Source organism: Erpetoichthys calabaricus, chromosome 15, assembly GCF_900747795.2.
Source record: "Erpetoichthys calabaricus chromosome 15, fErpCal1.3, whole genome shotgun sequence".
NCBI classification, from domain to species: domain Eukaryota; kingdom Metazoa; phylum Chordata; class Cladistia; order Polypteriformes; family Polypteridae; genus Erpetoichthys; species Erpetoichthys calabaricus.
This window is the reverse complement of record NC_041408.2, coordinates 12221097-12509454: the sequence shown is the minus strand read 5'-3', so window position 1 is coordinate 12509454 and position 288358 is coordinate 12221097. Positions and strand designations below refer to the sequence as shown.

Below are 288358 nucleotides of genomic sequence, written 5' to 3'. Positions count from 1 at the left end.
CTGCCGCAGTCCCCGGGCTCTCGATATGCAAATGAGCAACCTCCTTCCCGTCACAAGCGGTTTAAAAAAGAAACAGCAACTATAGGCAGCGATTGCATGTCAGGGAATGAAAAAGCATTTAGGTAATCAAAACAATAATCGTTTTCTGGCTCCCCTTGGCGTTTGCATTTTACACATTTACACAACCTTCCATTTGCTAAAATTAGATAAAGCATGGAGAGCAGCTAGTGACTTTGTGAAAACATTCTGGTATGTGTGTAGAGGTTAAAATAAACCTTTTTACATGATGTAGTCATAAGACTCGTAATATTTAATTTTGTGTGGTGTGTTAATATGGCTTCGTCCACATGGTACTGAAACAGGACAAACTTTAAAAATCAATAGACGTTGCCACTGTATCTGATCGTGTTCAGCTCTGACAGGAAAGCGTTCACACATGGCCATGATATCTGTGGCAATCAGCAGCTACCTTCTAAAACAAATGGAGCTTTGATCTCTCTCTTAAAACACGTTAAACGTTGCTCCTTAAGAATCTGTAGATGATAATGTCTGCTGAACAAACAGGTATTGCTAGCTAAGTGAAGGCGAGGTGCACTCCAACACGTGGCGAGAGGTAGAGCGACTCGAACAGAATAAGGGAGGCCCTGCCCCCCTGCTCTCAGCCCACGCCCCTCTCTTGGATTTGCATAAATACATCGGTACCACAAGCGAACTCTGGTACTTAGCGCGATGAAAGAAGTTGCAAAATCAACCGGAAAGTTCAAGCAAAACAACCCGACCTAAATCCATTAAGTTATTCTCTCGTGAAAAGCGGACAGACATACAGACAGAACGTGGTTGGACCACAAAGTTTTTAAAAAAGTTTATTAGTGAGCACCTATGGGCCAAGGGTAACCTACATTCTAAATTTCAAGTCCCAAGTCCTCATGGTTCGGGAGATTTCGTGATGAGTGAGTCAGTGATATTTGGCTTTTATATATATAGATTTAGATAAGATGTAGCCACTCATTGACTTTAGCTCAGCATTTATTGGTATCATCCCCTCCAAGTTGGTCACAAATCTCAACGAGTTTGGTGTTAGCACCTCCCTGTGCGATTGGATATTTGGATTTTCCGTCAAACTGACCACAGACTATTAGGTTAGACAACCACACTTCCTTCACCCTGTCCCTGAACTCTGCTGCTCCACGGGGCTGTGTGCTGAGCCCCTAGTCTACTCCGTCTTCACTTGCGATTGTGTCTCCCTACACAAACCTAACACTATCATTAAGCTGACGCCGCGATAGTAGGCCTCATCAGTAACAAAAATGAGCCAGTCTACAGAGCAGAGGTTCAGCCTAACGATGTGGTGTTGCTACAAGAATAACCTGGCCATGAACATCATGAAGATCAAGGAGCTCTTTGTGAGTTGGAGGAAGTCTAAAGACCATGGGCACACCACCATCTTTATTAACGGGACTATGGTTGAGTGTGCTTTAAGTTTAAAGTTTCTGAACGTTCACATTTCCAGGGATCTTTCATGGTCCTTCAACACCTCCGCTCACGTCAAGAAGGCACAGATGTGTCTTTACTTTCTGAGAAGGCTGATGAAAGTCCAACTGTCTTGTTAGAGTCTAGTGAGCCGCTGCATCCTCAAGAGCATTCTGACCACAGTATGGTATGGTAAGTGTCTGCAGTGGGTGGAGAAAACTGCCAAGTACATTATTGGTGCCTTGTTAACTCTTTCAGGGTGGATGTCAACTTTTTCCGACAGCATGGGTTGAGGGGCAGAGGGTGAAAACCAGCTGTAAATGTCAAGAAAACTCACTCTAGACACGCTTTGCTAGGAGGACTGTTAGACTCGTTGACTTCATTTGTGAATTTCTCCTTGGGATTAATAAAGTATCTATCTATCTATCTATCTATCTATCTATCTATCTATCTATCTATCTATCTATCTATCTATCTATCTATCTATCTTGATGTCGAGACCCTGTATATGTGTGAGTAACGTAACGTAAACGACATCAAGAATGGCATCGACATCCAGCAAAAGAGCGAAGTAGATGTGCAAAGCAAAATACTCAATGCGTGTTGTTTATTTTATTTTTTTTTGTTTTGTTTTTGCAAATTATTTCTGAATCAGACTCGGACTTATCGAACTTCGATTTTGATGCAAGCGATCTGGAAACCGAAAACGAAAGACAGGTAGCTGTTTTTTTTCCCTAGAAAGTGCCTTTCATCTTATGAGTGATGAGAAAACAGGTATGTCATAAGTATGTGAATTTGCATACTGGAAAAGGCTCATGGAAAATAAAACAGTAACCTTTGACATAAATAACTGTTGATTTATGTTGTGAAACCATTGCTTTGTGTTCTGTTTAGAAAACGGAGTTTTTTGAAAAAATATTCAGCCCTGGGAGAAAAGGTGAAAAATAAATAGCTCTGAAAGAGTATTTAATACCTGTGCCTCGACTTTTTTCCAAGTTTATTACTAATACCCTCATTAGGTCCATTTTTGCCAACCATTAAGATTTCTATATTTGCCTAGTTTCGTTTGAGAAAGTTACGACTCATCCATTCGGAAATACTAGTTAGACATTGAATCAGAAAGGCAAGAGCATCAGGGTCATCAGGCGCTATAGATAAATAAAGCTGCGTGTCATCTGCATAGCTGTGGTAACTCACTTTGTGTTCAGAAATAATGTGGCCTAATGGAGGCATGTCGATTAAAAAAGAAGCAGGCCCAGAACAGATCCTTGTGGTACACTGTATACCATATCATAGACCTCCGGAACTACAATCACCACAACTAACAAAGAATTTTCTACCTGTTAAATAAGGATGAAGCCAATTTAAGATATTGCCGGAGAGGCCCAGCCATTGTCTAAATCGATTTATAAGAATACTGTCGTCTATTCTCGAAGGGATTGGCTCTGAGGCTAGGGATCTGCGCCCAGCAATCAGGAAGGTTGTCAGTTTGAATCCCGTAAACACCAGACGTGACTCCACTCCATTGCGCCCTTGAGCAGGACCCTTAGCCTGCAATTGTTCCGTCCTGGGTATGACGTTAATCTGCATCCAGCAGATCCTCCAATTTGCAGGGGGTTGGTGGCAGGATTGGCACTCCATCCACTGTAAAAAAAAAAACTTTATACTGTTCAGTATGGTGCTGAGTTATGCACTCGCATCTCATTCCAGGTGGTTCGTCGTGTGGTGGGTGCTGCAACGCGCTGTAATCAGCTCATACCCCCAACTTCTCTCTCTCTCTCTCCTGTCATCTATAATGTCAAATGCCGCACTGAAGTCTAAGAGAACAAGATGTGGCTGGCGTCTGCATTAACCCGCAAGCCATTTACTTGTTTAACCAGCACAGTTTGATTTGTTCTAAAACTGGACTGAAACGTATCAAGAATAGAATTGTTGTGTGTATGTGTGGGGTGCTATTGGCAGTTTGTACTCTAGTAGTTTCCCTAGTTCTATTAATAGTGGAATGGCTGGATTTGGAATGCTAGCCAATGGTTCATGTGGAAGGGAGCACCTGGCTTGGAAGGGCCAAATAAACTGTAAGGGCAGGAGTCGACCATACTCAAAAAGCCGAGACGATCGAGACGATGACTTGAAAATGAGTTCATCAAGAACACAGGGACACAGTTGGAAACTTGTTAAGGGTAAATTTCGCACAAACATTAGGAAGCTTTTCTTTACACAAAGAACGATAAACACTTGGAATAAACGACCAAGTATTGTGGTAGACAGTAGGACTCAAACCTTGACTTGATGCTTTTTTGGAAGAAATAAGTGGATAAGACCAGCGAGCTTCGTTGAGCTGAATGGCATCTTCTCGTCAAGATTGTTCTAATGTTCTAATTCAGGAGAGGACCTGATTGACCACCATAAGGGATGGTGTCTGACAGGAGTTTCCCAGGACCTGAGGTACAGCTCGGCGCATCATTCACAAGAACAGACTGTAAAGGATCATTAATAACTGTGGATATTTAAAGAATGTTATGATACTTATTTTTCTGTTCAAATGACTAACAAACAGACACTCAATATGCACAGCTAACCAGCAGCTCTAGTCAGGGTATGCCAGACTAAAGTCGTAAGTCTTCAGCTGATATTTGAAAGCAGAGACTGAAGGGACATCTCTTAAATCTGTGTTTCTCAACCTTTAAGTATTTGCGACCCGAGTTTTCATAACAGTTTTAATCGTGGTCCCCTAACGTTATTTTTTGAATGAGGCCCACTAATACCAATTTGTTCTTTTTTAATTAATGATATATCATAGATGCATATTTTATTATACCTACTTAACTTTTATCGACATTTATCTAACTCTATAGTTATTTTTCTAGTATCAGAATGTAATTTAAGTTAATTTGTTTTGGTTTCAATAGATGTATTTTCCATATTTTCGATTCTTGTTTTCTTTTTTTCACATCTTCGCGCTCCCCTTTTTGTTGCTTCGCGCCCCCCTAGGGGGGCCCACCCCACAGTTTGAGAACCACTGTCTTAAATTATCAGGCAGGCCACTCCACAACCTGGGGGTACCGAAATTAAATGTTTGATGTTGGCTCAGCTTAGGGTCCACCAGTGACAGCACAGATGATATAGCAACACTGTATTGACTGTACTTGCCATCCCACTTGGTTCCAGTGCTACTTCCATGTGGCACTACGTGATATCGTCATGCTGCGTGTCTGCACATTCACCCCACTAGTTCCACCCTATGCCACTCATTTGAGGCAGGTAACACCATCTGAGCTCAGCTCCTCCAACTCTGCCAGCCAATCACTGGTGGCCATGACCCAAGTGGCTGGCCCTTTTCCAGACTAAACTGCTCCTTGGAGAAAAAAGATTACAGAGGAAATGACAATAGATGTGCTAATGGTGAGGATTCTGCTTGTATGCAAATCGAAACTGTCCTGGATTGAAGGATTTGAAATGCAATACTTGAGGCAAGAATGGAGTGTTAGGAAAGTCAAAAAGACTAAAGGGGAAAAAATAAAGCAGGGCAGAAAGCAAAAGACAACAAAGACTATGCCAAAAAATGAAGGAAGTATAAATGTAAAATAGTAAAACGTAAAACAAAAGCCAATTTTCATATTGCAAAGCCCATTCTTGCATTTTCCAAGTACTTTTGCAGCAGTGAAAAAAAAAATCACCCAGGGTGCCAGGAGAGCAGAATTAGGTGGCACAGCTTGTCTTGGCTTTTCATCAAGAGTCTCCAGTCTGAGCCCTTGACATCTGCCTGTGGCATTTCATCCGGCTGACGGTGCCCGTCTCCATCAGGAAGTGCCCACAATGTCGCACATACTCTTTGGATCAGAAGAAGTAAGCGAAACGAGCAGATGACAAATCTCTTGCACCACCCACACTTGCATGTGCACACTAAACAGATGGGATAGCAGCAAAAGAAAAGATTACACACAAGTTGGGCATCATGGAGTGCTTTTATTTGTTGGAACACTTTTTGAATGTGCCCCTCCATCTCTCCACTGTCATATTCCCATCTTTTCCAAAAAAAAAAAGCTTTTCTATACCCCTGAAAAAATGATCACCTCGAATAAAAGCAGTGCAGATTTAATCAGGGTTCTTTATGAAGAAATGTTAGATACGTTTGAATTTGCTTTTTCATCCATGGCCCAGGTCACAAATGTTTGGCAGTGTGGCCTGCAGGGGACGCACCAGCCACCCAAACCCGACACAGACAGATACCAGGCACAAGTTCCACACACTACACACAGTTATTTCGTGGGGAAGCGGCTTCTCAGAGTATAAAGTACAAAATACAGTTCTTTCTTTCTTTCTTTCTTTCTTTCTTTCTTTCTTTCTTTCTTTCTTTCTTTCTTTCTTTCTTTCTCTCTCGTCCTCCATTCCATCCTCCTTCAAGTATCATCCTCTCCCTCCTGACTCTGAGAAATGGCAGCGGGCTCCTTTTATTCAGGCACTTGGGAGTACTTCCGGTGTCCCAGCAGCATGGTCCGGGATCACTTCCAGGTAAGGCGGAAGCCCAACAAAAGCAGGTCTCCACAGCCCCTGCAGCAGCCCCCTGGCGGCACCCCCGAAACCCAATGAGGCTGTCCAGAATTCCAATTCTATTGAAGCCCTGCGAGAATTGGTAGCAACGTAGCAACCTGGGGGGACTGCCACCTAGTGATCCGGGGGAGATAATGCCCTGTGCATGTCCTCTCCCCCGGTCCTTCCACTATAAAAATGTCCCGGCCAGGTAAGGGTCCTGGCCTTCTGCTACTGCAGATATAAAAATTTTAAACACTCGTCTGGAACATTCATTGTATTTCGGTTAGAAATGTAACGGTTCTAGTCGGTTATTCTCTTCCCCAAGAACTAAATGTCTTCCCAACTTCATTACCAACTCTTTAGTGCATTTTCACTGGTTTAACTGACATACTTGTTGATGTGTTACGTATGTCATATTGACCCTGGATTCAGAGAGTAATGAGACCCCTTCACTTTATTGTGTTCTAGATTAAAATTTAAAATGTGCCATTTCAATCTACCAATCTATCTATCTATACATATATAGTGTCACAAACACGTCAAATAGACATAGCAAGGTTTGAGGCAGCCACCCATATATTGTTTCCTGGCTGCAAAATTAATTTAATGTGCACAAATCAGAGTCCAAAACAGAACTGACAGGATAGGGGAAAGGTAGCGGCTATTAAAGGCCAGTATAGGAAATTACATCAGAGGGGCCAGAACCGCAAGGGTCTTCGTCCATAGGCTCGGACCCTGAAGTGACATCAAAGGGGTCGGAACCAGAAGTGACGTCATCAGGTCCAGGCGGAATTTCCCATGAACGGTCTAAAGAAAAGTGAGAAAAAGAGTCAGTGCACTCTGCCCCATCCCGGTCTGGCTCAGAATTACCAGCATTCAAGCCCTTTAGCTGCCTCCCATGCGCACATGTGTTACAATATATATATATAGTGATATCCAATATCTGTCTGTCCACTTTTCACAAGAGAATTACTTAACGGATTTAGATCTGGTAGTTTTCTATAATTTGCTTGATCATTCCGGTTGATTTTGCAACTTCTCTCATTGCGCTAAGCATCACAGTTCACTTGCAGTATCAATTTATTTGCACGAATCCGAGAGATATGCTGCGGGCTGAGGGCCGGGACCCTCCTCACTCATGTGCCAGCCTCCGTTCAGGTTGCTGTACCTCACGCCACGTGTTAGAGTGTACCTTGCCTCCGCTTACCTAGCGATACCTGTTTGTTCAACAGACATTATCATCTACAGATTGTTAAGGAGTAATGTTTGACGTTTTTTTGAAAGAGAGATCAGAGCTACGTGTGTTTTAGAGGGTAGCTTCTCATTGGTAGAGATATCACAGCCACATGCTCTTCCCCCCACATGTAGGAGCTGAACACGATCAGATACGGTGCAAACATTTGACGTTGGAGGATACCTACCTTCCACTTAGCCAGAATTACATTTTTTTAATTTGATTTTCAAAGTTTTTCCTGTTTCACAACTACGTGGGCGGAGCCGCCTGGGGACAGGTAGTTTGTGATATAAACAAACTTGCTTGTCAGTGCTGCATTTACTTCTGATAACAAAACAACTGCGGAAACCAATCAGACAATACAATTGTGTTACAATGACTCAGTGAGATATTCAGCAATCGCATACCCAATTACAGAGGCGTCGGAGGCAAGGTTAACTCTTATTAGCCCTTATTAACTATTAGCAGACCACTTAGTAATTATTGTTAGCTTTTTCATAACTATATTGACCATTAGCTTTTAGTTTTTTTTGTTTGAGGTGTCTAGTTGGTCCTCCATTAATCTTCAGATTTTATTTCTTGCTGACCATCTGCCGTTGATGCGGGCCTCCATTTACAATGGTCATCCAGGTTACTGCTTCTGGCCTCATTGTGTATTAAGGTACAGTGTCATTTTGTATTTTAACTGAACCTGTTTGCTTTAAAACAACGAGGCTCTCTGTAAACAGTGAAGTTTAATCTTTGGGGAAAAAAGATTAAACTTCAAGAAAGTTCCACTACAGGATATTCCTAAAATAAAATTACAATATACTTATTGAAAAAACAGGCTCACAGATCACAATAGGACATTGATTATAAGTTATTTTATATATCTGACCACAAAAGGTTTAAAATAAAAGTAAGATTACAAAGGCTAGAAAATACTGCCAACCTCTTAGACAAATCTGCTGCCCATACATGATTTGTAGTGCATGATATTTTCCCGACATTGAACTCTTATTCAGTAAACAGTGGTAGATTTCCACCAGCAAATTTTGCCTCTCCTTCTTGCCAGGGATGAGTAGCAGGGGGGCACATCTTCCAGGCTGTCATCACAGTTCCAATACATCTCTACTGAGACCAGCTGCCCACAGAAATCTGCTACTTGGCCTCTGCCCATTGCACATGAGATAATCTGGATTAGTGAATCATTGACATTGAGCGCTGTGCTGTGCGACTTTATCCAACAAATCAGGAGTTTCTTTTTTATGTATTTGTTGAAATGTTGAAAACTTTATACATTAAAAGCTGTTACATAAAGGATGCAAAAATTAAAGGGATAGAGAAGCTGGCCTTTTTATTACAATGTGTTCTGCTGTCATTAAATGTATTATTGTCCTTATGTGACCGGTGTCTGGTCATACTTACAGGTAATCTAACCTAAACAACGTTAAAATATCCGACTACACCACCCAGTTTTATTAAGAGACTGGGAACCTTGAAATTTACTGATAGTAGCGCATAGGTTTCTTCAAATTGGACGATGAGTAAACACACAATGAAAGACACAGAAACTTCAGGAAAAGCAACAGTAACTTCTATTATGCAAGACATTAAAAAGATAAACCTAAAAATCTAACAAAAACCCTTATTAATTATAAAGGAAAGCACACAGTCCACACTCTAAAAGTCCATTAAAAAACATAAAGTGGAGGATACAATCTTTAGTGGTTCAGAGTCCAGTTTGTGCACTGTGATACCCCAACAATTAATCGTCTAACTGTCCACAGATATACTCTGTTCACCGGACACTCGTTTCCCAACAGACGTTTTGTCAAATCTGTGGTCAGTGTCTCTTCGTTTTTCTTTTTTTTCCCACTCTGGGCTCCTTGTGTTGCTGCGACCCCGGCACATCTCGCTTCTCGTCTGCCAGCTTTGCTCGGTCCTTTCATGTGGCTTGCCTCTCTCATTGGACCCACAACCACTGTCTCCTTGTGGAGCTGTCTCTTCATCCCTGGAGGTAAGTTTTGCTGTCCTTGTGCCTCACGTACGTACCAGCCATGTACCCTCGTCTGCCTGCGAGCCCCTGTGCTCTGGGTGATTGTCTTGGCAGAGTTCTCAGTGGACCGTACCTCACTCCTGTCTTTTCTTGCTCAGAACTTTAAATCTCTCTCAGTTCCTGCCTAGATCAACATGATGACGGATTAAACAATGGCACATCCAGATTTCCTGGGCTTAGCAAATAATGTAAACACAGGTTAACAAAAAGTATTGTTACCAACTATCAATGAGTACACATACAGTTAGGTCCATAAATATTTGGACAGAGACAACTTTTTTCTCATTTTGGTTCTGTACATTACCACAATGAATTTGAAATGAAACAACTCAGAAGCAGTTGAAGTGCAGACTTTCAGCTTTAATTCAGTGGGGTGAACAAAACGATTGCATAAAAATGTGAGGCAACTAAAGCATTTTTTTGAACACAATCCCTTCATTTCAGGGGCTCAAAAGTAATTGGACAAATTAAATAACTGGAAATCAAATGTTCATTTCTAATACTTGGTTGAAAACCCTTTGCTGGCAATGACAGCCTGAAGTCTTGAACTCCTGGACATCACCAGATGTTGGGTTTCCTCCTTTTTAATGCTCTGCCAGGCCTTTACTGCAGTGGCTTTCAGTTGCTGTTTGTTTGTGGGCCTTTCTGTCTGAAGTTTAGTCTTCAACAAGTGAAATGCCTGCTCAATTGGGTTAAGATCAGGTGACTGACTTGGCCATTCCAGAATTTTCCACTTCTTTGCTTTAATAAACTCCTGGGTTGCTTTGGCTGTATGTTTTGGGTCATTGTCCGTCTGTATCATGAATCAATTTGACTGCTGTATTTAGCTGGATTTGAGCAGACAGGATGTCTCTCTGAACACCTCAGAATTCATTCGGCTGCTTCTGTCCTGTGTCACATCATCAATAAACACTAGTGTCCCAGTGCCACTGGCAGCCATGCACGCCCAAGCCATCACACTGTCTCCACCTTGTTTTACAGATGATGTGGTATGCTTTGGATAATGAGCTGTTCCACACCTTCTCCATACTTTTTTCTTGCCATCATTCTGGTAGAGGTTGATCTTGGTTTCATCTGTCCAAAGAATGTTTTTCCAGAACTGTGCTGGCTTTTTTAGATGTTCTTTAGCAAAGTCCAATCTAGCCTTTTTATTCTTGAGGCTTAGGAGTGGCTTGCACCTTGCAGTGCACCCTCTGTATTTACTTTCATGCAGTCTTCTCTTTATGGTAGACTTGGATATCGATACGCCCGCCTACCCCCTGGAGAGTGTTGTTCACTTGGTTGGCTGTTGTGAAGGGGTTTTTCCTCACCATGGAAATGATTCTGCGATCATCCACCACTGTTGTCTTCCGTGGACGTCCAGGTCTTTTTGCGTTGCTGAGTTCACCAGTGCTTGCTTTCTTTCTCAGGATGTACCAAGCTGTAGATTTTGCCACTCGTAATATTGTAGCAATTTCTCAGATGGGTTTTTTCTGTTTTCACAGCTTAAGGATGGCTTCTTTCACCTGCATGGAGAGCTCCTTTGACCGCGTGTTGTCTGTTCACAGCAAAATCTTCCACATGCAAGCACCACACCTCAAATCAACTCCAGGCCTTTTATCTGCTTAATTGATAATGACATAACGACGGACTTGACCACACCTGCACATGAAATAGCCTTTGAGTCAATTGTCCAATTACTTTTGAGCCCCTGAAATGAAGGGATTGTGTTCAAAAAATACTTTAGTTGCCTCACATTTTTATGCAATCGTTTTGTTCACCCCACTGAATTAAAGCTGAAAGTCTGCACTTCAACTGCATCGGAGTTGTTTCATTTAAAATTCATTGTGGTAATGTACAGAACCAAAATTAGAAAAAAGTTGTCTCTGTCCAAATATTTATGGACCTAACTATATGCTGATTAGAAACCAATATCCCCAGACATGTTCATTTCCAAGTCAGGTAAATACAAACATTTTCCAAGGAAGGAGCAGTTCTGTTATCTCAATTTTGTAGTGTTTGTATGTTTAAGCAGCTCAAACTTCAAAGTGGGTGACTCTTTTGCAAGACAGCAAATACCTATATCCTGTAGACAGCCATCACAATAATCAGTAACAGGATTATTCAGCAAATTTGCCTTTCAACTCATCATCCCAGTCCCAACAATGGGTGCCTATTGCCTCTTCATCTACTGTGTTTTAAATGTAATATTTACATGTTTCTTTGCCTAAGAAAGAAAAGAAACCACCCAATGTACAAAAAATGTCCCCCTCTGACATCCTTACCTATCATATAGATGACGTTATTGGGGACAACTTATGAGCTTATCGAATGGTAATTCCACCCCAAGTCCTCCTTTCTCTTTGAAACATCTGACGACCAGCAATGATGTCACTTCTGAATTCTGGCGCTCTGAGTCTGCCTCTTCCACCCTGGCTTCCTCTTAAGGGGTTCCACCGCCATCCTGGAGAAGCCTGATTTGTGACTCGTGTCTGGAAAGACGTCCTTTTGCTGACTATTATTTTTGTTTCCGTCTAATATACAGGGCTCGCCTTACGGTTCTCCTCAGCTTGTTATGATATTTATCTTGACATTGGCGTAGTCGGCAGGACTCCTTGTCGACTTTGGCAGGAATCTGCATTTCAAATTTTCTTGTAGCCAACTACACACAGGGCAAGCAAAATGTGACTGGTCCTAAAATAAAACCATGGAGAAGAAAACACCCAAAAAGGGGAGTTGGAGTCAGGAGTGGAGGATGAATAAAGCCCACCTGGGAGGAATGGGAGAACAAACAAGGTAAAAGTGAAGAATATTGGAGCTTGTGCAACCTTTTGAGAAGCCTTTATCAGGTACTTGGTTGTAATAAACCTTTAATTCGAACCCAGGACTTGTGTCTGTGTGGTTTGGGGTGTTGCAACGCCCCCTACAAGTCACAATGTATATGTAGTGAACATATTGTGACAAAGTTAAAATTTCGAGTGACTTTTTAAATTGGATTTAACACATTCTATGGATCCAGGCAAATGATTTGACTACATATGGAGTGATGTCTGCCTGTGCCTCAGGAGGTCAGTCTGTGGACACAACACCCCAAAACAAATTAGAAATGAACACATTTGGCGTAACATTCAGGTGCATTTGGAGACTTAGTTTACTAATATGAAAGCTGGAGCATTTTACATTTTTAGTTACAGTCGACCCTTGATATACGACCGGCCTGACATGCGAACAACTTGATTTATGACCAACATCTTGCGTTATGACCTGAATGCGGTCACGTGTATCCGCTTGCGCGATTGTAAACAAACAGCCGAGAGCATTCGTAAGCGTCAGTCAGAGCCCAGATACATGTGTTTGTGGACATAATTTCGGTCAGTGCAGTGATTTATATAATTTATTTTGATAATTGCTAAGGAAGGAAGAGAAGGTAACAAAGGTAAAGAAAGCGATCACAATCGAAACGAAGAAGGAAATTGTGCAGAAATATGAGAGTGGTGTTCGTGTGACCGATCTCGCTAATATGTACAGCATGTCGAAATCCACCATCTCGACAATTTTACAAAGAAAAGATTTGTATAAGGAGGCTCCTTCCAAACAATAACCACCTTCCATTTCATTCTCCTCCTCCTCCCTTCCTGCAGCCCAAAGGTGTCAAATTAAATGGTGAGTACAGTATGAAATTGTTGTTTCTGGTAGGCTAGGCACTTTTTATAACTTTTTGGTTAGTACATTAGAAAAATTATTGTTGTTTTGGTAAATTATGCACATTATACAACCCTTTTTTATTATGAAAAGATTAAGTAAGTGTTTCTGTGGGAGGTTCGGAATGCATTATGGGTATTTCCATTCTTATGGGAAAAATAGTCTTGACTTTCAACCAACTTGAGTTACAACCAGCTCTCGCGAACGAATTGAGTTCGTAAGTCAAGAGTCCACTGTACTTCGTTCAGGAGTCAGTTATCACATACCAAAAGTGATTGGGAAGAGAGACGAGACATGACTTTCTCAGAGAGAGACACTTTCTTTATGCAAAGAGATTTGGAAAAGTCCTGCCCACATCTAAAATATTTACACCCACGCAGACGGTTCAATCATTTCTCATTTGTGTGAATGCTATTGTCAGACACAGTTCGTGTAGAGAGAAAGAAACGATATTCACTCACGGGCAGTTATACATTGCGTTGTGACGATGCAATTCCAAACACTGAATCAAAATTCAATGTGATATTAATGAAAAGCAAAAAGAGATCGAATATATGGACATAGGTGATATGACAGAAGTATGTAGATATTGTTTGGCTTTAAACGTTAAGTCTGAGACTTGTAGATCGTCTAATTTGTGTTGCCATCAGGGAAAAGTATTGTTTCTTCCCAATGAAGAGGCCTATCCACGAGAATTAAAAGTTTTGTTGTTTGGTGAAAGTGAAATCCACATACACGAGCGGCAGAGATGAGAAGTTACTGGTGTGTAGCGCAGGCAGGGTGGGTTGATGAGTGAAGTGAGCAGGGGGTGAAGCCCCCTAGTCTTAAAGATTTAAATTTCAGTCCGAAGATACACAACAACAAAAGTGACTGTTTTGGTAAAGATCGACCTTAACCCCAGCTCAGTCTGTTGTCTGTTATATCACTAAGTGACTCTTTCAGCACATGCAAACTGTATTTCTGTCCTGTCCTTGCTATTTGCAGCACAATCAGCCTCTACGTGATCATAGAAACTGAATTCCACTGCGTGATCCTTGTTACGTGCCCAGCAGATTCAATAGTCTGCCCACATTATCAATTGCAGCCCCCTTTCTAAGCTCATGCTGTGTTTGTATCACTTAGGGGAGCTGCACATTTCCCAGTGTAATTAATTAATTAATTCAAACATACTTTATATTCAGGTTGATAACAGCAGTTCTTTAATCTGCAGATTACATTAGTTCAGTTAATTCAGTCTTATTCGAGGGGAAATCAAAAAGTATATAAGCTGACGCAATAAAGGATGCAAAAATTTAATGCAAAGGGCAGCAGCCCTTTTTATTACATGGTGTTCTACCATCATTGCATGTAGTATTGTCCTTACCTATCATATTGATGGGTGTTATTGGGGGACAACTTACGGGCTCGTCGAACAGTAAATTCCACCCCAAGTCGTACTTTCTCTTCCAAAGGTCTGACGACCAGCAATGGCTTATGGGTAGTTCAAACACACCCTGCCCAGCGCTTTGCCATTAGTTTAGGTCAGCGTTTCTCAACCTTTAAGTATTTGCGACCCGAGTTTTCATAACAGTTTTAATTGCGCCCCCTAACGTTTTTTTGAAAGGAGCCCACTAATACCAATTTGTTCTTTTTTAATTAATGATATATCATAGATGCATATTTTATTATATCTACTTAACTTTTATCGACATTTATCTAACTCTGTATTTATTTTTCTAGCATCAGAATGTAGTTTAAGTTCATTTGTTTTGGTTTTAATAGATGTATTTTTCATATTTTCGATTCTTGTTTTCTTTTTTTCACATCTTCATGCTCCCCTTTTAGTTTCTTCGCGCCCCCCGCCCCACAGTTTGAGAACCACTGGTCTAGGTGAAGTCTAGCTCAAATGAACATGGACGCCATGCTGTGGGATTGCGCATTTGCTGATCAATGCGCTGTAGTGAGATTTCTTTGGGCAGAGGGGAATACTGAAGTCGATATTTAGATGATGCACCTTTATAACAGTGACTTTCTCTTTTGCTGCTCCCCCATAAAGCTGCGATTGGTGAAGCACCAGAGTGCACAGTCTCTCCTCTCATCCACTGTAGCTTGCAACTCCTTCAGTGTCCTCACACGTCTCTTGGTTGGCCTTCCTCTCTCGTCATCTACTTCTACAATTGCTCACTTTTTGTGGCTGGCCCCACATTGGACTGGTTATCCATTTATCGTTGATTCCTATCTGATGTTCACTGCTACTCTGACCTGGACAGTTGAATGGATAGAGGGTGGGGTGTCTTTGGGATGTGGGAAAACAAATGGAGTGCTTAGAGTGAGAAAAGACTGAATGTTCAAACTCCACACAGGCAGTGAATGAGCTGGGATTTCAACTGGAGCTGCAAGGCAGCAGCATTAATCTACTTAAAATTAACAGTATTCTGTGTGCAGAATCTACTAATCTATAGACCTGAAATGTTATTATAGTAAAGCAATCAGGTTGTCATAAGCACCTCTGGCCCTGGTCCTGGTCTGTTACTGTATATTACAGTAAGCCATAAACAGTTGTCCACCAGTAGATGGCAGCATTTATCTTTTTATAAAAACTGGTGCTCGGTGAAATGGTATGAATCAAGTTTTTCATTATGAAATCTGTCTATTCTAGTTTTGCTCTGTTCAAACATTTATCATGATCTTAGCTGACTATAGTCTGTCATTACAATTTAACTTTCATTTTTACCAGAATAGGAAGGTAATAAATATTGAAGTTATTCTGAACCTACAGAACACAACCTACTGAAAAGTTTAAAATTCTAGAAAATGATCTGAACCTACGACTTTCTTCCTCTGAACCTCAAACCGTGTCCCTATGGACATACTCCATAATGTTTGACACATTTTTCCTTGATTTAACCCACCCTTCTGCTCCACGGTTTAAAAGTACAAATCAATATTCAGATGTGATTAAAGTGCACATTGTACTTTAATTAGGGTATTTGTGTATATTTCAGTTATTAAGTTATTATATGTGTTCGTTTTTATATGTGTCTCCCCCCCCCCACCCTCAATTTAAAAAGGCAGAATTGGGGTGCAGGACCATAATAGGAAAGAATTAGCCATGTGGAGCAGAAACCAATCAAAACAAACCTTAAAGGGCCCACCAAACACTAACCCTGACCCTAATCATAACTCAGAGAGGCATATGTCCCTAAATTCCCAAAGCTAAACGTATCTAACCATATGAAACCCAGTGAAATAATAATGTATTACCATATCTGGTTTCAGTCATTTCTAGAACATTATTACCTTGTTTTTCCTATCATTCTTGACTGTAAATTCGAATCGCCTCAACTCGGTCAGCCATAAATTGGTGCATGACTGGATATCTCTGGAGACAACCACGAGTAAATTCTGCTTAAATGTGGGTTGGAAAAATTAGACTGTTCAGTGAGTGTCACATTTCTAAACCAATCCGATGTCTAATGAAGGCGGAGCTCAAAGAAGGAGCGGTGATTTAAACAGCAAAGAGCAATGGTGCTCTGCTCAATGCTGTCTGAGTGATATCAAGCACACAGTTATGATGGACAAACCTTCCATGGCCGATAGATCTCCCAAAAAAGAAATGTGTGTCGTGTGTGTGGAGAACACATTACATGTGTTAAAAATAAACATAACCTGTGTAACGCATGTGCGTCTAAGGATCACCATCCAAGCTCTTCCCAGGTATGTAGTACCACCCCGGGCCGAGAGGTGGCGCTGTCACTAATAGCCTCATCATGTTCTTCCTCTACAGCCTGGAAAAAAAAAAAACAGTGAGGCCAATCGACCCACCTCTTATTGTCCTGCGGGGTTTAAATAGGATGGCCTTCTAAATGGAGGCATCTTCTGACCAAGGAGAAGATCGAGAATGAGAAGCCCCTTACAAAAGTGTGCATCACCGGCAGGAGCCTGATGATCAAGGCCACTTTGCTAGGTAGCAATTGCTTTGTAGTTATTTCCACACCATTGTGCATTATTTTTGTTTAAAAGAAAAGTTACTAAATGGGAGGGTTGGGTTGGCACCCCAAACTGCTTTTGGTTCATCGCCACTTCTTTCCTTGACCACCATACCTATTACAAAGGAAAAATCTAGCATTTGAGTGCATGACTGTACAGCACTTGTAATATTAGTGTTCTGGATCTGCCAGCATTTTTCCCCTGGCTTGTGTCTCTTGTTTGTTTCGTTTAATTTTATACCATTTTTTGCATTAATGTTTATTTTATTTATTCTATACGTTTTCCTATGTGTGGGTTGGTAGAGGGGAATGGCCTTTGTTATGTTCCATGTGCCCTGTGTGAGGCTCCCTAAGGGGCGGGGCCAACCTGCCAATCACCGTGGAGGAACAGCCCTCCACCCTATTTATGTGAGGACCTGAGGACTGTCCTTGTGGTTCATTGAACGTGCTTGGGAGTGCAGTGTGTTTTCTTGGTTGCTGCGCTGTTGTGATTTTCTGATTTTCTGGATTTTGAACCCTTGCTGTGTTTTTGACCTCACCCTCTGATTTTCGTATTGGCACTGTGTTTATTGATATTTTTTTTTATCTTTTTCAACAGCCGCCTTTAGATTCTGTTTTGGGACTTGTTTGCTGCGTCTGCCTGGCATCTTCAGGCATCTCCTCTGTGCTCTTTGTGGCTTGCAAAGCCTTTTATTTTGATAAAGATTGGTCTCGGCCCTTTGAGTATCTAGTCGGGGTATTTGACGGTGTCCCCCCCCCCCCCCCCCTCCAGTGGGAAACTTTTGAAAGTGCTCTGGCACTTGTGCTTCCGTATTTTGCAACAAAACGTGAACAATGCATTGCTGTACGGGGTCAAAATTGTTCACTATTAGGACTGTTTGGTCAAAGTTAATGTGAGGTACAACGGATTGGCAGCTACAATCACAAAAGAACAAATCACTGTACGGTAATACTAATAATTTTAAATTCTACTGCTAGATTTGCAACATTTTATAACTCATTTTTGCATTTGCTCTTTATTCCATGTTTGTTGTTGCATTCTATGGTCTTAAAAGCTAATTTGACAAAAATATGTTAAGCCAAATGCCAATTTGCAGGATCTTCTCATTGGGGCTTGTTTTTATCTGTGTGCTTTTATTTCCTGAAGTAATTTCCAAATCTCCACAACATTTATTACAGCAATCACCAAGTTTTATACAGTATGCACAAACTGAGGTCTTTAAAACAATTTTGAAGCATTTACTGTATATTAGAAATATGGTAGGTGTTTGCCATCTTTTAATAAAATGACTCACACTTGATTTGCCTGTTTCTCAAATCTCTGACTTTTCATTTTCAGATGGATGTTTCTATGCGACATTTTTCCATTTCTCTCTGTAAAGGCAGCGCAATTTGACAGAATATTTTCTCGTGTGTACATGGAAAGCAGCTTAAGGCTCTAGTGAATGTAATTACCTGCCAAGCCAGGGGTTGGCGCTGTTTTCCGATCCATTCCCTCTTTCTCCTTCTTCAGACCGGGTGATTGACGGCCCTTGCATCACTGACATCATCTCTGGTGTGTGGTAGAAAGTAAATTTGGAGATATCTCTCTATTATATAAAAAAATCCTGGGACGAGACGTGACTTTTTAGCCTGGGACAAGACGTGACTTTTTCAGAGAGATACCTTCAAATCCTGCGAAACGAGACTTTGTACCAAGAGTTTTAACCACACCCGGGGCCGGAAATAAAAGACAAAGAGTAGATGACAAAGTAGAACGTCGTAAAGAGGTTTCTAAAACGTTGCAGCAGTACACATGCAGAGTAGATTAGAGATAATGAAAGTAATAAAATTCGAAAGTCTCAAAAAATGATAGTAAAGATTACATTAGTGCAAACAAACAGAAATTATTACTCGGCGAAATAACGGAACAGCCAAAAGAAATCAAATATATTGTTCAGATTTAAACTTTAAGTCGGAGTCTTGTAGATCATCTAATTCGTTTTGCCATTAGGGGAAAAGTAGTGTTTCTTCACAATGAAAAGGTGTATCTGTGAGAATTAAAAGACTTGTTGTTTGGTGAAAGTAAAATCCACATACGTGAGCGGCAGAAACACAAAGTGGCTGGAGCGTAGCACAGGCCGTGGTGTTGGTGAGTGAAGCAAGCAGGGGGCAAAGCCTCCTAGTATTAAAGAAAAAAATCTTATCTTCACTAAAACCTCTTTGAGACAGAAATCAGGCAGGAGGAAGCTTGTCCATTGCGTCCTTTATTTCTCTTCCGCAAATGCTGAAGAGGGAGCATTCATCACAGTTGTCTGTTACAGAATGATCAAAGGAGGAGCAAAGGAGGAGTTCGAATTTATAGAAATTACAGAACAGTGCTGAATTAATCCTGGCAATTACTCTGATTGGTTTTGTTGGCTAACACACCCAAATTACTTATCTAAATAAAGCGTATTCCATTACACTCTGGTTGTTCTCATAGCTCTTAGGCTCAGCTTGAAATCTCTGTGTATGTGACAACTGTCCCGTCTTGTTATTTATGGGACACCTGCTGATCTCTTAATCATCTCCTGGTATGTTTTTTGTATGACATCAACCATTCTCCGAATGCATTCTTGTTGTTTATGTGTATTTCAATTCATTACATTTCTAAAGTAAATGCTTATATAATTCACTGCGGACCAAAATATTTAACTGTTGTTACCTCCAAATTATTCTTTCACAGGTGTCTGTCATCCTGGACTCACCCCTTCCTACCCTCTTCCTAGGGTCTTCTTAGGGAGTGAAGGCTGGGGGGGGGGGGCATCAAAAACAGGGTCTTTTAAAGCCCATCGTGGCACTCGTTGTGTGATTTTGGGCTATTGACATGGTTGTCAGACATCCTGATTTTAAGCGAGACTCTCCAGAGTTCAATAGACAAATCCCGAGTCCCGCATTGCCTCAGTAAATCCAAATTGAGCAAAAATTGCCTGGCGTACCACCTTTCATGAATAAAATTTGTAACTATTAGCTGAATTAGAGTGTTTGAATTGTGTGTATTCGTGTATGTTGTGTGCTCGTGTTGCTGTACGTTGTTTGTGTGTAATTTGTTTTTGAAAGTGAAGTGATACTGATAAAGACTTCAACTACAAGGTAGATTGTATCTGCATTTCTGCATTCTATTTACAGTATATATATCGTGTCATATTATATGAAACTTTAAACATGTTACAAGTTATATCAAACATACCAGTTCTCTTCTATATATGTACTTATTTGCATATACATACAGTATGTTTATATAGCTATAATTATAATTTAATTAAATTGATCTATTTTTTGTCTTCCTTTGTTCCTTAACATTTTTTTCTGCTTGCTCAAAATGGTGGTTTCTGTGATTTTGGAAATCTGGCAACCCTGACTATACAAGAAATAAATTGTTGTTGATGTTGTTGTTGCCATCGATTGTTCATCTTCAAAGGCAATTGCATCCAGGGTTACCACATTCCTAAAAAAAAATTACAGCCCAATGACTGCATAAAAATAACAAATTTGCACAAAAAAATAGCCCAATGCCAGAGGTAGACAAAATGACACATAAGGCGGGGTCAGAGTGAAGAGGGGGTTTGAGATGTTTCAGAGTGATGGAATGGGTCTATACTGTCACACAAACAGGGAGGAGGGGGAAATATAGAACAGTAAAGAATGTAATACAAGTGTGAATAGCAGGGGAAGGGGTGCCAGATGGATGTAAATCGTGGAGGGGGGTGAAAATAGTCCAAAATCCCACATTGTTTTGTTTTTTACTTTCTCGTATACTAAGTATAGGGAAAGTATTGTAATTGTCTAAAAATCTGATGTCAAGCTTTTGAATCTCGACATTTTAGAGCTCCCTGACTTTCTCGCATATGAAGTATAGGCAAAGTATCGGAATCGCCCAAAAGTTCCATTTTGACATTTTGATGAATCTCAGTGTTTTAGACCTTTCTGACTTTCATGTATATAAAGTATAGGGAAAGGATTGGAATCGTCCAAAAATTCCATTTTCAGATTTTGAGGAATCTTGACATTTTAGACCTTTCTGACTTTCTCGTTTATAATGTACAGGCAAAGTATTGCAATCATCCAAAAATTCCATTTTGAGATTTTGATGAATCTTGATGTTTTAGACCTCCCCAAGTCCGAAAATACCATTTTTGGAATTAAGTCTGTGTGTGGAAACACAATAACCTTAGTACACTTTCAGCCAAATTTTGTGTACAAGTATTAGGTACAAAATGTAGATTTCTGTCAACTTTTGGGCTATTTCTGTAAAGTGAACTTTACTTTTATAATAATTGTTCAATATATTATTAATTTGATTTGATTTGTTGTTGATGGTTCTTTAATGTACACAATATAAAAATATAATCATTGTCTTGCTGTTTACTCCTCAAATATCCATCTGCATATCTGAGTATACGAGAAAGTCGAGGGGAGACCACTCCCAATATTTTAAAAAGTAGCCCAAAAAACCACAACCCAGTTTTTCCTGTGGATAACAATCAAAAATAGCTCAATTGGGCAAGAAAACTGCGAACCTGGCAACACTGAATGCATCATTTATAATTTTTAAGAATTATAATTCTTTTAATTGAAAGTAATGAGCTCATTTAGGCTTCTTCAAATGCCTTCAATTCAATATTCATTTTTCTCTTCAGGGCAACATACTTTATTAATAATCATGAATCTTGTCTGGTGAATCTGAAAGTGACGCCCGCCTCACTTACACACGTGCAGTGTGCTGTTCATATTGTTATTATTCATCATTATTATTTGCATCATTATTATACTTTCTAACCTTCTACTTTGTACTTTTAGTTTTTTGTACATCTTACAGTAGAAAGATGACATTTAATAAAAATGTCATTTTTCAAGCCAAAAAAGATGGTGCTTTTTACATGTTTTTTTGAGAAAAAAATATAACGCTGAGGTGGATAATAACCATTTAAATATACAATAGTGTACAATTTAAGTCACAGGTCACTCAAATAACTTACCTGATAAAATATTTGAAGAAAAGTTCTCAAACATTTAGGTGTTTTTCACCCCTTGAGACAATATCATTTTTTTTTTGGTGACCAATGAAATTGATGATTTAATCCATTAGAGGATAAAGTTTTGATTAAGTTTCCATAGAAATTGTTATTTGTCTAAGTTAACACTTCTCTATGTATGTATATATATATATATATATATATATATATATATATATATATATATATATATATATATATATAGTAGCTGCGTTTTTCCAAAATTACCAAAGTTCAGCAGCTCTAGCTTAAAAATGATTCCACAGACAAAATATCTTTGTTTTTAAAAGTTTTAGTTAAAATTCAAATTAAAACAGTTCACACTAAAAAGAGAAAACAGCAAAAACAGAAAAATTCTTGTTAAGAAAAATTCTGTTCAAAGCTTAATCGTGTTACATTTCAAATCGTTCCAAATTACTTCAAAACGTTTCTGAGCCATTTCAAAACGACGGTCAGAAAAATGTATGCCTATCCCATTTCTATGTTGAAAATGGGTCTTTCAAGTCCCTGTTTACTGGGACCTGTTCTAAACAACAACTGTATCAATTATCACACTGTATCTCAGTTATAGCAAGAAAGTTCTATCTCTTACTAACTTAAAGGGGGAAAAGACTATACCATTGTCTATTACTATGAAAGAAATTTATATTCTATTGAAATTAAGCAAACACTAATATAATAATAATAGTAATACATTTTATTTATATAACTCAAAGCTTTAACTTTCAACTTTGGCTCTTACATATATATATATATAGATATATATATATATATATATATATATATATTTGCAGTTGGAGATCCACGAAGGGAGAAAAAACAAATCACGTATCATAAAATAGTTTTATTCCTGAGCTTTCAACCCCTATCAGGGGTCTTCATCAGAGGATAATGCTTAGACTTACAAGAATCAAAGGCAATATATAGCAACACATTCAGTGTGGGGGGGTGGGTGGCGGTGACTAAGTCAGTATGATCAAGGGGGGGGGGGGGGGGGGGTTGTATAGTTTAATCATTGTTTATATGTCCTTATTAAGTTGGCATATGCTGGGTTTATGTCCAGGTGTCTGTTGATGGCGTTTTCATCTGATAGCCAAGACTCGGCCAACTCTCTGGCGCTTTTTGTACTGGCCTTAAATTTTACTTTTACGTTGTCCCAGTTGAATGTGTGTCCTGTCGATTTGGTATGTGCATATATCAAGGATAGTGCGTCCTTTCTTCTGACGGCGTTGCGATGTTCCTGTACATGTGTTGAGATTTTTTTTGACGTTTGTCCTATTTATGATACGTGATTCGTTTTTTCTCCCGTCGTGGATCTCCAACTGCAAATACGCAAACCGTATCACAGACCTTCTCTTCCATATATATATATATATATATATATATATATATATATATACATATATATATATATATATATAAACATTTCTACTAGGCCAAATAATCTTACATTTACCATTAAAATAGCAGTGCTGCTTAAATGGACTACAAATCCCAGCAGGCCTCGGTACAGCTTTACCATTGGGCATCTTTAGGTGTTGCCACAGAGGTTGCAGGTATGCTGCAGACTTTAAAAGTGTACCAGAAGAAGCCGGTAAGAAGTTTAATCGTCTATCTTTTGTGTTTCCATGCCTCACCTCCTCCTTTGAATTACAAATCACCCATTGGATTACAGGTCCTTTCTGGATTTATGTGCTTGTCCTGTTGCCAGTGGATTCGTGTGATTTTGTCAGGGTTGGTAAATGTCTTCGTCTGCTCCCAACTTTGACAGATCTTCACATGACAACTGGACACAAAGAACTGGAATATTTGTGGACTGTATTGTGAGTGTTTACCGTTTTGTGCTCAGTTCTTCATCGGGTGTTATCTGTCAGTGCTTGTGAAATAAATATTGGCATCTGGGAAATTTCAGTGAGCTTGTGCATGTGTGCTGTCCAATAATTGTTTTTTTATTCCTTCTTTATTTGTTAAATATGCTGTATACTTTTTATCAATTAATTGAATCGATTTATCACGTGTCTCTGTGTGTGAGGCTGTGTATTCTGGGTCAAGACTGCATTATTGGGTTTGCTGAAATAAAAGAAACAAATCTAGGACAGCGAGAATATTAGCGTCATACAGCTAACTGCTACAAAGAGATTTCATTAATCACATTCCCTTAAACCAGTGGGGACCCACCACTTACCTCTAAAATAATAAGAAGAAAAAAGACAACATCTGTTGCTTAAATCTTACCACTCTTATTTCTAAGTGAGTATGCAGAAAAGACCCACAATTCCTGGTGTTTATGATAGAGGGGCAATGATGGTATTTAAAAGACTCTGAGTGCACGAGGAAAAACATTCGTTGGTCTGATGAGACAAACAAATTAACTCTTTGGGCTGAACTAACACCACTATGTCTGGTGAAGAACAAGCACTGCTCATTATCCACAGTGGTGCATGGTGGTAGCAGCATCATGCCCTGCGGGTGTTTCTCAATGACGGGGACAGGGAGGTTGGTCACAATTGAGGAAAGGATGAATGCAGCCAAATACAGACAGGTCCTTGAAGAAAATCTGCTCCAGAGTCCCTTTGACCTCAGACTAGGAGTGACAGTTCACCATTCAGCATGACAATGAGCTGACGAATACAGCCACGACAATGCTGGAGTGACTTCAGGACAAGTCTCTGAGTGTTTGTGAGTGGCCCACCAAAGATCTGACCTAAATTCCGTAGAATATGTGTGGAGAGACCTGAAGATGGACGTTTAAATCCGATCTAACAGAGCTTGACAGGATCTTCCAGGAAGAATGGGATAAACTGACCAAATCCAGGTGTGCAAAGCATGTAAAGACTAAGAAGACTTAAAGCTGTAACTGCTGCCATAGGGGCTTCTATAAAGCAACGAATTAGGCCTCTGTGAAAGATTTGGTTGATTTTTAATAAATTATCAATGTTTCTCTAAACACGTTCTTGCTTTGTCATCATGAGTTTTTGAGTGTAGATTGGTGGGCAAAAATTGTAAATGTATCTGTTTAAAATTAAATCTACAGCACAATAAAGTGTTCCAACGGTGATGGAGTCTTAGTATTTTCTGAATCCACTGTAGACACAGAAAAACTGTGCAAGTGTGCAGAAGTTGATTTTCTATGAAACTAATAAAGCTTAAACTTCAGAGCCCTTAATTTCGTGACGGACCCCAGAAGTGACTTTAGTCCAAATTGCTTTAAACATTTGGGGTGTCTACTGTGTGAGAAGGCCTACATATTTTGGTTAAATAAATGTGGTGATCTGTCATAGAGCAACCCCATTCAAGACAATGGTTACCCAGACCTTGTCACTTGTTGTGAAGGGAACCCCTTAACAGTTCAAGCTTCAAGGCCCCAAAAATGTTGGTCTGCCACTGCAGGGGACTCCCAAAGATCAAACAGGATTTGAACTGAAGTCTCCACTACCACACTTTGCCACTTATGGGGAAAGTGCTGTTTTGTAATGCACAAGGCTGCCAATTTCAGCCCCACTGTGGACTGATTGTGAGACCCTGAGTAAGACCTTCATTGTAGCATCCATCCATCCATTCATCCATTTTCCAACCCGCTGAATCCGAACACAGGGTCACGGGGGTCTGCTGGTGCCAATCCCAGCCAACACAGGGCACAAGGCAGGGAACCAATCCTGGGCAGGGTGCCAACCCACCGCAGGACACACACAAACACACCCACACACCAAGCACACACTAGGGCCAATTTAGAATCGCCAATTCACCTAACCTGCACGTCTTTGGACTGTGGGAGGAAACTGGAGCACCTGGAGGAAGTCCACGCAGACACGGGGAGAACATGCAAACTCCACGCAGGGAGTACCCGGGAAGCAAACCCAGGTCCCCAGGTCTCCCAACTGCGAGGCAGCAGCGCTACCCACTGCGCCACAGTGCTGCCCTTCATTGTAGCAGTGTTTCAAATATATAAGCCTGTAAGCAATTATTATCCAGTAGCGGTGTTCCCAATAGAGAGGCAGCATTTGAAAAACAATTGTGTTATGAATTCCACAAAAAATGCATAAATTTCAGGTTCTTTCTCATCCACTGTGGGGGCTATTAAGACACTTTTGTGCTGGCACACAGCCCAAAATAAACTGCCCTGAGGTGTTTTAAAAAACCGAAGACGTCTTCTCACTGAAATCTCTTTCCTGGGGATTGGAAGGCGTTCCTGTCGCGCAATTTCAGCGCTCTGCAAACTGCAGGCATTTGGGATTGCATGTCTGGCAGAGTTAAAAGGGAGGAGTGGCATGAGTGGAATATCAAAGGTACGTCGGCCCCCCAGCTTTCCATACGCTGAGACAAAGGCATCAGCCTACTCCTTCCTGCTCCTACCTGCACCGGCAGATCGGACACATTGAAAAGGGTTTTAACTGACCCAGAAAGATCAGGGGCTGTGGAGCAAATGGCCTTCTCCAGTTTGTACTTCTTGACTGTGACACTTGTGCTAATGATGGAGAGAAAAGGTAGAAATTTATTTCATTTTTGTTCCTTATAACTTGCTTAATGTGCTTTTCTTTCTTGCAATGTGAATGACTAGCTAGTTCTGGTTATAAATCTCAGAAAAACCAATATTGTAATCAGTTATCATTAAATGATGTGTCATATTTCACCTGTGTTACATTGTGGGATGAGAGGTCAGTATGATATGATGGGGTTGGGTGGCTGTAAGAAGACCGGAGTTCGCCTCGTGCGTCCTCCCTGCATGGGCTTTGCATGCCCTCCCGGTGTCTGCGTGGGTTTCCTCCCACAGTCCAAAGACATGCATGTTAGGTGAATTGGAGACACTAAACTGGCCCGTGTGGGTCTTGGGGGTGTGTGAGTGTGCAGTACGCCCTGCGATGGACTGATGCCCCTGTACAGGATTTGTACACCACACCATTTACTAGAAAGTGCCCAAACCTGAATGATCAATGGTGCTATTTTAACAGTCGCTTTGCACCCCAAAACCCAGTGGATCTGATTTGCGTTAAAACCACTCTAAAGATTGGGGGACTCAGGAATACAGAATCATTCCAAAGCCAGAACAAAGGAATAGATAGATAGATAGATAGATAGATAGATAGATAGATAGATAGATAGATAGATAGATAGATAGATAGATAGATAGATAGATAGATAGATACTTTATTAATCCCAATGGGAAATTCACAAAGGAATAGCTTTTGGTCTAGAATGGGGCAGAGTACGGTGAATTCAGGAAAAACATGGACCCCTTCCATTTCTGTACTGTTTATGGTGCTGAAGATACAATTTAAAATTGTCAGCTTTGCCATTTATTACCCATCAGTCTAGACTCAATGACACATAATGAGAACATGCTTTCAGGAAGGTTTAGAAACTTATTAAAAATTAAAAACTGAAGTCTCTCATTCGTGAATATCATTAGAGCCTAAATTCAGTTCTTTGTAGAAGGCCCTTTGGCAGCTTCGAGTTTTCTTGGGTGAGTCTCCACAAGCTTTGCATACCTGGATTTGGGCAGTTTATCCAATTCTTCCTGGTAGATCCTCTCAAGTGCCATTGGACTGTATGGGAAACTGCCATCTTCAGGTCTCTCTATGGGGTCTAATTGGAGTCTGGACTCAGGGAAACAAAGAGACTTTTAGTCTCATTAGACCAAGACTGAAGCTTTTTTTCCAGCTCACTTTAGAGTCTCCTATGTGAATTCTGGCAAACTCTAAGGGTTTGTTCCAGCCTTGTGCCCTATACTAGATGGGATAGGCTCCAGCACCCCACACAACCCTGGTCATGATGAAGTGGATTAGAAAATGACATGACATGCCATAATAAAATATCTTTAAAACACAAATAAAGTCTCCTACTGTTATAATTTTGTGAGTGTTCAAGTTAGGAATGGATGCAGATACGTTTTGGATGAAGCCTCTCAAGTTAGAAATGGATGCAAATACGTTTTGGATGAAGTCTGTCATCCACATTGGGTGCATAGATACTTATCAAACTCTCTTAACAATTAAATAAATTACTCATAACCATCACATATTGCCCTTCAGGATCTGAAACTCCATCTGATACTACAAATGAAATTGTTCTATGAATTAAGATTCCCACACCTCTAGTTTTCTTTGTATAGCTGGAGTGGAATATTTGGCCAGTCCAGTCTCTTTGCAACCAGAACTAACCCTTGCTGATTAAACGAGTCTCCTGTAAAAATACTATCTTGGCATTTAGACATGTTAGGTGAGAGAATACTTCCTTCCTCTTTAATTAATGGTTGAGACCTTTGACATTCCAGCTCACAAAGTTCACTGCTTGGTCATAGAGACATTGCTTCTGAACTTTTACAGTCATTTTATAATCTTAAATTAAAGTTGTACATTATTACATATGACAGCGTTAATCTTAATTTTCAATATTGCCAGGTGTTCTGGCTGTGAAGCCTATTGTTGTGTTGGCGCTTACAATTGTGGGGATGAAAAGGATAGATCAGAAATAGAAATAGAAATGGAAATGGAATATCTTTGTGAGCAGAAATGTGCAACTCTGACGTGGAGTATCATAAAATCTTTAAACTGGATTTTGCAAATTTAGTGTGTTGACCATTTTATTACAAATACTAGTCCTTTAATTTTAAAATGAATGCAACTCCTTTTACACCAAACAACATTATAACATTCTCTTAGATTGAAAAATCAATCAATATTTATGTAGCCAACTAGAATCCATCCTACTCCACATAGTGTCGGGGAAAAGTCAACTCAGAGGCACGTAGGGGTGAAACAGAAGTTTATTTTCTTTCCCTTTCCAGAAACAACAACACAAAAAGAGGACAGGGTGTCACGCAAAAAACAGCTTCTGTCCTGTGCCCCTACAGCAGGGGTGGGCAACGTCAGTCCTGGAGGGCCGCAGTGGCTGCAGGCTTCTGTTCCCACCCAGTTCCTTAATGCGAAGTCAGTTATTGCTCAAGTGACATTTTTGATGCTTCGTTTTAGTGATATCATTTGTTAACGTTTCCCCACCCTTAATTGCTTTTTTCAATCATAAACAGCTTCATTCACTGTTTTAATGGCTCCTTATTAGCCGGAAGATACAAATGCCAGCAGCTCTACTTCTAGCTTGTTTCCACTTACATCTGTGTGTTTTCATCAGGCACTGTTTGGATTAATGTCAGTAAATGTAAAGTATTACACATTGGAAGTAAAAATGTTAGGTTTGAATACACAATGGGCGGTCGGAAAATCAAGAGTACACCTTATGAGAAGGATTTAGGAGTCATAGTGGACTCTAAGCTATCGACTTCCCGACAGTGTTCAGAAGCCATTAAGAAGGCTAACAGAATGTTAGGATATATAGCACGATGTGTGGAGTACAAGTCCAAGGAGGTTCTGCTCAACCTTTATAACACACTGGTGAGGCCTCATCTTGAGTACAGTGTGCAGTTTTGGTCTCCAGGCTACAAAAAGGACATAGCAGCACTAGAAAAGGTCCAGAGAAGAGCGACTAGGCTGATTCCAGGGCTACAGGGGTTGAATTATGAGGAAAGATTAAAAGAGCTGAGCCTTTACAGTTTAAGCAAAAGAAGATTAAGAGGTGACATGATTGAAGTGTTTAAAATTATGAAGGGAATTACTGCAGTGGATCGAGACTGTTATTTTAAAATGAGTTCAGCAAGAACACGGGAACACAGTTGGAAACTTGTTAAGGGTAAATTTCGTACAAACATTAGGAAGTTTTTCTTTACACAAAGAACGATAGAAACTTGGAATAAGCTACCAAGTAGTGTGATAGACAGTAAGACGTTAGGGTCTTTCAAACCTCGACTTGATGTTTTCTTGGAAAAAATAAGTGGAGAGGACTGGCGAGCTTTGTTGGGCTGAATGGCCTGTTCTCGTCTAGAGTGTTCTAATGTTCTAATAAAACACTTAAGAGAAAAATGTGACACACTGAAAATGATCCATTTTAGACTTCAAATCATTTTGATCATATCCTTGGAAAGGAAAAAAAAAATCTACACTATAAGAACCTTACATTGGGCAGACTAACAAGCCATAAAATTAAATAAGGTCTGAGACTGGCAAGGGTTGGTTTCTAATTAAGTAATTGGATTGGAATGAAAACCAGTAGCCACTGCGGCCCTCCAGGACTCACGCTACCCACCCCTGCCCTACAGCATCCATCGTGTTTCTCTCTCTCCTTTTTTAATAACACAATAAAGCTATTACATATAGAACTCTTTACAATATATGATTTACATTTTAATAATAACACAATAAACCAATTACATATAGAACTATTTACAATATATTATTTACATTTTATCAGGAAAAACTATTTATAATATACATAGATGTACACAATAAAAATAGTCTGACCTTATATATTCTTAACAAAGAATAGAGTAGAATACCTTTCCACAAATAGAAAAAAAGAGGACAGGATGTCACACAAACAGCTTTTCTCCTATGCCTATTAAATAATAAATTGATTATAAATTATAATAAACATGACTACTTATACGAAATAAATAAAATAAGACTTAAAATAAAATTAAAATCCAAAATATAAACATGGCCTTATTGTACAGCACAACAAATTACATTAAAACACTGTGTCACCACGCTAGAAAAATAACAGCTTTTTCTTATTTTTTAAAAGTAAACCTACATACACTTAGAGGAAAAAACACGACTTAATACACACTCAGATGTTTCCAAATAATATACATGACAAATAAAAATAAAATAAAATTAGAAAGGGTTTGGGGAGAGCAGAAAATATGACTCTAGAGCATCCACCATGCTTCTGGTGGCTTAACAGAGACACCCGGTGCATGTGGTTTGTGGGGTATAACGTTAATTAGCACCTGTACTACAACATACGATTGGTATGCTACTGCCTACATACAAGAACAATGGATTTTGGGGAAATTCATAAATTAAACTAAAAAAAAAAATTAAAAGACAGACCACACTTGGCTCCATTTATATAGTGCCTTTTATACTGGTGTCCTCTCAAACTAATTCAGGAAACAATTCAATGTTTTTCAGCACTTTTAATGATAAGCCAACACCCTCATTAAAGCATTCAATGTTTGCGTAACACTTTTCACGATAACACAGAGTCTTTACAGTGTATTTCATGACTGGCTCTTGGTTGCTACTGATGCTGCTAAGTAAGATAGGCTCTGTTTCCATTAACGGATACAGGAGATGGACAGACAGATGGACAGATGGATTTGTTAGCACTGTTTCAAAGTAGTGGACAAGCGTGATCCATCTTTGAAGCGTCTTTCATAGAAACCACCATCACAAGGCTCTTTAAATAGCAGTCACTATAACAGATGGCAACTAAACTACTTGATTCATACAGTGCATTTTCTACTCGGCACTTTTATGAAGTTTTAGAGACAGTGCACTGCTAAAAACTCTTGGAGGACTGGGGGTCTACATCAATGGCTACACGGATGATCTAAAGAAGAAGGGCCAGAATCTATAACATTGTGATGGCCATTGTAATTTTCTGTCACATCAAGAGAGGATCACCAAGCCAACAAGCTAATGAACAGGGCAGGCTCAGTTATGGAAAGTCTGCTGGTCCTGCTGGAGGTAGTAGTGGAGAAGAGAATGAAAACAAAACTGAGAGCCATTATGAACGATGCTGCACATCCTCTCTCTGACACCAACACTGCGGACTTTCAGCCAACGAAATGTTTAGCAGGCATGTGTCAATAAACGCGACTCCTTCATACGTGCTACATCACACCTGTATAACGACTCATGGTGACTGTGAAGGTGTTTTTTTTTTTTTTTTTTTCCCTCTTTTAGTAATTATTAGCTGTCCCCCGTGGCTCTGCTCACGTAGTAGTGAAACAGGACAGTGAGGAGGGCCCCACCCGGCTCCCTACTCTTGACATCACACTTCCCCCTCCTCTCGGCCTGTAGCCTCTGTCTCGGTTTAGCGCGAATATATCGCTACTGCAAGCGAACCGTGATTCTTAGCACGATGAGAGAAGTCGCAAAATCAACCGGAATGTTCAAGCAAATTCTAGAAATAAACCCGATCTAAATCCATTAAGCAGTTCTCTCATTTGCTAGCTAAGCGGATGTAAGATATGCCCAGAGGCTGGCACGTGAGTAAGGAGGGCCCTGCCCCACTCCCCTCAGCCCGCTGCATGTCTCTCGGATTCACTCGAATAAATCGGTACCGCAAGCGAACTATGAAACATAGCACAATGAGAGAAGTCGCAAAATCAACCAGAATGTTCAATCAAATTATAGAAAAAAAAACGATCTAAATCTGTTAAGTAGTTATCTTGTGAAAAGTAGACAGAGAGACAGATGTTGGATTTTATATATATACAGTGGTACCTCGGGTCACGACCATAATTCGTTCTGAAACTTTGGACACAACCCAAACGTAATTTCCCCATAAGATTGTATGTAAATACAATTAATCCATTCCAGACCGTACAAACTGTATGTAAATATATATATTTTTAAGCACAGAAATAGTTAATTATACCATAGAATGCACAGTGTAATAGTAAGCACTGAGAAAACCTTGAAAAACAGAGAAAGCTAACATTGTAAGAGTTGGCGCTAGACCATTACGAACCGCTCGCTGTAAACACTTTTTTTATGAGTTTTAAGCACAGGGAAAAAAATAAATGCTACTTCTCTTGCAAAACTTTTCACACCATCCTCTACTTGCTTAAAATTCCTCACCTTCGCCACTTGAAGAAGGATTTTATTTTAAGCAAATCGCCATGAATCTTCCTGGCTTTCTCGCATATGATCGCCTCGCTTACGATATCTCCTGCAAGTTGCTTCTCGTTCGACCACACTAGCAACAGTATTTCCACCTCTTCCCACACTTGAGGCCTCTGCTTGGTTAACACTGTAACTCCTTTGAAACATCAGCTGCTTTGTTACGCCCTGAATACGCAAACAAAAGAAAATGGGAAACGGAGAATGGGAAATCATTAGCGTGTACGAACGTGCATAGGGAAACTGGCCGCCAGTGTTTTTGTTCGCCACCAGAGCATGTGGTCGTGAACAGATGCAAAATTTTGGCAAACTTTTTGATCGTAACCCGATTTGTACGTATTCGGAAACGTTCATGACCAGAGGTTCTGCTGTATGTACTTGAGAGTATGGCTTGTTATTTATTTATTTATGTATTTAGCTTCTATGAAAAGCCAAATTTCCCCATTGTTATATCTCAGTCCTGGCTGGGGTTCAAGGTCTTGTTTTGTGTCCTTTTTGTTCAATTTTGAGTCATTGAGGTATGTTAATGTTTCTTTTTGTTATTATTATCACCTGCTTTATTTTCTATGCTTGTGCTGTGTTCCATGTGGTATGTGGGTGGTCCCCCAAGAGGCGGGGCCACCTGCCAATCACCACCAGAAACTGCCCTCCACCATATAAATCCAGAGGGTTCTTCCACAGTTTCTGGTGGTTCATTTTGAATTCAGAAGGGTGAGTTTTTATTGTTTTATTATTTTATTTTTTTGCTGTTCCTTTTGGATTTCTGGCCTTCCGCTCTCTTTTTTTTTGTACCTTGCTTTGGATTGTCTGTTTTGGAACTTTGTACACCTTGGATTGCCTTTGCCAGCAACTCCTTTATGGCTTTTTGAGCTCTTCGGTGTAATGGAGCTTTTGTGAGAGTAGTCTTTTGATTTAATAAAGATCCCTCATTTGCCATTATATCTGGTCAGGGCTTGATGGGAAATCCACCCTCAGTGGGCAGTTTTGGAAGTAAACATTCTCAATTGTAACAGACATTTTTCATTCTTCACCCTTTGGTGAAGACTAGATCCCCAGTAAAGAATCAAAAATCCAAAATAACATCATATTCATAATCACAGGTTAGGTCAAGTGAGGTTGGGGAGCATGCACTGGTATTGTGCGTTGCCGCACCCACCACACGACGAAACAGCTCAGGATCCTAGTTGACAACACCCCCAGGCAGACACGCAGTCCAGTCCCACCCTCTGGAAATGACCCTCTATCTGCTACAGCCAGGTGTTATGTGGGCATTCCCTTGGCCTGGTCCAGGTGCTCTGGTTCTCAACAATGAGGGTCCTGCGAGCCAGATCACTATCGGGTGATCGCACGACATGACCGTAGTGCCACAACCGACCCCACAATGCAGGTGATGTGCCTCATTTGGGACTCCATGAGAAACACAAAGTCAAACCAGCAGTACCCAAGGATTCTCCGAAGAGACACACTACCAAAGGAGTCCAGTCTTCATCTCAGGTCACTGGATAACGTCCATGTTTCGCAACCATATACCGTGTTTCCCCAAAAGTAAGATCTAGCAGTAATTTTTGAAGCAACACTAATATAAGCCCTCCCCCGAAAATAAGACCTACTGCTAATCCACCGTTTTTGCATCTGTCCTGAGAGCTGCCGTATTTAGCCTAGAAGCTGCCCTGATTACAAGGTAAGGCGTTTTTACAAGTAGTTAAAAGAGTAAACGTTGTCTTTTGTCCAGCATAACATTGGATAAATATGGTACACTCAAGCCGTTATAAGAAAGTGGGTAGATTTAATGTTTCCACGTGTTTTGCGAGGTGCCCAAAGAGGTCTGCTAGTCTGGGATTCTGCTAACACTCACCGCGCTAAAGACATGAAGAACTTCCTTAAAGAGAGAAGAATACAGTAGATCAGATAATGATTCCTGCAGGAATGATAGCCTATCTCCAGACACTTGACATTGCAATAAACAAGCCATTCAAGGACCATTTGCAAATAGAAGTCAATGATTACAGTGAAAACAGAATGGATAGAAATCAGCAGGGGAACTTTGTGAAGCCTAAGCTGCAAGAAGTGGTGACTTGGGTGAAGAATTCATGGGATAAAATCACTGAAAGCTGTGTTGCCAATGCACTACGAGCAGGTTATCTGGACAAGATGTGTTCATTTAAGGAGAGCAGTATTGCTGCACAGGAGAGATTGGGGCCATTAATTCTAAAGGAATTAGAGTCAAAAGAAATCCAGGAAGGAATTGCAGGTTCAGATGTGGAGAGTTATGATGATATTCTAGAAGAAGATGACATGATTGTCCATCCATCCATCCATTTTCCAACCCACTGAATCCGAACACAGGGTCACGGGGGTCTGCCGGAGCCAATCCCAGCCAACACAGGGCACAAGGCAGGAAACAATCCCGGGCAGGGTGCCAACCCACCGCAGGACACACACAAACACACCCACACACCAAGCACACACTAGGGCCAATTTAGAATCGCCAATCCACCTAACCTGCATGTCTTTGGACTGTGGGAGGAAACCGGAGCGCCCGGAGGAAACCCACGCAGACACGGGGAGAACATGCAAACTCCACACAGGGAGGACCCGGGAATCGAACCCAGGTCCCCAGATCTCCCAACTGTGAGGCAGCAGCGCTACCCACTGCTGTATTTGAATAAATGTAGAAGCAGTTAACATACCTTGGAGTAAGTTGTTCTGTGCTTGCCTGCCGTGGCGGGGGAGGTGTGTGCTCTGGGGGCTCCATCCAGCACGGCGCTATTGCGGATTCTTTTGGGTACCCCCTCGTACAATAGTTTGTAGAACATGAATACCGTACATGTTGATTTGATTGTTGAACAGGCGTTAACGTACCAGTAGTTTGTACCGTATAATTGTTGAATAGGAATAAATGTAATTTACTTTTTTGAACTTCAATAAAAATAAGACCGGGTCTGATCCCCAGCCAGATACGACACTGCCCCCTCGCCAGCGAAGACTCATCGGGCGGACTGGCCCGTCCCGCGAGGGCAGGTACCCAACGAAGTGGGTCCTACGGCTCGTCCAGGGCCCGGTCCTGCAATATAGATAGAAAAGGGGGCAGAGACGCTGCCTGGACACCATCTCCTGGCGTCCCTCTGTGCTGCGCACTGGCAGCGCTCCCCCCGTCGATCGCCACCCCCTTCTCGGGTTCCATTCTCCTTTTGTAGGGACCACTCGCACTCCATGTGTCAACACTGACTTTGGGGCTTCCCTCTACACCCGCAGAGGCTGACCGTCTCCGCACGTGAGCTCACGTTTCACTCTGTGGGATGACCCGGCTTCATTCCTCGGGCCCTCCCCTTTCTTCTGGGGTGCCCTGATGGTTTGAGTCTCCCTACGGGAAAGGTAGAGACCCCTCGCCATCTGCACCCGTGTGGATCGACTTACAGCTGATGCTGGCACCGGCGGTAGTGCACTAGGACCCACGGCACTCATCAGCCAGCGTCTAGGCACCACCCCTTCCAGGCGATCAGTCCTTCTCGTCGCCTCCACTATCGGAACCGCGGCTACTTGTTCACTGGAACTGCACGATACCGGGAAACATTCACTCGCTTTTCCTTTTACATTTATGGCGCAAGTCCTACTCACCTGCGTCACCACGATCCTTCGGCCAGAGATTCCGCCGCTGCGTTGCTCCACCCCCTGACATGACACGATCGCCGTCCTCTTCAGCTCGACTAAATAGTCATGAAGGTTGTGCATTACCTGTAATACAGACTCGATGGACTGAAGGGAATCTTCCGGCTCACGGCGAGTCACAGGCACAAAGGGAACGTTAGCTGGTGAAGGACTTACAGGTTCGTCGGTCCTAATCGCTGGCTGCGCTCCCTGGAGCTCTCTTCCGGGTTTCCACTGTCCCTCCCCTTGCTCAGGATGGACGTTCCTTGGTCCCGCCTCTATCCAATCATCGGCAGGCATGCAAGGCACACCGTCCAATCCCTTGCCTGTCGCGGGAATGGACTTCCGGTCAGCCGCCATCTTCTCCCTTTTCCCAAGGGGTTGACGAGACCCTCTGCCGTGGCCTCTTGAGACGCTGCGGAACCTCCCTTCCTTCTAGCGTCGCTGCCCCGGCCTCATTGTGCAGATCGACACAGCCTGGCCGGCGACGCGGACCCAGGCAGCCCCCACCTGCAATACAGACACCAGCCGCGGCACAGCCAACCCTCTCGAGCCAACTGTTGCCGCACTGGCTCTTAATGTCCCCAGCCTTCTTCTCCCTTAACCCCCATCCTGTCTGTTTTCTTATTTCTCCTTCTGCACTCGCACTTCTCTTATTTTATGTGGGGACGTGGCACAGGTGTGCCGATTAGCAGTGCAATTATGGACATGGGTGACTCCACACACTTGTGCGAAAGTGCAGAAACACCTGAGCTGCATCATGCCAGGGAACCACTCCCGCCATGCTACCACGCTGGCTCCTTAAGCCCCGAGTGCGGCGAATATTTATTTAAAAAGGCAATCAGCCACGGACCTCACTTTACCACAGTCTCCTTAACTTCAGGTTGCCTTTTTCGGAATGCCCTTTTTGTTACATTTTGCCTTTTCCCTCTTTTGTTCTCTTTATTTATAAAGTTTCTTTGGTTGCCTGTATATATCTAGCCAGAGGTTTATAGTCATCCTCTTCCTTGAAGGGCATTTTCATGTATTTGGAACATTTAAAAGCCATTTCATCTATTCTGAGCCTGTGCAGGCCATTGGAATCAGGCCGCCTGGGGTGAGGCCTACCCTTAGGCAGGCAGACTGTTACGTTGTGGGTTGAAATTATGTTTATGTTTTTATTGTTTTGTTTATGCTATTATTTTTCATGTATTTTTTTTTTTGTTATAATTGTATCCTGTCTCTTTACATGTACTGATGCTCTGCGTTCTTTGTGAGTGCAACCCCAAAAGATGGAACCCCCCCTGACATCGCCACTCCTGGGTCCTCCATCGAGCTATTTAATAAACTAAGTGCAATCGCCTACGTGTGGGAATCGTTTGATGTTTAAAGAGTTTCTAAGTTTTGTGTTTTCTATATTGGATTTCTATTCTGTTTATGGATTCTGGTGTTTGGGTTTCATATTTGGACTTTATCTGCTTTGGGGATCGCCTTTTAGGTAACTCCTTTGTGCATCCTTTTTTGCTCTTTTGAGCTTCACTTTGTATTTTTTGTGAATTGTATTATTTTTATGATAATGTTTCTATGCTTGCTCTACACATACAACCTGAAGGATGGTGATTACTCTTCTCCTTGTGGAGCTTCCGTTATAAATTTTGAAATCTTTCTAGTTATTTTGACAGATCCTCGACTTTGGGGCCTGGCTGAAGTTGATGTTTCCTCTGATGGGCACACCCGGTAGGTTTGTAATCCGCTTCCCAGCTTATTTTGGAGGTCTCATTCCCATTTTGTTTTGGAGATCATTCCAGTTCATAACAAAGCTCCTGGTCTGGTTTGGGGGTCTTCTTGGAAGTCTTTTATCCTTGTTGTCCTGTTTGGCTCGTCATTTTCACAACGGATCCTGAGGGCTCCCTGCCGATCACAATGCACTAAACGTCATTTTCTTTCATTTCAGGTCATGCAGAAATGAATCCTCAAGCCACGTTTAGGGAAAAACGGTGCACATGTGAAGTCCTTGAAGACAAAGAGTGTGTCTATTTCTGCCATGTAGGAGTGGTCTGGGTCAACACACCAGGGTATGCAATACATTTCAGTGACCATTTACTTTATTGGCCCATTTGGGGTTTTGGGTGGTTTGACGGTGCCATCTGCCTTCCACATTCAATAACCGTTATCATCTTTATGATGTTACATTATTGCATTGTCTCAAATTTAGTTAACAAGATCTTTGTTTTATATGTTTGTACAGTCTGTGAAGCCATAAAATTTGTACAGCTAGAAGTATGCCAAGATTTAGGGTATGTCTGCGGACCACTCTCCGGGCTCATGTAAAAGATGCAATACCACTCCGGGCCAAAAGGGGGCACTCGCAGCAGCCTTCTCCTCATCTTTTCCCTCCGCAGCTGCGAGAAGACGTCCAGTGAGGGCAATTGACTCCTCCCCCTTTCATGTCTTCTGGCCTTAATGCCCGATGTTGCCACACAGAGAGAGGCAGTCAGTTCTGACTCGGCTGAGCCCAAGGACGGAGCTCCGAAAACCCTAACAGCCACTTGCCAGAAAGGATTGGGTTATTTGTTTGCTATTTATTTGTTACTGAGGCATTGAATAGCTGGTCCTGTTTGTTTAATTTATTGGACTATATTAAACAGGGATGACCGGTTTGGCTACCACAGATGCCAGAAACCTGATAAAAATGTACTCTGGAGTGGCCACTTTTTTAGGTACACTTGTCAGTTAAGTCAAATGCCCCCTCTTCCACACAGCCAATCATGTGGCATCCATAGACAGAATGTGTTGTTTTTCACAGCACATTTGCTTGACTCACCTGTGACCTTAATTGCTGAAATTTAACTTGAAAATTTGCAGTGCAACTACCTTAGACAGACTTTTTTTCCAGCACTTCATGATGTTTAATGAAGGCCAGTGTGACATCACAGAGCTGTAACAGCCAAAGCTAGATGGGGACCTCACTACCCGATCTGTGCTACCTTCCTGATTTACATCAGGCGTTCTGTAAGCGTATTTCACATCATACTTTACAGCAGTGCCTGATCTGCTTCCTGCTTGCGTCAATAATTAATAACGCATACACTCATATGTGATGTCCCTGTCTTATAAGAGTTCCAGTTGGAATTACACTCCACATATGTTTAAAAAAGAAAACACAGTATTTTCATTTCAAGGGGACATTAGATAGATAGATAGATAGATAGATAGATAGATAGATAGATAGATAGATAGATAGATAGATAGATAGATAGATAGCGTAGTTGGCAGGATTTGATAGATAGATAGATAGATAGATAGATAGATAGATAGATAGATAGATAGATAGATAGATAGATAGATAGATAGATAGCGTAGTTGGCTGGATTTGATAGATAGATAGATAGATAGATAGATAGATAGATAGATAGATAGATAGATAGATAGATAGATAGATAGATAGATAGATAGATAGCGTAGTTGGCAGGATTTGATAGATAGATAGATAGATAGATAGATAGATAGATAGATAGATAGATAGATAGATAGATAGATAGATAGATAGATAGCGTAGTTGGCTGGATTTGATAGATAGATAGATAGATAGATAGATAGATAGATAGATAGATAGATAGATAGATAGATAGATAGATAGATAGATAGCGTAGTTGGCTGGATTTGATAGATAGATAGATAGATAGATAGATAGATAGATAGATAGATAGATAGATAGATAGATAGATAGATAGATAGATAGATACTATATAATAGATTTGAACATTTTTGTCCCAGGAAAAATTTGGCTTTTGACAGAAGCCCTTTGAATAAACAAAGAAATAAAATAAATTAATTAATAAATGAATGAGTAAATAAATGTATCCATATTACTAACCGAGAATGCTAAACCGGATGATGGACGCAGGCACATCCGGCAATGGGCCGTAGCTGCAAAAAGACGTACTGCGCAGGCGCAAAAAGAGTCCGCGAGAGTCGGCTGAGGAGCCGAGAAAGGCGGACAAAAGAGGGCGAGAGAGGCGGATGAGGGGCCGCGAGAGGCGGACAAGACCACAGAAAAAAGGAGTGAGCACAGGAAAAATGGAGAAATGAGGCGCAAAGAGCACCGAAAAAAGGAAAAGGCACATAAAAAAGTATTCAAACGCAAGCAAAGCACGAAACACATTGCACACGAAACTAGACCCAAAACAAAAAAAAAAAAAAAAAAAGAGGATCGCGCACAACAGCAAGGCACCCCCCCCCCACAGGCACCGGACGGGACACACACCAAGAGGGGGATTCAACAAGCCCATAGAACACAAGAAAAAGAACACAAAACCACCCCACAGACCCTACAAGCAAGGGACGGGACACACACAAAGAGGGGGATTCAACAAGACACAGGAACACAAACAGAAAGAAGACGCTCGCGCGACAACAATCCTCAACCCCCCCCCCCAAACACACACACACACATCCATAAGAAGTGACACCCAAAGCCACATATTCTAAAGTGAACATCAACACCTTCACACTAGACAGCATAGGTGTCAGCATTGGTGGATCTCCTTACAATAAAGCACTATTGACCGTTCAACTGCAGAAAAGGAAACATATTAACAGTGACTGCGATCCTCCTTATTACTTATCCATATTTCGCATGCTGAGAAAGAAACAAGTCATGAATACACGGTCACGGGTACAAAACGAAAAGGAAAGGATAACAGGAACAAACACACGAACACGAAAGAAACAACAAAATAGACGGCTATGCAGCATAGGTGGATCTCATTACAATAAGGCACTATTAACCGTTCAACCGCAGAAAAGGCTCCATATTAACAGTGAGTGCAATACTCCTTATTACTTATCCATATTTCTAAAAGAAAAAATGTCTCGACTCCAAAAACGCAAAGCTCAACTAAAGCTTCTAACTAACGATGTACCTAAAAGTAAAAACTTTATGAACTGCATTAGATCCTACAATAGTTCATTTGCTTTTGCATATACCGGAGTAAATATCAGGCCACCAAAAGGCAATGGCCCATACTGCTTTCGCATATGTGCACAGATACTGCATCGCATTGGAACAGTGCACCCTGAAACAAATCAACAACGCAAATATGCACAAATCTACATCCTGGATCCACATGACGCAAACTATCAATCAAAGTGCTGCATCGCAACAGGCACGGATTCAAAACGAAACACCTCCCGTCTCAGACATACGTTAATGGCAGCGAAGGATACAACGGGCTTCTCACACAGCACAGGCAAATCGATTACAGCTCCAAAACAACACGTCCCAAATACTAGACATGCAACAACGCGCCTCTCAAACGGCACAAGGAAAACATACACCAGGTAAATTAATTCGGATTAATGAATGTCATTTGCAATCATTGTCATTCAGTTCACTTCCCTGAAGAAACAACTGGCAATACAAGTTATACATTTACACGTTGTTGTCAAAAGGGTCAAATTAGACTGCCTTCTTTACATTCATATACTGAATATCTACAGAAGCTTATAACTGACGATGTACCTGAAAGTGAAATCTTTATCAACTACATTAGATCCTACAAATCGGTATTCACTATGAACATTAACGGTGGCACTGCACGTGACATCCGTCTTGAAAAAATGTTGTTTATTGATGAATGTTCAATGGCATGAAGTCACTTACTCAACACCATTCATAAACTTCTACAAACGTTTATGAATAATAATATTCGATTTGGAGGAAAGGTACTTTTATGAGGAAGAGATTTTAGACAGTGATTAGCTATTCTTCCAGATGCCATGCACTCAGCTATTGTTCAGTGCACCTTAAAATACGCAGACAATTGGCATTGCTTTCAAAAGATACAGTTAGTAAAAAAGATACGATGTCCAGAACCAGATCATAACAATTGCTTATTACAACTGAGAGATGGTACACTCACCAATACAGATGGACTTCAGCCACATATTATTACAATTCCTCAAGCCTTTATCTGCGACGACTTAGTTACAGAGACATTTGGAACAGCAATCTCATTAGACCAAATGCCCCTTTTAACACAACACACTATATTATGTCCAAAAAATATTAATGTGGAAAACATAAATACCCAAGTCATTCCATTACTTCCTGGAGAGACACAACTCTTTCTAAGCTCTGACAAACTTGACTCTGATCACAACAATAACCATCTTAAATGACCTTACAAGTTCTGAGCTGGAATTACCTTTTACACTTAAACGGCGTGTACAAAGAAATTTTCAAATAAACTTTTACACTGTGCCACACACTTTATTGTTTGCTTTCTATTTGCATCATCTACACCGTCACACTATTCTATATCTCATTCATACATCACGCTCTTTGTCATTCCCAACACCAGGGGTTGGCGAGCGAAGCGAGCAGGGGGGCGGAGCCCCCTAGTATAAAAATAAATAAAAAGAAAATTAAAAAGAAAGAAAAACATTTGATTTGACAGTCCTAGTCCCAGTGCGGCGCTATATAGACATACTGCTATTGGTATGAAGAAGCCCCCATAGTGTTTCTTGGCGCACTTCTGCTGAATAATTTGTTGGCTGAAAGTCCTCGGTGTTAGCGGTCCCAGAGTGGGTGTGCACCATTGTTCTTAATGTTTGATTCTCTCCACCACTACTAACTCCAGGGGTCCAGAGTGTATCCCATAACTCAGCCTGCCCTTTTAATTGGCTTGTTGATTCGGTGGGCCACTCATGCAGTGATGTTACCAGCCCAGTGCAGCACAGAGTAGAAAATTGCACTGACCATCCCAAAAGTTGTAGAAAATCCCACAATAAAGGAATGTCATCTTCTAATGTAAAGAGCCTGCTCTGCCCTTTCTTCTTCAGTACTCCCTGAATGGTGACCGGGCATGGAGGCTCTTTGGTGTACTGAAAGTCAATAAGCAGTTCCTTGGTTCTGCTGACAGAGACAGAGCTGTCATTAGAGGATTTGTCTTTTTTTATAACATATATCTTGCCACATACAGTAATTGATTTATTTAGGAAAATATTGCTTGCAGTTGCTGCATTCTTCAAAAAGTCACCCAATCACAAAAGCTGTAAGAGATCAAACATTACTGGAACAGCCATCTGATTTCTTCCTTTTTTTTTCTGTTTCTTGATTTTTAGAAAAGTTGTTCCTTATGGGGTGGGCAGTTACCCACAACGACTTAAAAGAGATGCCACTAGGTGCCTTTGTACCACCAGTGACGACACAAAATGCCTGAATTTCTGCATCCCTTCAGTTTCCAAGGAGCAGTATGTATTTACTTCAAAATACGTGTGAACATTAATTGTGGATATTACAAAAAATGATCACATTAAAGTTAGTGATAGTATGGTGATAATACATACATATCTGTTCTTTCCACACCTTGATTCTGTGCCACTTTCAAACATCATTTCTGTCAAGTGCAGAGTCTGGTGGAAGTCACACTTACAGGTGTTCATCAAGAAGTGACGCTAATTACCATATTTATTGTTATAAGCCAGAACTTAAACTTGAAGATATTTGCAGTATTGTGCAATAACATTAAAGCAATATTATATTATATTATATTATATTATATTACATTATATTATATTATATTATATTATATTATATTATATTATATTATATTATATTCATCTCAATAAAAGGATAAATGTCTGTGTGTCCATCCAATTGCTATGTCTCTGTCATTCCAAAAGATGGTGCATCACTAATATTAACACTGCCTTTACAAATGGCATATAACAGAGACATATGCATTACATTTGTCATTGCAACAGATGGCACATCACAAACAGTAACTCTTCTTTTACAGTCTAATACCAAATGGAGATAGATAGATAGATAGATAGATAGATAGATAGATAGATAGATAGATAGATAGATAGATAGATAGATAGATAGATAGATAGATAGATAGATAGATAGATAGATCCATCCATCCATTGTCTCCCGCTTATCCGAGGTCGGGTCGCGGGGGCAGCAGCTTGAGCAGAGATGCCCAGACTTCCCTCTCCCCGGCCACTTCTTCTAGCTCTTCCGAGAGAATCCCAAGGCGTTCCCAGGCCAGTCGAGAGACATAGTCCCTCCAGCGTGTCCTGGGTCTTCCCCGGGGCCTCCTCCCGGTTGGACGTGCCCGGAACACCTCACCAGGGAGGCGTCCAGGAGGCATCCTGATCAGATGCCCGAGCCACCTCATCTGACTCCTCTCGATGCGGAGGAGCAGCGGCTCTACTCTGAGCCCCTCCCGGATGACTGAGCTTCTCACCCTATCTTTAAGGGAAAGCCCAGACACCCTGCGGAGGAAGCTCATTTCAGCCGCTTGTATTCGCGATCTCGTTCTTTCGGTCACTACCCATAGTTCATGACCATAGGTGAGGGTAGGAACATAGATCGACTGGTAAATTGAGAGCTTTGCCTTATGGCTCAGCTCCTTTTTCACCACGACAGACCAATGCAGCGCCCGCATTACTGCGGATGCCGCACCGATCCGCCTGTCGATCTCACGCTCCATTCTTCCCTCACTCGTGAACAAGATCCCGAGATACTTGAACTCCTCCACTTGAAGCAGGATCTCGCTACCAACCCTGAGAGGGCACTCCACCCTTTTCCGGCTGAGGACCATGGTCTCGGATTTGGAGGTGCTGATTCTCATTCCAGCCGCTTCACACTCGGCTGCGAACCGATCCAGAGAGAGCTGAAGATCACGGCCTGATGAAGCAAACAGGACAACATCATCTGCAAAAAGCAGTGACCCAATCCTGAGCCCACCAAACCGGACCCCCTCAACACCCTGGCTGCGCCTAGAAATTCTGTCCATAAAAGTTATGAACAGAATCGGTGACAAAGGGCAGCCCTGGTGGAGTCCAACTCTCACTGGAAACGGGTTCGACTTACTGCCGGCAATGCGGACCAAGCTCTGGCACTGATCGTACAGTGACCGAACAGCCCTTATCAGGGGGGCCGGTACCCCATACTCTCGGAGTACCCCCCACAGGATTCCCCGAGGGACACGGTCGAATGCCTTTTCCAAGTCCACAAAACACATGTAGACTGGTTGGGCAAACTCCCATGCACCCTCCAGGACCCTGCTAAGGGTATAGAGCTGGTCCACTGTTCCGCGACCAGGATGAAAACCACACTGTTCCTCCTGAATCCGAGGCTCGACTATCCGACGGACCCTCCTCTCCAGGACCCCTGAATAAACTTTTCCAGGGAGGCTGAGGAGTGTGATCCCTCTGTAGTTGGAACACACCCTCCGGTCCCCCTTCTTAAAGAGGGGGACCACCACCCCAGTCTGCCAATCCAGAGGCACTGTCCCTGATGTCCATGCGATGTTGCAGAGGCGTGTCAACCAAGACAGTCCTACAACATCCAGAGCCTTGAGGAACTCCGGGCGTATCTCATCCACCCCCGGGGCCCTGCCACCAAGGAGTTTTTTGACCACCTCGGTGACCTCAGTCCCAGAGAAGGGGGAGCCCACCTCTGAGTCCCCAGGCTCTGCTTCCTCATTGGAAGGCATGTTAATGGGATTGAGGAGGTCTTCGAAGTACTCCCCCCCACCGACCCACAACGTCCCGAGTCGAGGTCAGCAGCACACCATCCCCACCATATACAGTGTTGACACTGCACTGCTTCCCCTTCCTGAGACGCCGGATGGTGGACCAGAATCTCCTCGAAGCCGTCCGAAAGTCGTTCTCCATGGCCTCCCCAAACTCCTCCCATGCCCGAGTTTTTGCCTCAGCAACCACCAAAGCCGCATTCCGCTTGGCCTGCCGGTACCTATCAGCTGCCTCCAGGGTCCCACAGGACAAAAGGGTCCTGTAGGACTCCTTCTTCAGCTTGACGGCATCCTTCACCACCGGTGTCCACCAACGGGTTCGGGGATTGCCGCCACGACAGGCACCGACCACCTTACGGCCACAGCTCCGGTCAGCCGCCTCAACAATAGAGGCACGGAACATGGCCCATTCGGACTCGATGTCCCCCACCTCCCTCGGGACATGGTCGAAGTTCTGCCGGAGGTGGGAGTTGAAGCTACTTCTGACAGGGGGCTCTGCCAGACTGTTCCCAGCAGACCCTCACAACACGTTTGGGCCTACCACGCCTGACCGGCATCCTCCCCCACCATCGAAGCCAACTCACCACCAGGTGGTGATCAGTTGACAGCTCCGCCCCTCTCTTCACCCAGAGTGTCCAAGACATGTGGCCGCAAGTCCGACGACACGACCACAAAGTCGATCATCGAACTCAGGCCTAGGGTGTCCTGGTGCCAAGTGCACATATGAACACCCCTATGCTTGAACATGGTGTTCGTTATGGACAATCCGTGACGAGCACAGAAGTCCAATAACAAAACACCGCTCGGGTTCAGATCAGGGGGGCCATTCCTCCCAATCACGCCCTTCCAGGTCTCACTGTCATTGCCCACGTGAGCATTGAAGTCTCCCAGCAGAATGAGGGAGTCCCCAGAAGGTATGCCCTCTAGCACCCCCTCCAGGGACTCCAAAAAGGGTGGGTACTCCGAACTGCTGTTCGGTGCATATGCACAAACAACAGTTAGGACCCGTCCCCCCACCCGAATGCGAAGGGAGGCTACCCTCTCGTCCACCGGGGTAAACCCCAATGTACAGGCTCCAAGTCGGGGGGCAATAAGTATACCCACACCTGCTCGGCGCCTCTCACCGGGGGCAACTCCAGAGTGGTACAGAGTCCAGCCCCTCTCAAGGAGATTGGTTCCAGAGTCCAAGCTGTGCGTCGAGGTGAGTCCGACTATATCTAGCCGGAACCTCTCAACTTCGCACACTAGCTCAGGCTCCTTCCCCTTCAGAGAGGTGACATTCCACGTCCCAAGAGCCAGCTTCTGTAGCCGAGGATCGGACCGCCAAGGTCCCCGCCTTCGGCCACCACCCAACTCACACTGCACCCGACCTCCTTGGCCCCTCCCATAGGTGGTGAGCCCATGGGAAGTAGATAGATAGATAGATAGGAAAAGGTGCTATATGATAGATAGATAGATAGATAGATAGATAGATAGATAGATAGATAGATAGATAGATAGATAGATAGATAGATAGATAGATAGACACTACATTGTCCTCTATAACGTAGAGTGGATAGAGTAGTTATTATATCCACCTCAATTAGAGGATTTGTGTCTGTGTGTCCATCCAATTGCTGTATCTCTTTTATTCCTACAGATGACACATCATTAATATTAACACTGCCTTTACAAATGGCATACAGTATAACAGAGACATATACATTGCATTTGTCATTCCAACAGATGGTACATCACAAACAGTAACTCTGCTTTTACAATCTAATACCAAATGGAATATAATAGACATTTTTATTGTATCTGTGATTTCAACAGATGGAGCATCACAAACTTTAACACTGCTTTTACGAATCGTATACCAAATGGCATATAACATGGACATGTGCATTGTATTGGTCGTTCCAACAGATGGCGCATCACCAACATTTGTAGTACTAATGAATTTCAGTGCAGCAAATGGTTGCGATGCACCATCTGTTGGAATGACTAATCCAATGCATTTTACAAAATACATTCCAATGGATAGTGCACTGCCATTGTTAATTATGAGATGTACGATGCTTACTTAGATTTCATCCTGCCTCAAATGGGTAGCACAGATAGTATAATGTAATGTAATGTAATATAATCTATATATATAATTCACTAAGCCGCCAGCGAGCAAGACACCCATGCGAGCACACAGGACGGAGCCACGCCCACCAAATGGGATAGGACGACAACTGACAGAGCCACGCCCACCAACTCGGACGCGACAACTCACAAAACACGGCGTCATTCGCGTTCGTCACTAATATAGTCCACATGCACCTCTGAGCCATGTTGACTTTTCATTATTCTTTTCGGTTTCGGCTGCATTTCTATATATAATCCACCAAGTCGTCCGACCATGGGATACGAATGACAGAGCACTGCCCAACAACTCTAAGAGCATGGGACGAGAACTCCTGCCCGCCTGACTGTTACCAGTGTTCACCGCAATATACTGGAGTGTAAAACCATCACAACTGCTAACTCACAAACTGCAACAATTCACCAAACACCGCATCAGACGCTTTCTATATCTAAGAAGATATATAAATACTCATTATTCCTTGGCACGCATCCACCCACGCTCTCAAGGCATTCACAGTGCCTGCTCATGTGCCCGGATGCAACAACTCACCACACACAAAACTCACCGGACACGGAGAGGATTGACAGATTGATAGCTCTTTCTCGATTCTGTGGGTGGTGTTGCATGGTCGTTCTTAGTTGGTGGAGCGATTTGTTTTTCAGCCACGTGAGATTGAGCATTATAAGGTCTGTTATGCCCTTGGATGTCCGGTACTGCACGCGTGCTATACTGAATGGATCAACGTGTGTCTACCCGGCGCCGACAGGCGTGGGTAAGCCATTGCACCCCATTCGTGATGGAGACCGGGGCTTGCAATTGTTCCCCACGAACGAGGAATTCCCAGTAAGTGCGGGTCATACGCTCGCACTGATTACGTCCCTGCCCTTTGTACACACCCCCCCCACCTCGCTACTACCATGGTCAGGTGACTTGGTGGATTATATATAGAAAAGCAGCCGGAACCGCAAAGAACAATGAATGGCTGCTGGCCGGGACAGAGGGGGCGGAATGAGCGTCCTTCCCCTCTCCCCTCTCTGGATGGTGGAGGCGCGATGGCGGTCCTCCAGTTCCTCCAGTCATGTATGTTGGTTTGTAGCGTGCATTGTTGTGTTAAAATCGCTGTATGCGGCGTGTAAAACAGTTTTTCGAGGGGTATCCCATAGTATTACAGTTGGTGGGCAGGTTTCTGTTAGTTGCTCTTGCGAGCTGGCACATGACCAGGCACTGTGTATGCTTCGAGAGCGAGGGTGGACGCGACAGGACCATCTAAGAAGATTCATGTTTGTTGCGGATGTGAATCGCTGTATGCAGCATGTAAAACAATTTGTTTGTCGTGGATGTGAATCGCTGTATGCAGCGTGTAAAACAGTTTGCGAGGGGTATCCTATGGTCTTAGCAGTGTCTATGCTTCAATGTGAATCGCTGTATGCAGCGTGTAAAACAATTTGTTTGTCGTGGATGTGAATCGCTGTATGCAGCGTGTAAAACAGTTTGTGAGGGGTATTCCATGGTCTTAGCAGTGTCTATGCTTCGATGTGAATCGCTGTATGCAGCGTGTAAAACAGTTTGCGAGGGGTATCCTATGGTCTTAGCAGTGTCTATGCTTCAATGTGAATCGCTGTATGCAGCGTGTAAAACAATTTGTTTGTCGTGGATGTGAATCGCTGTATGCAGCGTGTAAAACAGTTTGTGAGGGGTATCCTATGGTCTTAGCAGTGTCTATGCTTCGATGTGAATCGCTGTATGCAGCGTGTAAAACAGTTTGTGAGGGGTATTCCATGGTCTTAGCAGTGTCTATGCTTCGATGTGAATCGCTGTATGCAGTGTGTAAAACGCTGTATTGTATGTTGCCCTCTCCAGAGTTCCATCTTTTCATTCACCTACAGTCGTACCCTCAAAACCAACCCCATTTGGACAACTGTGTCTTTCAGGAAGTGTTCACCCATCAATACATAATTATGCGGCGTATGCTACACCGCGGGTTGGCTAGTATAGTATAATAGAACTAGCTGTGCTACCTATCTAAGATGGGTTGAAATCAAAGTAATTGTAGACCATCCTTCTGCTGTTGTGACATTTTGAATTGAAATGACTCAAGAATAAATGCTTTCCTGTCTGTGCTGGGCCATGAAAATCTGATTTTTTATGTTTTCTGTTTTTTACAGTTACAAAGGAAAACGCAGCAATCTTTTTCAGAAGATTAATAAAGATAAAAATAAGCAACAAGAATCATGAAAACTCCTGAAAATGAGCACAGGGGACCAGAGACTCAAGCTGATGTGTTCTCTTTGTTTTATTGGTGAAAACAGAAGTGCAAAGGAAGAAATATCTTTACTCGCTATTTAGTTTTAGAAAAAATCTGCCTTTTCTTATGCTAGGAAACTTAAATATCTTAGAGCACACCTGATATACAGAAAAAGGTGAAAATCCAGCAGTTCATCTCTAAAAGTGGCTTTTATTAACATCCTTTTCTTGAGGTGGAAGAAAATGAAATGAGATTAATACAGCATGTCACAATTTAAAAAACGTACTGCTCCGCCGTCTTGGGGATGTAAAGGATAATGTTTGGTACCGTCGGCGTCACAGGTGTTTGTGTTCACTCAGGGTGATTCATTGCCTCATTAGTGAAGTTGGAAGATACCTGGGCTTACGTCTACACTTTGGAGAACCTCAGCACCTGCTGATGTCTGTGAATGGCCGACATCAAGCAGTCATTACACATGGGGGGATATGCAACAAAGAACTAAATGTGACAATGGCGTTAATAGACCTGCAAGTGCTGAGTGTCCCGAACATTATATAGTGCCCTGAAATGTAGGGGGGGGGGAGGAGGGACATGTAGAAAAAGAGCTGTGTGACCGAAATATCTGCAAATCCTTTAAATGAAAGTCAGCAATGTGAACTGTAATCATGATGTCTGAATGGTTTGATTTGTAATTTTAAACTGTGGAGCAGAGGGGGGAATCAAAATAAAGAAGGGTCTTTGTCCAAAACATTATAGAGGACAATGTAGTATCTATCTATCTATCTATCTATCTATCTATCTATCTATCTATCTATCTATCTATCTATCTATCTATCTATCTATCTATCTATCTAGTGTCTTTGATATCTATCTATCTATCTATCTATCTATCTATCTATCTATCTATCTATCTATCTATCTATCTATCTATCTATCTATCTAGTGTCTTTGATATCTATCTATCTATCTATCTTTATATCTATCTATCTATCTATCTATCTATCTATCTATCTATCTATCTATCTATCTATCTATCTATCTATCTATCTATCTATCTATCTATCCAACATCCAGTATTGTAGTTTGCTCTGCCAAAGGTACTTCATTGATTTTATTGTTTTATGTATTTCTTTTGCCGTGAGAAGTCAAGCAAAATTGGACCTTTTACTGGCTAACTAGAAAGATTACAACATGCAAGCTTTTGAAGCAACTCAGGCCCCTTTTTCTTCATCTTCTTCTTCGATCATATCTTGCGTGAAGAAGCAGCCTGAGTTGCTTCAAAAGCTTGCATGTTGTAATCTTTCTAGTTAGCCAGTAAAAGGTCCAATTTTGCTTGACTTCTCACTACATCCATAATGGCTAACACGGTACAACTCCTTTATTTCTTTTTGTAAAGTTTCACCTTAATGATGATGTTGATATATACAAAAGCTGTTTATGCAGAATGCATCCAGTTAGATCCAGTTAGAAAATATGAACATTAAATCATTTATGTTATGTACAGCTTTAAGAAGCTACACCTGTGGGGTCCTATGTTTGACATTTTCATTACATTATGCTAAACAAGTAAAACTTTTGGAAAAGATGAAAGCTGACAGCAGAAAAAAAAAAGCATTGGGCACTTTTATGTAATAAAAAGAAGCAGATGTACATTCATAAAAAGCTTCAGAAACCAGGCTGATGTTTCTAGAGTTGTCATTTTTGTAAAAGGACACACTTGTGTTTCATGCTCTTGTCTCATAGTTGGATGGTGTTAAAGACAGCATAATTAAACTGGAGAATTAAAATTCTTAATGTACTAGTCCTCTGCGGTGGGCTGGCACCCTGCCCAGGGTTTGTTTCCCGCCTTGCGCCCTGTGTTGGCTGGGATTGGCTCCAGCAGACCCCCGTGACCCTGTAGTTAGGATATAGCGGGTTGGATAATGGATGGATGGTACTAGTCCTGCTTTCATCAAGGCAAGAAAGGCTGGAGATAGACATATATGGAAAGCACAATTAGATAGATAGATAGATAGATAGATAGATAGATAGATAGATAGATAGATAGATAGATAGATAGATAGATAGATAGATAGATAGATAGATAGATAGATAGATAGATAGATAGATAGAAAAGGCACTATATAATATATAGATAGATATGAAAGGCACTATATAATAGAGCAAGGTGGTTTTAGAATTCCCAGAATTGGTTCAGTGGATATCACTTATCTTGGGTTTCACTTGATTGCCACATAAATGTTCCTAAATGTGAAAGGTCTAGCTTTTTGAGGAGTCAGTATGGTAGCCTAAATTACTTAATTAAGGCAAAAGAACAAACAAGCAACTCCTTGAAAAGCACAAGGCAGAAGGAGACAAGAAAATATCCAGGTCATTGAATTGAAATGAAAAGGGTACGGCAGAGAAGGCCAATGTACTAGAGCAGGCCAGCCACAAAAATCGAGTGACTATGGAAGAAGGTGGCACCTGAAGGAGGTGATATCTCTGAAGGAGTTACAAGCTGCAGTGTGTGAAAGTGGAGAGGCTGTGCAGACGATAACTGTGTCCAGGTGATTCACCAGTTGCCGCTTTATGGGAAAGCCATGTCATTTTCTAACCCGCTTAATCCAGACTAAGGATGTGGGGGGTACTGGAGCCTATCCCAGCTGGTACAAGTCAGAAACAAACCCATATGGCAAAGAGAAAACAATTGCCCTACATTTCGGTTAGAGTTTGCCAGAATTCACATAGGAGACTCTGAAGTCAGCTGGAAAAAAATTTTTTTGAGTGTAGATGAGTGGCTCAGACTCAGACCCCCAAACAATATGTGTGGAGACACCTGAAGATTCCAGTTTACCGATGCAATCTAATGGAGCTTGAGAGGATCTGCCAGGAAGAATGGGATAAACTGCCCAAATCCAGATGTGCAAAGCTTATAGAGACTCACCTAAGAAGATTCAAAACTGGAATTGCTGCCAAAGGAGTTTCTGCAATTAAGGGTCTGAATACTTACATGAATGAGAGATTTCAGTTTTTAGTTTTTAATAAGTTTACAATCCTTTCTGAGAACACATTATCATTATGGACTCTTCAGATTAGATTGATGGGTAATAATGTCAAATGTGTCCAATAAAGTGTGCAGAACTATAAGGGGTGTGAGTTCTTCCTGAATTCACCACACTTTGCCACACTCTAGACCAAAAGTTATTCCTCTGTTCCGGCTTTATTCCAGTGTCCTCCATTCGTCAGAATGGTTTTAACAGATATCAGGGCCACTGGTTTTGGGTGCCATTACTTTTTTGGTCCACGTGACCATTTAAATGGCACCACTGATCATTCAGTTTTGGTCATTTTCTAATAAAAGCTGTGGTGTTCAATCACTAAGAAATGAACCTCTTAACTCCAAGCCAAGTATTGTAAAAGCCTCCCAATGCCCTGTGACACCATAGTGATGTACATCCAGAACTCCAACAGAAAATTAAATTTCACAGCAGCCTATAGGAACAGGAAGCCAGAATCAAAATACGAAAACCTGCCGAACAAATATGAAAAATGAGAAAGCGTATTATGTCAAACAAGCGTCCTTCCTGCCCCATCACAAAAAATGAAAAATACTACCTGCGGTCAAAATTACATATTCAGCAAATATCATCTGGCAGATGACTCAAATGTATAGGCATGTCCTCCAAGGTTCAGGCCCTGCCTAAGGGCACAGTCCACTCATCTGCATATATAAACACTCGCAGCTCCTGCTTTGAATTTGGTCAAAATCAAGTCCACTTGCAAAGCGTTTCTTGGGATGCATTCTGGCAGGGCAGTGAAAAAACTACAAGTGCCTGACTGTGTATAGCTGTATTCTCAAAAGGATTATGGGTTCCGTATCAGATAATCGCTCTCGAAGGCTCCGGATCATTCAAACAGTAAGCCGCTATTGGATTTGTCACTTTTGTTTGGTGTTCTGCCCATTCATAGCAGTTGCATGTCTTCAGAGGCCTGCCACCGATTATTAGACGTCTTCTGGGCCTGAACCTCTAGATCTATCAAAATAGCATTTAGCTTTCCATGTCACAAAAAGCCTAATTGCAAACAGAATACCGATTGTGCAATTTTTCAAGTGGTAGGAGGATAGTTTATTTTCAGATGCATACTTTGAATGACAGACTTGTGAATCATGCACTCCAAACAATATTTGGTCACAATAGTTCTTATGAATGGCTTAAATTTCAATAAAAACTGTAAAAATGTTGGTGAGACTTTTGAACAGTAATGTTTATATGCTGTACTGCAAACACTCACCGGCCACTTTATTAGGTACGCCAGTCTGCGTGCTTCTTAATGCAAATATCTAATCAGCCAATCACACGGCAGCAACTCATTGAATGTATGGCCTGTAGACATCATCACGACAACCTGATTAAGTGCTTGTTAATGCAAATATCTAATCAGCCAATCACATGGCAGCAAGTCAATGAATTTAAGGCCTGTAGACATCGTCAAGACGACCTGATAAAGTGCTTGTTAATGCAAACATCTAATCAGCCAATCACATGGCAAGCAAGTCAATGAATTTAAGGCCTGTAGACATCGTCATGATGACTTACTGAAGTGTGTGTTAATGCAAACATCTAATTAGCCAATCACATGGCAGCAACTCAATGAATTTAAGGCCTGTAGACATCGTCATGATGACTTGCTGAAGTGCGTGTTAATACAAACATCTAATTAGCCAATCACATGGCAGCAAGTCAATGAATTTAAGGCCTGTAGACATCGTCATGATGACTTACTGAAGTGTGTGTTAATACAAACATCTAATTAGCCAATCACATGGCAGCAACTCAATGAATTTAAGGCCTGTAGACATCGTCAAGACGACCTGATAAAGTGCATGTTAATGCAAACATCTAATCAGCCAATCACATGGCAGCAAGTCAATGAATTTAAGGCCTGTAGACATCGTCATGATGACTTACTGAAGTGTGTGTTAATGCAAACATCTAATTAGCCAATCACATGGCAGCAACTCAATGAATTTAAGGCCTGTAGACATCGTCAAGACGACCTGATGAAGTGCGTGTTAATGCAAACATCTAATCAGCCAATCACATGGCAGCAACTCAATGAATTTAAGGCCTGTAGACATCGTCATGATGACTTACTGAAGTGTGTGTTAATGCAAACATCTAATTAGCCAATCACATGGCAGCAACTCAATGAATTTAAGGCCTGTAGACATCGTCATGATGACCTGATGAAGTGCTTGTTAATGCAAACATCTAATCAGCCAATCACATGGCAGCAACTCAATGAATTTAAGGCCTGTAGACATCGTCATGATGACTTACTGAAGTGTGTGTTAATACAAACATCTAATTAGCCAATCACATGGCAGCAACTCAATGAATTTAAGGCCTGTAGACATCGTCATGATGACCTGATGAAGTGCTTGTTAATGCAAATATCTAATCAGCCAATCACATGGCAGCAAGTCAATGAATTTAAGGCCTGTAGACATCATCATGATGACTTGCTGAAGTGCGTGTTAATACAAACATCTAATTAGCCAATCACATGGCAGCAAGTCAATGAATTTAAGGCCTGTAGACATCGTCATGATGACTTACTGAAGTGTGTGTTAATACAAACATCTAATTAGCCAATCACATGGCAGCAACTCAATGAATTTAAGGCCTGTAGACATCGTCAAGACGACCTGATAAAGTGCATGTTAATGCAAACATCTAATCAGCCAATCACATGGCAGCAAGTCAATGAATTTAAGGCCTGTAGACATCGTCATGATGACTTACTGAAGTGTGTGTTAATGCAAACATCTAATTAGCCAATCACATGGCAGCAACTCAATGAATTTAAGGCCTGTAGACATCGTCAAGACGACCTGATGAAGTGCGTGTTAATGCAAACATCTAATCAGCCAATCACATGGCAGCAACTCAATGAATTTAAGGCCTGTAGACATCGTCATGATGACTTACTGAAGTGTGTGTTAATGCAAACATCTAATTAGCCAATCACATGGCAGCAACTCAATGAATTTAAGGCCTGTAGACATCGTCATGATGACCTGATGAAGTGCTTGTTAATGCAAACATCTAATCAGCCAATCACATGGCAGCAACTCAATGAATTTAAGGCCTGTAGACATCGTCATGATGACTTACTGAAGTGTGTGTTAATACAAACATCTAATTAGCCAATCACATGGCAGCAACTCAATGAATTTAAGGCCTGTAGACATCGTCAAGACGACCTGATGAAGTGCATGTTAATGCAAATATCTAATCAGCCAATCACATGGCAGCAACTCAATGCATTTTGGCCTGTAGACATCATCATGACGACCTGCTGAAGTTGAAACAGAGCATCAGAATGGGGAGGAAAGGTGACTGAAGTGACTTTGAACATGACGTGATTGTTGGTCTGAGCATTTCAGAAGCTGCTGATCTACTGGCATTTTCACATTCATCCATCTCTAGGGTTTACAGAGAATGTTCAGAAAAAGGGAAAATATCCAGTGAGTGGCAGTTCTCTGGGTGAAAATGCCTTGCTGATGCCAGTCAGAGGAGAATAACCAAACTGGTTGGAGCTGATCGAAAAGTAACAGTAACTGAAATAAGTACTCATTACAACCTAGGTACGCAGAAGAGCATCTCTGAACACACAACACGTCAAACCTTGAAGCAGATGGGTTACATCAGCAGGAGACCACACTGGTTGACACTCCTATCGGCTAAGAACAGGCAACTGAGGCTACAATTTTCAAAGGTTCACCAAAGTTGGACAATTAGAAGATTGGAAATACGTTGCCTGGTCTGATGAGTCTTTCTTTTGCAACATTCAGATAGTAGGGTCAGAATTTCGCATCAACAACATGAAAGCGTGGATCCATCCTGCCTTGTATCAACAGTTCAGGCTGGTGCTGGTGGTGTAATGGTGTGGAGGATATTTTCTTGGCACACTTTGGGCCCCTTAGTACCAGTTAGACAGGCTGTGGCATTTAAATGTTGTTCGAGTATTGCTGCTGACCTTGTCTATCCCTTTATGACCACAGTGTCCCCATCTTCTGATGGCTCCTTCCAGCAGGATAACATGCCACATCACAAAGCTCAAATCTTCTCAAACTGGTTTACTGAACTTGACAAAAAGTTCACTGTACTCAGAATGCCTCCACAGTCACCAGATCTCAATCCAATAGAGGAATGTGTTGGAATGGAAGATTCACATCATGGATGTGCAGCTGACAAATCTGTAAAAACTGCGTGATGCTATCATGTCAATATGAACCTTGAGGAATGTTTCCAGCACCTTGTTGAATCGATCATATAATGAAGCATTACGGCGGCTGTGAAGGCAAAAGGGGGTCCGGTACTGGCAAAGTGTACCTAATAAAGTGGCCGGTGAGTGTATACAACTAATTAATTCCTTTGTTCATTTTTAAACCTGCTTATGGCACCTTGTCTTTCCACTGTCCTTCCTAGCAGCATCTTCACAAACTGCAGTGAGGAAGCCCCTCATTGAGTGCTCAGAAAATGTGGAGACACATGGGGCAGTTCCAGTACACCCGACTGTGAGACATCCAACCGAAAAGAAAATAGTTAAACCTCTTGATCACCCCGGAGATTAGCTCACATGGCTCTCTTCCATTTTGGCAGGTTATTTTCAGAAACGGTCTACACTATCCTCATAAATGATCTTGAGTGGTTGGATGACCAATTATGGACACAAGCTGGGGAGCAGTATGAAGTGTTACTAGATGGCATATTTAAGTAATTACAGGTCAGATTTATCCTTAACATATTTCTAATGGTCGTAAATATACCCAAAGGGTGCAATAAAGAGTCCAGTTTTTATGTTCTCAGTTAACATCACATCACACCTTTGTTGTTGTGTACTGTAATGCTAAATTGCAGGTGCTTTGGCAGCCGCTAAGCAATAAATGTCACAGGAGTGAGAGGGAAAAAGCCAATTGTTGTTGTGATAGTTTTGAACCAAACACCCCAGACGAAAAATGTGAAATTCCTGTCAAGAAGACAAGTCTGCTCTCCTGAAGCAAAGAGTTCAGAAACTGGAGATGAGTAGATGACAACAGGTCGAGATTTATTCATTAAAGGTCAAAGCATCCTGCGACCAAAAAAACCAAAGCAAGCACCAAAACTCAAAGACGCAAAAAAAAAAAAAAACGTAAGCAGAAGGGTCAAAAATACAACTAGGCAGACAAAAGGAAATAGTAAAGTAAGGGGGTGCCAAATATTTAACGAAATACCTGTAATGCAAGCTGGAGCATGCTGTCAGCTTTTGACAGGTGGGTCCTGATGTCACATGACTTCTGTGTCGTGTGTTTTGTCGTGGAATCCATCCCAGGTCGTACACTGCTGGAGGTCAGCCGCAATCTCGTGAACCCTTAAATACAAGACTGAGATGCAGTTCCTTTATAATATAACCACTAAGAGAATTCTTATCCTCAGGAGTACAAGGGCTGCCTGTAAGCACTGCGATGCAGTGTGCTACCTGGTGGTGTCAGCTGACTTCTCTCTTTCACTCGGCCTAAACCTTCTGAGCAGCACCACAACTACACATCAACCTTTGATTGTGCAGATCCTGCTGACTACGCCAAGTGTTTTGTTGTGGAATCACTCTCTCATCTATCCCAGGTCAAATATTTTTGGGTCTTTGGTACTGGTCAGTGATCAGCCGCAAACCTGCAATGTCTGGAATTAAAATGCTTCTCATAAGTGGTTTCTTTACTGTGAGAGCAATAAGGACCTCTGGAGCTCAGGGGATGTAAGCATTGCAAGCGAAGTACTATCTGGTGGTGTCAGCCGACTTCTCTCTTTCAGTCAGCCTAAACTTTCTGAGCAGCACCACTACCACACACCAACCTTCGATCGTGCAGATCCTGCTGACTACGCCAAGTGTTTTGTTGTGGAATCACTCCCTGATCTATCCCAGGTCAAATACGTTGCACTGTGGCACTAGCTGTTGATCAGCCGCAAACCTGCAATGTCTAGAATTAAAATGGCCCTTGGAAGTAGTTTCTTTACATCGAGAGCAATAAGGGAACTCAGGTGTGCCAGGACTGTCTGTAAGCACAGCAAGTGGAGCACTTCATGGTGTCACAAAAAAGACTCCAGACAGACAAAAAGGTTTGGGGCAGCCACTCGTATATTTTGTTCCTGGCTGCAAAAAGGTTGAAAAATGATTGAGTAGTTTACAAGACTGAGTCCAAAACAGAACTGAATATGTGGAGGTAAGATGGAGGTTTTAACCCCTTAACCGCCCTCTGCCGGATATATCCGGCATCGTAGCGTTATTGCTGATGCCTTACTGCCGGAATTATCCGGCACATTTGCCTGTGGTTATGTGAATGCCTGGCGCGTAGTATAACTGACAGTTTGGCGTGGGTATTATTACTACGTTGTATTTCGACAACTCTGCGGTTGTATTGGCCGCTCACGTGATGTGATTCGAAAGTGAAAGCTGTGAATATGGCGAAACGTAAACTGACTTCAAGTGAGGTTTTGCAGGCGATTTTGGACAATAATTCTGATCATGATTGTAGCAGTTCTGAAGAAGATTTTAGCGACAATGATGATCAGCAACGTGCGCTGCATGATACTGTGAATGACGACGCATCGGATGATGGCGATGAGTGGGTGTATCCCCAGCATCTCAACTGGACTCCTGCCCGTTATCTGAGCCAGATAAGAAAGATCCAAACTGTGACCGCTTGTTCAAGCTACGTCCTTTGATTGACCATTTATTTGAAACATTTCAGCAGGTAAATACTGCTTGAATAAATGTAAAGTAAAAAAACGAAAATTGTTCAGATTTCTCCTGGCATGGGGAATATTTAGGGAGTTGGCGGTTAAAGGGTTAAGGGCTGGGGGAGGAAATGATGTCATCTAGGCCGGAACTGGAAGTGACGTCTTTGGGACCGGAAATGGCGTCATCAGAGACACCAGAACCGGAAGTGATGTCATCAGAGGTGCTGGAACCTGGCAAGATTTCATGGGAATGGTCTTCAAGGAACTGAGAGAGACGTTCAGCACACTCCGCCATCCCCTGGTCTGATGTAGAATTACAATTACTCAAGCCCTTAAGCTGCCCCATGACACCTGGTGAGGTTAAGTGAGTTCTCCCTCACTCAGCTCCTACCTTCTACGTAGAACTACAACTACACTCCACATTGTCCACAAGGCTAATCACGCTGACTGCGCCAAGTGGTCTGTGGTGGAATCACACCATGATCTATTCCAGGTGGCACATTTTGCACTATTGTACAGTGTGGCGAGCGGCTAGGGGTGGTACCCAGCCGCGACGCCCGGAAGGACCAAAGGAGGGATAATGCCTCCTCCAAACCACGAGGGGGCGACCGCTCTGGTGGCTATGGGGACCACGGGAAAGGAGCATGGAAGCTCAATGTGGAATAATAAAAATTTGAATCGATGTATTAAATAAAAGTTGAACAAAGAATCTTGGGCTGAGGGCTTTTAACCTATTCCAAGGAAGGGGAAGAAGATTTTGGGACTACGCCTTAGTGCAATGAATATATTGTATTTGGATTAACAAGTCTAAAACGCCTTGGTGATTACTATCTGTGTGCATCTGAGTGGATAAAAAATATATAATGTAACCCAGCTGATGCTAAGAAAATGTATATGTATATGTATTTGCAAGTATAAGAGTTCTGTGTGTTAACCATATGAATGCATTAAGATTGTGATGAAGGAAAGTTAAGGTTATTAAGCATTAGAGCCTAAATATATAAAGTAGCCACAAGGTGAATAAAAGAAATAAATAAAGGGTGGGTCAGCTTTTGGGGGACCGCACCCTGTCTTAGTTAGTGAAAGGAGAAGTTACTCCGCCAGTAAGGAAGGGCTGCTTGTGAAGCTGCAAGTACAGTAATCCCTCACTTATTGCGGGAGATAGGTTCCAAGGCCGACCGCGATAACTGAATTTCTGCAAAGTAGGGACACCATATTTATTTAATAATTTAACGTGTATTTGGACGTTTTTAAACCCTCCCTGTATTGTTTACAACCCACCCTTTACTCTATTAATAACAGGGACAACTGCTAAGCAATATGAAATCGGTAGATAAGTTTACACTTACTGTATAGCGAAGTACACATAGCTATATATGACGTGATGATGGTGATGAATATGCTGCGCAGTAAAAATGATGACGATGAAGGTGATAATCCCCTGAATGCAGTAGCAAGAGCACGTTAATGGTGAATGAGTGAGATGAGACTTCCTGGTTAATGCAGCACTCCGTCGCTGAGCCAATCAGCAGCACACAGGAACTTAACTGCGTGCTCTGATTGGGTAGCTTCTCAGCCATCCGCCAATAGCATCTCTTGTATGAAATCAACTGGGCAAACCAACTGAAGAAGCAAATACCAGAAGTAAAAAGACCCATTGTCTGCAGAAACTCGCGAAGCAGCGAAAAATCCGTGTTATATATTTAGATATGCTTACATATAAAATCCGCGAAGTCGTGAATCCGCGAAAAGTGAACCGCGAAGTAGCGAGGGATTACTGTATAAGATAAGCTTTGCGTACGTGATTGAGAAATTATAAAAGCCTGTTTTCAAAACCAAGCAGTGTGTGTGACGTGATACTGATAAGCTGACAAGCTGACAGGATCTGCACAGACCTCTGCTCACCAAGAAGAAAAAGAAATAAAAAGATTTCTGTTTGTTCAAATCGGTGTCTGCCTGCTGCTGTCTCGAACCTTCGACCACATCAACCCTATAGGGGCCCGCGGTCACCGCCAGATGCCTGGAGAGCCCTGGTCCTCAGCACTTCCGCCACATCCGGAAGTGCCAGGGGGACGAAGACCAGGAGTGCTTCCGGGTGCACAGCCAGCACTTCCGCCACACCAGAGAGTGCCGGCAGAAGTTCATAGGGAGGCACCTGGTGCACATCCGGGTGAATATAAAAGGGGCCGCCTCCCTCCATTCGATGGCTGGAGTAGGGTGTAAGAGGACGGAGCTCAGAGGAGACGAGTGGAGGCGGTCAAGAAGAGAGAAAGGCATTGGAAAGAGAGGCCTGGACTGAAGGGTGCTTGGTACAGGAGCACTGGGTTGTGTGTGCGTAGTACTTGTAAATAGTAGTTCAAATATGAATAAACGTGTTTTGGTGCTTGAACCATCGGTGTCCGCCTGTCTGTTTCCAGGGCCACATCCCAGAACACTCTTAAAAATAAAGGTGCCAGGGTGATTCTTCAAAGTGTTGCCACAGGGAGACCATTTTTGGGTCCTAAAAGACTCATCCAAATGAAGGTTCCAGAAAAGAAACATTATTTCATTTAGATTCATAACAGGCTCCATACAATAAATAACCATGAACAGGTGACAGAAGATCTGTGAAGTAAAATGATTCATTATTTTAGAAGGACTCTCACTGCATATAATAACACAGGCTAGCTTCAGGTTTTCTTGATCTGATAGTGTCCTGCGAGGCAGCCTACCATACATTAAAGATTTCAGGTTTTTCCTACACATATGGAAGTTTTTCAGGGCACAAAGAACCAACTTCATATGCAAAGAACCCATCCCAGAATGATATGGTGCTTGTTAAGCCAATAGTTCAATGAGGAACCACAAAACCCAGTAAAGAACCATTATTTTCAAGAGTGGAATGGCCAGTGGTCAGCTGAGAAGCTGCGATGTCTGGATCACCAGGGCATACAGAAGCAGTTCCTTTACAGCTAGATCAATAATAGAACTCTTATGCTCAGGTTTCAGGCTTTTCAGATTAGGAAAAGGGGATTAAGAAGAGACATGATTGAAGTGTTTAAAATTATGAAGGGAATTAGTCCAGTGGATCGAGATTGTGACTTTAAAATGAGTTCATCGAGAACACGGGTGAACACGGGAACACAGTTTGGAGACTTGTTAAGAGCAAATTTCACACAAACATTAGGGAGTTTTTCTTTAGACAGATGGAATAAGCGACCAAGTAGTGTGGTAGACAGTAGGACTGCACGGACCCTCAAAACTCGACTTGATGTTATTTTGGAAGAATTAAATGGATAGGACTGATGAGCTTTGTTTGGCTGAATGGCCTGCTCTCCTCGAGTTTGTTCTAATGTTCTAAAGAAAGGTGTGTAAGGACTGCCTGTAAGCACCGCAAGTTAAACGCTTCCTGGTGACATCTGCTGAGCTCTCTCTCTCTTACTCAACCGCCGATATTCTGCCCAGCACCATATGCGACTTTTGCTCCACCTCTGGCTCCTCCTCCTTGCATTAGGATTTCCCTGGCCCCTCCCATTTATAGATCTGTTAGTTAGGGAAATCTTAATGCAAGGTGGAGAAGCCAAAGGCAGAACAATAGATCACGGAAGTCCTGGTCTATTTTTTAATACATAGGTGTCTACTGTGACAGATAGGGGGCGCTATCGCTCCCTTCAACCCTCAGATCAAACGCCAGATACCAGATAAAAGTCCAATTATTATTTATTTTATAATAATAATGTGCACCAAGCACCCTCCACTCCACAATACTCATAAATAATACACAAAATACAATAACCAATAATCAATCCTCCACTCCCAGACGGGTTGCCACCCTTCCTCCCGACTCAGCTCGTCCGTCTGGGATTTCCCAGAGTCCTTTATAGACCATGACCCGGAAGTGCTTCTGAGCCCTCAGTCCATGTGATTATCCAACACTTCCGGGTCAGGTAAAAACTCATTTTCATCCCAGAAGTACGTCATTTCCTCTGTCGTTGTGACTAAGACATACTTCCGGGTTATAGGGAAAATAGCAGTCCCTGCTCCTTCCTGCAGTGTCCCCTGGATGCCCCCATGGTATCCAGCAGGGCTGTGATGTAAAACTCCACTGTCCATGATGCCCTGCTGGAACTCGGGGCACTTCTATGTTGCAAGAAGGGCTCCACCTGGCGGCCTGGGGGTATGGGCCAGGATGAACCCTATCCCACCCTACTAACAAGAATTGATGATATAAGTGTTCATGTCAGATTCAGTTCCTTTGGTATAATCTGCTTTCATGCACATACTTGCATTGACAAATTCAAGGGAAAGGACCTGGGGCCTCATGTATAACGCCGTGCGTAGAACTCACACTATAACATGGCGTAAGCACAAAAGCAGTAATGTGCGTACGCATAGAAAAATCCAGATGCAGGAATCTGTGTGCACGCAAACTTCCATGTTCTTCTGCTATATAAATCCCGATCAGTGTGAAAAGTAATGCATGCGCACGCGCCTTCTGTCCCGCCCCAACTCCTCCCAGAATTATGCCTCTTTGAATACGCAAATCAATATAAACAGCCTTCTGTGAAAAGACAATGGGAAAAGCACAGGGGAAAATATAAGAATTTCACCGAATACCAAGAGGAGACAAAGGAAAAACGTACTATTTGTTGGTTTAAACAGTGGTATAATCACCAAAAGGAAGTTGATCGAGTGACAGAGTGTCGGAGAAACTCGAAAGCTCAAGTTCACAAAGTCGCACAGTGCCCGAAATAAAATAGAAATCACATATCAAAATCGCCGTGAAAAGGCGAGTCATAGCCCACCGTTTGAGTGTCATATGAAAGCTTATTAGGGTGCAGAGAAAAAAAATTGGCACACAGTGGGAAAAAAGCACAAAATGTCAACTTTAATCTCGAAATTTCCACTTTAATCACATAGTTTATTTTGCCATTAAAGTAGAACATCATAAACTTCATCTTAAAATCTTTTATTTTACTAGTTTCTCAAATCCCATCGTAACTAAAGTAGCACATTAAATGCTTTGTTCTGTGTTTGATCTTCTTTGTGCTCTGTGTGTGAATCACTACCTGCTTCTGTTCTTTCTCTTTCTCTGACAGGACACAGAATGCATTACATTCGTGATATTACAGCTCTCTGAATAATTAAAATACTGAGATGTATACGTGATATCATTTTCATGATGATAGGAATGAAAGCATGTTATTAAACATGGGAACACGGTGGCACAGTGATTATTCATATCTCATGCAAGATGCTTGCTGCACCATGCGCAACCTTCGATGAAATAATTTATTACAGAAGTACTGTCTCTTTCAAACGTACTAACCTCCAATTCCTGTCCTTACTTTTCTTTCTCCACATACCCAATCGCCACACAATAAGCTATGTAATAGACGTGAAGCCATCTGTAAGCTTAGAACGGCGATTCTTCAAAACTTTTAAGGAACATTGAAATATCTTCATAGTACATGTTTAATTATTCTATCCGTCTATCCTTCCAGTATCGCATCAGCACCAGCAATAATACAGCGCAAGGCAGGAGCTATCCGTGAACTAGCTAGTGCTGAGGCACCGTGTCCAGCACATGTTTAATTATTAACAATACAGATTACTTAAATGAAGTTAAAGTTTTATCTGTATACTATAAGCAACATATTTTGCTGCATTTCATCTTAAAAATGATATCGTCATCATACGCGCTTTATAAAGTGGCGCAGGTTGTGCAATATTATAACTGTAGTGCAAGTTTACAGTGGGGTAATTGTACTTATAAGTACAAACAGTTCTACAAGGAGCACTTGATTGAGTGCGTTTAGAGTTCTTGGGATGGAACTGTTTGTGAACCGCGAGGTCCGTACAGGAAAGGCTTTGAACCTTTTTGCCGTGGCTGACGCAGCATGTGCTTGAAACTGTATACCGATAATTCTCTTTCCGATCAGCTGCTGCTGTGATTCCCCACTCAGATACAGTGATATAAATACTCCGAGTGATGCAGTGAGAGTAATATGGAAAAAGATGATCTGCTGTGGCAACCCTTAACGGGAGCAGCTGAAAGAAGAAGAAGATTCAGTGACAGTAACAACGCTAAAGCAGTTATGGTATTTGGAATACTATGGCTATTCCCTGGACCATTATATTGCTGCAGGTTAATTACAATCAGATGCATTACACTAATAAACAATATGCAGTTAATTTCAGTGTATTTATAAAGCCGCGTCAGGAATGTGGGTCTAAGAAAGAAAGGGTAACCACACAGGAACAGTAGCACTGTTTTGACACTGGGTGCCGCCAGTCTGCAAAACCGAGCTGAGAAATTGCGTACGCTAGGGTATGAGGTACCGTGGAAATGTGCGTGGCTTTACGCCAAGTTTAGGTTTTATACATCGCGATTCGAGCGTGGAAATGTTCGTACGCAACATTTCTGTGCGTACGCACCGTTTATACATGAGGCCCCTGGTCTGAAGCCAATCAAACAGTTAATACAACTTAAGGAAAGTGTTCATCTTTTAGCAGTGAGTATGGATGGTTTACCCCCTTTAGCAAATTGTCCACTTTTCTATTGTATATTTGAAAGACAGTGTTCTGTAGAGGCAGCTTACATGACAAGAATACATATGAGTGTAATGCATTTATTGCACAATACTGTGTCACTGTGATGGACCGGCACCCTCTCCAGGGTTTGTTCCTACCTTGTGCCCTATGCTGGTCAGGAAAGTCTCCAGCAATCCCGTGATCCTGTTCAGGAATAAACAGGTTAAAAAATGACCAACTGGTAATACTACTTCAATCTTCCCCAGCCACACTTGCCAACTCAAACTGTGGGATCCCAAGGTATTCCCAGACCATGTGGGAAATATAATCCTCCCAGCGAGCCTTGGGTCTTCCCCCGGGGTCTCCTCCCTTCTGGTTATGGCCATAAAATCTCCACAGGGAAGCATCTGTTTCCGATACCCTAATCACCTCAGTTGGAATCTTTAAGAGCGGATGTTCGGTGGCTCTACTCCGAGCCTCTCCCAGATGTCTGTGCTTCTCACTTTGTCTCCAAGGGAGAACTCAGCTACCCTGCGGATTAAACTCATTTCGGCATCTTGTAACCACAATCTCATTCTTTCGGTCATTACCCAAAATGATTGGATTGTAAGAATTTAATGGGACCCTGGTCAGGCTAGAGTTAAGTTTGCACTCTGACACGATATGCACTTTCAGTTGCAGCTCGAAGAATCACCACAGAAGTAATCCAAGAAAATCTTCTTCTTATTAGAGTGGAACTTGTATTGCCATGTAAAGATTTTCCTTATTGGGAGAGATTGCTATGCTGCCCTGCTCTTAATACTAATAATAATAATAATAATAATAATAATAGTGATAATTGAATCATTTATAAGTTTGATCTGGGGTGGCACGGTGGCGCAGTGGGTAGCGCTGCTGCCTCGCAGTTGGGAGACCTGGTGACCTGGGTTCACTTCCCGGGTCCTCCCTGCGTGGAGTTTGCATGTTCTCCCCGTGTCTGCGTGGGTTTCCTCCGGGTGCTCCGGTTTCCTCCCACAGTTCAAAGACATGCAGGTTAGGTGGATTGGCGATTCTAAATTGGCCCTAGTATGTGCTTGGTGTGTGGGTGTGTTTGTGTGTGTCCTGCGGTGGATTGGCACCCTGCCCGGGATTGGTTCCTGCCTTGTGCCCTGTGTTGGCTGGGATTGGCTTCAGCAGACCCCCGTGACCCTGTGTTCGGATTCAGCGGGTTGGAAAATGGATGGATGGATAAGTTTGATCTGAATAAACTTCTCACACTAAGGTGCTGCTCACCATCCTTTTCACTTGTTTCTTTGAATCTCTCATGTCACTTTACTACATGGCAAGAACATTCCAGAGGCCTTGTTTGGACAAAACGAGATATCTTTGTTTGCTACGTCTAACACAAAATTAATGTCCTCCAGAAACGTTAACCAATGCTTTAAAGGAATACTTCACTTCATACTTTATTTATATGTTACTTACCTTCATGTACTTTGTAGTGGAGGCTGGGAAAAAAATCAATCTCATGTTTTTTTGGAGAAATGACAGCATTCCTGAGCTTGGATTCCCACATACACACCCATGCTAGGACCTGTAGTCCTCTGGGACACCCCTGTTGGGTTCCGTGGGGGCCATAAGGGGGAGCTACCAGGATTAGTAATCCCTACTTCGTGGGGCTTCCGTTTGACCTGTAAGTGTTCCCAGCAGGCTATGCCCTACCACCAGATGTAATGCCTGGTCCAAGATAAAAGAAGGCACTTGACCTCATCAAGGCCAGTCGGAGTCGGGAGGAAGAAGAACAAAGCTTGTCTGCCTGGCGGAGTGGAAAGAGAATGAAAAAGAGTGAAGAAGAGAACTGCGCTTGTGTTTATGTCACATTTGCCTTTTCTTGTAAGGCATTTGTGTTAAGAAATCTTTTACTTAAACTGGGACTTGTATTGGTGAGGTTGTGTCTGGGGTTTGGGGTGTTGCAACACCCTCTACAGGTCACACTGCTTAACAACGTTTTATCAAAAAAGCATTTGTTGTGCATGCTTTGTGCTAACAACTGTATAAACATGTGGATTATGCAACATTACGAGTAACGTAAAAATTTCAAAAATTTGTTTAACAATTTTCACCACTGTCCAGCACCGATCACCTGTCAATCCCGTGACCCTGTGTTTGGATTCAGCGGGTTGGAAAATGGATGGATGGATGGAAAATTCTACCACAAGACACACAGACACGTACACACAACAGAATCTTAGAAAAAAAAAAGAATAGTAAGGGTTAGTGGACAGTAATTTATTTCATTATTTACATCCTCTGAAGAGAATCACAATCAGTACACAGAGCTGGAATCAGAATAGAAAAATGCAAATACAAAAAAAAAAAACGACTGCTGAATAAAACTGGTTTCACATGTTTCAAACATTTCTGTAACGACAACAAATAAATAAATAAAGTATTAATAATTGTCCAGCCTTATATTTTAGAGCTATATTAAAAGCACACAGACGTAGTGGCATGGACTTTCTGAAACACTACTACATGGTAGTAAAACAGTTTTAACTTAAGATGCTATGTACAGCATAGTTGAAACTACACTACTGACCTGCAAAATGTTATGCGGTAGCAAGAAGGACTTTTCAGCACATTATAAGCACATTACAGTAAAAAAAAAATAACAATAGCATTCTTGCTATAATTATACACTTCAAATGTGAGACATTTTCTTATCTAAATCATGTTTAATGACTGTTACAATCTTAACGACTATCTGCATTAAAGCTCTTTTCACATTTTTTTGGATGAACAGTCCTGGCTTATCAGTTATTGTTCTTTGGCCTGTCCTCGCCTCGCCTCTCACATTCTGCCTTACTGTTCTTGCTATGTGGCAGTCACTTGATAGGATCTACGGGGAATAAAAGACACACAAACACTTTTTTCGGCTGGGCTTAACACGTTGATAGCTAAACACGAGTTAGTTTGTAGTCGGCGATCTACAGATGGACCTCACCCATGAGTCATCTCGTAAAATCGCTCCGGGGTGCTGCACCCTGGGTGACCCTGCACCGACACCCAAAGCTCATGCAAAAAGACAATTTCCCCTCAGGGATTAGCAAAGTATATCAAATCAAAAATAAAAATAAAAAAATATGTCTGGGGTTGTACTAACAAAATACGAGCATATCCATGAGTAACTCATACGAATAGAGGATAGTGGGAGTCTGAAAATAAGAATAAAAGTCGGTGTGACATCACGGAACAGAATGTTTATGAGACATTTTCTGGGATAACCTTCGCCCTGCAATGGACTAACGCCCCGTCTAGTGTTTGTTCCTGCCTTGCACCCTATGCTATGACAGGTTCAAGCAAACCGCCAACCATCGCCCAATTCAGGACAAAAAGGATTAGAAAATGACTGACTGTAATGAGATCACAGTTATTTTTTCAGTAACATCAGATATATACTGTATGTAGTACCAGAACAATCTGAACGTCTCTCAGCGATTAGCGTTTTGCCACTTTGAAGTTTGAATGGAAACTGCTGCACTCAATTACAACAAAATGTGCAAAGATTTAATTGTTTAGTCCCGGCTGAATTGTGGGTGTGCACAAAGCCGTTACCATGCAGCTGGCGTGCACCATGCGCCTTCTACGAGGTAACTCAAACAGATTTTTTGATTTACAAATAAATTTTAATTGTGAGTTTTGATCTATAACAAATTACACTTATTTAGTATATTGAAAAAGCATCCTGACTGTACATTGGTGGCAGGAACAAATTAACATATTTCCACTGTGGCAGTCAACGTATTAAGCCTTGTGCTTCATGTTTGTGTCAAGCATTAAAGGTTTTCTTCTGTTTCAGTCAAGTCTGACTGAATATTGTTATTTATTTATTTATATTGTTCTAAATGTAATTAACCCCTTGAATGCAGTTTTAACAAATCAGATTCGGCAAAGAGAGAAGGGTGTGGTTATCTTTTATTTCCTTACCCTTCTTCTCATGTGACTGCTGAATTGTTAAAGGTGTGCAGCCACACAACAAGAGCACAAGGAGTAGAGCCCAGGAAGATACCTCATATTTATGGTAATGCAAAAATTTCGATAATTCTGTTTTTTATAAGCAAAAAACTAAACATTGCAGTACTCATATTCAAGGGTCTTTATGTGAATTTTGATTTTTTTTAACATTTTGAATTAACATTTAAGGGTTATACCATAAATACGAACATGTGTGCGACTCAACAAATGTCATTCGTAATATGCAGATGAATGTAAAGCATAACATCAATATTAGAGCTATTTGTTGTATGTGAGTTTTTACCATTCTTACAGAAGTAGCTTTCTTATACTTTGCAAAAGAAAATCTTAGCACAGACACATTTTATATATATATATATATATATATATATATATATATATATATATATATATATATATATATATACTGTATAGTCATACACGCACATCAGAGGATCTCTTTCCAGGTTTATCTGAAGATAGCGATACCACCCTGGGTTTAGAGGAAGTCCAGCTGCTAACATTATTGTCTCTTTTGTCACCCACAGCAGTGAGAAGATGCCCACTGAGGGCAACTGACTCCTCCCCTAATGGCTGAAGGACTATAAAAGTGCAGAAGCCCCAGAAAATGGCGTCTCATATCAGACCCGAACTGCAAGTAGCATGGAGGTCCTGTAGACAACCTTGACCTTGCTCTACTGAGCTGAGTTTCGTGAAAAAAGTCACAAATACGTCTTGTTCGACAGAGAAGAGAAAAGAAGAAAAAAGAGCGACAACGGAAAGGAGGTCAGGAGAAGGCGAGAACGAAATCAGGCAAGGAGACCGAGAAACGTACGACCGTTTTATCTGATCACCAGTGGAAGTATTTCATGAATAACAGCTATTGCTAAGTCAAAAACTGCACTAGGACATTCCAATTCTTGACATTCTTTGGAAGCTTTTTCATATATTGTTCCACGTTTGGGTTTTGTTTACTATATATACAGTATAAATATATATGTATGTGTGTGATCGGCCAAAGCAGGAAGTGGCCAATGTCGCTGTAAATTGATCGGCCAATGTCCGATCTTTTCTTCAATTTCGGGATTTGGCCAGCCAGTTTGCGAAATAGCATGGGGTGATCGGCCAAAGTCGGAAGACAAAAGGCATGAGCAGCGATTTGTTGCGCATTTAGTAGTGTAATTGAATCGAGTGTAGCCTTGGCAGCTTTGTTCAGAAAGCGGATGCCACTTGGTTGTTTCACAATAATTAAGATTAGGTATATAAGTAGGTTTCACATTTCTGTTATCATTTTAGCCCTAAAATAGTGACTCAACATCAGGGATCTATTTTGTTGACCTTAAGGTTAATGTTTGGGCGAAGGGAAGACCGTCTCAAGTGGCGTCCGCTTTCTGAAGAAGACCCGCCTTGAGCAGTTTCTTGTGCAGAATGGAAAATTCACTTCTGAATCTGAATCTGCATCTGAAATTTTTAAACATCTTTGCATCTTGAGCGGACAGTCTTACATCAGATCATCGGATTTTGGCCAGGAAGTTCTCGCCACTTCACGAAATGGCCAGGCAAAGTAGCATATACACTGGTCATTTCTAGTAATTCGGACTTTGGCCACACCTCTTGGCCAAAATGCGAAACGGCCGGCCAATTCGGGAACTGGCTGAACTTCGTGTTTTGGCCGTAACATACAGTATATATATATAAGGGCTGCCAGAGTTAAAGTTTTATTGCATGTGATTAATTTTAAACGGATAATGTTAAATTTCTTTAATTACTTCTAGAGCATATATTGTTCCACACTTCTTGTTATCTAGGCCAGTCCATTTACTGAGGCTGAGAAAGATGAACTTTATGATGGTTGCTTTTGATTTAAAACTTTACCAGATGTTTCAAAAGACAAAAATGTTGATACTTGTAAACTTAGTGCTGGCAAAGTAAAGTACAAAGTTCACAGCAGTAAGACATTTTGTTAAGAACAAAGCATTCTGCTTAGTAAAATCCATGCCAGACTACAATCTATGAATGTACAGCTAAATCAATGTCTGTGAATGAATCAAAATCTAAAGCGTTAACATCCACAACTGAAAAAATACACTGCATCAGAAATACAACACAAGATACAAATGAGAGACGTCATTTAAATAGTGAGTTTTGACAATTCTTACATATTTCGTTCACATAGGACATGTACCGACATTTTATATGAAAGCCCCAGGCTACTGGACATCAATAAGGAACAAAAATCACCTGTGTTAAACATGCGATAAATCAAACTAATTGAATGAAATTTTTTGCTTGACTACAATTAAAAATTTAATTGTTTGACAGCCTTATATATATATATATATATATATATATATATATATATATATATATATATATATATATATATATATATATATATATATACGAGGGTTGTTTTATAAGTTTTGGGACACAGTCACTTGCCGTCATCGGAGGCGGACGAAATTTTTTTCTATTGTTCTACAATCCTTTCACATCTTCTAATAAATTTTTGGTCCACCCAGCTACAGATGGAGATGAGAAAGAGAGCTCGAAGTGGGGTCCAAAAGGTTGCCTTCCTCCACTGAAAGCCAGGTGCCAAAGGTCAGCCAAGAGGACAATGTTTGCCGTCTTTTTTAACTACAAAAAAATGATTGCTTCAGTTCCACGTCCTGAACGCACGACGATGAACTCTGATGTCTACACAACCCTGTGCCTTCCAGAAGTTTTCAAAAATCTCACTAGAGGTCGCCCTAATCGCACCTTGAAAAACTTCATCCTTCACCATGACAACGCGCCGCCTCACAAGTCAAACAAAACTGTTGAGTTCCTCGCCAAATCTGGGATTGAAGTCCTTCATCCGCCCCCTTATTCACCAGAATTGGCACCCTGTGACTTCTGGCTGTTCCCGACGGTGAAGAAGGAGCTGAAAGGAATGGATTTTGAGGACGGGGACAGCCTCATTTCTGCGGTGGAAGAGCGGCTTGACCAACTGACTGAACCTGATTTTCGTCACTGTTTTGATCGTTGGATTTATCGCATGAAAAAGTGCATTGAAATCGGGGGAGAGTATGTTGAACAGCACTGAAGTGTTGCCAAATGACGAGGTTATGTGAGTAAAAATTTTCTTTGGAATTGACCAAACCATGTTGGATCTATTTAAAAAAGTCTCAAAACTTATGAATCAACCCTCGTATATATATATATATTATATATATTGTAGAATATGGCTGGTACAGCTTATCCCGGCCAATACTCCCAAGCTGATGGAGCCCTCTCTGCAACGTGGAGATGACCCGAATTCCAGCAGGGCATCATGGACCTTGGAGTTTTCCTTCACAGCCCTGCTGGATAACATGGGGGCCACCAGAGGGCACTGCAGGGAGGCATAAGGATTTATATTTGCACTATAACCGGGAAGTACGTCCTAGTCACAGGGACAGAGGAAATGATGTACTTCCGGGCTGAAGAAAAGAGAAGTTTTCACCTGACCCGGAAGTGCTGGGGAATCACATGGACTGGGGAATCAGAAGCACTTCCGGGTTAAGATATATAAGAGGACAGTGAGCCGAGTTGGGAGGAAGGGTGACTGAGCTGCTGGGTGGTGTGGAGGAATTGTGTTTGATTTATTGTATTGATTAATTATTGAGTATTGTGGAGTGGAGGGTGCTTTGTGCACATTTGTTATTATAATAAAATAATATTTGGACTTTTACCTGGTGTTCGACGCATTGTTCGAGGGTTCAAGGGGGACAGCGCCCCCTATCTGTCACAAAATATATATATATAAATTAAGAGGCGGTGCCAATAACCAGACAGGAGGCCACTAAGACAATGCAAGCAAACTGGGCCAGCAGTTTGGAGAAATAAGTTGGGGTCTGGCTGGCATGAAATAATGGACGAACAAGTGGAAGCTGAGATTCGGGAGCTGTTCCATCCCCCATATGTCAGATGGCAGTGGTTCTCATATGGCAACAGGGGTGCTTGGGATTTGGAGTCCAGAATTGCTGCCCTGTCTCGTTAGAGGGCGCTGTTATGGTAAGACCTCCCTACTTTCCTTACGGCCTGGAAGTGTTTTCCAGAAGACATTGAGTGGCTCCGGAAGCAATCCCGTGCTTCGACATAAAAATATTTTGCTGCCTGACATCAGGGAGTTAGAGTCGGGAGGTAGCGGACAACATTCAGCAGAGGAGAGAAGGAGAAAGAATTGTTTTGTTTTGCTTTATTGTGCTTGTAATTGTATTGTTGGATGATTACTAGCAAAGAGAGGTGCCTTGTGGAATAAAAATCCTTTATTTTATTCATACAGTGTGTGATGCATTGCCGTGTCTGTTTTTTGGGGCTCCCTTGTAGTTAAAATGTATATATTAATTCTTAGTAATTCTGTGCTCTGTCCTTGAAGCCCTTCCTTCTTTTACTAAAGCTTGTGGCACACTATTCAGAAGGGATGTCAAATTTGACAATGTAAGGGGCTGATCTCATCACCTGAGGAGACATGACTAGAAATCACAGGGGATGACAAATTAGACAACGCCATGACAGCTTTCCAGCACAGTTTCGCATTTCCAAAGGGTCTCAAGCTCGCCCCTGCTTCTGACGTCCAATAACGGGCTGACTGGCGGAGACGGTGTTGTACAAATGCTATTCCAGGTATGGCGACTTTGGGCAAAATCTCTGCCCATTTTTTTGCTCTTTTTCCCCATTTTCTCAGGGTAAGTAAAACACAGAAGCCTCTCTTCTGTTTACGAGGTCCTTATTCTGCGTAGCTGCATTCTATGCCTTGTGTTTCTTGGTAAGCGCTCATGGGTTGTCAGCTAACGCACACGCATATGACTCAAGACAGCGTTAAATCTGTTTCATTTTGTCGCGGAGACTGGTTGTAATGAGTTGCTGTGGATGTCAGACTACATGATTGGGGTCATGGGACCTCACTACAACTGCCTTCATCTGGCTAACATTACGTAAATTTAGTCTGTGACTGAAAAATCGCTGGAAAAGTCGAGAAATAATGTAACAGAGCCTTAAGTTTTCACTTTTTGAACGATTATTAACTTTGACTAAGCCAGTTCTTTCATCTTAAATATCTGAACAGAATTTAACCATAATCTCCCAATTTTTTAACTTGTGACAGCACTTGTTGGCCATAATGGCCCTCAGAATCCATCTGATTTCTTTTCGATCAAGTCTTGTACTATACGTGACTTAATTGCATTACAATTTCAGTGCGGGAATATTTTACTGGTGAAGAATGTTGAACTTTTTTACACTATTCATCCACCTAATGCCTGTTCCGCAGGTTTTAACTCATTATTGTGTATTTCCTCTGAGGATGTATTGTAAGAGTAACTTATACATTCACATTTTTGACTTGTGTTCTTACCACGCAGTGCATATGCACGAAGCTGCCTTGAATGATATCATGGAGAAAAAATTCTAAAGCCTAGTCGGAAAAAATGAAATGCTGGCAATTTATGCTGCTTATTTTTGGGTGTTAAAGCATACATGTGAGCCAGTGAAGAAAAAAAAAAGAAACCATATGGTATAATGGAGCTGCTACACTACTGAGAAAAGCAGAAAAGGTGGAGAGTCTGACCTCGACAGCTTCTGCAGCTACAGCCTTGAAGCTCCTGGTTGTGAACGTTCTTGTGAAATCCAGTGTTAATTTCAGCTATAATATCGGTACAGCTCAATGTCAGGTTAGGTTGGGGACCATGCACTGGTAATGCGTGTTGCCGCACCCACCACACAACAAAACAACTCGGGATCCTGGTCACAAGCAGACATCCTTCCATCCTCCGGAAATGACCCTCTATCTGCCACAGCCAGGTGTTACATAGGTGTCCCCTTGGCCTGGTCCAGCCACTCGGGTCCACAACAATGAAGATATCTCATTAGCCGGATCACCCTTGGGGAAACGCGCCACATGGCCATAATGGCGTAACTGACACTCCCTCACAGTGCAGGTAATGTGTCTCATTTGGGACCCCATGTGCAACACAAAGTCAAACCAGTGGTACCCAAGGATTTTCCGGAGGGACACATTACTGAAGGAGTCCAGTCTTCATCTCATGTCACTGGATAGCGTCCATGTCTCATAACCATACAGCAAAACAGGAAGCACCAGGACTCTAAAGACTTGGACCTTCTGCAGAGATATTAGGAGTGCCACACACCCCTTTCCAGCAACTTTATGACCCCCCATGCTTTCCCAAAATATCTACTGACTTCATAGGAAGAGTCACCAGACACATGAATGTCACTGCTAAGGTAAGTAAACCTCTCGACGAGGTCGACACTCTCTCCGCAGACGGACACACTGTTGATGGCCGTGCCCAAGAGGTCATTAAAGGACACTCCAGGACACTCACAATCCCAGACACTCAAACTCCTCGCTCAGTCTCTCGAGAGCCCCGATCAGAGCCTCCATTGACTCGGCGAAGATCACAGCATCATCAGCAAAGTCAAGATCCATAAATCTTTCTTCGCCAACAGATTCCCCACAGCCACTGGACCCCATAACCTTGTCCAACACCCATTCTATGCAAGCATTGAACAGAATAGGAGCAGAACACACCGCTGATGGACCCCATAATCAACTGGGAAAACCGCAGAGGTCCTGCCTCCACTCTGCACAGCACTCACAGTCCTAGTGTTCAAGGCAGCCATGACATCCAACAACTTTGAGGGGATCCCGCAAAGACTCAGAACGTCCCACAGGGCAGTGCAATATTAGTACTAATGTTATTTTAAAAAGACAGTAACTATTTTGTAGCTTTTATTTCTACAGTTATGCATTTCAAAGTTAAATATACAAAACATGGTGTGTATGATTCCAGTGTTAGACAAGGACAAAAGACACAACGATGCAATCTTGTGGGGCTGTGGCGTCATATTCCTGTTTTAAATAAATCTATCAGCTGCAACCCCACCCTTCACAGAAAATCTGTTAAACTTCTTACATTTAATGGCGTGGCTCTCCATTCAGAAGAACTACACGGTCTTAATTTGATAGGGGAGACAGAATGATTACGAGGTTGACTTGGGGTTCCTGAAAGCTAAAGTCAACCAAGTAGATGGCACCACTCCAGCAATCTTTTCAATCTCAGGGCTGGTGTCCTGAGTTGGACTAAACGGTAAGGGCACTGGCCCATCATGAACATCACTGCACCGTCTCCTACTGTCTTAAAGAATGTGAAGCTCCATATTGGGGCCTATGTCTGAGCAACAAGTCACAGTAGACTTCAGCAAGGAAAGCTTTGCATCAGCATTATTATACATTAATGTTTCTGTGAGATGAATATTCTTTCATAAATGGAAGGATTTGCCTTCATAGAGTGCCTTTATTTATCATTTTATAGTTTCTATAGCTCTATTCAGGTGGGATAAGTTTTAGAAGGCTCTAGAAGGTGGGGTAAAGTAATTATTGGCCGAGGACCGCTTTAATTTTTAAGCACTATTTTGATGGGATTAGTTTTACACCAGTAGGTGGGCTAAAATAATAATATCCAAGGGCCTCTGTAATTTTCGTCCTGTCCAAACCACTCAAATAACAGAATTTTACTGGCATGTTAATTTGTACGGGACGGATATGACCAGCGGTTATTTTCCTCTGACTTTTTAATAGAAGATAAAAGGCTCTGTAATCTTTACTATAACATGTACACTTGGTCCATAAAAAGTTACTGGCATGAGTAGTTTGGATGGGACGTTAGCTCTAATTGGATGGGATTAGTTGAAATCTGTGTGTAGAGTGAGCTTCTATGCACCGGTACTCCATACTGGCATTCCCCTACTCTTGCCTTAGTTAATATACACGTACCAGTGTATGCTGTCAGTTCAGACCTCATTAGCAGCCCTTATTTATAACAATATGTCTGTTTGCACTTCCTACGGGAACTCCACCCTACACGTTTCACTTTAAATTGTGCATATCAGAGGACCTTTGGACCTCCAAAGGGATACCTCAGTCCACCGCTTATTCATCACGCACAGCAAGGAGTACTGGCGTTTCATTTTTCCACGTCAGACACTAGGTAATGTATTATTATTACCAGAGGACCACTGACGTCAAGCAAAATGAGACTTTTTATTGGCTAACTAAAAAGATTACAATATGCAAGCTTTCGAGGCAACTCGGGCCCCTTCTTCTTCTTCTTCTTCTTCTTTGATCACATCTTCTTGCCTGAAGAAGGGGCCTTGAAAGCTTGCATATTGTAATCTTTTTAGTTAGCCAGTAAGAGGGTTCATTTTGCTTGACTTCTCACTACATCCATAATGGCTAACACGGTACAACACCCTAGTACTATGGAGGACCTATGTGATGATATTACTGAAGTGTCGATTTACACCGGATTAGTTAAACCAGGGTTAAAACTTTTTTCTGGAATGTAAAAGGCTCTGTCATCTTTACTGAGATGTCAAAAGTGGCAGGAGTAGTTTGGATGGAACCTTAGCCCCATTCCGTCAGAATTAGTCTGATACCAGGTGGTGGGTTGAAGTCGGTCTTTAGAGTGAGCAGGTATGCACCGCTACTCCATACCCCCTTCTTCCCTTAGTTAATACATACCTACTGGAGCGTAATATCACTTCAGACCACATTAGCAGCCCTTATTTATAACAATATGTTTGCACTTCCTTAGGGGGACCCCACACATCCCCATGGTTTGAAATAAATTGTGCATATCAGAGCACCTTCGGATCTCTGAGCGGATACCTCAGTCCCCTGTTCTTCATGCGCACAACTAGGAGTCCTGGCGTTTATTTTTTTCCCCACGTCAGACACTGGGTAAGGTAATTATTACTGGAGAATCTCTGCAATTTGAGTCCTGCCCAAATCGCTGAAATGGTGATGTTACTGACATGTGACTAGTTTAACCAGGGGTTACTTTTTGTGGAATTATAATTATAATGGAACCCTAAGCCTAACCCTAACTATAATGGAATAATTATAATTCCAAGAGCTAAACTTAAAAGAAGTGGTGAGGTGGCCTTCTGCTGTTATGCACCTAAAATCTGGAATTGCTGACCAATAGAAAATCACCAGGCTGATACGGTGGAGCACTTTAAAAAAACTTCTAAAAACCCATTATTGTAATACAGTATGTCTTTCTCATAGCTTTATTTTAGTGTAACCCTGATATTCTGTATATGCATTTAATTATTGTTTTTATCATATCTCCGCAATCCGTATTAACCCCGACTTTCTCTGCTGTTCTTTTTCCGGTTTTCTGTGGTGGCGATCTGCACCTCTACCACCTGATCAAAGCACCATGCAGTCCTTACATTGATGGATTGAAGGCCAGATGACAATCATCATCAAATTCTTCCACATGAAGCCTGAAAATCATGAAGACTGATTGAGATCTTTTATGTTAGGTAGATTGGCCATTGGGGGCTGGCTGGGTGGTCTCATGGCCTTGGAACCCCTGCAGATTTTTTTAATGTTTTTTTTTTCTGTCCTCCTGGCCATTAAGCCTTACTTTATACTTTGTCTTATATATAAACGTCTACACCAGTGGTAGTCAACCTGGTCCCTACCACCCACTAGTGGGCGTTCCAGCTTTCATGGTGGGCGGTAGCGGAGCAACCAAACGGCGCTGCGATTACATACTAATTGACTAATTTAACTATAGTAAGTTGTTTTATAAAGATTTATTCTGCCAAACCTAGTGAAAATCCGACATAAAGTACTTGGTAAGTAATTATTATTATATGCTTTAACTTGCTGTAACTCTGCTTTATAAATTTTATAAAGTAAAGTTACTTTCCTACTTTATAAATCACCATTACTGTGGAACAGGTGGGCGGTTAGAAAATTGTACTACTAACAGAGATACAAAAGTGGGCAATAGGTATAAAAAGATTGACTACCCCTGGTCTACACTAACACAAAGCCAGAATTAGCACAGGGGCTCATCATTTAGAACTGCTAGGCAAGCATTAGAAGACAAGACAGGGACAACTGCGAAATGGCCATTGTATACTATTTTTGCGTGTCAAAGTCAGCAAGAAACTATATCCTCTTTGCCTTGGTTGGAATGGCATGATTCACCGAAGTGGGGGCCTGCACACGAAGAAAGAATATAAAGCCTTGGAACATTGCCCGGCACACCTTTGAAGCCAATGAACAGATGGGAGATAACGTCATCCGATCCAGAAAATCCCTTCCAATGCAGTGACAAAAATGACAGACTCTACACATTGGGCCCCTACTCCAGAAATGGGTTCTTGTCATGGCTTCCTTTGTCTGTTATGCCGTGTAAGCCATCATTAAGTTATTTCTCCTATGTGATTTCTTACCGCCGTTGTTACCCCACAATGACTGGAAATCACGACAAGTAACTTCATCAGCACGACAGTATAAAGACTGAAGTTCAACTTTGTGGAAGCCCTTGTGGTGTAGATCAGGGGTGGGCAACGTTGATCTTGGTGGGCCGCAGTAGCTGCAGGTGTTTGTTCCAACCCATTTGCTTAATTAGACAGCAATCCTTGACAATCTCAGGCCTTATTTAATTTTATGGCTGTTAAGTTGTTATAGGTTAGGTTGGATCATTTTCAGTCTGTCACATTTTTCTCTTAAGTGTTTTTATTAAACCAGATGAATGGAAACACGTTAGATGGAGAGCTGCTGGCTCCTTTATCCTTTGCATCTTATTGCTAATAAGCAGCCATTAAAAGGAGTGAATGCAGCTGTCTAAGATTGAAATAAGCAATTAAGGGTGGGGAGCCTTAGCAAGCGAGACCACTGAAATAAAACATCAAAATGTCACTTGAGCAATTAGTGCTTCATCAGCAATAACTGGCTTCTCATTAAGAAAACTGGGTGGGAACAGAAACTTGCAGCCACTGCGGCCCTCCAGGACTGACGCTGCCTACCCCTGGTGTAGATAGTTAAAATCTTTGGTATCGATAACTTTTTTTGGTTAGACTTTTGGGTTTGATGATTGGCTGGGATGATTTTTTGGTTAAAGACTTCACGCCATGTTTTTTTTTGTTACATTTTTTCCCCATTCTCATTTCCCGCCTTGATTCCTTCCTATTTCTAATCTTTTTGTCTACAACGGCCTAACAGAATGATGAGAATAATCATTGATATAGATGAGCTCCTGAGATCTTTACTCACAAGGAGATACAGATAGTTGAAATCCCACAGAAACAGTTCAAACACCAAGCTGTCCGACTGTAGAGCAAATGATTTTACGTGAAAATCAGTGACGCATACGGTCAGGAGGTTTGTGTTGTTCCTGGAACACAATGAAAGGAGACTCATTCACCTTCAACCAATCAGCTTTAAAATCTCTCTCTGACATCACAGAAAGGACTTTATGCTCAAAGGGCCACAACGTCACATTTTAAATGAGAGATTTTAAGACTTACTGTTTTTTTTTTTTTTTAACCTAACGTACAGAGTTTTATACATTTTTCTTCATTTTTCATGTTTCCTAAGGGGCAACAAACACCCAACTGTCAATACTTTCCGGATGCACTGTATATCCGATTGACCAAAGCCAACCTTTACTCGATCATTCTAGAACAGGGGTCCTCATTCCCAGTCCTGGAGGGCCGCAGTGGCTGCAGGTTTTTATTCTAACCCTGTTGCTTAATTAGACAGCAATTCTTGCCAATAATTTAATTTCATGGCTTGTTAGTTGCTTTAACTATTCTATGTCAGGTCATTCTCATATCCTTGATTTTCTTCCCCTTTCTAAGGAGATCATCCAAATAATTTGAAGGCTAAAATGGAGGAGTAATTTTCAGTCCTTCACTTTTTTCTCTTCACTTTCCTTCCAAGTATTTAATTAAACCCAATAGTGCATGATAAATTCACGCAGGGGTGTAAATGGTAACAAGCTAAATGGAGAAATGCTGGTCTCTTTTGTCATTCGCATGTTATTGCTAATTAGCATTAATTAAAAACCAAGAATACGGCTTTTTAAGACTAAAATAAGCAATAAGGGTTCAAAATCTTAACGAGTGAGACAACTAAAGTGAAGCAGAAGTGTTACTTGAGCAATAAGAGCTTCTTATTAAGCAACTGGGTTGGAACAAAAACCTGCAGCCACTGCGGCCCTCCAGGACCGTGATTGAGGAACCCTGTTCTAGAGCTTAAACTTCAATCCCATCTCTTACCCTCACCGTCGCATCATTATTTTGGATCAATTTCTTGCTAAATATTTCATAAAAGAAAAAAAAAAAAAAAACAATTCACCTAAATTTGGCATAAGTGTCCTTCCCTGAAAATGTAAAGTGTAAAAATTGCACGTATTTCCTTCACTTTACGCAAATTATAAGGCACAATTTTTTTCTGCTCCGATTCTATGTTTAAAAATGGAATGGATTATAAATTTATAAATTAAAACACATATGTTATGGTTTTGTTCCATTTAAATAATTTTTGGCTTTTTTGCCATTTTGACGTGACTGGATAAATCAGGGAAAACTCTCCCGGTAGCAGAATACAAATGACTTTAACAAATTATAAACTTGAGCGTTAAACTATTTGTTCAAACTTTTGTAGCGTTATAAGTTTTCACTACCTTGTACCAATGATATTTTTGGAAGTTCTCAACTGTGACACAAGCTGCATGCGCAGTACACATTCCTAGAATTTAGTGCTGTGGCTGAAGCTGTCAGACATGAAAATATTCTTGTAGAAATTATCTGAACGGACCGAGCAGTATCCTTTCACTTTGTCGATAACTTGGTGCACGGGGATGATTGACGTCTGGTCTGCCTCCTGCTGGCCGCATTTTGATTTTCTTTGGTCGACGTGGCCTTGACCTGCCAAGAAACGAATGAGAAAAATAAAAATGAGAAATGGATATAAAGTTAGACGCTGGCCATCCAAGTCCTCCTTTCTGTTGTGATAACTAAAATAAAGAATTAGTTGAATTTAGATTTGATTCCTAACACCAGTCACAAACTTCCTTCAAAAGATTATTTGTGAGGTTTGATCTTTAAAACATTGGAAATGGACTAAATCACAGCACAATGTGCCCAAGAGCGCTTCCTCCAATTCAGAGCCTGTCCCACACAAGGCATTGATGGTCCCACTCATGTGTATAGACCGATGCCTGAGTGAGACCATCAATGAATGCAGACTGAGGCTTAGAAAGATGAGAAAGATCAAGAAACACAAGTAGCATTTTCATCAAAACAAGGGACAAGGCCAGCTCCAAAATAAAGAGTAGAAACCAAAGAAATCAACTATTTGAGATCAGAAGTGGGGATTTTGCTTCACTTTACTGAATTTTCACAGATTATTCACAGACATGGCCTTAACTTCCACTGTTATGCAGACGATAGACAGTAATATCTTAGTACAGACTCACCTCCCAGCACACTCACTGAATGCATCAGTGATCTTAAGCTATGGATGGAAATCACTTTCTCAAACTTAATGGCAATAAAACTGAAGTGTTTCTGGTAGGTCCAAAATCCCAACTTTCTAAGGCATCCAACTTCTCTGTTTCTGTTGATGATCCACTTGGCAAACCTGCTCCTGTTGTCAGAAACCTTGGTGTTTTGTTTGATTCATCACTTAACTTTGAGTTACACATTAGGTCTCTTTTCAAAATTTCATTCAATCATCTCCGTAAAACGTTGCCCGCCTCCATTCATTTCTGTCCTTGTCTGATGCTCAAACTCTGGTTCATTATTTCATAATGTCTCATATTGATTACCTCTTCATCTGCCTCCCAACACAATCTACACAGAAGCTACAGCACATTCAGAACTCCGCAGCCACACAAAGCATTCTGCTCACGTCTCCTCTGTTCTCTCCCAGATTCACTGGTTACCAGTTTCATCAAGGATTCAAAGCCTTACATAACCTAGCCCCACTCTACCTCACTCAGCTACTAGCTCCTTACACTCCTTGTCGCTCTCTCAGGTCCTCGAGCAGTCATCTCCTTCCTGTCCCACGCACTAGACTCTGCACCTTGGGAGGGCAGGTCCTTCAGTGCTATAGCACCTCAACTCTGGAACTCTCTTCCGAGATTGCTCCTGTTTCTGCACGTTTAAATCGCAACTGAAAACTTTCCTCTTCTACAAACTTTTGTCATCTCTGTAAATTTTTTTACTCTGTATGTAAAGCGGGTCCTTCCTGCATGGAGTTTGCATGTTCTCCCCGTGTCTGCGTGGGTTTCCTCCGGGTGCTCTGGTTTCCTCCCACAGTCCAAAGACATGCAGGTTAGGTGCATTGGCGATTCTAAATTGTTCCTAGTGTGTGCTTGGTGTGTATGGGTGTGCGTGTGTGTGTGTGTGTGTCCTGCAGTGGGTTGGCGCCCTGCCCGGGATTGGTTCCTGCCTTGTGCCCTGTGTTGGCTGGGATTGGCTCCAGCACACCCCCATAACCCTGTGTTTGGATTCAGTGGGTTGGAAAATGGATGGATGGATGGATGTATGTAAAGCGACCTTGAGTTTGTGAAAGGCGCTCAATAAATGTAACCTACTATTATTATTATTAGATAGATAGATAGATAGATAGATAGATAGATAGATAGATAGATAGATAGATAGATAGATAGATAGATAGATAGATAGATACTTTATTAATCCCAATTATTATTATTATTTCATTCTTCTGAACTAAGCAAATCAATTTTGCTGATTCATTCAAGGACAGCTCATTTGGGATACTTGGGGGAATCACACTGCTAATATATTAATACATTATTAAGTACTAGCCATGTGCGCCCAACTACGTTGCGCGTGTTAAAGTTGTCTGTGAAGGGCTCCCTGTTTAAACGCGGCTGCCAGTCGTGAACTGGGCCCTTCGTCGCACAGCATTATGATTTTTTATAAGGGAAACAAAATTACAAAACAACACCCTTGGACATTGATTTGATAGGAACGGCCTACTCGGAATCACTGTCTGAATAGTAATTATGTGGTGGTGGAGGAGCATTTCTGCTTCTCTCCGTTCACAGTCCGCTTCGTTTTCACGACGCTGTCGTTTCCTCTCACGATCTCTTCTCAACCTTTCTCCAATCTTGAAGGTTGCTTTGTGGCAATCCAAAGAGTAAGGCAATACACACGGAGCAATGGTTATAAAAGGGGGACACATAGGTATCCAGGCTCTTTAAAGCATAAATAGGGATCACTTCACTGACATGTGAGCAAGCCACGGTACAACTGTGAGACGCGCAGCACTCGCCGGCTACAACGTAACAATAATTATTTCCGGAACATGCTGTTACGTCGTCATTCATTTTGCCCACTGTCTTTCCTTCATTCATATGTTACGTAGGCACATACCTTTTATCTTTGGCAATCTCATTCTCTAACCAGGCCTCAGGAGCTAACCAGCGTAACACTGTCCACCACCCCTTTTGTTATTCCGGCACATTGTTGACATCCGTGAGTAACAATAACGTACTAAACTGGAAGGTGGTCTACGCATGCGTGGAATTCACGGACAAACAAAGATCAAGATCCAAATGATGATTATATAAAAAGATTAGTTAATTTAAAGCACAATTTGTTTAGTTTGAATGTCTGTGTTTTGAGGTGTGACTGGAGTACTACAGTCTTTAGTATAAGCCTGGAGGAGATTCTTAATGCAATGCCTATGTTTTAGCTGTCTCTCTACTGCCATCTAGTGCTTCTTCTAATTCATTCACGGACAAACAAAGATCAAGATCCAAATGAAGATTATATATAGAGATAATACATTATATACTGCCACACACGTGTGAATAGGAGATTTAGATGTTAAGTATATAACGCCCGCCCAAGGGGTGGTGGGGTGCACTAACTCTTTTTCTAAGTCTCCTGCAGACCTTTCCCGGAAAATCCCACCAGGAGCCAATACCTCAGCTCGAGACGCACCACTTCCAGTCCTGGCCCGCGAGGATGACATCACTTCCAGTCCCGGCCCCGAGGATGACATCACTTCCCCCAGACTCCCTATAAAACATCACTCCCTTCCTCTTAAGTTCAGTTCTGTTTTGGACTCTGGCTTGTAACAACTACTTGCTTGCAACTTTTACTTTTTGCAGCCAGAATAGAGATTATACGGGTGGCTGCCCCAAACCTTTGCAATGTCTCGGGTCTCTTCTTGTCACAATACTTAATATGCTGATAACTCATTGTCCTGTGTCAATAACTAAAATGAGACATGAGAATGAGAATTGTTCAGCTCATTCTCAGGCGATGGTTTAGTTCACAAATCAAATGAATATGAATTGTGAGACTAGTTCTCTGGCAATGGTTCGTTTCGCGAATCAATGAATAAGAGCTGTGCTCCATGCTCACAGATAATGAGTCAGTTCACAAATCAAACGAACAAGAACTGTGAAACTTATTCTCAGGTAATGATTCAGTTTACAAATCAAAGGAAGAAGAACTGTGAGACTCATTATCAAGTAATGATTCAGTTTACAAATCAAATGAATGAGCATTGTGAGACTTGTTTTCGGGTAATGATTAATTTCATGAATCGGTGAAGAAAAGTTGTGCGCCATGATCAGAGGTAATGATTCAGTTTACAAATCAAATGAACGAGAACTGTGAGACTCGTTATCAGGTAAAGTTTCAGATTACACACCAAATGAACTGAAATTGTGAGACTCGGTAATTATTTTGGTAATTATTCCTTTCGGGAATCAATGAATGAGAGTTGTGCTACACGTTCGTGGGTCATGATTCTATTCAGAAATCAAATAAACATGAATTGTGAGGCTCATTCTCTGGTAATGATTTAGTTTACAAAACAAGTGAATGAGAACTGTGAGACTTGTTTACGGGTAATGATTCAGTTCACTAATCAAATGAAGAAGAATTGTGAGATTTGTGATTGGGTAGTGATTCTGTTCACAAACCAAATGAACAAGAATCATGAGGCTCATTCTCTGGTAATAGCTCAGCTTATGGATCAAATGAATGAGAATTGAGGGACTCGTTTTCGGGTAATGATTCAGTTTGCGAATCAAATTAATAAGAATCGTGAGACTTGCTCTTGTGTTAATGATTCAGTTCCAACTTGAAAGAATCAGTGAATGACACATGCTGAAGTCGTGAGCCGTAAAAAAGTGTTGAAGTAAAGCTGAAGGCAAGTAACTGTTAAAAAATTAGAAAAATATTTATATAAGTTTTAATTTTGTGTGACTGATTTGTTAAATGTATAAAGGGGCATAAAGGAACTAGTTTAAAATTATGTGATTATATCTGTTTAAAACGATTCATGTAAAAAATGGTACAAAACAAAGAATCATAAATGAAGTTGCACGAGAATCATGAAATCAGAGAGGCAGTATTTGCACATGTGGCTTAGACATCTGCATATGAAGCAAAAGATCATGCATGTGATTCAGCACTTCTATTGAACTGTTTGGAATCAGTCTGTTCATGAATTGATTCATACGACTCACTGAAAAGAGACGTTCAAAAATAATGAATCGTTCCTGAATCCTCCATCACTAATTGTGCACAAGAGAACTTTTGACATCCACCATTTGGGGCAGTTTATGAGGTTGTGAAGCCAGTTTATAAAGTTATTTTTTGTTCTTTATTTCGCCTTATACAATTTCTTGTATTAGGAATTTGTCAGTTTTCGCATACCCCTTGGGGTCAGAGTGCAGGGTCAGCCATTGTACAACGCCCCTGGAGCAATTACAGGTTAAGGGTCTTGCTCAAGGGCCCAGTAGAGTAGCATCTATTTTGGCAGTGACAGGGATTTGAACCGGCAACCTTCTGGATACCAGCATAGATCTTTAGCCTCAGAGCCACCACTCCGCCCCAAATGCATTGATGATGCAATCCAGCACAACTTCTGGGCCACACCCCTAGCAACCTCTTGTCATATGTTAGCAACTGAGCAACAAATTGACACAGTAAAAATTGAAGACAGTTTTGCCTTTTTGTAGTGCAGATCAGGTAGTGACATCCCCATCCATCATTGGCTGCTACAGCTCTGTGATGTCATGCTGACATCATCAGGCATCATGTAGTCCATCCATCCATCCATTTTCCAACCCGCTGAAACTGAACACAGGGTCACAGGGGTCTGCTGGAGCCAATCGCAGCCAACACAGGGTACAAGGCAGGAACCAATCCTGGGCAGGGTGCCAACCCACCGCAGGGCATCATGTAATGCTGGGATAAAAAAAGTCACACAGCAAAGTTTCACAGAAAAATTTGGCAAACAGGGTCACTGGTAAAACAATTTATGGCATTTTTTCATTGACTGCTCACAATCAATATCTGCATCTGAATTGTTTGAATAGTCTGGAAGAACACGGGAAGGTAATCTTCAGCGATAAGTCTTCACTTCTTCCCAGACATTGGCAGCAAACAGTTGAGGGAATCTAAAAACAAACTACCGAGACATGAAGCTGAAGGAGAAATCTTGAGAACCTTTAGGAAGAATCTGGGTGAGATATGGGGACAGCTTAGCTATTAGCTTGATGGACTGAATGGTATCCTCCCATTTGTCAGATTTCTTTTGTTCTTATACTGTATACTTTGTCACTCTTCTGCCAGATTCAGTTATTATGCTTACTACTAGTCATCTAGTATTATTATTACTGTTGTTGTTATTATTGACCCTACACTTTGACCCTCAAAGGTCATTCAAAAAGACAATTTCCTTTTAAGGATTAATAAAGTATACATATATATATATATATTGTGAGACTGCCACACTCTTTTGAGACTCTCCCCAATGGGATGACACGCAGAAACACAACTGCCGCAATGGGTAATGCAGGGAAAATTATAACTTGGCTACACCTGGCTTTGGCCCTGCCTGCTTGCTCTGTCTGTGTATAATAGAATGGTGGATCCCACTACAATAAATAACCTTGCTGTTCCTGTTTCAAATTGAATAAAAGCCGGTTTGGCTAAAGTACTGAGACTCTGCCTCGTCTTTGGGGTGCAAGACAACGACTCAGGCGTCACAATATATACAGTATATATAGAATTCTTTACATTTAGATAGATAGATAGATAGATAGATAGATAGATAGATAGATAGATAGATAGATAGATAGATAGATAGATAGATAGATAGATAGATAGATAGATACTTTATTAATCCCAATGGGAAATTCACATTTAATTAGTGCTTTTCTCACTACTCGAAGTGGTTCATTGATTTGGGAACCACCATTAATGTGTAGCATCCACCTGGATGTCAGTATGCTCACCACCCATGAGCCGTTAGGTGATGAAGTGGTGAGAGAGAGAGTTAGCCAGTTAGAGACAGGGGATCATTAGGGTGCCAGAGTGACTAGGCTGTGGTGGCACATCAGGATACACCCTACTCTTTGTGAAGGATGTCGAAGGATCTTTTATGACCACTAAGAGTCAGGACCTCAGTTTTATGTCTCATCTGAAGGATGACACCATTTTTACAGTACAGTTTCCACCCTGTCACTGCACTGGGGTATTGGGGTCCACATTCAGACCACAGGGTAGGCGCCCCCTGCTGGCCTCACCAACACCTCTTCCAGCAGCAGCCCAAGCTTTTCCTAGATGGTCTCCCATCCAAGCACTGCCTGGGCCTGAACAGGCTTAGCTTCACGTGGATGACCTGTTCTAAAGTGGTATATTATTATTATTATTATAATCTATTGACAAATATGTAGTATCTATATTACTACACGACAGTTTAATATATGCATTGACGGCGGACGCAGGACGCACCGAGGCGCATGCGCCAGAGCGCCCCAGAGTCAAACCCAGCGGCTTCCCAGAGTCAGTAGGTGGCGCCCAAACAATACAACCTGTAAACTAAACTTGCTCTAATCCACTGTGCCAGCAGTCAGTGTGGCATATTTGAATCACATAACGGTAATTCAGTATTAAAAGTAAGAGTTGTACCTAACGTCACAGCCACAGAGAAACAAAAACGAGATCGCATGGATTAAAACAATAAACGGAGGCTCCTACAACGCACTTCAGAAACACCAGAAGCAAAGAAGTCACGGCTCCAAAAAGAAACAGCTCAACTAACGGAAATACAAAAACGAGCCCGTATGGATAAAAACAATGAACGAAGGCGCCTATTAATATATGCACGGATGGCGGACGCAGGACGCACCGAGGCGCATGCGCCAGAGTGCCTCAGCGCCCCAGAGTCACACCCAGCAGCTTCCCAGAGTCAGCAGGTGGCGCCCAAACAACACAACCTGTACGAGACCGCATAGATGCACCCAAACAACACAACCTGGAAAGTAAACTTGCTCTAATCCACTGTGCCAGCAGTCAGTGTGGCATATTTGAATCACATAACGGTAATTCAGTATTAAAAGTAAGAGTTGTACCTAACGACACAGCCACAGAGAAACAAAAACGAGACCGCATGGATTAAAACAATAAACGGAGGCTCCTACAACGCGCTTCAGAAACACCAGAAGCAAAGAAGTCACGGCTCCAAAAAGAAAGAGCTCAGCGATTAGAAATACAAAACCGAGCCTGTATGGATAAAAACAATGAACGAAGGCGCCTATTAATATATGCACGGACGGTGGACGCAGGACGCACCGAGGCGCATGCGCCAGAGCACCTCAGCGCCCCAGAGTCAAACCCAGTGGCTTCCCAGAGTCTGATTAACTATTTTGGATTTACCATTTTATGAATGTTTTGTTTCTAATTTACTTCATTTAAACCTTTCCACTCCGATATTATTTGTATTTATAAGTGCAACAACTCAAAGACATTTTGGACGTAAATGATGTAACAATTAAAATTCAATTTTTGTTTTAATAAATTGATTAATTTTAGTACAATTATATGTATTTAATTCAATGAAAACTTTACCAGGACACTCCCACCCTCCATCATGTGTCATTCCTCCAAATATCGGAGGTAATAGAAACTGATTGCCATTCTTGCATTTGCGATTCTTTAGAGAATCGGGGGTTTACTGGTTTGGAATAATCCATACCCAGGATATTTACAGCAGATGATGACCAATCATTTAAATATGGATGTTTTGTCATAATTAGATATTCACTGCAGAACAGTATTACATCATTTAAAAGAATTACATTGTTAAATTGTGTTTCCAGAAGATTCAGACACCATTGTCTTTATTTTACAGGACAGGAAAATGACACAAGTTAAAAAAATAGCAAATATTTCAACAAAATTATCAAATGTATTATATAACTGAACCAGAAACAGGTATTAGGCAGGAGTTCTGTACAAAGAATACGACACACACTTGAACAGTAAATCTTTAACAAAAAAAACATTCTTTTGTTCTTGAGGCAAAATTTCAATGCCAGTCACATTGCCTTTTTCTCAGTTATAAAAGGAAACAATTTCTAAATCACACCAGTTGTCGGCTCAAATGAAGGCCCTCCCGTAGGAACAATTAACAGCATCAGTTTGGATTTGTATTTACATATTTACATATTAACACAAGAAAAAGAAATAACACACACACACACACCATGTTTTCCACTACAGTATATGAACAGACAGAGTTGTGTCTATTCACATTTGAAGGCTTTTCTTTAGACTTTGCAACAGCAAAACTCTGTACATCATCCTTTTCTAAGAAAAATGCCCTAGAGGCTCGCCTCACCAACTCCCAAGGGCTTTCTAGATAGAAGAAAGAAAATCACACATCTGACTACAACAAACATTAACAGTGCAGTGAGTGTTCTTCTAGGTGTGTCCCAAACTCCTGTTTTAATTATAGCGCCTCCTCCTAAAACCATTAACTATCTGCTTCCATACAGTCTTCTAGGCTTTTCTCCCCATGAACTTCAAATTCAGGCTTCTTCATGGTACAAGTTTTTGTTTACTGTTCAGACTTTGGCGACTGCTACCTTGACTCATAAATCCTAAAAAATGCAAGATAATAATAATATGGTATCCTCCAGATCATGGGTTATATGATTACATTTGATTAGTGTATATAACCTGTAACTGCCCAGAGGGATGGACATAAAGGAAGGATTCATACCCAGAGAACAGATCGTAAAGGAATGTTTGGGGGGCGTAATTTAGTCCCCCATACAGCAGGTGGCAGAGTTCCTCAGAGCTAAACCCAATCAGGACACCCACAGGGTGGCACGGGAGTTGAAGTCTGGAGACTTAGCCCTGTTGGGGTCTTTGGGGACCACCAAAAGGTGGGGCCGGGAGGAGGACTACCTTGGTTTCCTAAAGGCCCAGAAGTGCTTTGGAGGAATTGGACAGGAAACCAGAAGCAGTTCCCGGGTCAACTTTAAAAGGGAGCCCACCACCTCACTTCAGGTCAGGTCAGAGTCAAGAAGCAGCGGGCAACACTCTTAGAGGAGGAAGGAGAGAACCGTGAATGGTGTATTTTGCTGGTGTTCTGGAAAAGAAGGGGTTTTGTTGAATAAAAAAATTGTTTAATTTGAACCTCAAATTGTGTTGGGTATTGCTGTGTCTGTGGTTTGGGACTCAGTGGTGCACCCTAGTGGTTACAATACCTAACTAGCTAATAACCTCCAGCTTACTCTAAAGGTAAAACAGTTGGTACAGCTGCTTATTGTGACGAATTCCAAATAATAGAAAGGAACACTACATCTAAAAATCATATTTTTTTATGGTACTTACCCAAGTGCTTTGTAGCCAAAACATTTTAAAGCTCATGTTTTATGGGTGACCAACGCCTTCCCTAACTTTTGAATACTCCGGTTCTTTAATCCTTGTCCTTATTTTTTTCAACCTCGATTTTTGTCTCGTATTTTGTATATTTGCAATGGTGTGGTTGACCTCTCGGTTTTGTGTCCTTTTTCTGGTTCTGACAAAATCTTTTCTCCCAGTTTGCTATTCCAAATCTTTTGGCTAGTTCATTAGCATACCAATACTATTAAAAAATTCATGAAAAAATCTCATGTTAATTGTGTATAATCTACAAAAAAGTCAAGTCAGCCAGTCGTATGCTAACAACATAAAAAAACAAATCTCTTTTTTGCTAGTCGTAAGTCGTGGAGCTGAAACAAGGGCAGTAAAGGGAGCGCAGGAGAAGAAGTCGGATGTGGAAAAAATAAAAATGTCATGACGGTTGTGTGGATGGAATAATAAATGAGCCAATCACAGGTATAACAAAAGTGGGTGAGATATCTAAGAAAGGACAGAAAAGCAGGCTGAAGTGGTGTGGATCTGTGATGAGGAGAGACAATGAATATGTGGGCAAAAGAATGATGGGAATGGAAGTCCAGGGGAAGAGAAAGCCAGGGAGGACAAAGTTGAGGTGGATGAAAAAAAAATAAAGGAAGATCTGAAGGAAAAGGGCCTGAATGATGAGGAAGTGCAGGACTGAGGTGTACGGGAAAGGTTGCTCAAGCACATCGACTCAATACAGAAGAAGGAAAAGATGAAGAGAAAAAAGAAGAAGGTAACACCATGAACAATGTATGGAGCTGAGACATGAGCAGTAAAGAGAGTACAGGAGAAGACATTGGATGTGGCTGAAATGAGAAGGTTGAGATGGATGTGTGGACAGAAAAAAGACAGAATAAGAAATGAGACAATCAGAGGTACCATAAAAGTGGGACGGATATCTAAGAAAGGACAGGAAAGTAGACTCAAGTGGTATGGACATGTAATGAGGAGAGACATAGAATGTGTGGGCAAAAGAATGATGGGAATGGAAGTCCAGGAGAAGAGAAAGTGAGGGAGGCCTAAGCGGAGTACAGGAAGATCTGAAGGAAAAGAGCCTCACTAGGGAGGAGTGTGTGTGGGACCATGCTGTATGGAGGAAGTTGGCCAAACACATCGATCCCACATAGAAGTGGGAAAAGATAAAGAGGAGGAAGAAGAAGACGGTAAGTAACCCAGTTAAGGCAGGAAACCTGGTTTCTTTAAAATCTCCCTTTACATGTGCAAGTCCTTTTATGGAGTTTTCCTTTGTGCTAAAAAACAAAAAAGATTAAACTTCATCAATGGCCACCGTGAGTTCGAAAACAAGCATGGAGCCTGTGTCTCCTGAAATTGTGCCGCTGAGATGAGCACCGTACGTTTGGCTCATCAACATAATTTTAGCAATTTCTAAAATATTGAGGCAGAGTATTTCAGCCCAAAGAAGGACTAGTGCGATTGCCATTGCATTTCTCTCAGGAAATGTATCTTTGTGGATTCTTCCACCATTTTCCACACACGAGAGCTGGATACGTGGGTGTGAAGCAAAAAAAAAATGTGCAGGCTAATAGAGAACAATGTACAGTCTACAAAAATTCTGAAATACAAACCAGTTATAGGATTATATGGCCACTTAACCAGGGTACTCGTGGAGAAGTCTACATGTGTTAACCTGGTTTTTCAGAGACAGATATTCTTGTTTCTCTAACCAGAATAAGCGTACACATGGAATTTTTGAAACCAGGATTCTTTGAATAACCGGGTTATTAAAGTGCATGTAAAGACACGGATTGTTTAAACATTATAAACAGGAAGCACAAGTCATCTAGGAATACCTTTTTGAATTGAACATCTGCCTGTCCACTCTCACTCATTTTGTTAAGAGTCGAAGACGGTTTATGAGTTGGGCTGATTATTCCGGAAGAATCTATTTTAGATTTTAGCAAAAAAAAAAAAGTGTTTTGCACATTTTAAGCACACAACTGGATATCAGACTTGTGGATTGTACAACCCAAGTAACGTGAGATCTTTTGTTTTTCCTTTTCTCCATGGATGTTTTTTACATTGTTTATTGTTGTACTGTATTGTATAATAGCATAAAGTTTTCATCTCCATCATTCATGAAAACACAGGATTGAAAATTTCTCTCAGCTGTCAGTACAAAATATGTGGAGTAAGTAATATATTAAAAACATATCATTTTTGGGCAGCATGTTCGTTTAATGTTTATAACGGTACCACCAAGTTCAGTATGACTGGTTAATGGTCATCTGAAAGTAGAAAGAATTCTCATTGGTGTTTATGGTAGAAATTGAAATTGTACAACATGGGATAGTCCTGTGAAATAATTTAGGGTGGCAAAACAGTCAAGATAAAGTTCCATATTATGATAGTTTCTTAGTTGTTCTTCTGTACTAATGATAATATCCACTACAGCAAAATACTTTCCACAGATATGAAATGAACTGTCCTTCATGGTCTGATAAACTACACCCAACTCCGTTAAATGTCCACGGCACTTCTAATGTTCAGTAAATGGGGCTGGAAGAACCACTGCAAATGTGAATTGATCTGCCATGTCTATAAGGCTGGAATCTCTTTTATAGTTCCCAAGACTGATCCACTGGAGGCATCCTGTGATTCCTCGCTAGCATTTAATTCAATTTCAATAATAAAAAAAAAGGCTTCAAAACTTTTGCAAAGATCTGACACATGGACATCTTCAAATAAACACACCATATTAAAGTCACTATCGTATTAATCAATCTAGTGATTCTCTAAATATTTTGCAGTCAGTTCCACTACCTGTTTAACGGTGTGGCTAGGCTTTATTACTCTCACTGGAACCTTCAGGAGAAGATACACTTTCAGGCGATCCTGTCTGAGATAAGACTGGACACCCACATATTTTAGGGTGCCATTCCCAGCAGCAAGCATTGAGATCCTCTCATTTTCAATTTATAGTTGTATCAAACCCAAATTTTGTTTCTCATACAGCAATCTCCTTCTGTATTCAGAATTATTGACCCCAAAGTGAACAAAATATTATTGTCAGTTGACCATCCATCCAGACTTCCAGTTGAAACTGGAATATAAAACTGATGACCATTTACAGTGTGTTGTGAAACTGGATACATTTGATGATGTGAAATTCAATCACGAATACATTTTACGCGTTGGCATAATTTAGTACTTCATGTTAAAACATTTACATGCAGTATTTAGTCCATATTTGGTCCACATCTGCTCCACAACATTTTGGTCTTCCTAAGAATAAATAATGTGCATATTTCAGGAAGATAAGGCTTTTTATTTCTCTATTTGACGCCCCGCCAGATTCACCTGGTTACAGTTTAATTCTTGCTGCTAATGTTCCAATTTATCTTCATACGCTTGCTCTTTCCAGCTAGGACGACAGTTGTAGGACCTCAGCAAGAGTTTCTTTTCAGGTTCATTTAGTGGAACGCTGCATTATTGCTGGTAGTCCCTAAAATCAGACGGCCCTTCATCCATCTCTCTCATCACAGTGTCCATGATGGCTATACTGGCAAATAGCTGCCTTATAGGAAACAAATGAGCATACAACCATTTTGTGAATATTCCTCTGCAACCCAATCCAACAAAGTATGACTGGCACAAAGTCCCATGTTTAGAAAGAATAGTGCAATCTGTGATGTTCCATGGAAACATTTCCTCCATAACTCATATCCAGGTCAGTCCTGCAGGTGCATCCTCATAAATTCCCTACGTTTCTCCAAAATGAAAAATATGAAACAGAAAGTTCAAGAGTCTTGCCCACTGAGTCCTGGTGACAGTTTTTCTCCATGGCATTCAGAAACCTGGTAAGCACGGTTGTATTTATCAGCATAATGTAGACAGACATGGTGCAAGAGCAACATAATCAGTCCAGTGAGCTTATCCTTATTCCAAATTACAAAGTGGTGGGATCATGTTTCTTCTTTGGTGGTCTCAACAACGTAGTCACAACTCCTGGCTTCAACCGCTCACCTTGGTCAGGCCCTCTCAAAGCAGCCCTGTAGCAAATAAGTAAGATAGTTTTCTGCTTTAGCACTACACTGTCATGAGTGACCGTTAACACCCCAGTGTACCATTCATCTCCTCCCAAAATGAAGCCCACCACAATATAAAAACTTGGCTTGCGTTACGCATTAGTGAATGAAATGCATGCTCGCTTGTCTTGTTTGAGCCTTATGAAGATGTTTAGTTAAGAGGGACAGTAAGAAATTTTGTTAAAGTAAGGAGAGTTCAGATCACCATATATAATCATCTTCATTGAGGACAACTCTCATCTTGGCCATCAAAACATCTTCTGGATTTCCATATTCCATAAAAACTGCAATCACTAAATAGCAGGTTAAGTTTGAGTATTGAAAGTCTGAAGCAAAAGTGTGTAAAGCAGATTTGTAAGCAGGGGAGAAGGGTAGCATCATAGTCCTAATTAGTTCAAAATGATCTCAGAAGACAATGAAAACACGATGAGGATTTGGGTTATGTATTGTCACACATGTGCGCATGGGAGACAGTCTAAGGGCTTAGGTGGGAGTAAGATACAGATTCTGGGGTTGACTACTTACATTAACACCTTCTCTCCCTCTTCCACAGATCACCAGAAGGAAAGCCCATCTAGAGCTCCTCCCACTTCCGACTCCAGTCCACACCCTCCTACTGACTACATTTCCCCCTGAGAACCCACCTCTTCCTGCCTTCCACCTATAAAACCCGACCGTTCCTATCCTTCAGTCAGTCTTTTGTCAGGACTCAGTCTTTGATGATTACTTTGTTGAGATTTGTTGCCTTTTTTGTGTATAAACCTTACACTATGCGGGAGTGGATCCCCAAATCTTTATCTTGGTCTTTGTGTTGTTTTAATTCAAAGCCTATAGTGGGAGGGGTTGGGGGTACATTGTATGGTTTTTTATCTCATGACTCCACATTTTCATAACCAGATCAAAGAAGTAATGACTTGAAGAAGACCCCTGGTCCCCCTCTAACTCGGATCTCATCTGTTACTCCAACACTGCTTTTAACCTGAGCCCTCACTCCCTTATACATATCCTGGACAATCCTCATTCTGGTGCTCCTTTGTCTCTCATGCACTTCCAGACCTCAGACGTAGCACTCTATCATAAGCCTTTTCCAAATCAATGAACATCATATGCAATCCTTTCTGTTTTTCTCGATGTTTCTCTGTATAAACGATTAATCTACAGACCAAAAACTGGGAAGCCAATCTTGTGGATGGGATACTGGATAACCATACCTGCATCTCCTCATGATAATGAAGTTTCTTTGCTATATCATGTCTTTCGCAGCAAGTTGTATCAATTAAATGGTTCCCAAATATTGATGTCTAAATTGATTGTACGTTTCACCATTTATTTTCCTACAATTAAACCCCTGTCTCCTTCCTATTTATCTTTGACCCTTTATCTTCCAAAGCCCCTCTCCATTCTTTCAACTTTTTCTCCACTTCTTTCTTTCTGGTGCTACACAACATGTCATAAGCAAAAACCCTGAAACATGGGGGTTGGTCTTTTATCCCATGACTCCACACATCCATAACTAGATCAAAGAAGTAATGACTTAAAGAAGATCCCTGGTGCAGACCCCCTCTAACTCAGATCTCATCTGTTACCCCAACACTGCTTTTAACTTGAGTCCTCAATCCCTCTTATATATCCTGAACAAACCTCATCCTGGTGCTCCTTTGTCCTTCATGCACTTCCAGACCTCAGACGTAGTACTCTATCATAAGTCTTCTCCAAATCAATGAACATCATATGAAATCCTTTCTGCTTTTCTCGATGTTACTCTGTATAAATGATTAGTCTATAGACCAAAAACTGGGAAGCCAATCTTGTGGATGGGATACTGGATAACCATATCTGCATCTCGTCATGATAATGAAGTTTCTTTGATTATCATGTCTTTCACAGCAAGTCGTATTAACTAAACGATTCCCAAATGTCGACGCCTAAATTGATTCCATGTTTTATCATTAGTTATCCTACAAGAATTGGGATCAACAGACAGAAGGGGATGGTTCTCTTTTTCCTTCTATCGGCTGGAATTTTAGTGTTGGAAAAAGAGAAAAATACAAATTTTTTTAGAATATTTTTTGAAAATTCTACCCGGGATATTGTCTACTCCAAATTTTCTAAGTTAGGGTGTCAAAACACGAGAGGTAACTTTCCACATCACAATAGTTTCTTAGTCTATCTTCTTTACTAATAATCTTATACTGATAATCAACTACAACAAAACACTTTCCAGACATATGAAATGAACTGTCCTCCATGGTCTGATAAACTGCAACAGAAAAAAAAACGATACTGAAGCAAGACCTGTTCAGTAAAAATGCTTACCTTATTAGAAGCCATTGACATCTTTCACAAAAGTAAGCACCCTTAGAGAACAGCCAGTGTATTGCTGTGGAATCACAACACAATCCTTCCCAGATCACATATTTTGCACAGTGGTAACTACCGGTGGTCAGCTGCGACCCCACGGCATCAATGTTACAAGGACTCTTAGAAGCAGCGTCACTAAAGCGTAAGCTAAAGGAGAACTTCCCTGGCTGTTTGTGCAGAGACTGACTATGAGCAATGCAAAGCAAAGCAGAGCACTTCCTAGTGACATCAGCTGTGCTTTCTCTCTCTCTCAGTTCCCACTATACTCCATCTGTTCACAGTTCAAATCCTGCCGACTATGCCAAGTGTAATGCTGCAGAACAGTGCAATGACTTATCCCAGGTTGCACACTGTGGTAACTACTGGTGGTCAGCTGCAAACTTGTGACATTTGGATTCTCAGAAGAAGATTCACTAAAGCGTCAGCTAAAGGTGAACTCCCCTAGTTGTTTGTTCAGAGACTGACTGCGAACAATGCAAAGCAGAGCGCTTCCTAGTGACATCAGCTGAGCTTTCTCTCTCTCTCTCAGTTCCCACTATACTCCACCTGTTCACAGTTCAAATCCTGCCGACTACGCCAAGTGTAATGCTGTAGAATAGTACAATGACTTATTCCAGGATGCACACTGTGGTAACTGCTGGTGGTCAGCCGTAAACATGTGACATCTGGGTTCTCAGAAGCAGCTTCACTAAAGCGTCAGCTAAAGGAGAACTCCCCTAGTTGTTTGTGCAGAGACTGACTGTGAACAATGCAAAGCAGAGCGCTTCCTAGTGACATCAACTGAGCTTTCTCTCTCTCTCTCTCTCTCTCTCTCAGTCCCCACTATACTTCACCTGTTCACAGTTCAAATCCTGCCGACTATGCCAAGTGTAATGCTGTAGAATAGTGCAATGACTTATCCCAGGTTGCACACTGTGGTAACTGCTGCTGGTCAGCCACAAATATGTGACATCTGGTTTCTCAGAAGCAGATTCACTAAAGCGTCATCTACAGGAACACACCCCTGGCATTTCACACTGGGATCAACTGTGACCCATGCAAAGTGGAGCACTTTCTGGTGACTTGAGTTGAAGTCTCAATGTCTCAGCTCTCACCATACTGCACAGCATTGTTTCTACCGTCAGTGAGACTGTTTTGTGGATTTGCCCACAAAGAGAATGGTAGAGAACACGGGGGCACTGCTGATCTGCTTTTGGAGCTACCAGAATAACAAATGATGAGAGAGGCACTAGCGTCCCTCTATCTTCATATGATTTCTAGTTGCCAATTGACGTAACACATAATAATATCTGATGTGAGAGAAAACCTGAGTTAACAAATAAAAGTTTATGAGGACATGACAGATAGAAGAGAGGGGTCCAAAAATCAGATCCAAGTTCCTGAAGTGATAATGGGTGTTGCATAACCACCAACTGTGGAAATGTGTATTAAATGCTGAGCTTGAGCGAAAGCCATGATGATGCGAGTAAGAAAACTATTGAGAGGTGTAAATATGAAATGTTTCTAATTACGTGAAGACAAAGAAATGATTTCGCCAAAGCATTTGCATTAGCAAGCGTTTGATTGCGACCCTGTAGCCGCTTCAATCCGGAACATTTGAAGTGCACATCAAGCTGTATATTGTGTATTAGACCGAAGTGTGTCTAAAGAGGAAAAAAGAAAAACACATTTCCTTCCCTGGAAGTGCAAGCGGCAAGCATAGAGAACAATGCGACAAACTGATTTACCTTTATAAAGGTTCCACTTCTGAATTTTGGTAGCATTTACTGTAGACGATATCATCTACACCACAAACATCAAGAAAAGTAAAAATTGGCTAAATTAGCTGCGGAATTATTATGTCAACTTAAATAACTTTATAGCAGTTTCTGAGAGGGTCTCATGGGAATCACCGAGTACAAATAAAAATGTGCCTCTTGGGTAAAAAATCATTTAAAACAAGACAGAAAAGTAATTGTAGCTCATAAAACAATGGTAACTGCAAATTTTGCTTTGACCATGGCCAAACGTCATACAAATATACAGATTTATTTAAAACATACACATATTATACACCATATATAGTTTTAAATAATAATAATAATAATTCTTTACATTTATCTAGTGTTTTCTAGCTACTCAAAGTGCTTTACACAGTGAGTGTTGAGCCACTTCAACCACTACTAATGTACAGCATCCACCAGGATGAGGCAACGGCAGCCATTTTTGTGCCAGTCTGCTCACCACACATGAGCTGTTAGGGGGTGAAAGGGTGAGAGAGATTAGCCAATCATAGACAAGGGATGATTAATGGTCTAGAATGACTAGGCCATGGACAGCTATTTAGCCAGGACATTGGGATACATGTTACTCTTACGAAGGATGCTCAGGGACTTTTAACTACAGAGTCAGGACCTCGGTTTTTGCTCACTACTTAACACACTTTACACAGAGAGTGGGGAGCCACTTCAACCACCACTAATGTGCAGCATCCAACTGGATGATGCAACGGCAGCCATTTTTGCGCCAGTATTATCACCACACATGAGCTGTAAGGTGGTGAAAGGCTGAGAGAGATTAGCCAATTAGAGACAACAGGTTGATTAGGGGGCCAGAATGACTAGACCGTTTAGGACAATTTAGCCAGGACATCAGGACACACCTCACTCTGTATGAAGGAGCCCAGAGATCTTTTTTTGGCCACAAAGAGTGAGGACCTCGGTTTTACATCTCCTTTGATGGACGGTGCCATTTTTATAGCACAGTGTCCCCCCGTCACTGCGCTGGGTCTTTGGGATCCACATTCAGAACACAGGGTAAGAGCTCCCTGCTGGCCTCATCAACACCTCTTCAAGCAGCAAGCCAAGCTTTTCCTGGCTGGTCTCCCATCCAGAGGACTGTCCGGGCCTGACCATGCTCAGTTTCAGATGGATGGGCTCTTCTGAAGTGCAGGTGGAATGGCTGCTGGAAAAGGACTGAAACTTCATTCTCAAACCTGTGTAATTGATGTTAAGGTCACAAGTACTACAGCTTATCCCAACATCACTATGTGAACTGCAACAGGCAACGAGGGATGGGGCAGCACTTGATCTGTGGACCATTTAGAATCACCAATCAACATTTTAGGGGAAAGAAAAAAAAAGAAAGCGTGGAATAACCCTGAAAAAATATGTAGACACAGAGACTGTACAAATATATACAAATACAAACTTAAGTATGAACACTGCACTTGTGGGGCGGCAGTGCTAATCACTGTACATATATTATATACTGTACATATACACTTACAAATACCAAGACATTATATATAAATAAATTCTGTCTGTACTTGGTGGATATAGATGACACAAAATACACTTAGTCATTATACCCCTAAATAAAAGGACAAGTGTGTCCATCCGGTTGCTTTGTCTCTGTTATTCCAACAGATGGAGCATCACAAACATTTGTAGTAATAAAATGTATTGCATTTGTCATTCCAACAGACATTAACACTATTTTTACGAAGTCCATACCAAATGGAATATACTGTAACAGACACATATGCATAGAATTTGTCATTCCAACAATAGACATGCATTTATGAATGCAAAGCTTAGTGATGCGCCATCTGTTGGAATGACAAATGCAATGCATTTTATCACTACATACATTATGAAATACATTCCAATAAATGGTGCACTGCAAACATTAAAACTGTCTACATTGATTATTTAGATTTCAATCCATCTTTGATGGCTAGCACAGTTAGTAGTATAACTATATATATATATATATATATATATATATATATATATATATATATATATATATATATATATATAATAATAATATATAATGCAGTGATCCCTCGCTATATCACGCTTCGCCTTTCGCGGCTTCTATATGTAAGCATATTTAAATATATATCGCGGATTTTTTGCTGGTTCGCGGATTTCTGAGGACAATGGGTCTTTTAATTTCTGGTACATGCTTCCTCAGTTGGTTTGCCCAGTTGATTTCATACAAGGGACGCTACTGGCAGATGGCTGAGAAGCTACCCAACTTACTTTTCTGTCTCTCTCTTGCGCTGACTTTCTCTGATCCTGACGTAGGGGGTGTGAGCAGGGGGGCTGTTCGCACACCTAGACGATACGGACGCTCGTCTAAAAATGCTGAAAGATTATCTTCACGTTGCTACCTTCTGTGTGCAGCTGCTTCCTGAAACGACATGCTGCACGGTGCTTCGCATACTTAAAAGCTCGAAGGGCACGTATTGATTTTTGACTGAAAAACAAACTCAGTCTCTCTCTCTCTCTCTCTCTCTCTCTCTCCTGACGGAGGGGGTGTGAGCTGCCGCCTTCAACAGCTTTGTGCTGCGGTGCTTCACATACTTAAAAGCCAAACAGCCCTATTGATTTGTTTGCTTTTCTCTATCTCTCTGACAGTCACTGCTCCTGACGCGCACTCCTTTGAAGAGGAAGATATGTTTGCATTCTTTTAATTGTGAGACAGAACTGTCATCTCTGTCTTGTCATGGAGCACAGTTTAAACTTTTGAAAAAGAGACAAATGTTTGTTTGCAGTGTTTGAATAACGTTCCTGTCTCTCTACAACCTCCTGTGTTTTTGCGCAAATCTGTGACCCAAGCATGACAATATAAAAATAACCATATAAACATATAGTTTCTATTTCGCGGATTTTCTTATTTCGCAGGTGGCTCTGGAACGCAACCCCCGCGATGGAGGAGGGATTACTGTATATGTCTATACATACACACACACATACACACACACTTATAAATATATCAGGTAGGTTTTTGGGCTTTTCATCCTCTAAACACAATATAATGAAAAGTTTCAAGAAATGCGGTCAAATCTTGGCGTGAATTTGTGTGATCTCCTTTGACTTGCATGTCCTCCTACTGAATAAGACAGAAGCTGAGCCTCTCATTTCTATTCCAACCGCATATCCCCCAGACATTACCTGTCTTACCCTTTCGCCTGGCAAAGGGGTTGAAGCTGGATTTGGCCTGCCAGTTGGCTGAAGAGGATCCAAAGGAGCTGGACGATAACGATTTTCCCAAATTATCAGAACTGACTTTCTTTGTATTGGTGGCTGTTTTACTCCAGTCTGCAAATGGATAAAAAACAGAAAAAAAACTTTTAACTCATCTTTGTTCATTTTTTCCCCCCCAAAGAGATAAATTATTATTTCATACTTTTCTTCTCTGTGGATTAATTTTACAATTATTCTTTGGCAGTACTTTGGCAGATTCCCCCCCCCCCCCCCCCCCCCCCCAAGAGACACTTGCCATGTGGGCATGCAGCACTGTACAGATGTGACCCGTTGCCCAGTTTTCTTTGCTGCACCTTTAACTAGACAACTGCCGGGGCACAGTGCCAACATGACTGCCTGACAATGACAAAATCCTAATTATCAAACTTTGGTGTTCTGGCAGCTTTGCACAAACTGAAGAAGCCATGGCAGATTTCCTGGATACCATCTGAGGCAACCATGCCACCAAGCAAAGGATACAGTCCCCAGTGCAATAACGGCATGGCACAAAAATGGAGATGGTAGAATCCCAAATGAAAAGAGAAGCAGCTAAACACATTTCAAACAGCTGTTTCATGGCTTTGGAAGGTCACTTGGCCAAATATAGTGCTTTTAGAAAGCCTTCAGTTTATTATGTTGCAGCCTTGTGCTAAAATCATTGAATTATTTTTTTCCCTCAGCAAGCAACACTCAATATCCCAGAATGACAAAGGGAAAACATGATTTTAGAAATTTTGTAAAAGTTATTAAAAATGATAAAACTGAATTATCATATTGACACAAGTATTCAGACCCTTCAACTCAGCACTTTGTTGAAGCCCCTTGGGCAGCAATTCCAGCCTGGAGTCTTGTTATATTGTATTGTTGAGCTGAGTTGAGTTCTTGAGTGTGACACGGCAAGCTTTACCTACCTGGATTTTGAGATTTTGTTTCTGCGATTCTTCCCTGTAGATCCTTTCAAGATCTGTAAGATTGGATTTAGACCACCAGAGGACAGCCATCTTCAGGTCTCTCCAGTAATGACTGATTAGGTTGAGGTCTGGCCTGAAGTCGGGTCACTCAAGAATCTTCACAGAGTTGTCCCTGAGCCACTCTGGTGTTGTCTTTGCTTTGTTCTTTGAAGGTGAACCTTCAGTCCAGCCTGAGGTCCAGAGCACTCTAGAACAGACTTTTCATTAAGGATATCTCAGTACTTTGCTTTGTTCAGCTTTCCATCAACCATGACTAATCTCCCAGTTGCTTCAGCTGAAAAACAACCCTATAGCATGGTGCTGCTACCACCGTGGAATGGGATTGAAGAGGCGATCAGCAGGGCCTGGTTTCCTCCAGACATGATGGTTAGAATGGAGTCACACAGTTCAATCCTCGTTTCATCAGACCACAGAATCTTGTTTGGCACAGTCTGAGACTCATCCATCCATCCATCCTCTTCCGCTTATCCAAGATCAGGTCGCGGGGGCAGCAGTTTGAGCAGAGATGCCCAGACTTCCCTCTCCCCGGCCACTCACCTATGGTCATGAGCTATGGGTAGTGACCGAAAGAATGAGATCGCAAATACAAGCGGCTGAAATGAGTCTGAGACTCTTTTTTGCAAACTCCAAGTGGGCCTTCATGTGTCTTCTGGCATAAAGTCCAGATTGCACTGGTGGTTGTCTTTCTAGAAGTTTCTCCCATCTACACGTTAATTCTCATGAGCTCAGCCTCAAGTTCTTGGTCACCTCTCTCACCAAGGCTCATCTCCCCTGATTGCTCAGTATGACTGGACAGCCAGTTCTAGGAAGAGCAGTGGTTGCTCCAAACTTATTCCACTTAAGTATCATGGTTGGCCGCTGTGCTCTTGGGAACCTTCAGTGCTGTAGACATTTCTTGTCGCAATCCCCAGATCTGTGCCTCAACACAATCCTGTCTCTAAACTTCTGTGGGCAATTCCTTTACACTCATGGCTTGGTTTCTGCTCTGCTACACTCGCCCATGGGACGTGGGGCAGATGTGTGATTTCCTAATCCTGTGCAATCCATTGAATTGACCACAGCTGGACTCCAGACAAGGTGTGGAAACATTTGAATGATGATCAACAGAATGGGATGCACCTGAGCCAATGGTCAAGTGTCATAGCAAAGGGTCTGAATACTTCTGTTCATGGGAGAGTTCAGTTTTCTGTTTCACAAAAATTCCTAAAATTCTATTTTCACTTTGTCGTTTTGGGGTATTGAGTGCTGTTTGATGAAGAAAACAATACATTTTGCCACAAAGCTACAACATAACTAATTGTGAAAGGAAGTGAAGGGTTCTGAATCCTTTCTGGAAGAATCACCTGCCATTAACAAATATAGCAGGGTGTGACTAATCCATCCTAAGGGTGTGACGGACTTCAGTCTGCTCCTAGAAAGAGTCATTTACTAGGATCACGTGAGATAAGTTTACAAGCCACAGTAGATGCCTGTCAACAGCATTTGTGCCATCAGTGCCTTGAGACCCATGGGCAGTGTGTCTTCTTTGGGCTAAAACACAAGGACACTAGGACTGGTTCCACTCAACTACAGAATCCTATGGTTGGGGATTTTCTTGATGATGATGTCCTTCTCATCCAGATGTTCAACATATCAGTTCTAGTGCTTGCTACCATGCATCGAGGAGATGATCGTGGAACAAGCCCAAAGTCCAGACTCTATAGAGATACATTTGGTGGACCATCCTATGTGCCAGAAGTAAAGGACTCGTTACAATACATCAAAATCTGAACATCCCACCTTTTTGCTCTTCCCATTTCAAATCCATGAACATTAATATGGAGTTGCCCCCACATAACCTTTACTCTTCATTCCAAAAAGATTTTGAAGTGTTCCCGTGGGAATTTGTACCCATTCAGTTAAAAGACCATTTGTGAGTACAGGTGCTGATGCTGGACAAGAACAACAACAACAACAACATTTATTTATATAGCACATTTTCATACAAAAAGTAGCTCAAAGTGCTTTACATAATGAAGAGAAGAAAAATAAAAGACAAAATAAGAAATTAAAATAAGACAACATTAATTAACATAAAAAGGAGTAAGGTCCGATGGCCAGGGTGTACAGAAAAAACAAAAAAAAACTCCAGAAGGCTGGAGAAAAAAATAAAATCTGTAGGGGTTCCAGGCCACGAGAAGACCCCTGGCTCATAATCAACATTCTGATGTATCCCAAAGGTGTTCGTTAGGGTCCACTGCTCTTTTCGATCTCTGTACTTCCATGAGGTCTGATTATCTCAAGGCATAACGTGAGCTACCACAGCTATGCTGACGACACACACAACTGTATTTATCAATAGCGCCTGATGACCCCGACTCTCCTGGTTCAGTGATCCCCAATCTCTTACTTATGTTTCTGAGTGGATGAGAAGTAATTACATGAGGAGAAAACAGAAATCTTAGTGATTGGTAACAATGGATATAATGAGGATTTTAGAAATAAACGTGATCCATTAGGCTTAAAAGTCAAGACACAGGTAAAGAATATAGCGGTAATTATTGACTCTTCCCAAATTTTAAATCACATATTAATCAGATCTTTGGGACAGCGTTTTTTCACTTTAGAAATATAGTAAAAGTTAGACCTCTTATAACATTGTAAGATGCTAAGAAATGAGTTCACGCTTTTGTTTTCAGTCGACTAGATTACTGTAACGCACTCCTCTCAGGACCACCCAAAAAAGACATCAATTGATTTCAACTTGTGCAGAATGCAGCTGCTAGAATCTTAACTTGGAAAAGAAAATCTGAGCACATCTCTTCAGTTTTGATGTCACTACACTGGTTACCTGTGCCATTTAGAATTAACTTTAAAATACTGCTGAAGGTTTACAAAGCCTTCAATAATCTGCTCCGTCGTATATTTCGTAATGCCTCTCACCTTACAATTCAAATCATAACGTTAGATCTTCAAATGAGGGTCTGCTTATAATTCCAAGAGCTAAACGTACAAGAAGTGGTGAGGCAGCCTTCTGCTGTTATGCACCTAAAATCTGGAATAGCTGACCGATAGAAATTCGCCAGGCTAATACGGTGGAGCACTTTAAACAACTGCTGAAAACTCATTATTTTAACATGGCTTTCTCATATCTTCATTTTAGTGTAACTCTGATATTCTGTATATGCATTTAATTATCATTTTTATCATGGCTCCACACTCCGTATTAACCCCTAACTTTCTCTGCTGGTTTTTTGCCTCCACCACCTGATCAGGGCACCATGCAGTCCCAACATTGAAGGCCAGATGACCGTCATCATCTAATTCTTCCATGTGAAGCCTGAAGACCATGAGGACTGACTTAGATCATTTATGTTAGGTAGAATGCTCAGGGGGGGCTGGCTGGGTGGTCTCGTGGCCTTGGAACCCCTGCAGATTTTGATTTTTTTTTCTCCAGCACTCTGGAATTTTTTGTTTTTTCGTTTTTTCTGTCCTCCTGGCCATTGGACCTTACTTTATTCTTTGTTACTAAGCAATGCCTAATTTTATTTTTATATTTTTCTTTTTTCCTTTCTTCATCTCGTAAAGCACTTTTAGCTACAGCATTTGTATGAAAATGTGCTAAAGAAATAAATGATGTTGTTGTTGTTGTAGGGTTGAGGTCAGGTCTCTGTGCAGGCCACTCGAGTTCCTCCATGTCTTTATGGATCTGACTTTGTGCACAGGAGCACAGTCATGTTGGAACGCGAAAGGCCCTTCCCTAAAAGGATGCCACAAAGCTGGAAGCCTACATTTGTCTAAAGTGTCCTTGTATGCTGTAGCATTAACAAAACTGTTCAGTGAACCAAGGAGTCTAAATCTGAACCCCGAAAAAGAGCCCCAAACCATTATCCCCCTTCACCAAACTTTACAGGAGGCACCATGCAACCTGGGAAGGTAGCAGTTCTCTTGGCATCTGCCAGATTCATCCTTCAGACTGCCAGATAGTAACAGGTGATGCATTTCTTCATACCTCCTCAGTCCAACGGCGGTGTGATTCACACCACAAGCATATAGTCATCATAGACATGTGTCCCCACTCTGAGAGTTTGCGTGGTCTGCCATTTTGTGACTGAGCTGTTGTTGCTCCTCAATGTTTCCACTTCACAATCCAACAGTTGACCGGGGCAGAAATGTGATGTACTGACTTGTGGCAAAGGAGACATCTGATGACAGTGTTACGTTTAGAGTCATTGAGTCAGCACGACCCTTTCTCTGCGACAATGCAGATTTCATGACCATGTGCTGAGTTTAACAATGAAACTCTTGAAATCAATAATATGGATGCAAGTCCAGTTGCTTGACCTCCTGATTATAAATGGTGCCGGGGATTCAGAAACATTGGAAGTGCCTTCTTTAGCTGGACTGGCACGTCCCCACTGTGGGACCTGTGACAACATTACAGCATATCAAGTCTTTCAATCATTCATCCCCTTAATTATTCCTAATATTCCCCAATCATTCCCCCTAATTATTCAACATTGCATTCTATTTTGCATGGAGGGGGCAACAGAATTTCTGCTTTCACTTACTTTGCCCCTCTTGCCCAACATGTTCATGATGGGTTTAGGCTTCAAGTGCATGTTTTCATGCCCAGGCCCCCCAGCTGATAGCGTTGACAGTGCTGCACAGGAGCAACATGCCAGTTACCTTAAATTGGTTGACGTTTTCTATCATATTATACAGAGTTTATCAGAATAATGTATTATTAGTGAAATTTCCACATGAATTGAAAATTAAAATTGCCACCAAGAAAACCATCAGCTACTTTCCGACTTTAAGCTGAGTTCTGAGCATGGGAAAGGTGCTATATAAATAAAATGTATTATTATTAGTAGTATAATGAGTACAGAGTGTGCCCCCCGACCCTCACCTGAATTTTCTGCCAGACGGAATCTGCCACAGCAAAGATATCTCCTCCATTGCTTCTGAACGTTCTCTTTCAGCGCACAGTGAAATATGAATATAAATAAACCTGGCAACAGGGACAAAAACAAAAACAGGCAAAGGCGTTAACAAGGTGACATTCCCAGGGCTGTGTGCCCGACCGCTGCTATTGCACAGTGAACGTCGCGTCTGTATTTTGATGAACGTTGCAGAGGCAGTGGTGCTGTAAGAATTATGTTTCTAGACTTCTCTAGCGCCTTCAACACAATCCAACCTCTGCTCCTTAGGGACAAGCTGACAGAGATGGGAGTAGATTCATACCTGGTGGCATGGATCGTGGACTATCTTAAAGACAGACCTTAGTATGTGCGTCTTGGGAACTGCAGGTCTGACATTGTGGTCAGCAGCACAGGAGCGCCACAGGGGACTGTACTTTCTCTGGTCCTGTTCAGCCTATATACATCGGACTTCCAATACAACTCGGAGTCCTGCCACGCGCAAAAGTTCGCTGATGACACTGCTACCATGGGCTGCATCAGGAGTATAGAAACCTAATCAGGGACTTTGTTAAATGGTGCGACTCAAACCACCTACACCTGAACACCAGCAAAACCAAGGAGCTGGTGGTGGATTTTAGGAGGCCCAGACCCCTCATGGACCCCGTGATCATCAGAGGTGACTGTGTGCAGATGGTGCAGACCTATAAATATCTGGGAGTGCAGCTGGATGATAAACTGGACTGGACTGCCAATACTGATGCTCTGTGCAAGAGAGGTCAGAGCCGACTATACTTCCTTAGAAGGCTGGCATCCTTCAACATCTGCAATAAGATGCTGCAGATGTTCTATCAGACGGTTGTGGCGAGCGCAATCTTCTACGCAGTGGTGTGCTGGGGAGGCAGCATTAAGAAGAAAGACGCCTCACGTATGGACAAACTGGTGAGGAAGGCAGGCTCTATTGTAGGCATGGAGCTGGACAGTTTGACATCTGTGGCAGAGCGACGGGCGCTGAGCAGACTCCTGTCAATCATGGAGAATCCACTGCATCCACTGAACAGGATCATCTCCAGACAGAGGAGCAGCTTCAGCGACAGACTGCTGTCACCGTCCTGCTCTACTGACAGACTGAGGAGATCGTTCCTCCCCCAAACTATGCAACTCTTCAATTCCACTCGGGGGGTAAACGTTAACATTATATAAAGTTATTGTCTGTTTTTACCTGCATTGTTATCAATCTTTAATTTAATATTGTTTTTTGTATCAGTATGCTGCTGCTGGAGTATGTGAATTTCCCCTTGGGATTAATAAAGTATCTATCTATCTATCTATCTATCTATCTATCTATCTATCTATCTATCTATCTATCTATCTATCTATCTATCTATCTATCTATCTATCTATCTATCTATCTATCTATCTATCTATCTATCTATCTATCTATCTATCTATCATATAGTGCCTTTCCTATCTATCTATCTATCTATCTATCTATCTATCTATCTATCTATCTATCTATCTATCTATCTATCTATCTATCTATCTATCTATCTATCTATCTATATTGGATGTTCACCCTGGAGAAGTTGTTAGAAACTGCTGCCTCAGATTACTTAAGGACTTCAGGGGTTCAAATTCAATCTCAGCCCCCAAAACTAACTGTGTGGGGTATACACGATTTCTCGATGTCTCTGTGGCTTTTCTCCGGGTACAGGGGCCTCCTCCCATATTCTACAAATGACTTTGAATTGATTTAGTGTGGGTGAGTATGAGGGTGAGTGGGTCCTGGCATGGACTGGTGGAATCCTGTCTTAGGTTGTGCCTTCTGACCCTTTCCCGCCCCCAGGATGGCACAATTATAATATGCACTACCCATCCCTAGAGCATCAGAATAAACAAATAAGTAAATAAATAAACGATCCAGAGCGAGTGTGACCAACAATACTTCCCTACTAACCACACAACAAGTAAGGAGCACACCAACACAAGCAGAATGAGGACTGAAATAAAATTATTATTGTAAATAAATAAATTGACTACTTACACAAAGCAGCGCACCCACCACACTAAAAGATTACAATACAAGACACTCCACTGATAAAAGATGAATACACACAACATTTGTCTTAATGAATTAGCTTAGCATAGGGTGCAAGGCAGGAACAAACCCTGGACAGGGTGCCAATCCATCATAGGGTGACCATACATACACACACACACATATACATGCCAGGACCAATTCAGTGTTGCTAAGTCACATCTTTGGACAGTAGGAGGAAGTCCAACTTGCAGACTCCACACAGGGAGGACACGGGGATGCGAAAACCCTGGTTTCCTTCCTGTGAGGCAGCAACGCTACCACTGCACCACCGTGCCACCCAACTGTGTTAAGGTGCCGCCCAGCAATCAGATCAAATACTTGAAATTCTCCCTTTTATTTTCCTACCCCCAATTTTTTCCTGGTGAAGGATCAATGCTTGGAGATCCACTAGCCAATAAAATGTTGGAGTAATCAGGTCTTTGCCTGACATCTAGTGGAACAACTGGGTATTACATTGTCTTGATCAAAACTGTTAACAATAACCCATAGATGCAATTTTTTTCTGAATTAGAGGAATCCTAAACATGTGACGGGGATGGGGGGGGGGGGGGGGGGGGGGGGGTGATTCACACTCACCCACCCACATTTACTTTCAGGATGGAGTCATCATTGAGCTAACAGCCTGCCTTTAGACTGCAGATGGAAACTCACATATTTAGACGTCTCATTAAGTAGAAATGGCTTTATTCTCACAAGTGGTTCCCTCTGTGGAAGCCACCTAGAAACAGTTGGTCTTGTCTGCCCAAAATGATTTCCATAGGGGCAAAAGAATTTTTTTTTTTTAAATATACATGCCTTAGCAAGGCGGCACGGTGGCGCAGTGGGTAGCGCTGCTGCCTCGCAGTTAGAAGACCTGGGGACCTGGGTTCGCTTCCCGGGTCCTCCCTGCGTGGAGTTTGCATGTTCTCCCCGTGTCTGCGTGGGTTTCCTCCGGGCGCTCCGGTTTCCTCCCACAGTCCAAAGACATGCAGGTTAGGTGGATTGGCGATTCTAAATTGGCCCTAGTGTGTGCTTGGTGTGTGGGTGTGTTTGTGTGTGTCCTGCGGTGGGTTGGCACCCTGCCCAGGATTGGTTCCTGCCTTGTGCCCTGTGTTGGCTGGGATTGGCTCCGGCAGACCCCCGTGACCCTGTGTTCGGATTCAGCGGGTTGGATAATGGATGGATGGATGCCTTAGCAACGGTTTCTTGATTTCTTCAGAATAAAATAACATTCTCATTCTAAAACCTGGTAGGCCATATGGGGCAGCAGTCGGCACAAAGTTCATTCTTACAAAATCAAGGTGCCACAGCGGTTCTTCAGAGGGAACCATTTTTGGTTTCCCCATTGAGGTTGCAGAAAGATCTTTCATTTATTTAGATCATGAATAGATGACAGCAGATTTATAAAATATCACTGGCTCCCTGACGTTAAAGGAATATCAAAAGGACTCTTGCTACATGCAATCACACAGGCTATGTTCAAAATCTCTTTTATCACATTAAATATTTTTTATTTCTCCACATATTAGGAACCTTTACATAGCCCAAAGAACCAACTTCATATGCAAAGAACTCTTCACCGAATGAAACAACGATTCTATGAAGAACCACACCACCCAGTAAAGTGCCATTTTAGAACCTTTATTTATAAGAGTGTAGGAAACAAATTCAACTCTCATGGGACCCTTCACTCTCCAGGCTGAAGACTCACTATCTTAGTCTGCTGATTAGCTGTTCAAATTGCACCTCATATAAAAACTAACTGTGCTACCCTTCTAACACGGGTTGGAATCTAAGTAATCAATGAAGACCTCAGCATTAACACCTGCAGTGCACCATCTCTGTTAGGTGCCATTTGGTATGGGATTCGTAAAAGCAGTGCTAAGGTTTGTGCTGCACCCTGGAATGAAAGTGCAATGCATTTTATTACTAAAAATTCTTGTGATGGACACACAGACAGTGTCACACATGCACGTCTGAGGGTCACCTTCTAGGCTTATCCAAAGTAAGCAATACCTCTTTGGGATGAGACGAGGGCACTGTCGCCAACGGTATCATATTTTTCTGCTTACATGGCATCTCTGTGATTGAGTAGCTCTGCTAGGCAGCCAATTGGATTGCAGGATTTTGTCACCTGGTTTACTTGACTTGTGCCCAATGACCCTTCCTTAACCCTAATCCTAACTATAGTGTAACCAGGTGTTATCACTGATGTTTAATATGCAGGCGACAATCTCCTCAGTGGAGTGGAGCTCTGGGGGTCTGCAGCCAATGGGGGCAACTGACTCCACCTCTTCCCATCTATAAATTCGAGGAGATCCCAGAAGGTGGCATCTCATTTGGACATGAGCTCAGCCCAGGATGGAGCTCGACCCCAGACCTGACCCCGTCAATTGAGAAGGCAGTGTAGCCTTATATTTTTACTTGTGTGTGGCTACTGAGCGCCATTTCTGTTATACCATCTTCTTTATTAAACGGGGCAACCCGGCTGGTGCCCCAACATTCATTTTGGATCCCGTGTCATACCTTCCACAACCACAACACTTTTCTCTTTATTAAGGCGGAAGACTTACCCTGTGGTTTGTGTATGGAGTCCAATGCCCCAGTGCAGTGTAAAAATGGCACCTTCCTTTGGATGAGATGTAAAACCAAAGTCTTCACTCTCTGTGGCCATTAAAGTTCCCTGAACCTCCTTCGTAAAGAGTAGGGTGTATCCTGATGTCCTGGCTATACTGACCACCACAGCCTAGTCATTCTGGCCCCCTAATCATAACCCTAATCATTTGCTAACTATCTCTCACCCCTTCACCACCTAACAGCTCATGTGTGGTGAGCATACTGATGCCACAAATGGCTCCAGGTGTGGATGACACACATTAGGCCAGGTTTATACTTCACATGACGTGACGCGTGTTCCAGCGGACACTACTTCTATGCAAGCGTTTTAGTGCTTATACTTGAGCGCGTACTTTATGTAAATCTGGAAGATTCCACGAGGTGGCAGTGCGAGATTCCATCATGGTGAGAAAACAACGTTCGGCTTCGCTGTGTTGTCAATTGTCTGAAACATCCATTCAATTCCGAGGACAACTTGCCACAATATCTCTGAAAAGAATGTTTAATAATTACAGCCATCAATCCGGGGATTTGCCCATTCCAGCAAGCCTCGGGCACAAGCCTGAAACAAAATCCCTGGACGGGGCATCAGCTCATCGCACGGTGAACACAAGCACACACAATACACACTGGCATGAGTTTAGCGTCACCAAATCCCCAAAACTGCATGTCATTGGATGGAAACCGGAGAAAAACGTGGAACAACACCAGGAAAACATGCAGACTGCAGGCAGGGAACACAAGGGACGTGACTCCCTGTGAGACAGCAGCCCTACCGCTCCGCCACAACATGTGTAATTACTAACAGTATTCATTACTGTATTTAAATGAAGTTAACCCTTTATCTGTAAAATGTAATATACAGTACATACTATAATGCACTTCATCATGAAAGTGATATGAAGTATAAATCTAAGGAGTCTAACTGTGCAGAGAGCTGGAATATCGTAAATGTAATGAGTTCTGTGTGGCGATTGCTGCTGTCAGGTCAGGAGGAAGCCTCAGAAGCACTCAGCGATTAACAACTGGGTCGGTTTTAAGATGACGTTTACGACGGTCTGCTTTAATGATAAAGTAAACTACGAGGCTAAAGTGGACATTTCGAGATTAAAGCCGAAATGTCCACTTTAAATACACCTTTTCACCATGTCCTTAATTTTCTCTCTGTGGCTCAAAATGCTGGCGTACATTCTGATGCTATTGTGAAGGTGCAAAAAAAAAAAAAAGCACATAAGATGGTATGTAAGACTTTCAAATGTATCGTGTCATTACGATGGGGAATATGCGACACTTGAATATAAAAGCACCACAAATGCATTTGTATGTCGGCATTTTGCTTCACCACATCGAACCGTTCATCAAACATCAAAGCGCGCACATCGATCCTGGATGATCCTCAAAGCGGTTTTCTGTCATGTGTAGATAGTAAACAGAGAACTCTGACGTCACGTTCCAATTTTAATCTCACTGCACCCCCCCCCCCCCCCCCAAACTATTTGCTGGTACTGCACCTCGCACACGCGTTGTGTTAATTTCTGAGGACGTGCTCAGAGGACACGTCAAAATGAACGCTGGGAATGCGCAGCAGCCATGATGCGTGCGCGTACGCGTTCTGAATATGAAGTATAAACCGGCCCTTAGTCGTGGTTGAAATGTCTGCTCACTTTCTGAAGTGTTTTGATTGTAAAGAATTATTATTGTTATTATAAGTAATACATAGTGTCCCACGCGCACATCGGAGGACCTCCTTGCAGGACCAGTCAAGGTATGTAATAACTTAATGAGGCGAGAGGTGGGGTGCTGGCATCTCCTTCTGTTCCCACAGTGTCCGTGAAGGCATTTAACTCCGCCCCTTCAGGTCCAGCTGCCATAACAACCCCTGGGCGTCCCGGAAGGAGGCGTCATTACTGGCCTGAGCAACCCGGGAGACGGAGCTCCGCTAGAGCAACTACATCTTCTCATTATTTTGAATTCCCCGCCAATGAGTGTTATTTTGGTTATTTTTTGTTTGATTTTGATCCAGTTGGCACCCCAGAAATTTCTTTGCTGCATCCTGTCATTCCAAAAATAGCAATGAGTGAAACAGGCAAGTGTTGATTTGCAGATTCACAAAGCTGACGCAAAAATTAATTGCACTGGCGATTTATCAACTGAAACATGAAACTTAGTAAAGAGTTTTTTGGTAGCTTTAAAGGTTTTTTGGGGTAGAAGGCCTACTTGTGTTCTTTTCTGCAACTATGTGATGCTAGCAATCTGTAGCCCATAGGTGAAATCAATTCTATTTATTCCTGCCGGCCACATTGCCACAGGACAGCACAGTGTGTTCTTTTCTTTTTAATATGACATGCTGCTTACCGTATCTAGTCGTGTAACGCGCGCCCTTGTGTAACACGCGCACCCTAATTTTTACAAAGAAAATCGCGAAAAAAATTTGCCCCGTGTACGACGCGCGTTGTGACTGTATAGGAAGCGTTTAGGGCACATTTTCTGCAAAATGCACTTCTCTGTTTGTTGCATGACGAAAGAGCGAGCGAGAGAGAGAGAGAGAGAGTGCACGCGAGCAAGCGAGAGAGAGATAGAGAGAGTGCACACGCATGCACGAGCGAGCAAGCGAGAGAAAGAGAGAGCGTGAGTGAGCAAGAGAGAGCGCACACGAGCGAGCGAGCAAGAAAGACAGAGAAAGAGAGAGAGAGAGAGAGAGTGTGCGAGCGAGAGAGAGAGAGCGCACACGAGTGAGAGAGAGAGAGCGTGCACGAGACAGAGAGAGCACGAGCGAACGAGTAAGAGAGAGAGAGAGCGTGCATGAATGAGCAAGAGAGAGAGAGAGAGTGAGCGCGCACGAGCGAGAGAGAGAGAGAGCGCGCATGAGCGAGCGAGAGAGAGAGAGAGAGAGAGAGCGTGCACGAGCAAGAGAGAGAGAGTGCACGCGAGCAAGCGAGAGAGAGATAGAGAGAGTGCACACGCATGCACGAGCGAGCAAGCGAGAGAAAGAGAGAGCGTGAGTGAGCAAGCGAGAGCGCACACGAGCGAGCGAGCAAGAAAGACAGAGAAAGAGAGAGAGAGAGTGTGCGAGCGAGAGAGAGAGAGCGCACACGAGTGAGAGAGAGAGAGAGCACGAGCGAACGAGTAAGAAAGAGAGAGAGCGTGCACGAATGAGCAAGAGAGAGAGAGAGAGTGAGCGCGCACGAGCGAGAGAGAAAGAGAGAGACAGCGCGCACGAGCGAGCAAGCGAGAGAAAGAGAGAGCGTGAGTGAGCAAGAGAGAGCGCACACGAGCGAGCGAGCAAGAAAGACAGAGAAAGAGAGAGAGAGAGTGTGCGAGCGAGAGAGAGAGAGCGCACACGAGTGAGAGAGAGAGAGAGAGAGAGAGAGAGCGTGCACGAGCAAGAGAGAGAGAGAGAGAGAGACAGAGCGAGCCCAAGCAGGAGAAGTAAACATTACAGAAAACAATTTCCTCGTGTATGACGCGCACCTAATGCTAATTTTTGGGAAAAAATGTGCGCGTGGTACATGCATAAATACGGCATTTTCTACAAGAAGACCCACTAGAATGCAACATCATGAACATTGGCGTGTTCTCTTTAGGGTAAAATCTCTACACGGGTAGCTGTTCCCCAAGATCACCTAACAGACTTGTAAGTCGTAGTGTCGATGCAGACTTCGAATGACCAATTATCGTAACATGTACATCATTAAGTTATTAGAGGAAAATCAGATCAACGTGTGCAATGCATACAACTTCCACACAGGCCATCACTAGGCATGGGGTTCAAACCTGGGATACCACATTTGTGAAGCAGTGGGATTCGCGACTGCACTGCCCTTTTACAGAATATCAAGTTTAATATGCAAAACAGACAATGGGCTCATTTATATTGCATGTGCTCCACTTACCTTGCAGGGAGTTGAAAATTGCGAAAAGGTAAGTAAAAGCGAGGTGGACCGGGCCCCAGGCAAAAAATGCAAAGCCCCAAGTCATCCCCAGCAAGAACGTCAAGCTGACGACACTCCGGAGGTTGCGCAGAACTTCCTCCCTCATCGTGCGGTTGGTTCTCTTCCCGTTCCTTCCGCAAATCTGAACCATCACCACGATAAACATGGCAACATTCAGCAGGAAAACGATTCCAAAGTAGGCGACGCAGGTGATGTAGAAGACGACTTTGCTTTTAATCCAGCAGCTGAAAAAGTAACAAAATATGTCACCAAGTCTCAAACATGGGTGGTGCCAAAAATGAAAATGTATGTAATTTCCAAAATTTAAAAAAGATAGAGAATGTTCAATGAACTACAAGTATGGTATATTTGTTTTGGATAAAGCAGCCGACATGATATGATTCATACTGCTTTTAGTTAATCTTTCAAATTAAAATCAATTTGATTTGTCACATACATATTATACATTGTCACGTCAGTAGATTGTCACTATCATCCAAGGTATGTACTACCAGTCCAGGTTGTGAGGGGGGCGCCGGCACTAAGTTTATCCTCTTCTATTCCCTCTGCAGTCCTGAGAAGACGCCCAGTGAGGGCAATTGACTCCGCCCCTAGTAAGCGGCACAGTTTACAGTCTCATGCTGGACACCTGGTTGCATTCATTGGACATTCCCACCCTCTTGTGAACACCAGATGACATTACGCCCAGGCAAGAGCACAGATGTCTTATTTTATAAATGTAGAGATTGTAAATTGTGATAAACAGCACTATGGGATTATTGCTCAAAAGCACCTTTCTAAAATAAATAATACAAAATTGGCAAAAAAACCCCCAACATTTTCAAGCATGCCTAAACTTTACGCTGATGTTTTGTGCTGATGACTAAAACACATAAATAGAGAAGTTAATGTGTGAACTTACAACTCAGAATATTCTCCTGTATTTTCATCTTTGCCATAAAACTGCTTTCCATAAAAGTTTCGGTCAATTGCAACGACAATAGTAACTGTAATGGCAGGTAGACCTAAAAAGAAAGAGACAAGTTTTTAGTGCTGGCCATTTCCATTTGATTCTTCTGAACTTTCTGATTAAGTGAATTGAGTCGTTATATAAAGCAAAACCTTTTGTGGGTGGTGGGGCCCTCTTAAAATGAATCACAAAATAATTACCATTTATTTCATTATAATATACAAAGTATTTATTAAATTAAATATTAAACATGTTGATAATTCATATTATATATTGAAAGCATGAAGCATGACAAAATAGTGAAAATACATCATTAAAATCAGACGCTAAGTTTGAGAATCTTAAGTTAACAAACTATATGACTTGTTCTCAGGTAATGATTTACTTCACAAATCAAATGAACAAGAATCATGTGACACATTTTCACTTAACGATTCACTTCACAAATGAAGTTAACGTGAATGGTGCAACTTATTCTCGGGTATCGAGTCACGTCACAAATCAAACAAACAAAAATCATTTGACCCATTCTCGGGTAATGATTCACTTCACAAATTAAATGAATAAGTATCATGTGACACATTCTTGCTTAATGATTCACCTCACAAATGAAATTAACGAGGACCATGCGACTCATTCTCAGGTAACGAGTCACATCACAAAACAAACAAAGGAAAATTGTGTGAATCATTCTCGGGTAATGATTTGCTTCACAAATCAAATGAATGAAAATCACATTCTTGCTTAACAATTCACTTCACAAATGAAATTAATGAGAATCGTGTGCTTCATTCTCGGGTAATGAGTCACTCACAAATCAAATGACCAAAAATTGTGTGACTCATTCTCAGGTAATGATTTGCTTCACAAATCAAATGAATGAGAATTGTGCAACTCGTTTTAAAGTAATGATTCGCTCCACAAATCAGATGAACGAGAATTGTGCGACTCGTTCTCGGGTAATGATTCACTTTACAAATCAAATGAACAAGAGTCTTGTGACACTTTCTTGCTTAACGATTCACATCACAAATGAAATGAACGAGAATCATGTGACTCGTTCTTGGGTAATGACTCACTTTGCAAATAATATGAATGAGAACAGTGCGACTCGTTCCTCAAATAACGACGTATTTCACCAATCAAATGAATGAGAATCATGTGACTCATTCTTGGGTAATGATCCACTTCACAAATTAAATGTGATTTTTTTTTCAGTCTTTCATTTTTAATTAATATGCAAACCTTTCTGAAAACATGTTTTCTGTTTGTCATTTTGGGTTATTATGGGCAAAAATATTAAATGTATCCATTTAAAACGAAATCCACAACTCAAAAAAGTGTACAATAAAAGTAAAGGAATCTGAACGCATTCTGAATCCACTGCAGGTTGCTGAGCCGCACTGCTGTACAAAATATTTGAATTAAATGATAAAAAGCAAAGCCACTGTACCTTGCGGATGGCTTTCTGTCCATTGGAATGATCAAATAATGGAATTTTGTCTTCTTGGAATTTAACAATCCCTCCTGATTTGGATACTTTTTCTCCCGAACTGAGCCACCTGCACATATCTGAAGATCCAGGAACTCAGTAACCGAGACCTGCTTTCTCTTCTGCACCAGAGGCTCTTGTTCTGATGATGCCTGACGTGTGAAGTTAAACTAGCAAAGCCAAGCTAAGTGCTATTTTTCTCCAACGCTCAGCTATCTTTTTTTACTTCCACCACACTTTTTGTACAGTTGTGGATTTTATTGGACACTGCAGACTCGTGGCTTTGACCTTACAGTGGAGATTGGATTCTTCGGATATTTACATTATTTTCTCCAGGTGTGTTCTTATCTATTAAATGAAGCTTTCATTTCCTCATTTTCCATTGTCAACGTTAGGTGAAAATGATGACAGCATGACTCACGGAAACTGAGCGCTGTGATATTATTTATTTATCTTCATATTCAAGTTTATGTGAATATTGTTTTCTTACTGTTGTAAATAGGAGCTTTTGCTCAGCCGCGGGTGATGTATAAGAATATACTGTACAGTATGTTACAGAACTTACCCCAGCCAACAATGCAGAACTTGAGGATGTATCTCCTGATGTATGTGTTAAAGACTTTGACCAACGCAATGTACATGTGCACGGCTTCAAGTCCCATCCACGTGAAAGACGTCAAGAGGAAAAAGTGGAGGAAAGCCGCCACTGCTATGCAAAAACCATCGATCCTGAAGGAAGCCAGCCAGCCATCTAATAAGAAGAACATGTTGAGGAACAGGAGGGCTGTGCTGAGGTTCATCAGAATCTTGGATGGATAGTCCCGACGTAGTTTTCTGTAAAGAAATCAAAATGGGGAATATCATTAGACCACCTCTCTGTACTTGCCTGCATTCATCTTTACCTCAATACTGACCAGTCTGCCTGTCCCTGCCAATGAGAAGCTGCCCACAGCATGTTGCTGCCACCACCATACTTCACTGTGGGATGCTATTAGGTAGGTGATGAGCAGTGGCTGTTCTTCACCAGACATAGTGTTTGGAGTTTGGCCCAAAGAGTTAATTTTTTTCTCTCAGAGAATCTTTTCCCTCGTGCATTCAGAGTCCTTTAAATGCCATCATAGCCCCTCTGCCATAAACACCAGGAATCTTTGGGTCCCCATTCATATGTATTACATGTGCATCTTATTAGTCTTGTCTGCATGCACACTTATAAGTAAGAGTGGTGAGATTTAAGCAACACTCCTTTTGTGATTTTGGGCTATACAAAAATAAATTGTGTTGTATTGAATTGTGACTTGTTCTCGGGTAATGATTGCTTTCACAAATGAAATGAATGAAAATCTTGTGACTTGTTCTCGGGTAATGATTGCCTTCACAAATCAAATGAATGAGAATCGTGTGACTCGTTCTCAGGTAATGATTGCCTTCACAAATCAAATGAATGAGAATTGTGCGACTCGTTCTCAGGTAATGATTGCTTTCACAAATGAAATGAATGAGAATTGTGTGACTCGTTCTCGGGTAATGATTTCCTTCACAAATGAAATGAATCAGAATCGTGTGACTCGTTCTCGGGTAGTGATTGCCTTCACAAATCAAATGAATGAGAATTGTGCAACTCATTCTTGGGTAATGATTGCTTTCACAAATCAAATAAACGGGAAATGTGTGAGATGTTTTTTTGGGTAATGATTCACTTCACAAATCATTTGCATATCTAATGCTATCTGTATCCAATATCGTATATACCCTGCTGCTCTTTCGGAGACTCTGTGAAGTGCCTTGAGCGTGGGAAAGGAACTCTAAGAATAAGGAGTATTATTTTTATTACCTTTAAGCCATGTTTTCACTTTTTCATTATGACTTGTTCATTCATTTCACATTAAATCTACAACACAATAAAGTGTGCAGAAAGTGAAGACTTTCTGAATCCGCTGTATCTCAATGTGCCTTTTAAGCACAGGACAGGGCAGGGTCTGATTAGTCTGATTTGTCTCACAATAGATGCCAGGGCAACTTTCCCAAACTGAGTTTTTGTGCATTCAAACCTCACTCCTTAATCGCTACCTTTCAATTCAAACAAATATTCATCTAACTTGTTTAACAATGAGATATCAGACATGATTGTCACTCTTCCTATGAAGTCAGTAGCCAGATTGGGAGAGCATGGGGAGGTCATGAGGTCGCTGGAAAGGGGTGTGTGGCGCTCCCGATATCTCTGCTAAAGGACGAAGGTCCAAGTCTTTAGAGTCCTGGTGCTTCCTGTCTTGCTGCATGGTTGCGAGACATGGACGCTATTCAGTGACCTGAGATGAAGACTGGTCTCCTTCAGTACTGTGTCTCTCTGGAAAATCCTTGGGTACCGCTGGTTTGACTTTGTGTTGCTCATGGAGTCCCGAATGAGGCACATGACCTGCATTGTGAGGGAGCGTCAGTTACGGCACTACGGCCATATGGCGCGTTTCCCAGATGGTAATCCAGCTCATAAGATCCTCGTTGTTGGGGACCCGAGTGGCTGGACCAGGCCAAGGGGTCGCCCATGTAACACCTGGCTGTGGCAGATAGAGGGTCATTTCCGGAGTGTGGGACTGCACTGCGTGTCTGCCTGGGGGGTTGCCAACCAGGATCCCGAACTGTTTCGTCGTGTGGTGGGTGCGGCAATACGGGGTATCTATGCATGCTCCCCAACCAGAACAGACTTGACCTTTGTAAGAGACGACTGGCAGCTCAACCCAGCAGGGGTGCCCCGGATAAGGAAAGATGAGGGAAGGCAGCTTTTTGCCTCCCCCAAGACTCTAGAGGGCAGCTCCCCTGGTTTACAGCAGGTCACCATGGGACTTGGAGTTCTATATCTCAACCCTTTTGGGTGCCATGGGTGCTGTGAATGAACCGGGGGCATGAGCAAAAGCTCTTCTGGGTTGGACAATATATAAAGGACCGCCCAAAAACCCAGTCGAAGAGATAGAGTTGGGTGGAAGGTGGACAAAGCTTGCTGGGAGGTGTGGAGCAGAAAAGAAAAGAAAGAAAGAGAGAGAAAAGGAATAATTGCAGGCAGTGCTGCTTATTTACTTGTGGCTGTGATGGTGGAGAGCAATGTGAAGAATTGAAACAAAGAATAAAACGAGTCTTGGTGCTTTTAACTTGTGTCCTCAGTGTCTGTCTGTTGGGTTCGAGGAGCGACAGTGCCCTCTGGTGTTTACACCTGGGTTAACAATATGAAAGGTAGCGCATATAAAGGTAAAAATTTTACATATTACAATTAGCTTCTCAAAAAACCTTTACCTGAAATCATGCATATTCCTCATCTGGACACATTTAAAAAGATTTGAACTAAAATAAAAAGAACCTGAGCGCAGAGTGGAATTCAGATTATGTGCTATCCAAGTGAGCTTGATGGACTGAACGATCTCCTTCTGGTCACTGAGCTGCCAGTGCTCAAAAGTCATAGCATTTCATGCTGGGATCTTCAGGCCAGAAGACCAGCCCGTTTAAAAACTACTAAAGCCTGACAAGGCAATGGAGCCTATTAGAAACATCTGCATTACAATGCCGACCTCTGTGATATTACCGGATTGTTGAGAAGCTGAAAACCATAGAAAAATCATCAGTGGTAATATTTGTTTTATTGTTTATTGCACACACACACTACCCATCGACACATTTGTGTTTCCATTATGTTCAAAATCAAGCCTTTCGGTGATAAGTGAGTCCATCATCATCATCTTCAGTAGGCAACACCTGCAGCAAAATGAGTAAAGACTTACTCTTTGGTAATGAGAACAGACCCTGCCTGTGGGTGTGATGAATGTCTGGATATGATGCATTCTGCTTCTTGGACTCAAACAAACCGGGGATGGCAGTAATCACCGGTCAGCCTTTCCAGGCTGCTAATGGAGCATGTATGAAAAAACTCAGAGGATCCGCACATGCAGATGGCACCATCTGGGACGGATGCCTGTTTCAGAAGCTACTTGCTCTCGTGGCCTCGCATACGCCTTGCTTTTTCGCCGGATTATTTTGATCGTTTTGTCATTCAGTGTGAACTCTTCTAATGAGCATACTGACAATCGTCCCTTCTTTCTCAAGCAATTGGTTTTGTTCGGGTAAATGGTAGTAGCCTGACTCTCCATTTCATAAGGTCAATAATTCTAAAATCTGCAAAATGTTCAGGTGGCATAGTGGCACACTGGTTAGCTCCCTAACATTCACAAAATGTCTGGTTCAAATTCTGCCCCAGGGTTGGGCTCATGTAGAGCTGGCAGATCTTTCCAAAGTTCTCTTGTTTTTAAGCACACCACATAAATGTCAATGCTACATTGAAACAGGAGCGTCACACTGACATCACACATCACACTGTTGGCGTCTTTTCTACAAAGTGGAAGGAGCACACGTAAGGCTTCCTTGGTGACTTTTTCAAGTTTAGCATTGGCAGTGGGTGAAAATCAAGATGCTCGATGTATTCCTGATATTGATCTCCACTCTTTTTGCGTTTCTAATTACTGTCTAATTAAGGTCCTCTGCATTTCGCACCTCTTGGCTGGCATGTGCTGCATGGTAATGACTGCGGAAACTTCAAACTGGAAGGAGAAATGAGCGATTAAAACAAAAACAAACAAAAAAAATGCTAAAGCACGTGGTCCTCATTTTAGTTTGGACAAGGACCTTCAAGCCCAAATGCTAAACTGAACAGTTCAGGTTGGACATGCACACGTATACTCACCGGCCACTTTATTAGGTACGCCTGTTCAACTGCTTGTTAACACAAATTTCTAATCACCCAATCACATGGCAGCAACTCAATGCATTTTGGCCTGTAGACATTGTCAGGATGACCTGCTGAAGTTCAAACCGAGCATCAGAATGGGGAAGAAAGGAGACTTTGAATGTAGCATGATCACTGGGACCAGATGATCTACTGGAACTGCTGATCTACTGGGATTTTCACACACAGCCATCTCTAGGGCTTACAGAGAATGGTCAGAAAAAGGGAAAATATCAGTGAGTGGCAGTACTCTGGGCAAAAATGCCTTGTTGATGTCAGAGTTCAGAAGAGAATGGCCAGACTGGTTCAAGACAATAGAAAGGCAACAGTTACTCAAATAAGCACTCGCTAGAACTGAGGTGTGCAGAAGAGCAGCTCTGAACACACAACATGTCAAACCTTGAAGCAGGTGGGCTACAGCAGCAGGAGACCACACCGGGTGACACTCCTGTCTGCTAAGAATAGACAACTGAGGCTACACTTCACACAGGCTCAACAGAATTGGACAATAGAAGACTGTAAAAACGTTGTCTGGTCTGACAAGTCTCGATTTCTGCTGCGACATTCAGCTGTTAGGGTCAGAATTTGGTGTCAACAACATGAAAGCAGGGATCCATCCTGCCTTGTATCAATGGTTCAGACTTCTGGTGGTGGTGTAGTGCTGTGGGGATATTCCTCTTGTCACACTTTGAGCCCCTTAGTACCAACTGAGCATCATTTAAATGCCACAGCCTACCTGAGTATTGTTGCTGACCATCCCTTTATGACCGCAGTGTGCCACCTGGTGATGGCTACCCTCCAGCAGGATAATGTGCCACGTCACAAAGCTCAGATCATCTCAAACTGGTTTCTTGAACATGACGATGAGTTCACTGGACTCAAATGACCTCCACAGTTACCAGATCTCAATCCAATAGAGCACCTTTGGGATGTGGTGGAACAGGGGATTTGCATCATGGATGTGTGGCTGACAAGTCTGTGTGATGCTATCATGTCAATATGGACCAAAATTCCTGAGGAATGTTCCCAGCACCTTACTGAATCTTTGCCCCGAAGAATTACGACAGTTCTGAAGGCAAATGATAGATAGATAGATAGATAGATAGATAGATAGATAGATAGATAGATAGATAGATAGATAGATAGATAGATAGATAGATAGATAGATAGATAGATAGATAGATAGATAGATAGATAGACAGTGTAGTAGGCAGGATTAGTAGGCTGTTATGATAGGAAGAGAAGACAGTCATTCTTCAAGTGAGTCATTAGGATTAATCTGTCTTTAGATTATATAGTGCCTGAAACATCTATCTATCTATCTATCTATCTATCTATCTATCTATCTATCTATCTATCTATCTATCTATCTATCTATCTATCTATCTATCTATCTATCTATCTATCTATCTATCTATCTATCTATCTATCTATCTATCTATCTATCTTATCCTGCCAACTACGCTATCTATCTATTATATATTGCCTTTCCTACAGTGTGCTCTGTAGTAACAGAGTGAAAACTTCAACTCCCAGCAGTCCCGGAAGTGGCTCTGATTGGTTGTCTGCTGAGGATGCTGGGGCTTCTGGGTACAAGTAGGCCGGCGCAAAATTTAAAAGGGGGCCAGTTATACAGTTTGTTGTTTGTTTCGTGTCTGGAGTTACCTGTGTGTTTCCTTCCCATTCAATGCCTAGATAGATAGATAGATAGATAGATAGATAGATAGATAGATAGATAGATAGATAGATAGATAGATAGATAGATAGATAGATAGATAGATAGATAGATAGATAGATAGATAGATAGATAGATAGATAGATACTTTATTAATCCCAAGGGGAAATTCCCAAAAATGGGCGTCCAACCAGGTACTAGCAAGGTGTACCTAATTAAATGGCCGGTGAGTGTATATCCAAGGATATACAGAACACTGCAGGGCCAATTGCTTCAGCTCAATCACCCAGAAACAGGCTTGCAGCATCCAGCACAAAGATAATTTCACAAAAATAATATTCTTCTAGATAAACAATTATGTCAAGCATATGATAGAAAGTTGAAAAAAAATGTTTAAGAAGTCAAAGCGGAGAGCTAAATTACTGAGGGGTGAAACATATTACTTATTCTGCATCACATCTTCTGGGACTTTGCCCCACTGGCCCTTAATGTATGTAGAAATGCCAAGGAGTTGCAGGAACTCCTCGTCTGAACTCTGCAAACAAAAAATAAAGCAAGGACCATATCTCCCTCTATCTCTTCTTGCAAAAGAATTAAAAGCTTTTATTTTGTTGAGAATTTCCAAATCCTGATTAAGACACATTATGAAACTTCACTTGATTGATCGACACCTTAGGTTTCAGTTTCTGCTTTAAAAATTCAGGTCCTGCCACTTCGGAGGACACACTCTTTTCATTATAGAGCTACTTTCCCACTGGTAAAATTTAGTTTATTTCTAAGCACATAGTACAGTTAATTAATGTAACCTACAAGGGGGGGACCCAAAAGAAACGAGACTGGCCTCCGTGTGGCTGGAGGGGGTTGGATTAAGGTCAGTGCTGGTTCTCTCATCCCTCACCAGTCAGTAGCCAGGCGGACGCCTCTGTAAATCGATCTCACGTGTCACACAGTCATTGTTTTTAGAAGCTGTTTCCACGACCCTGTCGAAATTGTGATGTCGAATTTCACGGAACAAAGAACCTGTTGGAAATTTCGTTTTCTACTTGGCAAAACACCAATGGAATCATTCCAAATGCTTCAGATGGCTTTCAAGGAAGAAGCTCTGAGTCGGGCGAGAGTTTTCCAATGGTTTTTGCCCTTCAAAAACGGATCAACCCCCATTCTGGACACCCTTCCAGCAGCCGGAACGACGAAAACATTGCAAAAATTACCCGAAAAAATAAATGAAGACCGCCGTTACACAATTGACGAGTTGTCAGAAGCTACAGGAGTAACATGGGCATGAGGCGTGTTTCAGCCAAATTTGTCCCCCCGTCTGCTAACAGATGACTAGCGGAACACTCGACTCAATGTGCACAAAGACTTGAAAGTGACCCATACTTCTTGTCCAGGGTCATAACAGGTGACGAGAGTTGTTGTTACGGGTATGACCCTCAAACGAAACAAGCATCGAGCCAGTGGAAGAATCCTGATTCACCAAGGCCCAAAAAAACCATACAGGTGAAATCGAATGCGAAACAAATTCTGAATTGTTTCTTTGACATTTGAGGCATTGTGCACAAGGAATTCGTTCTAAGGGGTCAGACAGTCAACCAAGAGTACTATCTGGGGGTCTTAAGATGGCTGAGAGTGAGAGTGCGGAGGACAAGGCCGGAATTGTTGCAGTCAAGCGAATGGCTCCTTCACTTTCACAATGGCCCGGCACACACACAGCGTTGCAAATTCGCCAGTTTTTGACCAGTCAGGGTATGACACTAATGCCCCACCCCCCCTTACTCACTGGACTTGGCCCCCTGTGACTTTTTCTTGTTCCCCAGAATGAAAAGGGACTTGAAAGGCCGGCAATTTAACAGTGTGTAGGACGTGATCGCTGCTTCGACGACAGTGCTAAATAGCATCCCAGTTGAGGACATCCAAAAATGTTTTGATCAGTGGAAAAGGAGATTGGACAAGTGTGTGTCTTCCAATGGGGAGTACTTTGAAGGAGACTAAAAAATTTGTTTTAAATATTTTAAATAAAATGATTGCTTTTGAAAAAGTCTAATTTTTTTGGGTCCCCCCTCGAATTACATTAAAAATATAAATTAAAAAATACTTTAAATAGCAAAATAGTTTGAAAGCATTCAACTCGCACAATCCATTCACCCTTTCATTCATCCATTTACAGAATCTAATTGTGTCAAATGAAGAATATTTCAAGTTTGCCAGGTATAAACACATAATCATAAAAGAAGACATAAATAAACTGTCCTCCTATATATCAGATTGTATTGGTTGGTTTTGCAGCATATACAGTTATATGAAAAAGTTGGGGAACCCCTCTCAGCCTGCATAATAATTGACTCTCCTTCCAACAATAAAGATAACAGTGGTATGTCTTTCATTTCCTAGGAACATCTGAGCACTGCGGTGTTTTCTGAACAAAGATTTTTAGTGACGCAGTATTTAGTTGTATGAAATGAAATCAAATGTGAAAAACTGGCTGTGCACAAATGTGGGTCCCCTTGTCATTGTGCTGATTTGAATGCCTGTCACTGCTCAATGCTGATTACTTACAACACCAAATTGGTTGGATGAGCTCATTAAGCCTTGAACTTCATAGACCGGTGTGTCCAATCATGAGATATAAAGGTATTTAAGGTGGTCAATTACAAGTTGTGCTTCCTTCCCTTTGACTCTCCTCTGAAGAGTGACAGCATGGGATCCTCAAAGCAACTCTCCAAAGATCTGAAAGCAAAGATTGTTGAGTCTCCTGGTTTGGGGGAAGGCTACAAAAAGCCATCTCAGAGGTTTAAACTGTCAGTTCCAACTGTAACGAATGTCATCAGGAAATGGAAGGCCACAGGCACAGTTGCTGTTAAACCCAGCAGGTCTGGCAGGCCGAGAAAAATACAGGAGCGGCATATGAGCAGGATTGTGAGAATGGTGACAGACAACCCACAGATCACCTCCAAAGACCTGCAAGAACATCTTGCTGCAGATGGTGTATCTGTACATCGTTCTACAATTCAGCACAATTTGCACAAAGAACATCTGAATGGCAGGGTGATGAGAAAGAAGCCCTTTCTGCACTCACGCCACAAACAGAGTCGCTTGTTGTATGCCAATGCTCATTTAGACAAGCCAGATTCATTTTGGAACAAAGTGCTTTGGACTGATGAGACAAAAATTGAGTTATTTGGTCAGAACAAAAAGCGCTTTGCATGGCGGAAGAAGAACACCGCATTCCAAGAAAAACACCTGCTACCTACTGTCAAATTTGGTGGAGGTTCCATCATGCTGTGTGGCTGTGTGGCTAGTTCAGGGACTGGGGTCCTTGTTAAAGTCGAGGGTCGGATGAATTCAACCCAATATCAACAAATTCTTCAGGATAATGTTCAAGCATCAGTCACGCAGGGGTTGGATATTCCAACAAGACAATGACCTAAAACACAGTTCAAAATCTACAAAGGCATTCATGCAGAGGGAGAAGTACAATGTTCTGGAATGGCCGTCACAGTCCCCTGACTTGAATATCATCGACAATTTATGGGATGATTTGAAGCAGGCTGTCCATCAAATTGAACTGAACTGGAGAGATTTTGTATGAAGAATGGTCAACAATACCTCCATCCAGAATCCAGACACTCGTCAAAGGCTATAGGAGGACAGCGTCTAGAGGCTGTTAGATTTACAAAAGGAGGCTCAATTAAGTATTGATGTCATATCTCTGTTGGGGTGCCCACATTTATGCACCTGTCTAATTTTGTTATGATGCATATTGCATATTTTCTGTTAATCCAATAAACTGAATGTCACTGCTGAAATACTACTGTGTTCTTAAGGCATGTCATATTAAAAGGAAGTTGCTACTTTGAAAGCTCAGCCAATGAGAAACAAAAATCCAAAGAATTAAGAGGGGTTCCCAAACTTTTTCATATGACTGTAACACACAACCATTCATTCCTGGTAAAGCCTCTCATACACAGCCCAGTTCAAATGCTTGGCTACTTACTCAAAAGCCAAGTAAGTCAGTAGGGTGGCAGCTGAGAAAATTGCGGAAATGCCACAGCCAATGTAAGAGATGAACGTCAAAATCTTTGTGTTCCGTGCATCAATCTGAGGGGCAGCTCCTGAAATATCCTGAAACGATAACAGGAGTTCATCAAAGAGTGATTAGGACTTTTAACCTACGGGACCCAACGGCCTCATTCTTCCTGTGGATAAAGCCACATTTTTAAAAACATTTGAGCACAAAGAAAATGTACAAAGTGCAAATATCAAACTTTGGCTGTCCTTCATTTTGTCTGTCTCTTCACAAGGACAGAAGAATTTTACTGCTAATGTAAAGTGCCCTATAAATAAAATGCATTATTATTATTATTATTTATTATAACAGACCATTCAGCAAAACAAAACTCGCCAGTTCTATCCACTTGTGCCCCACTTGTGATTTACATGAAAGAAGAGCGATGTGCTGCGATTCATTTTTTGTGGTCTGAGGGAGTGCCTGGTGCACCGTATGGAGAAAGTGTTTCGTCGCAAAGAAGTGTTTATGAATGGATAGAGAATTTCAAGTCTCAGCCAATTAAGGAGCCGGACGTCCGTCCACGTCCACGACTGATGACAACATTGAAATGCTCATGAAATGATTCTGTTGAATAGACGAGTGATAGTAAATGACCAATCATTTGCAAATCAGCCATGGCTCTGCCTATGCAATAATCCACAACAGACTTGGGTATTAAAAAGTTTGTGTGAGATGGCTACCGATGGGTACAACTCACAGAAGAGCACAAACAGAAGCGTTTGGATATCTGCACATAATACTCTAGAGACATTCAATGGCATTGTGTTCTTGCATGACAATGAACGCCCGTGCACCGCTGCCAACACTATTGACACTCTGCAAAAACGTTCATTTTGAGGTGTTACAGCATCATCCATATAGTCCTGATCTCGCCCCTGTTTGGTCCCCTTGAAAGAAGCTCTACGAGGATGAAGATTCACGTCTGATAATGCATTCGTGGCTCACAGCGCAGCCAAAAACATTTTTTAATGAAGCAATACGAAAGCTTGTTGACAGATGGACAAAGTGTATTGAAAAGCAGGGCAATTATATCGAAAAATTATATATTTGTCTTTTCTGATAGTTGATTAAAATAAATCTGGATCATTTTTGACTCTTCCTCGTTTAATAAGCAATGTAGCAATCCAAAGAAGCAGCCAAAAACTTTTTTTATCAGTCTAAATCCTAAACATAGCTGAATTCTGAGTATTAATTTAAAAATCATTTTTAGCAGAGAGACTTGGATTTTATATATTCGGTGAAGGTTGTAGTTATTATCATAATATTATAACCATTATTAATGCTTACCATTAACACCCCAAAATGCGTGAGATGGTCACATAAGCACACCGTGCTGTTTCCATTCGATTCAGGGCCCACTCTGCAGCCATCACCATTCCACCCTCCACTGCCATCTTGTGGAGAAAAAACAGAAGACAAGCACTTGTAACGTGCGGTTATTTCAAACTCCACAGACAGCAAACAAGAATGAAGTTCAAATTAAGAACACAGAATCCGTGAGGCAACAACACTGCTAAAAAATATTTGGCTCCATAAATAAAGTATTATTAAAATATTTAATATAAATATTAAAATATTACTGCGGTGGGCTGGCACCCTGCCCGGGGTATGTTTCCTGCCTTGCGCCCTGTGTTGGCTGGGATTGGCTCCAGCAGACCCCCGTTATCCTGTAGATAGGATATAGTGGGTTGGATAATGAATGGATGGATTAAAATATTAATAAACTCGCTTCGCTCGCCCACCTCCGGGTTTGGTTTACTGGATATACAGTAATCCCTCGCTATATCGCGCTTCGCCTTTCGCGGCTTCACTCCATCGCGGATTTTATATGTAAGCATATTTAAATATATATCGCGGATTTTTCGCTGCTTCACGGGTTTCTGCGGACAATGGGTCTTTTAATTTCTGGTACATGCTTCCTCAGTTGGTTTGCCCAGTTGATTTCATACAAGGGACGCTATTGGCAGATGGCTGAGAAGCTACCCAACTTACTTTTCTCTGTCTCTTGCGCTGACTTTCTCTGATCCTGATGTAGGGGGATTGAGCAGGGGGGCTATTCGCACACCTAGACGATACGGACGCTCGTCTAAAAATGCTGAAAGATTATCTTCACGTTGCTACCTTCTGTGCAGCTGCTTCCTGAAACGACATGCTGCACGGTGCTTCGCATACTTAAAAGCACGAAGGGCACGTATTGATTTTTTTATCTATCTCTCTCTATCTCTCTGCTCCTGACGGAGGGGGTGTGAGCTGCCACCTTCAACAGCTTTGTGCCGCGGTGCTTCGCATACTTACAAGCCAAACAGCCCTATTGATTTGTTTGCTCCTTTGAAGAGGAAGATATGTTTGCATGCTGAACTGTCATCTCTGTTTTGTCATGGAGCACAGTTTAAACTTTTGAAAAAGAGACAAATGTTTGTTTGCAGTGTTTGAATAATGTTCCTGTCTCTCTACAACCTCCTGTGTTTCTGCGTAAATCTGTGACCCAAGCATGACATTATAAAAATAACCATATAAACATATGGTTTCTACTTCTCGGATTTTCTTATTTCGCGGGTGGCTCTGGAACGCAACCCCCGCGATGGAGGAGGGATTACTGTACAATTTAAAGAGATTGTTATTTTCATGGGAATTTTTACATATGCATTATTTTCACTTTCACTTTAAAACTTTTGCAAAAACAATACTTGTCCTTTATTTCCGACCCCAGGCGTGGTTACATCTCTTTCTCGCAGGACGTATAACGCTGCTTGCATTGTGAAGGGGGTGGGGCTGAACGCACGCTAAGGAGATGCCGTTGGATCAGCTGCTGGCTTTCTGCTGCTGGCGAGCTGCGTGTTCTGCTTGTCTCTCTGCCTGATCATTTCAAAGCCTGTACAGCAGCTGTCCTTTTGCCACTTCACGTCTCCGCTGCTTGCGTTGTGAAGGGGTGGGGTTGGGGGTGTTAGGGTGTCTGAACGCACACTAAGGAGATGCTGTCGGATCAGCTGCTGGCTTTCTGCTGCTGCTGGCGAGCTGCGTGTTCTGCTTGTCTTGCTACCCGATCATTTCAAAGCCTGTACAGCAGCTGTCCTTTTGCTACTTCACGTCTCTGCTGTTTGCGTTGTGAGGGGGGGGGGGGGGGGGGGGGGGGTTAGGGTGGCTGAATGCTGTCGGATCATCTGCTGGCTTTTTCCTGCTGGCTTTCTGCTGCTGGCGAGCTGTGTGTTTTGCTTGTCGTTGTTTTAAGAGCTGGGAGCACATGCCAAAAGCAATCCAACAACTGCTAGGTTAGATGTCCATGGTCTTGTTTTAAATGATGTCTTACTGCCTTGTCTCGCGTGACGTTGTAAAAACAATACTTGTCCTTTATTTCCGGCCCTGGGTGCGGTTAAATCTCTTTCTCGCAGGATGTATAACGCTGCACGCGTTGTGAAGGGGGAGTTGGCTGAACGCATGCTAAGAAGATGCGGTTGGATCATCTGCTGTCTTTCTGCTGCTGCTGTCGCGGTGCCCGTCGATCATTTTAAAGCCTGTACAGCAACTGTCCTTTTTGCCACTTCGCGTCCCTGCCGCTCACGTTGTGAAGGGGGGGGGGGGGGGGGGTGTATGGCTGATCAGACGCTAAGGAGAAACAGTCGGATCATCTACTGGCTTTCTGTTGCTGGCAAGCTGCGTGTTTTGCTTGTCGCTTGTCATTGTTTTAAGAGCTGGGAGCAAGTTAAAGTGTTTCTCGCGGGACTTCAAATTGTCTTCCGAGAAGATCACGTCTCATCTCCCTAGTGTCCTTAATAAAGATTTTTATTTTTTATAATAGAGAGATAAAAAATTATTAAAATATTTTGTGCTCTGTTTTGAGCCCAAAACAGAGCATATATGGAAATGTCAGTCAATCATTAAATTACTTGAATCTACACATAAAGTTGTTGCTCTTTGATTGTGTGTAATTTTAATAGCTGCTTCAATTATGCTATTAAATAACTTAACAAGTGATTAAGCTTTTGGGAATGTAATTAAATAACCAAACATGCATTAAGTTGCACTATATCTTTAAATAGGGCGGCACAGTGGCGCAGTAGTTAAGAGACCTGGGTTCCCTTCCCAGGTCCTCCCTGTGTGGAGTTTGCATGCTCTCCCCGTATCTGCGTGGATTTCCTCCCACAGTCCAAAGACATGCAGGTTGGGTGCATTGGCGATCCTAAATTGTCCCTAGTGTGTGCTTGGTGTGTGGGTGCCCTGTGGTGGGCTGGCTCCCCGCTTGAGGTTTGTTTCCTGCTGTGCACCCTGTGTTGGCTGGGATTGGCTCCAGCAGACCCCCCGTGACCCTGTAGTTAGGATATAGCGGGTTGGATAATGGATGGATGGATATCTTTAAACATACAGTAATCACTAGACTAGGGGTACTCAACTTCTGTCCTGGAGGTCCGCAGTGGCTGCAGGTTTTTGCTTTAATCATATTTTTTAATTACAACCCATTTATTTATTAGTAACACTATGTGGCTTAGTTTTAGTTAACTCATTTATTATGATTCAGAACCCATAATTCCCTATTTTAGTTTGAAACTATTTTAATTGTTGCCCGTTTTCTTAACCATCCGTAAACAGCGAGGTGCAAATGACCCGACATCTCCCGAGCTAACGTGCTTTCATTTAAACCTGTGCATACAGTGCATCCGGAAAGTATTCACAGCACATCACTTTTTCCACATTTTGTTATGTTACAGCCTTATTCCAAAATGGATTAAATTCATTTTTTTCCTCAGAATTCTACACACAACACCCCATAATGACAACGTGAAAAAAGTTTACTTGAGATTTTTGCAAATTTATTAAAAATAAAAAAATCGAGAAAGCACATGTACATAAGTATTCACAGCCTTTGCCATGAAGCTCAAAATTGAGCTCAGGTGCATCCTGTTTCCCCTGATCATCCTTGAGATGTTTCTGCAGCTTCATTGGAGTCCACCTGTGGTAAATTCAGTTGACTGGACATGATTTGGAAAGGCACACACCTGTCTATAGAAGGTCCCACAGTTGACAGTTCATGTCAGAGCACAAACCAAGCATGAAGTCAAAGGAATTGTCTGTAGACCTCCGAGACAGGATTGTCTCGAGGCACAAATCTGGGGAAGGTTACAGAAACATTTCTGCTGCTTTGAAGGTCCCAATGAGCACAGTGGCCTCCATCATCCGTAAGTAGAAGAAGTTCAAAACCACCAGGACTCTTCCTAGAGCTGGCCAGCCATCTAAACTGAGCGGGCCTTAGTCATGGAGGTGACCAAGATCCCGATGGTCACTTTGTCAGAGCTCCAGAGGTCCTCTGTGGAGAGAGGAGAACCTTCCAGAAGGACAACCATCTCTGCAGCAATCCACCAATCTGGCCTGTATGGTAGAGTGGCCAGACGGAAGCCACTCCTTAGTAAAAGGCACATGGCAGCCTGCCTGGAGTTTGCCAAAAGGCACCTGAAGGACTCTCAGACCTGAGACCTGGTCAGATGAGACAAAGATTGAACTCTTTGGTGTGAATGCCATGCGTCACGTTTGGAGGAAACCAGGCACCGCTCATCACCAGGCCAATACCATCCCTACAGTGAAGCATGGTGGTGGCAGCATCATGTTGTGGGGATGTTTTTCAGCAGCAGGGACTGGGAGACTAGTCAGGATAAAGGGAAAGATGACTGCAGCAATTTACAGAGACATCCTGGATGAAAATCTGCTCCAGAGCGCTCTTGACCTCAGACTGGGCCGACGGTTCATCTTTCAGGAGGACAACAACCTTAAGCACACAGCCAAGATATCAAAGGAGTGGCTTCAGGACAACTCTGTGAATGTCCTTGAGTGGCCCACCCAGAGCCCAGACTTGAATCCGATTGAACATCTCTGGAGAGATCTTAAAATGGCTGTGCACCGACGCTTCCCATCCAACCTGATGGAGCTTGAGAGGTGCTGCAAAGAGGAATGGGCGAAACTGGCCAAGGATAGGTGTGCCAAGCTTGTGGCATCATATTCAACAAGACTTGAGGCTGGAATTGCTGCCAAAGGTGCATCGACAAAGTATTGAGCAAAGGCTGTGAATATTTATGGACATGGGATTTCTCAGTTTTTTTATTTTTAATAAATTTGCAAAAACCTCAAGTAAACTTTTTTCACGTTGTCATTATGGGGTGTTGTGTGTAGAATTCTGAGGAAAAAAATGAATTTAATCCATTTTGGAATAAGGCTGTAACATAACAAAATGTGGAAAAAGTGATGCGCTGTGAATACTTTCTGGATGCACTGTATGCACCATGAAGTATCTGTGTTGATAAAATATTTAGAAATAAATGGGAGAGAAGGGAAGGACCAAAAGGTATAAATCTGTTCCGGACCACAAAACATACAAATAATGTTCTCTGAAAATGAAAAATCTGCAATGTGATAAAGATTTTTCTTGTAAGAATGAAAATGCTAACACGCTGTGTAATTAAACACCAAGTTTCATGATCTGCTAGGCCAGGGTGGTTGGAATGAAACCCTGTAGCCACTGTGGACTTTCCAAGCCTTTTCTTATTTCCCAGAGCAAGCGTAAATCCTAAATCTCCTTAATAGAACTATCAATAAACAGAGTATACTTACCATTGGCTTTGAAGTCCCAGAAAACGCAAAACGGTTTGAAGGTTGAATTTATCTGTGGACAAAATGTAAGAGTGAATTTAAAAGTTATAATGCTTTTAATTGTTACAAACTAAATGCTACAAGAAATTATTCTGCTTACAATGGTTTTTTCCAACAGTAACTGTAAGAGACTTTTGAGTTAGATAAGTTAAGTTACATTTATAAAAGTGTTTATCTAGTTATGTTAATATTTTGGCTATATATTCAAAGAGGGTGGAAATATGTGTGACTGCTAAGGCTAAGACTGAGAAGACATTTTGAAAAATGACAGTTTTACGCATTGGGATTTTCCTAAACATCTACTCTCAGACAGAGATCCCCAAGTTCGGTGATGGAGATATTTCTTCCTTCAGGGGGATTCAAATATAAAATGACTACAGCCTGCCACCCTCAAACCACCCTCACTGAACGAGTAAACCGGACCTTAAAGGCAATGCTGGCCTCTCACGCGGGGGAACCTCCACCAAAATTGGGACCAAATGTTTTCTCAAACTGTGTTTTGCTGTCAATACAGCGACACACCAGGGAACGGGTGAGACCCCGGTAGTTATCTGGGAACTGTGGAGCAAATTATCACCTCTCTAGTTCCTGGAACTCCTACAAATCTTATAGCAGACACACCTAAACACCGGACCGTTTCCTATTCATTGAAGAGAAGGACTGAGCTTTTCATATTCCGATTTTTGCTATTTCTGTTGTGGCGGACGGCTCCTTTGTCACGGGATCCTGGGGAGCAGCCATGGGAGCCACACTACGTCCCTCGGAACCTTTGTTGGCAGCCCCCCTGGGTTGCGTCAGGGCCGCTTTTGTGGAACACTGGAGCTCATCCTGGTTGGGCATAGAGCTACACGGCCTAACGAGCCCGTCTGGGTGGGAGCGCAGCCACACCCAGAAGTGCAGCCAGAAGTAGGTCAATGAGCACGTGCAGCACTTCCGGGTGGGCTATAACAGGAATAGTACTCATGGCGCCAGAGTCAGGAGGAGGAGGACAAAGCTGCTAAGGGAGGAGTGGAGGAAAAGAAGAGTGTGTTTTGGGTGTTTTTGGGGACTGTGTAGGGCCAGTGGGGCACGGGGAAGACCTGTCCCATGGCTGAAGAAGATAAATTCTTTTGTGTATTTTACTCGTGACTCTGGTGTCAGTCTGTGTCGGGTCGGCGCCCATAAAGCGCCTTATATCACACTGTTTTTCATCTTCTGGTTTATAATGTAATTGTCAGGGGGAGTGTATGCGTTATTTTGTTGTTTTGCAAGACTATTGAATTGGTGTCCTTTAATACGTTACTGTTTATCATACAATATTGTGGTGAATGTGTTATCTTTCTCGGGTGTTGTGTACAGAGTAGTTTGGGCTTAATATTCACCCAAGTTCCCAAATCATTTAAAATAAAACATACCTCAGCATTAATTGCCCTTTATGTGAATCAGTGATGCTTCCCAGGCCTTCCACTACATATCTAATGGAAGATTCTATTTTAACCCCTAACTTGTAAGTGGTTATTCATCTCTAAGCAGTGTGGCATATTAACGGTCTTTGATGTGCTGGGAAAATTAATATAAAATTATTATTAACTAGTCATTTAGCGCAGGGGTTCCCAAACTTTTCAGCTCACGACCCCCAAAATATCCGTGCCAGTGACTCGTGACCCCCACTATCCTCGGAAGTGGTTAAAATATACAAATGTTGCGCGCAACGGTGTCTTTCCGTACCTGAGGACGATGGGCTTTCTGACGGTGGTGCTTCTCCGCTTTCCTCCGCTGGCCTATCCGCGTTGTCATTGGTCGATATTAACCAACGTTTCATTTCAACAAAAATAATATCCTAAGCATAAAGCGATGAAAATTACCTACACGTTATGTGCACATGTCGGAATGTTTAACATGGTGCTGTAAATTGATCTGCTGCAACTGACGCCATTGATGTGTCGTTAAACTGTCATAATCACCTCAGGGGTCGCGATCGAACGGAAAGAAATTTGAAAGGCTGATGGCTTTTTAATTTGCATGTTTTTTTTAAATGTAACTATTAACTACTAGTTTTTATCCTTTCTTAGTTATGGATAAAATGTTTTTTCTAAAAAATTAAATTAATTAATTTCTAAAAAGTTTTAAAAAAGTATTTGATTTCTTGGAAATCATCTCGCGACAGCCCCCCAATGTCTCACGACCCCCCAGAGGGTCGCGACCCCTACTTTGGGAACCAGTGATTTAGCGGGTGGCACGGTGGCGCAGTGGGTAGCGCTGCTGCCTCGCAGTTGGGAGATCTGGGGACCTGGGTTCGCTTCCCGGGTCCTCCCTGCGTGGAGTTTGCATGTTCTCCCCGTGTCTGCGTGGGTTTCCTCCGGGCGCTCAGTTTTCCTCCCACAGTCCAAAGACATGCAGGTTAGGTGGATTGGCGATTCTAAATTGGCCCTAGTGTGTGCTTGGTGTGTAGGTGGGTGTGTGTGTGTGTGCCCTGCAGTGGGTTGGCAACCTGCCCAGGATTGGTTCCCTGCCTTGTGCCCTGTGTTGGCTGGGATTGGCTCCAGCAGACCCCCGTGACCCTGTGTTTGGATTCAGCGGGTTGGAGAATGGATGGATAGTCATTTAGCCCGTTACAATAACGGGCGCTAGCACAGTATTGCATAAACATTAGTAGGAACAGTCTATATTAAATGGCAAGGGACTTTGACCTCATTCTTTTTGTTGGTCGTATTTTTCTTTCTTTCAGCCTTTCTTTTGTTGATGTTTACTTCCTGAGCTGACCGTTCTTCGTGGGCTGCCGTGTATTGTGTGTCTTTAATTTTCTGTGACAGTAATACTGTCTTGTATGGCTCTATTCAATAAGGGCGCGCACAAAAAGGCGAGCTTCAAAAGGGCGACCTCAATTGAGCGCGGCGAATAAAGGTGTTCGTAGATAATTTAGTTCAAATGGCTCTGGAATATGTGAAGAGCAACAAAGGTTCAGATCTTTATTTACGAACGCCTTTATTCGTTGCGCCCAATTGAGGTCGCCCTTTTGAGGCTCGCCTTTTTGTGCGCGCCCTTATTGAAGGATACCGTCTTGTACGTCTGTAATATACCTTTAATTTTCTCTGGCGGTAATACAGGCGTGCACGTCGGTAATATGCCTTTAATCTCCTCTGACAGTAATACTGGCTTGTATGTGGCTATAATATGCGTCACTGTATTGTGTACCTTTAATTTCCTCTCGCAGTGATACTGGTTTGTATTTCCGTAAAACGCCTCTAACTTTCTCTGACAGTAATATCACGCATCGCACCGTGCGCACTTCACCAGAAGACACCCACACACGGACACCTGGACGCACACAGGGATTTTATATATACAGATAATAATAATAACAATACATTTTATTTATTTTTAGGTGCCTTTCTAAACACTCAAGGACACTGAACAATAGATAAAACACGCATTATAAACAAAACTAAAATACAAAAATTAAAATCAGACAGAGCAATTGTAATCAAAGAGATATTACACTAAAGTATGTAATATCAAGAGAAATACTGTATGTCTGTCTCAAGCCAACTCTGACCATGACAAAGTGAAGTTATTGTGGTCAACCACACTGAAGAGATGAATAATCACTTTACTGACTAGAGGACGACATTCAAACTCCACACAGCAAGTGGCACTTCCAGGGTAGGTCACCGTACGCCGGTTCAGTTCTAAAACGTTACATAATCCAGCAATGATATTACAGTTACACCAAATTAGAAAGTGTCTCATAAATATTAGTCAAAGAAACAAGTTCAGGATTTGCTTTACCTGCTTTTGCGTATGTTGAATGACAATCATGACAGGATCTTTAAGATTCTTAATGGAAACATTTCCAACACTCGTCGCTACCACTAATGATAACTTGTTTTTATTCTGGTCCTGAAATAATTAAAATCAAATAATTAAACATCTAGTTGTGTACAAAGGGATTGGCTTTTTGACAAAGATTTTCCTCTTTAATATTTTATTAAATTTTTCATTTGATAATATTTGAATAAAACCCCCTACTGACAGCCTTACCTGGATTAACCAGGTTAGAAAATGAAATATTTCATTGGGAAAAGTCCCAAAAAAGCTGCGTATGCCTCGTCCATCAGGTATCTGTTATGTGCAGCAGCTTTGACACTTCCCAATACACAACCAATTTACTGTCGTTTTCACGTCTGTACACTGTAATTAAACACAGAAGATTACATGAAGCACTCACCTGAAAAAGTCCTGTTTTGGTAAAGAAAGCAAACTGAATTCGGGAAATGGTATCAAGTAGGCCTTCGTTCATATTAAGCAGTAAACTTGGAGGGAGGACAACTTCTGCCAGTGCATTCTGGTGGTCTCTCTCAAAATTGACCTATTAAAATTATACAAAGTAGATACATTATTTCATTTGCTGATAATACATTGTCGAACGTCAGCTCTGGAAAAGCTCTGGAGATAGAAGGGGCCAGGCGTGAAGCTCCTTGGGAGAGATCGTCGTTCATAAAGAAAACGTAAATTCAAAATCGGCCAGAAGATGTCATGTTACGTTACTTTTCTAATCCGTTTAATCCAGTCATGTGTCAGAAATTTGGAAGACGCGGCTCAGTACTCGACAACTGGCTTGGCTAGATAAATGGACGTGTTCGGTGAGTTTTTAAGCTTTTCCTCCGTGCCCCATAGCCTCCAATGTAACTTGCCAGTGTGGGAAAGATACTTTTTTAAATTAATAGGAAGCTTTTAACCGTAGAACACAATTTTGCGTGACAAATACATACAGTATATAGCATGTTTGTGAAGAAATAACTTTGACTTGAAACATACCCAACTCATAGTGATATAGTCACAGTGTTTATATTTTATTACTGGTGTCTTTGGTAAACATGCACATATTGTATTGTGCACGCATGACAAAAAATTTTAAATTGACGTTAAACCTTGGAAACATTGAAACATTTCCTTATGAGTTCAAAATAGAAAAAGCTTCTACTTCTTAAATTGTAAAAATGAATGGATGGAAGGACTTTTTATGTTTACCTGGAGTTCATCAGACCTCATAGGAGACCCTGCAGAGAAAGCTGTCCCATTGAAAGTGCTTTGATTCAGAGCTGAAATTCCCAATGCAAGATTTTTGGATGTGATGGCGATGGATGGGCCAGTGAAAAGAATTTTCATTGCTAATTCGTCCACTGTTTTTAGGGCTCTACAAACAAATGAAAAAGTATCAAATAAATAAACAAATAAATAAATCTCTCTATTATAAAAGGAAATCCTGAGATGAGACTTTCTCGGAGATAATTTCAACTCCCGCGAGAGATAATTTCAGGTCCCACGAGACAAGAGTTTTTGCCAAGAGATTTTGACAAGTCCTGCACTCCTCTCAAACATTTACATCCACGCCCGCGGTCCACTCACTTCTCATTCTTATGAATGCTATTGTCAGACACCGTTCCTGCGCTCTCAGCTCCAAGTGGGGTCGGAAATAAAAGACAAAGAGTAGAAGACAAGGTAGAACGTCGTAAAGAGGTTCAAAAACGTTGGCGCGATACACATGGAGAGCAGGTGAGAGATTATGAAAGTACTAAAATTCGAAAATCTCAAAAAACTGATAGTTAAAATCAAACAAATGGAAATTATTACTCGGTGAGATCGAATATATGGACATAGGTGACATGACAGAAGTATGTAGATACTGTTCAGCTTTAAACTTTAAGTCAGAGACTTGTAGATTGCCTAATTTGTGTTGCCTTCAGGGAAAAGTACTGTTGCCTCCCAATGAAGAGGCCTATCCGTGAGAATTAAAAGATTTGTTGTTTGGTGAAAGTTTATTCCACATACGCGAGCGGCAGAGATGTGAAGTGGCTGGCACGTAGCGCAGGCCGGGGGGGGGGTCTCTCTAGTAAATAAATAAAGTTATAGTTTGCACCACTCATGTTCTTCAAAAAAGTTTTAAAAGTTCATTCCTAGTAGAATCCTTAAAGTTATGTTTACCCGTAAAAAATGAGCCAAAAAAACGTTTAATTATTTTTACATTAAGAAAAAATATTATGTGCAGCAGAAATAGGTAAATACCAAAATGTTAACATAAATACAATAAGAAAGGCATGTCGAGTGCCCACTGCTGTACGGATGCTGGTTTAGTACACATCTGCTATGTGTCATGTTTTAAGATGGTCACCAATGCACATCCTGATGTCACAATCAGCACAGTACAAGTTCTTATATTTTTTCTGTTGCTGGTGCTTGAGACGTTAGAATGTCAATGCCTGATCCACACGATACAAGGTGCCCCTTGTATTACTGAGGGCTACCACAACTTAACACATTTTCCCCGACTTGAAAATTGACAGTTACTGTGTTGTGAAGTGTCCTTAGGGGGGCTAACGCCTTTCTTGTCCTTCTAATTGATTGGAATAATTTTGTCTCTTCCTCATGCAGCTACTGTCACAACACAGTGAAGCTTCACGCAACCGAATTCACCAGGCATATCACTGCAGTTTATATGCAGCAGCGTCACTATCGATGTCAACGTCTGATAACCGATACACATTGTCGTCACTACTGTTTATTTGAATGATAGGTTCTGTTTCTGTTTCTTCTAAAAATTGCTTTGCAGCTTCTTGTTTTGGTTGAAGGCTCCGCCCCACTCATAAATATTGATGAGTACCTTAGAGTGGCAAAACACATAGAAATGATCAGGATATTTTGCAGCTTGAAGATATTTCAAATACTAGAATGCTGTCCCAAGTGTTATTCAGGCTTATTAAGACTTATAAGACTCTTAGCAAAGGTATAAACCTTTATCTTAAAAAGTTTTCACAATACATCCTATTTGCTACTACCTGGAACAGAAGGCACAAAAATGTGCAATTGATTTGAAAGAAGGTATTGTAAGAGCCATTTTCCTAGTTCTATAAGATTTATGAATATTTATTAGATGACAATGCATAATCTATGGGAGGTTCCTATAACCCCCGTAAATAGAATCGTATTGGTATATTCTTGCCATTTCTAACAGAGTAAGCATTATTCTTCAGTTAGATAGATAGATAGATAGATAGATAGATAGATAGATAGATAGATAGATAGATAGATAGATAGATAGATAGATAGATAGATAGATAGATAGATACTTTATTAATCCCAAGAGGAAATTCACATACTCCAGCAGCAGCATACTGATACAAAAAAACAATATTAAATTAAAGATTGATAATAATGCAGGTAAAAACAGACAATAACTTTATATAATGTTAACGTTTACCCCCCCCCCCGGGTGGAACTGAAGAGTCACATAGTTTGGGGGAGGAACGATCTTCTCAGTCTGTCAGTGGAGCAGGATGGTGACAGCAGTCTGTCGCTGAAGCTGCTCCTCTGTCTGGAGATGATCCTGTTCAGTGGATGCAGTGGATTCTCCATGATTGACAGGAGTCTGCTCAGCGCCCGTCGCTCTGCCACAGATGTCAAACTGCCCAGCTCCATGCCAACAATAGAGCCTGCCTTCCTCACCAGTTTGTCCAGGCGTGAGGCGTCTTTCTTCTTTATGCTGCCTCCCCAGCACACCACTGCGTAGAAGAGGGCGCTCGCCACAACTGTCTGATAGAACATCTGCAGCATCTTATTGCAGATGTTGAAGGACGCCAGCCTTCTAAGGTAGTATAACCGGCTCTGTCCTTTCTTACACAGAGCATCAGTATTGGTAGTCCAGTCTAATTTATCATCCAGCTGCACTCCCAGGTATTTATAGGTCTGCACCATCTGCACACAGTCACCTCTGGTGATCACGGGGTCCATGAGGGGTCTGGGCCTCCTAAAATCCACCACCAGCTCCTTGGTTTTGCTGGTGTTCAGTTGTAGGTGGTTTGAGTCGCACCATGTAACAAAGTCCTTGATTAGGTTCCTATATTCCTCCTCTTGCCCATTCCTGATGCAGCCCATGATAGCAGTGTCGTCAGCGAACTTTTGCACGTGGCAGGACTCCGAGTTGTATTGGAAGTCCGATGTATATAGGCTGAACAGGACCGGAGAAAGTACAGTCCCTTGTGGCGCTCCTGTGTTGCTGACCACAATGCCAGACCTGCAGTTCCCAAGATGCACATACTGAGGTCTGTCTGTAAGATAGTCCACGATTCATGCCACCAGGTATGAATCTACTCCCATCTCTGTCAGCTTGTCCCTAAGGAGCAGAGGTTGGATTGTGCTGAAGGCGCTAGAGAAGTCTAGAAACATAATTCTTACAGCACCACTGCCTCTGTCCAAGTGGGAGAGGGATCGGTGTAGCATATAGATGATGGCATCCTAAAAGTTAGTGACAGCCTTGCCATGAGTAAGGTGTGGAAGGCATAAGGTTTTAAACCGTGCCTGGGCACGTGCCTATGTGCCAACCAGCCTATGGGCCCTTTGAGTGTGTGAAGTAAATATGTAAGAAAACAGCACTTAATTTATGTGTTGTGCCGTATGTAAAGCGTACAGAAGAAGAAGAAGCTAAAAACCTTTAAGTAGAGAAGGAGAAATAAAGAACCTTTAAGTATAGAAACAACTAAAGTTTTTCAAGAAAATAAGTTTATAGAAGATACATTTTTCCCTTTTTTTGCCTTTTATTCTACGTGTGTAACTGTTTTTTCTTTTATTCTTGTGTGGATTATTTGCTTTTAACTTTCACTAAATATTTTTAAAACGAACTTTTGGACTTTGAGATTTCTTTCGGCACACGTTTTACCCGTGCTTGACCACACCAATATCTCGGCAGCTACAGGTATTAAAGCAATTCTACACAGTAAATGTAAAAATATAGCAGTTGTACTTACACATCTGACGAATGCGCTAAAGCTTCATCAGGGCTACTCAGAACATTGGAAAACACTTCCACCACGGTGGTCGCCAAAGACTCGTTGATCTGTGCTACACTGATTAACTCCTTGAGCTTGCTGACAATTTTGTTTACTTGATCAGTGGTCAGCTCATTATTCGTTATGTCTTTGAGTTGAGTGGCAATTTCGGCCGCATTTTCTGCAAAGGAAAAAAAAAAAAACATACTGTATTATACAAAGTTAATTGCTGTCCAATCCATTGCTGTAAAAAGGCCACTGAGGACCTTTTTTTAAATAGAAACTGTGGAAACCAAAAAATTCCATCCATCCATCCATGAATGATTGCAAATAAATCATAGTAAAATACTACTATTCCGTATTATTCACTTGCATAATATTCCGTATTATTCCTGGGGGGCTATAAACAAACAGCATCTGTTAAAGCCCATTGAGCCATTCCTTATGTGACTCTGGTCTATACAAGAAATAAATTATTGTTGTGGTTGCAAGATCTCTCAGTGTTTGTGGATGGACTGCTCTAGCAGACACAGAAGAATCTCCAGGTAGCGGAACCACAGAAGCACACAATTTCATGTGCACCTGGTACCCTGCTTTTACTGATTAACATTTTCCCACCTGGCTACCAGGATGGCCATGCACCTCTGGCAATGGAAATGATACTTTCAGCTTGAGGTCTTGAAGGACCTGGCAGACGCCATGAGTAGCTTACAATATCATATTCACTGCATAGTGACATCACTATATGCATTAATTCTTTGGAAGCTTCATTTTTGATTGTTTCGTCAAACTCATTTTTATTACCCAGAACTGTGAAAAACATAAAACAGCAGCACTCTCATTGTCACTTTCCTCCGACAGCTCAAAATCCTCATCTGACAGAGCAGAATCCGAGTCGTCGACAATACACGACACATCTCCGGCAGAGGATTTCTTTTGACTAGAGTGGCTGCCGGCACTTAACGCTATGTTGTAATGAAAACGAATGCAGATTCATCTTTATCTCAGTGCGTTTGCTGCCATCTAGTGGATAAAACTATATAATACATTTCCCGGTGATTTTTCTTGGTGGTTAGCCTTTAATTCTTAACGTTTCAACTGTTGTTGATACTTGTCTTGAAGTGTTAAGAAATTCTGATGAGATTTAGGTCCGATTGAACTGAACCCATAAAGAATTATTTTAGTTTGGATTATGATCTGAACTAAAATATATCCATATATGATTATCTATCAAAATACGAGACTTTGTATTTTTTTCACTGACACTCAAGAATTCTTACCAGCTGAGACAGAGAGACTGTCAATGTCACCACTTATGCAGTTACTCAGTTCCATTGGACCCCAAAAGGATGTATAATTCATCAGATTCAGCAAGCTAGAGGCAATAATAAAAACAGAAAAACAGTCGCATTATTTAAAAATCTTCTATAATCCAGCAGGTTAACACTGCAGAGTAGTATTAGACAACCATTTATAAATATTGCTTGGCACATTCTAGGGTTTTGAAATGTGAGGAATCCAGTTCTTGACTTATTTTTATGTTTTACTTTGAATTTTAAATGTTGACTTTTTCTAAATTGTGGTTTTCTTTATTGAGGAGACATCATTTTGCAGATCACATGACTTCGATCATTGTGGCTATGATGTAACAGAAATTACTCTATAAATACTATACGGTATCCCTCGGTGGAAAACACAACTTCAAAAGTATCTTTAGTGTCAGTTTGCTTTTTTCCCAAAAGCAGACCCAAGTGGTTGGATTTTGTTTTTGGATTTATCTTTGACTGTCGAGTATTATTCTTTTATTCCTGCTAGCCTCGGTTTAGTTTTGAAATGATAGTTCCAAACCTTGTTTTCCTGACCACATCTTTTTTATCTTCTGGTATTTTTCAGTGCTAATGATACAGTCAACCCTTGATATACGACCGGCCTAACATGTGAACAACTTGATTTATGACCAAAATTTTCATTTTGATTTACGACCAACATCTTGCGTTACGACCCGAATGCGGTCACGTGTATCCGCATGCGCGATTGTAAACAAACAGCCGAGAGCGTTTGTAAGCGTCAGTCGGAGCCCAGACACGTGTTTGTGGATGTAATTTCGGTCAGTGCAGTGATTTATATAATTTATTTTGATAATTGCTAAGGAAGGAAGAGAAGGTAACGAAGGTAAAGAAAGCGATCACAATCGAAACGAAGAAGTAAATTGTGCGGAAATATGAGAGTGGTGTTCGTGTGACCGATCTCGCTAATATGTACAGCATGTCAAAATCCACCATCTCAACAATTTTACAAAGAAAAGATTTGTATAAGGAGGCTCCTTCCAAACAATAACCACCTTCCATTTCATTCTCCTCCTCCTCCCTTCCTGCAACCCAAAGATGTCAAATTAAATGGTGAGTACAGTATGAAATTGTTGTTTCTGGTAGGCTAGGCACTTTTTATAACTTTTTGGTTAGTACATTAGAAAAATGATTGGTGTTTTGGTAAATTATGAACATTATACAACCCTTTTTTATTATGAAAAGGTTAAGTAAGTGTTGCTGTGGGAGGTTCGGAACGCATTATGGGTATTTCCATTATTTCTTATGGGAAAAATAGTCTTGACTTACAACCAACTAGAGTTACAACCAGCGCTCGCGAACGAATTGAGTTTGTAAGTCAAGGGTCCACTGTAATCTCTGCACACCTCAACATGTTCTTAACAAACTTCATTTTATGTTAAACAAGAAAATTACACCAAAGAAATAGAATTTAACTAAAAATTGTACATTCTCATTGGATCCTCCTCTAAGGGTACCTGTATTAGATAGATAGATAGATAGATAGATAGATAGATAGATAGATAGATAGATAGATAGATAGATAGATAGATAGATAGATAGATATGAAAGGTGGTATATAATAGATAGATAGATAGATAGATAGATAGATACTTTATTAATCCCAAGGGGAAATTCACATACTCCAGCAGCACCTTACTGATACAAAAAACAATATTAAATTAAAGATTGATAATAATGTAGGTAAAAACAGACAATAACTTTATATAATGTTAACATTTACCCCCCCCCCCCCAACCCCCCCGGGTGGAATTGAAGAGTCGCATAGTTTGGGAGAGGAACAATCTCCTCAGTCTGTCAGTGGAGCAGGACAGTGATCTAGTAAAGGACAGTGTATTAGTGAATCATATTAAAAAAAGGTTTGATGTCGGTTCAAAAATATCTTTTACAGTTTAAAATACTGTTTGCTAAGCATTTGGTCTCTTGGAAATAAAGCTGCTTTGGTAAATGATATTATATTGAGTACAAAATCTGATTTGTGTCATCTTATTGAAACCTGGCTCAGTGGATCTGATATCATTCCTTTAGCTGAGGCAGCACCAAACGGTTTTACATTTCTTCACAAATTTAGGGATACTAATCAAGGAAGAGGCCTTGGGATAATTCTGTGTAATGAACTGCAAACTTCATCTAAAAATGTTTAGAGCTGATTTAAAAACCTCCTTCTTACATATAAAGCCTTAATTCTTCAAGGCCCTGCTTACTTCTCTCAACTCCTTATACGGTCAAACCTTGGATTGTGACTAACTTGGTTTGCGAGTGTTTTGCAAGAAGAGCTAAAATTTGTAATAAATTTTAACTTGATAAACGACAGAGTTCTTGCAATACGAGTAGTACGTATACGCTTTGTCTGCTGAGCGTCATGTGGGGATTGTGGGTAATCATCTCCCATGCTCGTTCTCAGTCGGCGTGCCTCACTCATATAGCCAACATCTGTATGAGTGTATACTGTTAACTATAGCATGGTGACCACGTGTGTGTGTGTGTGCTGTAATGTGCGAGTCCCTGTCATGCACCCCCAAACGCAAGGCTGAGTCTCAGTACTTTAGCAAGCTAGCTTTACTCAGCGTGAAACAGGAACAGCACGGTTATTTATTGTAGCAGGATCTACTGCTCTCCTATGCAGAGACACAGCAATCAGGCAGGGTCGTGACCAGGTTAGTGGCTAAGTAATGCTGTGCTCTTGCATTTATAATGTTCGTTGCATCACCCATCAACTTCGGGTGCTAATAGAGGAACTGCAATCTTTTCTGATTCACTTTTACGGCGAACTGCTACAGCGCTGGGAGCCTGCGGTTGCTTTGGGACGCTCTTCTGCGTGTTGTCCCATTTGGGGGAATCCCAAAAGAGTTTAGAAATCTTACAGTGCGCAAAGCATTTTTTAAATTTTGTGTCCAAGTGTAGTGACTCCTCAGGCAAAAGCAACTGTCATTGGAGAGGCTCCTTGTTAAAGTCGCAAAAAAAGAAAAAGATTCCAGTGAGCCAACAGATAGCAGAGATTCCGTTATTTAGAGTGAAAGTCGTCCTACACAATAACCGTCCTCCTCTTTCTCAGCTTCCTAACACCAGCCATGACTCTTTTCAAACCTGTAAATTGCAGGTTACTTTGTTTTATGTATTTTTAATATTTTGTATTAATCATTTTTATACTAGACAAAGAGCCTGTTTCGACAACGTAAGATGAAACGGGCACGAGTTTGTGTCAGCAGTGTATGAAGAACAAATGATAAGTAACGAAGAAGTTGTTTTGTAATGATTGTAGTCCGCTTCACTCATTACTGTACAGGCTTGTACTGTTAGTTGATGATTGTCCAGGCCTATAGTATAATATTGAATGACGAATGTTCCAGTACAATATGGAATAGTAATAAGTATAAGCACCACAAACCTGATATAGGTGTATTGAATGAATGCGTAATTGAATCAGAATGCGTAATTAGGCCTCGAGCTGTAGTCGAAATCGCCTTTCAGGCCTCTAGAGCTTTAATCGAAGTCACCTTTCTCTTTGAATTTTTGCGGCCGTAAATCCACCGCCTGCCGCGATGTTGGGGTTGGATGTCGGTCTCGTAAGGTTTTTCGGGCAGCTGCACAGAAGGCGACTGCGCATTCGGCTTCGGACGTGCGCAGAAGGCGACTGCGCATTCGGCTTTGGACGGACGTGAGTGAGTGAGGAGGCAGGCGAATTATGTATTAAGATAAATATTTGTGGGTTTTGAAACAAATTATCTGAGTTTCCATTATTTCTTATGGGGTAATTCACTTTGATATACGAGTGCTTTGGGTTACAGGCAAATTTCCAGAATGAATTATGCTCGCAAATCGAGGTTCCACTGTACAACTGAGTGTGCATTACAATCTGAAGATGCCAGCCTACTTATTCTAAGGATTAATAAAATAGAAATGGGAGGATTAACTTTTAATTATAGGGTCCTGAAGCTGTGGAATGATCTGCCTGCATCTATAAGAGATCCCTGTTGAGTCTCAGGTTTTAAATCTAGGCTCACAACTTTAGTCTGGCATACCCTGACTAGAGCTGCTGATTAGCTGTGTACAGTATATCACATCTCTGTTTGTTAGTAGTTTGTACAAAAATGTAAGCATTACAAATCATTATTAGCCTTCCTCTATTCTGTTTCTCTTCTCGGCATCCTGCTTTGACACTTGGCGCCACTGCTCTTGTTCAAGCTGTTTTCCTGCCCCCAGTAGAAAAGTCATCTGAGATACTGGGAGCCTTGGAATCAGCAGATGGGAAGGTTCTATCATCAGAGTGCACAGGCCACCATCGACTTTACTGTACAATGCCAAGAACTGGATGGCTAACCAGTTGGCCGAGGTCTCCATGACTCTAACTGTGTCTGTTATAATTGACCGTAGACCCTCCAGAGGTTTATTTTCTTCCAGAGTTTGTGTTTTCCGCAGTTCCATTCTCGACTGGTCAGAGTTTAACAGTTAATTAATGGGCATATATTTGTTGGGTTCCATTTATGTTAATCAGTTTCAAACTGCTTAGTTTTCCAGTTTGTTTAACGAAATGTGTGTCTTTATGCGTACTCATTATGTAATTAGTAACATTTGTTTCCAGATTTCACCTGAAAACTCGTGACTGCACTCAGTGACGATCACTACACAAAACATAAACTGAAATAACTGAAACTGAAATTTCCTGCAGCTTCTCCCTATAGCATGTATTAATATTGTCCTCTCAGCTGCAATTGATTTCCCTTGACTTATAATCCACATTGTTATCTGACACTGCTGTCCTTTGTATTTTTGTGTACTTTGTGAAAATCTTAAATGTACAAAATGACAATTGACTGATAAAAATAAACAGGCAACTTACCAGGTCCGTGATGCATTTTGAGATTTGTTATGAAAGCACGGCAGGTATTGAACTACTGTAGGCCTGCTTTCAGGCCACTTGTAAGATGGAGGATATTCTTCTTTCTTGCAGTTTTCTACCAAAACAAAATATAATATTACTTGGCGGGTTAGGCCATTAAGTGCATGTTTGATTTATTTCAGCACGGCAAAGATCCATTACATAAAATAAAGTGCCACAAAATGTGGTGAAACATGAAAATATCATAGAAGTTAATTTTAGAAAAGACATACCAGGCAAAAATGAGTATACAGAAGTGGACAAATTTGTTGGTATCCCTTCACAAAAAAAGAAGAACCCACAGTTGTCTCCAGACCAAAGCCATTGGCACCCATCACTGCTTATTTCGTATTCAACAAAATTCACCCACTTTATAGAATTTTGATTCAGAACAGAATATTTCAACTAAGAAAACAAAAGAAAATGTATGGACAAAAATGGAGGGACCCTTAATGTGATAATTTGTTGCATATCCTTTAGAGGCCACTATTGGATACAAGCAATTCTTGGAGCTCTCCGTGAGACTTCTGCACCTGTCGAGAGGTTGTTTGGCCCACTCTATTTGAGCAAACTGCTCCAGCTGTGTCAAGATTGGGTGGGGGGTCTTCTTCCGACTGCATGTTTCAGTTCGTTCCATTGATGGGATTCCAATCAGAGCTCATAGAAGGCCAGTTCTGAATAGTCCAAGGTTTTGCTATTTGTCATTATTGGGAATCCGTATAGATTAAATAAATTATACAAATTACGTTGAAATGATTACACCTATTTTCAGTGGCACCTAAACTGCCAGCATTGTGGGGCGACTACAAAGTTTTAGGCCATCCATCCATCACTGGACAACCAGGCACACAAACACCTACTCGCTACTACAGTATATCTCTAAATGGTGAAAAACTACTCAGGCTTTCCCCACAAAGTAAGGGAAGAAAATGGAAACTGTGTAACAATATGATTTCCTGAGTGGTTGGATATCAAAACCAAGAGCAACAGGTTCTGCTGTAAGTAAGCAAGCTTGAAGGTCAAGACACAAAATATACGCACCAATTTGAATCACAGATAACTGGTCGACTTTTAAATCTTGTCGTAACGACTCTTTATTATTCATTATTCGTATCTGGATTGTTGTCTCTAGTAAAACGGTATCATTCTTGTATATTTGAATGAGTAGGACATTGCAGATGTAACTGAAAGAAAAAGAAAAAAAAAAAGATCAAAGAAGGAAACTTTAGGCCAGTGTAATCATCACCATTTATAGATCATTTATAGACAGCTATCACATTGTGAAACATAGTCATTTTCATGTCTAAATGGTCACACATAATAGAAAGGTAGCTTGGTTTGACATTTAGGGGTCATACTACAACATGTGTATATTAAATTTAGAAGGTATTGGACATTATAGGATGCTGTTCTTCATTAGTCTTTGTAAAAGGCAGAATGGGGGCATTTGCTGGTCTTTATGGTAAAATGGCATGGAGGCACAACATCTGTGCGCTACATCGTCGTCCTCGATCCATTTAATACTCAGAGGTGTTCCATTTGTAATAAGATCATGAGCACTACTAGAAAATGGAAGAATGGAGTAAGCAGTATTGCTGTGTTAAAGGAGCGCCTAGTAACAATGGTTTGATCTGGCTTTACTACTTTAGTGGCAGTGTAACAAAACTCAGACACATCATAATACGAGAAAGTGTTGCTTAGGACATGGTTGGCATGATATGATGTGTCACATGGCATGTGCATCACATACCTAGTAACCACATAGCCTCTATTAGGTTCTATTCAATAAGGGAGCGCACAAAAAGGCGAGCTTCAAAAGGGCGACCTCAATTGGGCACAGCGAATAAAGGCAAACGCAACTATGTGCAATGCCACGTAGATATTTTATTATTATCTATCTATTATTATCTAAATTATCTACGAACGCCTTTATTCGCCGGGCCCAATTGAGGTTGCCCTTTTGAAGCTCGCCTTTTTGTGCGCGCCCTTATTGAAGGATACCCCTCTATTATGGTCTGTTGCGTGTTTCTCCCAGAGATTTTATTATTTTTTTCTTTTTTTAACTCTCTTCTGAGAGCAGGGGTGGGCAGATTCAGTCCTGGATGGCCGCAGTTAGGGAATCCATTCCCGGACATTTCCCATTCCCGGGAATGAAACTGCTGCAATTCCTGGCTGAACGGTTATGGCCAAGCTCGCATATATCGTGTGTAAAAGTGTAAAAATCGATCAAGAAATAACAGAGTTATAGTTGAAAATAATTAAGTGGCACATTTTTTTGGCCCACGGTGTTAGTGTGTTGCTCATTAATTCAGTCAACAACAGACCAGCAGCAGTCAGTCTCCCGGCTCCCACTAAGACTGAGCACAGTGGACTGGGAGGTGTCTGCACTCTGCAGCTCATTAATGCCGGGACGGGGCAGAGTTCATTGACGTCTGTGCTGTTGACAGCCTTGAACAGCAACTTGAAATTGCAATGCGTCAGTCTGTTGTATCCGCATTGTCTGTGCCAAGAAACTTGCCATCACAGAATGATGACAAGAAACTGGATGCATCAGTAAAAGCTGAAATGGCGGTGTTTCAGAGCAACGGCAAGCGCGGGCATTGTTTAGAACAAGTGTATCAGTATCTGATGACTGTGCCGTCTACTTCAGTGGAGGCAGAGCGTGCTTTCACGGTGGCTGGCGTACCTCTCGCCTGGACGACCACACGCTCGACATGTTGTGCTTTCTATACTCTTATTACCGCAACTCACTAGATACATGTACTTATACGACAGCATGAACTGAACATGAAGCATTTGGTGCTTGTATGCATCCATTTGGGAAGGCGGCGCCACGCAGGCTGCGGCTGCACAGGCTCGTGATAAAAACACGTTCTGAAGCATTTTAGTATTTTATTGTAGGTATTTTTAATTCAGAATATTTATGTATTTTTAATTTACATTTTTATGCACCTCTAATCAGAATTTTGTGCATCTTTAATCAGAATCTTTCTGCACTTTTAATCAGAATGTAATTGATTCTAACTATATGTTTTTATTAATGTCTTGTGCATCGTCTTTCGATGTTCTGCTGAATGACAAATAAAATTGAATTGAATTGAATTGAACTGCTTGTAGTTAAGGTTAGTCTTTTATTGGTGTCAACATATTGAAGTAGTTTTATTAAAAGTAAGTGTTGCTCGTTCTAAAACCATTCACATGTGAGATGCCCGTGCACTGTGTCGTTCCCAGGAATGACATGCGGGATTCCTGAATTCCTTGGAATGGATAAACCCATCCGGGAATGGATTCCCTAGCCGCAGTGGCTGCAGGTTTTTGTTCCAACTCAACTGCTTAATAAGAAGCTCTTATTGTTCAAGTAACACTTCTGCTTCACTTTAGTGGTCTCGCTTGTTAAGATTTTGAACCCTTATTGCTTCTTTCAGTCTTAAACAGCTATAGTCTTGGTTTTTAATGGCTCCTTATTAGCAGTAACAATGGAAATGACAAAAGAAACCAGCAGTTCTCCATTTAGCTTGTTTCCACTTACTCCTGTGTGTATTTATTGTGCACCATTGGGTTTAATTAAATACAGTGGAACCTCGGTTTGCAAGCATAATTCGTTCCGGAAACGTGTTCGTAGTCCAAAGCACTCATTTATCAAAGTGAATTTCCCCATTAGAAATAATGGAAACTCAGATGATTTGTTCCACAACCCAAAACTATTTATATAAAAATGATTAATACAAAATATAACGTAGAAATACATAAAACAAATTAACCTGCACTTAACCTTTGAAAAGAATCATGGCTGGTGTGAGTGAGTTTCTAAACTCTTGTGGGATTCCACCCAACGGGATGACACACGGAAGAGCGTCCCAAAGCAATCACACACACATACGCGCGCGCGAGCACACATACACACTAACACGCGCGAGCACACACACACATGCGCGCGCGCGTGTACGCGTGTGCACACACACAGTCACAATGCTGTAGTAAACACTATGTGCTTGTATGGATGTTGACTATATGAGTGAGGCACGCCGACTCAGACGGAGAATAGGAGACGATTACCCACAATCCTGCAGCGAGAGAAAAAGAAGAACCATCAGCTCAGTTGTGATCACATGACGCTCCGCAGACAAAGCGTATCCGTACTACTCGTACTGCAAGACCTCGCTCGTTTATCAAGTCAGAATTTATTAAAAATTTTAGCTCGTCTTGCAAAACAATCGTAAACCAAGTTACTCGCAAACCGAGGTTCCACTGTACTTGGAAGGAAAGTGAAGAGAAAAAAGTGAAGCAGTGAGAATAACTCGTCTGTTTTAGACTTTGATATCCTTAGAAAGGGGAAGAATTTTTTTTATTTGTTTTTTCCATGGAAGTGTTACACATCATTTGCTTTTGTCAAGAGGTAGTCACTGCAGGGTCCTGTTCAGTTTGAATCTTTGAAATGTTATTTTCCATGAAAAGATTAAAATGTTTTCTCGGCTGCCACTACAATGTGGTAACATATTAAAAAAATATCATTTGTGGGTGGAGTAATCCTTTTTTTGAAATAACACCATTGATTTGACATGTTCAAAGTTTATTCAGGTAATCGTAATAGTTTGTTGCATTCTTGGGTGCAATTATTAAATGGTAAATAATATATTGAAATCTTTAATAAATCATTTGTTTCTTCACTATGAACATGATGCAAACAATTTTTTATAATCACAGTGTAGAACTTTAAAAAATGTTTCTGAACTTTAAACAAGTATTCATTACCTTGCAGTACTTCTTTTACTTCTTGATGTACTCTGAGGTTGAATGCTAAATAGTCAAAAAAAATGAAATAAAAAAAATCATAAATGATCCCAAACGTCTGAAATTTCATTTATTACATTTGTTGTTTTCTTAACTCCATTTGTGGCATGAAGGCGTTGGTACTTCACAGTGCTTGGACTCTTAATGCAGTACAGGCCCATGATGAACTGTCTAACTGCACTGCAAAAAATGCATATGCAAAAACTAGACAAAAAAAATAAAACTTTACAAGGGGTTGTTTTGCTTTTATTTAGCAAACAGTGGGGTAAGCAAAATTAACTTGACAGGGTTTCTAAAAAATATGCTAAATAATTATAAATAAAGTTTTTTGACTTTAGTCAGTAATTCTTACAATAAGGAAAACAAGATTTAACGTCATGATATAAATACTTTTCACTTGCTTAGATTTAATTTTTTTGCAGTCTATCTTTCTTTTTTTAAACATTTTATTGAATTTATTAAAAGCAAACTAACATTTCCACACAAGCAATTTAAACTTACAAAACTAAATTTAAATCAACACCCACTAAGAGAAAAAGAGCAAGGCCAACAGCCAGAGCAAAACTTCAAGTTTTTATATCTATCACATAGTGCCTTTCATGTCTGTCCATCTATCATTTATTATATAGTGCTTTTCACATCTATCTATCTATCTATCTATCTATCTATCTATCTATCTATCTATCTATCTATCTATCTATCTATCTATCGTGGCACCCGGACGGGGCTCACGTCTGGCCGGGACACCCAGAAACACAGGAGGAGGGCTCATTCCTCCTCCAGACCGCGAGGGGGCATCCGCCCTGGTTGTGTTGGGGGCCACGGGTACAGAGCTTGGAAGCTCTACCCTGTAGGGGCCCGTGGCCACCGCCAGGGGGAGCCCCGATGCCTTGGGGACCCTGGACCCCAGTGCTTCTGCCACACCCGGAAGTGCTGGGGGGAAGAAAAGAGGGAACACCCGGAGTGCTTCCGGGTACGCAGCTGGCACTTCCGCCACACTGGGGAGTGCCGGTGGAAGATTGCCGGGGAGCACCTGGAGCACATCCAGGTGCGTATTAAAGGGGACGCCTCCCTCCAGTCAGGAACAAGAATCGGGAGGAAGTCAGATGATGTCGGGAGGAAGGCAAGGAGGTGGCCTGAAGAAGGCATTGTTGCGTGGCCAGGACTTTGGGGTCTTTGGGGTCTGTGAGCACAACAAGAACTTTGTATATATTGTAAATAAATGTGTGTTGGGTGACGTGAGCGTGTCTGCCTGTTTGTGTCCGAGCCAGTCTCCACACTATCTATCTATCTATCTATCTATCTATCTATCTATCTATCTATCTATCTATCTATCTATCTATCTATCAGATAGTGCCTTTCACATCTATCATTCTATTTATTTGTATGATATAGTGCCTTTTATAGCTCTCTATACTATTTGTATTATATAGAGGCTTTCATTTCTATCTATGTGTTAAATAGAATACCAAACACAATTTTGCATGGCAAACGCATCTATACCACCATGTTTGTGAAGAAATAACTTTGACTTGAAAAAAAATACCGAACGTCTCCTTTAACATCCCGTCCCCTTTTTGAGTAGAGAAGCCAATCACATTCTCTGCTGTTCTTTGACACCCTAATGAAATTCAGGCATGAAAATGAAAACCAAATAAAATATCCTTACCTCACATTGGCTACGTAAACTGTATGCGTCCAGTTTTCAAATGTCTGGTTCAGCTGCAGCACAAATAAAAACTATCAGCATTTTTCTAAACTCGGAGAGACTGAACATTGTTGAAATATGTATGAATACAAATTAGACGGTAACTTTTATATTGTTTTTCATTATTTTGTCTCTGTAGAGTATGTTATTTGAAGGAAAAAGGCTTTTAAAAAGTAGGACACAATGAGGGTTGAATGTCTTACCCAGGCAGCGACTGCATTTTCCACGTCCTGCTCATTAGCTAGATGTTGGTTATCATAAATAACAAATGAAATCCGGTAGTACAATCCATCTGTTTAAAGAATAACGTAAATTAGCACAAAACCAGCATTGCGAAGGTTTCCAACAAATACTCAAACAATAATCATTGAGCAGATGTGATTATAGATAGCAAAATTCTTTTAAAATTGGTTATTTACAAATCATATTATGGCATGTATTTGGCCAAAAAGTGGTGAATGTTTTGCTTTGGATAAATGTATTGAATTATTAAATATTTTTTTTAAAGTTTTTTAAATGTTAAAAAACTGCATAATTTCCATTTCTTTATTAACAGTTACAAGTTTAAGAAAGAAAACAGCAATAAGGAAATGATTATTTCCAGCCTAATAGCAGAATGAAGTTACTGAAAATGCTGTCTGTCTGTTCTGCCGATACCTTGAATGTGTGGAGACCTCTAAACCAGGGTTCCCTAAAGTATGGATTGCCGCCGTTGGCTCACTAGTTATCGCTGTATTTTTGTATTTAGTGGTATTCAGTCGCCGCGGCTCGATTAAACAATCACCATTGCTACGACAATCATTCTCGATTATTCTCACCCAACGACCGTCTAGTTCTCCAAGGGCGACTCTGGTGATCTTTCACAATTCTCCACGGGGGGGACCACCCCATATTCTGACAATCATCTCAAGATGGATGCTCCGATGATTGTCCAACATTCAACAAGCAATGGGTCTCAAAGACACTTACAAATACAAGATTGGGTCTCAACCAAAAAATAAAGTTTCAGTAACCCTGCACTAAACAACGGATTCTTTAAGATCTTAACCCTGACACACTCTTTCAACATTTGCTGAGCGTGCGAGCGATGTCGTTCGATTCTTGCATCTCCAGCACATATGTTTTGCAAATGACCTACAATTAAATCAGTCTGGGTAAATATTTTTTGTGCATCTCTCAGATAGACACATTAAAGCCCATGTCACATTACACAGACTTCAGTTGTTGTGATTTTTTTGACTGTGAAATTGTTCGTGTTATACGTCACACTTGGTGGCCTCAACCTTTGCCATCCCATTTGCTGGAAACTAAAGAAACGCAACCTTCTGGTTTTGCTCCGGCCACTTGGCAATATGGAGACGTTAGTTTTAACCCAACCATGATGCTGCCAGGGAGATGTTTGTTCACGAATGGATGATAATAGCTGAGCTAAAAAAATGAATCAAGACTGTAAGAGCTAGAAAGGTTCTTTGGGGCTGCAATGTCGTGTATTTCTCTGTTATGACTTGAGCTTCTCTTGTGTTTCCCTGAAGGTGGACTACTTATCTATAGTAGATGCCGTCTTGAGAGGGGGTTTAACACCCAAGGGAATCCAATTCTGTGTTCAGAGCTTTGCTTCAGAAGTTTAATACTTTTTACTGTCCTTTCCGATGCCATTTTGTTTTTGGGGACGGTGCTACACTTTTATAAGTTTTGTGTCATGAGGATTTCCCATGATGCACTGGGGCCACACCCCTCGTGATGTCATCAGTGCGCCAGTGTAAAGATCCCCCTAAAATAGCCAGATATCTGAGATTGAACCCAATGTAGCATACCACTTACTTTCTACTTTGGTATTATTGGTACTTTGAAATTAAACTCTGCTTTTTTTGGTGTATGATTTGGTTTTAATGTTCTCTGTTTTTGTTTTTTGTTTTTGGCTTTGACCCTTTGCTTTGCCCTTTTTTTTATCCTGATCTTCACTCTTTAGTTATTTGGAGTGACTGCCCTTTTTACAGTCGGTACAAAATGGGAATTGGAATCGAGCATTTTGGCTTCCAATTGACGTATGAAAAAAGAACTGAGAGATAGATGAGGAGGAGATGGCTGTCTGATAGGAGAAAATAAAAAAAGAAAAGGAAAATAAATGGAAAAGGTGGGAATTCTTCCAGTCTTAACAGGTTTTTCAATCCTAAATAAGTTATGATTAATTAGGTTATTAAATTCACCACTTAGTTGGCCTTTTAAACAAACATGTTAGACTAACAGTGTAATTAATGTCAGTACTTGTCACTCTTTGGAGACTGCAGAGCTTCAAAAGAAAAAAAAAGAAAAAGATCAAATACATTTACAGAACACAATATATTCATTGACAGTAAATAAATCAGAATTTTATACATATATAGTATATGTATATAATGTGTGTGTACGTGTGTGTGTGTGTGTTTATATAGGATATATATAGGATTATATATATATATATATATATATATATATATATCTATATATATATATATATATATATAGATATATATATATATATATATAAATATATATCTACTCTCTATATATAAAATCCTAAGCCTATAAGTGCAACAATTTTGTGCAACGATTTTATGTCACGTTTTTTGTCACACTTTAAATCGGCTTATTTTAAAACCTACATAAATACGTTTGTATCCTTCTTTTCAGAATTTATCGAACTTTAATGTGATGTTGTTAGATTTTCAGATTCTTATTCTGTTTTTAAATTATAAACTAAAATATCAAGAGCTCACGCCCCGCAAGACGAGACTTTGTGCCAAAAGATTTAACCAGGCCCGGGGCCGGAAATAAAAGACAAAGAGTAGGACAGCTGCTGTACAGGCTTTTAAATGTTCAAAGCGCCGGGCGGGATGCAGATCACACGGCACAGCAGCAGCAATCCAGCAGATGATTAAGCAAACAGGAGGTAAAAAAAACTGTATTTGTTTCCCATTGTATCACCATTTAAGAGGGGGTTTCGGAGGCGTGACTGTGTCTCCTTGGGTTGCTTTCAACCCCCCTCTTCACAATGCAAGTGGCAGAGACGTGAAGTGACTGGCACGTAGCGCAGGCCAGGGGGGGTTGGCGAGCAAAGCGAGCAGGAGGCGAAATCCCCTAGTTTATATATATATATATATATATATATATATATATATATATATATATATATATATATATATTGTGGCGGGCGGCTGAGTCTCATGCCAGGCCGGGATGCCCCTTCTACTTATGTTCTGGGGGAGCAACCATGGGCTTCTCAGTACCTCCCACGGGACGCTTGGTGGCAGCCTCCCTGGCTGACGATGGTGCCTTAGTTTCCCGCAGGGCTCCATGGGAGATGGAGTTCTCCACAACCCTGTTGGGGTATGGGGTGGCCACCAGGGGGTGCTGCATTGGTCCCTGAGCTGGCATGGACAAATCTACAGCCCCACCCAGAAGTGCAATTGGTGAACAAGCACCTGGAGCACTTCCGGGTGGGCTATAAAAAGGGCCAGCAACCACCACTCAGGAGCCAGAGTCAGGAGGTGGAGGATGAAGTTAGACGGGAGGAGTGGTGGTTCCAGAAGGACTGTGAATTGTGCTTGGTTTTGGACTGTGTTGTGCCTGTGGGGTTCACGGGGAAGATGTACCTCACAGGCGAAGAAAAATAAAGTCTTGGTTTGTTTTGACATGTGCCTCAGTGTGAGTCTGTGCCAGGTCAGGCGCAATATAGCGCCTTTTATCAATACATATATATATGTATATATAAACACATCAGTATGATAATACGATCATGTTAATAATACCAAGCACTATCTAATAATGTTCTGTATGTTTTTCACTGCTAAATATCAGAACTATTTTTGCTTTAGCACTGATATTTTTAAACACCTGACACCCATATAACTGATACATTACATTTTTTTCTTCTTTTTAACATCACACATCTAATATAATTATTTGAGAATCATAAAGAGAATAAGGCAAAAAAAAAAAGCGATTGCCTGCCTAAAGTAAACTCTTTATGACATAACGATATTGATGTGTAAAAACCAAGTTAATCAGTTATAGCAGTGATAAAGATGCAAAGATATCAGAATCTTTCAGTTTTATGCTGAATTTCCCTTTTGTGAAACTGTCGTTAGGTGTAAGTTTAAATTAAATTAAAAAAAAAACAAAAAACTCTGTGTTCTTGTATGAGTAAGAGCAGTCTCCTCCGAGTTCACCAACAGCTACTTTGATTTTGACGAAGCACATGCTAATCACAGATTTGAAGAATGAATGATCTTACTTTTTGGTTAAAAGGTCATTTTCTACAAACTTCTTCATTTTGTGAAAGTGAGCAATAAAGATCATTGACAGTACCATGCTGACTAACAGAATTTACTGCTACTCATACAACTATAAATGAAATTTAAATGAAATTAGAAAAGCAGTATTCATTCTACTTCTATGTTAAATTTCTGTATATACTATGCATTTGTAGCACATACTTTTGTCGGTTTTAGGTCCACAATCGCACACAATATCGCTTTCATTTTGACATGGGCACAGTGTAAAATGATCGTGTTTAGTGCTGATCCAGTTGTCGCTGGTGGTAAACTCATAAATTCCAGTGTTCAAAGTATTGCTAGTAGCTCCAGAGAGTGTTATCAGTGCATTTGATTCTCTTGCAGGAGGATCCAAGATTAAGTCTGAAGGTGTCGTATTCTCCACCTCGGTGAAGATGATAGGTTGGCTGCCGCCATCATCCCAAAACTGTAGGTTGTCATCTCCACTGATTATCTCCACATTTGCACTGCCGTTTTGCATAGCAGGCTGAGCGGAAAATGGCTTTAGAGTGCTAGTTTGATTTTCACTACTTGTATTATGAACAAAATATGTCCACGAATCTTCACCTTCTGAAGAAAAAGACCTGTTGACGCCATTAGAATCTTGTGGTTCTGAATGAAATGTTATACTAGTAGCGGCCAGTGCCATTAGAATTTCATGTGAAAGCTCTTCTTGAGTTTGGGAGGTACCAAATCCATCACTTTTATGTTCTACCTCAGATTCGTAAGTTGTCCCCATAGACTGTGATACCACAGTTGATCTGTGGAGATCGGTAGAAGGCTTAGAGAACATTAGTGATAGAGGAGGTGTGGGGGAGGTGAATACTAAACTGGGTTCTTGGAAATGATCACTGTTCTGAATTTTCAGGGAATAATCATCTTCCAACATATAACTTCCAGAATGAGACATAAATATAGCAGAGGACATTGGAGGGATATCGAAAGGCAAATCATAGGCCTCACTGGGTTCTAAATACACCTTAGAAGTTTTGGTTATTAGCAAGGAAGACCTCAATTGGGAAAAATTACTATTGTTTTCCAGTGACTCAGTATGTTTGGAGTCCGCTGTCCCTTTGTGAATGCCCTCAGTTAACATTTGCTTGGAAGAAGGGAAGGCCAGATTTATATTATCCATCCCAGACATTGACCCACTAGTGATTCTGTATCGATCATACAGAACGTTAGTCACGTTATACAGGTCTGTGGGCACTTCGTCTATGGCATGGAAAGGATCATCTCTCAGAGAAGTGGAGATATCTTCGATTTGTTGCCACAATGGCTTTGAGACATTTTTCTCCAGAGTCTTTAATTCTTCATGAAAGGTTGGTGGAAAACGTGAATAGTTGTAATCAGGCGTAAATACCTTCTCAATATCTTTAGGGAATTGAAGAGGTGTACCTAAAACCAGTGTATTTATGTTTAATTCTGTGCTATTAGTTGAAAGGCTAGATTTATTTCTTGGAACAGGCACTGCAACGGATGGGGATAAAAGATCTAGCCCAACCAAAAGTGAAAAATCCTTATTTGAGAAGAATGGATTCTCCAAAGTCTTTGAAAACTGGTGGATATTTGATAACTCCGAGTCGGATAGACTCGATGATTGTTCTACCTTATATCCTTCGTTACTCTTAATTTCACGTGCATGACTTGGAGTGTGAGAATTCATCGTAACTAATGTGAAATCTTGTTCTGGGGAAGAGAACAATTCATCAGGAAGATTCTCGATATTCTCAGTCATTGTTAACTCATGGGGCACCACAGAAGATGACCTGCCATTGTTCACTGGTTCGTAAAATTCACTCTTATGCCATATTGATGGTAAAATGTTGGAAATATGAGAGTGAAAGGATTGTGTATTTGGACCCAGTGATTCTGATACTAGTATCTTGGATTTAGATTTCTTAGTAAAGGTGTCTTTACCATCCTTTACTGTGAACGTTTGGGAAGGTAACACTGGGGTTGACTGTATGAATGGTATATTGTCTATGTGAACAGATTTGTCATTAAATGCAGATAAAGCAAACACGGTCAGGTCAGTGCTAGAAATGAAATTATGAATTGGGTACATCACCGAAGAGATCTGTAATTTCAGACTTTCTTTGATGGGGTGGTTTTGTACAAAAAGGAGCAACGCAGGGTCCGGTGTATGGTCATCACGGGGTGCTATAGGACGGCTGGTTTCAACAGTAGAAAAAGCTGAAGTCGGGTGAATGTGGAAACCAGAAAGCAAAGTCCCATAAGAGGGACTGAAAAACCCAGGAGTCTGCAAGCTGCTGTGATAAGCTGTTGATGATTTCCTAATCCATTCTGGTGATGAGGTTAGACTTTCAGAATCGGAGGCAGACGTTTTCATGAAACTGAAGGGTGTTGTTTCAACTTGGGGTTTAAAAAATAAAATTGAAAGTAACTGATGTGAATCTCTGGCAACAGCAGAGCGTAACTCCAGGTTTTCATTTGGTGGATTCTGTAGTGTCTGATTTTCAGAAATATTTAGGCCGAGTACGCTTAGGTTTTCATATATTGAGTATGACGGCTCAAAGTCGTAAAAGGGGAAACTGGATGAAAGCTCCATGCCGCTGAAGAAGCCTTCCCTTAGGTCAGTGTCGTACATCAAAGGCAAAGCGCCAGATCCATACTCCGCCATCTCGGTCAGGTTGATCGTTGCATTCTCGTTCCCATCTTTTATAAGCCAGAAAAAAGAAAGTGGCTTGTTCTTGCGATTTTGGATTGAAGCACTATCGTTTTTTTCACTGCCGTTTTTGTTGTAAAATGAAAACGTTTTCTCGTTGGAACTAACAGTTTCAGCAGACACGGTGGCCGTATGCATTACTGATTCAACCACTTTGCTTTGGACCCCCGATACTTCTGGTTTACTCAAATATACAACCGTTCTTTCCTGAAAGCGAGTGACAGGCTCAGGCTTTCTTTTAATCGGCCTGATTAGCGGCGTGGAAATGATTCCCAAGATGGTTTTAGACGTCTTTGAGCGTTGCCTTAAAAATGTCTGGAAATAGCCTGCGGTTTTTTCATCCATATCGATCACCGCAGATGAACGATTTTCTCTTTCTTGAATACCTGCTCCTTTCGAGTCAAGTGAGGAAAAAAATCTCGTTTAACAAAACAATCTTTATCTAAAAAGCAATTATTCAAAATTCTACCATCTGAATGTTGTAAAACACCACATTTGTTTATGATAAATCAAAAATGGATAAAGAGTTTTTTTGTGTTCTGATAATGCTAAAGTTGAATAACAAAATGGGACCTGGGGGAAAATTTCCAGTCAATCTTAAGGAGGACTTATAACATTCTCACCTACGACCTAGTGACTTATTTATGCATATTTTTGTTAATTTGGTTTGTTTTCAAAGTCCTAAAGCATGCATATAGGTTGACTGAACAATCTAAATGGACCTGGCATGAGTGAATGTGACTGAGGAACTTATTCATGTGATGGACAGGTAACCTATCCAGGGTTAGCACCTGGTCTAACTGGACAGACCCCATTGTCGTGATCCTGAACTAGAAAGAGTCGCTTCTTAAAATGGAAAGGTGGACATCACTGTGGCTTGTCTCTGCTCTGTAACTGCCCAGAGTTGAAACCGTACGGCCACATTCTTCACTGGTTTGTCTCAGATGGACCCCCTGTATCGAGCCTGCTGGCCCTGTTGTGCCCAGTCATTGTGCCAGGATACCAAGCCCATAATCTATACATCTATCCATTTTCTAGATCTTATTTTTCCATTGCAGAGTCACAGAGATCTTCGGATAACAAGATAGGAATAACCATAGACAATCCACCATACCACACTCGCCGTTTTAAGCCAACCAGCGATAATACGCACATCTAATTACTATTTAACCTAATATTCACATCTAATTCTAATTAACCAAAGATATTTATCTATTTTACAATTAACCTAATATCCACACGTGCATGGATCTCTCAGGGTAATTCCTCATTATAGACCCAAAGAGAAAATGCACAACGCACACCCGCAAATTTCATCTAGGTGGCAGATGAACGCAGGTCTATAAAGCTGTGATGAAAAACCATTAAAGTAAGACCACCCCAGAATGATATACCTCAGTGTGTCACTTACCCCGTGCTGTTTGCGGCTATGGCTCTGAATGATTCTTAACCGCATATTTTAAGGAAACACAGAGATAGCAAAATTCCTGATACAGAAGGCACCGGTGACGACCAATGGTTAACAGCAGCATTAATAATTTCAAAATGTTAAAAAAAAATGTCAGATTTCACAAGTGCACAAATTGAATTTTCCAAAATAGTTTATTTAATGAAATTTTAGCTAAAACTTCACTGGATACCTGACAGGAGGATTTTTTGACACAAGTAACGCGAGATGTTTGTCGTGACCATTTTGAAATTGTTTGCTGTTGCTCAGTGTTAGTCTCCATTGACACTTGCTGTATCAGGAATGTTGTTATCTCCACTGTCCATAAAAATGTGACATTAATAATTTTTCTCTGACGTCACTACGAACAACACAAGGTAATGACACGGGGTGAAGCATGGTGGTGGCAGCATCACTTTCATGCTGTGGGGTTGGTTTTAAGCAGCAGAGACTGGGAGACTAGTCAGGGTCAAAGGAGAGCTAAATGGAACAAAGTACAGAGAGATCTTCAATAAAAACCTCCTCCACAGTGCCCTCGACCTCAGACATTCAGCAGGACAATGACCCTCAGCACAAAAGAAAGACAACAAAGGAGAGGCTTAGGAATGTTCTGGAGTGGCCCAACCAGAGCCCCGAACTGAACCCAACCAAACAACTCTGGAGAGCCCGGACCAAGCTGTCTACTGACGTTCTCCATCCAACCCGACGGAGCTTGGGAGGATCTTCAGAGAAGAATGGCAGAAAATCCCCAAAATCCAGCTGTGTGAAGCTTGTCATGTCACACCCAAGAAGACTCTATCCTGTAATCGCTGTCAAAGGGGCTACAGCAAAGTACTGAGTAATGGGTCTGAATACTTGTGTCAGTGGGATATTTCTAGAACTGTGTTTTCACTTTGTCGTTTTGGGGTACTTGATGAGGGGGAAAAAAGGAATTGAAATGATTTTAGCACAAGGTTGTACTTTAGCAAAGTGTGTAAAAAGTGAAGAGGTCTGAATATATGCTATATAGCAGATGGGTGTTACGCATGTGCGTTGGTGGATCTCCACACAGAGCTCAATTGAGGTACAGTGCATCCAGAAAGTATTCACAGCGCATCACTTTTTCCACATTTTGTTATGTTGCAGCCTTATTCCAAAATGGATTAAATTCATTTTTTTCCTCAGAATTCTACACACAACACCCCATAATGACAACGTGAAAAAAGTTTACTTGAGGTTTTTGCAAATTTATTAAAAATAAAAAAATTGAGAAAGCACATGTACATAAGTATTGACAGCCTTTGCCATGAAGCTCAAAATTGAGCTCAGGTGCATCCTGTTTCCCCTGATCATCCTTCAGATGTTTCTGCAGCTTCATTGGAGTCCACCTGTGGTAAATTCAGTTGGTTGGACATGATTTGGAAAGGCACACACCTGTCTATATAAGGTCCCACAGTTGACAGTTCATGTCAGAGCACAAACCAAGCATGAAGTCAAACGAATTGTCTGTAGACGTCCGAAACAGGATTGTCTCGAGGCACAAATCTGGGGAAGGTTACAAAAAAATTTCTGCTGCTTTGAAGGTCTCAATAAGCACAGTGGCCTCCATCATCCGTAAGTGGAAGAAGTTCGAAACCACCAGGACTCTTCCTAGAGCTGGCCGGCCATCTAAACTGAGCGATCGGGGGAGAAAGGCCTTAGTCAGGGAGGTGACCAAAAACCCGATGGTCACTCTGTCAGAGCTCCAGAGGTCCTCTGTAGAGAGAGGAGAACCTTCCAGAAGGACAGCCATCTCTGCAGCAATCCACCAATCAGGCCTATATGGTACAGTGGCCAGACGGAAGCCACTCCTTAGTAAAAGGCACATGGCAGCCCGCCTGGAGTTTACCAAAAGGCACCTGAAGGACTCTCAGATCATGAGAAAGAAAATTCTCTGGTCTGATGAGACAAAGATTGAACTCTTTGGTGTGAATGCCAGGTGTCACGTTTGGAGGAAACCAGGCACCATCCCTACAGTGAAGCATGTTGGTGGTAGCATCACGCTGTGGGAATGTTTTTCAGTGGCAGGGACTGGGAGACTAGTCAGGATAAAGGGAAAGATGACTGCAGCAATGTACAGAGACATCCTGGATGAAAACCTGCTCCAGAGCGCTCTTGACCTCAGACTGGGGCGACGTTTCATCTTTCAGCAGGACAACGACCCTAAGCACACAGCCAAGATATCAAAGGAGTGGCTTCAGGACAACTCTGTGAATGTCCATGAGTGGCCCAGCCAGAGCCCAGACTTGAATCCGATTGAACATCTCTGGAGAGATCTTAAAATGGCTGTTCACCGACGCTTCCCATCCAACCTGAAGGACCTTGAGAGGTGCTGCAAAGAGGAATGGTCGAAACTGGCCAAGGATAGGTGTGCCAAGCATCATATTCAACAAGACTTGAGGCTGGAATTGCTGCCAAAGGTGCATCGACAAAGTATTGAGCAAAGGCTGTGAATACTTATGGACATGGGATTTCTCAGTTTTTTTATTTTTAATAAATTTGCAAAAACCTCAAGTAAACGTTTTTTAAGTTGTCATTATGGGGTGTTGTGTGTAGAATTCTGAGGAAAAAAATGAATTTAATCCATTTTGGAATAAGGCTGTAACATATAAAAATGTGGAAAAAGTGATGCGCTGTGAATACTCTCCGGATGCACTGTATGTAAGAACCTGCCGGGATGAGAGGTGGTGCAGATGCTAACATTGTCTTCTCCTTCTATCCCTGCCCAGTGAGGGACACTGAGCCCTGCCCCTTCCTGGTTCCCCAGCTTCACTCCTAAAAGTAAAAGTGCCAGAGCAGTTCTTCAGAGTGAATGCTACAAGGGAACCATCTTTGGTTCCAAAAAGACCCATCTACATGAAGGTTCCATAAAGAACCGTTATTTATTTAGATCTATAACAGGCTCTGTACAGCAAATAACAATGAATAGATTTGTAAAATGCCAATGGGTCACGAAATAGAAAGGAATCTTACTGCATTCCTACTACCACAGACTAAGTCCATTTTAATTTGTTAATATCTTGCTAGGCTGCCTACCAAACATTCAAAATTTCAGTCTTTTTTTCTACTTTTCAAAACTGGAAGAACCAACTTCATATGCAAAGAACCCTTCCCAGAATGAAATGGTGCTTGGTCAAGCAATAGTTTAATGAGGAGCCACACAAACCAGTAAAGGACCATAAAATGCCATTAAAGGACCATCATGTTTAAAGAGTGTATAAGAACCCCAGCTGCCCGGAAGGAGGCGTCTTTTTGGCAAGAGTGACCCGCCGGATGGAGTCCCTGAGCAAACAGACCCTGAACCTGCAGATGAAGCACAGCCTTTTTTGTTTATTTGAAGGCACCAAAACGGCAAGATTCATTTATTTTTGGTTGAATGTTTTTGTTAAATTAAACGGGATGACCCAGTTGGTGCCCCAACTATTATTTTCAAGACCCGTCATTCCTGTACCTGGCCACAGGGGATAAGGAAGTGTTGGAGTTGAAGCAGGCCAGCCGCCTCCTTTGCTACAGTGTAAGGGTTTTGTGTATGTTGTATGAGAGTCGTTCAAAATGTTTCCACACTTTATTTTTAAAATCTATTTATTAAGAATTTCAAGAACATATTACATCATTTTTGTACACAGCCACCTTCCTTTGCGATGCAATTTTCCAGGCGTCGTACCAACTTTTTATTGCCCAATTACTACTCCTCCCTACTTCACCGTTTCCAACGAAAATACGAAAGTGTGGAAACTTTCTGAACGTCCCCCGTATCTCTACTATTCCATTATTGATCTCTCTGTAGGATAGGAAATGCTTCTGACTTCTGGGTTTTAGGGATGGGATGAAACCCGTGCTCTCTAACGAAATATTATTAAACAGAAAAATGACATCAAAATACAAACTGCATAGGATTCTCTTAAAGTGCATAAGACATTGTACATCTCCGAGACATTTAAAACTTACGGTGTATACAATCATTATTTCTATAACGACCAGAAATAACAAACAATAAATCTTATCCTTATTATTATGGCTCACTTATTTCTGTTACTTTGACCATTAAATATCTCTTTTGACATCATGCAAGAGTATCAGCGCCTCAAGGGTACTAATTAAAATGACTTCATGGGTAATGATAGCCACTGCCATCGCATTAATTCATCTCCCAGGTTGATTCAAGATCCACACACAATGTCTTAATTTGATGCATGATATTAAAAAAAAAAAAGAAAAAGGAAAAAGATGAATTATTTCCAGCTGAAAGGTAATCTATGAAAGGGCAAAAAAAAAAGAATAAAAACATAAAAAGTCATGCTTACCGTCTACACTCGTGTTAGTATCAGTCATGTTAATGGTGACAAGGGATGGCGTAGGAGGAATTAATGCTGGTAAGAGGAATGGAAAAAAAAATGACCCGTGAGTTCAATGGATGCACAATTCAACATGAAGGGTTACATCAAGGAGCCTCATACCAATTATTAAAGCACATCGCAGGTCATTCAGCAGGAAAGAAATCATTAGGGACCACCTTAACGAGCTTCTCAACACGCTTGATTTGGAGGGCACCGACGTGCTGAAAGCTCTTGGCTCCACGTAATTGGACCAAAGAAGTGGCTAATGATGGTGGACTTCTCTGCATTAGAATGAAGTCTCGTTTTCTCGGGCAGTGACAGGTTAGCCAAGTGACAACGTGTGCCCACACACCATGCACCACACGTTTTCTCTTGTTTAAACAGCATTCATTAAACAAGGAGTTGTTGTTTATAACAGAAAGCGAAGAACCAGAAGACCTCACATTCTGAAAAATTTTAATAGCCGTTTCTTGTAGGGCAAAAACCGCATTCAATGAGGATGATAATGAAGATACCAGACTATGAAGAACCAAAACAGCTACGTATTCATTAATTATATGGCATATCATACTGATATTATCCCTCCATTTTTTGAGCTTGTTTAGTTCAATCTCTATATATAATCTTCATTTGGATCTTGATCTTTGTTTGTCCGCGAAAGAATTAGAAGAAGAAGCACTAGATGGCAGTAGAGAGACAGCTAAAACATAGGCATTGCATTAAGAATCTCCTCCAGGCTTATAGTACTGAAGACTGTAGTACTCCAGTCACACCTCAAAACACAGACATTCAAACTAAACAAATTGTTGTGCTTTAAATGAACTAATCTTTATATATAATCTTCATTTGGATCTTGATCTTTGTTTGTCCGCGAATTCATGTTCCCCTGACACTGCCTTGGTTGTTACTTTTGTTTACAAACACTGTCGATACCACTCTTTGTGTTTAGATCTGGCGTCGACACCACTCTTTGTGTTTAGATCTGGCGTTGACACCTGCTTCATTGTCGAGACTGTGGTTTTTTGTGTTTCTATCGACCGTTGTTGGCAGCACTTCGTCCAAATCGAATGTTCACCCACTTCTTGGAGTCGGCAGTCAGAGTATATAAGTTGGACACACTTCTGTGATTTTCCATCAGTCGGCGTTTGGAATTCAAGAAAGAAGCATTGGTTCTTCCTTACTCTTTGGATTGCCACAAAGCAACCTGCGAGATTGGAGAAAGGTTGAGAAGAGATCGTGAGAGGAAACGACAGCGTCATGAAAACGGAGAGAAACGGAAATGCTCCTCCACCACCACATAATTACTATTTGGACAGTGATTCCGAGTAGGCCGTTCCTATCGAATCAATGTCCTAGGGTTTTGTTTTGTAATTTTGTTTCCCTTATAAATAATCATAATGCTGTGCGACGAAGGGCCCAGTTCACGACTGGCAGCCGCGTTTAAACAGGGAGCCCTTCACAGACAACTTTAACACATGCAACGTAATTGGGCCCACATGGCTAGTTTAATAATAACTCTTTACAATTATATGGCCTTGCATTGTGAGTAGGGATCCATATTTAGATAACAGTAAGACCCTGTTGTTCTTTAGGTCCAAATGAGTGGTCTTTTTGTAAGGTGAAATGAAATTCATGGAGGCTCCAGGTCTCTGGAGCTATGAGATAGCAGTGCTAACTACTACACCACCGTCTCCTGACTGGCTTTCAGTGTTTTTCAGATCTGATATATAGAAATGAATCTCTCTTAAGAGAAAATTAGTTGTGCATTAAACTCAATAATGTGAAAGTTATCTACACACATGAGGTCTCATTCATGAAACAATTGGAAATTTATGAGTATTCTATAGTACTAGGGTGTTGTACCGTGTTAGCCATTATGAATGTAGTGAAAAGTCAAGCAAAATGACACCTTTTATTGGCTAACTAAAAAGATTACGATATGCAAGCTTTCGAGGCAACTCAGACCCCTTCTTCAGGCGAGAGGCTACAGCATGAAGCTCAAAGAGCCGGCAAGCCAGCCCCAAGTTAACGAGTTGGAAGAAGAAAGAAGTGCGAGGCTACAGCATGAAGTATTATAAAAAACTGTTGAATTTACGTCAAGGGATGCTGTGTTCAAACTATATAAAGCACTAGTCAGACCTCATCTGGACTATTATGTGCAGTTCTGGTCAACACACTACAAAAAAGACATAGCAGCAGTTGAAGCCGTGCAGAGGAGAGCAACCAGGTGTATCATGGCACTTCAGGACAGGGCCTACTGTGACAGACTCCGAGAATTAAAACTGTTTTGCGTTGAGCAGAGGAGACTGTGTGGAAACCTAATCCAGGTATTCAAAATCCTCTAAGGAGCTGATAAAGAAGATCTATCAACATTCTTTCAGCTTAATGGTGAGTCACGGACTCAAAGACATCAATGGAAAGTAAAGGGAAGTGCACTGATGTGAGGAAGCTCTTCTTTACACAAAGAGTCGTGGGACTCTGGGACAAACTACCGACAAATGGAGTTGAAGCAGAAACCTCGACAACCTTTAAGAAGAATCTGAATGAGATAAGGGACAGTTTAGCTATTAGCTAAACAAATGGGGCGACAAACGGAAAGAATGGTCTCCTCTCGTTTGTCAGATTTCTTATATAAAAGTGGGTCACGACATTAGAAACGTTGAGAAACTCTGGATTAAACCACCCTTAAACCAAAAGCTGCTGATGGTACAGGTGTTATACTTTTAATATTTTAAAATTGTTCAAAGTTATGTGCACACTGTGAACATAATACAAGTCCGAATTGTGAGTTATACAAACGACAAGGGTACATTTGTAATTTGCACACGCACTATGAGCAGTCATGACGAGGTGAAGAATCAGTCCAAACTAAAGCACGGATGAAAACTAAAAAGCACATCAATTTGTTTCTTCAAACACTTTAGACACTCATTTCATGAATGAGACCGTGCAGGCTTAGCTACATGCCTACAGTTTATGAATGTTAGCTGTTTGGCACTTCATAACATAACAAAACACAACAAAACAGTTAAGAAATATAACAAGCATGCACTTACTAAAACCGTTTTGCGTGCTCTCAGTGATGGTGTTAGTTAGCAGGGTGGTGGAAGTAATGGGTGTCGTAATTAAGGTATTGGTAGCTGCAGACAGAAACAGAGAAAGGGAGCCATGGAATGTGGGAAGATTAGTTTATAAACTTTATTACTGAAATTTACGATTTAGGTAATGAATAGATATTTTTTAATTCATTTTAAGGTAATCCTGTGAAGAAAAGTTGAGGCAGGTTAGAACTGGACCTAAAACAGAAAACATTCCAAAACGTGTAAAACATCTATGTACATTCCTCCATATTAAAACATCTTTAAAGTGTATGCTTGAGTAGGAGAACCTGTAAAAAAAAATTAAATTGAAATGATCCAATGTGAACTAGCCACATTTTTCACTTGGCCACGGTCTATCACCGAAAGTGGTGTCTCCTGGGTAAACAGTCTGCTTTTCCACACTGAAATAACCAAGTCTCCCTTCGTACCCGAGAAGCATCCAACTACAGGTCTACACCAGTAGTTTCGCGGAGGAAGTGATGTCACCACACGTCTAAACTCCACGCTAATCATACTAACCCCTAACCTTAAGTTATCCCTACACAGGATTCTGGTAGAGGCAAGAGAGTGTGGGTGTGCGCCTGCTGGGGGGGGATGTCAGATCTGCTGAGTAACCAAGGGAGCTGTGAAGGTTTAAAGTTACTGGTGCAGATCCCACAGTTCTTCTTTTTTTTACCAAAGACAACTTTTAATATTAAAGATAGAATACACATACATTAACAATTATTAAATAACACTAAAATTTATATATCGTTTTATACACGTGGAAGTGTGTGCGTCTGTCTGTCCGGCCCAGAAGTGCGAGGCTACAGCATGAAGCTCAAAGAGCCGGCAAGGTGATCCCAAGTTAACGAGTCGGAAGAAGAAAGAAGTGCGAGGCTACAGCATGAAGCTGAAAGAAAACGACTCCGTCGCCAAAGTGAAACTGGCGAGAAAAGAAACTCGCTAAGCTGCTAATACAGAAGCGAGACGAGCACAACGGCAAAAGGAGACCTCCGAGGAGAGAGAAACTCGCTTGGCCGCTGATAGACAACGGAGGTGAGCACGTCGGCAAAACGAAACCGCCGAGAAAAATGAATCTCGCTTAGCTGCTTATGCACAACCGATGCAATTGATTGATTGAAATGGCAGAATCCATGGTTTCTAGGAGCCCAGGCTTTTTGCAGCACGGGCTTACACAGCTACTATTTATATATAATTTTATGGGACACAAATCATTTTATTGCAAGTTTCGGCAAGCTCCAAAAATATTCCCATTTAAATTAATTGTTCACAGCTAACTCCCGAATAAGCAAAATTGCGAATGACGAATTCCACAAATCTGAAGGGGTGACTGTATTAGGCACCCATTTATCTTTATTGATTAACCTTCTCTTAACCCCTTAACCGCCCTCTGCCGGATATATCCGGCATCGTAGCTTTATTGCTGACGCCTTACTGCCGGAATTATCTGGCACATTTGCCTGTGGTTATGTGAATGCCTGGCGCGTAGTATAACTGACAGTTTGGCGTGGGTATTATTACTACGTTGTATTTCGACAACTCTGCGCTTGTATTGGCCGATCACGTGATGTGATTCGAAAGTGAAAGCTGTGAATATGGCGAAACGTAAACTGACTTCAAGTGAGGTTTTGCAGGCGATTTTGGACAATAATTCTGATCATGATTGTAGCAGTTCTGAAGAAGATTTTAGCGACAATGATGATCAGCAACGTGCGCTGCATGATACTGTGAATGACGGCGCATCGGATGATGGCGATGAGTGGGTGTATCCCCAGCATCTCAACTGGACTGCTGCCCGTTATCTGAGCCAGATATGAAAGATCCAAACCGTGACCACTTGTTCAAGCTACGTCCTTTGATTGACCATTTATTTGAAACATTTCAGTAGGTGTTTCAGCAGGTAAATACTGCTTGAATAAATGTAAAGTAAAAAAACGAAAATTGTTCAGATTTCTCCTGGCATGGGGAATATTTAGGGAGTTGGCGGTTAAAAGGTTAAACTTAAAACTGTTGTTTGCTAACTATTTCTGCCGAGTGTCTTATATCCTTACTATTAACTAACATTTTCAAGTTACATTTCAAAGGCCTCTGCGTACCATTGTGAAAGTGAAACTGCAAAATATACATTCACATTGTGATTTTTTAAAAATTGTTTTTACAAATAACAAGCGATATTTATTGACATTTATAATTTACACATGCACTGTGAACAGTCATGAGCTGATTAAAATCAATTTGTAACTACAAACAAATCAGAGCTACAAAAGAACTGAATGAACACAGAAGTGGACATGAATTTGCTTCTACCAACAGTTTACACACTCATTTCATGATTAAAACCCACCTAAGTTTAGTTCCATGCCTACACGTTACGTAAAGGTTTATGCAAGCTACGTAATGTAATATGTCTGATGAACACTAAAAAGTACCTAAGTTTACTTCCGCAAACAGTTTATACACAAATTTGTTCCCTTCACGTTTCAGGAATGAAACCCACCTGGTTTAGTTCCTTTCTTACAAGTTAAGAATATCAGCTGTTTGGCACTTCATGACAACAACAACATTTATTTATATAGCACATTTTCATACAAAAAGTAGCTCAAAGTGCTTTACATAATGAAGAAAAGAAAAATAAAAGACAAAATAAGAAATTAAAATAAGACAGCATTAATTAACATAGAAAAGAGTAAGGTCCGATGGCCAGGGGGGACAGAAAAAAAAAACAAACTCCAGACGGCTGGAGAAAAAATAAAATCTGCAGGGGCTCCAGGCCACGAGACCACCCAGTCCCCTCTGACAAATACAAAACAACAGTTAATAAAAATTAACAGGCATGCACTTACAAGGAACAGTTTGTGAACGCTCAGTGGGGCTGTTAGTCGGCAGGGTAGAGGAAATAATGGGTGTCATGACAGACGTTTTGGTGGCTGCAGACAGAAACAGAAATAGGGAGCCATGGGATGAGGAAAGGATTAGTTTAAAAATTCCATTATTGAAACTTATTATTTGTAAAGTAGGTAATGAGTTGTCTTTTTCATTTTAATATAATCCTGTGAAGGAAAATTGAGGTAGTAATAACCTGAATGGTAGAGGAGAACCTAATAAAAAAACACTTGCAAAAAGTTAAAAACATGTAAATATATGCATTATCTTATAAAACACGAAAAAATACAATTCTACAATGTGAATTGAGCAAGTTTTGCACTTGGCTGCGGTCTGTCACCGAAAGTGGTGTCTCCTTGGCACACGGTCTGCTTTGAAGTCTCCCTTCATACCCTGCAAAACCGGAACACATGCAGAGCTAAAACAGATCAGAGCTACAAAAGTACTGATGAACACGGATAAGCACATACCGTAGATACTCGTTTATTAGTCGATCTCGCAGATAAGTCGAGTGTATTTTTAAGCCGAAAATTACGAAATTTGTTATGACCCGCGTATAAGTCTAGGGTAAAACTTGACAGCTATCAGAGATAGAGGGCGACAATCAGCTGTTTATGGCGACAAAACTCACTGTCACGTCACAGGCATTCCCTCTGTGCTTGGAGAAATGCTAGACTCGTTAACTTGGCAACTAATCCTTGCGTATGCGTGAGTTGCAAAATGTAAACAAATGTAAACAAAGGCAAGATGGCGTTGATATGTCACAAGGGAGCGAAGCGAGTGCAGAAAAGAAAACAGCAGACGATGTTGAGTTGGACTCTGATTTTTCAGAATCGGATTTTATTGACAGTGATCAGGAATCGAGCAAGAGAGTGAGAAGCCGGCATCAGCTGATCGGACACCAGCCGATGCCTCGCCAGCTGATCCCCTGGCAGCTGAACGCATTCGCACAGCCGATGCACCTACAGCAAGGTTCGCGTGGGAGGAATACACAGACATTGATCCGTGGGAGCCGAACTGGCTACCGGACTTCACAAGACAGCATGGCTCGCTGTTGGACACGACAAATCACTCGCTGCTGGACTACTTCAGGCTGCTCTCTCCTGATGCTGCTTTTCAGCTACTGTCAGACGAGACAAACAGGTAGGCAGAGAAATGTTTTGAATCGCGGGCTGCGCTTGCATCGCATTGATAGCGTGCGTTGCCTTGGTTCTTTTGATTCCAAATCTGGTTGCACATGGCAGCTAATGGTATGTTTGTTATCCAAAACCTGCAAAAGCTAATGCTCAAATTCAAGTATTTCACAGTTGAAAGAATTATTTAATGAAATTAGAAAAAAAACTAGCTAATTAGCAATAGTATTGCTGGCTTATAATTATTTCAAAGACCATGGGAAACGGCAGATGACCGGTGACTTAACACCGTGAAGCATTGAGTGTACAATGTCATTACCCAAATTCTATGGACAATTGTGTTGCCCTGCGGATAAGTCGACCCTGTTTTTTTGAATGAATTTTAAGGCATAAATTTTTCGACTTATACGCGAGTATCTACGGTACATTTGTTTCTATGAACAGTTTAGGTACAAATTTGTTCCCTTCACGTTTCAGTATTGAAACCCATCTAGTTCAGTTCCATCCCTCCAGCTTACGAATGTTAGCAGCTTGGCATTTCATGACAAAAACAAAACAAAAGTTAATAAAATTAACAGGCATGCACTTACATAGAACGGTTTGCGTACTCTCGGTGAGGCTGTTAGTCGGCAGGATGGTGGAAATAATGGGAGTTGTGATAGAAGTTTTGGTGGCTGCAGACAGAAACAGAGATAGGGAGCCATGGGATGAGGAAAAGATTAGTTGAAAAACTCTATTACTGAAACTTAGGATTTCTTGAGTAGGTAATGAATTGTCTTTTTCATTTTAATATAATCCTGTGAAGGAAAGTGGAGATAATAATAAACTGCAATGTTAGAGGAGAACCTAATAAAAAAAAAACTCTTGCAAAAGTTAAAATCACCTACTTTACACATTTAAAAAAATGTAAATATATGCATTAGCTTACAAAACACGAAAAAATACAATTCTACAATGTGAATTGAGCAAGTTTTGCACTTGGCCGCGGTCTATCACTGAAAGTGGTGTCTCCTTGGTACACAGTCTGCTTTGAAGTCTCCCTTCATATTCTGCAAAACCAGAAGACACGTAGAGCTAAAACAGATCAGAGCTACAAAAGTACTGATGAACACGGATAAGCACATACATTTGGTTCTATGAACAGTTTAGGTACAAATTTGTTCCTTTCACATTCCGGTAATGAAACCCATCTAGTTTAGTTCCATTCCTGCAAGTTATGAATGTTAGCTGCTTGAGATTTCATTACAAAAACAAATAAACATTTAATAAAAGTAACAAGCATGCACTTACAAAAAATGGCCTGTGTATTCTCGGTGAGGCTGTTAGTTGGCAGGGTGGTGAAAATAACGGGTGTGGTGGTAGAGGTTTTGGTGGCTGCAGACAGAAACAGAGATAGGGAACTATGGGATGAGGAAAAGATTAGATTAAAATATCTATTACTGAAACTTAGGAATTTTTGAGTAGGTAATGAGTTGTCTTTTTCATTTTAATATAATCCTAGGGAGGAAAATTGAGGCAAAAATAAGCAGAATGTTAGAAAAGGACCTATAGAAAAGAAAAAAAGAAAACTATTGAAAAAGTTAAAAACACTTAGTTCACACATTTTAAAAATGTAGCTATATGCAATTTCTTGCAAAACATAAAAAAATACAATTATACAATGTGAATTGAGCAAGTTCTTCACTTGGCCGCGGTCTATCACCGAAAGTGATGTCTGCTTTTCAACACTGAAAAGACCGAGTCTCCCTTCCTACCCAGCAAAACCAGAAGTCTCGCTGAGCTACAGAAGATCTGAAATACTAAAGTAGCGATGAAAACAGAAAAGCACATAAATTTGTTTAGGCACAAATTTGTTCCCTTCACGTTCCGGTAATGAAACCGATCTAGTTTAGTTCCATTCCTGCAAGTTATGAATGTTAGCTGCTTGGGATTTCATTACAAAAACAAATAAACATTTAATAAAAGTAACAAGCATGCATTTACAAAAAATGGCCTGTGTATTCTCGGTGAGGCTGTTAGTTGGCAGGGTGGTGAAAATAATGGGTGTTGTGGTAGAGGTTTTGGTGGCTGCAAACAGAAACATGGGAAAGGGAGCCATGGAATGAGAAAAGGATTAGCTGAAAAATTCTGCTGCTGAAACTTAGGATTTATTGAATAGGTAATGTAGTCGTGTGAAGGAAGAGTTGAGGGAAAAATGAACTGCATGCTAGAAGAATACCTATTAAAACATAAACACTCCACAAAGTTTAAAAGAGCTACTTCACACATTCAAAAAAATGTAAATACAAATGATGTTCCAAAACCTGAAAGAAATTAAAGGAAAAACTCCAACGTGAATTGGTGGAGTTTTGCTCTTGGCCACAGTCTCTCACCGAAAGTGGTGCCTCCTTGGTACACAGTCTGCTTTTCAACACTGAAATGACCGACTCTCCCTTCCTATTAACCAGAAGACACGCTGAGCTACAGAAGAACTGAAATACTAAAGTACTGATGAACATAGAAAACCACATAAATGTATTTTGTGTTTCGGTGTAGTAATACTACTCTAATTCCAGGGATTCATCCACCTGTCCACCCAGCCATCATCAATGATCTCCTCAGTCCGGTTAAGGAACCTTGGGTGCAAGAAAGGAACCAACTCTACCTTGAATTTCACTGTTACTCCCAGATCATCAGTATATAAAACCTACAGACTCAAATTAAAAGGATACTTACTGTTTGGCACAAAAGCAAGATAATCTGCTCAGAACTCATGTTTCTGCATGATTATACTTTTGACAGCTAATTTCTTCCATACACTTTCCACGTTGCTAATAAATTCCAAGTTATGTTTTGCTCTTCTTAGCTGTATATCTGCTGTGAGCAGTCATGCAACTTCTGCTGTGAACATCTGAGCGAAACTGAACAGGGACACTGAAATGCTCCTTGGACAGTTGTGTGCCATGTATGGGTGTGTAATCAAACATTGTAAAATGGACATTATTAACAAATAGTTATAGGCAACAGCCATGCAGACTTTTAGCAAAATGGCAAACTGCACAATCAGTTGAGTAGAATTCTTTGTGTAGAATTCTTTATTGTCATTATACATACAGTGCATCCGGAAAGTATTCCCAGCGCATCACTTGTTCCACATTTTGTTATGTTGCAGCCTTATTCCAAAATGGATTAAATTCATTTTTTTCCTCAGAATTCTACACACAACACCCCATAATGACAACGTGAAAAAAGTTTACTTGAGGTTTTTGCAAATTTATTAAAAATAAAAAAATTGAGAAAGCACATGTACTAAGTATTCACAGCCTTTGCCATGAAGCTCAAAATTGAGCTCAGGTGCATCCTGTTTCCCCTGATCATCCTTGAGATGTTTCTGCAGCTTCATTGGAGTCCACCTGTGGTAAATTCAGTTGACTGGACATGATTTGGAAAGGCACACACCTGTCTATATAAGGTCACACAGTTGACAGTTCATGTCAGAGCACAAACCAAGCATGAAGTCAAAGGAATTGTCTGTAGACCTCCGAGACAGGATTGTTCTCGAGGAACAAATCTGGGGAAGGTTACAGAAAAATTCCTGCTGCTTTGAAGGTCCCAATGAGCACAGTGGCCTCCATCATTCGTAAGTGGAAGAAGTTCGAAACCACCAGGACTCTTCCTAGAGCTGGCCAGCCATCTAAACTGAGCGATCGGTGGAGAAGGACCTTAGTCAGGGAGATGACCAAGAACCCGATGGTCACTCTGTCAGAGCTCCAGAGGTCCTCTGTGGAGAGTGGGGAACCTTCCAGAAGGACAACCATCTCTATAGCAATCCACCAATCAGGCCTGTATGGTAGAGTGGCCAGATGGAAGCCACTCCTTAGTAAAAGGCACATGGCAGCCCGCCTGGAGTTTGCCAAAAGGCACCTGAAGGACTCTCAGACCATGAGAAAGAAAATTCTCTGGTCTGATGAGACAAAGATTGAACTCTTTGGTGTGAATACCAGGCGTCACGTTTGGAGAAAACCAGGCACCGTTCATCACCAGGCCAATACCATCCCTACAGTGAAGTATGGTGGTGGCAGCATCATGCTGTGGGGACTGGGAGACTAGTCAGGATAAAGGGAAAGATGTCTGCAGCAATGTACAGAGACATCCTGGATGAAAACCTGCTCCAGAGCGCTCTTGACCTCAGACTGGGGTGACGGTTTATCTTTCAGCAGGACAACGACCCTAAGCACACAGCCAAGATATCAAAGGAGTAGCTTCAGGACAACTCTGTGAATGTCCTTGAGTGGCCCAGCCAGAGCCCAGACTTGAATCCGATTGAACATCTCTGGAGAGATCTTAAAATGGCTGTGCACCGACGCTTCCCATCCAACCTGATGGAGCTTGAGAGGTGCTGCAAAGAGGAATGGGCGAAACTGGCCAAGAATAGGTGTGCCAAGCTTGTGGCATCATATTCAACAAGACTTGAGGCTGGAATTGCTGCCAAAGGTGCATCGACAAAGTATTGAGCAAAGGCTGTGAATACTTATGGACATGGGATTTGTCAGTTTTTTTATTTTTAATAAATTTGCAAAAACCTCAAGTAAACTTTTTTCACGTTGTCATTATGGGGTGCTGTGTGTAGAATTCTGAGGAAAAAAATGAATTTAATCCATTTTGGAATAAGGCTGTAACATAACAAAAGGTGGAAAAAGTGATGCGCTGTGAATACTTTCCGGATGCACTGTACACATAATGAAATTTTTGGTTGGTAGGACTCGGCTTCAAGGCAGAATACTTAAAATACACAATACACTATAAATAATAAAATAAACATAATAAGTGTAAAAGACAGCAGCAATAAAACATCATCAAGTCCAGACTTTTCCTGAGGTAGTACGCCTGCAGAGACCAGTGATCTGTGTGCGTGGGTCTGCAGGGGAGGATTACGAGAGGAAGTGCGTGTGCGTGTCTATAGGGGGGCAGGCTAGGGGTAGATGTAGATGTATGTGTGTATCAGCAGGGGCAGATGGACTTCACAGCTCTGGGGAAAAAGCTGTCTTTCAGTCTGCTGGTGCGTGTTTTTATGTTTCTGTACTGCTTTCCTGAAGGCAGTGGTACAAACAGTCCATTTCCCGGATGGGTGAGATCAGCAGCTATACATTTGGCCCTCTTCTGCACCCTTCCAGTATATACAGAGTCCAGGTCTAGGAGAGGACTTCCCACGATCCCCTGTGCTGTTCTCACCACCCGTGCCAAGTCCTTCCTGTCCTGTGCTGTGCAGCTGCCATACCACACTGTCATACTGTGACAGAGAATGCTTTCTATAGCGGATCAGTGGCCTTGACCAAGACTTGAACCTGGTACTCTGGAATTGTGAGGCAGTAACTGCACCACCGCCAGTCATTCATGGCTCCATTCATCTTTAGCCAGTAGGTGGCACTGTCAGGAAACAATGCTACATGGGGTAGGGAGATTTTTTTTTAATGCAGTTGTCTCCCTGCCCTCATTGACATTACTCTGGAAGTAAATGATTGCTACTATAGCATTCCCTGCTGTTAAACCCTATGCATTTCATGGATTTGTTTTTCACCATTGTAATTCCACTTATGTTTTAATGCAATTCCAAGTTGGACGCTCTACCCCTAGGCGACGAATTTATTCACCAAATCTCTGCAATGTTCAAGCTCCGATGCAGCTGTAATGATTGGCAGATTAAAATGACAAGACTCGTAGAAAAACAACCGACATATAAATCGTTACTATTCCTCATGTTAGCTTACACAAAGTATTTCAGTCAGTCAGTCAATCAGTCTCCAACCCGCTATATCCTAACTACAGGGTCACGGGGTCTGCTGGAGCCAATCCCAGTCAACACAGGGCACAAGGCAGGAACAAATCCCCGGGCAGGGTGCCAGCCCACCGCAGGGCACACACACCCACACACCAAGCACACACTAGGGACAATTTAGGATCGCCAATAAACTTAACCTGCATGTCTTTGGACTGTGAGAGGAAACTGGAGCACCCGGAGGAAACCCAAGCAGACACGGGGAGAACATGCAAAGTCCATGCAGGGAGTTACTATGCGCCAGCTGCGCTACCACTGCACCACGGTGCCACCCAAAGTATTTCAATTTTAACTTTTTTAAACTTTCATAATTATAGAGTATGTTCATAGCAATGACAACAGATTCATATACAATCAAAAAATTCCAAAAGTATTGTATATAATGAAGAAAAGCCGTATCTCGCCACCACCTCATACGACAAGCATGCTTGATGGGGGTCTCACCTGGGCACCCAAGTCCAGATAATGAACAGCTGGTTGTTACGACATCTGTGGGTGATGTCACTGCCGTACCTTTAAAAAAGAAATCACATTTTTCTGTTAGAAAACTTTGATTTTGCAAAAATATATATATATGCCAGTGACAAAGAGAGTAGGGAGACAGAAATGAAAAACCAAGTCAGTTGTTTGCATGGTGAAGCAGACAGGTGACAAAACAAATATGGGCGCCCCAACGGATGGACTAAACAAAATTCAAATTCAGATTTATTGTACGCTGGTTCCTCTCACATCCCAAAATGTGAATCAGGTTCCTAGAGAGGCAGGGCCACCTGAGAATCACTGCCAAGAACTGCCATCTGCTCTATAATTCACGTGGGGTCTCCCACAGTTCCTGGCGGTTCATTTTGAACATGCCCATGAGTTCCGAGTTTACTTGTGCCTTGTTCTGTGCCTTTGTGAATTATTGAATTTTCAACCTATCTGCTCTGCTTTAAGAATGTGAGAAATCTGGCAAATAAGAGATCATTCAGTACCTCACGCCCATTTGTTTAGCTAATCTCCACAACTCAATCAAGATTCTTCTCAAAGGTTGTCCACGTTTTTGCTTCATCTCCATGTCTCTGCAGTTTGTTCCAGAGTCCCACATCTCTTTCAGTCTTCTATGCACTTCACCTTCATTTCCACTGATGTTCTCGAGTACAGGATTCACCCTTAAGCTGACAGAAGGTTGCCAGGTCTGCTTGATCAATGCCTTTGAAGATTTTAAATATGTAGATGAGGTCCTCTGCTCAAGACTACACAGCTTTAACTCTCCGAGTCTGTCACAGTAGGACACGTCCTCAAGCTCTGAGATGCACTTGCTTGCTCTCCTCCTTTGAAACTTTGCACTGAATTCTGTTTTGTGCCCTATGGAGTTTGCTTTGGTTTCAGAGCAGTTTTGTGGAAATAAAACTTTTTATTTCATAATGTTTTGTGTTTGCTCTTGTTACTGGCTGTGTTTGATGCTTTGTAGGGACCAACATGCTTTGGGACTCCTATGTCACGACAGGCACTGACTTCCTGTTACGAACCATCTCTTCAGCGCTGTGCTTAATTGATTAAATTGTCTGCATCACTGCCATTCATTTAATTTAAATTCTTTTGACATCAATGCAGCATTAAAATACTTCTCACGGCTAAGACTTCATTAGGAATTCATTTGATTTGAAATTTGAAATTGCCATGGAAATGCAAATGCCCACCTTAAGATTTAGTTTGGGTGACGGGTCTGTTCAAATCTAGTGGATCAACAAAAGGTGCTGGGGTTGTAAATCTAGGAAAAGCTTGGGTTGCTGCTGGAAGAGATGTTGGTGAGGCCAGCAGGGGGCGCTCTCTCTGTGGTCTGAATGCGGATCCCAATGCCCCAGTGCAGTGATGGGGACACTGGGCTGTAAATGTGAATTTGTGAATTTCCCCTTGGGATTAATAATCTATCTATCTATCTATCTATCTATCTATCTATCTATCTATCTATCTATCTATCTATCTATCTATCTATCTATCTATCTATCTAAAAATGGCACTGTCCTTTGGATGAGACGTAAAACAGGGGTACTGACTCTCTGTGGTCATTAAAGATCCCAGGGCATTCTACATAAAGAGTAGGGTGTATTCCAATATCCTGGCTAAATTGCCCACCATGGTCTTTGTCATTCTGGCCCCCCTAATCAGCCCGTGTCTCTAATTGTCCCTCCCTCTCTCACCACTTCACTACCTAAGAGCTCATGTGTGACGAGTGTACTGGTGCAAAATGGCTGCCACCACATCATCTAGGGGGGTGTTGCATGTTAGTGATGATTGAAGTGCCCCCCCCCCCCCCAGCTCACTATAAAAAAAAGCAATTTGACTAGTGAGAAAAGCACTATATAAAAGTAAAGATTTATTATATCCTCACATGTGGCGCAGTGGTAGTGCTGCTGCTTTGCAGTAAGGAGATTGTGGGTTTGCTTCCCGGGTGCTCCCTGTGTGGAGAGCGCTTTGAGTAGTGAGAAAAGCGCTATATAAACGTAAAGAATTATTATTTATTATTATTATTATCATTATTAAATAAAAAGCAAACGTGTTTACAAGAAAGCAGTGCCAGTTAATCCATTAGGTGTCATAGTTGGTCGCCTGAGGGGCTCCATCTTAGGAATTTCCATTTATAAAAATAGAAGTATGATAATAAATGAACACAAAGGGGCATCATTTGTGTTTCTAAAGGCGCACACACCTTGGACGCCAAGAGAGAACCCAACCCTGGGCATCAAACTATGATGATAATGAGTGTGCACCCTTACCCGCTGGGTGCTGTTTGTTAAAGTGCGCATGCTTGCCCGCTGCTTAAAATTTGTGGTATATGCACAAAGGGGCGCCATTTCTACTATCGAAGGGCCGTGCTCTCTGGACACTGAGGAGGTCATCAACGTCTACTAATACCAACTACCCGTTATCGACAATGGCCTCCATCAACCACACCTGGGGCTCCACATGGGCTTCGATTGTCACTTCAAGAAAGAGAATTTGTATTTAATATAAAACCATGGCAATATTGTCTTCAAAAAAATAAAACCATTGTTAAGTGTCACCCAGAGCAAGCCCGGATGGGGCATAACGTCAATTGACCTAAAAGCGCATCTGTAGGATGTGTGAGGAAACCCACGTCGACACATGGGAAACATTCATACTCCACACAGACTCAAACCTCTGTCTCCTCAGGATGTAAAGCCAACAAACTTCCTTTCACTTTAATTATAACGTTAATTCAAATTTGTTAAGAGACATAAGAGGTTAGAACAACATTACGTAGACCCAGACATTTCTGCATTGCGACGTCACAACCTGTCGGCAGAGTGCAGCTTTCGTTTAGCCCCAAATGGTGACATTTTACAAGCTTTACCTACACAGGACATTTTTGCTAAACAGGCTATAATGCAATAAAAAGAGCAACAGTGAGGTTAGAAGCAGAGTGTTAGGAGCAGACTCACCACTAGATGGGGTAGTTGTTGTTAATTGAGAGCAACTTGGGTAGCAAACTGAAAAAGAAGATTAATCGTTAGTTGCAAATCATATTAGTCACCGTGATGGCAGACTGTTTCTTTAAAGAGGGTGAACAAAACACTTCTGGCCAACTTTTTATTTTTATCAGATATTACATGCTACACAGCACCTACGCTGACAATGTCCCAAAGCGCTTTTTTTGGCTAAGTTCAACTCCATGATGTAAGGATTACTAATGACCCATTTTTTTCAATAGTACCCACACCCAAGTACAACACTTAGCGTGGCTCCAAAATAAACTTCTAGCCAAAGTTCTCAAAGTCAGACAAACTGCGGAACAGCCTGGTCTCCTGGTGATACTCCAGCCCCCTCACAATTCGGGGGCATGCAAGCTTAGCTTTCCAGTACAGTCAAAGGATAAACATGCCATACATGGAAATGCAGAAGTGCACACTCAAACGACTTATAGTATGAATGACACAGTTTAGGATCTTGAACTCTATCAGTTGTGGCCTCCAGGGAGGTGTCACTGAGCCCTAAACTCCAGATGTGACTGCACAGAAAAGTCCCAGGTTCACAATCAGTGTCCCGGATGAGTGTCGCCCTTCACCGCTGCCAACTCCAATTCCCAGGAGAAGTGGAGAGCGACTCTCATTTTAACTCCCGACCCACGGAGTACTTCCAGTACTCAATCAATTGAATCTGGGAAGCACTTCTGGGTGAGGCAGGACCACCCTGGTTACTCAGAATTTAATTCCCGGCAGCTTCCTCTGGCGGCTGCTACTGAACCCAACAGGACAGCTGTATGAGATCGCAATTCTCATGATGCCCTGGGGCCCCGCCAGAAGGGATACTGCCACCTGGTGTATGGGCTTAATGATCTGCCTATGGTATGCAGTTTCCCACTGTCCTGTATTTCTGGCCTCCTGACCTGGGAAAGAGACTTCCAACCAGCCACCACCCAACATGTCCACCCGCAGCTGCTAGGAGGCCAGCTATGGTGCACCAGCACCCACAGAGGCCCTCCATTTTTGCAGATTGCAGCTCCTTTCTTGACCATCCCTTATTTTGGATTCTAGGCCAGGTAAAGGAGAAGGGTCCATCTCAACCAGGACCCTGACCAGTCCATCTTCCTTGTATTTAACATAGCATAACATTCTCAAACCTGCTTAAACCGATTCATGGTCCATCTGCTCCATATTTTAATAGATAGGTAGAACTCATATGCTGCTGCCAGTAGAGGCTCTGGTTAAACTCTGTGCTCAAATTGGTTTAATTGGCTTTTATAATGGATAGGAGGATGTAACAATAAAGTTTATTTGTAACGCAATTACCGAATATATCAGGAAAATTCATTTTGAGCAGCAGGGTGGTAAGAAAGTCCATGAGTCGAAATTCAGGTCTCTGATCAATCAGTTGGAACTGTCATAAAATACATTTCAGGGGCTCATACTCAAACTCCCTCACCCCTCTGTACTGTACCACACAGTGGATTCAGAAAATATTCAAAACTTTTCACTTTGGGCACCCGGTATTGTGTTGTAGATTTTATTTTAAATGGATGCCCGTAAATCTTAATTTAATAACCTATAGTGCCAAAGTCTAAATAAATTTACTAAAATTAAAATGCTGAAATCTCTTGTTCCTAATCCCTTTGCTTGAAGCTTTGAAGATTGTGCAATGCACTGCTATTCGCTTTAATTCTCCTTGAGATGGTTCTAGAACTCGATCAGAGTCCGCCTCTGGCACAATGAATTGATTTGACATCATTTGGAGAGGCACGTGTGTACCTGTTGTGAAAGATAAGGGGCGTCACTGACCTCCAAACCCTACACATAACTGACACAAACAGTCAAGGGTTCAAATATGATGATTTCTGCTTTCTCGTATGCGTAGTATAGGGAAAGTATTGTAATCGTCCAAAAAGTCGATGTAAAGATTTTAATGAATTTCGACATTTTAGGCCTCCCTTACTTTCTTGTATGCAAAGTATAGGGAAAGTATTGTAATCGTCCAAAAAGTCGATGTCGAGATTTTAATGAATTTCGACGTTTTAGGCCTCCCTTACTTTCTCCCTTACAAAGTATTGTAATCGTCCAAAAATTCTGATGAATCTCAACGTTTTTGGCCTCCATGAGTCCGAAAATACCATTTTTGGAATTATGTCTGTGTGTGTGTATGTGTGTGTGTGTATGTAAATACAATAACCTGAAAACACTTTCACTTAAGTCAACCAAATTTTTCATTCAAGTATTTGGTACAAAACGTAGATTTTTATCAGCTTTTGAGCTATTTCCGCTAACCGGAAATGGTACTTTACCTGAAACGTTTCCCCAAAAATATTAAAAATTTGATCATTTCACATTATATTATGGTAAAGCACCACATTTTAGGCATTTTTTTGTCGCTCTGCATTTCTTGGAAAAACAACCGGTTTTTGAGATAATTGCAATTTTCCGTTTGACGTTCAAATGGTAATACATATATATTTAAGAACGTTTTTGCTTTACATAAACAAAATTTTGTGTACAAGTATTACATTACACACATTACTAAAGTCTCTTGCAGCTTTTGACCCCCTCCTGATTACTGAAAGTGGTAATTTACCGGAATTGTTCGGCAAAATAATATTATCATGACACATTTTTTATTCATGCAGCTTCAGAGTCCGATTTATTCAAGTTTACTTTTACAATAATTGTTCAATATATTATTAATTTGATTTGATTTGTTGTTGATGGTTCTTTAACTCTTTGAGGGCTGAATATTTTTTCCAAAAATATTCATCATCTTTGGCATGGTCACAGGTGGACGGCCAGCAGGAATGTGCTTTCGCGTGGCTGGTGGGCAGCGGTGGCAGGCGCACTGTGCCACAATCTGGTTTCTACCTATTGTCATCGTAAAACATCGTAAGTGAACATTAGCTGCACAAACGTTTTCCACACCATGATCAGCTGATGCCGGTACCTCACTTTCATTTTCGATCTCATTCTCCAGATTACTTACAGCAAAACTGGAGTCTGATAAGTCAGAGTCCGATTCAGCGATAAAAAGCAAAACGTCGTCCACTGAGTATTTTACATTGAGCATTCACTTTGGTCTCTCACCAGACGTCGATGCCATTTTAAATGCGGCTTGCTCTTTACTACTCGTGAACACACAGGGAATCGAGGTCACATCAACAAAGTTAACTTTCCTTCTGGCAGAGAGAGTAAAACTAAGATGTAATGGCAAGTTTTGCCACCGTTTATGGGTGATTGCTGTCCTCTTCCACTGAATATCGACAAAAGTCGACATTCGCCCTAAAAGAGTTAACGTACATAATATGAAAATATAATAACTGTCTTGCGGTTTACTCCTCAAATATCCATCCTCACATCTGAGTATACGAGAAAGTCGAGGGGAGACCACTCCCGATTTTCATTTTACACAGTACTGGACGTATAGGGATGGTGAATCCTTCGTCGATCTTCTCTTACTCCCAACTCCTATGACTATAACTGAGTGCCAGGTGAGGCGGAGGGCTCCTTTTAAGACAGACCTTGGAAGTACTGTATGTCCAATTTTTAGGCAAACTCCAGAGGAGGTCAGGGTTAGAGGAGATTAAGCTCCCAAGGGGTATTCTCTGGCACACATAGTTTAAACATTAAATTTAATTTAAAAAAGTCTTACCTCAGTATGGTTATTTCTCTAATAAATCATCATTTTACTGTTCTAAAAATACATTTATTTATATATAACGCTAAAAAAATCCTAAAGAATACATACGAAATTAATTCCATTATAAAAACCCAATCAGATAAAGTTTTCAGATACTACTTATTTGTCCAAATACCCACTTCCCATTATCCATAAAATATTGACCTTAAAATAGGAGATATATTAATAATGTATTTAAAAAAACAATTACTTAACACACTTTATATAAAATCTAACTATGAAAATGAATATTATAATCATGGTGTAATATAAATTGTACAGGGAATTATCATAGGGTTTGAAACAAGAGAAAAAATACAAATTTAACTTTAGGGTCCTATTTCAGAATTTTTTTCTTAAGATTAGGGTTTCCATTAAAACTATTTAAGATTAGGAAGAGGGGTAGGGGAAGGAATCTGTTTAATCTAAGGGGTCCCAATCAAGAAAACTCCTTTAACATTAGGGTCCACCTTCAACATTATTTTAAGTTCAGCGTAAGGGGTAAGGATTAGCTCCCCCTAGCGGCATCCACGACACCCAGCAGGGCTGTCCCATGGGGCTACACTAATCAGAATGTGTTTTAAAATGCAATAGCTTTTACACACTTTTTATACTGCGAATGAAATGCTAATACAAATTATATTACATTGTCCAAGGTACGGCAGAACAACTCATGTTGTGGTGATGGAATAATCCTAAGGACCACGTGACAGGAGATGCTCTTTGTCGTATGTGCGTCCATTCTGCACAAATGCAGGAATTTGATCCCAGATGGCCGGAGGAGCTGCCCTGAACACAAAGGTTAATTTGATCTCCTTTACAGTATTGCCAGTTTGCACCAGTAATTTAGAAATAAGTTATTAATACAGGATGTATTGTGAATATTATGACAAGCAATGTATTGCTGATTATTTATACCTTCTGTCATTAGTGCTGAGGTAAAAACGATTGGGTGAATTAGAATAGCAGCTGTAATGGTGGACGCATACTGTGGCCTACTGACCCACAATTGCAGATGCCCTGAATTTATCTGCACACACAACACATTCCATTGATTTATGGAAATGAGAAGAATTCATAATCAATTGCAGAATTACGATATTTGCGGGTTCCTCCAGAGTGCCTCTTTCTTTTGCATGATTTGGCTCAAAAACTAATCAGCACATCGTCATCTCATAACAGGCTTAACTTTCGAGTTTGCTATTTTTCCATCCAGCCATTTTAGCTCTAGACCATCCTCAAGAAACTGTGACACACACACGGACACCCACACCCATCATTCGAGATATCAATGTTTTCGGTATCAAGGGGCCCTAAAACGTTGAGATCCATTGAAAACCGGAGATCGAAATTTTTGACGCATCTAAAGCTTTCCCTCCTCCCCTATAGATGGTATGGTGCAAAGCAAAAATCACAACAGCACAGTTATTCATTCATCTGTCCAGCACTGCAATGTATGGGAAAACACTCCTTATAGAGTTCAAAATGTAACATGTGGTGATATAAAGAAATCAACGTGATCACAGCACCATGACACACGTCTTTAGCTGGCCGTCACAGTAGGCTGAACTGAAACCTCTGGCAGCCTCTCCTCCAAAAAACAAAGTAAAACTCATGCTTAGCTATTTAGCGTTCATCTGAGTGACCCCCCTTCACCTCAACCCACACACCCCCCCCCCCCCCATCTTTGGATCATTTATTTCTTTTGATGCATAAGCACAATTCAAGTTTTAGATGTTTCAAATAAAATGAATGTTTCAGTTTTTTCATCATGCCAAATAAACAAAATGAAACTTTAAAAGGCTAATATGCTCTTTCAGGTCCAATTACCAACACTATTAAGTGATCCAGAACAAATGCTGGCAGCTACCGTATTGGCATACCTCATTCTGTACTTTGTGCACGCGCCAATAAGTGAAATTACCGTTTATATTCTGGCAGCTTTCAAACGGATTTAGGTTGTTACAAAAGATTTAAGTTCTGACATTTCAGCTTTTGGAAATTCTGCCACATTCACGTTTCTTTTACCCATTGAGAGAAAAAGGGTGAGAAGGCTGTGGTGGAAGTGGTGGCGCCCACAGAACCCAACAGGGCTGCGCCAGACTTCAACTCCCATGGAGCCCTGTGGGAATCCGAGGCACCGCTGCAACCCATAGGGGCTGTCATTTTAAATTCTGGGGAAGGCAGGGTCCTAAAAAAGCTGCCCACCCCACCATCTGTCCATTCCCCGGGTTGGACTGCCGGCCATCCTTTACATACCCTAAAACGCACCATTGTGCACAATGCTGTATTATGCGACACAAGTAATGTGAGATTCTTTTTCTCTTTTTTTTCAATGGACATTTTTCTCATCGTTTGCTGTTGGACGCTGTCACTGTTGGCTTTTATTATATCATAAATGTTTTTCTCTACATTTGAATGAAAACGTGAAATTAAGAATTTTTCTTGGCCATAACTACAAATGACACGTTTTGTCATTTGCTGACCCTCTTAATGCAGACCAGGGTCGTTGCTGAAGCCTATCCCGGCTAGCAACAAGGAACAAACCCTGGATGGGGTGCCAATCCATCGCAGGGTGAAAACCCACATCCCCACACACCAAACACACACACTAGGGTGAATTCAGTGTCACCAGTTCTAACTTGCAAGTTTTTGGACTGAGGGAGGAAACCAGAGCACCCGGAGGAAATCCAGACATGAGGAGAACATGCAAGCTCCATGAAGGGAGGGCAGAGGAAGCAAACCCTGATCTCCTTACAGTGAGGCAGCAGCGCTAGCACTGCGCCACCATGCCACCTTACAAACTAAATAGGGTGAGTAATGTAAATAAAAATGTGGAGTATTCTTTTAAGTGTTGCTCTGAGGTGTATAATTGTGGTGGTGGTGGGGTTGAAGGCTATAGGTAGAAATTTTAAAGCCTCCGAGTGGAGTGCAAGTTGTAGAAACTGTGAGCAACCCTTCTGTCCCTTTCCAGAAAAAGTCAGCCTGGGGGAATACAGGCGGTCAAAATGAAAGGCCAAGGATAGATGTAGGCTGGTGGCTGAGATGAAAGCATATAAACAGGTCTGCAGCTGGACTGGAATTGGGCAGAGTCATGAGGAAGACCTGAATCATTGACACCGCCACTAGTCCAAGAAGTGTGTCAAGTATGACAAGACTAGACTTAAATAAAGAGAGAGATGATGCTCCATTCATGCAGATGCCATGCTGCCATCTCAGCCAGAGGGTACAAACTGGAGAATAGACCCCAACAGACCAGAAACCAAATCAACATCCTAAGACGGAGAGCCACCTGGTAGTAAACATATTGGACGCAAGATGAACGGCTTATTATCAAGGTTGTATTGAAATTATTTTGTCACACTCATTTTACCTTGCTTATGTTTTGGGCACAATTGTACCCTTTAAGTTAAACTATTATTAATAAAACTGCTAACTTTCTCTCTTGCCTGTTCCAGTACTCTGTTGAATTTCTCAGGGTTACAGAAGTAAAAGAATGGGGGAGTATTGAACTGGAATAACAGTCAACCCTGTCATTGGTCAGACTGGTAAGAGCAAACATACAAGGGCTATCCATAGGATTTGGGGCAACCTGTTAAGGTCTACGTAGTAAAGATGCCAAAAAAGGGAAAATAGAGTCACCATGGGGACCCACCATGCCAAATCGTCCACTAAATGTCAGATAAGCAAAACATGGATGCATCTAAATATAAGATAATTCAGTCTGCATGAATTTGAATCCCAATATGTATAATAGCATCTTTAGTGCTATTTTCAGGTGAGGTATATAGAAGTTTCAGGGTAGGGTAGTTATACTTAAAACAAGGTGAAGGAAAGAGGTAACATGTTGTATGTTAATTGGCACATGGCAAGTAAGACGTCCCCTATACACTCTGCATGGGACAATAGTGAGCCTATAAAGAGATGTACCCAATATGAAGAAAGAGGTTCTGACAGCCTGACCTTCAAATCCAGGACACGGGAACAGAGAGTATCTGGGGGGTTTAAGACCAAGATTTGGGCTCACTAACCTTGGTTGATGGTGGCCACCAGACAAAGACATACTTGGGTCAGATAATTAAATACCAGATGACTGCCAGACCTTCAAGTATGGGGAACAGGAGCACAGAGTATCTGGGGGGGGGGGGGGGGGGGGGTAATGCCAGATGAAGACTTGAGCTCACTAAGATTGGTGGGAGATGTCAACTTGGCTGCACAAATGACTTGAAGTGCTAATACAAGACCAATGTTGTAGCCGAGATCTAAAAATAAGCTACAGAAACCACTACCGCAGTTTGTTCTCTCTGTTCCTGTTGCAGACCACTGACATGCACAATGGACCTTGGCCACTTTCATTTTCCACCAGCTGGCATTAGAATAAGGCGTTCATTTGTCACTTATATGCAAACAACATCCAATTATTCCTTTCCCTTAGACAAAATAATATTCCTCTCATGGTATGCTTCATTAATATTGTCAGAATAATTAATTAATTTATTGTGTCTGAATACAGAAAAAAAAACTGAAATGTTATTTATTGGAGGGAAGGACGCAGAACATAATAATATTCCATCACTTTTACATTTAGTTGGAATCACCATTAGATTAACTGAATCAGCATGCAGGTTAGGTATTATCTTTGACGTCACCATGGCTTTTGAAACACACATTACAAAACATGTTGTTTTCCATTTATATTTGCAGGATACTGAGAAATTAATTGATGCATTTACTTCTAGTAGGACTGACTACTGCACTGGCTATTCAAATCTTTCTTTACACAGCTTTCAGATAATTCAAAATGCTGCTGCAAATCCCATTACAAGAACTAGAAAGGAGGAACACATAACTCCAGTTCTCAGGTCATTACACTGGCACCCAGTTAAGCTTAGGGTTGATTTCAAAATACTCTTTTTACCATACAAATCCCTAAATGGCTAAGACCCTGTCTGCCTATCTAAAATTATCATTACCTACAAGCCAGAGTGCACATGAAGATCTCAAGATGACAGCCTACTTAGTATTCCAAAGGATTTATAAAATAACATTGGGATGACGAGCTTGTAGTTACAGGGCCCTGAAGCGATGGAACGATCTGCCTGCTAAAATAAAAGGTGCCCCCTCAGTCTCAGACTCACTACTTTAGTCTAGCATACCCTGGCTAGAGCTGCTGATTAGCTGTGCATATTGAATCTGTTTGTTAGCCTGTATTTTTTTGTCAGGATAATTAATTAATCAATTGTGTCTGAATACAAAAAAAACTGAAATGTTATTTATTGGAGGGAAGGACGCAGACCATAACAATAGTATATCACTCAGTTGGAATCACCATTAGATTTACTGAATCATCATGCAGCTTAGGTATTATCTTTGACATCGCCATGGCTTTTGAAACACACATTACAAAACGTGTTGTTTTCCATTTATATTTGCAGGATACTGAGAAATTAACTGATGCATTTACTTCTAGTAGGACTGACTACTGCACTGGCTATTCAAATCTTTCTTTACACAGCTTTCAGTTATTTCAAAATGCTGCTGCAAATCCCATTACAAGAACTAGAAAGGACGAACACATAAGTCCAGTTCTCAAGTTCCTACACTGGCACCCAGTTAAGCTTAGGGTTGATTTCAAAATCCTCCTTTTAACGTACAAAGCCTGAAATGGCTAAGACACTGTTTGCCTATCTAAACTTATCATTATCTACAAACCAGAGTGCACATGAAGATCTCAAGATGACGGCCTACTTAGTATTCCAAAGGATTTATAAAATAACATTGGGATGATGAGCTTGTAATTACAGGGCCCTGAAGCGATGGAATGATTTGCCTGCTAAGATAAGAGGTGCCCCCTCAGTTTCAGACTCACTACTTTAGTTTAGCATACCCTGGCTAGAGCTACTGATTAGCTGTGCATATTGAATCTCTGGTTAGTCTTGGATTTTTTTTGTTTTGTTTTTGTGTTTTATGTCCTCCCGGCCATCTGACGTCATCACCAGATTGTTCCTTAGAGATGTAAATCATGACAGTGTATATAAGGATAACAGTTTTATTGTGGTCTGGTGCCGCTCAGATTCACACCGTCGATTGGACGATGATTTACTTATTTTTTCGGTGGGGATTCCAGGAACGCACCCAGTCTTGGCCCGACCTGCACACACTCACAGACAGAGACACGAATGGAACAAATTAGTGAAATATATTAAGTGGAAAATCAGATATATAAACAACAAAAGCCAGACAATCCTCCCCTTCCCTTTCGGTGATACAAATATTAACACGACAATCGACCACGACAATAAACACTCACGACAATGTCGTTATCACATTTCTAATGTGGCAGAAATGGATGAAATGGTATGGAGTAAAGATAACGATGATGATCCTGGGAACAGCTTCCGTAATAAATGAATTAAACAGTCCTACCGGTAAAGGGTATTATTTGGGGAAGCGCTCCCTCCGAAGACACACAACGACTAATCCACAACTATTCACACAACAGGCAGGCATGAGACAGTCCATTCATCTTTGCGAGAAACGATTGACGGTACAAATGACTTCACGGTGGTTATGTTGGACGGGACACACGGGACACACAGAAACACCGACCTCCCCTTGCTGCTTCGCCAGCCCCCTTTTCAAGTCTCCCGCTGGCCTTTCTTGTCCCCAACAGCCTCTGCACCCATTTCAGGCATTCAATGAGGGCAATCCCCTTTGGGGCTGCTGGGAAATGGAGTCCTTTCAGCGGTAGCACTGTTACACTCTTCTTTTTAAGACTGTTTGAATTAATTTGTTTCTTTATTATTTATTCTTTAATATTATTGCCTAATCTTCTTTGTTTTTCTTTTCTTGTAGTTTTCTCTTTGACATTTTGTAACACATTTTGAGCTATGTGGTTTGTATGAAAATGTGCTATAGAAAGAAATGTTTTGGATGTTGTTGTTTATATCTGTCCATTCATTAACTTTACATTTGTTTGTATATTAGACACTTTTATCCAAAGTGACTTACAAACATAATCGAGTAAACATCATACTGAGGGACTGATTTGGAACAAGTATTACATGACAAGGGCACAAAATTGACCATCACACGTGAAGAGCTCAGAGCAAAACACAAGCGAGTTCCACTTCCTTAGTTAAAAGAGCTTATCAAGGCCATCGTCTATTAGACAGACATTCACCAAACAAAATAGTCTTTAAACGATTCTTAAACACACTGGGGGGAGTTGCAGTTGACCATGGAGGTGGGCAGTTCATTCCACCAGCTAGGAGTTACACATGAAAAGAGTCGGACAGAAGTGGCATCACCAGACCTGAGTGGGCGAGAAGGAGCACAGGACCCCACAAGTGTCTCCATATGTACAGGTGCCGACCATCGACTACTCTGAAACTATCAAGGATTTGAACTTAATATATACTGCTGCAGGGAGCCAATGTGGTGATCCAAAATGCGGAGCGACTTAAAATGTTTTATCAAGCACATCTGTCTCGTTTAAAATTGTCCAAAATGTTTCCAGGGCGAGAGCCAACCTGCGAATATTGCAATCGAGCTCCAGCCTCACTAGGCCGCATGTTTTGGGCAAGCAACAAATTAAAATCATTCTGGACCAAAATCTTTAAATGCCTTTCAGACAGCCTTGGTGTCACAATCCATCCTAATCCACTAACAGCTGTGTTTGGTGGGCTCAATGAAGGGCTTAAAGTGGAGAAGAAGGACAAACAAACTGCAATGGCCTTTACTTCACTATTGGCAAGTAGACTTATGTTGATCAACTGGAAGAATCAGTCAGTGGGCAACTGATGTTATATACTACTTGAAGTTGGATCTAATCAATAACATTTTACAATAAGCATTTAAATTGGGGAAAAGGATTTGCTCCCCTTTGTTTCTACTTTTAAAGTTTCACTCTGGCTGCTGGCTTAGCTCTCTTTCTCTTTTGTCAAGTTTGACTTGCTTGTAACAAATTCAATAAAATGTAAAGAAATCAAGAAAAAAAAAGAAAAGAGGAGTGACATGTGTCACGTTCGCTGGTTGAACACCAGACATGCCAAGGCATTTTCAATCACCTGCAGCAGCTTGGCAAGCAGTTATCCCAGCTGGCAGAGAGTTGCAATAGTCCACATGTGATAAGACCAAAGCCTGGTCCTGGAGTTGTGCTGCATACTCCGTCAGATATGGTCTGAGTATCTGAGTGAACCTGTAAGACCAACAGACAGCGACAACATGGTCAGCGGTCAAACTCCTTGTGTTTACCATCCAATATTTGTGCTACACTAAACCTGGCCACAACTCTATAGAGTGAATCTGTAAGACCAAGAGATAGCTCCAACATGGTCAGTGAAGGACCGCTGAGAATCGATCATCACCCCAAGGCTGTAGCAGGTGTTAGTAATAAGAAGCCAAGATGAACAGGGACGGGGTGCTGAATAGACAGACAAGCTGGGATAACAAGAAGGTCTATCTTTGCCAGGCTGAGCTGGAGATGGTGTTCCTATTTCCAGGTAGCAAGATGCAGAGATTCTGCCTGATACCATCTGGTCTTCTAGAGGGAATGGTAGGCTGCTGTACTGTACAAGTAACAGCAGTCTGGGAGAGGGACACCTATACAACGTGCTATATCAAGGAAATGTCTTTCCACATCTGGATCCATAACAACCAGATGATACTGTTCATCCTGCAGCCCTCACCTTCCTCTATCCTATAAATTGTACTTGCTCTTATTTAATTTTTTTCTGGCCCATCCTTCCTCACACTCTTCACCAGTCCGTTACGCCTTATTTTTGATCCTTTCACCCCACTTCTGCTCTCCTCCCTCGTCTCACTTTGTCCTTTTCATTGTGTACTTGAGCCTTTCTCGGTACAGATGAAATGTTTATTTTTGTATCACACTGAAGAAGGAACACAGACAGAGAACAATTTAAATGACGGAACCCGTCGACCATTGAGGAAATTCGTGTTTTGTTTCCCTTCTCTGAACTCAGAAATACCTCCGCTTGAAATGAACACCACAGTATTAGCAGGAGATGATAGCCATCTTTGTATTGAAATCTACAGTATTCATTACTTTAGAGGGTTCAAAATGGTGACAGCCTGAGGCATCATCAATTATATTTAGTACTTGTAAATTACATATAATTCACTCCGTCGAAGGCTTGATTTTATAAGGTGCATTAACACAATCTTGATTAGAGATAAATTGTGAAAAACGCTATAAGATAGATAGATAGATAGATAGATAGATAGATAGATAGATAGATAGATAGATAGATAGATAGATATGTAAGACACTATATAAAACAAGAAAATAATAATAGTAATAATAATAATAAATTTTATTTATATAGTGCATTTCCCATGCTCAAGGCCTAAAAAACAGATAGATAGATAGATAGATAGATAGATAGATAGATAGATAGATAGATAGATATGCAAGACACTATATAAAACAAGAAAATAATAATAGTAATAATAATAATAATAATAATAAATTTTATTTATATAGTGCATTTTTCATGCTCAAGGCCTAAAAACAGATAGATAGATAGATAGATAGATAGATAGATAGATAGATAGATAGATATGTAAGACACTATATAAAACAAGAAAATAATAATAATAATATATTTTATTTATATTGTACTTTTCCTGTGCTCAAGGCCTAAAAACCAGATCGGCAGATAGATAGATATGTAAGGCACTATATAAAACAAGAAAATAATAATAATAATACATTTTATTTATATAGTGCTTTTCCTGTAATCAAGGCATAAAAACCAAATAGATAGATAGATAGATAGATAGATAGATAGATAGATAGATAGATAGATAGATAGATAGATATGTAAGACACTATATAAAACAAGAAAATAACAATAAAAATAATAATAATAAATTTTATTTATATAGTGCATTTCTCATGCTCAAGGCCTAAAAAATAGATAGATAGATAGATAGATAGATAGATAGATAGATAGATAGATAGATAGATAGATAGATAGATAGATATGTAAGACACTACATAAAACAAGAAAATAATAATAGTAATAATAATAATAAATTTTATTTATATAGTGCATTTCCCATGCTCAAGGCCTAAAAACCAGATAGATAGATAGATAGATAGATAGATAGATAGATAGATAGATAGATAGATAGATAGATAGATAGATATGTAAGACACTATATAAAACAAGAAAATAATAATAATAATAATGTATTTTATTTATATTGTGCTTTTCCCGTGCTCAAGGCCTAAAAACCAGATCGGCATATAGATAGATAGATATGTAAGGCACTATATAAAACAAGAAAATAATAATAATAATACATTTTATTTATATAGTGCTTTTCCTGTAATCAAGGCATAAAAACCAAATAGATAGATAGATAGATAGATAGATAGATAGATAGATAGATAGATAGATAGATAGATAGATAGATATGTAAGACACTATATAAAACAAGAAAATAACAATAAAAATAATAATAATAAATTTTATTTATATAGTGCATTTCTCATGCTCAAGGCCTAAAAAATAGATAGATAGATAGATAGATAGATAGATAGATAGATAGATAGATAGATAGATAGATAGATAGATAGATAGATAGATAGATAGATAGATATGTAAGACACTACATAAAACAAGAAAATAATAATAGTAATAATAATAATAAATTTTATTTATATAGTGCATTTCCCATGCTCAAGGCCTAAAAACCAGATAGATAGATAGATAGATAGATAGATAGATAGATAGATAGATAGATATGTAAGACACTATATAAAACAAGAAAATAATAATAATAATAATGTATTTTATTTATATTGTGCTTTTCCCGTGCTCAAGGCCTAAAAACCAGATCGGCATATAGATAGATAGATATGTAAGGCACTATATAAAACAAGAAAATAATAATAATAAAACATTTTATTTATATAGTGCTTTTCCTGTAATCAAGGCATAAAAACCAAATAGATAGATAGATAGATAGATAGATAGATAGATAGATAGATAGATAGATAGATAGATAGATAGATAGATAGATAGATAGATAGATAGATAGATAGATAGATACCTAATATTAATCTATCTTGGATGGCATCTTGGACAGGAGATCTCTTAGAACACATTATGGTAGAAATAGCCAATGTGTAGAAATTGTACTGATAATAAAGTCAATCGATATACGGTGGGAAGTAGAGTATAACCAGGTGTGGCAAGGTCCCCATGCCAATCGATGCCAGTAGCCAGAAACTGCCACTGTTTGGGCTCCTGCTGTAATCAAGTTTGTAGGGATACCTGCTGCCACAATTCAGTGGTGTTGAAGAACTGCCTCAGGTGTTTATAGAATCAAACGTGGCCCAGAACTTCTTCCGAGGTAACTGATGTTGACCCAAAAGGTAATCACGAGATCAGACATAAAAGGGATCAGTGGTAATAAGGCCACTGGGCACGGAGTCAAAAGAGAAGTAATGGTAAGGGCTTGCCATTTGATTTTTTTAGTTGGTAGAGCCAGGTTTCCTCTGGACTTTTGTGTTTTGTGTATTTTGCACTGCTATAATTCCTTGTGTTTACCTTCCCCTATTTATGCTACACTTAGCCTGGCCACAAACCTAAAATCCGAGCATCCCTGTTCCCCTTGTCAAAGAAAAGAGTTTTACTGACCTGTAGGCGTGAAGTGAGAGCTAACTCTGCTGATGAAGTTGTCAATTTACCAGTCAGTTTCCATGCCAATCCTCACCTATGGTCATATGCTTGGTATACTATAGTGACAGAAAGAAATGAGACCACAAGTACAGATGGCCAAAATGAAGGTTCATGAAGAAGAATGCTGGCCTAACTCTCTGTGGTAGAGTGATGATCTCAACGACACAGTAGGATCTCTGAGTAAGACTCCTGCTTTTGTAGACTGACAGCAACCAGTAGAGTTGGTATATGTTCTGTACATAGTTAGAATACTCCTTGGATATAGGCATAGTGGGTAGAGTGTAAGGTTAGGGGGTAATTTCAGATTGGAAAACCCCCTGAAATATATGACAGTTCCAACTAATTAATCATATACAAATTTATGATTCACATACCTTCTCATCCCCACCAGAATGAATTTCTGGCTATGCTCCTGTACTTGAGTGGTCCCCTTCAGAGGTGTACAAGTGAGAGACGACAGAGAGGCACACCCAGCATGACTCTAAAGGAAAATATCTCGGCTGTCCTGGGTGTTCCCCAAGAAGAGTTGAATGACATTTAAGGGTAAGGGTGCCTGATCAGCCCAAGTCAAGAACCTCACCAGGAAAAACTGAATGAAAATGATGATGATGATGATGATGATGATGAACAAGATGCTTTCCGTGATGTTTCTGAGTGTAACTGAATGTTTATATTTATATTCTTATGATAATATTCACCCATTCTATGATAAAGTCAAGGATGGTGTTCTAAGGATTCACTTTCAGTCACAATGGAGCTTTTTGCCTCTCAATATTTTGTTTCATAACTATCAGTATCTCAAATTGTGGCTGAATGTACAAAATATAAAAAGAAATCTTATAAGTAAGTTCAAAATTCTTGAGATTTCGGACAGTTTAGTTACCTCCTTATTAGTAGCAGATCAATAGCAATTACATTATCACCTACTTTTAATTTAATATACGCAAAACAGGGAAATCTAAAATGATACACCCCGCACATATTTCAGAGTAGTACCAAGCACACTTTGATATATTCATCATACAGCACCATTTGGAGTCAGCTTTCTTTATTTGACCAACAACATGTAGCAATGAACTTATCCTGATAATCTTCAATTCAATTATTCAATGAGAGGCATTCAAACTAACCAATCAGAGCCTGAGCTCAAAATCGGGTTAGATTTTTATTAAAAACAAGCCACGCTACCGATTGAAGACAGGAAATAGAAGAATTGAAAAATATTTATGATAACTTGTTCTTACGTGTACCTTCAGCGCCTTTCCTCTGTATTCCCATATGTGTGAACGTCTTTCTACCGGTGTTCCCGTAAATCCTGCTTCTCAGACTCTCATTGTTTTCGAGGTGCCTATCACACCTATCCAGTTTTACACTTTCTCTCTTTGATGACGACTCTGTCAGCATATCTCTTACGTCTTTACTAACAACTCTTCACCAGCGCTCCCTCTCTCGAGCGTGTTCCCTTAATGCCTACATCTCAGACTCTTGCTATTTTTGAGGTGCCTTTCTCCCCTCCCGTCCAGTTTTGTAATTTCTGTCTTTGAAGGCGACTCTGTCAGCACACATCTTACGCCTTTATCAACGTTTCTTCACCACCACTCCCTCGGTCAAGTGCCTTCCCATAATGCCCTCTTCTCAAACTTTGTCATTATTTTCGAGGCGTCTTTCTCACCTCACGTCCAGTTTTGTATTTCTATCTTTGAAGACGACTCTGTCAGCACACATCTTATGTCTTTACTAACGACTCTTCATCGGCGCTCCCTCTCTCGTGGGTGTTCCCGTAACGCCTGCTTCTCAGACTCTCGCTATTTTCGAGGTGCCTTTCTCCCCTCCCGTCCAGTTTTATACTTTCTGTCATTAAAGGCAACTCTGTCAGCACACATCTTACACAATTATTTATGTCTCCCTCCATCGAGCACCTTTCCGTAACGCCCGCTTCTTAGACTCTGTTGTAATTTTCGAAGCGCATTTCTCACCTCACGTCTAGTTTTGTACTTTCTTTCATTGAAGGCGACTCTGTTAGCACACATCTTATGCCTTTACTAACGACTCTTCACTGGCGCTCCCTCTCTCGAGCGTGTTTCCGGTAACGCCTGATTCTCAGTCTCTCATTATCTTCGAGGTGCCTTTCTCCCCTCCCGTCCAGTTTTGTACTTTCTGTCTTTGAAGGCGACTCTGTCAGCACACATCTTACGCCTTTATCGACGTTTCTTCACCACCACTCCCTCGGTCAAGTGCCTTCCCATAATGCCCTCTTCTCAGACTTTGTCATTATTTTCGAGGCATCTTTCTCACCTCATGTCCAGTTTTGTATTTCTATCTTTGAACACGACTCTGTCAGCACACATCTTATGTCTTTACTAACGACTCTTTATCGGCGCTCCCTCTCTCGCGGGTGTTCCTGTAACGCCTGCTTCTCAGACTCTCGCTATTTTTGAAGTGCCTTTCTCCCCTCCCGTCCAGTTTTATACTTTCTGTCATTAAAGGCAACTCTGTCAGCACACATCTTACACTTATGTCTCCATCCATCAAGCGCCTTTCCGTAACGCCCGCTTCTTAGACTCTGTTGTAATTTTCGAAGCGCATTTCTCACCTCACGTCTAGTTTTGTACTTTCTTTCTTTGAAGGCGACTCTGTTAGCACACATCTTATGCCTTTACTAACGACTCTTCATTGGTGCTCCCTCTCTCGAGCGTGTTTCCGGTAACGCCTGCTTCTCAGTCTCTCATTATCTTCGAGGTGCCTTTCTCACCTCACGTCCAGTTTTATACTTTCTGTCTTTGAAGGCGACTCTGTCAATACACATCTTATGTCTTTACTAACGACTCTTCATCGGCGCTCCCTCTCTCGCGGGTATTCCCGTAACGTCTACTTCTCAGACTCTCGCTATTTTTGAAGTGCCTTTCTCCCCTCCCGTCCAGTTTTATACTTTCTGTCATTAAAGGCAACTCTGTCAGCACACATCTTACACAATTATTTATGTCTCCATCCATCGAGCACCTTTCCGTAACGCCCGCTTCTTAGACTCTGTTGTAATTTTCGAAGTGTATTTCTCACCTCACATCTAGTTTTGTACTTTCTTTCTTTGAAGGCGATTCTGTTAGCACACATCTTATGCCTTTACTAACGACTCTTCACTGGCGCTCCCTCTCTCGAGCGTGTTTCCGGTAACGCCTGACTCTCAGTCTCTCATTATCTTCGAGGTGCCTTTCTCACCTCACGTCCAGTTTTGTACTTTCTGTGTTTAAAGGCGACTCTGTCAGCACAACATCTTATGCAATTATTTATGTCTCTTTGCCGGCACTCCCTCCGTCGAGCACCTTTCTGTAACACCCGCTTCTTAGACTCTGCCGTAATTTTCGAAGCGCATTTCTCACCTCACGTCTAGTTTTGTACTTTCTTTCTTTGAAGGCGACTCTGTTAGCACACATCTTATGCCTTTACTAACGACTCTTCATTGGCGCTCCCTCTCTCGAGTGTGTTTCCAGTAACGCCTGATTCTCAGTCTCTCATTATCTTCGAGGTGCCTTTCTCCCCTCCCGTCCAGTTTTGTACTTTCTGTCTTTGAAGGCGACTCTGTCAGCACACATCTTACGCCTTTATCGACGTTTCTTCACCAGCACTCCCTCGGTCAAGTGCCTTCCCATAATGCCCTCTTCTCAAACTTTGTCATTATTTTCGAGGCGTCTTTCTCACCTCACTTCCAGTTTTGTATTTCTATCTTTGAAGACGACTCTGTCAGCACACATCTTATGTCTTTACTAACGACTCTTCACTGGCGCTCCCTCTCTCAAGCGTGTTTCCGGTAACGCCTGACTCTCAGTCTCTCATTATCTTCGAGGTGCCTTTCTCACCTCACGTCCAGTTTTGTACTTTCTGTGTTTAAAGGCGACTCTGTCAGCACAACATCTTATGCAATTATTTATGTCTCTTTGCCGGCACTCCCTCCGTCGAGCACCTTTCTGTAACGCCCGCTTCTTAGACTCTGCCGTAATTTTCGAAGCGCATTTCTCACCTCACGTCTAGTTTTATACTTTCTGTTTTTGAAGGCGACTCTGTCAACACACATCCTATGTCTTTACTAACGACTCTTCAACGGCGCTCCCTCTCTCGCGGGTATTCCCGTAACGTCTACTTCTCAGACTCTCGCTATTTTTGAAGCGCATTTCTCACCTCACGTCTAGTTTTGTACTTTCTTTCTTTGAAGGTGACTCTGTTAGCTCACATCTTATGCCTTTATCAACATTTCTTCACCGGCACTCCCTCTCTCGAGCGTGTTTCTGGTAACGCCTGCTTCTTAGTCTCTCATTATCTTCGAGGTGCCTTTCTCACCTCACGTCCAGTTTTATACTTTCTGTGTTTAAAGGCGACTCTGTCAGCACACATCTTACGCCTTTCCTAACGTCTCTTTACCTACGCTGCCTCTCTTGAGAGTGTTCCCATAATGCCTGCTTCTTATATTTTCGAGGTGCCTTTCTCGCCTCCTGTCAGGTTTTCTACTTACAGTCTTTGAAGGCAGCGTGACTCATATGTCTTTACTCTTCCTCGTGCGTCTCACACTCACAATTTCCCTTTGGACTGTGTCACCAAAGCCAAACTGACCAATTAGATTGCTCCGACACCCACACCTTAGTGTTTTATTATATTGTAGATAGAGAAGCAGCCAAAGTTTGTCTTTGACCATCTTGAACTCTTGAATTGTATAATATTTATTTTCCAAGTTTTGATGAATCTCCCCCATATCCCATTTCACTTGCAGCACTAAACATTCAGATTCCCAATGAGGTAAAATGAAAACTAGTAATAATTTTACATTCTAAAAACGTTAAGTACTATTAAGTTAATATTTGAATGACTCACCACAGCTTAAGTTGACTTCTGTCTTCAGGTAGTTGGGGTGGATGCTCCAGTAATCGTTGTCCCAGTCTATAACGCTGCCCTTTTCATCACAGGTAAGACTGGAAAGTTTCTGGCTGCTCATGGCTGACGCCCAGAAGCGGACATTGTAAACATCCACATTTGCACTTTCAAAATTTTTATAATTCGAACCGAGCAGAAATAAACCATTCCCTGGAATGACTTTGTTGGTCAGGTCTGGGCAAAGACAGGTGGCCTGGCTGCTTTTCGTGAAAACCCTCAGCTCGCCGAGAGAGCCATTCCATGCGAGGCAGAATGGAGTCATTTCTAAGGAAAAGAGTTCCCCGTCTGGGTAGAGTGTCACAGCACTGCTGACGTCACAGTCGTGACCCAGCACGCTTAGCACAAAGGACGAGGATGACTTCCCAAAACTCAGCAGATCTGTAGATGAAGAGTCCATGTAAGAAAAAAGTTTCCAGTCCTTGTTGTTGGGGCTGGCGCGTTTGGCTTCAAGACACACAGTAAACTGCTGGAGGGCTGGGATGGTCACGTTGGATGCTGAAGACACCACGTGAATTTTATTTTGTGGAATTGTCACTTTCTGATTCCTCAGTGAAACAGCAACTGTATCAGAAGCAAAAAAAAAAAAGAAAAGGAATACTGTAAAAGTGTAACAATGAATGTCTCTTCTTTTTCTCTATTACTACTCACGTCACAAACAGAACAAATCCACCCATGATACTGGCCATCAGGGTCTCAAAACCTGTGTTTGGAAGGAAGTGGGTACTGACTGAATGTCCTGGAATTGAGTTTTTTGACGAAGACGGTGGGCACCGGGGTATTACACCCCCTCTAATGCAGATGGTTTCTGTGGTCCCATGAATCTGTCCATTTTTAATACCTTGCATATCATGAGCAGGGTTTGTGGGACATCTGGAGACTTTCTCAACAACCAACGGGTACAAGGCAGGAACAATCTCTGAATGTGGTGCCAGTCCTTTGCAGGGCAAAGACAAACACACACACAGTAATTGGGGATAAACCATCTTTCAGACACATTATAATAATAGTAATCATGTTTGCCAGGGTGGAAGGTCCAGTTCTATCATCTGATCCCTTAGGGGGCTTTTTCACCATTTGTGGGTAACTCATTAAAATATGCCTTTTCTTTCCTGTATCCGATTTTCTAAGATATTTTGTTGCTCTACAGTTAACTACAATGTATGAAACACATTGACCCCACCCGTGCACACGAATAAATAAACAGAAGGCGAGCGTCTTTCCAGCCGCATGCATGATGTGATCATCTGTGTGGGAGAAAGTGGAACAAAGCAGCTGTTGAGGTGCCAGCCTGACCGTGGGCAGCGTTCACTAAATTGCTTTGTCACCAAATGCAGCCTTGTAATAAGAATACCAGCTTTGTTTATTCAACAGCACCTAGTGAAATGGGCCTGGGGGAGAGGGGGGGGTCAGAGGGGGGTATATTTTCCTTTGTAATAATTCCATTACAAAAACAAAATGCTGTCCTGTGGGTTTAAAACAAGTTGCGACATTAAACACTGGTGTCATTTTTTTTCCTCTATGCAGCGTTTTTTATTTTTTTTAGCTTGAGCTGCACATTCATTTATTCATGAATGGATGACATGTGCTACACTTTTGTATTTGTCTAGGTCTACAAAAGAATGGGTAATTGACTTCCGTCATAACAAAGACCCTTTAAGAACCATCACTGCTCAGGGTGTGGATGTTGAGGTGGCGCACTGCTACAAGCACTTGGGGGTCCACATCAATGACACACTGAACTGGTCTCGTAACACAAGATGTGATTCTCAAATCTCGTCTGGGGACAACTCATTAAAAAGCGTACAGCGGTGAAATCCGGCAGTGCAAAGGCTTCACCCACAGGGGGTCTTCCTAAACCGCTCACCCTCAATCTTCTCCAGTCCGTGCACTTTAAACCATCGGGGTTGCTCTATGAGAGTAGAAGAAACCGAACTCAAGACTTGACTCTGAGAGAAAATGAAAAGCTAAAATTGATGTTATTAATTGCGGAGCTCAGTAGCAAAAGGTATTTGAAGCTTAATTATTAAATTGTAGGTTATATTGAACGCTGAGACAGAATAGACCACTACTTCTGCCTGCTACGATATGTTTCTGCCATTTTGACTTTTGTATCCCTATACAGTGGAACCTCGGGTCACGACCGTAATTCGTTGCAAAACTCTGGTCGCAACCTGATTTGGTCGTGACCCGAACTAATTTCCCCCATAAGATTGTATGTAAATACAATTAATCCGTTCCGGACCGTACGAGCTGAATGTAAATATATTTTTTTTAAAGATTTTTAAGCACAAAAATAGTTAATTATACCATAGAATGCACAGTGTAATAGTAAACTAAATGTAAAAACATTGAATAACACTGAGAAAACCTTGAACAGAGAACGCTAACATTGCAAGTTAACGCTACAGCCTTACAAACCGCACGCTGTAAACACATTTTTTAATGAGTTTTAAGCACAGGGAAAAATGAAAATTTGAAAAATCCGTAATTTATACAAAAAAATAACCATAAACTACCAAGAAAACTAACCTTGCATGAGTCGAGTTCTGGCATGAAGGAAGTGAGGAGGAAGAACTAGCCACTCGTAGAAGGATAGTTTTGCAGCAAATCGCCATGAATCTTTCTGGCTTTCTCGCATATGATTGTCTCGCTTATGCTATCCCCTGCAAATTGCTTCTCGTTCAACCACACTAGCAACAGTTTTTCCACCTCTTCTAGCACTTGAGGCCTCTGCTTGGTTAACACTGTAACTCCTTTTGCAACATCAGCTGCTTTAATGGCCTCTTTCTGCTTTAGAATATTCGAAATTGTAGATTTTGACTTCTTGTACTTGGCGGCAAGATCAGTAACACGAACGCCACGCTCATACTTGTCAATAATTTCTTTCTTTAATTCGATTTCAATTTTCTTCAAACCTTTCTTCTCACGAACACTACCACTCTTCACTTGCTTAGAGGCCATGATTAATTGGCAAAATTAATGCAAAAGCACACGAAATAGAGCACAAAGAGTTCACAGTGAATGCACGCATGTCTGACCAAGAACAATGTACAGGGAGAGACTGAACACGTGCGGAAATCATCGGTACGTACGAACCAGAAGGAAAACTGGCTTGTTCGTCACCCGAGTGTGTGGTCGTGAACAGATGCAAAAATTTAGCAAACTTTTTGGTCGTAACCTGATTTGTATGTGGTCCGAGACGTTCGTGACCCAAGGTTTCACTGTATGTCATAACAGCAGACAGAGTCTAGATAAGCACTGTAGTCTATGGATATGCTTCATGTGTAAACGTTGTAGCTATTCTGGTACAGCATGTTTGCATTTCCAGTTAGAGAGTGTGGTGGGCGGTTGTGGGCTGTGCCCAGCTGGGACGCCTAGAAGGATCGGGAGAGGGACTATGCCTCCCCTGGACCACAAGAGGGCAACCATGGGGGCCATGGGAACTGAGCATGGAAGCTCAACCCTATAGGGGCCTGTGGTCACCGCCAGGGGGGCACCCGGACAACGGTGAAACCCTGGACGTCAGCACTTCCGCCACACCAGGAGGTGCTGGAGGAAGGACTACTAGGGACTGGTGTGGCGGAAGTGCCGCAGGAAGCTAATCAGGAGGCACCTGGAGCACATCCGGGTGGGAATAAAAGGGACCGCCTCTCTCCAGTCAGGAGCCGGAGTCGGAAGGAAGAGGACAAAGCTCGGAGGAGAGGAGTGGAGGCGCTGAAGCAAGGGAAGGATTTTTGGAAGGCCTGGACTTTGAGGGTGATTGGTGTAGGGGCGCTGTGTGCTGTGTGGGACTCTGTTGGGAACTGTAAATATTGTGAATAAAATGCGTGTGTGTTGGAACCATTGGTGTCTGCCTGTCTGTGTCTGGGCTGAAGCACCACAGAGTAATGTTGGCTTAGTTTAGTTATTCATTTAAAAGGACGCGGTGCGGCCTCGTCGTGTTTCTACTGCCGTTGTTAGACCTATTTGTTGATTCAGGTGTGTTGAGAACTGAAATCTGCATCTCCTGTGGCTCTTGTTATCTTAACGGCAGTCATTTTTGCTTCCTTTTGACAGGGTGTGACATCGTTTACATAGAATGTATATTTTGTAATTAATTTTCACGAACATAGCCATCAGTTCTTTCAAGTTTACATCGACTCCGACAGTATCATCATAACTGAACGACAGAGAGTGCACACAGCAGCTGTGACAACATATCACTCACTTTTATTGGTAGTCCATTGGTGTATCACTATATGTCATAACAGCAGATAGAGTCTAGATAAGCACTGTAGTCTATGGATATGCTTCGTGTTAAAACGCTGCAACTATTCTGGCACGGCATGTTTGCATTTCCAGTTACAGAGTAATGTTAACTGAGCTTAGTTATTCATTTAAAAGAATGCTGTGTGTCCTCGTCGTGTTTCTACTGCCCTTGTTAGGCCTATTTGTTGACTCAAGTGTGTTGAGAACTGAAATCTGCATCTGCTGTGGCTCTTCGTCATCAGATCTCTTAATGGCAGTCCTTTTAGCTTCCTTTTGATGGGGTCTGACATCGTTTACATAGAATGTATATTTTGCAAATCATTTTCACGAACATAGCCACCAGTTCTTTCAAGTTTTCATCGACTCTGACAGTATCATCATAGCTGAACGACAGAGAGAGCACACAGCAGGTGCGACAACACATCACTCACTTTTATTGTTAGTCCATTGTTGTATCACTATATGTCATAACAGCAAACAGATGAGCACTGTAGTCTATGGATATGCTTCGTGTTTAAACGCTGCAACTATTCTGGCGCGGCATGTTTGCATTTCCAGTTACAGAGTAATGTTAACTGAGCTTAGTTATTCGTTTAATAACTCATCGTGTTTCTACTGCCCTTGTTAGGCCTATTTGTTGACTCAAGCGTGTTGAGAACTGAAATCTGCATCTCCTGTGGCTCTTCGTCATTAGATCTCTTAACGGCAGTCCTTTTAGCTTCCTTTTGACGGGGTGTGACATCGTTTACATAGAATGTATATTTTGCAATTAATTTTCACGAACATAGCCACCAGTTCTTTCAAGTTTACATCAACTCTGACAATATCATTATAACTGAATGACAGACAGCACATACGGCAGCTGTGATAACATGTCATTCCCTTTTATTGGTAGTCCATTGGTGTATCACTATATGTCATAACAGCAGACAGAATCAAGAAAAGCATTGTAGTCTATGGATATATTTTGTTTTAAAATGCTGCAACTATTCTGGCATGGCCTGTTTGCATTTCCAGTTAGAAAGTAATATTAACTGAGCTTAGTTATTCATTTAAAAGGACGCTGTGTGGCCTCGTCATGTTTCTACTGCCCTTGTTAGGCCTATTTGTTGACTCAAGCGTGTTGAGAACTGAAATCTGCATCTGCTGTGGCTCTTCGTCATCAGATCTCTTAACGGCAGTCCTTTTTGCTTCCTTTTGACAGGGTGTGACATCATTTATCTAGAATGTATATTTTGCAATTCATTTTCACGAACATAGCCACCATTTCAAGTTTACATCGACTTTGACAGTATCATCATAACTAAACGACAGAGAGCGCACACAGCAGCTGTGACAACATGTCATTCCCTTTTATTGGTAGTCCATTGGTGTATCACTATATGTCATGACAGCGAACAGATGAGCATTGCAGTCTATGAATATATTTTGTGCTAAAACGCTGCAGCTATTCTGGCATTTCCAATTAGCCTGTAATGTTACCTTACGGTTGTGGCCAAAAGTTTTGCGAATGACCCAAGTATTGGTTTTCATAAAGTTTGCTGCTTCAGTGTTTTTAGATCTTTTTGTCAGATGTTTCTGTGGTGTACTGAAGTAGAACTACAAGCATTTCATAAGTTTCAAAGGCTTTTATTGACAATGACATGAAGTTTATGCAACGAATCAATATTTGCAGTGTTGGCCCTTCTTTCCTTTTCAAGACCTCTGCAATTCACCCTGGCAGGCTGGCAATCAACTTCTGGGCCAAATCCTGACTGATGGCAGCCCATTTTTGCAGAATCAATGCTTGCATAATGTCAGTAAATGTTAAGTGATACACGTAGAATGTAAAAATGTGAGGTTCGAATACACAATGGGAGGTCTGAAAATCAAAAGTCCACCTTATGAGAAGGACTTAGGAGTCGTAGTGGGCTCGACACTATCAACCGGCAGACAGAGTTCAGAAGCCATTAAGAAGGCTAACAGAATGTCAGGTTATATAGCGCCTTGATGTGTGGAGTACAAATCACAGGAGGTTCTGCTCAAGCTTTATAACACACTGGTGAGGCCTCATCTGGAGTACTGGGTGCAGTTTTGGTCTCCAGGCTACGAAAAGGACATAGCAGCACTAGAAAAGGTCCAGAGAAGAGCGACTAGGCTGATTCCAGGGCTACAGGGGATGAGTTAGGAGGAAAGATTAAAAGAGCTGAGCCTTTACAGTTTAAGTAAAAGGAGATTAAGAGGTGACATGTCTGGAGTGTTTAAAATTATAAAGGTATTAGTGCAGTGGATTGAGACGGTGACTTTAAAATGAGTCTGAGAACACAGGGACACAGTTGGAAACTTGTTAAGGGTGAATTTTGCACAAACATTAGGAAGTTTTTCTTTACAAGAGAACCACAGATGCATGGAATGAGTGACCAAGTAGTGTGGTAGACAGTTGGACTGTTGATGTTATTTTGAAAGAATTAAGTTGAACAGGACTGGCGAGCTTTGTTGGGCTGAATGGCTTGTTCTTGTCGAGGTTATTTTAATGGTTTAAAGACACCCAGGGGCCTGTGGGGGTCTTGGTTACTGCATTCAGTGACACCAGACATAGTTACTCTGCTGGTGAGTGAAATACACTAATGGCTCAGTTGCCAAGTCTTATCTTTCTCAGCACTAATAGAAGAAGCCAAGAATGGGACACCGGGCTCAGGACGCAGCCACATAAACTCACACCCAGCTGCCAGTGAATCAGATGAAATGTCTTTAGGCTGTTTCTAGAAACATGTATGAACGTGCATGCAAGCTTCACACAAAGGACACCCCACCCAGGAGGTGAATCCCGGTTCTTAACGTTACTGGATGACAATAGATGAGTGGGCGGCATTGTATTGCGTGGCACGATATTATTAAATGTAAACGTTGAAATACATTAAGCAGGCCGCATACCACAGATGAGGCTCCGAGATGTTATCTTGGAGTCAAGGTTCAAAGCACGATTAACGCTAGAGGGCATGACAGCTCCAAAACAGGAAATGCCCACGTTCACTCAAACCGCGCCAGTTTTGCACGTTCAAGTTGGCTTGCAACAACTCTTTTGCCGGTGAAAGGAAAGCGCAATGCCTTTCAGTTTATCTGTCCATGCATCCATTTTCCGAGTGTGCTTTGTAAAGTGTAACCTGGAGAAGAATGGTAGACTTGTCTGGCACCAGGAATAAGCCAGGAACCAACGCTGAAAGGGATATCAGTCCAGTGCAAGAAATAATCAGGCCGACATCTACAAAGCCATCAGAAAATGGGGAGAACTCTCTTAACTCTACACTGTGATTGGGCCTGAGACTGACATTAGAACCTGTAAGCGACTGTCGGTGTGTACCTGCATATAGACTGTGATGGACTGGTGCCCCCCCAGCCGTGAACCCAATACTGCCAGTCAAGGCTACATCTATCTACTATATAATAAAACACTCAGGTCTGTGGGTCCGGTCCTTCACAGCAATCTGATTGGTCAGTTTGGCTTTGTTGTGATTGGTTAGTTTGACTTTGGAGAGGGTGTGAGTGCGAGACACACCTAAGCGGCACGCTAAGAGAAGAGTCGCCTTCAAAGACGGGGAAGTGTAAAATTGGACAGGAAACGAGAAAAATCAAAAATAAGCAGGCTTTACAGGTCCCGGGTTCAAAGGTGCCAGTTCAAATGATCTTTAATTCCAATTGCTAACCATCATATCTTATCACACTACTGCCGTATCCAGGTAAGAGCGGAGTCGTTAGCATCCTTAAGATCTTCATTGGTACATGTAGGGCCTCGGGAACATTCATGGAGAATGTGGTCCATTGTTTGGGTGGGGTTCACCACGGGGACATTCAGCGCTTGTTGTGAGGTCCCATCTAAATAGGTTGTCCCTTGTTTTGTCCACACTTGACCTCGCTCGGCTAAACCAGTCTTTCCTAGAGAGGGATGTTCCTCTTGAGGTGTAGGAAGAGCTTCACTGGTAGGGCTACAGTCAGTCTCTCGAGCTTATATTTTGTGGACTGCTTTGGATTAAGGGGTTCCACTGCGGCGAAACTCCGATGAGAAGGTAGTCGGCGATGAACCTTCTGGTGATGGTGAAGTGGGTGTCTGGAGTCCATCAGTTGCTTGAATCTTTCTACTCTTCAGCTACCTTCTCGTCGTATATGGGGAGGTGCGATTCTGTATACAGTAGGAAGGCATGTTGTTCGCAATGCACTAGTTAGCTCATGGTCAACCTTGTTGGCATGGGTTGACCTAGCCCACAATGGTGGGCAATACTCTGCAGTTGAATAACAGATTGCAATGGCCATTGATCGCAGGGTCTTAGGGTCTGCTCCCCAGGATGTGTTTGCTAGTTTGCTTAGGAGATTATTCCTGCTGGATATCTTCTTTATGAGTTTAAAAACATGTTCTTTAACAGAGAGTGTCCTGTCCAGGGTGATGCCTAAGTAAACAGGATGATTGATGTTCTTCAATACCTCCGTTATTCCACCTGATCTCTAGAGTTGTGTTTGCTTGTCTGTTGTTAAGATGGAAGGTACAGACCTGTGTCTTCCTGGGTTGGCATTAAGGAACTATTTAGTGTAATACCCTGAAAGGATGCCGAGGGCATTGGTAAGTCTCTTTTGGATATCTTGGAAGGAAACAATTGCTAATAAGACTCTAAATAATCTCAACTTTAATAAACATCCACAGGCTTAACATCTTTGATCTAATGTTATACCAGACATTTTATGCTTACTGCTATATTTTAGTTATCTAAATCAAGTTTATGTCTTGATTGCTGTGTTTTTTACATATCTGATTTTAATATTGTGCTCCAGAGTGCACGCCACCTCAGACTTGGGTGACAGTTTTCACCTTTCCGCATGACAATGGCTCCAAGCATACAGTTAAGACAATGCTGGGGTGACTTGTGACAAGTCGGTGAGTATCCTTGAGTGGCACAGAGTTAAATCCCACAGAACATCCGTGGATTGGGCAGTTTGCAGATACCCCTCATCTAACATAATGGACCTTGAGAGGATATGTCAGGAAGATTGGCATAAACCATAGGTTCCCAGCCTTTTTTGGGTTAGAGCCCACTTTTTCAAAGAGTGATTCGATAGCACCCCATATGGATGAACTATACTATACTGTATATTGGAAAACTAGCACAGATTTTTATTAGAAGATATTAACAATATTGGTGTATTGCTCAAAGTATGATTAACAAAATATATATTATTAAAAAAATGAATATAATATAATGAGTGAGAGGGCTGAGCTTGGTGTGATGACATAATTTTTCGATGTTTGCCACCATTTTTGTCATCAGCAATCTTAAATTGCCGCATTCCACTATTGACAATCTGTTTCTTTTCTTTGTTAATAGATTGAAGACTTTGCTAAATCCTCTTTCGGCTAAATATGATGGTGGGAGACTTGTAGATCGTCTAATTCGTGGTGCCATCAGGAAAAAGTAGTGTTTCTTCCCAATGAAGAGGCCTATCTGCGAGAATTATTGTTTGGTGAAAGTGAAATCCACATACGCGAGCGGCAGAGATGCGAAGTGGCTGGCGCATAGCGCAGGCCGGGGGGTTGGCAAGCGAAGTGAGCAGGGGGCAAAACTCCATCCATCCATCCATTTTCCAACCCGCTGAATCTGAACACAGGGTCACGGGGGTCTGCTGGAGCCAATCCCAGCCAACACAGGGCACAAGGCAGGAAGCAATCCCGGGCAGGGTGCCAACCCACCGCAGGACACACACAAACACACCACACACCAAGCACACACTAGGGCCAATTTAGAATCACCAATCCACCTAACCTGCATGTCTTTGGACTGTGGGAGGAAACCAGGAGCGCCCGGAGGAAACCCACGCAGACACGGGGAGAACATGCAAACTCCACGCAGGGAGGACCCGGGAAGCGAACCCAGGTCCCCAGATCTCCCAACTGCGAGGCAGCAGCGCTACCCACTGCGCCACCGTGCCGCCCCGGGGCAAAACTCCCTAGTTTTAATAAGTAGGTCCATGTAAGTTTTTCTTTGAATAGGTACTGTAGGCACTACACTGTAATTTTAGGTTTAGGAATTCCAAAAAACTTCTCACTTCCATCCATCCATCCATTTTCTAACCCGCTGAATCCAAACACAGGGTCACGGGGGTCTGCTGGAGCCAATCCCAGCCAACACAGGGCAGGAACCAATCCCGGGCAGGGTGCCAACCCACCACAGGACACATACATACACACCAAGCACACACTAGGGCCAATGTAGAATCGCCAATCCACCTAACCTGCATGTCTTTGGACTGTGGGAGGAAACCGGAGCGCCCGGAGGAACCCCACGCAGACACAGGGAGAACATACAAACTCCACGCAGGGAGGACCTGGGAAGTGAACCCGGGTCTCCTAACTGCGAGGCAGCAGCACTACCACTGCGCCACCGTGCCGCCCAACTTCTCACTTATTTATAGTAATGTTCAATGAAGCTATCAAAACATGCATAGATTCGGTCCTCTGCACGTGTGTTAATCTTGTAAGGACTTGCATGATCTGAGAATGCATGACTTGTGCAAACTTGTAATATAGGGTGGTCAGATCTAACTATGCAACTTTAATGCAATGCAGGAAAACAATGCAAGACAAAAGAATTGTTCGAAATATCTTGCAATAAACGAATGCAGGGCAGGTGCTGCCATCTATCTGCAACAAAAATAATTTTTTTGTGAATTCTCTATGTAATAAACTTAAGTTATAGCATAGTGAAAATTGCATAATTAGATCTGGACCACCCTGTATAATGTACCAATACCTACTATTTAATAAGGACGGGTCTTTCTTAATGGACATTTAGAATAATTGGTTGAAACATGAGTTTGATGATTTTTACTATTAATCAAACTTTTCAGTGCGTTCTTGCGAGTATTGCTCAAGGGGGCGGTGGCTGATCCTCAACGCTCCCTTAATATGTCTTGGACCAGAAATGCCCCCTTAGATTTCTTCAGCACCCACCGGTGGGCGGTACTGCCCCGGTTGGGAACACTTAGGCATAAACTGTCCAAATACAGGTGGGCAAAGCTCACAGAGACTTGACCACGAAGATTCAAAGCTGGAATAGATGCCAAGGGGGCTTCCAATTCCAATTCAATTTTATTTGTCATTCTGCAGCACATCTCACCGAGATGTGCTGCAGAACGAAAAGACGATGCACAAGACATTAATAAAAACATTTAGTTAGAATCAATTACATTCTGATTAAAAGTGCAGAAAGATTCTGATTAAAGGTGCACAAAATTCTGATTAGAGGTGCATAAAAATTTCTAATTAAAAGTGCATAAAAGTCTAAATTGAAATTACATAAAATTCTGAATTAAAAGTACCTACAATAAAATACTAAAATGCTTCATTTAAAAGACGAACGGCAGTAGGAAAAAAACTGTTTTTAAACCTGGTAGTTCTACATTTCAGGCTGCGGTACCTTCTGCTTGAGAGCATGAGGGAAAAGAGTTCAGAGGCAGGATAAGTAGGGTCTCTGGAAATCCGCACAGCTCTGGCCAGACAGCGTTGTTTTGCCAAATCTTGTACATTTGGCCACGGGGCTCCAAATGATCCTCTCCGCAGCCCTCACCACTTTCCTCAGTGCTTTCCAGTCCAAAGTGCTGCAGCTCTCCTGCCACAGAGAGCTGCTGCAGGTTAGCACACTCTCTATGGTCCCTCTGTGAAAAGTGGTGAGGACTGACTTACTGAGATGGGCCCTCTTTAGCCTCCGCAAAAAGATCAAGCACTGGTGAGCTTTCTTGATGATGGAGGAGGTGTGCAGGGACCAGGTGAGGTTGTTCGTCACATTGACTCCCAGGAACTTGGTAGACTGCACAATTTCCACAGCAGTATTCTTAATGTAGACTGGGATGTGTATCAGCGGTTTCTTCCTGAAGTCGATCACGTTTTTTCGACATTCAGTATCAGATTGTTTTTATCACACCATTCCACAAATGACTTCACCTCCTCTCTGTAATCCCCCTCGCCATCACCTCGAATGAGACCCACCACTGTTGTGTCGTCCGCATACTTAATAATTTGGTTTGTGCTGAACTTGGCACAACAGTCGTGGGTCATGAGTGTGAAGAGGAGGGGACTTAGAACGCACCCCTGGGGAGAACCTGTGCTCAAGAAGATGATATTTGATTTATTCCTCCTTACCCGTACGTACTGAGGTCTACCCGTTAGAAAGTCCAATATCCAGTTTTGCAGAGGTATGCTCAGTCCCAATGGGCCCAGTTTGCTGATCAGATTCTGAGGGATGATGGTATTAAAAGCCGAACCAAAATCAACAAACAGCATGCGGACCAGAGCGTCTCTGTTCTCCAGATGTTCCCACGAAAAATGGAGTGCAATGGATATGGCATCCTCTGTAGCACGGTTGGAGCGGTAGGCAAACTGGAGTGGATCAAATGAGGAGGGTAGGACAGAAGTAATGTGGTCCTTAATCAGCCTCTCGAAACATTTCATCACTATTGATGTTAAGGCTACAGGGCGATAGTCAGTCATGGTTGTGACTATGGATTTTTTCGGAACTGGGATGATTTCTGAGGTTTTAACACAAGATGGCACAACAGCCTGACACAAGGAGATGTTAAATATATCCATAAGGACATGTGTCAGCTGTTCCGCACATCCTTTGAGTTCGCAACCTGGTATCTGGTCTGGTCCCGCAGCTTTCCTTGGATTAATTCTCCTCAAAGTCCGTAAAACATCATCCGGTTCCAGACACAGTGCCTTCTCATCAGGATGAGGGGTGGCCTTCACTGGTGATGCATCATTCAATGCTTCAAACTGTCCAAAATACTTATTTAGGTCATTCAGGAAGTTAAAGATATCATCACAGGGGTAAGAAACTGTTTTGTAATCTGTAACAGATTTAATCCCCTGCCACAATTTTCTGCTGTTCCTGTGATCTTGAAAATGACTCTGTATTTTCTTTCCATAAGCCGTTTTAGGTCTTCTGATAGCTTTATTTAGATTAGCTCTTGCTGTCATCATTAGCTCTTGCAGACATCATCCACGCATTTATTTATGTAGCCAGACACAGCCTCTGCATTTTCGCTTATGTCTATCCTTTGATCTGTGGTAGCTGCCTCACTAAACACAGACCAGTCGGTGCACTCAAAACAATCTTGTAGTGCATTCATGGCTTCTTCTGGCCAAACTCTCACCTGTTTGAGTGATGGTTTTGATCTGATGAGCACAGGTCTATATGCTGGGATTAGCATAATAGAGATGTGGTCTGATGAGCCAAGATGGGGACGTGGGGATGCCTTGAATGCTCCTTTGATGTTGGTGTAGACATGATCCAATATACAGTGCATCCAGAAAGTATTCACAGCGCATCACTTTTTCCACATTTTGTTCTGTTACAGCCTTATTCCAAAATGGATTAAATTCATTTTTTTCCTCAGAATTCTACACACAACACCCCATAATGACAACGTGAAAAAAGTTTACTTGAGATCTTTGCAAATTTATTAAAAATAAAAAATTGAGAAAGCACATGTACATAAGTATTCACAGCCTTTGCCATGAAGCTCAAAATTGAGCTCAGGTGCATCCTGTTTCCCCTGATCATCCTTGAGATGTTTCTGCAGCTTCATTGGAGTCCACCTGTGGTAAATTCAGTTGACTGGACATGATTTGGAAAGGCACACACCTGTCTATAGAAGGTCCCACAGTTGACAGTTCATGTCAGAGCACAAACCAAGCATGAAGTCAAAGGAATTGTCTGTAGACCTCTGAGACAGGATTGTCTCGAGGCACAAATCTGGGGAAGGTTACAGAAAAAGTTCTGCTGCTTTGAAGGTCCCAATGAGCACAGTGGCCTCCATCATCCGTAAGTGGAAGAAGTTCGAAACCACCGGGACTCTTCCTAGAGCCGGCCGGCCATCTAAACTGAGCGATCGGGGGAGAAGGGCCTTAGTCAGGGAGGTGACCAAGAACCCGATGGTCACTCTGTCAGAGCTCCAGAGGTCCTCTGTGGAGAGAGGAGAACCTTCCAGAAGGACAACCATCTCTGCAGCAATCCACCAATCAGGCCTGTATGGTACAGTGGCCAGACGGAAGCCACTCCTTAGTAAAAGGCACATGGCAGCCCACCTGGAGTTTGCCAAAAGGCACCTGAAGGACTCTCAGACCATGAGAAAGAAAATTCTCTGGTCTGATGAGACAAAGATTGAACTCTTTGGTGTGAATGCCAGGCGTCACGTTTGGAGGAAACCAGGCACCGCTCATCACCAGGCCAATACCATCCCTACAGCGAAGTATGGTGGTGGCAGCGGCAGGAACTGGGAGACTAGTCAGGATAAAGGAAAAGATGACTGCAGCAATGTACAGAGACATCCTGGATGAAAACCTGCACCAGAGCGCTCTTGACCTCAGACTGGGGCGACGGTTCATCTTTCAGCAGGACAACGACCCTAAGCACACAGCCAAGATATCAAAGGAGTGGCTTCAGGACAACTCTGTGAATGTCCTTGAGTGGCCCAGTCAGAGCCCAGACTTGAATCTGATTGAACATCTCTGGAGAGATCTTAAAATGGCTGTGCACCGACGCTTCCTATCCAACCTGATGGAGCTTGAGAGGTGCTGCAAAGAGGAATGGGCGAAACTGGCCAAGGATAGGTGTGCCAAGCTTGTGGCGTCATATTCAAAAAGACTTGAGGCTGGAATTGCTGCCAAAGGTGCATCGACAAAGTATTGAGCAAAGGCTGTGAATACTTATGGACATGGGATTTCTCAGTTTTTTTATTTTTAATAAATTTGCAAAAACCTCAAGTAAACTTTTTTCACGTTGTCATTATGGGGTGTTGTGTGCAGAATTCTGAGGAAAAAAATGAATTTAATCCATTTTGGAATAAGGCTGTAACATAACAAAATGTGGAAAAAGTGATGCGCTGTCAATATTTTCTGGATGCACTGTATTGGTTTCTAGAGTTGCAAAATCCACATGTTGGTAAAAATGGGGTAAATCTCTCTTCATGTTTGCCTGGTTAAAATCCCCAGCAACAATGACTACTCCCTCTGGATGTGTGGTTTGCAAATCGTTGATATAGTGGCAGAGTGTTTCAATGGCTGCCTTGGTGTCAGCGTCAGGGGGGAATATAAACAGCTACTATAAGTACAACGGAAAATTCCCGTGGCAAATAAAAAGGCCGGCATTTAACTACCAAAAACGCAGTGTCCGGAGAGCAACATGTGTGGATTGTTTTTGAATCAACACACCATCTGTAGTTTATGTAGACGATGATACCTCCGCCCCGTATTTTACCGCTGAGACTGCTGCTCCTGTCTGCCCGATGAATAGTTAGCCCCACTAGGCTAATAGCAGTGTTGGCTGTGGAGTCGGTGAGCCAGGACTCCGTAAAGACAAAAGCACAGCAATCCTTAATCTCCCACTTCGATACTAAATCCAACCGAATATAGTCCAATTTATTCTCCAGTGAGCGGATATTTGCCACCAAGATCAATGGTAGTGGTGTTCTGAATGGATTCGCTTTAGCCTTAACGCTCAGCCCACCGCGGACACCTCGCTTTTGATTACGCATACACCGCCGCTGTCTTGTTCTCAAGGCGCGAATAGCACTGATAGATGATATCGATGCTAGACAGGCCTCACCGCTCGTCCATAGCAGTCCAAATTCTGTCAGTAGAACCATGGTATTTGGATTAACTAGTCCTTTATCCTGTTCCGTACCCACTGACAGAAGGTTTAGACGAGTGTATGTCTGAATTTCCATGTTGAGTGACATTAAATCACTATAAAGAACGTGTTTTTATCACGAGCCTGTGCAGCCACAGCCTGCGTGGCGCCACCTACTTGTCTGTATCAACCCCCTCTACTGCTTCTACTATAAACTGAATTTAGGATCAAAACACAATATTGCAGTTTCAGATTTCTAGTAAATTTTCAAACCTCTCTGAAAATATCTTTTCACTTTGTCCTTAAGGGTTACTGCGTGTAGATTGATGGGCAAACGTGGAAAATGTATCCATTGTGATGGACAGCCGGCAGCTCATCCCGGCCGACACATCCAGGACGCTAGATAGCATCTTCCCTGCAGCCTAGAGGTGCCCCGGATTCCTGCAGGGCATCATGGAAGATGGAGTTTGGCTTCACAACCCTGCTGGGTACCCTGGGGACCACCGTGTGATGCTGCAGGGAGACGAGGGGATTTTTGTTTCCTGTATAGTCCAGAAGTACTCCCAAGTCACGGGGACGGAGGAAAAGAAGTACTTGCGGGCTGAAGAAAAATACAAGTCTCCATCTGACCCAGAAGTGCTAATGAATCACATGGACAGAAGGACAGGAGCACTTCCGGGTCAAGGACTATATAAAGGATTATGAGAGACCCAGGAAGTGAGCCGGAGTTGGGAGGGAGTGTGACAGCGCTGCTGGGAGGAGAGGAGGAATTATTGTTTTAACTGTTGTGTTTATTGATTGTGTATATGGTGGTGGAGGTGCTTTGGGGCAATTTGAAGAAGAAAATTAAATTATTTCTTAGTGCTTTTAAACCGGTGTCGGCATCTGTCTGCTGGGTTTCACGAGGCAACAGCGCCCTCAAGCGTCCACACATTGACACCATGTAAAATGAAATTACAACACAGTAAAGCAGGGGTAGGCAACGTCGGTCCTGGAGTGCCACAGTATGTGCAGGTTTTTGTTCCAACCCAGTTCCTTAACGAGAACTCAATTATTGCTGATGAAGCACATATTGCTTAAGTGACATTTTAATGCTTCATTTTAGTGGTCTCGCTTGTTAAGGTTCTCCAACCTTAATTGCTTATTTCAATCTTAAACTGCTGCATTCAGTGTTTTAATTGCTCCTTATTAGCAATAAGATGTAAAACAGGGGTAGGCAATGTCGGTCCTGGTGAGCCGCAGTGGCTACAGGTTTTCATTCCAACCCAATTGCTTAATTAGAAACCAATCATTGCCAATCTCAGACCTTATTTAATGTTATGGCTTGTTAGTCTGTGCAATGTAAGGCTTTTATATCGTAGATTTTTTTCCTTTCCAAGGATATCATCCAAATGATTTGAAGCCTAAAACGGATCATTTTCAGTCTGTCACATTTTTCTATTAAGTGTTTTATTAAATCAAACCGTGCATGATGAACACACACAGATGTAATTGGAAAAAAGCTAGCTGGAGAACTGCTGGCTGCTTTGTCTTTTACATCTTATTGCTAATAAGGAGCAATTAAAACACTGAATGCAGCAGTTTAAGATTGAAATAAGCAATTAAGGTTGGAGAACCTTAACAAGCGAGACCACTAAAATGAAGCATTAAAATGTCACTTAAGCAATATGTGCTTCATCAGCAATAATTGAGTTCTCGTTAAGGAACTGGGTTGGAACAAAAACCTGCACATACTGTGGCACTCCAGGACCGACGTTGCCTACCCCTGCAGTAAAGTGAAGGGGTCCGAGGGCTTCCTGAATCCCCTGTATGTACTCATTTACAGAATAACAGAATGCTGCAAGTCGCTGTGTCTTCTGACACTGTTTCTTATTCATTCAAAGCCCATCTTCTGAAAAGAACATTACGTAAGAAGTCCTTGGAGAAATAAATTTACCACACTGCATGCTAATAAAAACTTGTTTGCCTTGAACAAATTCCTAAATAACTGTAACATTTCCTGTGGCACTGCAGACGTCCAGTGTGTTTTATTTCCACTTTATGCCATATTGGGTTTAGCTGTTTTGGAAATGGATGGGTGGGACTGTCTGCCAGAAGCAGTAGGAATTACAACTGGCTGTTTACCCTCTTATGATATGGAGATGAGATTTTGTAATTTGGTCATTTTTGGATTATAATTCAAGGCCTTTACTGCAGCGGCATTCAGTTACTGTTTGTTTGTGGGCCTTTCTGTCTGAAGTTTAGTCTTCAACAAGTGAACTGCCTGCTCAGTTGGGTTAAGATCAGGTGACTGACTTCGCCATTCAAGAATTTTCCACTTCTTTGCTTTAATAAACTTCTGGGTTGCTTTGGCTGTATGTTTTGGGTCATTGTCCATCTGTATCATGAATCAATTTGACTGCTGTATTTATCTAGATTTGAGCAGACCAGGGCAGGCCAGTGAAGATCTTGACCAGCTTTGATACCATCTTATGGAGGTCTTACAACTACTTTGCCTTGGTAAAAACCCCATTGAGTGAATCTGATGCTACATCGTTGCACAAACCAGTGCTCACCGTTCTGCTGTGCCATCACAAGTTGGTTCACATAAGATGGCATTACGGCTAGTGTCGAGGCTGACTGGCATGAAAGGTAAATAGAAGCCATCTTCTGCATGTGTGTGTGTGTGTGTGAAGAATCATCCTGGCGAATCATGCTCAGTGAAGAAGCATGCTGGTCTCGACCCTTTAAAATTGTGACATGTGTCCCCCTCAGGCTGATCTGTTTCCTTAGAACCTTTAGCACAGCCTGTGACTAACTCCTGGTTAACTGTCTTCCATTGCAGCCCATGAGGAGCCAATCCCAGCCAGCACAGGGAGCAAGGCAGGAACAAATCCCCAGGCAGGGTGCCAGCCCACTGCAGGGCACACACACACACACACACCAAGCACACGCTAGGGACATTTTAGGATTGCCAATACACCTAACCTGCATGTCTGTGGGAGGAAACCCACGCAGACACGGGGAGAACATGAAAACTCCACGCAGGGAGGACCCGGTGTTGTGATGTGAGATTTTACATATAACTTGATAAATATTTTGTATGTCTTTATTTGTGATTTAGGCAAAGCAATGTAATTTAGTGTTTACCCCCCCCCCCCCTTAGGAATGGGTCTGTTTGAATTTTACGACAGGATTTGAGGGATGTGCCTTAAACCAGTTTGGCAAGAGTTTCTTTGCTAAAGTCACTTCTACCCAAGCCCGCGAAGAAAGACTTAAAGACATATGGTCTTGGTGGTGGCAGGTTTAATTGTTTTTGTATTCCCCCATTGGTCTAAGGTATGGCTGTTTGGAATTGGCTTGGATCAGAGGCCTTTAAGTACCATGATGTCCTATTGGCTCTAGGGGTTGGACAGAACATCTATAAATGTATGTGTTTAACTTCACAGTCTCTCTCTTACTAACCAACATCTGAAAGAAGCATCTTTTGCTAACCTGTGATGATGAAGACAACACGATGAAGAGCACAGCTCAGCAGCCATTTTGAACGGACATGTGGCTGAAAGCTGAGCACCAATGATGCTTTAACTAGAGACATTTAAGTAACTACAAGTCTGTGTGCCGCCTGAACTACATATCACCATTTAATCAGGTTGTATGGTTGCCAATATTCAAATGTACTTTGCATATTGTTATTATTTATGAATATTACCAATAATACATTATTTTATGTGTAACTTAAGTTCTGCTTGTCTTTTTACTACATCTAATTGCCTGAGGTTATAGATATAGAAGGGAAAGTGGGGATAAGTTATATACAACAATACCTTATAAACAGTGGTAAGTCTGTGAGATTAGGCATTCTAAGGCTACATATTAATAATATAATAGGGGAAAGTAGAGCAATATATATTACTCTATTAAGACAAAACACCCGGGAAGCGAATATCCAGGTCTCCTTACTGCGAGGCAGCAGCGCTACCACTGTGCCACCGACTGCAGGTATGTTTCTTTATTATTTTGGTCTTTGAAGCTATACAAATAAAAATCTGGTCATCCATCCTACCATCTTCTCCACCTGTCTACCAGCACTCAGTCCATGGGAAGATCTTGCCCCTGTGTACTAAAAACTGTGAGTCCCAAAAGCACGAGTCTCATAAATATTTCCAAAAATTGCCCTCTATAGTGGGGAATACTGTCAAAACCTTGACTAAAAACAAAACGGGTCTTGTAGAAGCTTTATAAAATAAAAGATTCATTTTGATCAAAAGTGCTACGCAGCACCAGAAGCTACTCAGAGCACAAGAGGAATGGCCTGAGAGGGCAAAGCAATCCACAACAAAAGCAATCCCGATGCTGTCACACGCTTGGGGAACAATTTAAGGGCTTGAATAATTACAGAACTCCCCAGAATACACGAGGGTGCCACGCAATAGCGATCTCTCACCTCCTCTTCCTTCTGCAGAAAGGAAGATTGACGCGCCTCCAACCATGACGTTACTTCCCGAGGTCGCTCCACCAGGCCCCGTCTTTTCCTCACCATCAGAAAAACAGAAACTTAGCCATCTTACACAGGCTCCGTGAAAATAATAACAAGTCTCAACGGTTGCGTTTAACACGTCGTTTTTATTGCGTCTTTCTATTTACAGGAGTTGGCCTTTGAGGTGCCCCACACATTTTGTAGCGAAAGTCAAAACCACAACACCGGTTCAAAAATCCAGGATTTCACAATCAGTACAAAGCACAGCAGAACCCAAGTAAACAAGTCCACTCCATAGTGCATTCAAATTGAACTGAAATGAACCATGGGAGGCCCTCCATTTCATAGGGTGAAGGGCAGGTATTGGTGGTGATTGGCAGGTGGCCCGCCTCTTGGGGAACCAACCTCTAAAACATAACACAGGCTACACAGAGAAAACCAAAAATAATGAATGGACATTAAGTACATACTGTATATACGAGCGAAGCGAAAAATGAACAAAAGGCACATTAAATATGAACTTTGAATCCCAGCCAGAGGAGAAACCCTGGCTAAGATATGACACCTGGGATGGGACTTGGCCATTTCAAAACAGGGCAGACAGTCACTGACACTTTCGAGAAATACCAACTGATTTTATCACGGTGAATGCCAATAATGCTTCATGCTTAAAGTACAGAAGAGGGCCGTGTGTCAGATGATTGAGATAATTACACATTGGAGGATGTGGCTCTGCATTAACCGTCAAAGTCTTAACTTCCTCTTAAGCCTTTACGTTAAACAAGAAGAACATCTGGCGTGTATTTTCAGCAAATACGTTAAGATGCCATTCTGGGGTGACCTGCTTGTAGGACTAGATAGGCGACTAGGAGATTCAGTTACTTGTTTGACAGGTACAAGACAGGTGAGGCTGCCCGTTTTACTGTAATGCCTAAGGGGGCTGAAATACAGAGCCTATCATTTAGGAAGGCCCAACCCTTTCTAAACTGCTTCACCACAGATGTGCTGCTCCTGGGTCAAGAATGAGTTCAGTGAAGAGAGCTGCCAGGAGGGTGACATGCTTGAAATGAATTTTGATCTCCAGTTTTGCTTTCAGGCGTGACAAGATAAAAACGCTTACAGCAAGTTAATTAGACAGTATACTTAGGGTTAGGGTTAGGGTTAGGGTAATCCAAGAAGAAAGGGAAGTGCTTAAAACTCAGCATACGGTGGTCAATTAGAACACTACAGTGAATGTTTCTTGTTCTTCATTATAACTCCCATCCATCCATTATCCAACCCGCTATATCCTAACACAGGGTCACGGGGGTCTGCTGGAGCCAATCCCAACCAACACAGGGCGCAAGGCAGGAAACAAACCCCGGGCAGGGTGTCAGCCCACCGCAGTTCATTATAACTTCTACATGAAAAATAAAGGCAATGGCTGAGGAAGAATGGAGGAATTTGGGGGGATGGATAAGAGGAAGAGTGGGCCGCCAGTTGGCCGAGGTCTCCAGGACTTTGTCTGTTATACTGTGACTGACCATGGACCCTCCAGAGGTTTCTTTCCCCCAGAGACTCTGCAGACTGAATGTTTTTTGTTTTCCTCTCCTCCACTGTCAACCTGCCACAGTTCAATAATTAATAAACGGTCAGATGTTGGTAGGTTCCAGTTATGTTACTCAGTTTCAAACCACTTTGTTTTCCTGTCTCGTGATATCGCAGGACATTTGGTGACAGTTGTGAGGGACGGCCCATGTCCTTACCCGGAATGGAAGGACTGGGGGAGAGAGTGTGCACAGGGCATTATCTCCCGGCCCGGGACACTAGAGGGCAACCCCCTTCCAACCCCACGACACTGGGTTGCTATAGCACCACGGATTCCCGTAAGGCATGCTGGGAGTTGGAGTCCACTGCAGCCCCATTGGGTTCTGTGGTGGCCACCACCAGGGGGAGCTGCAGAGCCCTACTTTGGGCTTTCACCCCACCTGGGAGTGATGCCAGATCTTCTTTAATGAGCCACCTGGACCACTCCCTGGTATTCCTTAACAGGGGCCAACTGCCACTACTTTGGGAGCGAGAGTCGGGATGGAGGGAGACGAAGCTTGCCAGAGGAGGGATGGAGGAAGAGAGAAAGGGAAGGAGAGAGAAAGTACTGTGTTGGTGCTTGGTGTACTGTGCCACTGAGGGGCTGTCCCCGGTGTCTGTCTGGGTTAGGTTTGGGTGGCTGGTGTGCCCCCTGCAGGCCATAGCCTCTTAATCAGGATTAGAGAACCGGTGCAATTAGTGGAGGAAGCACCCAACGCTTTGGAATTCGCTTTACCTTCTGCCTCTTCTTCATTCAACAATACTCATGATAAGGATAAAGCTGGGAAAAAAAAATGAAAAAAAAAAAAACGTGGGAAAGCGAAGATAGCAGCCAAGACATGTGACTAATGGCCATGATCCTGCAAGGACCCCGTCAGTCAGAATGCCCAGACCGTGCCTGACGCCCACCTCTTTCATCTTTGGCCATAGTTAACTCGTTAGTAGCCAGCTCTCCGGCACATTCCGTGTCAATTCTCACCTTGCCCTGTTGTTCACCCATTCTCCCCGCCAGCGTCTGTGAGCATTCAGCTCCATTGTTAGAGAATCTGACTGGCCGCCAGGCGGTTTGCACTCACTGCCAAGTGTCTTAATATTTCTCTGGAACTTATCTTAGGTTTTCTTACTTATCTTGCCATGCATTCTTGTTTACTTGGTGTAGTGACTTATTAGCATTTCCCAGTTTTATACCGCTTCCTATGCATCAGCACATTCAACCTTAAATTATGTCTTCAAAGTTCAAAGCCCCCATGAGTCAAACTGTTGGCCTATTCGCTTTTTATGGGCATGGGGGGCTGCTTCACTCGGCTGACGCTCACCTCAGATCTCTTCCATCATACAGATTCATGCTTACTGTATATTATTACCAATCCCCACTTATTCCACGTTTTGTGAAAAGGAGTCATGTTGACCCCCTCGTATCCTCATTAGGGGGTGAGCCCCTGTGGTCAGTTGATACGGCAGGCACAACTTCAAGGCCTTTTTGATCATTTGTCCTCCTGAAGACACCTATTGGTTTATTCTTTATCACAAGGGTGTAATTTCTTGCACAACATATGGCCTACAAATGAGGGTGGTTCAGGCTCAGAGGTCCAAAAATAGTGGGGAACCCCAAAAAGCTCAATGTCTTGCATAATTACTGCCACACATGTGCGCGCACCATTGGGGACAGCTTAAAGGCTCTGGTGGTGGGAATTCCTCACCGATCCACCAGGTGGTGCTGTTCACTAACACCTCTTCTCTTCCTCTCTCTACAGACTGGATGATTGACAGCTCTACCACCTCTGATGTCACTCCCCATGTCCAGCCCTCTGGACCCGCCTCTGCCTGCCTGGCCTGTACTTAACCAGAAGTGTCGCCATCTTGGAGAGGTCAATACTCAGACTCGTTTTGCCATTCCTAACACATTTATGCTTTGCGTTTTCTTTCAATAATATGGGGGTTTGCCTGCGGGTACCCCCAACTCTTTATGCTTGTTTGTGTTTTTTCGTTACACTACATCTCAAGTGATTTCAAAACATTCATAATTATTATGAACACAGAAGGAACAAGATTGTGGGTGAACCCACCATACTTGAAAAGCCTTGGCACGGGCATCAGCTCCATGAGATAAAAGGGACAAGCTTACAATACTATAGACGTGTCAAACTGTGCTGGAAAGTCCCCTAATTTCCAATCCCGTGCAATTTTTGTTGTTGTTTAACTTGACGTGGTCCGGCAAGAAGGTCAGTAATCTCGGTCATCAAGTGTGACATCCCCTCTGACTTGAAGTCATATAATGTGACATTGGCTTAAGCAATTGGGTTGAAACAAAAAACCTGCAGCCACTACGGTCCTCCAGAACTGAACTTGAGTGCCCATGGACTAAAAGATCAAGCTACGGTAACTGAAAGGCCTTCCATCTTCACAAGTCACAATGAAATGAATGAAACAGAATTTACCGTTTGGCACTTGTTACAAAACTGAAGATGTGACAAATCAATGAGAGAAAGAGAATGGTAAGCCAACAGAGAAGTACCCTACTATCCTCTGTGTTTAGTTTGAAGGTTCTCTCCTTGCTTGTTTGGGTCTTTCCAATTTCCTTCATAATGTAGGACTGACTGGAAACTCTAAACTGGCCAAGTATGTGTAGGGTTGTGAATTTGTCTTGCAGTGGACTGGCACCATTTACAGAGGTGGCTCCTGACTGATGTCCCCTAATGGAACTGCCTGGTTGTTGTTGACAGGATAAGAGCTGGCCTTTCAAAAGTTTACTCTTGAAAATGAGGAACTAGAAAATGGGTGGATATACTGGAAAGGTACAGCACCAATGTTTTGTTTTGTTTTATATTGTTGTGTACATGTTACATTTGACAGGGCATTGCAGCTGTCAACAATGTTATATGAAATAATCCACCTTATTCACTTTAATGAAAGGATAAATGAGTGTCTGTCTGTATATCTGTGTTTCTCTCAGGGTTGCTATGTCTCTGCCATTCCAACAGAGGGTGCAACACAAACATTTATAGTGATAAAATCCATTGAATGTGTCATTCCAACAGATGGCACATCACAAACATTAAGTACTTTTTTGAATCCTATACTAAATGGCATATAACAGAGAGTAAAGCATTGGATTTATCATTTCAACAGAGGGTGCATCACAAACATTTATAGTGATAAAGTCCATTGAATGTGTCATTCCAACAGATGGCACATCACAAACATTAAGTACTTTTTTGAATCCTATGCTAAATGGCATATAACAGAGAGTAAAGCATTGGATTTATCATTTCAACAGAGGGTGCATCACAAACATTTATAGTGATAAAATCCATTGAATGTGTCATTCCAACAGATGTCACATCACAAACATTAACTGCTTTTCTGAATCCTATATTAAATGGCATATAACAGAGAGTAAAACAATTGATTTATCATTCCAACAGATGGTGCATCACAAACATTAACACTTCTTTTACAAATCCCATACCAAATGAGATATAACAGAGACGTATGCATTGCATTTATCATTCCAACAGGCGGCACATCAGAAACATTTATAATAATAAAATCCATTGAATGTGTCATTTCAACAGATGTCACATCTCAAACATTAACTGCTTTTATGAATCCTATACTAAATGGCATATAACAGAGAGAAAAGCATTGCATTCACAATTCCAATAGATGGCACATCACAAACATTAACACTGCTTTTATGAATTTCTTACCAAATATCATATAATGCAACCATAGGCATTGCATTTATTATTTCAACAGATGGTGTATCACAAATATTTATAGTAATAAAATCCATTGAATGTGCCATTCCAACAGATGGTGCATCACAAACATTAACACTGCTTTTATGAATCTGATACCAAATGGCATATGACAGCGACCTATACATTGCATTTGTCATTCCAACAGATGGCGCATCACAACCCTTTATAGTAATAAAGTCCATTGAAGTGTCATTCCAACAAATGGAGCATCACAAACATTTGTAGTAATACATTTTAGTACTACACATGTTTGAGATCTTTTGGAATGACAAATTCAATGCATTTTATTACTACATCCATCCATTGTCCTGCCTGCTATATCCCAATCCTGGGTCATGGGGGTCTGCTGGAGCCAATCCCAGTCAACACAGGGTGCAAAGCAGGAACAAATCCCTGGGCAGGGCACCAGCCCACCACAGGACACACACACACACACACACACACACACACACACACACACACACACACACACACACACACACACCAAGCACACACTAAGCACCCTTTTAGAATCGCCAATACACCTGACCTGCATGTCTTTGGACTGTGGGAGGAAACCCACGCAGGCACGGTGAGAACATACAAACTCCACACAGGGAGGACCCGGGAAGCAAACACACAGGTCTCCTTACTGCGAGGCAGCAGCGCTACCCGCTGCACCACCATGCCTCCCATTACTACATGCTTTACAAAATACATTCCAATAAATTGTGCAGCACAAATGTTAAAGCCGAGGTCCATGTTCATTATTTGGTTGTCCGCCCATCTTAGCACAGCTAGTGATTCAATAACTGGCATATAATTTTTTTTTTTTTCCCCTGAATAATATCTGCTAGTCTGAAACTTGCTAAGCTAAACTTCCACGAAAAGGGCAACAAATGAAAACAAACAAATAAATAAACAAATAAATAAATTCAACAAAATAAAAAGCATTGCATGTTAGAAAAATGTGTCACTTTGCATTTAATAACCTCATGTTTCTTTCAAGCATCCAATTTGAAGCTCCCATGATTTTAAGAAGCATCATACCTGGCTCTAAAACATAAAAGTGGTCCATTCGAATTTCCCTGTGGTACAAAAGGGCCACCAGGTCATGTAAAATAACAGGACATCCCACACCCGTTCCTTGTGTCACCAAGGGCCAGCTGCCAATGTGGCAGTGGGCGGATGAGGGCTGCATGTCAGAAACAGTGCAAACAAGAAAAGACAGCCGCGGTGGACAGGCTACAGATTTGACTTTGGCAGTTGCAGAGTGCAGGATGGACCCTCACCCCAGTGCCCACAGTAGACAAAGGGGAGTCATTTAAACTGCCTACACGCCAACGGGTGCTGCTTGGGGGGCCATCAGTGTGTAGTCTGCCCGTTCCTGTTGTATTCTTGTGGTTGTCAGTCCCCAGGCTGCCTTCTTAAGTGGCAACTGCAAACTGTGAAATGAAGCCCTCTGCTGCTTCATCTATGGTTGCCGCCATTGATGCTGGGACAGCTTCTAGCTGCTTTGATCCGTAATCTTTTAAAGGAACAGCTGATTGAGGAAACTGAGGGACTGATAAAGAGCTCTGAGTGTGTGCACCATTGACGCCAGTGAGCTTTTATTTTTAATGAAACATTCAATTTAGGAAATGGATGGGCCAGTATGCAGGGCCTATAAAGAGTATTCATCTCCTTGGAGGTTTTCATTTTATTGTTACACATCAATGACTCAGTGAATTGAATCTGATCTTTGGGCACTGATCAGCAAAAAAAGACTCTTTAATTGAAAAGACATATCTGCAAAGTGGGTTAAATTAATGACAAATATAACATAGAAAATAATTGTTTGCTTTAATATTCACCCCCTTTAATATGACATCCCCAAATCCTCATTGGTACAGCCAATTGGTTTCAGACGTCCCATCATTAGCTCAGTGGAGGTCCCCTGCCTGGGGTTTCCATTGATTGCAGCATAAATGCACCTGAATATGGAAGGTCCACCTTGTGGTGAGACAGTATGGTGGCCTACCCTACACAATGAAGACAAAAGAACACTCCAAGAAACTCCATGAGAAGCACCAAGTCAGGGCATGGAGACAGAAAAACATCTGAGTGACTGAATATCCCTTAATAAGTATCTCAGTGAAATCGATCAGCCACCTTAATAAATCAATAAGTGTCTGTGCGTCTGTCTGTGTGTTCATCCGATTGCTGTCTCTCTCTCTGTCATCGTAAAAGATGGCGCATCACAAATATTCTTAGGAATAAAATGCATTGCATTTCTATTCCAACAGATGGTGCATCACCAGCATTTTTTGTAATAAAATGCATTGCATTTGCCATTCCAACAGGTGGCACATCACAAACAGTAACACCGTTTTCACAAATTCTAAACTAAATGGTATGTAACAGATACATATCTATTGTGTTTTTCATTCCAACAGGTAGCACATCACAAGCATTTTAACAATAAAATGCATTGCATTTGCCTTCCCAACAGATGGCACATCACAAACAGTAATGCTGCTTTTACAAATCCCAAACTAAATGGCATGAAACAGATACATATCTATTGTGTTTTCATTCCAACAGGTGGCACATCACAAACAGTAACACTTCTTTTACAAATCCCAGGCTAAATGGCTTGTAACAGATACATACAGTATCCATTGTGTTGTGTTTTTCATTCCAACAGGTGGCACATCACAAACAGTAACACTGTTTTTACAAATCCCAGGCTAAATGGCATGTAACAGATACATATCTTTGTGTTGTGTTTTTCATTCCAACAGATGGCACATCACAAACTAACACCGTTTTCACAAATTCTAAACTAAATGGCATGTAACAGATACATATCTTTGTGTTGTGTTTTTCATTCCAACAGGTGGCACATCACAAACAGTAACACCATTTCACAAATTCTAAACTAAATGGCATGTAACAGATACATATCTTTGTGTTGTGTTTTTCATTCCAACAGGTGGCACATCACAAACAGTAACACTGTTTTCACAAATTCTAAACTAAATGGCATGTAACAGATACATATCTTTGTGTTGTGTTTTTCATTCCAACAGGTGGCACATCACAAACAGTAACACCATTTCACAAATTCTAAACTAAATGGTATGTAACAGATACATATCTATTGTGTTTTTCATTCCAACAGGTGGCACATCACAAACAGTAACACTTCTTTTACAAATCCCAGGCTAAATGGCTTGTGACAGATACATACAGTATCCATTGTGTTGTGTTTTTCATTCCAACAGGTGGCACATCACAAACAGTAATACTGCTTTTACAAATCCCAAACTATATGGCTTGTAACAGATACATACAGTATCCATTGTGTTGTGTTTTTCATTCCAACAGGTGGCACATCACAAACAGTAATACTGCTTTTACAAATCCCAAACTAAATGGCTTGTAACAGATACATACAGTATCCATTGTGTTGTGTTTTTCATTCCAACAGGTGGCACATCACAAACAGTAATACTGCTTTTACAAATCCCAAACTAAATGGCATTTAAGAGATACATATCTATTGTGTTTTTCATTCAAACAGGCGGCACATCACAAACAGTAACACTGCTTTTACAAATCCAAGACTAAATGGCATGTAACAGAAACATAGCTATTGTGTTTTTCATTCCAACAGATAGCGCATCACAAACATTTGTAACAATGCATTTTATCACTACAAATGTTTGTGAGGCACCATCTGTTGGAATGACAAACGCAATCAATTTTATTTCTTCATACTAAATGCCATTTGTAGCACTGCCCAACCTGTGGGCCGTGGCCGACATTACAGAGACACGCACACTCGATTCACTGAGGTTTAACAACACTCTCAGGATCATGCTTGATTCACCATTGTGGTATTGCTGGTTGACGGCAGCCAATCATGGACGCCCTCCCTGAATTGCACTCGATTAACTGATAGATTCAAGCTACAGACCTCCAGAGTTTTAGAGGTAGAGCTAACGCTGAATTTGATTGACAGTTATCCCGCCCCTGGATCCGCCCACAATGTCTCCAGTCTGCGGCACCATCACCCCCAAGATTCCACTCTGTTGCAAGAGTGTGACGAACGTTGAGTACACCAAGTGACATAAATGTGCAATCCAATTGGCTGTTCAGCTGTGACTTTTTGGGCCAAGACAGAAGAAATGCAGACTGTGTTGTAATGAATTTTGCAGTTAAAAAATAAATGTTAAAAGGACGATTTTGTTAAAATGGAGTTTGTTCTGATGGAAGAAGGTTCTAGAAAGCGTTCTCAAAAGTTTAAAGTTCCTGGGGGTTAAAGTTGCCTTGGTAGTGTGGATGAAAGGTGAAAACCCACACAAATGTTTGGATTTTTAAACAAAAATGTAGTAGCGTGGAGGTAGGATGGTAGGTGGAAATGGTATGGACATGAGATGGGGAGGGACAATGAAGATGGCGAGGGAAGTGCAGGGGAAGAGAAAGCAGGAGAGGCTGAAGTGAATAAAATCAAAGAATTCCTGAAGGGAAAGGGGTCTGCCTTGGTGCAGGACAGAACTGAATGGAGAAGGCTGATCGGCCCCACACAGAAGAAGCAGAAATGATTAACGTCAAAAAAGCCAAATTAAATCCACTGTGACTCGAAGTTGTATAACCGTGAAAACTTCCAAGGAGATGAATACTTTTTGTATCTTGTTGGAGGGATCTTGCATGACAGCCCAACTGAGGGTGTGACTACCTGTTTAGATTTATTCTAAGACAAATTTTTTAAAAAAGTAAAAATTATAATGAAACAATAATGATCAAACTCAAAAAGTAACATCAACTTATATAAAAGCATAATAAAGAAACCAAATTAAAACAAAAGGAAAAGGTTGCCCTCTTCATCACATACCTTGCCTGTAGCTGACATTGAAGCCCCTCTTTTGGATGCTAAAGTCGGCGGTGAAAGTCACAGTCATGGAATTGCCAGTCGAGTTTAACGTCAACTTGTTCAGAGTCAGGCCGCAGAAGATGAGCTCATCCTTTCCGTTGTGAATCGTGACGTTGTCAAAGATGCACTTGGGGGTCTCCTCCAGTTCAAAGTCTAGGAAGGTTATCTGTATGATAAATCCCACGGGGGCCTGGAGGGTCCACTTGCACGACGTGTATTTGGGGTACTCGTTAGGGTAACAGGGCGATGTAAAGGTTCCATTGGGGTCGCTGAGGACTTGCCTGCAGTCAACGGGACAGTCGTGGTCTGCTAAACCAAAACAGGGACAGGTCAGTTAAAGAGCGATATGGTAAAATACACAGCAGTGTTGGTGGGGGGGCGAAGACTTTTCAGGACAGACATGCAGACACAGTGAAAACAAGAAGTGTGGTATTGAGTCAGAAGATTAGACTGCTGGTGCCATAGTTACCGGAAAGATAAGAAACAAATAAAAGCGAGCTGTGCTACTCAGCGGCGGCAAAGTGCTTTAGAGTGCGGTTAGCAGCAGAGGGCGCTCTTCACAATAACTCATACATGCAGCCGCGATCGGACTCTCATTCTAATTCAGGATCGCAATTACAGTTCAGGATTTTCTTTATTAGCAGACACACTTTGATTGATTGATCTGCTTTTAGTATTACAGGCGCTATATAAAGTAACAAATACATGTTTCATAAGATGAATGCAGGTTTCGGCTCCCTGCAACCTTCCATCGAAAAATAAAGCGGTGAGAAATTAGCAGGATGATAACGGATGGACTCTGTCGCTCTGCTCTGGCACCTGCTGCTGAAGGTTTGCGCTGCGAATAGCGCTAGACAAGGTTTTAAAAACTGATTGATTGATTAGTTTAATTGATTGATTGACTGAAAGTCAAATCCGACTCCTCCCTGCATCCTCTTTCTGAAATAACGGATTGAGAGGATTGGCATTGCTCCGCATGGCTGTACAAAAGAACGATCGCTTTATTCACACCTGATTCGACCCAAGGAATGAATGGACGAACAAATCCATGGAATATTCTTCCATAAATACCACCAGGTTTGCGATTGATTACTTGTGAATGAGTGTGACTGCTTAACAAGCACCAAGTGCGTTTCTTTCTTTTATTTCTTTGCTGGTCGATTCAGCTTTTTGGAATAACCAGCTGATCCCGGGACGCTAATGACAAGAAGTGAAAGTCACAGTGCTTCCTCTATGTTTTTTTTTTTTAACTGACAATTTTAACTTTCAGTTGTTTTTCGCTAAACTGGAACATCGCGTCCCACTCGTGCCCTGCGGGGCAATCGGCGATGCCATCTGCCTTTCCATCTTGTTCAAGCGCGTTTAATGTAACGTTACTCATTTATATCTAGTCTGTTAGTCTCACTGAAGCCAGACGTAGATGTCACGGTACCCGCGTGTTAAAAACCCCGCCACAGGCACAGGCAAGAGAAAAAGTTCACCATTTTTCACATTCGTTTATTTACAAAACAAAAACAAGAATACGTTAAATTTCATTTTTAATTACAATATGAGTAACCTTTAAAGAGGTTCGACGTATGGCTGAAAGGAGAAGCGCTCTCTGGGTTGAGTGGCCAGATTATAACACACGAGGACCGATGTGACCCCGCGAGACTTGGGAGTCAGTTGGACGTGTTTTGTTCATTGTTGCCCTTTTTAAAAGCCATCAGACGGTGGAATTTATGTTGTTGCGCTGGTCCAATTGATCTCTCATTTAACATCAGCAAAACTGAAATGAAAAGAGTGTCTTAAGTCCAGTACCGCCGCTCCCTATACGCAGAGTACGCAGTCTGCGTAGGGCACCAACTCCCAGGGGGGGCACCATCCCAGCTGCTCAAAAAATCGTTTTTATATATTATAATAATAAATGAATATTAATAATATACATATACAAATAAACACAAATATAAACGTATATATTGCATTTTACGGTGAACGCAGAGTAGGCTAAGCACACGTGATGACGCCCGCGCCCTCACCTCTGTTACGGCTGCCTAACTAATATTTGGGGGAGGGGGCACAAAAGTAAATTTCTGCTTAGGGCACCCATTTGGTCAGCAGCGGCCCTGCTTAAGTCTCCCTGTATATGTTTGTGTTTGGGTATTTTTTGTCGATTTGTTCCCCCTACAATGGTTGGCATCATGTCTTAGCTTAATTATTTCAGTTCCTTGTACTCTTTGATGACGGAGTGGCTTCCATTGCTGCTGGCAGACGACATCGTTTATGTTGATCGGTTGATCCGTTTAGTTTAATCAAATGAATATTTTTTGTTTACGCAAATCTGTTTTTTTTTTGTTTGCACATTATGCCATCCATCCATCCATCCATTATCCAATCTGCTATATCCTAACTACAGGGTCACGGGGTCTGCTGGAGCCAATCCCAGCCAGCAGAGGGCGCAAGTCAGGAACAAACCCCAGGCAGGGCGCCAGCCCACCACAGGGCACACCCACACCAAGCACACATTAGGGACAATTTTGGACCGCCAATGCACCTAACCAGCATGTCTTTGAACTGTGGTAGGAAACCCACACAGACACGGGGAGAACATGCAAACTCCATGAAGGGAGGACCCGGGAAGCAAACACTCAGGTCTCCTTACTGCGAGGCTGCAGCGCTACCCACTACGCCACCGTGCCGCCCTGCAATACATATTAGTACTGCAACAAGAGGATAAAAAAGAACATTATAAAACACCCAAGCAGGTATTTAGTTTGGTAAATGCAATCCCCTCTATCCGATACCCCATTATCCATCCATCCAGTTTCCAACCCGCTGAATCCGAACACAGGGTCACGGGGGTCTGCTGGAGCCAATCACAGGCAACACAGGACACAAGGCAGAGAACCAATCCCGGGCAGGGTGCCAACCCACCGCAGCCGATACCCCACTACTCTCTTTTATAAAATTCGTAATTTGTCTTGATCCGTATACTTGTTAAAACACTCACAGCTTATTCTCGGTGAAGATCGCCACACAAAAATGAATTTAATTAAATAGTCTGTGACGTTCAATGGCCAATAATTGCATGCATTTTGTCCGTTATATTTATATAAAAAGCTATTTTATAGCCTCCATCCAAAGAAACTTACAACACACACCGTAGATTCCATTTACTTTTCCCAATAGAGCACAAATAGTTGGTCGCACAATGGCAGTAGCAGGATTTGAACCCACAATCTGAGGACTTGCGGTCCAAAGCCTTAACCTCTACACTGCCAGTCAGCTTTAGCTTTTGAATGAAAGGTTTAAGGCAGTATGGCCTAATGGTTAATGCGTTTGATTGCAACGAAAACGATCATTATAAAAATGAATGTGATCGATTCTGACTCGCAGTGTGACCCTGAACATAAATACTTCACAATCGTGTGCTCAGCCACGCACTTCTTCTGTTGCCTGTCCCTGGCAAACGGCTTTGTATTGGCGTCTTCTGCAAAAGGTGCTATAAAATTTAAAAAGCTCACTGATGGCGTTGGTACGCTTCAGGTTAGTTCATTCAGATATATTTGGACATTCAGCCGGTGCGAGCCCTGGACTGGACGCTCTTCAACGTCACGCACACATTCACGCTCCTTCTGCGTGGCCTTCCTTACTCAAGTGCTTTAGATTTGGACGCACATGATTGCCAAACTAAATAAAACTGACGGATTAGCACAAACACTTGAAATAACAACGCCTCGCGGTGTCAAAAGGGCGTCTTAGGGCGCAGTTTGCCGCAATACGCGCTGTGTTCAATAAAGATAACACAATGGCTCTGCTCCAAGACACCCTTTATGATTAAAAACACATTGAGAAAAAATAAAATGGGAAGACACACACACACGCGTCCCGGCCAAGTTTTGGCAAGCCAATCAATCAGAATGTCTGGCGGTCTTAATGCCGAGGAAGGAAGCAGGAGCTCCCGGAGGAAACCCGCAAAAAAACACCTCAGGTGACTCCTCCGTAACGAGCGGAGTTCAAACGCGTTGAGACTCTTTTTAGAACTTCACGTTAAACGGCCCTCAATTCGTCCGAGCGATCTTTCTAAACATATCACGTCGTGGATTTATGTTGTCTTTAGAAGTCCACATTTCTGTAAGAAAGGATGGAGTTAAGATGACTGCCGAAAGTCCGTGTGCGGGCTGCGCGAGTTACGGAAGAAGGCGGCTGTGAGTCGTCGGGTGCGGACCGCTGAACGGAGTCTGAGCCGCCGCGAGGGCTCGCTGGTCCATTTCTCCACTTAAAAACGAACTAACGGGGCTGTTGATCTTATTTCGTTAATAATTTCACTTAGATTGACTGTGTTTGTTAATATTGCATCGCTTTTATACATTGACATAACGATCTTATGGCACATTAGCACAATTAAATGAGGACGAAACAAAACCATTCGATTATATTCTTTTAAACCTCTGGGACTGTTGTCATTACTCATTTATTTTATGTTCATATTACTTAAAATTTAACATACTAAAACATAGTATGCCTATTTTCACAGTTCACCTAAAATGAACAAGTTGTACCCACTCGACTTATTTGCATAAAGATCCACCCCTTTTGTTGCATTGTGGTCCAAGGCATCGCCACACCTTTGCTGAGAAGGGTCCAATTGCAACCTGCACTATCTGTGACGTAAGCCAGGTAACGCCCAAGATGTGGGTCATGGAACGCCCCTTGAGTCGCATAACCATCACACCCCCAAAACAGTGTAATTGAAGACCTCAGTGCTTATGAGGTCAGCCGCATAACGCCCCATCATCACGAAACGCCCATCTCCTGCCCCCTTACTTAAGATTTGGGTGGGGGGTTTTATTCTGACTCAAAGGGCGTTTTGTGACAGACTTTGTGACCATTACCCTATAATCTTAAACCCAGGCAGTGTCACTTTATATATACCAGTGGTTCTCAAACTGGGCGGCACGGTGGCGCAGTGGTAGTGCTGCTGTCTCGCAGTTAGGAGACCCGGGTTCGCTTCCTGGGTCCACCCTGCGTGGAGTTTGCATGTTCTCCCCGTGTCTGCGTGGGTTTCCTCCGGGCGCTCCGGTTTCCTCCCACAGTCCAAAGACATGCAGGTTAGGTGGATTGGCAATCCTAAATTGGCCCTAGTGCGTGCTGGGTGTGTTTGTGTGTGTCCTGCGGTGGGTTGGCACCCTGCCCGGGATTGGTTCTCTGCCTTGTGCCCTGTGTTGGCTGGGATTGGCTCCAGCAGACCCCCGTGACCCTGTGTTCGGATTCAGCGGGTTGGAAAATGGATGGATGGGTTCTCAAACTGTGGGGCAGGCCCCCCTAGGGGGGCACGAAGTAACAAAAAGGGGGGCGCGAAGATGTGAGAAAAAGAAAACAAGAATCGAAAATATGAAAAATACATCTATTGAAACCAAAACAAATTAACTTAAACTACATTCTGATACTAGAAAAATAAATATAGAGTTAGATAAAAGTTAATAAAATATGCATCTATAATATATCATTAATTAAAAAAGAACAAGTTTGGTATTAGTGGGCTCCTTTAAAAAAAACGTTAGGGGGGCACGATTAAAACTGTTATGAAAACTCGGGTCACAAATACTTAAAGGTTGAGAAACACTGATATATACTGTATACATTACCATCCATCACATTATCCATCCTGCTATATCCTAACTACAGGGTCACGGGGGTCTGCTGGAGCCAATCCAAGCCAACACAGGGCGCAAGGCAGGAAACGAACCCTGGGCAGGGCGCCAGCCCACCGCAGCTGTATACATTACATTATAGTACATTATATATGTAGTGTATGCATAGTGTATATATAGTAGAGCATGAGAGATTAGGTTGTGTCTAGCCGGGATGGGTTGCTCCACCATTAATGGGGAACAATTTTAAGGTGACACCGCTAACCCAAGTTTCATTTTCTTTAGACTGGAGGAGGCCAATCCGGAGGATCACTGATGTGGCTGCTGCCAAATGCCGCGGTCTGACCTCACCTGCCACTTCCGCTCCACTACACAAATACTGCATTCTATTTATCTCATATATTGGAGCTGGGAATGACATCACATGCAAGTTGACCGCGTTCCAGTAAAACATTCGGAACACCAATTTGGACACTTTCAGGAAAGCCTCTGTTGTGCTTGTTCCATTGGAATAAGTAGCAGTCGACAACAACGTATTACGCGGTACTTTGCGCATCCAAACACCGGAGTAACATAGGAGCTGGGCAGTGCCATGCGCACGACTGATTTAATGAGACACAAATAGACAGAAGTGCTAACAAGCAGTCGAATACTACCGCTTTCACTAAAGTTCACGCTGTACGTCGCCATTTTTGGATTGACATCATGATCGGAAGTCAGACAAAGTTGGACTTGACAGACAAGCCCCAAGTTTCTGAGTTGGTGACGTGACTTACGGGGGCTTCCCACTTCAAACGGAAAAGCAGCAAGAGCTAGAAGGCCTCATATCATTCCTGACGTGACCCCTCAGATCGGCAAATAATGCATCAGAGATTGAAGCCTGGAGCATTTTGTTTGAAAGAACCTCGCATGACCGACGTTTCATGAACAAATCTGAGTGGATTGGGAAAGCAGTAGGTGGCATGGCCACATTTACTAGTGGCAATGTTTAATTTTGTAATCTTTTATTGTGGAATACACTGTGATAAAATGAGGAAGGAAGAACGGGGACGGTACTGACTAAACATATTAAAATGCTGCATTGCATAAAATACTGGAATGAAAAACTGCTTACTATTCAGGGCAATGACCTTCAGGCCTCTTGGTAGGCCGTACTGACTAAACAGAGGAGTGAGTGCCTTCAGAAACATTCAGAGGGGCGCCACGTTGAGGTCATTCCTAATGTCAGCCACCAGGCGCTAAAAAGAGTCACTCTGAGAAGGACCCTGAAGAACCCTGAGCTCACGGTCACGTTCATGAAGCCAGTTCGAGATGACTTCTGCTTTGTCGCATGGTGTATTATCACTCTGGAAGTGGCCATTAGAAGATGTGTCCAGGAAGGGATGCGTATGGACAGCAACAAGACTCAAACAGGCCGTGGCATTCAAGTGATGAACAGGCCCAAAGTGTACCATGAAAACATAACCCATGCCATTACACCTCCACCAGCACCGGCCTGGACTTTTGACACAAGGCAGGATGGGGGTATGGACTCATGCTGTTGGTGCCAACTTCTGACCCTACCATCTGGGTGTCTAGGCAGAAATTAAGATTCATCGGATCAGGCTACATTTTTCCAGTCCTTCCAAGTGTCAAGCGTTGGTGAGCCTGTGCCCACTGCAGCCTCAAATTTCTGTTCTCGGCTGACAGGAGTGGAACCCGACATGGTCTTCTGCTGTCGTAGCCCACCCGCCTCAGTCTTCAATGTGTCGCGCATACAGAGAAGCCTGAGGTTATCTGAGTTACGGTAGCCTTTCTGTCAGCTCAGACCAGTCTGGCCGCGCTCCTCTGAAGCAGGGAAATGGTAGGGGAACCACCGGCCAGCCCTTCTATCGTTCCTCTCTCATCATCAAGATGTTTCTGTCCACAGAACTGCTGCTCAGTGAATGATTTCTGTTTTTCGCACCAGTCTGACTAAACACGAGAGACTGTCGTGTGCGGAAATCCCAGGAGATCAGCAGTTGTCACTTTACCTGTATAAGTTGGCTCACAGTGGGCGATTGGGTACACTCTTAAAAATAGGGGTCCTGTAACGGCACTTTACTGGGTTGGGCCCTTCCTTGCATAAATTTGCTTGACTAAGAACCGTTTCATTCTGGGAAGGACTCCTTGCATATAAAATTAGTTTCTTTTGGGCTTTGAAAAAGTGAATGTGGACAAAACAGAAACCTTTCATGGGCAGAAGGCAGGATACTAGCAGGTGATGTCATTTTCTAAGCCACTTCATGCAGACCAGGGTCACTAGAGCCTATGCCAGCTAGCACTGGGCACACGGCAGGAACAAACCTTGGACGGGGTGCCAGTCCATCACAGGGCGAACACACACACACTAGGGGCAGTTTGATGTCACCATGACATCAATTTGGACTGTGGGAAGAAACCGGAGAACCTGGAGGAAATCCACACAGACACGGGGAGAACATGCAAACTCCACACAGGGAGGTCCCGGGATGCGAACTTTGGTCTCCTTACTGCGAGGCAGCTGTGTGAACGAGCGAGCAGGAAGAGCAGGCTCGCTAGTAGTTGCAGGCAGCTGGGAAGTGAGCCCATAGTGGGTGTTTGGCTGGCACCAGGGGGACAGATAGATTGGGGCACTCCTGAGTTTTGCAGAGGAGCAGGAGTGACCACAATCGAGGACGGCTTGTCGCGTAAGGCCACGGGAATCGGAGGCTTGGGAGGTGGAAACTCCAGTGTAAGCGCCCTGGTCGTTTGGGGAATCCGAGTCTCGGTCTGGATGAACTCTACGTAGCCAAGGGACAGAAGGACGCCACACCAAACGGAGAAGGTCACCTGCAGGTAGGACGACTCCCCTGGTGCAGGGCCCGGATGGGAGAAATTGGGGAGCCGCCAGATAAGGAAGGCACTGGGGGTTTTGTTTTTAAAAGGACTTCTTCCAGCCATTGTTTTAACCTTGTTTTAATGGATTTATTTATTGTATTTTAACCTCCAAATTTCACCCTGGTTTTATGGATTATTTATTTATCTATTTATTTATGGACATTGTGATGCACTGCACTTTATTTGGACACTTTTTGGTTTTGACTGTTTGCACTTTGCACCTTCCCCTGGCTTCATTTGGTATCGTCATTGTCCATTTCATCCAGTTACATAACCGACAGTGTCGGGTTCAAGAGGCTCGCAAAAGAGAGATGGGAGTGTGGAGCCAAACCCACATCGTCACAATTACATATCAAGATTCTTTTGTGGAACTTTCATGTGGATGGTTCTTTTATGGTTCCCCTATAGTCTCATTCTGAAGAACTTCTTTGGCACTTTTATTTTTGAGAGAATAGTGGGATATCGGATAGAGAGGATTGCATTTACCAAACTAAATACCTGCTTGGGTGTTTTATAATGTTCTTTTTTATCCTCTTGCCCCTTTATTGCAGTACTAATATGTATTACAGGGTGGCACGGTGGCGTAGTGGGTAGCGCTGCAGCCTCGCAGTAAGGAGACCAGGGTGTTTGCTTCCCGGGTCCTCCCTTCGTGGAGTTTGCATGTTCTCCCCATGTCTGTGTCGGTTTCCTACCACAGTCCAAAGACATGCAGGTTAGGTCCATTGGCGGTCCAAAATTGTCCCTAGTGTGTGCTTGGTGTGGGTGTGCCCTGTGGTGGGCTGGCGCCCTGCCTGGGGTTTGATCCTGACTTGCGCCCTCTGCTGGCTGGGAATGGCTCCAGCAGACCCCCGTGACCCTGTAGTTAGGATATAACGGGTTGGACAATGACTGACTAATAAGTATTGCTTGTTTGCATAGTGAGAAAGTCCGGAGCTGCTAGTGGTATCTAATAGTTTCCTTCCCCTTTTCTTTCTTTTAATCTGTACTCTCTGCCTTGTAACCCTTCATTAACAAACTTGTTCCACTGATTTCCCGGCACTCACAAGTGGTGCCCACCACAGCATCCCAGGGGAGCAAACTCAGGTGGTCACCCTGAGCACGAGTGTCCCAGTTAAGGACAACACGTTGGCCCCAAGTGACTAATTTGTCTGCTAGGATGTCCTCTTTTTTTTTTTTTCCTCCCTGCAGCACATGCATTTTCTTTGACTTCCTCTCTTGTACTCAAGCCGCAGATGCAATCAGATGTTCTCCTGACTCATCGTAATTTCATCTTTGGAGTCTAGCCTGCAGTGCTGATCTGCTGTGTTCCGTGACACAAGCCAGACAGGACTGTACATGCAAATTTGGCCCCGGTGTGTGCCGCATTATTTACTGTACAATTTGGGAATGATTAGTTTGGCACTACATTAAATGGTTGGTGGTCATCTCCATTCTATTTATTTGAAGCAATTAAGCATACACTCGAATTATTATTATTATTTTTTTCAGCAATATGTAGCACATAAGACTACTGCCAAAGCAAAAATATCTAAATCCCTTCTAAAAGACACGCATGAATTTTTGAGTATAAGGTGTTGGATCTAACTAGCTACTAAGGAGCAGTCAGTGTCAGATCCAACTAGCTGCTAAGGAGCAGATCCAACTAGCTACTAAGGAGTATTCAGTGTCGGATCCAACTAGCTACTAAGGAGCATTCAGTGTCGGATCCAACTAGTTACTAAGGAGCAGTCAATGTCGGATCCAACTAGCTACTAAGGAGCAGATCCAACTAGCTACTAAGGAGCAGTCAGTGTCAGATCCAACTAGCTACTAAGGAGCATTCAGTGTCAGATCCAACTAGCTAATAAGGAGCATTCAGTGTCGGATCCAACTAGTTACTAAGGAGCAGTCATTGTCAGATCCAACTAGTTACTAAGGAGCAGATCCAACTAGCTACTAAGGAACAGTCAGTGTCGGATCCAACTAACTACTAAGGAGCAGTCAGTGTCAGATCCAAATAGCTACTAAGGAGCAGATCCAACTAGCTACTAAGGAGCAGTCAGTGTCAGATCCAACTAGCTACTAAGGAGCATTCATTGTCAGATCCAACGAGCTACTAAGGAGCAGATCCAACTAGCTACTAAGGAACAGTCAGTGTCGGATCCAACTAGCTAATAAGGAGCATTCAGTGTTGGATACAACTAGTTACTAAGGAGCAGTCAGTGTCAGATCCAACTAGCTACTAAGGAGCAGTCAGTGTCGGATCCAACTAGCTGCTAAGGAGCAGATGCAACTAGCTACTAAGGAACAGTCAGTGTCGGATCCAACTAACTACTAAGGAGCAGTCAGTGTCAGATCCAACTAGCTACTAAGGAGCAGTCATAGTTGGATTCAACTAGCTATTAAGGAGCAGATCCAACTAGCTACTATGGAGCAGTCAGTGTCAGATCCAACTAGCTACTAAGGTGCAGTAGGTATCAGATCCAACTAGCTACTAAGGAGCAGTCATAGTTGGATCCAACTAGCTAATAAGGAGCAGATCCAACTAGCTACTACGGAGCAGTCAGTGTCAGATCCAACTAGCTACTAAGGAGCAGTCAGTGTCGGATCCAACTAGCTACTAAGGAGCAGTCAGTGTCGGATCCAACTAGTTACTAAGGAGCAGATCCAACTAGCTACTAAGGAGCATTCAGTGTCGGATCCAACTAGTTACTAAGGAGCAGTCAATGTCGGATCCAACTAGCTACTAAGGAGCAGATCCAATTAGCTACTAAGGAGCAGTCAGTGTCAGATCCAACTAGCTACTAAGGAGCATTCAGTGTCAGATCCAATTAGCTAATAAGGAGCATTCAGTGTTGGATCCAACTAGTTACTAAGGAGCAGTCATTGTCAGATCCAACTAGTTACTAAGGAGCAGATCCAACTAATTACTAAGAAACAGTCAGTGTTGGATCCAACTAACTACTAAGGAGCAGTCAGTGTCAGATCCAACTAGCTACTAAGGAGCAGATCCAACTAGCTACTAAGGAGCAGTCAGTGTCAGATCCAAGTAGCTACTAAGGAGCAGATCCAGCTAGCTACTAAGGAGCATTCATTGTCAGATCCAACTAGATACTAAGAAGCAGATCTAACTAGTTACTAAGGAGCAGTCAGTGTCGGATCCAACTAGCTACTAAGGAGCAGTCAGTGTCAGATCCAACTAGCTACTAAGGAGCAGTCAGTGTCGGATTCAACTAGCTACCAAGGAGCAGATCTAACTAGCTACTAAGGAACAGTCTGTGTCAGATTCAACTAGCTACTAAGGAGCAGATTCAACTAGCTACTAAGGAGCAGATTCAACTAGCTACTAAGGAGCAGATCCAATTAGCTACTAAGGAGCAGTCAGTGTTAGATCCAACTAGCTACCAAGGAGCAGTTAGTGTCGGATCCAACTAGCTACCAAGGAGCAGATCCAACTAGCTACTAAGGAGCAGTCAGTGTTAGATCCAACTAGCTACTATGGAGCAGTCAGTGTCAGATCCAACTAGCTACTAAGGTGCAGTCAGTGTCAGATCCAACTAGCTACTAAGGAGCAGTCAGTGTTAGATCCAACTAGCTACTATGGAGCAGTCAGTGTCGATTCCAACTAGCTACCAACGAGTAGATCTAACTAGCTACTAAGGAACAGTCTGTGTCAGATTCAACTAGCTACTAAGGAGCAGATCCAACTAGCTACTAAGGAGCAGTCATTTATTTCCCTATGTGGAATAAGAACAGGCATTCTGGTCAGGAAGGAGCATGTGTTATTACCAGGAAGGGAGGCCGGAGAGGAACGATGGATGGATTGGCCGGCTGGGCGGAAAGATAACTCTATATCCAGTGGGTATAAACTAATGGATGTACCAGTGGAAGCCAGAACTTGGGAGTGGTTCCATTCCCTATGCTCAAGGTGGCAGTGGTCCTCGTATAAGAACCCAGTCCGAACACCTGCTGAGGGGCTAGAGAGATGGAGTCCGGAAGTGCAGCCCTGTAGGCGTTCCCTTGGAATTGATAAGTGGGTTTTGTAGATGGAGGATCTCCCTACTTTCATTATGGCCCAGAAGTGCTTCCGGGAAGATGTAGTATAGCCCCGGAAGCATTCCCAGGTATTGGCATAAAAGGACACCCGCTGCCACACATGGACGAGTCAGAATCGGGAGGTAACACTCAGCAGAGGAGAGAAGGTGGAAGAATTGAGTGATTTGTGCTCATGTATTGTGTCATTGTGGCTTGTTTTTGGGAGGATTGTGAAGAAGTGCCAGGGAAAGCAATAAAAATCCTTTATTTTACCATATGAATGTGTGTCTGTGGTTTGGGGATCTCTGGCGCCCCCCTTGTGGCTACATCGGATATGTTTATATCACCAAACCGCCATGACAACATTGAGCATTAGGGCAAAAATCAACCCTATACTCTTGAAAATAAAGGTGCCGAAGTGTATGAAGATTTCAGAAAGACCCCTAACTTACTTTAGATCTGTAACAGACTCCATAAATGACCATGCATAGGTAATAACAGATTTGTACCAATGGGTTTCTGATTTTAAAAGGTCACCTGCTGCCTACAATAACATGGACTAAGTTCAGGTTACCTCAGAAGGCAAAAAGGTGGACGGTCCTTTCCGAGTGGGAGGCGAGTTATTCCCTCAGGTGGAGAAGTTTAAGTATCTTGGAGTCTTGTTCATGAGTGAGGAGAGATCAACAGACAGAACGGGGTGGCAGGAACAGTTACTGATTCGTACTGGTGAGCCAGAAGACAAAGGTCTCGATTTATCAATCAATCTACATCCCTACCCTCACCTATGGTCATGAGCTTTGGGTAATGGCCAAAAAGACAAGGTCACGTTCTCCACAGGATTTATGGCGTCTTCCTTAGAGATCGGGTGAGAAGCACAGACTTCCAGGAGAGGCTCGGAGCAGGACCACTGACCCTTCACACCTTCTGGATGCCTCCAAGTGGCCTGAACAGCTGGAAGGAACCCCTCGGGATGACCTACAGTTCTCCTGGAGGATTAAATCTTCCAGATGGCCTGGGAACACCTTTGGATCCTAAACTATGTGTTGACAAGTGCATCTGGAGAAAGAGCCATATGGGCCTCACTGCTAAGACTGTTGCCCCCACGGCCTAGTCTCGATTAAGTGCTGGAAAGTGAAACGATGAAGTGCATGTTTTTTTGATCCCACCATACATTAAAGACTTCTGTTTTGTCCACTTATTAGGAACCTTTTCAAAGTTCAAAGAACCAATTTCATTTGAAAAGAATCCTTCCCAACATGAAATGGTTCTTCATCAAGCAACAGTTCTGCAAGGAACCACAAAACCCAATAAAATGTCACCAAAGAACCAGTGATGACCCCACTTGGATTCTTAAAAGCCTCCAACCAAAATAACTTGTACATCTATGCAATGTGGTGTGCCAAGAGAAAACCCACCCATGTGACGAGGGGAAACACATGCCAACTCCACCAAGACAAAGCTCATTCAAGGATCAGAAATCAATTGCTGTGGCACTGTGAGGAAGCAAAGTTAATTACGATGCTACACTCAAGTCTAAATCCAGGGTACCTACGGCTCATCATCATCATCATCATCATCACCATCATCATCACCCAGAGCCCAAAGCGTTTTGTTGATATGGAGAGCAGCACTTCCACATTTCATTTTCATCACCAGCTGATTATCCTCACCAGCTGGTGCCAGTGAATAGATATCTCGCAACAGGCCATGGAAAACGAGAGGATGCCTTTCCAAGGGATCATTCAGCTGCGGCTAAAATAGAATCGGTGTGTAGCTCCGGACACATCTGCCATATGACAAGAGGGAATCCTTTCAGCCAGCGTAACAAATTCAGGTGGCATTGTCTGTTTTTTTTTTTTTTTTTTTTTTTACTCTCTCAGGGGAAAAACACCTGAAGGGAATCACCGCTCGGGCTTGTGTGCTGGTGTGAGAAGTGGTCCGTGGCGTAGGACACGTTTTAAATAAATAATCAACATCCCGAGAGGGTGCAGGCTCAGAGTGGTGCAGACATGCGCATGACGGGGTTGACTGTTGGGCTTGGCTGATCGCACACTCACGGGCAAAAGCCAGCAGATCCGTCCGGTGTCGGAGTGGAGCAGTGGGTCACATCTGTGCCCAATTAGGTCGATATAAGAAAAGCCTGCATGGCTGGGAGGAACAAATGGAGAAGAAAGAAAGAAAGAAAGAAAGAAAGAAAGAAAGAAAGAAAGAAAGAAAGAAAGAAAGAAAGAAAGAAAGAAAGAAAGAAAGAAAGAAAGAAAGAAAGAAAGAAAGAAAGAAAGAAAGAAAGAAAGAAAGAAAGAAAGAAGTTGCATTTGTGAGGCAGAGTTTTATTTTATTAGTCAGTTATAAAGATGTGATATCATTGTATAACAGAAAGAAAGAAAGAAAGAAAGAAAGAAAGAAAGAAAGAAAGAAAGAAAGAAAGAAAAGATGCATATATGAGGTACTATATTGGAAAAGGAAAATGGCTTGTTAATATTTTTTATTATCAAAGGTAGAATATAATAAATGCTTATAAATGGCACTATATAAGAAAATAAAAAGGGTTTTATTTTATTTGTCAGTTATAAAGGCATGATATCATTATAACAGAAAGAAAGAAAGAAAGAAAGAAAGAAAGAAAGAAAGAAAGAAAGAAAGAAAGAAAGAAGTTGCATTTGTGAGGCAGAGTTTTATTTTATTAGTCAGTTATAAAGACATGATATCATTGTATAACAGAAAGAAAGAAAGAAAGAAAGAAAGAAAGAAAGAAAGAAAGAAAGAAAGAAAGAAAGAAAGAAAGAAAGAAGTTGTATTTGTGAGGCAGTTTTATTTTATTAGTCAGTTATAAAGACATGATATCATTGTATAACAGAAAGAAAGAAAGAAAGAAAGAAAGAAAGAAAGAAAGAATGCATATATGAGGTACTATATCGGAAAAGAAAAATGGCTTGTTAATATTTTTTATTATCAAAGGTAGAATATAATAAATGCTTATAAATGGCACTATATAAGAAAATAAAAAGGGTTTTATTTTATTAGTCAGTTATAAAGACATGATATCATTGTATAACAGAAAGAAAGAAAGAAAGAAAGAAAGAAAGAAAGAAAGAAAGAAAGAAAGAAAGAAAGAAAGAAAGAAATTGCATTTGTGAGGCAGAGTTTTATTTTATTAGTCAGTTATAAAAACATGATATCATTGTATAACAGAAAGAAAGAAAGAAAGAAAGAAAGAAAGAAAGAAAGAAAGAAAGAAAGAATGCATATCTGAGGTACTATATCGGAAAAGAAAAACGGTTTGTTAATATTTTTTATTATCAAAGGTAGAATATAATAAATGCTTATAAATGGCACTATATAAGAAAATAAAAAGGGTTTTATTTTATTAGTCAGTTATAAAGACATGATATCATTGTATAACAGAAAGAAAGAAAGAAAGAAAGAAAGAAAGAAAGAAAGAAAGAAAGAAAGAAAGAAAGGGACAGTGAAGAGAGGCGGAGGTGAAAAGAAAAGATCGATGGAAAAAACGTAATGACTGGGAGCTGTTGGTGAGCAGATGGAAAGGAAGGCAGGCCGCCGGGCGGAGAACCCCTTTGGAGGGGCGGAGGGCTGACACTCGAGGGGGCGTTTTTGGAGTAGCTGGAGTGGCCCGATGGCACTCTCGTGTAAGGCAGAGGATTGAGGCGAGGCGCCCTGCCCTGCTGGGGGTCCATCCTGCACCAGATACGTGATTATAGTAAAAGTTCAGTCCATTTCTTAAAACCACTAAATCCCTGTCGGGGTCATGGTGTGATTAGAGACCACCCAGACTACATACACATTTTATATTTAGTGCTTTGCTTAGTTCTGCAATAAAACACTAACTCTTCTTTGTTTCGTTTTTTAACACTTCCTCACACTTTACCATCCTTTTTATTCATGGAGTGTATTTTGTAATATTTATATTAGAGCAGCCTTAGGCTGGGAAAAATCCAACATTATACTAGCAGTAGTTTTGGGAATTAACTACTATGGAAAAATGAATATTTGCAAAAAACATTGGAACCTTTTGTCTCTGCCATGAGGATTTTTTGGAGTGGTCCCGAGATGAATTGCGATGTATATATTGTTTCTAATGGCAATTACAGGGTGGGTATAAAGAAGATGACGTCGCCGATGGACTTGTAGCCTCCCGCCGTATGGAGCTGATTAACGTGTGACTGACCCCGCATTGCAATCTGCCAAGTAATTAGGTTTTAACGCCATGTGTATTACAACTTTCTTGGCTAACGCCCAGTGGCCTCCTTGTTTAAAAAAGAAAACTATACAGTAAATTAAAATAGATACTCAAATCCAGCTGTAGGCGACCAAGCCTTTGATCCATCATACTTTGCAGTGCCCAATGAAAATAAAATGAAGCACACCTGGGCAGCATTCACCAGAAAAGATGGCATCTGAAATAAAGGCTGGCATATTAAAACTAATTTTGTATAACAGTGCATTAAAACAAAATAGTTCTACTTTTGCTTGATTGTTACCACATCCTCACCAAGCTGACTCTAAAACTGTTAACCATCACCCATTTCTCACGTCACCACGTTTAACCGCCACAAGACTGGCATTACAAGTCTACTTTAAAAAACACAACAGATGCACTTTATGGAGATTCTACCCACACTTGAACCTCTTTGGTTTCGTGGCTTTTGTGCCACCCTTGTCCTACTTTACAAATAATTGAGGTGTTAGAAATGAAAAGCTGACAAAACCCGGGCAAAGTCTTTTTATGCCAGTATTTGTGCGCCACGTGATTCCCCCTGCAGTAATTTACTTTGGAAACATCCCACGAGAGAGCCTTTGTACTCCCTTAAAAATAAAATGTCAATAAAAGGAACTCGATGAATAATACATTTTCATCTATCATTTAACTTTAATAATACGGAGAGTTTCATCCAATAAATCCAAAATGCCCCCCGGCTCGCTGAAAACTCCAAAAAAGAAGGCATTGTTTGCTATTATTTGTAGTGCGCAACAAAGACGTGACAGGATTAGAAGATGATTATTAATGATAGGAAGGAGGCAGACAAGCAAGAAGAGTGCGAAGAGTAAAGAGCACAAAGGGGGCCCGATAAGGGTGTCCTTTAAATTCATAACACGTTAAACTTCACATTACATTTGCATCACATCTGTAGATGGTCATTTTGAGCAAAGCCCCTTCTGCGTTCTTCATGTTATGGCATTTGGAGTAGAAGGTCAGGTCAGGTTGGAAAGCATGCACTGGTACAGCGCCCACCACATGACGAAACAGCTCGGGACCCCCCAGGCAGACACGCAGTCCAGTCCCACCCCCAGGAAATGACCGTCTATCTGACACAGCCAGGTGTTATGTGGCCTGGTCCAGCCACTTGGGTCCTCCAAGCAGGATCACCCTTGGGGAATCGCGCCACATGGCCGTAGTGCCGTAACTGACCCCACAATGCAGGTCATGTGCTTCATCTGGGACCCCGTGAGCAAACGCTCATTTGACGCAAAGTCAAACCAGTGGTACCCAAGGATTCTCCGAAGAGACACAGTACCGAAGGAGTCCAGTCTTCTTCTCAAGTCAGTGGATAGTGTCCGTATAGCAAGACAAGGAAGCACCAGGACTCTAAAGACTTGGACCTTCGTCCTTTTGCAGAGACGAACACATAACTCCAGTTCTTAAATCCTTACACTGACTCCCGGTTAAGTTTAGGGCAGATTTCAAAATCCTTTTAACATATAAAGCCTTAAATGGCCGAGGTCCAGATTACTTGTCTGAACTTATCATGACTTACAAACCAGAATGCACATTAAGATCTCAAGATGCCGGTCTGCTTATGATTCCAAGGATTAATAAAATAACAGTGGGAGGTCAAGCCTTTAGTTACAGGACCCCCCTAAACTGTGCAGTGGTCTGCCTGCTACTATAAGAGATGCCCCTTCGGTCTCAGCTTTTAAATCCCAGCTGAAGACTCACTACTTCAGTTTAGCACACCCTGCCTAGAGCTGCTGATTAACTGTGCAGACTGCATCTCTGTTGTTAGTCATTAGCACTAAAACAGAAGTAACCTGAGAGTTCTAATTTGTTACTCACCCTCACTTATTCTGTTTCTCTTCTCGGTACTCAAATGTGGCACTTGGTGCCACGGCCCACCTGTCAAGTTGTTTTGCCTGCCTAAGGTAAAGTCATCTCTGATGGAGGATCGCAGGAATCGTGGGAAAGAGGGGTCCTTTCATTGGATTGGCTGGCCCAGCACTGTTTCAGCTGTGGAATGGCCAATAGGGGGAGGCAGCTTGACTGCTGAGGTCTCCAGGACTCTCAACAAATCCAAATCCTATTATGTGATATCATCTGTTAACTTCTGCTCCATATTTGTAAAATTTTTATTTTTATACTGTATTGAGGATTTGTTCTGCTCTGTGTATTATATTGTATTGACCCCCTCTTCTTTTTGACACCCACTGCACGCCCAACCTACCTGGAAAGGGGTCTCTCTTTGAACTGCCTTTCCCGAGGTTTCTACCATTTTTTCCCTACTAGGGTTTGTTTTTGGGAGTTTTTCCTTGTCTTCTTAGAGAGTCAAGACTAGGGGGGGCTGTCAAGAGGCAGGGCCAGTTAAAGCCCATTGTGGCACTTCTTGTGTGATTTTGGGGTATACAAAAATAAATTGTATTGCATTGTATATCAGGAGCATCACACACCCCTTTCCATGACTTCATGAGCCCCCCATGCTCTCCCAATCTGTCTACTGACTTCATAGGAAGAGTCACCAGAGACATGAATGTCACCGCCGAGGTAAGTAAACCTCTCGATGAGGTCGACACTCTCTTCGCAGACAGACACACTGCTGATGGCCGTGCCTAAAAGGTCATTAAAGGCCTGGCTCTTTGGTTTTCATCAGGACCCTCGCAAGCCCAGACACTCAGACCCCCCCCCCCCCCCTCAGCCTCTTGACTGCTTTGACTCGGAGAAGATCACAGCAAGTCAAGATCAGTGAATCTCTCTTCGCCAACAGATGCCCCACAGCCGCTGGACCCCCGAACCTGCCCAACACCCTGAGTAGGAGCAGAACAAACCCCTGATGAACCCCAGAATCAACCGTCAAAAACGCAGAGGTTCAGCTCGCCACTCTGCACAGCACTCAGAGTACCAGCGTACGGGCCGGCCATGATGTCCACCAACTTGGGGAGTCGAAGGCTTGCCCAATTACATTTCAGAGGGCTAAGCCGGGTTGGGAGAAGGCAGATGGTCCTACCTGTATGCTGCATATACGTCTGCTGCAGTAGAATGAGCACACAGAGGACACTTCGGAAATTCCATTGCCAAAATCGACACCACAGAAACGTGAAGTGGGACCACCTGTAATAAAACAATTGAAGACATTAGGATTTAAGAAACAGCACTTTCCTTCATTACCATTCTAGTTTTTTGTTTCATTCCCGTTTTTCATGGTTGCAATATGTTGATGTCATGGTGGTCCGAATGGACAGGCTGCTAAGAATGAGATTGCGGATAAAACCGGCGAACAAGTGAAGCACAAATGATAAAGAGCAGGCTAGTGGTATGATTGGTGTGTTTTATTTATTTTATTAATGAAGTTGATTGAATTTCTATGCATTGTAAGTGCCACAGAGGACGGATGGACATCATGACCGGGATGGAGACTGATGTTTTGCCCGGCTGGGTAGGCCAAATTGGAAAGCCCGCAGGAGTGGAGACATAATCCGATCGGAACACATTGTAATCTTCATCCCGGGTGGGATTGAGGAATAATGAGTGGGCTGGGTGAACGAGGATACCGGGAGCGTTTCATACCCCCAACACAGAAGGTGACAAGGGTTCCTCTAGAATGATCCCAATTAGGACCCCCTGCAGGGTTTCATGGGAATTGGAGTGCATAACTGAGGCCCTGTCAGGGGTCTTGGGTGCCACCAGAGGGCGCTGCCTTTGGCAACACTGCTTTCCACGTCACCTGGAAGTGCTCTCGACATGCAGACACCAGAAGCGTTCCTAGGTCAGAAACTCATCAGAAGGAGTGGAAGGAGAGGAAAGACATTTATGGGTGAGATATTGTGGTATTTGTGAGGGTCGGTGAAAATAAAAACATCGACTATTTTAAACCCAGACTTGTGTTGGGTGATATTGTGTCTGATGTTTGTGGCTCAGTGGTTCGGTTGTCAATCTTCGAAAAAGAAAGGCATCAGGTAACAGTGCCAACCACTGGTGTGGAGGATGATTACCATCAGAAGGACCCAAGGCCGGATTAAGACCTTTAGAGGCCCTAAGCACTTAAAAGATTTTGGTGCCCCCCCCCATATATATATCTGATCCAAAATATGAACAACAATAAACCATTTTATTTTTTGAAAATTACCATATGTCTGGCAATGCTATGCTGAACTCACACTTAAAGGTCAAGTGAACGGGACAGGCGACATGATGACGACGATAACGCTTACGTGAGCCTCAGTGGACCGTGTGCCATTTATCAGATTCTAATTTTGTTGTTCTTCCCAAGATTAGTTTATATATCATTAACCTTGTGAGGGACGTCTGGCATGCTTACCCAGCCAGGACACCTTCATAGTAGAAGGACTGGGGGGAGAGAGCGTGCACAGGGAATTATCTCCCCAAGATTGATCGCTAGATGGCAGCCCCCTGGGTTACAGCAGATTCCCTCGGATTCCCACAGGGCACGCTTGGAGTTGGCAGACTCAGCCCTCTTGGGGGTGTTGTGAGGACTGTAGTACTCAACTTCATGGGGCTTCTGCCTCACACCAGCAGTGCTTCTGGACCACAGCAATGGGCCACTGGAAGTACTCCCATAAAAGAAGCCCACTACCTACATTCAGGGACCCCGAGTGGGGAGGAGGTGGACAGAGCTGGCTGGAGGATTGGAGGAGGCAGAGGAAGAGGAACAGAAGATAAAAGTGTTGCAGAGAGTTTACTGTGGGCTGCTTCTATAACTGTGCCTTGGTCCTGTGGGAAGCGCTTGCTATAAGAGTTTCCCACAAATAAAATCCTCTTATTTATTTCACACTTGTGTCCAGAGCCCTTGTGTCAGATGTTTGGGGGAGCAGGCGTGCCCCCTGGTGGCCACAATCTCTATTATTTCTATTTTATTATTATTTGTATTATTGTATGTATATGTATGTAAGTTTTTCATTTAATGTGGGAGCCCCTTTTTTGTGGTCTCGGGTCCAAGGTAATTCTGGCAATGGAAAATTTCTGTGGTGCCTCCTTCCGTTGATGCCCTAAGTACGTGCTTAGTTTGCTTAATGGTTAATTTAGCCCTGAACAGACCCTTAAACTGTCTCCCTTGACAAATGCAAAAGGCTATCTGGTTTGGTGGGGTGGGCTCCACTTCAGCAAGCAATCTTGACAAATACGGCCATTTTGATCTGCCTCGTCAGGCACTGTTGCTCATCCCTCGTGTTTTGCTACTTGATGTCGCAATTCTCTGCCGGCTTTCTGTCCTTGTTATTCCATTCCAATTTCTCCACCTATTGAGTTAATACATGGGGGGGTGTTCCCTTGGACCGTCATCCTGGAATTAGTCCTGGGCTCCCAGGGCCAGTATCAGATGTCGTCCACTTGGCCTGCTGTTTTCTAGCTCACACATTTCAAGTGGCAGACCGTCAGTGCCCTGCACTAAAAAGCAGTCTGGGTATTTTTCACCCTACTGTAACTTTTTTTTAAATACGCTATCAGTTACACAACCCACAGGACGCTCCTGCTGACCTTTCAGTACAATATGTCGCTTTATGTCAGCATATTTCAAGATTTCCGTGGTGGTTTGTTCTTCTAAATTGTTGCTGATGCTAAGATGGCACAGATCAGCTGCACTTATGTTTCGGAGTCCTCAAAGATACGTTTTTTTGCTGATTCTGTGGAAATATACAACAAATATGTCCTCCACCATAAAACTCTCTCTGGTGTCTTCAGCAGACTTCATTTATTAGATTTCAATTTAAATGAGGAAAAGTTATCATGTCAGATAGAGAAAAAATCATTTGTAGAATTGAGAATGAAAGGAGACCCCCAAGCCTCGTTTTACATGCCCTACTGCCAAAATTATAAATACATTGACATATATATCTAGGTAACATATCAGTGTATATACTGTACAGTCATGTGAAAAAGTAAGCACACCCCATGGAAACTGTCGACTTTTTCAACATATTTGAACAGGCAAACACAGTAATCTCCATGTAGACAGTGCCTACACATAAAGGTGACAGACTTGAACAGATGACACCTAAAAGTGACATGGTGTGTCTAGTTTCATAATCTAAATGACCAAAAATACAGATCTGTCACATGGATAAAGAAAGACCACCTGTACATTAATCACCACTTCAAATCCATCACATTGGAATCAGCTGTTCCAGATGAGGTGCCATTGAGAGGAAACTCATGAGGGAACAGGAAGGTGGACCTCACCGTCTCATTTAAACCAAATGCATATTTATGTACATAGATAGATAGATAGATAGATAGATAGATAGATAGATAGATAGATAGATAGATAGATAGATAGATAGATAGATAGATAGATAGATAGATAGATAGATAGATAGATAGATGTGAAAGGCACTATATGATAGATAGATAGATAGATAGATAGATAGATAGATAGATAGATAGATAGATAGATAGATAGATAGATAGATAGACACTATATAATACAAAGATTGTCTGTCTATCTATCTTTGTCAGACAGACAGACAAGAAAGGCACTATATAATACAGACAGACAGACAGACAGACAGACAGACAGACAGACAGACAGACAGATAGATAGATAGATAGATAGATAGATAGATAGATAGATAGATAAGAAAGGCACTATATAATACAAAGATAGATAGATAGACAATCTTTGTATTATATAGTGCCTTTCCTATCTATCTATCTATCTATCTATCTATCTATCTATCTATCTGTCTGTCTACAGATAGACAGACAGATAAGAAAGGCACTATATAATACAAAGATTGTCTGTCTGTCTATCTATCTATCTTTGTCAGACAGACAGACAGAGATAGATAGATAGATAGATAGATACTATATAATACAAAGATAGATAGATAGACAATCTTTGTATTATATAGTGCCTTTCCTATCTATCTATCTATCTATCTATCTATCTATCTATCTATCTATCTATCTATCTATCTATCTGTACAGACAGACAGACAGACAGATAAGAAAGGCACTATATAATAGATAGATAAGAAAGGCACTATATAATACAAAGATTGTCTATCTATCTATCTTTGTATTATATAGTGCCTTTCTTATCTATCTATCTATTATATAGTGCCTTTCTTATCTGTCTGTCTGTCTGTAGATAGATAGATAGATAGATAGATAGATAGATAGATAGATAGATAGATAGATAGATAGATAGATACTATATAATACAAAGATTGTCTGTCTATCTATCTATCTTTGTCAGACAGACAGACAAGAAAGGCACTATATAATACAGACAGACAGACAGACAGACAGACAGACAGACAGACAGACAGACAGACAGACAGATAGATAGATAGATAGATAGACAGACAGATAGATAGATAAGAAAGGCACTATATAATACAAAGATAGATAGATAGACAATCTTTGTATTATATAGTGCCTTTCTTATCTATCTATCTATCTATCTATCTATCTATCTATCTATCTATCTATCTATCTATCTATCTATCTATCTATCTATCTGTCTGTCTACAGATAGACAGACAGATAAGAAAGGCACTATATAATACAAAGATTGTCTGTCTGTCTATCTATCTTTGTCAGACAGACAGACAGAGATAGATAGACACTATATAATACAAAGATTGTCTGTCTATCTATCTATCTTTGTCAGACAGACAGACAAGAAAGGCACTATATAATACAGACAGACAGACAGATAGATAGATAGATAGATAGATAGATAGATAGATAGATAGATAGATAGATAGATAGATAGATAGATAGATAGATAGATAGATAGATAGATAGATAGAACTTTATTAATCTCATAGGAAAACTCAAATGCATACATATCTCTCCATTACAAAAAAAAAATCCTGGGAGAGAAAGACGGGAGATGAGACGTGATCTTCACGTTAAGATCACAGAAGACACTTAAAAGACCCACAAGACGAAAGATTGGCCACGGAGCGTCTCGCAGGGACCTTAAACACAAGACTTTGTGCCAGGACCGTCTCGCGATGATGTAGAACATGAGATTCTTGCGAGACATGTCCTACTTACAATCAATATCAAATAAGACAACAGGCAGCAAAACACTCAGTCGTCTAAAGGATTTGAGCAGACACAGATCCAGGGCTCTCAGCGCATATAAAGCGTATAAGGACAATACGTTATAAATGAAACGTCGACGACTAAGCAAAGAAGAAAGAGCAGCACAGAGAAAAGAGACACAAAAGCGTTGGAGAGAAAAAAATGCAAAAAAGAAAAAGTTGCTCATCGAGGTGTAAATTCAGAAAATAAGGAAAGTAATAATCAGCCCGGAACAAGTGGAATTGAAACAAAGCACATCCAATCGGGCTCAGAATTAAAAGACAAAGAGTAAAAGGCAAACTAGAACTTCATAAAGACGTTCACAAACGCTGGCGCTATACACATGCAGAGCAGGTTAGAAATTATGAAAGCAGTGGAATTCGAAAGGCTCAAAAAAAAAAAAAAAACGCATGATACACATGTAGAGAAAGTTAAAGAATATGAAAGCAGGAAAATTAGAAAGTATCAAAAAAAGAAAGTAAAGGTCGCAGTACCGCAAACAAACGGAAATTATTACTCGAGAAAAGGAAAAAATAATCACCACGGACCAGGTGTCATTGAAAACAAAGCAGGACAAAGCGAGGTCAGAAATAAAAGACAAAGAGTAGAAAACAAAGTAAAATGTCATAAAGAGGTTAAAAAACAAAAGGGCCAAACACATGCAGAGCAGGTTAGAGATCATGAAAACTGGAATTCAAAAGAGTCAAAAAGAAAAAACGTAGGCGCGAAACACACACAGAGCGAGATACAGAATATGAAAGCAGAAAAAATCGACAGTGTCAAAACAAAGACAGTAAACATCGCATTAGCACAAACAAAGAGACATTATTACTCTGAGAAATAACAAAAAGGTGAATAGAGATCAAATATATGGACACAGGTGATATGTCAGAAGTATGTAAATATTGTAAGGCTTTGAAGTTTAAGTCAGAGAATTTCAAAAACGGAGTTTACCTCACATGCATTTATTGGTGAACATGCATTTATTACATGATTAACCGCTGATGATGTCAATCGCTTTGTCTGTGCCGAAATTCCAAACAGAGAAGCCTATCCTGAATTATGTGTACAAAGTCATTAAACACAAGTCTCACGGACCTCATTTAAAACATTCAGCCTGTTGGGACGCCAAAGATTCTAAATATTGTTTTTAATGAAGTTCTGAAATAAAAGTGAAAGTAATGAAATAGCAACAATTCAAAGAAAAAAAAAATCTTAAAAGTGTGTATCTGGAAAACCAAACACGGGGTTTGGCGAGCGAAGCCCCCTAGTAATATATTTAAAATCACACACACAAGTACAGACTGTCGCTCCAGGGGTATCATACCAAATGAATATGGGGGAAGTGAAGGGGAACATACAGCGGCTTAGCCCCACGGTTTTCAAACTTTTTTGAACAAGTACCACTCCGCGAGGACCAGTAAACTGAAGAACTACTGTCAATGAATCGTTAATTTATGCCCGCGTTGTTTTGAAGAAAAAGTCACTATAATCACTATAATGACTATAATTATGACATTAAAGTGATATTAAACTAATTAAGGAAATGGGTGCCCGCGCTAATAAAAGCCAGCTTGGAGTCTTCCAGGCATTTACAGTAGTATACTTATACTATATATGATTATATGCAACATATTGGCATTCTAGCAACATTGATTCGTGGAAAATAAAGGAAAACACGAGTACCACTTGGCATGACTTGAAGTACCACCAGTGGTACGTGTACCATAGTTTGAAAACCGTGGGCTTAGCTTATCCCTTGTGTCCTCAGCCAGAAAGAACTCAACAACCCGGAATGTTCTTTACACACCTCGCCATCATAATTCTGCCACCTCTTCAGTTATAAGCAGTCTACCAAAACACCAAAGGTGACCACTCAAAGCCTTTAAGAAGGTCCACTGGTGACACAGGGAGGACATGCATTGTAAACACATGCAAGAAAGTAAAGAACAATAGTAATAATAAACTGGACTCACATAGCGTCCGACTCCCTAGACCCCGAACACACACCCCTGTGTAAGGCACAAGACAAATGGATTTGGACAGCAGAGGCCAGGATCTCGTCAGCCGAAAGCTTTAATTCAGGGGTCCCCAACTCCGGTCCCGGTGGGCCGCAGTGGCTGCAGGTTTTCATTGTAACTCTTTTCCTAATCAGTTTTCACTGCTAATTAACTCCTTTTCCCTTCATTTTAATTGCCCTGTTTTTAAGGATTCAGTCCACTGAATTGATTCCTTTCTTCATGAAATGGCAGCCAAACAGAAATGAGATGTGAAACGAGCCAACAGATGAGCAGCTAAACTGGGATTTCAAACTCCAGTCAGTTTCACTCCAACCAGTTTCTTAATGAGAGGCCCATTCTTGCTGTTTTTGAATATCAGGACTTGTCGCTGCTCTCGTTCTGCCACAGCAGACTGTTGATTTTCTGTTCTTGCTAAGACCACCGTCAAGATGTTTCGGTGACCTGAGCAGACCAACATGGCCGAGACCTTCACCTTTCTTTATTTTCAGGTTAGCTGCTCTTGTTTTATGTCTCATTATTGTTTGGATGCTCATTAAGGAAACAGAAACAACTAAGGGGGGGTCTGAGTCACGTCAACTAAAATGAAGGCCAAACAAGTTAATTAGCAGCAAAAACGGCTCACTAATGAAGAAGAAGGTTAGAATGAAAATCCCGGACCACTGCGGCCCACCAGGACCGGTGCTGGACATGCCTAAAAAAACGTGAGGGTAAACCGAGGTGCTTTGCACAATCAGGGATGACCAACTTCTCCTTCTTATGTAACAACAGCGCTATGTGGTGTGCAGGATTATTGATGTCTGCATTTAGTTTTGATTTTTGTGTTCCAAATTTGCGCCCATTTCCACTTCCGGACTGCTGGTTTTGCAATTATCATCTCTGTAATAATCATTCTTTGTGGTTGATGTAGCAACAAATATATATATATATAAATGTGTTAAACATGCGTATGATGTGGTTATTAAAACTCAGACGTTGTGAGGAACATTGTGGGGTTTGTTTTTCTGTGACTAAGAGAGCTGAGCTCACCAGTCCGTATGGCATCGAGATGTTCTGCACACAAAACGAGCGATTTGGCCGCCACACGACAAGCAGACCTAAAATGTTTACAATTTTAGATTAGAGCGAAAACGCATATACTGTACATTATGAAGGAATATTTTGTCACAAGAATAAGACAAAGACATCAAAAAGGTTTGGGGCAGCCACCCATACACAGTGGAACCTCGGTTTGCGAGTAACTTGGTTTACGAGTGTTTTGCAAGACGAGCAAAAATTTTTGATAAACTGAGCGAGGTCTTGCAGTACAAGTGGTATGTATACGCTTTGTCTTCTGAGCGTCACGTGATCACAACTGAGCTGATGGTTCTTCTCACTCTCTCACTGCGGGATTGTGGGTAATTGTCTCCTATTCTCCATCTGAGTCGGTGTGCCTCACTCATATAGTCAACATCCGTACGAGCGTATAGTGTTTACTACAGCATTGTGGGTATGTGGGTGTGTGTGTGTGTATGTGTGTGTGTGCTCGCTCGCTCGTGTGTGTGTGTGTGTGCTCATGCGCGCATGTGTGCTGTGACGTGCGAGTCTTGCACCCTAAAACACGAAGCTGAGTCTCAGTACTTTAGCAGCACCAGCTTTATTCAGCTTGAAGCAGCAACGGCGCGGTTATTTATTGTAGCGGGATCTGCGGCTCTCCTATACACAGACACAGCAGTCGGGCAGGGCCCTGCGCATTTATAATGCTCCTTGTTCCTTGTATCACCCATTGATGGCAGGCGCTTATAGCGTGTCCGCGATCTTTTCGGATTCGCTTTTATGGCGAACTGTTACAGCGCTGGGAGACTGCGATGGATTTGGGACGCTCTTCCGCGTGTCGTCCCGTTGGGTGGAATCCCACAAGAGTTTAGAAACTCCCTCATACCAGCCATGATTCTTTTCAAAGGTAAAGTGCAGGTTCATTTCAGGTGGCGCAGTGGTAGTGCTGCTGCTTTGCAGTAAGGAGACTGTGGAAGATTGTGGGTTTGCTTCCCGGTTTCTCCCTGTGTGGATAGCGCTTTGAGTACTGAGAAAAGCGCTATATAAATGTAATGAATTATTATTATTATTTTATTATTAATTTGATTTATGTATTTTTACTTTATATTTTGTATTAATCATTGATTATATGAATAGTTTTAGGTTGTGGAACAAATCATCTGAGTTTCCATTATTTCTTATGGGGAAATTCACTTTGATATACGAGTGCTTTGGACTACGAGCGCGTTTCCGGAACGAATTATGCTCACAAACCGAGGTTCCACTGTATTGTGCCCTGGCTGCAAAAGGGTAGAACTGATTAGAGAGTGAGAATATGGTGGCTTTAAAGGCTGGGACAGGAAGTGACATCATCGATGTCCACCCCAATCCCCCCTTCCCACACACACACACACACGGTACCAGAAGTGACGTCATCGATGCACCACCACCCCCTAACCCCCTCCCCCACCAACCCCCATACCAGCAGTGACGTCATCAATGGCACCAGAACGTGAAGTTGTGTCTTCAGGACCAGAAGTGACAAAAGATGAAAGATTAAAGATTGATGGAGCCAGAACCAGAAGTGATGCCATCAATGCCCACCCCAACACACACACACCCATTCCCTCCAACACACACACACACTCCCGGTACCAGAAGTAATGTCATCGATGGCACTGGAAGTGATGTCATCAATGCACCCCCCCCCCCCCCCCAACCCCCATACCGGAAGTGACATCATCAATGGTGCCAGAACCTAGCAGGATTTCCCTTGGATGGTCTTCAGAGGATTGAGAGAGAAAGTCAGTGCAGCTCGCCACCCCCTGGTCTGGCGTGGTACTACTATTATTCAGGCCCTTCAGCTGAATTGCACGTGTGTGACAATATTTATTTGGTTATTCTTTACCTGGTCAGTTAAAGTTTTAGCCACATGTGTTTAAAAATGTCTTCAGGATGAAAATGGAAAGGAAAAATAAATTAGCAATGAATGTTGTTTGTTTTTACCATTCCACTTATCTCTAAGATGCTCTGTTACACCTCACAGGAGGAGCGGTTCACCCGAGGATTGAATGGGTGAAGATCCGGAGCGAGGACAAATGTAAAGTGGAAAGGTTTTAGGTCCTATAATGAGGAGTCTTTGGTCGCTTGTAAATACACTGGACGAGCTGCCAGAAGGGGTCCTTCTCTGTTGGGCTCTTGAGCAAGGCCCTTAACCTGATGATAAGAGTGGTATACCCACAGGGGTCAGTGTTAGGGCCACCGCTATTTTAAATATATTATATGTACTGTATATATGTATATATATATATATATATATATATATATATATCCATCCATCCATCCATTTTCCAACCCGCTAAATCCAAACAGGGTCACGGGGGTCTGCTGGAGCCAATCCCAGCCAACACGGCACAAGGCAGGGAACCAATCCCAGGCAGGGTGCCAACCCACCGCAGGACACACACAAACACACCCACACACCAAGCACACACTAGGGCCAATTTAGAATCGCCAATCCACCTAACCTGCATGTCTTTGGATTGTGGGAGGAAACCGGAGCGCCCGGAGGAAACCCACGCAGACACGGGGAGAACATGCAAACTCCACGCAGGGAGGACCTGGGAATCGAACCCATATATATATATATATATATATATATATATATATATATATATATATATATATTTGCAGTTGGAGATCCACAAAGGGAGAAAAAAACGAATCACGTATCATAAAGTAGTTTTTATTCCTGAGCTTTCAACCCCTGTCAGGGGTCTTCATCAGAGGATAATGCTTAGACATACAAGAATCAAAGGCAATATATAGCAACACATTCAGTGGGGGGTGGGTGGAGGTGACTAAGTCCGTATGATCAAAGGGGGGGGGGGGGGTGTATCATTAAATTAAAGTGCATATGTCCTTCTTAAGTTGGCATATGCTGGGTTTATGTCCAAGTGTCTGTTGATGGCATTTTCATCTGATAGCCAAGACTCAGCCAACTCTCTGGCGCTTTTTGTACTGGCCTTAAATTTTACTTTCACGTTGTCCCAGTTTAATGTGTGTCCTGTCGATTTAGTATGTGCATATATATATATATATATATATATATATATATGTGTGTGTGTGTGTGTGTGTGTGTGTGTGATTTGGATAGGAATATAAATAACAAGATGGTTAAATTGGCAGATGATACCAAGCTAGCTGGACTGGCAGATAATCCCAAATCCATTGTATCATCACAGAGGGACTTGGACAGCATACAGGCTTGGGCAGATTTGTGGATGATGAAATGTAATGTCAATAAATGTAAAGTATGACATGTAGGAAGTAAAAAATCTGAGGTTTGAATACACAATGGAGCATCTGAAAATCAAAAATATACCTAATGAGATGTATTTGGGAGTCATGGACTCGATGATATCAACTGCCAGACAGTGTTCAGAAGCCATTAAGAAGGCTAACAGAGTGTCAGATTATATAGCGCCTTGATGTGTGGAGTACAAGTCACAGGAGGTTCTGCTTAAGCCTTATAACACACTGGTGAGGCCTCATCTGGAGTCCTGGGTGCAGTTTGGGTCTCCAGGCTACAAAAAGGACATAACAGCACTAGAGAAGGTCCAGAGAAGAGCAACTAGGCTGATTCAGGGCTACAGGAGGAAAGAATAAAAGAGATGAGCCTTTACAGTTTAAGCATAAGAAGAATAAGAGGAGACCTGACTGAAGTGTTTAAAATTATCAAGGGAATTAGTGCAGTGGATCGACACTGTGACGTTAAAACGAGTTTGAGAACACGGGGACACAGTTGGAAACTTGTGAAGGGTAAATTTGGCACAAACATTAGGAAGTTTTTCTTCACACAGAGAACCACAGACACCTGGAATAAGCAACCAAGTAGTGCCGCATAGACAGTAAGACTTTAGCAACCTTCAAAACTCGACTTGGTGTTACTTTAGAAGAATTAGGTGGATAGGACTGGTGAGCTTTGTTGGGCCACAATGGCCTGTTCTTGTCTAAATCTGTCTGATGTTCTAATTTGTCATTGCAACAGATGGCGCATTACAAACATGTGTGGTACTAAAATGCATTGCATTAGACATTCCAACAGATGGTGCGTCACTCACATTACCACTCCTCTTACGAATCCCATGCCAAATGTCATATACCAGAGACATAGCAACCCAGACAGATACACAGACAGACAGACACACAGGCACTTGTCTGTTTATTAAGTCGAATTATTACTATTGTGCCTAAATGCTTGCTTTTTATGTTAACACTGTTGCATGCATCTGATTAGTTAGATAAACTTTATCTAACCTAATCAAGTAAATGAGAAACATACAGTATAACAAGGGATAACAGATATTGAGAACAGCAATTATGATGATGTTTTTATTATTATCTGTTAGAATATTAGTGCATTTTTATTATGTGAGAGAACATTATTACTAACCAGGTGGTGTTCCTACATCGTGCTTTATGATTGCTGGGTGAGCCTTCAGCTGCTCTGTGATCCTGCCCTGGAGGGTTAGAAATATGGATGGATGGAAGAATGGATGGATGTTACGTCATGTAAATATTTGAAAATATTAATCATGGAGGGAACTGTGGGCATTCACCACTTAAGTGCCAAACGACTTCCATTACGTTCGCTAATATTCTTCTGCTGACTATTAAACTTCTTATGTAAGCTTTACTGCCTCAGGGCTCCAGAGCCCAGGGATGGAATCCCGCACTGAGATCTGTTTATCCGAGTCTTGAGTCTAATAATAATAAAAATAATAATAATGTACATTTGTACGTATGGCTTTCCTCCGATACTCCGACTTTTCTCACAAGTGTCTTTAACCAAATGGCCGCAGTCCACATGCCAGCTGTAAGTGCGCGAGTGCGCGTGCGTTACGTAACACACCTAACGGTCGACTGGCTTCACGCCCACGGTAGGTTCCTGGGAATTCCTCGTTACGTCCACTGACGCCGGGATTGGCTTCGGCTCCACTCGACCGTGTAAAGACCTACGCGGCTCCTGAAAACGAACGGTTGGCTTTTTTGAAATACTGGAGCCTCGCGAATATAAAACGCATTCTAACACGAAATTGAATACAAAGCTACTCTTAAATAACCAAAGTTTAAAGAAAATACATATTTTGATATTAGTTTACAATAAATATGAATTTGCATTACATGCATTACATATTAACTAAAACGCTACCACAATGATCGCTAAGGCCTCATCATCCCAAAGAGCGGCGCTCGATTACCGGCTCGGTCGCCACTGTCATTATGGAGGTGTTTGCCGTGTTCTCTCTTGGGTTTTCTCCAGCTACTCCAGTTTCTTTATTAAACTCACCCACCCACGAAGACTTTCGGGATGGGTGGGCTTGCGAATACAAATGAAGCAGCTTTAAGTGAGCGGCCGCTGTCCGGATAGGCGCCGGCATCTCGCGGTTATCACGGATAATTGATGAAGGGATATATGCAGTATATGACAACTGCTGAAAATGAAATCATTTAATTATGAGCAAAGCTGATTACGACTAATCGAGGTATGAATATTGGGTAAATGGGACCGGTAAGGAGAATTGCGTTAATCTTTGCGAGTGATAACGAATGGCAAAAAGAACAATAAAGCAGACCGCTTCGGCTCATATTTAACACAACAAAGTACTTAAATTGCACCCACCTGGAGTCGGATCACCGGGCAGAGGTGGGCAATTCCGAAAAGAAACGGTTTAGTGAAAGTAACAGTTCATACAAACAGGGACAAACAGCAACGAGACATGATTGAACATTTTCCGCTTAAAAATAAAGGCGACAAAGTAATTCTTGAGAGCGGTGAAATTGTTCCCAAAAAAGTAAAATCCAGACGAAGGTTCCAGAAAGAACTTCTGTTTATTTTGACTTCTATCCATAAATATGAGATTTGTGGGGTTCCTGATTTTAAAAGGACTCCCTCTGCCGACAATCCCACGGGGTTGCCTTCAGGTTTTCACGATCCGCGGGTATCCTGCCTACGACATATTAAAGATGTCTGTTTTCTCCACATTAACCTTCCCTGCTAAGAATCTTCCCAGGAGTGAAATCGTTTCTTATTTTGGTCCAGCAGTGAGAAACCACACCACCCAGTACAGTACCATTAAAGCCCCGTTATTATTATTATTATTTTTTAACCAGCAAAGAACTAATTAAACGTCACCGGCATATCTCGTCTTGTCCTGTCTGCCTTGACCCCCTTACTACTCTGGCAGGCGCCAGCCCGGGCTAGATGAAACTGGTTTGGTGATGGATGGATGGATGGGATTTCTCTTTTGTATTCCATCGCCCTTTTGAGATGTAAGGCTGAGTGAAATCTACTCCACATCTCCCGGGCACAGTCGATCTCTCCGTATTGCATTCAGTAAATCTGAGCAAATAAACAGTAAAGCACGACGCTCTTGTGTCACTGTCATCGTGGGATGGAAAATATTAATCACGATTATAACAGAAACCGAATTCGACATGCCTTTCAAGTATTCGGTGTTGGTAGCAAGAAGGGTGCTGTACCGTGTCAGCCATTATGGATGCAATAAGAAGTCAAGCCAAATGACACCTTTTATTGGCTACCTGAACACGGTGTCATTTTTCGTGACTTTTCAACTATTCGCTGTAATGTTTATATACAGTGCCCCGTGTAGTTTGTGTTAATGTAAGAATCATTCTGCTCATTTTGCTGACATGTTTAAATTTGCTCTTCGGTCTCTGTGGGGCCTCACAACGGGGGGTAAAAAAGAGGAAAAGTGACCGAGTAAATCCGAACTGACAAAGGGTGAGCCTCACCAGTTTAGCAGCGCAGTTCGGCCCCCGCACCAATCCGCGCAGCTCGAGTTCCACTCTCCATTCTCTGAAAGTCGACATTCAGCCAAATCCAGACCGCACAGTCAACGTGTCGCCATTACCATATTAAAGGATCTAAATGAAATTATTTGTCATCACTGACAAGCTGCGGGAGTCCGAGCCCCGCCACCCAGCGCTGAACCGAACTTAAACGTGCGCGGCGCGACCTGCGTTTAGTCGTCCGCTTCGTCTGCCGATAATCCGAAACACAACTGGTGTACAAGGAGAAAAGCAGCAATCACACTTCACAGGTGAAGCCCCACATCGGCCCATACCGCTTACGAGTCCAGCGACGGGTGAGAAGCGACATCAAAACCTGCGCTTCAGCCCGAGGTCCGCGCCGCAAAACAAAGGTGAACATTCGTGACTTACATTCTCCTTACTGTGCTCGGGATCCCGGTGTGTCAACTGTCATTATTTTCCCACCGACAGCATTTTCAAAATGAGTTTTGATTAACAGTTTCAAAAACTTTCAAGCGCTTCGCCCCCCCCCCAAAAAAAAACTTAAGATTGGACAGACAGGCGGGGCTCACGCGTGCAGACCCGAGTTGTTCCAAATCCTCATTTTTATTGTATTGTTCCTGGACAGTTAGTTACTCCATCGTGATGAATGCCGCTCAGCAAAGAGCAGCGGGGAAAGCGCACTTGTTTTCAGTTTGTTTCATGCGGTAATCCTTTAGAAACCTGCTTTTCCTTCCTCGCCGGATGATTAAAAAAGCTGGTGCGAAACGTGATTTTCAGATCAGTCTTAACAGTCCGAGAGGCGCAGAGGCTCCTCCTGTGGAGCTCCACCCAGAAAGTGAGTGAGAGAGAGAGAGAGAGAGAGAGAGAGAGAGAGAGAGAGAGGGAGGGAATGTGTGTGTGTGTGTGAGAGAGAGAGAGAGAGACAGATAGCTAGACAAGAAGGCAAAGGGGGGTTAAAGAGAGAGAGGGAGCGAGAGAATGTGTGTGCGAGAGAGAGAGAGATAGATAGATAAATAGATAGACAAACAGGCAAGGGGGGGTTAGAGAGAGAGGGGGAGAGAGAGATAATGTGTGTGAGAGAGAGAAAGAGAGAGAGGAGAGACAGACAGACAGACAGATAGATAGATAGATAGATAGATAGATAGATAGATAGATAGATAGATAGATAGATAGATAGATAGATAGATAGATAGATAGATAGACAAACAGGCAAGGGGGGGGGTTAGAGAGACAGAAACGGAGAGAATGTGTGTGAGAGAGAAAGAGACAGATAGGCAGACAAACAGGCAAAGGGGGGGGAGTTAGAGAGAGAGAGAAAGAGAGAGAGAGTGGGAGAGACAGAAAAATCGAGAGATTTGAATTGAACTTTATTCATCAATAATCAACACAGCATTTACATTATCTTAAATAAAGAGAGAATGCGAGAGACAGACAGACAGACAGACAGAGGAAGGGAGGGAGTGAGAGAGGGGGGGCGAGAGAATGAGAGACTGACAGACAGAGAAACAGGTAGACAGACAGAGAGAGAGAAAGAGAGAGAGAGACAGAAAGACAGACAGAAAGGCAGAGAGAGGGAAGAAAAGAGAGTGAGAAGGAGAACGAGAGAGAAATAGGGATAGAACGAGAAAGAATGAGAGGGAGGGGGAGAGAAAGAGAAAGAGAGAGATTAAAAGAAAAAGAGAGCGAGAGACAGAAAGACAGACAGACAGACAGAAGGAGGGAAGAAAAGAGAACGAGAGAGAAATAACAGAGCGTGTGTGAGAGAGAAAGAAAGACATGCAGACAGACAGACAGAGGAGAAGAAGAGAGGGAGAGAAACAGGGTTATGCAAGAGAGAGAATATAAGAGATAAAGAGAATGAGAGACAGACAGAGGGAGGGAGGATGAGAGGGAGATAATGAGAGACAGACAGATAGTCAGACAGGCGAAAGGAGGAAAGAAGGGGGAGAATGAGAGACAGACAGACAGAGGGAGGATGAGAGAGAGAGAGAGAGAGAGAGATGACTTCATTCACATTCACCACCCGCTTAATCAGAGGCTTTAACAACAAGTGTGCCGAGCCAGTCAGTAACACAATGGCTAGAATTAGAAATAAACCAGTATCATCAGACCTCCCAGTATAATCACACTGGAGGTCACACTGATGAAGTACCACGCAGGACTGGCAGCCCCACAGCGCAACAGACAAAAGGCGCGTCTTGAGACTCCGAGCGCCGCCCAAACAAACTTAAGAGTTAAAGGAGGATTAACACTAACGGACCGCGCAGCGCACAAATCACCAGAGTTAAACTAAGACTTGAGAGGGGTCCACTTTTTTCATACCTACCCTTTTAAGGGGGTTATTTTAACTCGTCAGCGGTTCATTTTGCACTGCTGATTTGCCTAAACTCCTAAAAATAACGGTCCTTTAATGGCACTTCATCGCTTGACAAAGGGCGTAGTGGTTAAGCCTTTGTACTTCAAAAATCCTGAGGTTGTGGGGGCAAATCCCGCTGCGGACACTGTGTGACCCTGAGCAAGTCACTTCACCTGGCTGGAGTCCAAATGGAAAAACAAAAAGAAATACAATTCAATTGAATATGTCTTATTTTAATTTCTTATTTTGTCTTTTATTTTTCTTCTCTTCATTATGTAAAGCACTTTGAGCTACTTTTTGTATGAAAATGTGCTATATAAATAAATGTTGTTGTTGTTGTTGTTGTTGTCTTGGATAAAGGAGTCAGCCAAATAAGTAAATAACATTAATAAAAAAAAAAAAAACACAATGCTTGAAGTGGGACGTTCTGGCAGTGGTGTAGCTCAGAACAACAACGGAGGTGGAGGATCCTCCTAAAAAAATGACAACAGAACCCCCGTTTAACGTTCCCCTCACTTTTAAAAAATAAAAGTGCCAAAGTGGTTCATGCAGAGAAATGCAGAGCCTTTCCCAAAAGAACCATCTACATGAAAAAGACTTTAGGTCCAGTCCATAAATAATCACGAATAGATGATAATACGTTTGCAAAATGCAAATAAGCTCTTGATTAAAAAATAATACTAGCATAGGTTAAAATGAGGTTTACTATAGCAGATCTGCTAGTATCCTGCACTGTACTGTACATTAACGATTTTGTTTTGTCCACATTATCATTCTTTCATTCTTTTTGCACCGTTTATCCAAAGCCGGGACGAGGGGGCAACAGTCCTGGCAAGGAGGCCTTTACGTCCTTTTCCCCAGCCACATTTGTCAATTCATACTGTGGGGTTCCAAGGCATTCCTGGGGCCATCTGTTCTTCTTATTCTTATTTTTATTATTACTGGGGACGGCACGGGGCGCTGCTGCTTCGCAGTTAGGAGACCTGTGGTTCGCTTCCCGGGTCCTCCCTGCGTGGAGTTTGCATGTTCTCCCCGTGTCTGCATGGGTTTCCTCACACAGTCCAAAGACATACAGGTTAGGTGCATTGGCCATCCTAAATTGTCCCTAGTGTGTGCTTGGTGTGTGTGTGTGTGTGTGTGCCCTGTGGTGGGCTGGCGCCATGCCCGGGGTGTGTTTCCTAGGCTTTGCGCCCTGTGTTGGCTGGGATTGGCTCCAGCAGACCCCGTGACCCTGTAGTTAGGATATAGCGGGTTGGATAATGAATGGATGGATGGATTAGTATTATTATTAGTAGTAGTAGTAGTTGTAGTATTTGTCCGACTACTTTGTCCACGGTTGTCATACAACATTGTTAAGATAAGTGTATTTTTTTCCAATCGGTGCACAGCCAGGTGAAGTGACTCGCTCATGGTCACACAGGGTCAGTAGGGGGTTTTGAACCCATAATTTCATGGTTTGAAATCCTGCGCTTATCTACTAATGTCTGCGTGTCTAACATATATGGAAACATTGTCAAAGCTCAAACCACTAATTTCAAATGCAACGAAGCCTTCACAGACTAACATGGTTCTCTTTCAATGTATTTTGGATGCTAGATGTATTTTTAAAAAAGCTATAATCTGAAGAACCTCTAGCTCTTTATTATTTTATTTGATTTTATGTATTTATTTTTGTTAGATCAATTTTGCGACGCATCCAGATCTGTCTGTCCAATAACTCAACATGACGAACGAGCAGAAAGTGCCGCTTATAGTAAACTCCGCTCCTGAAGTCGCTGGTGTCACCGTCATTATAAGGAGCCACTTTAAAATGAAAAAAGGTGAAAAGTAATATGAAGTAACCATTACATTTGCATTTATTAATTTGGCTGACGACTTTATCCAAGTTACAACATTTATGATACGATTGGTTCAATTTCCTTTGGTTTTCCATTTGCATAACATCATCATTTAATAACATGACAGGACAAAGTGTATACGTAAGTTAAAAGGTCGAACATGTATTGATTCTGAAACGAACATAAAAAAATGATAGAGACACAACGTAAAAGGAAAAACTCTTCTTTTTTTTCTAAAAATAAAATAAAATAAAAGTCCGTTTTTTATTCTTTCCAACATTGCGCTGACACAAGGAGATCCTTTATTGAGTTGGCATGTTCCCTCCTTCTGAGTTTCCTCCAACAACAATAATGTATTTCTTGTATTGCACAAAAACACACGAGGAATGGCTCCATGGGCTTTAACGGACCCCCAGCCTTGACTCTCTAAGAAGACAAGAGTAACAAAAAAAAAAAAAACGTACAGGAATAAAATGGAAGAAATCTTGGGAAATGCAATTCAGAAAGTGACCCTCTTCCAGGCAGGATGGGCATGCAATGGATGTCAACAAAAGGAATGCATACAACCCACAAAAACAGAACAAGGCGTCCACCTCAGAAATACGACAGTACAAGAGACTTTGTTTTCGCACAACACTCCGCAAAAGGTGCAACCAACCTTCAGGTGCTCCGGTTTGCTTCCACATTTCAGAGACTTGCGAGTTAGATGAATTGGCGTTCTTAAATTAGCACAATTGAGTGTGTGTGTGTGTGTTCACCCAGCCGTGGACTGCATGGCTCCTGCCCGGGTGATGTTTGCTGGGATAGGCTCCAGCTCCCCGTGTGACCCTGTCCAGCCTAAGCGGGTTAAGAAACTGCATGGATGGAAAGAAAAGCCCACTAAAGACAATAAATCTGCACATAACAACCGATTTTACTCTTTTTCGGACACATAGTCATCACTTGGACAGCCTGGTGGAAATCTGTAAATTATTCGTTCATTCTTAAACGAAGTAAATATAAATAAATACAGTACCAACAATCCCCACGCTCCTTCGCACAGTGCCGCATGGGCTTATATCTCAAATATATATGGAATAACTCGAGTATTAAAAAAAAACATAACTCTGTTCTCCTTACAGGGGCTCTGCTCACATCCTTCGTCCCACCACGCTGCGAGTTTTTCATCGACCAACCCCGTAGCCGTCCGCCGAAACCTAACCCCCGGTTCTTCCCTTTTCACACCGTCGAATTGGCTCAGATGAAAGCATCATTGGTGTTCCCAGGGGTCTTGGCCACAGTATCTGTACAAAAAAAATAGACCTTAGTGACTACGAGATCACTTGTACGTTTAATGCTGAGCACCTTTATGGCAGGAGTAACGAGCTGGATGTGTGAATGGGGATCGGCCACAGCCCACTGCGCATGTCTGAGCTCGTCAGCTCGTTGTTTTGAATTAGTTTAACATCCTGGCAATATTTAGTGTTAACGTTTGACGACCTACACAATCCAACAATAAACCCCTCATCAACAACCAATAATAATAATAATAATAATAATAATGGGCGGCACGGTGGCGCAGTGGGTAGCGCTGCTGCCTCGCAGTTGGGAGACCTGGGGACCTGGGTTCGCTTCCCAGGTCTTCCCTGCGTGGAGTTTGCATGTTCTCCCCGTGTCTGCGTGGGTTTCCCCTGGGCGCTCAGTTTTCCTCCCACAGTCCAAAGACATACATGCAGGTTAGGTGGATTGGCGATTCTAGATTGAACCTAGTGTGTGCTGGGTGTGTTTGTGTGTGTCCTCCACCGCAGGGCGCGCACACACACACACACACACAGAGGACAATTTGGGATCGCCAATCCACCTAATCTGCATATCTATGGACTGTGGGAGGAAACCGGAGCACATGCAAACTCCACGCAGAGAGGACCCGGGAAGCGAACCCAGGTCTCCTTACTGCGAGGCATCAGCTACCACTGCGCCACCGTGCCTCCCCTTGTTGCGTGGGTAAATCACTTTATTCTTTTGTTGAGATCTCTGTTTACCAAGCAAACCACCAAAAAAGGCATCATCATCATCAAAATCCTCAAACTGCAGTAAAGAAGATACAGTCACAGCAAAATAAAATTATACGATCAATATGGCAACAGGACTAGCGCTCTTGAATGCATTGCCAAAGGTTGATTCACTCCACACTATTATCATCTCCTAAATGGGCTTACAGTAAAGCCTGTGTTCTAACTCGGCAAATATCGTTCTCTCTTGATGAGCACTCTTGGCACGCTAAGGCCGCTCTCCATAGTCCGGGACCTTTTCTGTCCCCGCCCCCTGAGCCCTGTCTCCGCCCCGGCCCACGCCCCACACCGAGGACTACTTTCATCTCTTGTTTGGGGTTAAGAAAAAATTGGACATTGATTGGTTAGTTCACTGTGGTGGGCTGGCGGGGTTTGTTTCCTGCCTTGCGCACTGTGTTGGCTGGGATTGGCTCCAGCAGACCCCGTGACCCTGTGTTAGGCTATAGCGGGATGGATAATGAATGGATGGATGGTTAGTTCAACTGCACTATAGTAAATCATGGGCAACGATTCCTAATTAAAGAATCATTATAGTTTTGTTTAATTTGTAATGATGTTTAGTTTGTTGATTTATATAATTAATTTAAATGACAAGTACATGTTACGGAACTACCTTATAACACAACCATCTTAGTTTAAAGTTTAAATAACGATCAGTTCACGGTGACCATGGGAAAATTGTTTGATTTTTGCCCATTTTTATTCTTTCCATTTGGATTGTTATTTATTTCTTAATAAACAAATTAATAAATAAAGCCTATACCTACATGTTTTCCGAAATGGTAATCCCCAAGAGTCAACCACCCCCCCCATTGACATTCTTAGACTGCAAATTCATACGAGCCCTCCTTCCATGCGTCGCGCAAGTGCAGAGAATCTGCCGTCGATGATTCCACTCAAAGCATAGGCATATTGGGGTGGTCAGGACGGACCCCATTTACAACTTCGCCTATAGGCAGCAAAAAATGATTGAGCCGGCTTGGTTATAGCAGTGCACTTTCCCAAATGAAAAATACGAGGTCAGAATTTGACAGACATGGGAAAAAATCATCTCGAATGAAAGCTCATTCAAAGTACTCTTTGATTTTTCTTCCTCAAATGATTTGCAAAGCATTAAAACAACAAATCTCTTTGCGCTTAAAAACACATACATTTTCCGGATCGACACATACTACAAGTGGGCTCTGAGCTTTTTGTTTTCTGATTTTATTTTTACTGAATGTTAATTATTCAAATATTCTAATATGTCAAATTGGAAACCCCACCCACCTAAGCCTGGCTGCCGCACTTCATTACTGGGAAGGCGGCGCTCCCGTGAATTGTCCCATTTCTCATAGCCCTCATTTTACAAGAATGCCGTCACTCTGACTGACGAATGCAGTTTCTCTCATTGTTTACGACCAGACTTTTTCAGGGAGGACCCCCTAGGTGTTTTCCCGGAACTTTAAATGTGATTTAATCGTATCCATGAAAAGAGAAACAAGCAAAAGTAAACATCGGTGAAGGTGACCGCCGAGGTTCAGCGCAAATCCTCATCCGTAAGCCTCATGTTTATGGGAGGCTAAAGCTCTGGATAAAAGGAACTGCTAAACAAATACACGTAACTGTGAAATTCCGTAGCTGCATTCATTGTTGACGGGTTTGGAGAGATAAAGAAGGACAATAGGTGTTGTGGAAAAAAAAAGAACGAATGAGAGATTTCAGTTTCTGATTTTAGTAAATTTGCAAGCCATTCTGAAAATCTTATGGAATATTGAGTGTAGATTGATGGACAAAAATGAAAAATGCATCTGTTTAGAATGAAATCGACAACGATATGAAGAGTGCAGAAAGTAAAGGGGCCTGACTGCTTTAATAAAAATAATAATAATAATAATACATTTTATTTATATAGCGCCTTTCCCATGCTCAAGACACTTACAGAATATATCCTTATATATAGCTTTCCGAATCCCTTGTAGATAATATGGCGAGCGACGTCCTTCTGTTTACCAAAATTGTTTAATCTGCTTGTATAGGATCGCATCATCCAAAGCTCTGATTTGATGTGAAGTAAAATCCAGCAGCATAATGAGGTGCCAGAGTATCATAATTCGCCTGCTCATTTTTCTATGTCAACTAAAGAAATGAAGTTTTTCTGATCCCATGCTATAACTCTCTTAGAAATAACGGTTCCTCAATGGCATTTTACAGGGCTGTGTGGTTCCTCATTGAACCGTTGCTTGATAAAAAAAAAAAAAAACCTTTGAATTCTGGGAAGGAATATTTGAATGGGAAATTGGCTCTTCAGACTTTAAAAGGTTTGCTAATATTTGGACAAAACAGACATATTTGACGTACTTATAGAAGACCACCTAGCAGGCAACAGATCAAGAAAGCCTGATCTGTTCCTGTAAGCAGCAAGAGCCCTCCGAACATGAAGAACCCGGTGGTGTTTCACAAATCTCTAATTCTTTTTCCTGTCAGAGAACTAAATAAATAAAGGTCCTTTCTAGAACCGCCATATCGATGGCTCTTTTGGGAACCAACAATGGTTCCCCTATGGCATCGCTCTGAAGAACCACTCTGGCACTTTTATTTTTCTGAGTGTATAGTTCAGCTAGCTGTGCTACCCATCTAAGAAAGGTGGAAGACTAAGTGATCAAAGCAGACCCCAGTGTTAACATTTGCAGAGCACCATGCAACACATACGTCTCCATTACATGCCATTTAGTATGGGATTCGTAAAACCGGTGTTAATGTTTGTGATGCACCACCTGTTGGAATGATAAATGCAATGCATATGTCCCCATTACATGCCATTTTGTATGGGATTTCTAAAAGCAGTGTTAAGGTTTGTGATGCACCATCTGCTGGAATGAAAAATGCAATACATACAGTATGTCTCCATTACATGCCATCTGGTATAGGATTTGTAAACGCAGTGTTTATGTTTGTGTTGCACCATCTGTTGGAGAGATAAATGCAATGCATATGTCTCCGTTACATGCACTTTAGTATGGGATTTGTAAAAGCAGTGTTAAGGTTTGTGTTGCGCCATCTGTTGGAATGAAAAATGCAATACATATGTCTCCATTACATGCCATTTGGTATGGGATTTATAAAAGAGGTGTTAAGGTTTGTGATGCACCATCTGCTGGAATGAAAAATGTAATACATATGTCTCCATTGCATGCCATCTGGTATAGGATTCATAAAAGCAGTGTTAATGTTTGTGTTGTGCCATCTGTTGGAATGATAAATTCAAAGCATATATCCCCATTACATGCCATCTGGTATAGGATTCGTAAAAGCAGCATTAATGTTTGTGTTGTGCCATCTGTTGGAATGATAAATGCAAAGCCTATGTCCCCATTACATGCCATTTGGTATAGAATTTGTAAAAGCAGTGTTAAGGTTTGTGATGCACCATCTGCTGGAATAAAAAATGTAATACTTATGTCTCCGTTACATGCCATCTGGTATAGGATTCATAAAAGCAGTGTTAATGTTTGTGTTACACCATCTGTTGGAATGAAAAATACAATGCATATGTCTCCGTTACATGCACTTTGGTATGGGATTTGTAAAAGCAGTGTGAAGGTTTGTGATGCGCCATCTGTTGCAATGAAAAATGCAACGTATACAGTATGTCTCAGTTACATGCCATTTGGCACAGGATTCGTAAAAGCAGTGATAATATTTCTGCTAGAATGACAAATGCAATGCATTTTGTTACGACAAATGTTTGTGATATGCCACATTTTGGAATGACAGAGACACAGCAACCAGGCAGACACACTGACAGACACACAGACGCTTACCCTTCTGTTCTGGTGTATTCTACAAAGCCTTACTTGAAAGTCTGGTCCCATTCTCCTTTGTTGTCTTGTTTGGTTCAGCAACGGTCTTCTCCAAAATATGAATTACAGTGTGTTGTGAGGTCTGCTGAGAAAATAATTGGCTGTGCTCTTCCATCTGTTGCATCTGGTGTCACTAACCACGTCAAAAGGATGACTCATCCCATCAGGGTCAGCACTTGTTCCAAACAACTCTCCTGTGGTAAACGCTTTAGGTTAATTAAAACTAAAACTCACAGACACCTAACGAGTTTCTTTTCCAGAACCGTAGCCCACGTAATCTTATAATTGAGCTTCAGGGTCGGAGCGGCGTAGCTTCATGAGTGGGAATGCGTCCTTCAGGGAGCTCGTTGTTTTTATAGCTCGTGGCCCAGAAGGGCCGGACTCAGTTGCCCTCAGTGGGTGTCTTCTCGGATGGACAGGTGGGTGGAAAAAAGAGAGAGAAGAGTTAGTGATGGCGCCTCCTGGTGTTCTGGGGTGGTAGTGCTTACCTCTGACAAGCTTGAAAACTGACCCTCAGATGTGCACACACTACTCACACGCGTTTATTTCATTTGCACATCTCCTTTATAGCTGCACTATTCTGCCACCTTTTATAACGTATGTTGTTGAACTTGTGCTATTTGTTTGTGATGCTGTGTTCTGTTAGAAGGAGATCTAAACAGGGCCGCCTTACCAGCATCATAGGCCCCCGGGGCAAAGTAGTGTACCGGGGCCCCTGTTTTGATAGTAAAACAGAAACATACAGAAGCATCAGAAACATTGGGGGCCCCTATACTCGTGGAGTCCCCCAGCCAGTGCCCATTGTGCCCATATGTTAAGATGAACCAGGCTCTAAAGCTACCAAGTTAAATTCCAATACATTAAGCACAGGTGAATATGCGGATTCTAAATTTTAGAATTACCAATTAACACAACGTGCATGTTCTTTATGATGTACTGTAGGAGGAAAACCTGCTTAGTTAAGGGAGATCAAACTGGACTGTGTGGAAGTCCTGACATGAACAGATATCTCAGTGGTGTGAAGCAGAATAGCGGACGGCTAATGGAGAGAACTGTCAGATTTTTGTAAGAGACCATCCAGCAGTCGGCTGCCTCTTCTGTTTTTTTATTCTTCTCCAGCGGATCTCTTTTGAACCCGGCGCTTCTCTTTATTTCCATGATTGATCCCCTCCTGACATTTACAAGCCTTCGATTGAAACGCCCGTTCACAGCCGCCTACTCGACACAGTCTCTATTACGTGATTTGAAAAGATCGTCATTTTTTAGGAGTTTATTCAAATTAAGAATTGAACAACCAACTGCAACATTTGTCACGTGTCATCATTTCCATACTTTGAACGAACTGCTTTAATTATGCGACACATATTTCATTCCTGTTAACGCAACCTGAAATCCTTTGCCATCTCCGTGTAGTGGGAACAACTCTTGCAGGTCTTGCAGTAAGTAACTCACTGCTGCAGCTAGGAGTCTTTTAGTAGGTGCCCAGAGTGCTTTAAAACACCCAGACTTGTTTCGGTTTTCAAAGCCGTAAATCTTTTGGTAGCCATTTCGTGTTCGCTTCCCGGACGGCGGTTTAAGACCGAGACAGGCGCGGCGGCGCAGTCCGAATGAGGAGACACGCAGAGCTGGTAGGTGTGGTGAGTGCCAGTCACGCTTTGATCAAAGACGCACTGACGAAAATGTAGGAAATCAGGATCATCGAGTCGATTCTAAAAAGTAGGAATTATTGTCTTCTGTTGTTAATGAGACAGCAAATTAGAAGTCTAAAGACAAATTACATAATTGACAATAGGGTGTAGCTATAAATCAAATATATGATGAGTATGTCCCGTGTTTTACATGGAGTGGCACCCATGATCTCGTACTCCATGTACATACAACTGAATTGAATTAGCGATGTTAATTCAGAAAAAGTCATTTTAATACTCTAAAATCCAACTAGTTCAATCCAAGGCCTAGGGGGCCAGAAACCTTGTCAACAGCTCTGGACACAAGGCAGGGAACGGCGCTAGACGGAGCAGAAGGGCAGACTCACTTAGTAATGTGTGGCCAGTTTAGAGTAGAGTCTTGGCTTCGGGGGTGAGGGAGAAAAAGCGACAGAGACAAGGAGAGAACCTGCAACGTCCACAGCAACGCTACGGAGCGCAACGCTAATTAAGAAGTTTATGTGAAAAGCGCTGTTGGTGTGAGACCATAGATCAGCTGATCATATCTGGAGCAACGTGGGAGAGCAGCAGCCTTCCGTCAGGCGCCATAGTCAGTCAATGGGAGGAACTGACTCAGAGATACATCACTAAGTCCAGCACACTCATCAACTCTACATTTAATAATAATAATATTATATATCTGCTGGTATGGCTGTTTTTTCAGGATTAATAAAGTATCTATCTATCTATCTATCTATCTATCTATCTATCTATCTATCTATCTATCTATCTATCTATCTATCTATCTATCAATCAAAAATCTTCATGCATCATTTATACTTAAAGATGTAACTACATTTTATTACAGTAAGCACTCATTTTCATTTTTATCGTATTAAGGATTTTGTTAATATTAATGGTAAATATTTGAATAAACTACTTTTAATAAAAAAATATTTACATTTTTATATATTAAACATGTTATTTTTGCACCATTACTGATAGGTTAGTATTACTGTAATAGTTAATTGAAGAAACCAATTTTAATGAAATATATTACATGAACTGACTCAGAGATACATCACTAAGTCCAGCACACTCATCAACTCTACACTTAATAATAATAATATTATATGTCTGCTGGTATAGCTGTTTTTTCAGGATTAATAAAGTATCTATCTATCTATCTATCTATCTATCTATCTATCTATCTATCTATCTATCTATCTATCTATCATATAGTGCCTTCATATCTATCTATCTATCTATCAAAAATCTTCATGCATCATTTATACTTAAAGATGTAACTACATTTTATTACAGTAAGCACTCATTTTCATTTTTATCGTATTAAGGATTTTGTTAATGTTAATGGTAAATATTTGAATAAACTACTTTTAATAAAAAATTATTCACATTTTTATATATTAAACATGTTATTTTTGCACCATTACTGATAGGTTAGTATTACTGTAATAGTTAATTGAAGAAACCAGTTTTAATGAAATATATTATATGTTTATTTTGTAAAATTCTTAATCTGTTAAGCCTTCTATTTAAGGATTAATATTAATAGTTAATATATGAATAAATACATTTCATGGAAATGTAATCACATTTTTATATACCAATTTTTATCTTGTTAAATTCTTACTCTATTATGCCATCTATTAATGGATTAATATTAATA

At 41.8% G+C, this 288358-nt stretch overlaps 2 protein-coding genes across 18 annotated transcripts; one reads left to right on the top strand and one right to left on the bottom strand.

Annotated features, from left to right (window-relative positions):
• Positions 1–26196: 26196 nt before the first annotated feature.
• Positions 26197–50231, top strand: si:ch211-202p1.5 (uncharacterized protein LOC103909337 homolog). Its single transcript, XM_051919658.1, has 4 exons — positions 26197–26444; positions 38284–38404; positions 43458–43586; positions 50162–50231. Exons 1-4 carry the CDS (start codon positions 26384–26386, stop codon positions 50229–50231), a joined length of 381 nt encoding a protein of 126 aa, XP_051775618.1. The 5' UTR covers positions 26197–26383.
• Positions 50232–82605: 32374 nt separating this feature from the next.
• On the bottom strand, positions 82606–275741 carry adgrg6 (adhesion G protein-coupled receptor G6). 17 transcript variants are annotated; one of them, XM_051919519.1, is made up of 29 exons: positions 275344–275741; positions 260019–260122; positions 240221–240568; positions 209615–210235; positions 189329–189376; positions 186327–186395; positions 182051–182134; positions 180658–180741; positions 176004–176087; positions 172915–172980; positions 160347–160435; positions 160105–160157; positions 158397–158441; positions 154686–154828; positions 153606–153720; positions 148700–148794; positions 147399–147600; positions 143629–143794; positions 142826–142966; positions 142387–142497; positions 138580–138631; positions 133273–133379; positions 131911–132038; positions 122045–122313; positions 119940–120042; positions 118979–119262; positions 110380–110481; positions 104446–104592; positions 82606–83288 (listed from the first exon to the last, which is right to left on the bottom strand). In XM_051919519.1, coding segments are annotated over exons 1-29 (4041 nt in total). In that variant the 5' UTR covers positions 275346–275741; the 3' UTR covers positions 82606–83109. The 17 variants fall into 17 exon arrangements, with proteins under 17 accessions (XP_051775479.1, XP_051775478.1, XP_051775480.1 ...); XM_051919518.1 differs by lacking the exon at positions 182051–182134 and adding an exon at positions 181358–181441; XM_051919520.1 differs by lacking the exon at positions 182051–182134 and adding an exon at positions 181358–181441 and having other exon boundaries at positions 240221–240565.
• Positions 275742–288358: the final 12617 nt, after the last annotated feature.

Bases quoted from the DNA above. Each gene is read 5' to 3' on its own strand.
- si:ch211-202p1.5 (XM_051919658.1), top strand. From the start codon at position 26,384: ATGGCCTTCTCCAGTTTGTACTTCTTGACTGTGACACTTGTGCTAATG. The intron at 26,445-38,283 runs GTAGAAATTTAT...CTTTCATTTCAG, and splicing joins GCTAATGATGGAGAGAAAAG to GTCATGCAGAAATGAATCCT. The intron at 38,405-43,457 runs GTATGCAATACA...CTTGATTTTTAG, and splicing joins GTCTGGGTCAACACACCAGG to AAAAGTTGTTCCTTATGGGG.
- adgrg6 (XM_051919512.1), bottom strand. From the start codon at position 167,490: ATGGATGAAAAAACCGCAGGCTATTTCCAGACATTTTTAAGGCAACGC. The intron at 133,380-138,579 runs GTAAGTATACTC...TTTCTCCACAAG, and splicing joins CTGGGACTTCAAAGCCAATG to ATGGCAGTGGAGGGTGGAAT. The intron at 110,482-118,978 runs GTAAGTGGAGCA...CCCTGTTGCCAG, and splicing joins AATTTTCAACTCCCTGCAAG to GTTTATTTATATTCATATTT.